Source organism: Oncorhynchus mykiss, chromosome 6 (assembly GCF_013265735.2).
Source record: "Oncorhynchus mykiss isolate Arlee chromosome 6, USDA_OmykA_1.1, whole genome shotgun sequence".
NCBI classification, from domain to species: domain Eukaryota; kingdom Metazoa; phylum Chordata; class Actinopteri; order Salmoniformes; family Salmonidae; genus Oncorhynchus; species Oncorhynchus mykiss.
The window spans coordinates 6,693,134-6,929,502 of record NC_048570.1 but is presented as its reverse complement, the minus strand read 5'-3'; the positions used below and the strand labels follow the sequence as shown (position 1 = coordinate 6,929,502).

At 43.3% G+C, this 236,369-nt stretch overlaps 9 protein-coding genes, 1 long non-coding RNA gene and 1 other non-coding gene across 13 annotated transcripts; 4 read left to right on the top strand and 7 right to left on the bottom strand.

Annotated features, from left to right (window-relative positions):
* Positions 1–15,057: 15,057 nt before the first annotated feature.
* On the bottom strand, positions 15,058–17,683 carry LOC118964818 (trichohyalin-like). Its single transcript, XM_036979299.1, has 2 exons — positions 16,631–17,683; positions 15,058–16,046 (listed from the first exon to the last, which is right to left on the bottom strand). The coding sequence occupies exons 1-2, from the start codon at positions 17,640–17,642 to the stop codon at positions 15,496–15,498; spliced, it is 1,563 nt and encodes a 520-aa protein (XP_036835194.1). The 5' UTR covers positions 17,643–17,683; the 3' UTR covers positions 15,058–15,495.
* Positions 17,684–19,546: 1,863 nt separating this feature from the next.
* On the bottom strand, positions 19,547–21,895 carry LOC110525195 (zinc finger CCCH domain-containing protein 13-like). Of its 2 annotated transcripts, XM_036979300.1 has the most exons (4): positions 21,422–21,895; positions 20,998–21,049; positions 20,784–20,905; positions 19,547–20,488 (listed from the first exon to the last, which is right to left on the bottom strand). In XM_036979300.1, exons 3-4 carry the CDS (start codon positions 20,864–20,866, stop codon positions 19,585–19,587), a joined length of 987 nt encoding a protein of 328 aa, XP_036835195.1. In that variant the 5' UTR covers positions 20,867–20,905; positions 20,998–21,049; positions 21,422–21,895; the 3' UTR covers positions 19,547–19,584. The 2 variants fall into 2 exon arrangements, with proteins under 2 accessions (XP_036835195.1, XP_036835197.1); XM_036979302.1 differs by lacking the exon at positions 21,422–21,895 and having other exon boundaries at positions 20,998–21,146.
* Positions 21,896–33,709: 11,814 nt separating this feature from the next.
* Positions 33,710–40,654, bottom strand: LOC118964793 (trichohyalin-like). Its single transcript, XM_036979158.1, has 4 exons — positions 40,619–40,654; positions 39,178–39,859; positions 38,047–38,593; positions 33,710–33,875 (listed from the first exon to the last, which is right to left on the bottom strand). Exons 1-4 carry the CDS (start codon positions 40,652–40,654, stop codon positions 33,725–33,727), a joined length of 1,416 nt encoding a protein of 471 aa, XP_036835053.1. The 3' UTR covers positions 33,710–33,724.
* A 10,902-nt stretch (positions 40,655–51,556) lies between these two features.
* LOC118964817 lies at positions 51,557–54,579 on the top strand. Its single transcript, XR_005051997.1, has 3 exons — positions 51,557–51,818; positions 52,519–52,655; positions 54,369–54,579. It is a non-coding gene; the product is annotated as an uncharacterized LOC118964817 (long non-coding RNA).
* An 8,533-nt stretch (positions 54,580–63,112) lies between these two features.
* LOC118964816 (trichohyalin-like) lies at positions 63,113–65,551 on the top strand. Its single transcript, XM_036979298.1, has 3 exons — positions 63,113–63,952; positions 64,537–65,104; positions 65,258–65,551. The coding sequence occupies exons 1-3, from the start codon at positions 63,136–63,138 to the stop codon at positions 65,280–65,282; spliced, it is 1,410 nt and encodes a 469-aa protein (XP_036835193.1). The 5' UTR covers positions 63,113–63,135; the 3' UTR covers positions 65,283–65,551.
* Positions 65,552–78,132: 12,581 nt separating this feature from the next.
* LOC110525077 (iporin) lies at positions 78,133–131,417 on the top strand. Of its 2 annotated transcripts, XM_036979296.1 has the most exons (14): positions 78,133–78,422; positions 97,510–99,234; positions 99,418–99,672; positions 103,016–103,604; positions 112,153–112,872; positions 117,033–117,257; positions 117,609–117,779; positions 127,188–127,264; positions 127,861–128,035; positions 128,553–128,658; positions 128,793–128,839; positions 128,977–130,150; positions 130,243–130,419; positions 130,699–131,417. In XM_036979296.1, exons 2-14 carry the CDS (start codon positions 97,705–97,707, stop codon positions 130,907–130,909), a joined length of 5,457 nt encoding a protein of 1,818 aa, XP_036835191.1. In that variant the 5' UTR covers positions 78,133–78,422; positions 97,510–97,704; the 3' UTR covers positions 130,910–131,417. The 2 variants fall into 2 exon arrangements, with proteins under 2 accessions (XP_036835191.1, XP_036835192.1); XM_036979297.1 differs by lacking the exon at positions 117,033–117,257 and having other exon boundaries at positions 78,134–78,422.
* Positions 131,418–158,100: 26,683 nt separating this feature from the next.
* On the bottom strand, positions 158,101–178,522 carry LOC110525076 (myosin heavy chain, fast skeletal muscle-like). Its single transcript, XM_036979295.1, has 39 exons — positions 178,307–178,522; positions 177,176–177,322; positions 176,106–176,262; positions 174,193–174,220; positions 173,830–173,938; positions 173,046–173,138; positions 172,818–172,878; positions 172,514–172,612; positions 171,454–171,557; positions 170,942–171,080; positions 170,549–170,667; positions 170,230–170,379; positions 169,962–170,132; positions 169,432–169,735; positions 169,040–169,104; positions 168,858–168,945; positions 168,623–168,740; positions 168,333–168,456; positions 167,468–167,604; positions 166,786–167,041; positions 166,296–166,538; positions 165,781–165,957; positions 165,536–165,681; positions 165,264–165,354; positions 164,590–164,979; positions 164,342–164,468; positions 164,027–164,145; positions 163,688–163,884; positions 163,184–163,367; positions 162,902–163,067; positions 162,492–162,616; positions 161,982–162,290; positions 161,569–161,772; positions 161,298–161,423; positions 160,496–160,666; positions 159,297–159,401; positions 159,105–159,200; positions 158,584–158,715; positions 158,101–158,232 (listed from the first exon to the last, which is right to left on the bottom strand). Exons 1-39 carry the CDS (start codon positions 178,520–178,522, stop codon positions 158,212–158,214), a joined length of 5,814 nt encoding a protein of 1,937 aa, XP_036835190.1. The 3' UTR covers positions 158,101–158,211.
* On the bottom strand, positions 177,700–177,775 carry trnae-uuc. The gene has a single exon. It is a non-coding gene; the product is annotated as a tRNA-Glu (tRNA).
* A 9,487-nt stretch (positions 178,523–188,009) lies between the features above and the next one.
* On the bottom strand, positions 188,010–209,623 carry ccl19a.1 (chemokine (C-C motif) ligand 19a, tandem duplicate 1). Its single transcript, XM_021605155.2, has 4 exons — positions 209,311–209,623; positions 202,285–202,408; positions 192,076–192,190; positions 188,010–188,821 (listed from the first exon to the last, which is right to left on the bottom strand). The coding sequence occupies exons 1-4, from the start codon at positions 209,375–209,377 to the stop codon at positions 188,783–188,785; spliced, it is 345 nt and encodes a 114-aa protein (XP_021460830.2). The 5' UTR covers positions 209,378–209,623; the 3' UTR covers positions 188,010–188,782.
* A 6,788-nt stretch (positions 209,624–216,411) lies between these two features.
* Positions 216,412–218,609, bottom strand: ccl19a.2 (chemokine (C-C motif) ligand 19a, tandem duplicate 2; the record flags this gene model as incomplete). Its single annotated transcript, XM_036979293.1, has 4 exons — positions 216,412–216,762; positions 217,032–217,163; positions 217,690–217,813; positions 218,285–218,609. Coding segments are annotated over 3 exons (576 nt in total), but the record flags the coding sequence as incomplete, so codon positions are not given.
* Positions 218,610–225,246: 6,637 nt separating this feature from the next.
* On the top strand, positions 225,247–232,136 carry ube2l3b (ubiquitin-conjugating enzyme E2L 3b). The gene is made up of 4 exons (XM_036979292.1): positions 225,247–225,331; positions 226,904–226,999; positions 227,596–227,782; positions 229,961–232,136. Exons 1-4 carry the CDS (start codon positions 225,305–225,307, stop codon positions 230,113–230,115), a joined length of 465 nt encoding a protein of 154 aa, XP_036835187.1. The 5' UTR covers positions 225,247–225,304; the 3' UTR covers positions 230,116–232,136.
* The last annotated feature ends 4,233 nt before the right edge of the window (positions 232,137–236,369 follow it).

The following is a 236,369-nucleotide window of genomic DNA, read 5'->3' as shown; positions in this document are numbered from 1 at the left end:
GGGAGCAAAGGAATGTCAACACATTATTTAGGAAGTGAACTCAGACAATTTACTACAATATTAAAATAATAATTTAACTTCTGCTCAATTAATAATACTTTAATACTTTAATAATAATCAATTAATACTTTAATAACACAAATCACACAACTGTGACTTACAGTACGTGAATGTGATGAGTTGACTGTCCATGATGGCCAGAGGTGGGTAATGTGTCACTCTGGTCCAGGGCGTTACGTACAGCTTGCAGACACTGAGCCTTCCTTCAGCAAGCCGCACATAATGCCCTGGACCAGAGCTAGGTTATGTGATGAATGACTTACAGACTGTTCCACATGATAGGAGGGGGTAAGAAGACAGTCCCAGTAGGAGACGGAGATCGTCCAGAAGAAGAAGAGGTGTCCATCTCCTCAGAGACTGCAGGAAAGGTCTACACGTTTTATTTCTGGAAAATAAAGAGATGCCTTCGTTCAGCAACAATGTGTGTTTCTATGTTTCTGTCACTAGATGGTGCCATTGTACACAACATTTACTCACCAGGTCAGTGAATTCAGAAACAGTCTTCAGAGTTGAGTCCTCAAGCTCTAGCCTACAACCCATCATGCATCAGCACAACTAATATAATAATATCTCATCACAGTACACCTGGATTGTGTTCACAAAGTGTTTCAGGGTAGGAGTGCTGATCTAGGATCAGGTCGCCTCCTGTCCATCAAAATGTATTCAGTTTAATTTAAAAGACCAAACTGATTATTGATCAGCACTCCTTCTATGAGACTTTGTGAATATGGGCCTATGTGAAAGAACCTTTCTGGCATATGGTGGCTAGACAGTACACAGACAATTCAGATAGTCCGACAGACAGAAAGAAGAGTAGATACAGATGGAGTGATTGATAGCAACAGAAATAACGAAGCGGATGGTTAATGTATTGTAAACTTTTGTAAATATTTGACTCACCTCAAATCACACGTGTCAAACCTCAGTTTTAGTGTTGAACCGAATAATATCCTCGGCATTAACTTTCTCTGGTCTGGAGCTGTATTGTTGCGTCATTTGGGACGCTTGAGCGTCATAATCCGTTCACCGCGCCTGCTTGATTGACAGCTAGGGGTTCTCCTGCGCACCAGTGTCCAAAAGTCGATAATGTTTAGCTACTCATAATTGATAAAGTCATTTATAACTATTTTCACTTGACTTTTATTTCGTGTATTTTTGCCTAAGGTTGTTTTGAATTCTATGTTGTGTGATTTGTCTTTGTATGGGCCTAAAGTTCAATGAAATACAAACAGCAACCATAGCCTACAAACATTTCCCACACAAATACAAATGTGGGTGTTTAGTGAGAACACAAAATAATAACATTACAGCCATAACTGTACAAACAAATATACAATCACAACTCTCTCCCCACTATTTATTGTTTCTGCAGTGAGGATTCACCCCCTTTAGATAATGATGTTGTAATTTATCTACAGAAAAACGTTGTTCTGATCTCAACAAGCAGTAGTAGCAGTTTGCAAATCATAGAGCCAGAGGAATGGCTCTTTCACCGATGCAATTCGGTTCCCGAGGTTCAACAAAAAGATCCGTTCAAAAAGAGCCGTTCGTTCGTGAACGACACATCACCACACTGTAGTTCTCCACCATTTCGTATCGTGAGCTGGAGGAGCGTTCGTCCAACTTCTCATCCAAGTAAATGGCAGAGGCGCATCATCCATCCGCTGAAATCCCAAGGGACTGGGAGGATAGTTCACGATGCAACAAGCGTTTGGGGAGGACATTCATTGTAACGCAATGACTGTTTTTAAATTCTTGAGGGACTCTTGCTCCAGGGGAAATCTCAGCAGTGATGTCTCTGCTGTGCGTCAGAGGTGGGATCTTTTCCTTCTTCACTATGCTTATTATACTGTACATATCGGTCACATTAATGACATTGCACTCAGGAAAGTTTTCTGTAGGCTATTGGGGAGATGCGCATAGCCCGTTGAGTTGTCACGTTCCAGTCCAAACATGACCTGAGATGTGAGAAGGGAGCTATTCTATAACACATGTAGATGACATGTTGTCTTTATATGTAGATTATATTTTGGTTTTATATTTCATATTTGATTGATGATTAGGCCTATAACTTTTGATTCCACTTTGGCTACCTTGCACCATATTGTCCTCTCTTGCTATATCTTAAACTTTATGCCCTTGTGCAGATCTTCTCTCTAAACAATAGTCATGATAGTTTGAATGAGTTGAGTAAACTACACTGTTGTTAGCTTCTCAGTCTGTACTGTACTGTCCCTGGAAGACTCTCCACATAGTTCACCTAGATCCAGTCCACTTTGTACCACTGGTCAACTAATCATCCAAACCTCTGATTAGTGAATCAGGTGTGCTGGTGGTGGAATACATGATATGAGCTGGTTAGGTGGAGGACAGGTTTGAGAAGGGAAAGACTAAATGGACTTTTCTGACCAACATCCCATTGACAGCCCATCTGGCCAAAACTTAAAACGGACTCTAACCTTAACCCTAACATGAACCCTAACATGAACCCTGACATGAACCCTAACATTAACCCTAACATTAACCAAACCCTTAAGCCTTAAAGGTAGTCTCATCAGTCATCAGACTGTAGTTTCTCCCTGTGTGTCCAGTAAACCTCCTCTCATCATGGGTGTGATTCAGACTGTAGTTTCTCCCTGTGTGTCCAGTAAACCTCCTCTCATCATGGGTGTGATTCAGCCTGTTGTTTCTCCCTGTGTGTCCAGTAAACCTCCTCTCATCATGGGTGTGATTCAGACTGTAGTTTCTCCCTGTGTGTCCAGTAAACCTCCTCTCATCATGGGTGGGATTCAGACTGTAGTTTCTCCCTGTGTGTCCAGTAAACCTCCTCTCATCGTGGGTGGGATTCAGACTGTAGTTTCTCTCTGTATGTCCAGTAAACCTCCTCTCATCATGGGTGGGATTCAGACTGTAGTTTCTCCCTGTGTGTCCAGTAAACCTCCTCTCATCATGGGTGGGATTCAGACTGTAGTTTCTCCCTGTATGTCCAGTAAACCTCCTCTCATCATGGGTGTGATTCAACCTGAAGCTGGAGAGGCCAGTAGCAACCACTTTATTACTAGTTGGGGATGGATAGTATCTCTAGAGGTACAGTAGGGCATTTCCATGTGAAAGGATTGTCTATTAGGTATTTGTTGTGAAATGGTTAGATATTACTTGTTAGATAATACTGCACTGTCGGAACTAGAAGCACAAGCATTTCGCTACAGTCACAATAACATCTACTAACCATGTGTTGTGACGAGTAAAATTAGATTTGATTTGAGCACCAATTATAATGTTCATAAGAGCATGTGTAATTGGGTGTGAAATGAAATCTAAGAGTGTATATTTTTGGTAAATGTAATTCTAGATACATTTTTCAACCAGTGAAGGCTTTGATTTCTGGGTCAACAGATGGAAAAGGGATCTTAGAAAAGATTAGCAGAAAAAGTCTTAAGAGGTCCAATATCAGAACTACATAAAAACAGAATCATGTTGACATAAAGACCCCTGACTACTAATATCAACACTTACATTTGGGTTTGGAGAAATCGTTTTGGTAATATTGTCTTGTGCCTTGTAATTCCGTTACCAAAACCCCACATAACTTTTATTTTCACATTTGTCTTTGTGAGGAGGGGGGATAATGAAAGTTCACAGAAGTAACAAGTAGTGGTGGAGCTAACAATTAGTTCTAGTGATTTTTCTGATGTGTATTTTGTTTGTGAATTATTAAGTGATTACAACTCATAATTCCGTTGCCAAATTGGTCGCTGCATCAAAACCAAGTATCCATTACAACTCTATTGTTGCATTACATCTCCACATTTCATATTCCAGTATCAAAAAAATAAAAGGTCTGAGGATAAAATACTATCACCACACATCTACACATTCACATTATATATAACTCACTGTACTATCAGTGTCAATTTGGAAAAAGCTATACATTACTGAAGGCCTGTGCTAAACGGTGCTACAACCATTATATTATAAACTACTAACATGTAAGCTATCAGACTGAGATAAACTAGCCTAGAGCTAGCTAGTGCTTAGCCAAGCTAAATTTGGTTAGCATCAAGCTAGCAAACTGTTAAATGCTATTTTTGTAGAAATATTAACACATTTTATCGTGACATCACATATTTACATATATTACCTGAACTAAACTGAGTCTTTGATAGAAAATAAAACAAATAGGATCTAAAATATTGTTGAAACAAAGTACAGAAAGTTCAGACGCCATCTTGATCCCTTCTCTTACATGTAAACCATTAGCAACCTAGCCAACCTCCATTACTTACAATGGGAAAATACCAACCAGTTTATCACTCTGTTAAAACTCCCTTCAATTGCCTTCAAACGTGACCAAACTCATGGACTATGTAGATAACCATGTTACCTCAATATGCTGAGAGTCATATTGCACTTTTGCACATTACGTAACTTGATTAATAGGGTAAAATGATGAGACGGAGAAACGTTATTAGTTTTCAGTAGTAGGAATTCTCCAAGATTGAAGAAGAAACCTCTAAGACCTCACGATCTCACTAACGCTCCCCATTGACATCACAGCTCCCCCTAGCAGCAGTAATCATATACATTACTTTAAATGAAAATACCTGGGAGGCCTAGAAAATGATACAAGGGATGGATCCATCAGATAACAAATGAAGTAAAACATAAAGAATATGACCATACAAATTTGTGTGTGGCACATATACACATGGCATATGCTTGGGTGCCACCTTGACATCTCTGATCTGATGCCTCAGTGGTGGAAAAAGTACTCAATAGTCATACTTGAGTAAAAGTCTAAAAGTACTCAATAGTCATACTTGAGTAAAAGTCTAAAAGTACTCAATAGTCATACTTGAGTAAAAGTAAAGATACCTTAATAGAAAATGACAAGTAAAAGTGAGAGTCCCCCAGTGAAATACTACTTGAGTAAAAGTCTTAAAGTATTTGGTTTTAAATGTACTTAAGTATCAAAAGTAAAAGTACAAGTGTAAACCATTTCAAATTCCTTATATTAAGCAAACCAGATGGTACAATTTTATTTTATTTTAAAATATATTTGCTGATAGCCAGGGGAACACTCCAACACTCAGATATAATTTACAAATGAAGCATTTGTGTTTAGTGAGTCCTCCAGATCAGAGGCAGTAGGGGTGACCAGGGATGTTCTCTGTTTAATGAGTCCTTCAGATCAGAGGCAGTAGGGGTGACCAGGGATGTTCTCTGTTTAGTGAGTCCACCAGATCAGAGGCAGTAGGGGTGACCAGGGATGTTCTCTGTTTAATGAGTCCTTCAGATCAGAGGCAGTAGGGGTGACCAGGGATGTTCTCTGTTTAGTGAGTCCTCCAGATCAGAGGCAGTAGGGGTGACCAGGGATGTTCTCTGTTTAGTGAGTCCTCCAGATCAGAGGCAGTAGGGGTGACCAGGGATGTTCTCTGTTTAGTGAGTCCTCCAGATCAGAGGCAGTAGATGACCAGGGATGTTCTCTGTTTAGTGAGTCCTCCAGATCAGAGGCAGTAGGGGTGACCAGGGATGTTCTCTGTTTAGTGAGTCCTCCAGATCAGAGGCAGTAGGGGTGACCAGGGATGTTCTCTGTTTAGTGAGTCCTCCAGATCAGAGGCAGTAGGGGTGACCAGGGATGTTCTCTGTTTAGTGAGTCCTCCAGATCAGAGGCAGTAGGGATGACCAGGGATGTTCTCTGTTTAGTGAGTCCTCCAGATCAGAGGCAGTAGGGGTGACCAGGGATGTTCTCTGTTTAGTGAGTCCTCCAGATCAGAGGCAGTAGGGGTGACCAGGGATGTTCTCTGTTTAGTGAGTCCTCCAGATCAGAGGCAGTAGGGATGACCAGGGATGTTCTCTGTTTAGTGAGTCCACCAGATCAGAGGCAGTAGGGGTGACCAGGGATGTTCTCTGTTTAGTGAGTCCTCCAGATCAGAGGCAGTAGGGGTGACCAGGGATGTTCTCTGTTTAGTGAGTCCTCCAGATCAGAGGCAGTAGGGGTGACCAGGGATGTTCTCTGTTTAGTGAGTCCGCCAGATCAGAGGCAGTAGGGGTGACCAGGGATGTTCTCTGTTTAGTGAGTCCTCCAGATCAGAGGCAGTAGGGGTGACCAGGGATGTTCTCTGTTTAGTGAGTCCGCCAGATCAGAGGCAGTAGGGGTGACCAGGGATGTTCTCTGTTTAGTGAGTCCTCTAGATCAGAGGCAGTAGGGACGACCAGGGATGTTCTCTGTTTAGTGAGTCCTCCAGATCAGAGGCAGTAGGGATGACCAGGGATGTTCTCTGTTTAGTGAGTCCTCCAGATCAGAGGCAGTAGGGGTGACCAGGGATGTTCTCTTGATAATTGTGTAAATTGGACCAATTTCCTGTCAAAATGTAACAAGTACTTTTTGATGTCAGGGAAAATGTATGGAGTAAAAAGTACATTATTTTCTTTAGGAATGTAGGGAAGTCAAAGTAAAAGATGGCAACAAGAGGGCCCCCACACTCATTTTAGATCCCAAGGGGTCTTTATTTTCATACTGGATGCTCTCACCCTCATCACTATCTCCTTTGTCATCTTCAATTCATGGCATTTCAACATTAAAACAGAGGGGCACATCACACTCATGTCTTTTTTTTGGAACTCAAACCACACACACACACACACACACACACACACACACACAATTATAGCATCTTGTTTACATTTCTCACATTGTAGGCGTCCAGCTGAGGCCCTGGATGGACCATATTGCAATGAGATGGGCACAGGGGTATGTACAGTTGATGACGGGAGTGTACATACACCTTAGCCAAATACATTTAAACAGAGTTTTTCACAATTCCTGACATTTAATCCAAGTAAAGATTCCCTGTCTTAGGTCAGTTAAGATCACCACTTTCTTTTAAGAATGTGAAATGTCAGAATAATAGGACAGAGAATGATTTATTTCAGCTTTTATTTCTTTCATCACATTCCTAGTGGGTCATAAGTTTACATACACTCAATTAGTATTTGGTTGCATTCCCTTTAAATTGTTTAACTTGGGTCAAACGTTTCAGGTAGCCTTCCATAAGCTTCCCACAATAAATTTGGTGAATTTTAGAATAGTTATATTTTTGTTTCATCAGACCAGAGGACATTTCTCCAAAAAGTACGATCTTTGTCTACATGTGCAGTTGCAAACCGTTGTCTGGCTTTTCTATGGTGGTTTTGGAGCAGTGGCTTCTTCCTTGCTGAGGGCCTTTCAGGTTATGTCGATATAGGACTCGTTTTACTGTGGATAAAGATATTTTTGTACCTGTTTCCTCCAGCTACTTCACAAGGTCCTTTGCTGTTGTTCTGTGATTGATTTACACTTTTTGCACCAAAGTACGTTCATCTCTAGGAGACAGAACGCGTCTCCTTCCTGAGCGGTATGACAGCTGCGTGGTCCCATGGTGTTTATACTTGTGTACTATTGTTTGTACAGATGAATGTGGTACCTTCAGGCATTTGGAACTTGCTCCTAAGGATGGACCATACTTGTGGAGGTCTACAATTTTTTTTCCTGAGGTCTTGGCTGATTTCTTTCAATTTTCCCATGATGTCAAGCAAAGAGGCACTGAGTTTTAAGGTAGGCCTTGAAATACATCCACAGGTACACCTCCAATTGACTCAAATTGTGTCAATTAGCCTATTAGAAGCTTCTAAAGCCATGACATAATTTTCTGGAATTTTCCACGCTGTTTAAATGCACATTCAACTTAGTTTATGTAAACTTCTGACCCACTGAAATTGTGATACAGTTAATCATAAGTGAAATAATCTGTCGGTACACTTTTTTGGGGAAAAATAACTTGTTTCATGAACAAAGTAGATGTCCTAAACAACTTACCAAAACTATAGTTTGTTAACAAGAAATGTGTGGAGTGGTTGAAAAATGAGTTTTAATGACTCCAACCTAAGTGTATGTAAACTTGCGACTTCAACTGTATGTACAGTCCTTTCTAGTGTGGCGACAAATTAGTTGAACAGGAGAAGAGGATGAGGTTGGTGGTGGAGGAAGAGCAGTTGGGGTGGTGGGTAGAACAGCTGCAGTGACGTTGATTGGTTGCTCTGGCTCATCACTTGTTGACTAAAAGAAAGAAAGATTTAGACATTTGTTGGACATTGCCATAGTTCAACAGCTGAAAAGCCTTCATTAACATACTCCCAGAGATAGAAAGACATCCAGTATTCACTGAATGAAGGAGCCTATTTACAATTTCATTCATCAATTAAATAAATGATACTATAGTACATTCAATGACGTTATTATTGTAGACTATAGGCTACTCCTGTATCTACCTTCTACAATACCGTCATCATTGAATGAAGCAGCATACCTATCCACATTTATTATGGTAGGTGTGGTGGTGGTAGGGATGGTAGGTGTGATAGGTGTGGTGATGGTAGGGATGGTAGGTGTGGTGATGGTGGTGGTGATGGTAGATATGGTAGGTGGAATGATGGTAGGTGTGGTGATGGTAGGTGTGGTGAAGGTTAGGTGTGATGTAGGTGTAACAGCTGTGGTGGGTACGTGTGATAGTTGTGGTAAGTAGGTGTGGTAGATGTGGTAGGTAGGTGGGTAGGTTTGGAGGGTGTGGTGATGGTAGGTGTGAGAGATGAGGTGATGGTAGGTATATTACTTGTGGTTGGTAGTTAGATGTGGTAGTTTTGGTGAAAGTAGATGTGATAGTTGTGGTATTTGTTGATTGTAGGTGAGTTGATGGTAGGTGTGATAGTTGTGGTAGGTCGATGTGATAGTTTTGGTAGGTCGATGTGGTAGTTGTGGTAGGTTGGTGTAGTAGTTGTGGTAGGTAGGTGTGGATGTTATGGTACGTAAGTGTGTTAGTTTTGGTAGGTAAGTGTGGTAGTTGTGGTACATATGGATGGTATTTGTGGTAGGTAGGTGTGGTAGTTGTGGTAGGTAGGTTTGGTAGATTTGGTACGTAGGCCTGGTAGTTGTGGTAGGTAGGTGTGGTAGTTGTGGTAGGTAGATGTGGTAGTTGGGATAAGTAGGTGTGGTAGTTGTGGTAGGTAGGTGTGGTAGTTGTGGTAGGTAGGTGTAATAGTTGTGGTGATTAGGGTTGGGCGGTATCCAGATGTTCATATTGTCATACCATCCTTCTCTCATACCGGGATTTACAGTATTACCGACATAGCACATGAGGGGGTGCTAAAAACACAAGAAAAACCTATTGCCCTCTATTACCAGAATGCTAACAAATTAGCACAAACTGATAACAAATTCACATAGACGCTGTTAGCTAAATGCTAACAACTGAAAACGAACAAACTAATTGCAAAGCAGTGGAGGCTGCTGAGGGGAAGACAGCTCATAATAATGTCTGGAATGAAGTCAACTGAGTGGTATCAAACACATGGAAACCACATCTTTAATGTGGTTGATACCACTCCATTGACTCCATTCCAACTATTATTATGAGCCGTCGTCTCCTCAGCAGCTTCCACTGTTGCAAAGAAAGGCAAATCCAGCTCATAAAGTGATGTAAGGGATAATCAACGAGGGACTATGAGTTCTATGGTAAATAATGAACACTGTGGAACTGACCTTCCATGGACTTGCATTATTTTCCAGAGAACCATAAAGCCCTGAGTTGATTATCCCTTTTATACCATGGCTATAATTTAACACATTTGCCGGTAGAAATGTGTTCAACATCCATTGAAGTAGCTAGCAAGTTTACTAGATAGCTACAGAGGTTGCCTTGGTAACAAACAGACATACTTGCTAGTTTAGATAACCAAACCATCAGTCCTAGCTTGCTATTATGAAAACCTAATTCAACAACACCAATAATGTTTTCAATTTGACTTCAATTGTAATGTTCAACAGTCCAAACGTAATTACCGTGGATTGGAGGGAAGAGGTCTGTGAACCAATATCAGTTTGTTGTATTCATAAACGTGGAAGCTACTGAAGTTTTAGGGAAGCATTTTTCAGGTAAAGTCCATTCAAATTACAGTGCCTTGCGAAAGTATTCGGCCCCCTTGAACTTTGCGACCTTTTGCCACATTTCAGGCTTCAAACATAAAGATATAAAACTGTATTTTTTTGTGAAGAATCAACAACAAGTGGGACACAATCATGAAGTGGAACGACATTTATTGGATATTTCAAACTTTTTTAACAAATCAAAAACTGAAAAATTGGGCGTGCAAAATTATTCAGTCCCCTTAAGTTAATACTTTGCTGCGATTACAGCTGTAAGTATGTAAGTCGCTTGGGGTATGTCTCTATCAGTTTTGCACATCAAGAGACTGACATTTTTTCCCATTCCTCCTTGCAAAACAGCTCGAGCTCAGTGAGGTTGGATGGAGAGCATTTGTGAACAGCAGTTTTCAGTTCTTTCCAAAGATTCTCGATTGGATTCAGGTCTGGACTTTGACTTGGCCATTCTAACACCTGGATATGTTTATTTTTGAACCATTCCATTGTGTATTTTGCTTTATGTTTTGGATCATTGTCTTGTTGGAAGACAAATCTCCGTCCCAGTCTCAGGTCTTTTGCAGACTCCATCAGGTTTTCTTCCAGAATGGTCCTGTATTTTGCTCCATCCATCTTCCCATCCATTTTAACCATCTTCCCTGTCCCTGCTGAAGAAAAGCAGGCCCAAACCATGAAGCTGCCACCACCATGTTTGACAGTGGGGATGGTGTGTTCAGGGTGATGAGCTGTGTTGCTTTTACGCCAAACATAACGTTTTGCGTGTTGTCAAAAAGTTCAATTTTGGTTTCATCTGACCAGAGCACCTTCTTCCACATGTTTGGTGTGTCTCCCAGGTGGCTTGTGGCAAACTTTAAACAACACTTTTTATGGATATCTTTAAGAAATGGCTTTCTTCTTGCCACTCTTCCATAAAGGCCAGATTTGTGCAATATACGGCTGATTGTTGTCCTATGGACAGAGTCTCCCACCTCAGCTGTAGATCTCTGCAGTTCATCCAGAGTGATCATGGGCCTCTTGGCTGCATCTCTGATCAGTCTTCTCCTTGTATGAGCTGAAAGTATAGAGGGACGGCCAGGTCTTGGTAGATTTGCAGTGGTCTGATACTCCTCCCATTTCAATATTATCGCTTGCACAGTGCTCCTTGGGATGTTTAAAGCTTGGGAAATCTTTTTGTATCCAAGTCCGGCTTTAAACTTCTTCACAACAGTATCTCGGACCTGCCTGGTGTGTTCCTTGTTCTTCATGATGCTCTCTGCGCTTTTAACGGACCTCTGAGACTATCACAGTGCAGGTGCATTTATACGGAGACTTGATTACACACAGGTGGATTGTATTTATCATCATTAGTCATTTAGGTCAACATTGGATCATTCAGAGATCCTCACTGAACTTCTGGAGAGAGTTTGCTGCACTGAAAGTAAAGGGGCTGAATAATTTTGCACGCCCAATTTTTCAGTTTTTGATTTGTTAAAAAAGTTTGAAATGTCCAATAAATGTCGTTCCACTTCATGATTGTGTCCCACTTGTTGTTGATTCTTCACAAAAAAATACAGTTTTATATCTTTATGTTTGAAGCCTGAAATGTGGCAAAAGGTTGCAAAGTTCATGGGGGCCGAATACTTTCGCAAGGCACTGTAATTTAAAAAAATTCAAAGTAATATTATTAGTGGGATGTGGTTCCTGAACCAATGATAGTTGTTTGTATTCATTAAAGTAATATGGGGTGGAAGCTATTGACGTTTTAAGAAAGTATATTTAATGTAAAGTCAATTTAAGTTGGTAGAATATCACCAAAGTCAAGAAATACAAAAGTAATTGCTATTGATTGGAGGGATGAGGTCCCTGAACCAATCACAGTTAGTTTAACTCATGAATGTCACATGGGGTGGAATCTATTGACATTTTAAAGTATTATTCATGCAAATGTAATGAATGTTTGTAAAAAAGTATCCAAAGTCAACAAATACAACACAAATTGCTGTTGATTGGAGGCATGACGTCCCTGAACCAATAACAGTTGGTTGTATTCATGAAAGTCTAATGGGGTGGAAGATATTGATTTTTTAAAAGTATTTTTATGTAAAGTAATTTGTTTTACTTTTTGTAGATTTTATAGAAGTTTTAAAAAATGTAACTAATTGCATTCGAGAAAAGAGGTCTCTTATCAGTGTCAAATTTGTTTGAGATCTCTATGTCATGTCGTTGAGAAGGTATTGATATTTTTCATTTACAGGCAATTGTATGCGATGCAGTTTTAAGACGGTTCCTTAACCCTCTGAGCAGAGGATGGCACATTTTTAGCTACGTTTCACCTCCAAAAAGTGAATATGACACCGAATGGTAAAAACAAGGGGTGTAACTTATTCACTATCATCAGCTGATTTTAAATGTTTTAATTTCACCTGTATTTAACCAGGTAGGCTAGTTGAGAAGAAGTTCTCATTTGCAACTGCGACCTGGCCAAGATAAAGCATAGCAGTGTGAACAGACAACACAGATGGAGTAAACAATTAACAAGTCAATAACACAGTAGAAAAAAAAGAGAGTCTATATACATTGTGTGCAAAAGGCATGAGGAGGTAGGCGAATAATTACAATTTTGCAGATTAACACTGGAGTGATAAATGATCAGATGGTCATGTACAGGTAGAGATATTGGTGTGCAAAAGAGCAGAAAAGTAAATAAATAAAAACAATTTAGAATATTACATTAATATAAATATATATATTTTCATTTAACCTTTATTGAACTAGGCAATTCAGTTAAGAACAAATTCGTATTTACAACGACGGTCTACGAACAGTAGGTTAACTGCCGTGTTCAGGGGAGGAATGACAGATTTTTACCTTGTCAGCTCGGGGATTCTATCTAGCAACCTTTCGGTTGTACCATCACCAAACTTAGCCTACCGTTCTGACTTGATGGTGCACATGTAGACCAAAGCCTGTTTTAGAGAAATGTAATCATTGAATATTGTACAAGCTTTCATTGTCTGCTTATATGCAGTTATGACTTGGTGTACAGGGAGAATACTGTAAGAATGGCCCATGTTCAAAATTCTGTCGCTGTACATTTCAAAAGTGCTGAACGAATGGTTATATTGACAACATCCATCCTAGCTCTCTCATTGTCTTAATCTAAATTACAGATATCCTGTAGTCCACTCGTTGTTGTCATGTATTGTCATATTATGTCTTGTTCCTGTTCTTTCTCTTCACTCCGTCTCCCTCTGCTGGTCGTATTAGGTTACCTTCTCTTCCTCTCCTTCCCCCAGCTGTTCCTCATCTTCTCTAACTACCTCGTTCACCCTTTTCCCACCTGTTCCCTTTTTCCCTCTGATTAGGTCTCTATTTCTCTCTCTGTTCCTGCTTCTGTCTTTGTCAGATTCTCGTTTGAGTTTCTCATGCCAGAACCAAACTATCGTCTCGTTTACTTCACCCTTGTCCTGTCCTGTCGGAATCTGCCTGTTCATCTGATGCTACGTGTGATCAGGTACCTCTGTCCTCTACGACCCGCGCCTACCCAGAGAGACCAGCAGTCTGTCGCCGCTAACCCAGCTATTCTCCTCTGCTGCTAAGAAGGGGACTCTAACCCAGCTATTCTCCTCTGCTGCTAAGAAGGGGGACTCTTCTGTGAATATCAGAAGGACTTTATGATTCATTTGTCGCCCTCTCTGCGGGTTGTCTATTTTGCCATTATATACATTTGAAGAGGATCTATGTCTTCCCTGTGTTTTGACATTAAAGGACTCTGTTTTTGTTAAACCGCTTTTGGGTCCTCACTCACGTGCATAACAGTTGTCCCCTTATGCCATAGTTTGTACATCTCAATTATCAGCAGAATCCACGTTTGTTTAAGCAAGTCAGCCATATCAGCTATGGTTTTAAAAAAGGATTCTCTCCATGGTGCTGAAAAGAAAGCTCTGCTGTTGGGACAGCTTTATGTCGACCCTAAAAGTTTGTGGGCACCGTTTGTTAAAGTTATAGTGCAATTAATGTATTGTTTAATGTATTGTTTTGTGTTGTGTTTGTTGTGTGTAGTGGCTTTGCTGGTATTCATCTAAAACATTTTGGGGGAGTTTTCCCCACCAAGATGTACATGCTGCAATCACCACTGGGTGGGTGAATTACAACACATCAACCCTGTTACCTATAGATAGACAGTCTAGAAATGTTTAAACTATTTACATGTGTTTGGTAAGCTTGCATTCCATTCCCCCTGTCACATGGGGATCTATGGTTGATTCTAGATGAAATAGTCAACTCTGTTACAGTCAACCCTGTCACTTTATTTGGCACTTAATAGGCACTTACTATAGTATGTATTTGTTACTTTGAGATGGAAAACATGTTTTATATTAAGTTGAACATGTGCTCTTTATGACAGAATGTTAGAATTAGATGAATTTAAAAGTTACACTCCCCAAAAGGTACTCAATTGGTGGAATGACCCGAGTACTGAACTGGAGGTGGGAGAGCTAACGATGCGTCTACTGTTGCTCTCTCCTCAGATTCTTAGAGAAGCTATTTCAATCTGATATTTCTCCTATGGTCTAAAATAGATGTGTATAGAGGACTCCTCTCTAATATAACATGTCACACATTGTATCAAACTGATGGAATGTTAGGTGTCTCATTGAAAGTCTAACATCTACCATGACTACTGGATGTTTCAATTCTAATAAATAACAAAACAATCCACACCGTAACAACAATATTGCTTTTTTAATAAATGCTTTTATTAAAGAGTAAAACTTTGCAAACAAAAAGGACATCATCAAACATCACTGGCCTGACTTGAGCAGCTCTGCCCGGGGATGGAGCCAGCAACTTAGCTGCTACCGGTCCGGTCCAGGCTACCTGCAGACCTCCTCCCAGACCTCCTTTTCAGCACCTCCCCTTAACAGGAGAGGTGGTGAAAATGATCAGAGTTGCATTCAACTTGAATAAAGATGAGAAACTCTGGTCTGTGGAGCCACTGGTCTGAGGGGAGGACTTCTGTTGAAACCATTTCCATTTTGGGGATATTTTCTAGGACTGTAGAGGTGGTAAGCAGAGATTAATTTAACTTGGATACAGATGAGAGTCTCTGTTCTTGGGAGGAGGGTCACTGACCTTCGATGGTTTGTTGCCTGATAAAGAGGATACTTGCTGGCTTGAGGAGACTATAATGTTTTGAGGAGGACATGTGGCTCGATGACTTAAAGAGGAGGAGGAATTATTGGGCGACACTTTTAATTACCAACGTAACCTCAGTGGAACTGTGGCTTCATCAAGTTCCAGCTCTAGGCAGACAGCACGTCAGGAAGGCTGTAAGACATCACAGAGACAGGTAAGTATCTATATATTTACATGTGTGATGCATGTACACTAAACCCTCACATTTGGATAATGTCACTTTTTAAAGTGATGACATGTATATTAACAGTGTAAAACATGAATAGATGTTTAAACATTCTTTACCTCATCCTAATTTTCTTCCAGATGCTTGGCTTTTTCTTTGTCTTGGATATTCGCTCTGATGTTTCAACCTCTTCTGGAGCTTCTAGCTGCTGGCTGTCTGGCCCCCCCTGATGGTTCTCTGGCCCCTCCTGCTGGTTCTCTGAACTCCCCTCCTGGTTCTCTGCCCATGCCTGTTGCCTCCTTGGCCTTTCCTGGTGGCCATCAGCAGATCCAGTGGGCTCTTGGCTTACTTGTTGGCCATTGGCCCACCCGGGCAACTCCTGACCGTGGTTGTAATCGTGGCTGTGTTGGGTGGTTAGACACCGGTTGTTGATTTGAGCATCAGCCTCCAGATTCATCTGCTCCAGGTAGTTTTCCTTCATCCTCTCCCTCTCCTCCTTCAGTTGTTGATGAGTCTGTTTTTTAAGCAGGGACCGCTCTCTCCACTGCTTATTGAAATCCTCCATCTTCTTCCTTCTCTCCTCAGCCTTCAGCAGCTCCTTCCTCTTCTCCCTCTCTCTCTCTGCCCGGGTCATGGTGGATGTTAGCCTTGTGTGTCCAGGGATGGCTGGGAGGGGAGAAGAAGTAGAGTTTACATTCAACTTAGTGGATCTGGTATCAACTTAAATGTAATGGACACAGGGAATGAAGAATAGAAAACACAATTGGATCTCAATGATTCTTTACTCTTTTCAGTTGAGCAAGGCATGGAATTTGTCAATAAAGTGCAATAATTCCCATCCCGAATTGACCTGGCCCTAAGTTGAACATGAGTCCAGAATGGCACCTATTCTTTGTATAGTGCCAGGGCATATGTGATCGCTTAGCGCCCCATGGCCACTAGTAGCCCCCGGATCTCCCCAAAACACGTTTTTGTGTGTGTGTTTTTAGGAACTCTTTCTGGGTCTCTACTTAGTCTTGAGAGTTAGACTAGTAGATGACACAAGGTACCATTTAAAAACGTGGTTGTTATCAGCAGTATTTTTCTTGTTATGTCAGTCAGTCACTCAATGAGCCATGTCAGCTAACATATTCTTTGGACAGTAGTTTTATATTCAAACAATGATGCAACATGATGACTGGTGTGGAACTTATGTGTGTAGAGGAGACTAAAGAGGATGATGTCATAAGTAGAGGGAAAACAGGTCTTACCTATGTGGACGATCTTATGGCCCTCCTCAGCCTCTCTCTGATACGTTCTCTCTATCTTTCTGATGTTCCTCTTCTCCCACTTCTTGTTCACCCAGCCCACAGCTCTCCTTCGGATACTTTTATCGGGTGAGAGAATGTCCTCCTTGTCATCTTCCTTCTCCTCCTCCTCTAAGTCACCCCTCTTGTACTCAAGGATCTCCCTTCTTTCCTCTTCCACCATCTCCTCTCTTTTTTTTGCCTGTATTATTTCTTCTCTCTCTCTGATTAAAGATAAAAGGCATTTAATGGCTTTCTTTCTCTCCTCCTCTCTCTCTTCCTCTCTCTGCCTCTCCTCCTCTCTTAGTCTCAACATTTCTTTCTGTCTAGCAATTTCAATCTCTCGTTTTTTATCCTGGTCCTCTTGTTGTCTTGCCCTCTCCTGTTTTCTTTCCATCTCCAGCCGTCTTTCCTCCTTCTCCCTCCTGATTTGTTGTCCTCTTTCTATGTGTTCTCGTTCCCCCTTCAACACTTCTAACCTCCTCTCTTTACGCCTATTGAAGACTTCCCGTGCTTTTGCTTTAACATTAACTACTACATGTTTCTTCATGCTTACTTCCTTTCCTCTCTCTTCTCTTTCCCTGTACTCTTCCTCTGCTTCCTTAATCACTTCCTGCTTTTCTTCCATCTCTCTCTCCTGTTCTATCTCCAGTTCATTCTGTCCCTCAATTTCCCCCAAAATATTTTTCTGCCCTTCCTTTCTTCTTCCTGCTTCCTCTCTTTCTCTCATAATCATATTTTCTTTCTCCATCTCTTTCTGTTGCTGATCTTTTAATTCCATCTCTCTCTGATTGTCATTGTCTTTCTCCCTTTCTTTCTCCTTCTCCATTTGTTTCTGTCTCTCCTCTTGTTGTTGTCGTCTGTGTATCTCTTCTATCTCTCTCTGTCTCTTGTTCTCCCTCTCTCTTCCCTCCTTCTCCATGTCAATTTGCTTCTGTTTCCATATATTTTCTTCTTCTTGATCTCTCTCAAACATTATCTTTCTCTCCTCTTGTTGTTGTCGTCTTTCTTTCTCTCCAATCTCTCTCTGTCTCTCTTTCTCTTCGATCGCTCTCTGTCTCTCTTCTTCTTCCTCTTCCATCTCTATTTGCTTCTGTTTAAATAGTTGTTCTTCATTCTCTCTTTCAATCTCTTTCTGTCTCACTTCTCTTTCCATGTTTTTCTGTCTCTTCTCCATTCTCTTTCTTTTGATCTCTCTCTGTCTCTCTTTCTCCCTCTCTCTTTCTTCCTCTTCCATCTCTATTTGCTTCTGTTTACATCTTTCTTCTTCAATCTCTCTTTGAATCTCTCTCTGTCTCTCTTCTTCTCTTTCCATAATTTTCTGTCTCTTCTCCATTCTCTTCCTTTTGATCTCTCTCTGTCTCTCTTTCTCCCTTTCTCGTTCTTCCTCTTCCATCTCTATTTGCTTCTGTTTACATCTTTCTTCTTCAATCTCTCTTTCAATCTCTCTCTGTCTCTCTTCTTCTCTTTCCATAATTTTCTGTCTCTTCTCAATTCTCTTCCTTTTGATCTCTCTCTGTCTCTCTTTCTCCCTCTCTCTTTCTTCCTCTTCCATCTCTATGTGCTTCTGTTTGCGTCTCTCCTCTTCTTCTTCTCTCTCCATCTCCTTCTTCTTCTCATCTTCTTCTTGTCTCTGTTTTGGTATTTTCTCCATTCTCTTTCTTTCTACCTCTTTCTGTTTGTTGTGCTCACCCTCCATCTTCTCCTCCATGTCCATTTGGTTCTGTTTCCATTTATATTTGTCTGTTTCCATATTTTCTAATTCTATCTGCTGTTCCTTGATTTTCTTGAAGACTTCCTCCAATTCAGACGTCTTTTTGTCATTGATGAGGGCTGTCTCCATCTCCATCTCTCTCTCCACTCTATTTTTCAACTCCTCTTCACTTCGTCTCCAATCATTTTCTCTCTCTCTGTCTCTATCAAATGTTCTCTCTGGTTCAGTCTCGTCTTTCAATCTAATCTCTTCTTTCATTCTCACAACCTCTCTGTCTAACACTAGTACATTTTGGTTAACCTGTTTCACTCTCTCATTCTGTCTTCTAAATGCTTCTTTCGCTCTTTGAAATTTGATTTTGTATTGAATCTCTTTTGTTGTCATATCTTCTTTCAGTCTCTCAACCTCTCTCTCTAACTCTTTTACCTTTTCGTTAACCAGTTTGACTTTCTCATTCTCTGCAATACGCATGTCTCTTTCTCTTTCAAATATGATTTCCTTCTCAATCTCTTTCAATCTCTCAATCTCTCGTTCTAACGATTTTATCATTTCTTCTGCCTGTTCCACTTTCTTCTTCATTTCTTGACTTTCCAATTCTGCTTTTCTCTCACTTTCCATCTCCCTTTCTCTCTCTTTTTCCCTCTCTCTTTCCCTCTCGCTTCCTGTCTCAATAGGTTTGTTGTTCCAGGCCAGTCTTGGTCGCTGATCCTCCATGACTTTCTGCCATAGCCTCAATCTCTCAATCTCTTGCTTCATTTTAAAAGGTTAAATTAGTGATAATCTATTACCAAGACATACTTTCAAAGGATTTGCAGAGAACGATACACAGAAATATAACCTAGAGCTAGGTAATTGAATCAAACACTGGACAACATCAATAGCAGGGTCATGTTGATCAATTCATCTGGACAATTCATTGTCAATTAATGTATTGACATGGCTTGAAAAAATTATGAGACATTTTATGGAATCAATTATGTCCAAAATGTGTTCAAATACAAACACACAACATTCTTGCTCATTCAGTTAGGGGTTTGAGAAATTCCTGTTACAATTTGTGTGATGTTACAACAATGTTGCCTCTGATGTTTATGCTTGTAGAAATTACTCCTACAGATGATGTTTCACTAATGCAGCTATTTACAACCTGCACAGATACAGTCAACAACAACAACAGGAATGACGTTAATAAGGAAGTGGATATTCAACCGGCAGAAGAAAGGCATAGGGGTTGAGATAAATGATGGTTAGGTTCAGGACCTAGGGTTGGGTTAAGGTAAAGGTTAGGTATAGTTTCAGTGAGGTTAAGGTAAGGGTTAAGGAAAGGAATGAAAGTTAACATTGGGTTAGCGTACCGCTGTCTGCCACTATTCATTTTCAGCTGGGTAAATATACACTGCCTTTTAATAATAACAATGACATGTCTTACGTGGGCCAGTTGTAGGTCCACCATCAGTAGATCCAGCAGTTGGTTGAGTCTGTGGATCTCCTGCAGTTTTCTCTGGTGCTCCATTGCTTCTGTGGCTCTCTCTGCTTCCCTCTGTCTCTCTGCTTCCCTCTGTCTCTCTGCTTCTCTCTGTCTCTCTGCCTCCCTCTGTCTCTCTGCTTCCCTCTCTCTCTCTGCCTCCCTCTGTCTCTCTGCTTCTCTCTGTCTCTTTGCTTCTCTCTGTCTCTCTGCTTCTCTCTGTCTCTCTGCTTCTCTCTGTCTTTCTGCATCTCTCTGGCTCTCTGCCTCCCTCTGGCTCTCTGACTCCCTCTGGCTCTCTGCCTCCCTCTGGCTCTCTGCCTCCCTCAGTCTCAGGATCTCAGCCTTCCACTCTTTCAGTATACCCCTTTCTACTCTTCTTCTCCTCCTTTCATCTTTTAAAAGGGCTCTGAGGTGGTCTGTCTCAGACTGTAATTGTTCAATGATCTTGTCCTTCTCCGTTCCACCATTCCTCTTCTTCTTTTCCTCCTCCCAGAGGCACACTTGAAGTCTGCCCATCTCCTTCTTCTGATTTCGGATCGTTTGATCCTTCCCCATCAACTCAAGCATGTGGGCTTCCTTCTCTGTACAGGTCTTCTTCTCTTCTCTCGGGAAGTAAACCTCCATCTCTGCCTGCTTGTAGCTGGGAGCAAAGGAATGTCAACACATTATTTAGGAAGTGAACTCAGACAATTTACTACAATATTAAAATAATAATTTAACTTCTGCTCAATTTAACTGTCTTTAATAACACAAATCACACAACTGTGGCTTACAGTACGTGAATGTGATGAGTTGACTGTCCATGATGGCCAGAGGTGGGTAATGTGTCACTCTGGTCCAGGGCGTTACGTACAGCTTGCAGACACTGAGCCTTCCTTCAGCAAGCCGTACATAATGCCCTGGACCAGAGCTAGGTTATGTGATGAATGACTTACAGACTGTTCCACATGATAGGAGGGGGTAAGAAGACAGTCCCAGTAGGAGACGGAGATCGTCCAGAAGAAGAAGAGGTGTCCATCTCCTCAGAGACTGCAGGAAAGGTCTACAAGTTTTATTTCTGGAAAATAAAGAGATGCCTTCGTTCAGCAACAATGTGTGTTTCTATGTTTCTGTCACTAGATGGTGCCATTGTACACAACATTTACTCACCAGGTCAGTGAATTCAGAAACAGTCTTCAGAGTTGAGTCCTCAAGCTCTAGCCTACAACCCATCATGCATCAGCACAACTAATATAATAATACCTCATCACAACTTCATAATCACAGTACACCTGGATTGTGTTCACAAAGTGTTTCAGGGTAGGAGTGCTGATCTAGGATCAGGTCGACCTCCTGTCCATCAAAACGTATTCAGTTTAATTTAAAAGACCAAACTGATTATTGATCAGCACTCCTTCTATGAGACTTTGTGAATATGAGCCTTTCTGGCATATGCTGGCTAGACAGTACACAGACAATTCAGATAGTCCGAAAGACAGACAGAAGAGTAGATACAGATGGAGTGATTGATAGCAACAGAAATAACGAAGCGGATGGTTAATGTATTGTAAACTTTTGTAAATATTTGACTCACCTCAAATCACACGTGTCAAACCTCAGTTTTAGTGTTGAACCGAATAATATCCTCGGCATTAACTTTCTCTGGTCTGGAGCTGTATTGTTGCGTCATTTGGAACGCTTGAGCGTCATAATCCGTTCACCGCGCCTGCTTGATTGACAGCTAGGGGTTCTCCTGCGCATCAGTGTCCAAAAGTCGATAATGTTTAGCTACTCATAATTGATAAAGTCATTTATAACTATTTTCACTTGACTTTTATTTCGTGTATTTTTGCCTAAGGTTATTTGGTAGTCTATGTTGTGTGATTTGTCTTTGTATGGGCCTAAAGTTCAATGAAATACAAACAGCAAACACCATAGCCTACAAACATTTCCCACACAAATACAAATGTGGGTGTTTAGTGAGAACACAAAATAATAACATTACAGCCATAACTGTACAAACAAACATTCAATCACAACTCTCTCCCCACTATTTATTATTTCTGCAGTGAGGATTCACCCCCTTTAGATAATGATGTTGTAATTTATCTGCAGAAAAACGTTGTTCTGATCTCAACAAGCAGTAGTAGCAGTTTGCAAATCATAGAGCCAGATGAATGGCTCTTTCACCGATGCAATTCGGTTCCCGAGGTTCAACAAAAAGATCCGTTCAAAAACAGCCGTTCGTTCGTGAACGACACATCACCACACTGTAGTTCTCCACCATTTCGTATCGTGAGCTGGAGGAGCGTTCGTCCAACTTCTCATCCAAGTAAATGGCAGCGGCGCATCATCCATTCGCTGAAATCCCAAGGGACTGGGAGGATAGTTTACAATGCAACAAGCGTTTGGGGAGGACATTCATTGTAACGCAATGACTGTTTTTAAATTCTTGAGGGACTCTTGTTCCAGGGGAAATCTCAGCAGTGATGTCTCTGCTGTGCGTCAGAGGTGGGATCTTTTCCTTCTTCACTCTGCTTATTATTCTATACATATCGGTCACAATAATGACATTGCACTCAGGAAAGTTGTCTGTAGGCTATTGGGGAGATGCGCATAGCCCGTTGAGTTGTCACGTTCCAGTCCAAACATGACCTGGGATGTGAGAAGGGAGCTATTCTATAACACATGTAGATGACATGTTGTCTTTATATGTAGATTATATTTTGGTTTTATATTTCATATTTGATTGATGATTAGGCCTATAACTTTTGATTCCACTTTGGCTACCTTGCACCATATTGTCCTCTCTTGCTATATCTTAAACTTTATGCCCTTGTGCAGATCTTCTCTCTAAACAATATTCATGATAGTTTGAATGAGTTGAGTAAACTACACTGTTGTTAGCTTCTCAGTCTGTACTGTACTGTCCCTGGAAGACTCTCCACATAGTTCACCTAGATCCAGTCCACTTTGTTCCACTGGTCAACTAATCATCCAAACCTCTGATTAGTGAATCAGGTGTGCTGGTGGTGGAATACATGATATGAACTGGTTAGGTGGAGGACAGGTTTGAGAAGGGAAAGACTAAATGGACTTTTCTGACCAACATCCCATTGACAGCCCGTCTGACCAAAACCTAAAACGGACCCTAACCTTAACACTAACCTTAATCCTTACATTAACCCTAACATTAACCCTAACCTCAACCCTAACATTAACCCTAACCTCAACCCTAACATTAACCCTAACCTCAACCCTAACATTAACCCTAACCTCAACCCTAACATTAACACTAACCTCAACCCTAACATTAACCGAACCCTTATGCCTTAAAGGTAGTCTCATCATGGGTGTGATTCAGACTGTAGTTTCTCACTGTCTGTCCAGTAAACCTCCTCTCATCATGGGTGTGATTCAGACTGTAGTTTCTCACTGTCTGTCCAGTAAACCTCCTCTTATCATGGGTGTGATTCAGCCTGTAGTTTCTCCCTGTGTGTCCAGTAAACCTCCTCTCATCATGGGTGTGATTCAGCCTGTAGTTTCTCCCTGTGTGTCCAGTAAACCTCCTCTCCTCATGGGTGTGATTCAGACTGTAGTTTCTCCCTGTGTGTCCTGTAAACCTCCTCTCATCATGTGTGTGATTCAGCCTGCAGTTTCTCTCTGTGTGTCCAGGAAACCTCCTCTCATCATGGGTGTGATTCAGCCTGTAGTTTCTCCCTGTGTGTCCAGTAAACCTCCGCTCATCATGGGTGTGATTCAGCCTGTAGTTTCTCCCTGTGTGTCCAGGAAACCTCCTCTCATCATGGGTGTGATTCAGCCTGTAGTTTCTCCCTGTGTGTCCAGTAAACCTCCTCTTATCATGGGTGTGATTCAGCCTGTAGTTTCTCCCTGTGTGTCCAGTAAACCTCCTCTTATCATGGGTGTGATTCAGCCTGTAGTTTCTCCCTGTGTGTCCAGTAAACCTCCTCTTATCATGGGTGTGATTCAGACTGTAGTTTCTCCCTGTATGTCCAGTAAACCTCCTCATATCATGGGTGTGATTCAGCCTGTAGTTTCTCCCTGTGTGTCCAGTAAACCTCTTATCATGGGTGTGATTCAGACTGTAGTTTCTCACTGTCTGTCCAGTAAACCTCCTCTTATCATGGGTGTGATTCAGCCTGTAGTTTCTCCCTGTGTGTCCATTAAACCTCCTCTCATCATGGGTGTGATTCAGCCTGTAGTTTCTCTCTGTGTATCCAGTAAACCTCCTCTCCTCATGGGTGTGATTCAGACTGTAGTTTCTCCCTGTGTGTCCAGTAAACCTCCTCTCATCATGGGTGTGATTCAGCCTGTAGTTTCTCCCTGTGTGTCCAGTAAACCTCCTCTCATCATGGGTGTGATTCAGCCTGTAGTTTCTCTCTGTGTGTCCAGTAAACCTCCTCTCATCATGGGTGTGATTCCGACTGTAGTTTCTCCCTGTGTGTCCAGTAAACCTCCTCTCATCATGGGTGTGATTCAGCCTGTAGTTTCTCTCTGTGTGTCCAGTAAACCTCCTCTCCTCATGGGTGTGATTCAGACTGTAGTTTCTCCCTGTGTGTCCAGTAAACCTCTTATCATGGGTGTGATTCAGACTGTAGTTTCTCACTGTCTGTCCAGTAAACCTCCTCTTATCATGGGTGTGATTCAGCCTGTAGTTTCTCCCTGTGTGTCCATTAAACCTCCTCTCATCATGGGTGTGATTCAGCCTGTAGTTTCTCTCTGTGTATCCAGTAAACCTCCTCTCCTCATGGGTGTGATTCAGACTGTAGTTTCTCCCTGTGTGTCCAGTAAACCTCCTCTCATCATGGGTGTGATTCAGCCTGTAGTTTCTCCCTGTGTGTCCAGTAAACCTCCTCTCATCATGGGTGTGATTCAGCCTGTAGTTTCTCTCTGTGTGTCCAGTAAACCTCCTCTCATCATGGGTGTGATTCCGACTGTAGTTTCTCCCTGTGTGTCCAGTAAACCTCCTCTCATCATGGGTGTGATTCAGCCTGTAGTTTCTCTCTGTGTGTCCAGTAAACCTCCTCTCCTCATGGGTGTGATTCAGACTGTAGTTTCTCCCTGTGTGTCCAGTAAACCTCCTCTCATCATGGGTGTGATTCAGCCTGTAGTTTCTCCCTGTGTGTCCAGTAAACCTCCTCTCATATTGGTTGTGATTCAGCCTGTAGTTTCTCTCTGTGTGTCCAGGAAACCTCCTCTCATCATGGGTGTGATTCAACCTGAAGCTGGAGAGGCCAGTAGCAACCAGCCCGACCACTTTATTACTAGTTGGGGATGGATAGTATCTCTAGAAATACAGTAGGGCATTTCCATGTAAAAGGACCCATGAGAACCAATGTGATGTTAATAGGAGCATGTGTAATTGGGTGTCAAATGAAATCTAAGTGTGTATATTTTTGGTAAATGTAATTCTAGATACATTTTTCAACCAGTGAAGGCTTTGATTTCTGGGTCAACAGATGTAAAAGAGATCTTAGAAAACATCACCAGAAAAAGTCTTAAAACGTAAGATATTAAGATATTTTCACATTTGTCTTTTTGAGGAGGGTGGATAATGAAAGTTCACAGAAGTAACGGTGGAGCTTTCTGATGTATATTTTGTTTGTGAATTATTAAGTGATTAAAACTCATAATTCCGTAACCAAAAAATCTGTAACCGAATGTTATGTTCGCCTCATGGAGGAGGGAACGCAGCACCCTGCTACATCTCAACTCCCCGTGGAGTGAAAAAGGTCTGTGATCGTAGGTGTTGGGAATGACGACAGAGTTGACCAGGAATGTATTATTCCTAAACACGGTAAATTGGGGAAAAGGAGTTGGACTGAACCAAAGAAAAGAAAAGGTAAAGAGTCCCCTCTCCTACCTTACCTGCCTTCCCACTTTTCAGAATGTGAAATGTCAGAATAATAGGACAGAGAATGATTTATTTCAGCTTTTATTTCTTTCATCACATTCCCAGTGCGTCAGAAATTTACATTCAAATCAAATTGTATTTGTCACATACACATGGTTAGCAGATGTTAGCGCGAGTGTAGAGAAATGCTTGTGCTTCTAGTTCCGACCATGCAGTAATAACCAACAAGTAATCTAACTAACAATTCCAAAACTACTACCTTATACACACAAGTATAAAGGGATGAAGAATATGTACATAAAGATATATGAATGAGTGATGGTACAGAGCAGCATAGGCAATATGCAGTAGATGGTATCGAGTACAGTATAAACATATGAGATGAGTAATGTAAGGTATGTAAACATATAAAAGTGGCATTGTTTAAAGTGGCTAACGATACATGTATTACATAAGATGGCAAGATGCAGTAGATAGTATGTGTGTGGGGTGTCAAAGTCAAATGGACGGAGGGCCAAATAAAAAAATCAGCTACAAGACGAGGGCCGGACTGTTCGAATGTTCATTGAACATTTTTTAAATGACGCATATAGTCTAGTGAACCTAATTGAACCTACTGAAAACCTAACAAATATATTACAATATGATCAGATAAATAAAGCAATATTTTCTTATGGCTCTGTCAGTAATCTTTAATTTTCAACAGACACAAAAGACAAATTTCCTTTATATAAATATCCCCATAACATGAACATTAAATGAAAGAAACCGGTATTCAAGGCACCATCAGTAGACTATATTTTCTATTTTAGCAAAAGTGGGCTAAATTTACTTCAAAGAAAAAACAATAATAGCAATTTTCTATCATCCACTCAACTGAAATATTTTTAAAATATAATTGGATTGAAATACAAAAAAATAAAGTGCAAAAATCTATTAATCAAAAACAACACTTTGTTTAAGGAGAAGTAACATGCAGTGAAAACAAATATTAAATTTTAACTTTTAAACTTGAACTGAGTAAAAACTCTAAATATGTGATTGCACAGTAATGTTCACTTGTTTGAGGTTGAGGGTGATACTTGGTGGTGTCCCATCTTTTCCACAAGTTCATCAATGTTCGGGGTAAGGCTCTGAGCTGAAGAAATCCTCAGAATTGAGTGGAGGTGTTCAGCAGTAAGTCGACTTCTGTGTGATGTTTTGTTCAGGTTCATCAAAGAAAACAGTTGTTCACACAGGTATGTGCTGCCAAACATAGACAACGTTTGAGCAGCCTGGATGCGCAGCTGGGGCATTGTGCCGGGGAGGAAACGGGCGAACTCCGCAGCACCCACTGCCGCATATTTTGCCCTCAGTGCATCATTGCATTGGAGGTCAATCAACTCCATTTGGAGGTTTGGTGGTGAGCTTTCCACGTCAACAGCAAATGGGTTACCGAGCAGTTCCAACCTGCTTTTTTGTGCTTCAAAGTCAGCAAATCGGCGTCGAAAGTCAGCGGCAAGCATACCTATTTTATCAGCCAACTGTGTGCTCGGGAACGCACTGGTAGAGAGCTTCTCTTTCATGGTCTGGCAGCTGGGAAAGTGGCTCAAATTTTCTTTCCGCATCTGCGTCTCCCACAGAGTCAGTTTGGTTTTAAATGCCTTCACTGTACTGTACATATCAGAGATGACACGATCCCGACCCTGCAGCTGCAAGTTTATTGCATTCAGATGACTCGTAATGTCACACAGAAAAGCCATTTCACACAGAAACATTTAGTCTCGGAGTTGTGTTGTGTCTTTCCCTTTGCTGTCCAAGAACAGACAAATCTCCTCACGAAGCTCGAAACATCTTTGAAGCACCTTTCCCTGGCTTAGCCATCACACCTCTGTGTGATAAGGCAAATCACCATGCTCCGTTTCTAACTCCGTCAGAAATGCCTTGAACTGGCGGTGATTCAAACCTTTGGCTCTGATAAAGTTAACTGTGCGCGTGATGATGCTCATTACATGCTCCATTTTCAAGGCTTTACCGCACAACGCTTCCTGGTGTATGATACAATGATAAGCTGTCAGCTCACCTGTCGCGTTTTCCTCTTGCATCTTTTCCCGTATCTTCGCCCCCAGTCCGCTCCTGTGTCCACACATCGCAGGTGCTCCGTCGGTTGTCAAACCCACGAGTTTTTCCCAAGGCAGCTCCATCTCATTTACACATCTTGACACCTCTTCATACAAATCATGCCCCGTAGTTGTGCCATGCATAGGACGTAAAGCCAAAAACTCCTCTGTCACGCTTAGGTTGGAGTCCACTCCGCGGATGAAAATTGACAACTGGGCAATGTCAGAAATGTCGGTGCTCTCATCCACAGCCAAGGAATATGCAATAAAATCTTTTCCCTTTTTCACAAGCTGCTCTTTTAGATTGATGGACAACTGGTCTACTCTCTCGGCAATGGTGTTTCTGCTCAGACTCACATTTAAAAAGAGTTGCCTTTTTTCTGGGCAAACTTCGTCACAAACTTTAATCATGCAGTTTTTGATGAAATCCCCCTCCGTAAATGGCCGGGCTGATTTAGCGATCTCTTCTGCCAAAATAAAACTGGCCTTGACAGCAGCCTGGCCTTGTGATTTGGCTTTTTTGAACAGAGCCTGTCGAGATTTGAGGCCTCGTTTTAATTCCTCTGCCTTTTGTAGCCTTTGTTCCATGTCCATATTCTTGTTTTTGTCCGCGTGTTTCGTTTCATAATGTCGTCTCAGATTATACTCTTTCAGTACCGCCACACTTTCTCCACACAGAAGACACACAGGTTTTCCAGCTACCTTCGTGAACATATACTCCGACTCCCACCTTGTTTGAAACCCCCGGTTCTCAGTATCCACCTTCCGTTTTGCCATTTTTGATGGGTATCTGAAAGTTAATTTTACTGTGATGCTGACGACTGCTGTGCCAATAAATATTGAAATGAAGCAGCCTACTGCTCGGTGCGTCACCTTTGCATTGTGGGAAATGTAGTATTGGTGCGTGTAAAAGATCTGCGGGCTGCCGGCTTGCTGCGGGCCGGTTCTAATAATAAATCAAGATCATCCCAGGGGCCGTAAAAAACCTTCTTGCGGGCCGGATGTGGCCCGCGGGCCTTGACTCTGACATATGTGGTATAGAGTATAGTATATACACATATGAGATGAGTAATGTAGAGTATGTAAACAATATATTAATTGGCATTGTTAATTGGCATTGGCATTTTTTCCATAATTTTTCCCATTACTAAGTGGCTGGAGTTGAGTCAGTATTTTGGCAGCAGCCACTCAATGTTAGTGGTGGCTGTTTAACAGTCTGATGGCCTTGAGATAGAAGCTGTTTTTCAGTCTCTCGGTCCCAGCTTTGATGCACCTGTACTGACCTCGCCTTCTGGATGATAGCGGGGTGAACAGGCAGTGGCTCGGGTGGTTGTTGTGCTTGATGATCTTTATGGCCTTCCTGTGACATCGGGTGGTGTAGGTGTCCTGGAGGGCAGATGGTTTCAAATCAAATCAAATCAAATGTATTTATATAGCCCTTCGTACATCAGCTGATATCTCAAAGTGCTGTACAGAAACCCAGCCTAAAACCCCAAACAGCAAGCAATGCAGGTGTAGAAGCACGGTGGCTAGGAAAAACTCCCTAGAAAGGCCAAAACCTAGGAAGAAACCTAGAGAGGAACCAGGCTATGTGGGGTGGCCAGTTCTCTTCTGGCTGTGCCGGGTGGAGATTATAACAGAACATGGCCAAGATGTTCAAGTGTTCATTAATGACCAGCATGGTCGAATAATAATAAGGCAGAACAGTTTAAACTGGAGCAGCAGCACGGTCAGGTGGACTGGGGACAGCAAGGAGTCATCATGTCATCACCGAGTTTGGAGTCATCACCGAGTTTTCCCCCAGTGATGCGTTGTGCAGACCTCACAACCCTCTAGAGAGCCTTACGGTTGTGGGCGGAGCAGTTGCCGTACCAGATGGTGATACAGCCCGACGGGATGCTCTCGATTGTGCATCTGTAAAAGTTTGTGAGTGCTTTTGGTGACAAGCCGAATTTCTTCACCCTTCTGAGATTGAAGAGGCGCTGCTGCGCCTTCTTCACCACGCTGTCTGTGTGGGTGGACCAATTCAGTTTGTCCGTGATGTGTACGCCGAGGAACTTAAAACTTACCTCCCTCTCCACTACTGTCCCGTCGATGTGGATAGGGGGGTGCTCCGTCTGCTGTTTCCTGAAGTCCACAATAATCTCCTTTGTTTTGTTGATGTTGAGTGTGAGGTTATTTGCCTGACACCACACTCTTAGGGCCCTCACCAACTCCCTGTAGGCCATCTCGTAGTTGTTGGTAATCAAGCCTACCACTGTAGTGTTGTCTGCAAACTTGATGATTGAGTTGGAGGCGTGCATGGCCACGCAGTCGTGGGTGAACAGGGAGTACAGGAGAGGGCTCAGAGCGCACCCTTGTGGGGCCCCAGTGTTGATGATCAGCAGGGTGGAGATGTTGTTACCTACCCTCACAACCTGGGGGTGGCCCGTCAGGAAGTCCAGTACCCAGTTGCACATGGCGGGGTCGAGACCGAGGGACAAGTTTGGAGGGTACTATGGTGATAAATGCTGAGCCGTAGTCGATGAACAGCATTCTCAGATAGGTATTCCTCTTGTCCAGATGGGATAGGGAAGTGTGCAGTGTGGTTGCGATTGCTTTGTCAGTGGACCTATTGGGGCCGTAGGCAAATTGGAGTGGGTCTAGGGTGTCAGGTAGGGTGGAGGTGATATGGTCCTTGACTAGTCTCTCAAAGCACTTCATGAAAAATGAAATGAGTACTATGGGGCATTAGTCGTTTAGCTCAGTTATCTTAGCTTTCTTGGGAATAGGAACAATGGTGGCCCTCTTGAAGCATGTGGGAACAGCAGACTGGGATAAGGATTGATTGAATATGCCCGTAAACACACCAGCCAGCTGGTCTGTGCATGCTCCGAGGACGCGGCTCAGGATGCCGTCTGGGCCTGCAGCCTTGCGAGGGTTAACACGTTTAAATGTTTTACGTCGGCTGCAGTGAAGGAGAGTCCGCAGGTTTTGGTAGCGGGCCATGTCAGTGGCACTGTATTGTCCTCAAAGCGAGCAAAGAAGTTGTTTAGTCTGTCTGGGAGCAAGACATCTTGGTCCGCGACGGGGCTGGTTTTCTTTTTGTAATCCATGATTAACTGTAGACCCTGCCACATACCTTGTGTCTGAGCCGTTAAATTGTGACTCTACTTTGTCTCTATACTGACGCTTAGCTTGTTTGATTGACTTGTGGAGGGAATAGCTACACTGTTTGTATTCGGTCATGTTTCTGGTCACATTGCCCTGGTTAAAAGCAGTGGTTCGCACTTTCAGTTTCGCACCAATGCTGCCGTCAATCCACGGTTTCTGGTTGGGGAATGTTTTAATAGTTGCTGAGGGTACGACATCGCCGATGCACTTGCTAATAAACTCGCTCACCGAATCAGCGTATTCGTCAATGTTGTTGTTTGACGCAATGCGCAACATATCCCAATCCACTTGATTGAAGCAATCTTGAAGCATGGAATCAGATTGGTCGGACCAGCGTTGAACAGACCTGAGCGCGGGAGCTTCCTATTTTAGTCTCTGTCTATAGGCTGGAAGCAACAAAATAGAGTCCTGGTCAGCTTTTCTGAAAGGAGGGCGTGGGAGAGTCGGAAGTTAGAATAACAATGATCCAGGGTTTTACCAGCCATGGTTGCACAATCAATATGATGATAGAATTTATGGAGTCTTTTTTTCAGATTAGCCTTGTTAAAATCCCCAGCTTCAATGAATGCAGCCTCAGGATATGTGGTTTCCATTTTACATAGAGTCAAATAAAGTTTGTTCATGGCCGTCGATGTGTCTGCTTGGGGGGGAATATATGAGGCTGTGATTATAATCGAAGAGAATTCTCTTGGTAGATAATGCGGTCGACATTTGTGGAATTCTAATTCAGGTTAACAGAAGGACTTGAGTTCCTGAATGTTCTTATGATCACACCATGTCTCGTTAATCATAAGGCATACCATGCCCCTCTTCTTACCAGAAATATGATTGTTTCTGTTGGCACGATGCGTGAAGAAACCAGCTGGCAGTACCGCCTCCAATAGCGTGTCTCGAGTGAGCCATGTTTCCGTGAAGCAAAGAACAGTCTCTGATGTCTCTCTGGAATGCTACCCTTGCTCGGATTTCATCAACCTTGTTGTCAAGAGACTGGACCTTGGCGAGTAGTATGCTCGGGAGCGGTGTGCGATGTGCCCGTCTCCGGAGCCTGACCAGAAGACCACTTCGTCTGCCCCTTTTAGGGCGTCATTGTTTTGGTTCGCCGGCTGGGATCCGATCCATTGTCCTGGGTGGTGGGCAAAAGACAGGATCCGCTTCGGGAAAGTCATTTTCCTGGTCGTAATGATGGTGAGTTGACGTTGCTCTTATATCCGGAAGTTCCTCCCAAATGTATGTAATAAAACCTAGGATAACCTGGGGTACCAATGTAAGAAATAACACTTAAAAAACGAAATTCTGCTTAGTTTCTTAGGAACGCGAAGCGAGGCGGCCATCTCTGTCGGCGCCGGAAGAAGTACTACACTCAATTAGTATTTGGTAGCATTGCCTTTAAATTGTTTAACTTGGGTCAAATGTTTTGGGTAGCCTTCCACAAGCTTACCACAATAAGTTGGTTGAATTTTGTCCCATTCCCCCTGACAGAGCTGGTGTAACTGAGTCAGGTTTATAGGCCTCCTTGCTCGCACACGCTTTTTCAGTTCTGCCCACAAATGTTCTAAAGGATTGAGGTCAGGGCTTTGTGATGGCCACTCCAATACCTTGACTTTGTTATCCTTAAGCCATTTAGCCACAACTTTGGAAGTATGCTTGGTGTCATTGTCCAATTGGAAGACCCATTTGTGACTAAGCTTTAACTTCCTGACTGATGCCTTGAGATGTTGCTTCAATATATCCATATAAATTTCCCTGCCTCATGATTCCATCTATTTTGTGAAATGCACCAGTCCCTTCTGCAGCAAAGCACCCCCACAACATGATGCTGCCACCCCTGTGCTTCGCGGTTGGGATGGTGTTCTTCAGCTTGCAAGCCTTTCCCTTTTTTCCTCCAAACATAACGATGGTCATTATGGCCAAAGAGTTCTATTTTTGTTTCATTAGACCAGAGGACATTTCTTCAAAAAGTACAATCTTTGTCCCCATGTGCAGTTGCAAACTGTAGTCTGGCTTTTCTATGGTGGTTTTGGAGCAGTGGCTTCTTCCTTGCCGAGCGGCCTTTCAGGTTATGTCGATATAGGACTCGTTTACTGTGGATAAAGATATTTTTGTACCTGTTTCCTCCAGCTACTTCACAAGGTCCTTTGCTGTTGTTCTGGGATTGATTTGCACTTTTTGCACCAAAGTACGTTCATCTCTAGGAGACAGAGCACATCTCCTTCCTGAGTGGTATGACAGCTGCGTGGTCCCATGGTGTTTATACTTACATACTATTGTTTGTACAGATGAATGTGGTACCTTCAGGGGTTTGGAACTTGCTCCCAACGATGAACCAGACTTGTGGGGGTCTACAATTTTTTTTCCTGAGGTCTTGGCTGATTTCTTTCAATTTTCCCATGATGTCAAGCAAAGAGGCACTGAGTTTTAAGGTAGGCCTTGAAATACAGCCACAGGTAAACATCCAATTGCCTCAAATTATGTCAATTAGCCTATCAGAAGCTTCTAAAGCCATGACATCATTCTCTGGAATTTTCCAATCTGTTTAAATGCACATTCAACTTAGTTTATGTAAACTTCTGACCCACTGAAATTGTGATACAGTTAATCATAAGTGAAATTATCTGTCAGTACATTAATTGGGGAAAAATAACTTGTTTCATGCACAAAGTAGATGTCCTAAACAACTTACCAAAACTATAGTTTGTTAACAAGTAATTTGTGGAGTGGTTGAAAAATGAGTTTTAATGACTCCAACCTAAGTGTATGTAAACTTCCGACATCAACTGTATGCACTAGTCCTTTCTAGTGGGGCGACAAATGAGTTGAACAGGAGAAGAGGATGAGGTTGGTGGTGGAGGAAGAGCAGTGGGGGTGGTGGGTAGAACAGCTGCAGTGACGTTGATTGGTTGATCTGGCTCATCACTTGTTGACTAAAAGAAAGAAAGATTTAGACATTTGTTGGACATTGCCATAGTTCAACAGCTGAAAAGCCTTCATTAACATACTCCCAGAGATAGAAAGACATCCAGTATTCACTGAATGAAGGAGCCTATTTACAATTTCATTCATCAATTAAATAAATGATACTATAGTACATCCAATGACGTTATTATTGTAGACTATAGGCTACTCCTGTATCTACCTTCTACAATACCGTAATCATTGAATGAAGCAGGATATCCATGGTGATGGTTGGTGTGGTGGTAGTTGTAGTAGGTACATTTGGTCGGTGTGGTGATGATAGATATGGTAGGTATGGTGATGATAGGTGTGGTAGTTTGGGTAGGTAGTTGTGGTAGGTAGGTTTGGTAGGTGAGGTGATGGTAGGTGTGGTAGGTTTGATGATAGTAGAAGTGATAGTTGTGGTAGGTGTGGTATTTGTGGATTGTAGGTGTGTTGATGGTAGGTGTGATAGTTGTGGTAGGTCGATGTGGTAGTTGTGGTAGGTAGGTGTGGTAGTTGTGTTAGGTAGGTGTGGCAGTTTTGGTAGGTAGGTGTGGTCGTTGTGGTACATATGTGTGGTGGTTGTGTTAGTTAGGTTAGGTGATGGTAGGTTTTGTAGTTGTGGTGATGATATGTGTGGTGGTTGTGTTGTTTTGGTAGGTTGGTGTGGTGGTTGTGGTACATAGGCATGGTAGTTGTGGTAGTTGGGATAAGTAGGTGTGGTAGTTGTGATAGCTAGTTGTGGTAGGTAGTTGTGGTGATTAGGCTTGGGCAGTATCCAGATTTTCATATTGTCATACCATCCTTCTCTCATACCGGGGTTTACAGTATTACCGGCATAACACATGAGGGGGTGCTAAAAACACAAGAAAAACCTATTGCCCTCTATTACCAGAATGCTAACAAATTAGCACAAACTGATAGCAAATTCACATAGGCGTTGTTAGCTAAATGCTAACAACTGAAAACGAACAAACTAATTGCAAAGCAGTGGAGGCTGCTGAGGGGAAGACAACTCATAATAATGTCTGGAATGAAGTCAATTGACATATTTGATGTGGTTGATACCACTCCATTGACTCCATTCCAACCATTATTATGAGCCGTCGTCTCCTCAGCAGCTTCCACTGTTGCAAAGAAAGGCAAATCCAGCTCATAAAGTGATGTAAGGGATAATCAACGAGGGACTATGAGTTCTATGGTAAATAATGAACACTGTGGAACTGACCTTCCATGGACTTGCATTATTTTCCAGAGAACCAAAAAGCCCTGAGTTGATTATTCCTTTTATACCATGGCTATAATTTAACACATTTGCCGGTAGAAATGTGTTCAACATCCATTGAAGTAGCTAGCAAGTTTACTAGATAGCTACAGTAGTTGCCTTGGTAACAAACCAACATACTTGCTAGTTTAGATTACCAAACCATCAGTCCTAGCTTGCTATTATGAAAACCTAATTCAACAACACCAATAATGTTTTCAATTTGACATGTCCAAACGTAATTACCGTGGATTGGAGGGAAGAGGTCTGTGAACCAATATCAGTTTGTTGTTTTCATAAAAGTGGAAGCTACTGAAGTTTTAGGGAAACATTTTTCAGGTAAAGTCCATTCAAATTCATTAAAAAAATATAAAGTTAAAAAAAAATACAGAAAGTAATTGACGTTTATTAGTGGGATAAGGTTCCTGAACCAATGATAGTTTCTAGCCAGCAGTAATAGTTTCTAGCCAGCAGCATACCACCCTGCATACCACTGCTGGCTTACTTCTGAAGTTAAGCAGGGTTGGTCTAGGGCAGTCCCTGGATGGGAGACCAGATGCTGTTGGAGGGCCAGTAGGAGGCACTCTTTCTTAAAATAGGAAAAAAATATCCCAATACCCCAGGGCAGTGATTGGGGACACTGCCCTGTGTAAGGTGTTGTCTTTTGGCTGGGATGTTAAACGGGTGTCCTGACTCTCTGAGGTCATTAAAGATCCCATGACACTGATCGTAAGAGTAAAGGTGTTAACCCCGGTTTCCTGGCTAAATTCCCAATCTGGCCCTCAAACCATCTCAGTCACTTAATAATCCCCAGTTTACAATTGGCTCATTCATCCCCTCCTCTCCCCTGTAACTATTCCCCAGGTCATTACTGCAAATGAGAACGTATTCTCAGTCAATTTACCTGGTAAAATAACGGATATGTTATAGACGTTTTAAGAAAGTATTTTTAATATAAAGTCAATTTAAGTTGGTAGAATATCACCAAAGTCAAAAAATACAAAAGTTATTGCTATTGATTGGAGGCATGAGGTCCCTGAACCAATAACAGTTGGTTGTATTCATGAAAGTTATATGGAGGGGAAGATATTGATGTTTTTATTGTAAAGTGATTTATTTAACATTTTGTAGATTTTACAGAAGTAAAAATATGTAACTAATTGCATTCAAGAGGTCTCTTAACAGTGTCAAATTTGTTTGAGATCTCTGTCATGTAGTTGAGAAGTTTTTGATATTTTTCATTTAGAGGCAATTGTATGCGATGCAGTTTTAAGACGGTCCCTTAACCCTCTGAGCAGAGGATGGCACATTTTTAGCTACATTTCACCTCCTAAAAGTGAATATGACACCGAATGGTAAAAACAAGGGGTTTAACTTATTCACTATCATCAGACGAGTTAGAATATTACATTGATATATATAAATATTTTTTATTTGAGGTATTATTGAAGAGCAAAGTCTGAATCTTTAATATAAAGCTAACTTCACCTCTGTAAAACAATGTATGATTGAATCAACCAATTTTGATTCACCAATAAAAACGGTGAACTAATCTTTTAATTATAACATATCAACCCTGTTACCTATAGATAGACAGTCTAGAAATGTTTAAACTATTTACATGTGTTTGGTAAGCTTGCATTCCATTCCCCCTGTCACATGGGGATCTATGGTTGATTCTAGATGAAATAGTCAACTCTGTTACAGTCAACCCTGTCACTTTATTTGGCACTTAATAGGCACTTACTATAGTATGTATTTGTTACTTTGAGATGGAAAACATGTTTTATATTAAGTTGAACATGTGCTCTTTATGACAGAATGTTAGAATTAGGTGAAATATAAAGTTACACCCCCCAAAAGGTACTCAATTGGTGGAATGACCCGAGTACTGAACTGGAGGTGGGAGAGCTAACAATGCGTCTACTGTTGCTCTCTCCTCAGATTCTTAGAGAAGCTATTTCAATCTGATATTTCTCCTATGGTCTAAAATAGATGTGTATAGAGGACTCCTCTCTAATATAACATGTCACACATTGTATCAAACTGATGGAATGTTAGGTGTCTCATTGAAAGTCTAACATCTACCATGACTACTGGATGTTTCAATTCTAATAAATAACAAAACAATCCACACCGTAACAACAATATTGCTTTTTTAATAAATGCTTTTATTAAAGAGTAAAACTTTGCAAACAAAAATGACATCATCAAACATCACTGGCCTGACTTGAGCAGCTCTGCCCGGGGATGGAGCCAGCAACTTAGCTGCTACCGGTCCGGTCCAGGCTACCTGCAGACCTCCTCCCAGACCTCCTTTTCAGCACCTCCCCTTAACAGGAGAGGTGGTGGAAATGATCAGAGTTGCATTCAACTTGAATAAAGATGAGAAACTCTGGTCTGTGGAGCCACTGGTCTGAGGGGAGGACTTCTGTTGAAACCATTTCCATTTTTGGGATATTTTCTAGGACTGTAGAGGTGGTAAGCAGAGATGAATTTAACTAGGATACAGATGAGTCTCTGTTCTTGGGAGGAGGGTCACTGACCTTCGATGGTTTGTTGCCTGATAAAGAGGATACTTGCTGGCTTGAGGAGACTATAATGTTTTGAGGAAGAAATGTGGCTCGATGACTTAAAGAGGAGGAGGAATTATTGGGCGACACTTTTAATTACCAACGTAACCTCAGTGGAACTGTGGCTTCATCGAGTTCCAGCTCTAGGCAGACAGCACGTCAGGAAGGCTGTAAGACATCACAGAGACAGGTAAGTATCTATATATTTACATGTGTGTTGCATGTACACTAAACCCTCACATTTGGATAATGTCACTTTTTAAAGTGATGACATGTATATTACCAGTGTAAAACATGAATAGATATTTAAACATTCTTTACCTCATCCTAATTTTCTTCCAGATGCTTGGCTTTTTCTTTGTCTTGGATATTCGCTCTGATGTTTCAACCTCTTCTGGAGCTTCTAGCTGCTGGCTGTCTGGCCCCCCCTGATGGTTCTCTGGCCCCTCCTGCTGGTTCTCTGAACTCCCCTCCTGGTTCTCTGCCCATGCCTGTTGCCTCCTTGGCCTTTCCTGGTGGCCATCAGCAGATCCAGTGGGCTCTTGGCTTACTTGTTGGCCTGTGGCGACCCAGGGCAACTCCTGACCGTGGTTGTAATCGTGGCTGTGTTGGGTGGTTAGACACCGGTTGTTGATTTGAGCATCAGCCTCCAGATTCATCTGCTCCAGGTAGTTTTCCTTCATCCTCTCCCTCTCCTCCTTCAGTTGTTGATGAGTCTGTTTTTTAAGCAGGGACCGCTCTCTCCACTGCTTATTGAAATCCTCCATCTTCTTCCTTCTCTCCTCAGCCTTCAGCAGCTCCTTCCTCTTCTCCCTCTCTCTCTCTGCCCGGGTCATGGTGGATGTTAGCCTTGTGTGTCCAGGGATGGCTGGGAGGGGAGAAGAAGTAGAGTTCACATTCATCTTAGTGGATCTGATATCAACTTAAATGTAATGGACACAGGGAATGAAGAATAGAAAACACAATTGGATCTCAATGATTCTTTACTCTTTTCAGTTGAGCACGGCATGGAATTTGTCAATAAAGTGCAATAATTCCCATCCTGAATTGACCTGGCCCTAAGTTGAACATGAGTCCAGAATGGCACCTATTCTTTGTATAGTGCCAGGGCATATGTGATCACTTAGGGCCCCATGGCCACTAGTAGCCCCCGGATCCCCCCAAAACACGTTTTTGTGTGTGTGTTTTTAGGAACTCTTTCTGGGTCTCTACTTAGTCTTGAGAGTTAGACTAGTAGATGACACAAGGTACCATTTAAAAACGTGGTTGTTATCAGCAGTATTTTTCTTGTTATGTCAGTCAGTCACTCAATGAGCCATGTCAGCTAACATATTCTTTGGACAGTAGTTTTATATTGAAACAATGATGCAACATGATGACTGGTGTGGAACTTATGTGTGTAGAGGAGACTAAAGAGGATGATGTCATAAGTAGAGGGAAAACAGGTCTTACCTATGTGGACGATCTTATGGCCCTCCTCAGCCTCTCTCTGATACGTTCTCTCTATCTTTCTGAGGTTCCTCTTCTCCCATTTTTTATTCACCCAGCCCACGGCTCTCCTTCGGATACTTTTATCGGGTGGGAGAATGTCCTCCTTGTCATCTTCTTTTTCCTCCTCCTCTAACTCACCCCTCTTGTACTCAAGGATCTCCCTTCTTTCCTCTTCCACCATCTCCTCTCTTTTTTTTGCCTGTATTATTTCTTCTCTCTCTCTGATTAAAGATAAAAGGCATTTAATGGCTTTCTTTCTCTCCTCCTCTCTCTCTTCCTCTCTCTGCCTCTCCTCCTCTCTTAGTCTCAACATTTCTTTCTGTCTAGCAATTTCAATCTCTCGTTTTTTATCCTGCTCCTCTTGTTGTCTTGCCCTCTCCTGTTTTCTTTCCATCTCCAGCCGTCTTTCCTCCTTCTCCCTCCTGATTTGTTGTCCTCTTTCTATGTGTTCTCGTTCCCCCTTCAACACTTCTAACCTCCTCTCTTTACGCCTATTGAAGACTTCCCGTGCTTTTGCTTTAACATTAACTACTACATGTTTCTTCATGCTTACTTCCTTTCCTCTCTCTTCTCTTTCCCTGTACTCTTCCTCTGCTTCCTTAATCACTTCCTGCTTTTCTTCCATCTCTCTCTCCTGTTCTATCTCCAGTTCATTCTGTCCCTCAATTTCCCCAAAAATATTTGTCTGCCCTTCCTTTCTTCTTCCTGCTTCCTCCCTTTCTCTCATAATCATCTTTTCTTTCTCCATCTCTTTCTGTTGCTGATCTTTTAATTCCATCTCTCTCTGATTGTCATTGTCTTTCTCCCTTTCTTTCTCCTTCTCCTTTTGTTTCTGTCTCTCCTCTTGTTGTTGTCGTCTGTGTATCTCTTCTATCTCTCTCTGTCTCTTGTTCTCCCTCTCTCTTCCCTCCTCCATGTCAATTTGCTTCTGTTTCCATATATTTTCTTCTTCTTGATCTCTCTCAAACATGATCTTTCTCTCCTCTTGTTGTTGTCGTCTTTCTTTCTCTCCCATCTCTCTCTGTCTCTCTTTCTCTTCGATCGCTCTCTGTCTCTCTTCTTCTCTTTCTTCCTCTTCCATCTCTATTTGCTTATGTTGACATCTTTCTTCATCATTCTCTCTTTTGATCTCTCTCTGTCTCTCTTCTTCTCTTTCTTCCTCTTCCATCTCTATTTGCTTCTGTTTAAATAGTTGTTCTTCATTCTCTCTTTCAATCTCTTTCTGTCTCTCTTCTTCTCTTTCTTTCTCTTCCATCTCTATTTTCTTCTGTTTACATATTTCTTCTTCATTCTCTCTTTCAATCTCTTTCTGTCTCTCTTCTTCTCTTCCGATATGTTTTTGTCTCTTTTCCATGATCTTTCTTTTGATCTCTCTCTGTCTCTCTTTCTCCTTCTCTTGTACTTCCTCTTCCATCTCTTTTTGCTTCTGTTTACACATTTCTTCATCATTCTCTCTTTTGATCTCTCTCTGTCTCTCTTCTTCTCTTTCTTCCTCTTCCATCTCTATTTGCTTCTGTTTAAATAGTTGTTCTTCATTCTCTCTTTCAATCTCTTTCTGTCTCTCTTCTTCTCTTTTGATATGTTTTTGTCTCTTTTCCATTATCTTTCTTTTGATCTCTCTCTGTCTCTTCTCCCTCTCTCGTTCTTCCTCTTCCATCTCTATTTGCTTCTGTTTACATCTTTCTTCTTCGTGCTCTCTTTCAATCTCTTTCTGTCTCTCTTCTTCTCTTTCGATATGTTTTTGTCTCTTTTCCATGATCTTTCTTTTGATCTCTCTCTGTCTCTTCTCCCTCTCTCGTTCTTCCTCTTCCATCTCTATTTGCTTCTGTTTACATCTTTCTTCTTCGTGCTCTCTTTCAATCTCTCTCTGTCTCTCTTCTTCTCTTTCTTTCTCTTCCATCTCTATTTTCTTCTGTTTACATCTTTCTTCTTCGTGCTCTCTTTCAATCTCTTTCTGTCTCTCTTCTTCTCTTTCGATATGTTTTTGTCTCTTTTCCATTATCTTTCTTTTGATCTCTCTCTGTCTCTCTTTCTCCCTCTCTCGTTCTTCCTCTTCCATCTCTATTTGCTTCTGTTTACATCTTTCTTCTTCGTGCTCTCTTTCAATCTCTCTCTGTCTCTCTTTCTCCCTCTCTCTTTCTTCCTCTTCCATCTCTATTTGCTTCTGTTTACATCTTTCTTCTTCAATCTCTCTTTCAATCTCTCTCTGTCTCTCTTCTTCTCTTTCCATCATTTTCTGTCTCTTCTCCATTCTCTTCCTTTTGATCTCTCTCTGTCTCTCTTTCTCCCTTTCTCGTTCTTCCTCTTCCATCTCTATTTGCTTCTGTTTACATCTTTCTTCTTCAATCTCTCTTTCAATCTCTCTCTGTCTCTCTTCTTCTCTTTCCATAATTTTCTGTCTCTTCTCCATTCTCTTCCTTTTGATCTGTCTCTGTCTCTCTTTCTCCCTCTCTCTTTCTTCCTCTTCCATCTCTATGTGCTTCTGTTTGCGTCTCTCCTCTTCTTCTTCTCTCTCCATCTCCTTCTTCTTCTCATCTTCTTCTTGTCTCTGTTTTGGTATTTTCTCCATTCTCTTTCTTTCTACCTCTTTCTGTTTGTTGTGCTCACCCTCCATCTTCTCCTCCATGTCCATTTGGTTCTGTTTCCATTTATATTTGTCTGTTTCCATATTTTCTAATTCTATCTGCTGTTCCTTGATTTTCTTGAAGACTTCCTCCAATTCAGACGTATTTTTGTCATTGATGAGGGCTGTCTCCATCTCCATCTCTCTCTCCACTCTATTTTTCAACTCCTCTTCACTTCGTCTCCAATCATTTTCTCTCTCTCTGTCTCTATCAAATGTTCTCTCTGGTTCAGTCTCGTCTTTCAATCTAATCTCTTCTTTCATTCTCACAACCTCTCTGTCTAACACTAGTACATTTTGGTTAACCTGTTTCACTCTCTCATTCTGTCTTCTAAACGCTTCTTTCGCTCTTTCAAATTTGATTTTGTATTGAATCTCTTTTGTTGTCATATCTTCTTTCAGTCTCTCAACCTCTCTCTCTAACTCTTTTACCTTTTCGTTGACCAGTTTGACTTTCTCATTCTCTGCAATACGCATGTCTCTTTCTCTTTCAAATATGATTTCCTTCTCAATCTCTTTTAATCTCTCAATCTCTCGTTCTAACGATTTTATCGTTTCTTCTGCCTGTTCCACTTTCTTCTTCATTTCTTGTCTTTCCAATTCTGCTTTTCTCTTCCTTTCCATCTCCCTTTCTCTCTCTTTTTCCCTCTCTCTTTCCCTCTCTCTTCCTGTTTCAATAGGTTTGTTGTTCCAGGCCAGTCTTGGTCGCTGATCCTCCATGACTTTCTGCCATAGCCTCAATCTCTCAATCTCTTGCTTCATTTTAAAAGGTTAAATTAGTGATAATCTATTAACAAGACATACTTTCAAAGGATTTGCAGAGAATGATACACAGAAATACAACCTAGAGCTAGGTAATTGAATCAAACACTGGACAACATCAATAGCAGGGTCATGTTGATCAATTCATCTGGACAATTCATTGTCAATTAATGTATTGACATGGTTTGAAAAAATTATGAGACATTTTATGGAATCAATTATGTCCAAAATGTGTACAAATACAAACACACAACCTTCTTGCACATTCAGTTAGGGGTTTGAGAAATTCCTGTTACAATTTGTGTGATGTTACAACAATGTTGCCTCTGATGTTTATGCTTGTAGAAATTACTCCTACAAATGATGCTTCACTAATGCAACTATTTACAACCTGCACAGATACAGTTATCAACAACAACAACAGTAATGACGTTAATAAGGAAGTGGATATTCAACCGGCAGAAGAAAGGCATAGGGGTTGAGATAAATGAAGGTTAGGTTCAGGACCTAGGGTTGGGTTAAGGTAAAGGTTAGGTATAGTTTCAGTGAGGTTAAGGTAAGGGTTAAGGAAAGGAATAAAAGTTAACATTGGGTTAGCGTACCGCTGTCTGCCACTATTCATTTTCAGCTGGGTAAATATACACTGCCTTTTAATAATAACAATGACATGTCTTACGTGGGCCAGTTGTAGGTCCACCATCAGTAGATCCAGCAGTTGTTTGAGTCTGTGGATCTCCTGCAGTTTTCTCTGGTACTCCATTGCTTCTGTGGCTCTCTCTGCTTCCCTCTGTCTCTCTGCTTCTCTCTGTCTCTCTGCCTCCCTCTGTCTCTCTGCCTCCCTCTGTCTCTCTGCTTCTCTCTGTCTCTCTGCTTCTCTCTGTCTCTCTGCCTCTCTCTCTCTCTCTGCATCTCTCTCTCTCTCTGCCTCTCTCTGGCTCTCTTCCTCCCTCTGGCTCTCTGCCTCCCTCTGGCTCTCTGCCTCCCTCTGGCTCTCTGCCTCCCTCAGTCTCAGGATCTCAGCCTTCCACTCTTTCATGATACCCCTTTCTACTCTTCTTCTCCTCCTTTCATCTTTTAAAAGGGCTCGGAGATGGTCTGTCTCAGACTCTAATTGTTCAATGATCTTGTCCTTCTCTGTTCCACCATTCCTCTTCTTCTTTTCCTCCTCCCAGAGGCACACTTGAAGTCTGCCCATCTCCTTCTTCTGATTTCGGATCGTTCGATCCTTCCCCATCAACTCAAGCATGTGGGCTTCCTTCTCTGTACAGGTCTTCTTCTCTTCTCTCGGGAAGTAAACCTCCATCTCTGCCTGCTTGTAGCTGGGAGCAAAGGAATGTCAACACATTATTTAGGAAGTGAACTCAGACAATTTACTACAATATTAAAATAATAATTTAACTTCTGCTCAATTAATAATACTTTAATACTTTAATAATAATCAATTAATACTTTAATAACACAAATCACACAACTGTGACTTACAGTACGTGAATGTGATGAGTTGACTGTCCATGATGGCCAGAGGTGGGTAATGTGTCACTCTGGTCCAGGACGTTACGTACAGCTTGCAGACACTGAGCCTTCCTTCAGCAAGCCGCACATAATGCCCTGTACCAGAGCTAGGTTATGTGATGAATGACTTACAGACTGTTCCACATGATAGGAGGGGGTAAGAAGACAGTCCCAGTAGGAGACGGAGATCGTCCAGAAGAAGAAGAGGTGTCCATCTCGTCAGAGACTGCAGGAAAGGTCTACAAGTTTTATTTCTGGAAAATAAAGAGATGCCTTCGTTCAGCAACAATGTGTGTTTCTATGTTTCTGTCACTAGATGGTGCCATTGTACACAACATTTACTCACCAGGTCAGTGAATTCAGAAACAGTCTTCAGAGTTGAGTCCTCAAGCTCTAGCCTACAACCCATCATGCATTGCATCAGCACAACTAATATAATAATACCTCATCACAACTTCATAATCACAGTACACCTGGATTGTGTTCACAAAGTGTTTCAGGGTAGGAGTGCTGATCTAGGATCAGGTCGCCTCCTGTCCATCAAAACGTATTCAGTTTAATTTAAAAGACCAAACTGATTATTGATCAGCACTCCTTCTATGAGACTTTGTGAATATGAGCCTATGTGAAAGAACCGTTCTGGCATATGCTGGCTAGACAGTACACAGACAATTCAGATAGTCCGACAGACAGACAGAAGAGTAGATACAGATGGAGTGATTGATAGCAACAGAAATAACGAAGCGGATGGTTAATGTATTGTAAACTTTTGTAAATATTTGACTCACCTCAAATCACACGTGTCAAACCTCAGTTTTAGTGTTGAACCGAATAATATCCTCGGCATTAACTTTCTCTGGTCTGGAGCTGTATTGTTGCGTCATTTGGAACGCTTGAGCGTCATAATCCGTTCACCGCGCCTGCTTGATTGACAGCTAGGGGTTCTCCTGCGCATCAGTGTCCAAAAGTCGATAATGTTTAGCTACTCATAATTGATAAAGTCATTTATAACTATTTTCACTTGACTTTTATTTCGTGTATTTTTGCCTAAGGTTATTTGGAATTCTATGTTGTGTGATTTGTCTTTGTATGGGCCTAAAGTTCAATGAAATACAAACAGCAAACATAGCCTAAAAAAATTTCCCACACAAATACAAATGTGGGTGTTTAGTGAGAACACAAAATAATAACATTACAGCCATAACTGTACAAACAAACATACAATCACATCTCTCCCCACTATTTATTATTTCTGCAGTGAGGATTCACCCCCTTTAGATAATGGTGTTGTAATTTATCTACAGAAAAACGTTGTTCTGAGCTCAACAAGCAGTAGTAGCAGTTTGCAAATCATAGAGCCAGATGAATGGCTCTTTCACCGATGCAATTCGGTTCCCGAGGTTCAACAAAAAGATCCGTTCAAAAAATCGTGAGCTGGAGGAGCGTTCGTCCAACTTCTCATCCAAGTAAATGGCAGCAGCGCATCATCCATCCGATGAACTCCCAAGGGACTGGGAGGATAGTTTACGATGCAACAAGCGTTTGGGGAGGACATTCATTGTAACGCAATGACTGTTTTTAAATTCTTGAGGGACTCTTGTTCCAGGGGAAATCTCAGCAGTGATGTCTCTGCTGTGCGTCAGAGGTGGGATCTTTTCCTTCTTCCCTATGCTTATTATACTGTACATATCGGTCACATTAATGACATTGCAGTCAGGAAAGTTGTCTGTAGGCTATTGGGGAGATGCGCATAGCCCGTTGAGTTGTCACGTTCCAGTCCAAACTTGACCTGGGATGTGAGAAGGGAGCTATTCTATAACACATGTAGATGACATGTTGTCTTTATATGTAGATTATATTTTGGTTTTATATTTCATATTTGATTGATGATTAGGCCTATGACTTTTGATTCCACTTTGGGTACCTTGCACCATATTGTCCTCTCTTGCTATATCTTAAACTTTATGCCCTTGTGCAGATCTTCTCTCTAAACAATATTCATGATAGTTTGAATGAGTTGAGTAAACTACACTGTTGTTAGCTTCTCAGTCTGTACTGTACTGTCCCTGGAAGACTCTCCACATAGTTCACCTAGATCCAGTCCACTTTGTTCCACTGGTCAACTAATCATCCAAACCTCTGATTAGTGAATCAGGTGTGCTGGTGGTGGAATACATGATATGAACTGGTTAGGGGGAGGACAGGTTTGAGAAGGGAAAGACTAAATGGACTTTTCTGACCAACATCCCATTGACAGCCCATCTGGCCAAAATTTAAAACGGACTCTAACCTTAACCCTAACATGAACCCTAACATGAACCCTAACATGAACCCTAACATTAACCCTAACATTAACCCTAACATTAACCAAACCCTTAAGCCTTAAAGGTAGTCTCATCAGTCATCAGACTGTAGTTTCTCCCTGTGTGTCCAGTAAACCTCCTCTCATCATGGGTGTGATTCAGACTGTAGTTTCTCCCTGTGTGTCCAGTAAACCTCCTCTTATCATGGGTGTGATTCAGACTGTAGTTTCTCCCTGTGTGTCCAGTAAACCTCCTCTCATCATGGGTGTGATTCAGACTGTAGTTTCTCCCTGTGTGTCCAGTAAACCTCCTCTTATCATGGGTGTGATTCAGACTGTAGTTTCTCCCTGTGTGTCCAGTAAACCTCCTCTGATCATGGGTGTGATTCAGACTGTAGTTTCTCCCTGTGTGTCCAGTAAACCTCCTCTCATCATGGGTGTGATTCAGCCTGTAGTTTCTCCCTGTGTGTCCAGTAAACCTCCTCTCATCATGGGTGTGATTCAGACTGTAGTTTCTCCCTGTGTGTCCAGGAAACCTCCTCTCATCATGGGTGGGATTCAGGCTGAAGCTGGAGAGGCCAGTAGCAACCACCCTGACCACTTTATTACTAGTTGGGGCTGGATAGTATCTCTAGAGTTACAGTAAGGCATTTCCATGTAAAATGATTGTCTATTAGGTATTGGTTGTGAAATGGTTAGATATTACTTGTTAGATATTTCTGTACTTTCAGAACTAGAAGCACAAGCAGTTCGCTACAGTCGCAATAACATTTGCTAACCATGTGTTGTGAAGAGTAAAATTTGATTTGATTTGAGCACCAATTATGACGTTCATAGGAGCATGTGTAATTGGGTGTGAAATGAAATCTAAGAGTGTATATTTGTGGTAAATGTAATTCTAGATACATTTTTCAACCAGTGAAGGCTTTGATTTCTGGGTCAACAGATGGAAAAGGGATCTTAGAAAACATCACCAGAAAAAGTCTTAAAAGGTCCAATATCAGAACTACATAAAAACAGAATCATGTTGACATAAAGACCCCGACTACTAATATCAACACTTACATTTGGTTTTGGAGAAATCATTAACCTTCTTTAAGTTTCAGAAATACTACCTTGTGCCTTGTAATTACGTTACCAAAAACCCACATAACTTCAAGATATTTTCACATTTGTCATTGTGAGGAGGGGGATAATGAAAGTTCACAGAAGTAATGGTGGAGCTAACAATTAGTTCTAGTGATTTTTCTGATGTATATTTTTTGGGTGAATTATTAAGTGATTAAAAATCGTAATTCCGTTACCAAAATGCTAGTGGAATTACCAAGAAATCTGTAACCGAATTACTGCAACTGAATTGGCTGAAATGGGAAATCATAATAGTCACAAACCACAATTGGGTCACCTGGTACGGTCCTCCTTTCCACTGGCATATTGTTCAGCTCATAACAGTTTTCTTTCTCTTCTCTGGTGGTCAAATTAACAGTGTTAAAACATTCTGTCTGGACAATCTCTCTCTGCATGCTGAGAGTGTTTGGTGCATGCTGGGAATTGTATGAGTGAGTGTTGTGTAGAGTTACATATCCTGCTTTTTCTTTTACATTTATTTTTCTTGGTGGTGTCTTTTTTCTCTTCCTATGCATCATTGAGGTTATCAGTATTTTTATTTAGTTGTTGTGGTAGAATTAAGTAGATTATTTTTCATGTTGAAATTGGCTTTGGCGGGGGTGGCGACCCACATGGGGATGCCGTCCCTGTCACTTCAGCACGGCTGTAGGTGTGTTACTGAAGCTACTGTCACTGTGGAGGAGTTTCTGGTCGCCGTAGGAGAGAAGGTGGGATATGAGAATGTTGCTTATGCGTCACGGATGAATAAAGGGGTGGTGGTTTTGCTTAAAGAAGAGAGTCTTGTAGATCGTATGGTTGAGCATGGCGTACTTCTTAAAGAAGAGAGTCTTGTAGATCGTATGGTTGAGCATGGTGTACTTCTTAAAGAAGAGAGTCTTGTAGATCGTATGGTTGAGCATGGCGTACTTCTTAAAGATGAGAGTCTTGTAGATCGTATGGTTGAGCATGGCGTACTTCTTAAAGAAGAGAGTCTTGTTGATCGTATGGTTGAGCATGGCGTACTTCTTAAAGAAGAGAGTCTTGTAGATCGTATGGTTGAGCATGGCGTACTTCTTAAAGAAGAGAGTCTTGTAGATCGTATGGTTGAGCATGGCGTACTTCTTAAAGAAGAGAGTCTTGTAGATCGTATGGTTGAGCATGGCGTACTTCTTAAAGAAGAGAGTCTTGTAGATCGTATGGTTGAGCATGGTGTACTTCTTAAAGAAGAGAGTCTTGTAGATCGTATGGTTGAGCATGGCGTACTTCTTAAAGGAATGTTTATTCAAGTTACGGCGCTTTTCTCTCCGTCAACAAGGGTAACGATTTCGAATGTACCGCCGTTTATACCCAATGAGCTGTTGGAGCATCCCTCACCACATTCTGAGGGTGCCACTGGTGGCACAAGCATGTCAGAGCTAACCTTTGGAGAAGAAATGTCCGAACCCTCTGAAGAAGAAAGGCATTCTGAAGATGCCTCTGGTAGCACAATCTCCAGCAACAGTCACAGAACCCTTGACCTTGACTATCCACCGACTGTGGACAGTGACTTATTGTCACTGAGTGTACCGAACATGTAACAGGCATGTTTTCCTACGGGGTCTTTGAATTCCCCTAATTCTCTTTAGAGAATAGTCTTTGCACTGGAATGTTTGGTGACATATGTATTGCATACCTCATTTAGTTTCTTTGCAGTATGCAACTGTAATTCAGCAGGGGAGAATGTAACAGGGTTGGTTATGTTTCCACTTGCCTCTAAAGAAATGTGTATTTAATGTTCAAGCGTTCTTATTGGTTCGTTCAACTCTGATGACAATAAGGCGTGATGTGATTGGCCCGCTTGCAGATCGCGAACGTCAGGTCTCCCCAGTATGAAAATGTGATGCAAGGGGTAGGTCACGTTCTGGATACTATTTCCTATTTTACAATGTGTACAAGTTTGCTGTATGTTACTGATTTATACATGTGTGTGTATATGGTACTTGTTAGGGATTGAGGGGCTTTCTGGGATGTGCTTTGGTAAATGATTGCTGTATATAAGTGGGTTAGTTAGCATGCTCCGATGTAATGGTCACATAAGCCCACTGCTAACACAGTTGTTTTCATGCTACAGATTTTACCATTGACAGCCATCAACATCATTAGGCCCTTCACAACTAACCTGCTGTTTCCTATTGAACAACAGATAATAATGCTCAACTGGGACCACTGGCTGGGGTGATTTATTAGAACAAAACACAACGCAAGGAGAGAACGATTAACATCTGTTACACTAACAACAGTGTAGTTAACTCAACTCATTCAAACTATCATGACTATTGTTTAGAGAGAAGATCTGCACAAGGGCATAAAGTTTAAGATATAGCAAGAGAGGACAATATGGTGCAAGGTAGCCAAAGTGGAATCAAAAGTCATAGGCCTAATCATCAATCAAATATGAAATATAAAACCAAAATATAATCTACATATAAATGTAGTAGAGTTGAAAAGGTTATTCCATCAAACTTCTAATGATTAGAATAGTACACAAGGCAGAACAGAACAGCCAGGTTGGGGGGTCAGTGGCCCAAGCCCGCGAACAGGAATATTCCAAGTTCAGACAGAAGGGGGGGAGTCAGATCGTTATGATCGCCAGGAAATTTACTTTTGGTGTCTATTTTTAATTGTTGCGCTACTGGTGCTGCCTGTTGATGTTAGGTAGGGAACTACAGTAGCTGAATGATGTTAACATCATCTTAAATGTATTTTATTTCATCTGATTGCTTGCGTCACCTACTAACACCCTGGTACAACCCGTAGCTCCGGTTCTCCTCAGTCTGAGAAAACACTGAGAGAAAGGTATGTGTTGCAGATTACTCCTTTGTAGAAGTCCATAACGTGAAATAAATAAAACATCCCGATGTTAATGCTGTAGATATTGTTATAAGGGAGTGTGAGACTATTGAAACATGTAACTTTCAGAGTTTTATTGTTATTAAGATAGTTTACAGAGTGCTAAAAGTGCTGCTGTTGCTAGCTAGCATGCCTTTCTGTGATGCAGACGGTTAGCTGCCCACTGGTGCTGGCTTTGCATTATGGGAGATGTCGTTTTGTCCGGTCTGAATGGGATAGAGGCGATTTCACGTTGTAACTTGTTTGTGTTGCAGTGTTTTTGTACATGAGTTGTTGTATTTTGGTACTGTCAACACTGAAAGCACCTAGCAATGTATTGGGGATGTGAGACAGGATATGTGTTTTACCTTTCTTCATGCTCGAAAGGGGTATAATGAAAGAGTGGAAGGCTGAGTCAGAGAGCCAGAGGGAGTCAGAGTGCCACAGAGGGAGTCAGAGTGCCACAGAGGGAGTCAGAGTGCCACAGAGGGAGTCAGAGTGCCACAGAGGGAGTCAGAGTGCCAGAGAGAAGCAGAGAGAGCCACAGAAGCAATGGAGCACCAGAGAAAACTGCAGGAGATCCACAGACTCAAACAACTGCTGGATCTACTGATGATGGACCTACAACTGGCCCACGTAAGACATGTCATTGTTATTATTAAAAGGCAGTGTATATTTACCCAGCTGAAAATGAATAGTGGCAGACAGCGGTACGCTAACCCAATGTTAACTTTTATTCCTTTCCTTAACCCTTACCTTAACCTCACTGAAACTATACCTAACCTCTCTGAAACTATACCTAACCTTTACCTTAACCCAACCCTAGGTCCTGAACCTAACCTTCATTTATCTCAACCCCTATGCCTTTCTTCTGCCGGTTGAATATCCACTTCCTTATTAACGTCATTACTGTTGTTGTTGTTGACTGTATCTGTGCAGGTTGTAAATAACTGCATTAGTGAAACATCATTTGTAGGAGTAATTTCTACAATAATAAACATCAGAGGCAACATTGTTGTAACAAATTGCATTGGGAATTTCTGAAACCCCTAACTGAATGGGCAAGAAGGTTGTGTGTTTGTATTTGTACACATTGTGGACATAATTGATTCCGTAAAATGTCTCATATTTGCAATGGGAATTTCATTTTGCTTCAGTCAGAGAGAGAGAGAAGATAAGAGGCAACGAAAAGAGACGAGATGGCGGAAGAGGAAAGAAGGGAGATCCTTGAGAAGAGGGGTGAGTTAGAGAACACTGAAGAGGAGGAGGAGAAGGACGATGACAAGGAGGACATCCTCCCACCTGATAAAAGTATCTGAAGGAGAGCTGTGGGCTGGGTAAATAAGAAGTGGGAGAAGAGGAACATCAGAAAGATAGAGAGAACGTATCAGAGAGAGGCTGAGGAGGGCCATAAGATCGTCCACATAGGTAAGACCTGTTTTCCCTCTGCTTATGACATCATCCTCTGTAGTCTCCTCTACACACATACGTTCCACACCAGTCATCATGTTGCATCATTGTTTCAATATAAAACTACTGTCCAAAATGGTCAAGCTGATCTGGTATCAACTTAAAATGTAATGTACACAGGGAATTTAGAATGGAAAACTCAACTGGATCTCAATGACCCTGGTCTAAAGTAGTGCATCATAGCCTTTTGAGGCCCTAAGAAACATTTTGTTCAGGTTTTTGACTACATTTCCTCCCAATCTACACTTTGCAACGGGGCGTAGAGAACATATTGCATTTTTTAAACAAGTTTGCTGCAATTCTACACATTTTCCCATGGGGTGGAGAGAAGAATTAGAAGTTTTAAACCTAATTTCCTTCAATTCTACACATTTTGCCATGACTTATGGCATGTTAAGATAATATCTGAATGAAATTGACTAACAAAATTAGTGGGGGCTCACTGTAGTTCAAGGCCCCTGGGTAATTTGACCAAAAAAGGTTTTTGGGGGGGTCAGGGGGCCCCTAGTTGCCATGGGGCCCTAAGCAATCGCATATGCCTAGAGGCCCTGCACTTTACAAAGAATAGGTGCCATTTGGGACTCATGTTAAACTTTGGGTCAGGTCAATTCGGGAATTATTTAAATGTATTGACAAATTCCGTGCCTTCCTCAAGAAGAACCAGCAGGAGGGGCCAGAGAACCATCAGGGGGGGCCAGACAGCCAGCAGCTAGAAGCTCCAGAAGAGGCTGAAACATCAGAGCCAACCTCCAAGAACAAGAAAAGGCCAAGCATCTGGAAGAAAATTAGGATGGGGTAAAGAATGTTTAAACATCTATTCATGTTTTACACTGTTAATATACATGTCATCACTTTAAAAAGTGACATTATCCAAATGTGAGGGTTTAGTGTACATGCATCACACATGTAAATATATAGTTATATATAAATATATATATATATATATTTTCCACCATAATTTGCAAATAAATTCGTTAAAAATCCTACAATGTGATTTTCTGGATTTTTTTTCCCTCATTTTGTCTGTCATAGTTGAAGTGTACCTATGATGAAAATTACAGGCCTCTCTCATCTTTTTAAGTGGGAGAACTTGCACAATTGGTGGCTGACTAAATACTTTTTTGGCACACTGTATCTTCCAAGCCATATGACTTTCATGAATACAACTGTAATTGGTTCAGGGACCTCGTCCCTCCAATCAATAGCTATTACTTTTGTATTTTTTTAAAACTTTGGTGATATTCTACCAACTTAAATTGACTTTACATTAAAGATACTTTCTTAAAACGTCAATAGCTTCCACCCCATATTACTTTAATGAATACAAACAACTGTCATTGGTTCAGGAACCTCATCCCACTAATAAACGTCAACTACTTTTGGTATTGTTTTTACTTTTAATTTTTTTAATGAATTTGAATGGACTTTACCTGAAAAATGCTTCCCTAAAACTTCAGTAGCTTCCACTTTTGTGAAAACAACTAACTGATATTGGTTCATGGACCTCTTCCCTCCAATCCACAGTAATTACGTTTGAACTTCTGAATCAAAGATGTGGTTTCCATGTGTTTGATACCACTCAGTTGACTTCATTCCAGACATTATTATGAGCTGTCTTCCCCTCAGCAGCCTCCACTGCTTTGCAATTAGTGTGTTTGTTTTCCGTTGTTAGCATTTAGCTAACAGCGTCTATGTGAATTTGCTATCAGTTTGTGCTAATTTGTTAGCATTCTGGTAATAGAGGGCAATAGGTTTTTCTTGTGTTTTTAGCACCCCCTCATGTGCTATGCCGGTAATACTGTAAATCCCGGTATGAGAGAAGGATGGTATGACAATATGAACATCTGGATACCGCCCAAGCCTAATCACCACAACTACCACACCTACCACAACTACTTATCCCAACTACCACAACTTCCACCCCTATGTACCACAACAACCACACCTAACATAACCACACCTACCATCACCGTATCTACCATCATCACAAATACCATACCATAATTACTTCACCTCACCACACCTACCATCATCACATCTACCATAACCACACCTACCATCACCATACCTACCGTCACTACACCTACCATCATTACACCTACCATTCCTACAATCACCACACCTATCACACCTACCATCACCACACCTACCATCATTACACCTACCATCATTACACCTACCATCACCACACCTACCATCATTACACCTACCATCATTACACCTACCATCACCACACCTACCATTGTAATTGTGGATGGATATCCTGCTTCATTCAATGATGACGGTATTGTAGAAGGTAGATACAGGAGTAGCCTATAGTCTACAATAATAACGTCATTGAATGTACTATAGTATCATTTATTTAATTGATGAATGAAATTGTAAATAGGCTCCTTCATTCAGTGAATACTGGATGTCTTTCTATCTCTGGGAGTATGTTAATGAAGGCTTTTCAGCTGTTGAACTATGGCAATGTCCAACAAATGTCTAAATCTTTCTTTCTTTTAGTCAACAAGTGATGAGCCAGATCAACCAATCAACGTCACTGCAGCTGTTCTACCCACCACCCCCACTGCTCTTCCTCCACCACCAACCTCATCCTCTTCTCCTGTTCAACTCATTTGTCGCCCCACTAGAAAGGACTAGTGCATACAGTTGATGTCGGAAGTTTACATACACTTAGGTTGGAGTCATTAAAACTCATTTTTCAACCACTCCACAAATTTCTTGTTAACAAACTATAGTTTTGGTAAGTTGTTTAGGACATCTACTTTGTGCATGAAACAAGTTATTTTTCCCCAATTAATGTACTGACAGATAATTTCACTTATGATTAACTGTATCACAATTTCAGTGGGTCAGAAGTTTACATAAACTAAGTTGAATGTGCATTTAAACAGATTGGAAAATTCCAGAAAATGATGTCATGGCTTTAGAAGCTTCTGATAGGCTAATTGACATAATTTGAGGCAATTGGATGTTTACCTGTGGATGTATTTCAAGGCCTACCTTAAAACTCAGTGCCTCTTTGCTTGACATCATGGGAAAATTGAAAGAAATCAGCCAAGACCTCAGGAAAAAAAATTGTAGACCCCCACAAGTCTGGTTCATCGTTGGGAGCAAGTTCCAAACCCCTGAAGGTACCACATTCATCTGTACAAACAATAGTACGCAAGTATAAACACCATGGGACCACGCAGCAGTCATACCGCTCAGGAAGGAGATGTGCTCTGTCTCCTAGAGATGAACATACGTTGGTGCAAAAAGTGCAAATCAATCCCAGAACAACAGCAAAGGACCTTGTGAAGTAGCTGGAGGAAACAGGTACAAAAATATCTTTATCCACAGTAAAACGAGTCCTATATCGACATAACCTAAAAGGCCACTCGGCAAGGAAGAAGCCACTGCTCCAAAACCACCATAGCCAGACTACAGTTTGCAACTGCACATGGGGACAAAGATTGTACTTTTTGAAGAAATGTCCTCTGGTCTAATGAAACAAAAATAGAACTCTTTGGCCATAATGACCATCGTTATGTTTGGAGGAAAAAAGGGAAAGGCTTGCAAGCTGAAGAACACCATCCCAACCGCGAAGCACAGGGGTGGCAGCATCATGTTGTGGGGGTGCTTTGCTGCAGAAGGGACTGGTGCATTTCACAAAATAGATGGAATCATGAGGCAGGGAAATTTATATGGATATATTGAAGCAACATCTCAAGGCATCAGTCAGGAAGTTAAAGCTTAGTCACAAATGGGTCTTCCAATTGGACAATGACACCAAGCATACTTCCAAAGTTGTGGCTAAATGTTCAGTCCAACTCCTTTTCCCCAATTTACCGTGTTTAGGAATAATACATTCCTGGTAAACTCTGTCGTCCTTCCCAGCACCTACGATCACAGACCTTTTTCACTCCACGGGGAGTTGAGATGTAGCAGGGTGCTGCGTTCCCTCCTCCATGAGGCGAACATAACATTCGGTTACAGATTTTTTGGTTACGGAATTATGAGTTTTAACCACTTAATAATTCACAAACAAAATATACATCAGAAACCTCCAACATTACTTGTTACTTCTGTGAACTTTCATTATCCACCCTCCTCAAAAAGACAAATGTGAAAATATCTTAATATCTTACGTTTTAAGACTTTTTCTGGTGATGTTTTCTAAGATCTCTTTTACATCTGTTGACCCAGAAATCAAAGCCTTCACTGGTTGAAAAATGTATCTAGAATTACATTTACTAAAAATATACACTCTTAGATTTCATTTGACACCCAATTACACATGCTCCTATTAACATCACATTGGTTCTCATGGGTCCTTTTACATGGAAATGCCCTACTGTACTTCTAGAGATACTATCCATCCCCAACTAGTAATAAAGTGGTCGGGCTGGTTGCTACTGGCCTCTCCAGCTTCAGGTTGAATCACACCCATGATAAGAGGAGGTTTCCTGGACAGACAGTGAGAAACTACAGTCTGAATCACACCCATGATAAGAGGTTTACTGGACACACAGGGAGAAACTACAGGCTGAATCACACCCATGATATGAGGAGGTTTACTGGACATACAGGGAGAAACTACAGTCTGAATCACACCCATGATGAGAGGAGGTTTACTGGACACACAGGGAGAAACTACAGACTGAATCACACCCATGATAAGAGGAGGTTTACTGGACACACAGGGAGAAACTACAGGCTGAATCACACCCATGATGAGAGGAGGTTTCCTGGACACACAGGGAGAAACTACAGGCTGAATCACACAAATGATGAGAGGAGGTTTACAGGACACACAGAGAGAAACTACAGGCTGAATCACACCCATGATGAGAGGAGGTTTCCTGGACACACAGAGAGAAACTGCAGGCTGAATCACACACATGATGAGAGGAGGTTTACAGGACACACAGGGAGAAACTACAGTCTGAATCACACCCATGATGAGACTACCTTTAAGGCATAAGGGTTTGGTTAATGTTAGGGTTGAGGTTAGGGTTAATGTTAGGGTTAATGTTAGGGTTAATGTAAGGATTAAGGTTAGTGTTAAGGTTAGGGTCCGTTTTAGGTTTTGGTCAGACGGGCTGTCAATGGGATGTTGGTCAGAAAAGTCCATTTAGTCTTTCCCTTCTCAAACCTGTCCTCCCCCTAACCAGTTCATATCATGTATTCCACCACCAGCACACCTGATTCACTAATCAGATGTTTGGATGATTAGTTGACCAGTGGAACAAAGTGGACTGGATCTAGGTGAACTATGTGGAGAGTCTTCCAGGGACAGTACAGTACAGACTGAGAAGCTAACAACAGTGTAGTTTACTCAACTCATTCAAACTATCATGACTATTGTTTAGAGAGAAGATCTGCACAAGGGCATAAAGTTTAAGATATAGCAAGAGAGGACAATATGGTGCAAGGTACCCAAAGTGGAATCAAAAGTCATAGGCCTAATCATCAATCAAATATGAAATATAAAACCAAAATATAATCTACATATAAAGACAACATGTCATCTACATGTGTTATAGAATAGCTCCCTTCTCACATCTCAGGTCATGTTTGGACTGGAACGTGACAACTCAACGGGCTATGCGCATCTCCCCAATAGCCTACAGAAAACTTTCCCGAGTGCAATGTCATTAATGTGACCGATATGTACAGTATAATAACCATAGTGAAGAAGGAAAATATCCCACCTCTGACACACAGCAGAGACATCGCTGCTGAGATTTCCCCTGGAGCAAGAGTCCCTCAAGAATTTAAAAACAGTCATTGCGTTACAATGAATGTCCTCCCCAAACGCTTGTTGCATCGTGAACTATCCTCCCAGTCCCTTGGGAGTTCATCGGATGGATGATGCGCTGCTGCCATTTACTTGGATGAGAAGTTGGACGAACGCTCCTCCAGCTCACGATACGAAATGGTGGAGAACAACAGTGTGGTGATGTGTCGTTCACGAACGAACGGCTCTTTTTGAACGGATCTTTTTGTTGAACCTCGGGAACCGAATTGCATCGGTGAAAGAGCCATTCATCTGGCTCTATGATTTGCAAACTGCTACTACTGCTTGTTGAGATCAGAACAACGTTTTTCTGTAGATAAATTACAACATCATTATCTAAAGGGGATGAATCCTCACTGCAGAAATAATAAATAGTGCGGAGAGAGTTGTGATTGTATGTTTGTTTGTACAGTTATGGCTGTAATGTTATTATTTTGTGTTCTCACTAAACACCCACATTTGTATTTGTGTGGGAAATGTTTGTAGGCTATGGTTGCTGTTTGTATTTCATTGAACTTTAGGCCCATACAAAGACAAATCACACAACATAGAATTCCAAATAACCTTAGGCAAAAATACACGAAATAAAAGTCAAGTGAAAATAGTTATAAATTACTTTATCAATTATGAGTAGCTAAACATTATCGACTTTTGGACACTGGTGCGCAGGAGAACCCCTAGCTGTCAATCAAGCAGGCGCGGTGAACGGATTATGACGCTCAAGCGTTCCAAATGACGCAACAATACAGCTCCAGACCAGAGAAAGTTAATGCCGAGGATATTATTCGGTTCAACACTAAAACTGAGGTTTGACACGTGTGATTTGAGGTGAGTCAAATATTTACAAAAGTTTACAATACATTAACCATCCGCTTCGTTATTTCTGTTGCTATCAATCACTCCATCTGTATCTACTCTTCTGTCTGTCTGTCGGACTATCTGAATTGTCTGTGTACTGTCTAGCCAGCATATGCCAGAAAGGCTCATATTCACAAAGTCTCATAGAAGGAGTGCTGATCAATAATCAGTTTGGTCTTTTAAATTAAACTGAATACGTTTTGATGGACAGGAGGCGACCTGATCCTAGATCAGCACTCCTACCCTGAAACACTTTGTGAACACAATCCAGGTGTACTGTGATGAGATATTATTATATTAGTTGTGCTGATGCATGATGGGTTGTAGGCTAGAGCTTGAGGACTCAACTCTGAAGACTGTTTCTGAATTCACTGACCTGGTGAGTAAATGTTGTGTACAATGGCACCATCTAGTGACAGAAACATAGAAACACACATTGTTGCTGAACGAAGGCATCTCTTTATTTTCCAGAAATAAAACTTGTAGACCTTTCCTGCAGTCTCTGAGGAGATGGACACCTCTTCTTCTTCTGGACGATCTCCGTCTCCTACTGGGACTGTCTTCTTACCCCCTCCTATCATGTGGAACAGTCTGTAAGTCATTCATCACATAACCTAGCTCTGGTCCAGGGCATTATGTGCGGCTTGCTGAAGGAAGGCTCAGTGTCTGCAAGCTGTACGTAACGCCCTGGACCAGAGCTACACATTACCCACCTCAGGCCATCATGGACAGTCAACTCATCACATTCACATACTGTAAGTCACAGTTGTGTGATTTGTGTTATTAAAGACAGTTAAATTGAGCAGAAGTTGAATTATTATTTTAATATTGTAGTAAATTGTCTGAGTTCACTTCCTAAATAATGTGTTGACATTCCTTTGCTCCCAGCTACAAGCAGGCAGAGATGGAGGTTTACTTCCCGAGAGAAGAGAAGAAGACCTATACAGAGAAGGAAGCCCACATGCTTGAGTTGATGGGGAAGGATCGAATGATCCGAAATCAGAAGAAGGAGATGGGCAGACTTCAAGTGTGCCTCTGGGAGGAGGAAAAGAAGAAGAGGAATGGTGGAACGGAGAAGGACAAGATCATTGAACAATTAGAGTCTGAGACAGACCATCTCCGAGCCCTTTTAAAAGACGAAAGGAGGAGAAGAAGAGTAGAAAGGGGTATCATGAAAGAGTGGAAGGCTGAGATCCTGAGACTGAGGGAGGCAGAGAGCCAGAGGGAGGCAGAGAGCCAGAGAGAGGAAGAGAGCCAGAGAGAGGCAGAGAGAGAGAGAGATGCAGAGAGAGAGAGAGAGGCAGAGATACAGAGAGAAGCAGAGAGACAGAGAGAAGCAGAGAGACAGAGGGAGGCAGAGAGACAGAGAGAGGCAGAGAGACAGAGAGAAGCAGAGAGACAGAGAGAAGCAGAGAGACAGAGGGAAGCAGAGAGAGCCACAGAAGCAATGGATTACCAGAGAAAACTGCAGGAGATCCACAGACTCAAACAACTGCTGGATCTACTGATGGTGGACCTACAACTGGCCCACGTAAGACATGTCATTGTTATTATTAAAAGGCAGTGTATATTTACCCAGCTGAAAATGAATAGTGGCAGACAGCGGTACGCTAACCCAATGTTAACTTTTATTCCTTTCCTTAACCCTTACCTTAACCTCACTGAAACTATACCTAACCTTTACCTTAACCCAACCCTAGGTCCTGAACCTAACCTTCATTTATCTCAACCCCTATGCCTTTCTTCTGCCGGTTGAATATCCACTTCCTTATTAACGTCATTACTGTTGTTGTAGTTGATAACTGTATCTGTGCAGGTTGTAAATAACTGCATTAGTGAAGCATCATTTGTAGGAGTAATTTCTACAAGCATAAACATCAGAGGCAACATTGTTGTAACATCACACAAATTGTAACAGGAATTTCTCAAACCCCTAACTGAATGGGCAAGAAGGTTGTGTGTTTGTATTTGCACACATTTTGGACATAATTGATTCCATAAAATGTCTCATAATTTTTTCAAACCATGTCAATACATTAATTGACAATGAATTGTCCAGATGAATTGATCAACATGACCCTGCTATTGATGTTGTCCAGTGTTTGATTCAATTACCTAGCTAGGTTGTATTTCTGTGTATCATTCTCTGCAAATCCTTTGAAAGTATGTCTTGGTAATAGATTATCACTAATTTAACCTTTTAAAATGAAGCAAGAGATTGAGAGATTGAGGCTATGGCAGAAAGTCATGGAGGAGCAGCGACCAAGACTGGCCTGGAACAACAGACCTATTGAAACAGGAAGAGAGAGGGAAAGAGAGAGGGAAAAAGAGAGAGAAAGGGAGATGGAAAGTGAGAATAAAGCAGAATTGGAAAGACAAGAAATGAAGAAGAAAGTGGAACAGGCAGAAGAAACGATAAAAGCGTTAGAACGAGAGATTGAGAGATTGAAAGAGATTGAGAAGGAAATCATATTTGAAAGAGAAAGAGACATGCGTATTGCAGAGAATGAGAAAGTCAAACTGGTTAACGAAAAGGTAAAAGAGTTAGAGAGAGAGGTTGAGAGACTGAAAGAAGATATGACAACAAAAGAGTTTCAATACAAAATCAAATTTGAAAGAGCGAAAGAAGCGTTTAGAAGACAGAATGAGAGAGTGAAACAGGTTAACCAAAATGTACTAGTGTTAGACAGAGAGGTTGTGAGAATGAAAGAAGAGATTAGATTGAAAGACGAGACTGAACCAGAGAGAACATTTGATAGAGACAGAGAGAGAGAAAATGATTGGAGACGAAGTGAAGAGGAGATGAAAAATAGAGTGGAGAGAGAGATGGAGATGGAGACAGCCCTCATCAATGACAAAAATACGTCTGAATTGGAGGAAGTCTTCAAGAAAATCAAGGAACAGCAGATAGAATTAGAAAATATGGAAACAGACAAATATAAATGGAAACAGAACCAAATGGACATGGAGGAGAAGATGGAGGGTGAGCACAACAAACAGAAAGAGGTAGAAAGAAAGAGAATGGAGAAAATACCAAAACAGAGACAAGAAGAAGATGAGAAGAAGAAGGAGATGGAGAGAGAAGAAGAAGAGGAGAGACGCAAAGCGAAGCACATAGAGATGGAAGATGAAGAAAGAGAGAGGGAGAAAGAGAGACAGAGACAGATCAACAGGAAGAGAATGGAGAAGAGACAGAAAATTATGGAAAGAGAAGAAGAGAGACAGAGAGAGATTGAAAGAGAGATTGAAGAAGAAAGATGTAAACAGAAGCAAATAGAGATGGAAGAGGAAGAACGAGAGAGGGAGAAAGAGAGACAGAGAGAGATCAAAAGAAAGAGAATGGAGAAGAGACAGAAAATTATGGAAAGAGAAGAAGAGAGACAGAAAGAGATTGAAAGAGAGCACGAAGAAGAAAGATGTAAACAGAAGAAAATAGAGATGGAAGAGAAAGAAAGAGAAGAAGAGAGACAGAGAGAGATTGAAAGAGAGCACGAAGAAGAAAGATGTAAACAGAAGCAAATAGAGATGGAAGAGGAAGAACGAGAGAGGGAGAAAGAGAGACAGAGAGAGATCAAAAGAAAGAGAATGGAGAAGAGACAGAAAAACATGGAAAGAGAAGTGAGACAGAAAGAGATTGAAAGAGAGCACGAAGAAGAAAGATGTAAACAGAAGCAAATAGAGATGGAAGAGGAAGAACGAGAGAGGGAGAAGAGACAGAGAGAGATCAAAAGAAAGATAATGGAAAAGAGACAAAAACATATCGAAAGAGAAGAAGAGAGACAGAAAGAGATTGAAAGAGAGAATGAAGAACAACTATTTAAACAGAAGCAAATAGAGATGGAAGAGGAAGAACGAGAGAGGGAGAAAGAGAGACAGAGAGAGATCAAAAGAAAGAGAATGGAGAAGAGACAGAAAAACATGGAAAGAGAAGTGAGACAGAAAGAGATTGAAAGAGAGAATGAAGAACAACTATTTAAACAGAAGCAAATAGAGATGGAAGAGGAAGAAAGAGAAGAAGAGAGACAGAGAGAGATCCAAAGAGAGAATGATGAAGAAATGTGTAAACAGAAGCAAAAAGAGATGGAAGAGGAAGTACAAGAGAAGGAGAAAGAGAGACAGAGAGAGATCAAAAGAAAGATCATGGAAAAGAGACAAAAACATATCAGAAGAGAAGAAGAGAGAGAGAAAGAGTTTGAAAGAGAGAATGAAGAAGAAAGATGTAAACAGAAGAAAATAGAGATGGAAGAGAAAGAAAGAGAAGAAGAGAGACAGAAAGATATTGAAAGAGAGAATGAAGAACAACTATTTAAACAGAAGCAAATAGAGATGGAAGAGGAAGAAAGAGAAGAAGAGAGACAGAGAGAGATCAAAAGAGAGAATGATGAAGAAAGATGTCAACAGAAGCAAATAGAGATGGAAGAGGAAGAAAGAGAAGAAGAGAGACAGAGAGCGATCGAAGAGAAAGAGAGACAGAGAGAGATGGGAGAGAAAGAAAGACGACAACAACAAGTGGAGAGAAAGATAATGTTTGAGAGAGATCAAGAAGAAGAAAATATATGGAAACAGAAGCAAATTGACATGGAGAAGGAGGGAAGAGAGAGGGAGAAAGACAATGACAATCAGAGAGAGATGGAATTAAAAGATCAGCAACAGAAAGAGATGGAGAAAGAAAAGATGATTATGAGAGAAAGGGAGGAAGCAGGAAGAAGAAAGGAAGGGCAGAAAAATATTTTGGGGGAAATTGAGGGACAGAATGAACTGGAGATAGAACAGGAGAGAGAGATGGAAGAAAAGCAGGAAGTGATTAAGGAAGCAGAGGAAGAGTACAGGGAAAGAGAAGAGAGAGGAAAGGAAGTAAGCATGAAGAAACATGTAGTAGTTAATGTTAAAGCAAAAGCACGGGAAGTCTTCAATAGGCGTAAAGAGAGGAGGTTAGAAGTGTTGAAGGGGGAGCGAGAACACATAGAAAGAGGACAACAAATCAGGAGGGAGAAGGAGGAAAGACGGCTGGAGATGGAAAGAAAACAGGAGAGGGCAAGACAACAAGAGGAGCAGGATAAAAAACGAGAGATTGAAATTGCTAGACAGAAAGAAATGTTGAGACTAAGAGAGGAGGAGAGGCAGAGAGAGGAAGAGAGAGAGGAGGAGAGAAAGAAAGCCATTAAATCCCATTTATCTTTAATCAGAGAGAGAGAAGAAATAATACAGGCAAAAAAAAGAGAGGAGATGGTGGAAGAGGAAAGAAGGGAGATCCTTGAGTACAAGAGGGGTGACTTAGAGGAGGAGGAGAAGGAAGATGACAAGGAGGACATTCTCCCACCCGATAAAAGTATCCGAAGGAGAGCTGTGGGCTGGGTGAATAAAAAATGGGAGAAGAGGAACCTCAGAAAGATAGAGAGAACGTATCAGAGAGAGGCTGAGGAGGGCCATAAGATCGTCCACATAGGTAAGACCTGTTTTCCCTCTACTTATGACATCATCCTCTTTAGTCTCCTCTACACACATACGTTCCACACCAGTCATCATGTTGCATCATTGTTTCAATATAAAACTACTGTCCAAAGAATATGTTAGCTGACATGGCTCATTGAGTGACTGACTGACATAACAAGAAAAATACTGCTGATAACAACCACGTTTTTAAATGGTACCTTGTGTCATCTACTAGTCTAACTCTCAAGACTAAGTAGAGACCCAGAAAGAGTTCCTAAAAACACACACACAAAAACGTGTTTTGGGGGGATCCGGGGGCTACTAGTGGCCATGGGGCCCTAAGTGATCACATATGCCCTGGCACTATACAAAGAATAGGTGCCATTCTGGACTCATGTTCAACTTAGGGCCAGGTCAATTCAGGATGGGAATTATTGCACTTTATTGACAAATTCCATGCCTTGCTCAACTGAAAAGAGTAAAGAATAATTGAGATCCAATTGTGTTTTCTATTCTTCATTCCCTGTGTCCATTACATTTAAGTTGATACCAGATCCACTAAGTTGAATGTAAACTCTACTTCTTCTCCCCTCCCAGCCATCCCTGGACACACAAGGCTAACATCCACCATGACCCGGGCAGAGAGAGAGAGGGAGAAGAGGAAGGAGCTGCTGAAGGCTGAGGAGAGAAGGAAGAAGATGGAGGATTTCAATAAGCAGTGGAGAGAGCGGTCCCTGCTTAAAAAACAGACTCATCAACAACTGAAGGAGGAGAGGGAGAGGATGAAGGAAAACTACCTGGATCAGATGAATCTGGAGGCTGATGCTCAAATCAACACCCGGTGTCTAACCACCCAACACAGCCACGATTACAACCACGGTCAGGAGTTGCCCGGGTGGGCCAATGGCCAACAAGTAAGCCAAGAGCCCACTGGATCTGCTGATGGCCACCAGGAAAGGCCAAGGAGGCAACAGGCATGGGCAGAGAACCAGGAGGGGATTTCAGAGAACCAGCAGGAGGGGCCAGAGAACCATCAGGGGGGGCCAGAGAACCATCAGGGGGGGCCAGACAGCCAGCAGCTAGAAGCTCCAGAAGAGGTTGAAACATCAGAGCGAATATCCAAGACAAAGAAAAAGCCAAGCATCTGGAAGAAAATTAGGATGAGGTAAAGAATGATTAAACATCTATTCATGTTTTACACTGTTAATATACATGTCATCACTTTAAAAAGTGACATTATCCAAATGTGAGGGTTTAGTGTACATGCATCACACATGTAAATATATAGATACTTACCTGTCTCTGTGATGTCTTACAGCCTTCCTGACGTGCTGTCTGCCTAGAGCTGGAACTCGATGAAGCCACAGTTCCACTGAGGTTACGTTGGTAATTAAAAGTGTCGCCCAATAATTCCTCCTCCTCTTTAAGTCATCGAGCCACATTTCTTCCTCAAAACATTATAGTCTCCTCAAGCCAGCAAGTATCCTCTTTATCAGGCAACAAACCATCGAAGGTCAGTGACCCTCCTCCCAAGAACAGAGACTCTCATCTGTATCCTAGTTAAATTCATCTCTGCTTACCACCTCTACAGTCCTAGAAAATATCCCAAAAATGGAAATGGTTTCAACAGAAGTCCTCCCCTCAGACCAGTGGCTCCACAGACCAGAGTTTCTCATCTTTATTCAAGTTGAATGCAACTCTGATCATTTCCACCACCTCTCCTGTTAAGGGGAGGTGCTGAAAAGGAGGTCTGGGAGGAGGTCTGCAGGTAGCCTGGACCGGACAAGTAGCAGCTAAGTTGCTGGCTCCATCCCCGGGCAGAGCTGCTCAAGTCAGGCCAGTGATGTTTGATGATGTCATTTTTGTTTGCAAAGTTTTACTCTTTAATAAAAGCATTTATTAAAAAAGCAATATTGTTGTTACGGTGTGGATTGTTTTGTTATTTATTAGAATTGAAACATCCAGTAGTCATGGTAGATGTTAGACTTTCAATGAGACACCTAACATTCCATCAGTTTGATACAATGTGTGACATGTTATATTAGAGAGGAGTCCTCTATACACATCTATTTTAGACCATAGGAGAAATATCAGATTGAAATAGCTTCTCTAAGAATCTGAGGAGAGAGCAACAGTAGAAGCATCGTTAGCTCTCCCACCTCCAGTTCAGTACTCCTCCAGTTCAGTACCAATTGAGTACCTTTTGGGGAGTGTAACTTTTATTTCACCTAATTCTAACATTCTGTCATAAAGAGCACATGTTCAACTTAATACAAAACATATTTTCCATCTCAAAGTAACAAATACATACTATAGTAAGTGCCTATTAAGTGCCAAATAAAGTGACAGGGTTGACTGTAACAGAGTTGACTATTTCATCTAGAATCAACCATAGATCCCCATGTGACAGGGGGAATGGAATGCAAGCTTACCAAACACATGTAAATAGTTTAAACATGTCTAGACTGTCTACCTATAGGTAACAGGGTTGCGGTGTTATAATTCACCCACCCTGTCAGGGGTGCGTGAATGAGGACCCAAAAGCGAATTAACAAAACAGAGTTTCTTTAATGACGAAACACATGTAGGCTCAGATGGACAGGCAGATTCCGACAGGACAGGACAAGGTTAGATGAACTGGCAGATTCCGACAGGACAGGACAAGGTTGCAGCAAACACGACGATAGTCTGGTTCAGGCATGAGAAACACAAACGAGAATCCGACAAAGACAGGAGCAGGAACAGAGAGAGATATAGAGACCTAATCAGAGGGAAAAAGGGAACAGGTGGGAAAAGGGGTGAACGAGGTAGTTAGAGAAGACAAGGAACAGCTGGGGGAAAGAGGGGAAGAAAAGGTAACCTAATACGACCAGCAGAGGGAGACAGGGTGAAGAGAAAGAACAGGAACAAGACACAACATGACAATACATGACAGTACCCCCCTTTTCACCGAGCGCCTCCTGGCGCACTCGAGGAGGAAACCTGGCGGCAACGGAGGAAATCATCGATCAGCGAACGGTCCAGCACGTCCCGAGAGGGAACCCAACTCCTTTCCTCAGGACCGTACCCCTCCCAATCCACTAGGTACTGATGACCACGGCCCCGAGGACGCATGTCCAAAATCTTACGGACCCTGTAGATAGGTGCGCCCTCGACAAGGATGGGGGGGGGGGGGGGGAAGACGAGCGGGAGCGCGAAGAACGGGCTTAACACAGGAGACATGGAAGACCGGATGGACGCAACGAAGATATCGCGGAAGAAGAAGTCGCACTGCGACAGGATTAATGATCTGAGAAATACGGAACGGACCAATGAACCGCGGGGTCAGCTTGCGAGAAGCTGTCTTAAGGGGAAGGTTCTGAGTGGAGAGCCAAACTCTCTGACCGCGACAATATCTAGGACTCTTAGTTCTACGCTTATTAGCGGCTCTCACAGTCTGCCCCCTATAACGGCAAAGTGCAGACCTGACCCTCTTCCAGGTGCGCTCGCAACGTTGGACAAAAGCCTGAGCGGAGGGGACGCTGGACTCGGCGAACTGAGACGAGAACAGCGGAGGCTGGTACCCGAGGCTACTCTGAAAAGGAGATAGCCCGGTCGCAGACGAAGGAAGCGAGTTGTGGGCGTATTCTGCCCAGGGGAGCTGTTCTGACCAAGACGCAGGGTTACGAAAAGAAAGACTGCGTAAGATGCGACCAATAGTCTGATTGGCCCGTTCTGCTTGACCGTTAGACTGGGGGTGAAAGCCGGAAGAGAGACTGACGGAAGCCCCAATCAAACGGCAAAACTCCCTCCAAAATTGAGACGTGAATTGCGGACCCCTGTCCGAAACGACGTCTGACGGAAGGCCATGAATTCTGAAAACATTCTCGATGATGATTTGTGCCGTCTCTTTAGCAGAAGGAAGCTTAGCAAGGGGAATAAAATGAGCCGCCTTAGAGAACCTATCGACAACCGTAAGAATAACAGTCTTCCCCGCTGACGAAGGCAGTCCGGTGATAAAATCTAAGGCGATGTGAGACCACGGTCGAGAGGGAATGGGAAGCGGCCTGAGACGGCCGGCAGGAGGGGAGTTACCGGACTTAGTCTGCGCGCAGACCGAACAAGCAGCCACGAAACGACGCGTGTCATGCTCCCGGGTGGGCCACCAAAAACGCTGGCGAATGGAAGCAAGCGTACCCCGAACGCCAGGGTGGCCGGCTAACTTGGCAGAGTGAGCCCACTGAAGAACGGCCAGACGAGTAGGAACGGGAACGAAAAGAAGGTTCCTAGGACAAGCGCGCGGCGACGGAGTGTGAGTGAGTGCTTGCTTTACCTGCCTCTCAATTCCCCAGACAGTCAACCCGACAACACGCCCCTCAGGGAGAATCCCCTCGGGGTCAGTGGAGGCTACTGAAGAACTGAAGAGACGAGATAAAGCATCAGGCTTGGTGTTCTTAGAGCCCGGACGATAAGAAATCACGAACTCGAAACGAGCGAAAAACAGCGCCCAACGAGCCTGACGCGCATTAAGTCGTTTGGCAGAACGGATGTACTCAAGGTTCCTATGGTCAGTCCAAACGACAAAAGGAACGGTCGCCCCCTCCAACCACTGTCGCCATTCGCCTAGGGCTAAGCGGATGGCGAGCAGTTTGCGGTTTCCCACATCATAGTTACGTTCCGACGGCGACAGGCGATGAGAAAAATACGTGCAAGGGTGGACCTTGTCGTCAGAGAGGGAGCGCTGAGAAAGAATGGCTCCCACGCCCACCTCTGACGCGTCAACCTCGACAACGAACTGTCTAGAGACGTCAGGTGTAACAAGGATAGGTGCGGAAGTAAAACGATTCTTGAGGAGATCGAAAGCTCCCTGGGCGGAAACGGACCACTTAAAGCACGTCTTGACAGAAGTAAGGGCTGTGAGAGGAGCTGCCACCTGACCGAAATTACGGATGAAACGACGATAGAAGTTCGCGAAGCCGAGAAAGCGCTGCAGCTCGACGCGTGACTTAGGGACGGGCCAATCAATGACAGCTTGGACCTTAGCGGGATCCATCTTAATGCCTTCAGCGGAAATAACAGAACCGAGAAATGTGACGGAGGAGGCATGAAAAGTGCACTTCTCAGCCTTCACAAAAAGACAATTCTCTAAAAGGCGCTGGAGGACACGTCGAACGTGCTGAACATGAATCTGGAGTGACGGTGAAAAAATCAGGATATCGTCAAGGTAAACGAAAACAAAGATGTTCAGCATGTCTCTCAGGACGTCATTGACTAATGCCTGAAAGACAGCTGGAGCGTTAGCGAGGCCGAAAGGAAGAACCCGGTATTCAAAGTGCCCTAACGGAGTGTTAAATGCCGTCTTCCACTCGTCCCCCTCCCTGATGCGCACGAGATGGTAAGCGTTACGAAGGTCCAACTTAGTGAAAAACCTGGCTCCCTGCAGGATCTCGAAGGCTGAAGACATAAGAGGAAGCGGATAACGATTCTTCACTGTTATGTCATTCAGCCCTCGATAATCTATGCAGGGACGCAGAGACCCGTCCTTCTTCTTGACAAAAAAACCCCCCGCTCCGGCGGGAGAGGAGGAGGGGACTATGGTACCGGCGTCAAGAGCTACAGACAAATAATCTTCGAGAGCCTTACGTTCGGGAGCCGACAGAGAGTATAGTCTACCCCGGGGGGAGTGGTTCCCGGAAGGAGATCAATACTACAATCATACGACCGGTGTGGAGGAAGAGAGGTGGCCCTGGACCGACTGAACACCGTGCGCAGATCGTGATATTCCTCCGGCACCCCTGTCAAATCACCAGGCTCCTCCTGTGAAGAAGAGACAGAGGAAACAGGAGGGATAGCAGACATTAAACATTTCACATGACAAGAGACGTTCCAGGAGAGGATATAATTACTAGACCAATTAATAGAAGGATTATGACAAACTAGCCAGGGATGGCCCAAAACAACAGGTGTAAAAGGTGAACGAAAAATCAAAAAAGAAATGGTTTCGCTATGATTACCAGAGACAGTGAGGGTTAAAGGTAGCGTCTCACGCTGAATCCTGGGGAGAGGACTACCATCCAAAGCGAACAAGGCCGTGGGCTCCCTTAACTGTCTGAGAGGAATGTCATGTTCCCGAGCCCAGGTCTCGTCCATAAAACAGCCCTCCGCCCCAGAGTCTATCAAGGCACTGCAGGAAGCTGACGAACCGGTCCAGCGTAGATGGACCGACAAGGTAGTGCAGGATCTTGAAGGAGAGACAGGAGTAGTAGCGCTCACCAGTAGCCCTCCGCTTACTGATGAGCTCTGGCTTTTACTGGACATGAAGTGACAAAATGACCAGCGGAACCGCAATAGAGACAGAGGCGGTTGGTGATTCTCCGTTCCCTCTCTTTAGTCGAGATGCGGATACCTCCCAGCTGCATAGGCTCAGCACCCGAGCCGGCAGAGGAAGATGGTAGTGATGCGGAGAGGGGGGCAACGGAGAACGCGAGCTCCTTTCCACGAGCTCGGTGACGAAGATCAACCCGTCGCTCTATGCGAATAGCGAGTTCAATCAAGGAATCCACGCTGGAAGGAACCTCCCGGGAGAGAATCTCATCCTTTACCTCCGCGCGGAGACCCTCCAGAAAACGAGCGAGCAAAGCCGGCTCGTTCCAGTCACTGGAGGCAGCAAGAGTGCGAAACTCAATAGAGTAGTCTGTTATGGATCGATTACCTTGACATAGGGAAGACAGGACCCTGGAAGCTTCCTCCCCAAAAACAGATCGATCAAAAACCCGTATCATCTCCTCCTTAAAGTCCTGATACTGGTTAGTACACTCAGCCCTTGCCTCCCAGATTGCCGTGCCCCACTCACGAGCCCGTCCAGTAAGGAGAGATATGACGTAGGCGATACGAGCAGTGCTCCTGGAGTAAGTGTTGGGCTGGAGAGAAAACACAATATCACACTGGGTGAGGAACGAGCGGCATTCAGTGGGCTCCCCAGAGTAACACCGCTGGTTATTGATTCTGGGCTCCGGAGATTCGAAAGCCCTGGAAGTGGCCGGTGGATCGAGGCGGAGATGGTGAACCTGTTCTGTGAGGTTGGAGACTTGGGCGGCCAGGGTCTCAACGGCATGTCGAGCAGCAGACAATTCCTGCTCGTGTCTGCCTAGCATCGCTCCCTGGATCTCGACGGCTGAGTGGAGAGGATCCGAAGTCACTGGGTCCATTCTTGGTCGGATTCTTCTGTCAGGGGTGCGTGAATGAGGACCCAAAAGCGAATTAACATTAAGTGCCAAATAAAGTGACAGGGTTGACTGTAACAGAGTTGACTATTTCATCTAGAATCAACCATAGATCCCCATGTGACAGGGGGAATGGAATGCAAGCTTACCAAACACATGTAAATAGTTTCAACATTTCTAGACTGTCTACCTATAGGTAACAGGGTTGCGGTGTTATAATTCACCCACCCTGTCAGGGGTGCGTGAATGAGGACCCAAAAGCGAATTAACAAAACAGAGTTTCTTTAATGACGAAACACATGTAGGCTCAGATGGACAGGCAGATTCCGACAGGACAGGACAAGGTTAGATGAACTGGCAGATTCCGACAGGACAGGACAAGGTTGCAGCAAACACGACGATAGTCTGGTTCAGGCATGAGAAACACAAACGAGAATCCGACAAAGACAGGAGCAGGAACAGAGAGAGATATAGAGACCTAATCAGAGGGAAAAAGGGAACAGGTGGGAAAAGGGGTGAGCGAGGTAGTTAGAGAAGACAAGGAACAGCTGGGGGAAAGAGGGGAAGAAAAGGTAACCTAATACGACCAGCAGAGGGAGACAGGGTGAAGAGAAAGAACAGGAACAAGACACAACATGACAATACATGACACACCCAGTGGTGATTGCAGCATGTACATCTTGGTGGGGAAAACTCCCCCAAAATGTTTTAGATGAATGCCAGCAAAGCCACTACACAACACAACACTAAACAATACATTAATTGCACTATAACTTTAACAAACGGTGCCCACAAACTGTTAGGGTCGACATAAAGCTGTCCCAACAGCAGAGCTTTCTTTTCAGCACCATGGAGAGAATCCTTTAAAAAACATAGCTGATATGGCTGACTTGTTTCAACCAATGTGGTTTCTACTGACACTTGAGATGTACAAACTATGGCACAAGGGGACAACGAGTGGACTACAGGATATCTGTAATTTAGATTAAGACAATGAGAGAGCTAGGATGAACGTCGTCAATATAACCATTTGTTCAGCACTTTTGAAATTAACATGGGCCATTCTTACAGTATTCTCCCTGTACACCAAGTCATAACTGCATATAAGCAGACAATGAAAGCTCTTACAATATTTGATGATTACATTTCTCTAAAACAGGCTATAGTCTACATGTGCACCATCAAGTCAGAGCAATTGGCTAAGTTATGAGAGGAGAAAGGGACACAATTATTAGGGTGAGGCACATGGGCTACTAACAGCTTACTACACAACATGCACTTAGTATTACTTTCTTATCTACAGTATACACATCGTCCTGGCATATTACATAATTTATAGAGCAGCATTCAATACATTTTTGGACTCACCTTGTTGTGCTGTGCTCACTTGAACAGGAAGGTGTAGTGGCGGTTTGGCATCAAAGTCTGTCATTCTCTGGATTTATGGTGCTTTCAAGACAACTGGGAACTCGGGAAAAAACAAGGTTGTATCATGATGTCAGTGATCTTCAGGTCAGAGCACAAGAAAGAGGCCCGAGTTCCCGACTTGGAATTTCGTGTTGGATGACCGTTCAAAACCTGTTTTCCCAGTTCCGAGTTTCCAGTTGTTTTGAACTCACTGAAGTCTAAGATTTCCCAGTTCCCGAGTTTCCAGTTGTTTTGAATGCGGCAAGAGTCATGTTGAATAGCAGGCTAGTGATTGCTTTGTTAAGCTTGCAGTTAGCCACTGATTCCTTCCAAACCACTCATTGTTGAAGAATGAGAACTACAAAAAAAAAATCATAAATCAACATCTTCTGGTCGGGAAAGTTTGGAACTCCAGAAAGATGATCACGTGTCCGACTCGGAATTCTGAGTTGGATGACCTTTCAAAAGATTTTTATCAGTCAAATCTCGTTTTTTCCCCCAAGTTCCCAGTTGTGTGCACTGGAGTCAGAGACTTCAGACCTCCGAGTTGCTATCTCTAGTCCTCTGAGGATGTCTCTAGTCCTGTAGGCTCAAAGGAGGGAGGGAGAGAACGTAACCGATGTGAAATGGCTAGCTAGTTAGCGGTGGTGCGCGCTAATTAGCGTTTCAATCGGGTGACGTCACTCGCTCTGAGACCTGAAGTAGTTGTTCCCCTTGCTCTGCAAGGGCCGAAGCTTTTGTGGCGCGATTGGTAACGATGCTTCGTGGGTGACTGTTGATGTGTGCAGAGGGTCCCTGGTTCGAGCCTGGGTAGTGCGAGGGGATGGACTAAAGTTATACTGTTACAAGAGCATGAGAGGGTTCACCTTCCACGGCCCCTGCTCTCTCTCCCTCCAGTAAGACTGACTAGAGAGAGGGGACAGCCGATGGCGAAACTCGAATCACATATCTGCCTCATGCACAAATGCCTGTGACCAGAGAAAGCTAAATATTCCTTTCTGATGGGCCAGTGAAGGTAGGAAACATCTCCTCCACCCCGCTGATCCTCAACACTGGGGCCCCACAAGGGTGCGTGCTCAGCCCACTCCTGTTCTCACTGTTCACCGATGACTGCGTGGACATGCACGACCTCCAACTCAATCATCAAGTTTGCATATGACATAACAGTAGTAGGCTTGATCACCAACGACGATGAGACAGCCTACAGGGAGGAGGTGAGGGCTCTAGGAGTGTGGTGACAGGAAAATAACCTCTCACTCAACATCAACAAAACAAAGGAGATGATCATGGACTTCAGGAAACAGCAGAGGGAGCACCCTCCTATTCACATCGACGGGACAGCTGTGGAGAAGGTGGAAAGTTTTTAAGTTCCTCAGCGTACACATCACTGACCAAACTGAAATGGTCCACACACAGTGTGGTGAAGAAGGCGCAACCGTGCCTCTTCAACCTCAGGAGGCTGAAAAAATTTGGCTTGTCACCTAAAACCTGTCGGGCTGTATCCTGTCGTGCTGTATCGCCGCCTGGTACGGAAACTGCACCGCCCACAACCGCAGGGCTCACCAGAGGGTGGTGCGGTCTGCACAAAGCATCACCGGGGGCAAACTACCTGCCCTCCAGGACACCTACACCACCCGATGACACGGGAAGGCCAAAAAGATCATCATAGACAACAACCACCCGAGCCACTGCCTGTTCACCCCGCTAGTATCCAGAAGGGGAGGTCAGTACAGCTGCATCAAAGCTGGGACCGAGAGACTGAAAAACAGCTTCTATCTCAAGGCCATCAGACTGTTAAATAGCCATAACTGACGCAGAGAGGCTGCTGCCTACATACACAGACTTGAAATCATTGGCCACTTTAATTATGTCACTTTAATAATGTTTACATATCTTGCATTACTCATCCCATATGCATATCCTGTATTCCATACTATTCTACTGTATCTTAGTCTATGCAGCTCTGACATTTCTCATCCATATATTTATATATTCTTAATTCAATTATTTTACTTAGATTTGTGTGTATTAGGTATTTGTTGTGAAATTGTTGGATGTTACTTGTTAGATATTTCTGCACTGTCGGAAACTAGAAACACAAGCATTTCGCTACACCCGAAATAACATCTGCTAAACACGTGTATGTGACCAATAAAATATGATTTGATTTGATGTGATATTAAAACTCACACAACGAGCTGCTAATAATAATTAAAACGCAGCACTATCAATACACTTGGCCTCTCACTCATTCATTGCAGCGCAAGTGGAAGTAGGGAGAAGGACGTTTTATGTTTTGTAAGAGTGTTGAATAAAAACAGTGTTGATAGTAATGTGTAGGCTAGTATCAATCTGTGTAGGCTAGTATCAATATGTGTAGGCTAGTATCAATATGTGTAGGCTAGTATCAATCTGTGTAGGCTAGTATCAATCTGTGTAGGCTAGTATCAATCTGTGTAGGCTAGTATCAATCTGTGTAGGATAGTATCAATCTGTGTAGGCTAGTATCAATCTGTGTAGGCTAGTATCTATATTTGTAGGCTAGTATCTATATTTGTAGGCTAGTATCTATATTTGTAGGCTAGTATCAATCTTTATAGGCTAGTATCTATATTTGTAGGCTAGTATCAATCTTTATAGGCTAGTATCAATCTTTATAGGCTAGTATCTATATTTGTAGGCTAGTATCAATCTTTATAGGCTAGTATCAATATTTGTAGACTAGTATCAATCTTTATAGGCTAGTATCAATCTTTATAGGCTAGTATCAATATTTGTAGGCTAGTATCAATCTGTATAAGCTAGTATCAATATTTGTAGGCTATTATCAATATTTGTAGGCTAGTATCAATATTTGTAGGCTAGTATCAATATCTGTAGGCTAGTATCAATATTTGTAGGCTAGTATCAATCTTTATAGGCTAGTATCAATCTTTATAAGCTAGTATCAATATTTGTAGGCTAGTATCAATATTTGTAGGCTAGTATCAATCTTTATAAGCTAGTATCAATATCTGTAGGCTAGTATCAATATTTGTAGGCTAGTATCAATCTTTATAGGCTAGTATCAATCTTTATAAGCTAGTATCAATCTGTGTAGGCTAGTATCAATATTTATAAGCTAGTATCAATATTTGTAGGCTAGTATCAATATTTGTAGGCTAGTATCAATCTTTATAGGCTAGTATCAATATTTGTAGGCTAGTATCAATCTGTATAAGCTAGTATCAATATTTGTAGGCTATTATCAATATTTGTAGGCTAGTATCAATATTTGTAGGCTAGTATCAATCTGTATAAGCTAGTATCAATATTTGTAGGCTAGTATCAATATTTATAGGCTAGTATCAATCTGTATAAGCTAGTATCAATATTTGTAGGCTAGTATCAATCTGTATAAGCTAGTATCAATATTTGTAGGCTAGTATCAATATTTATAGGCTAGTATCAATATTTGTAGGCTAGTATCAATCTTTATAAGCTAGTATCAATCTTTATAGGCTATTATCAATATGTGTAGGCTAGTATCAATCTGTGTAGGCTAGTATCAATCTGTGTAGGCTATTATCAATCTGTGTAGGCTAGTATCAATATTTGTAGGCTAGTATCAATATTTGTAGGCTAGTATCAATCTTTATAAGCTAGTATTAATATTTGTAGGCTAGTATCAATCTTTATAAGCTAGTATCAATCTGTGTAGGCTAGTATCAATATTTATAAGCTAGTATCAATATTTGTAGGCTAGTATCAATATTTATAGGCTAGTATCAATCTTTATAGGCTAGTATCAATATTTGTAGGCTAGTATCAATCTTTATAAGCTAGTATCAATCTTTATAGGCTAGTATCAATATTTGTAGGCTAGTATCAATATTTGTAGGCTAGTATCAATATTTGTAGGCTAGTATCAATCTTTATAGGCTAGTATCAATCTTTATAAGCTAGTATCAATATTTGTAGGCCAGTATCAATATTTATAGGCTAGTATCAATATTTGTAGGCTAGTATCAATATTTATAGGCTAGTATCAATCTTTATAGGCTAGTATCAATATTTGTAGGCTAGTATCAATCTCCATAAGCTAGTATCAATATTTGTAGGCTAGTATCAATATTTGTAGGCTAGTATCAATCTTTATAAGCTAGTATCAATATTTGTAGGCTAGTATCAATCTTTATAAGCTAGTATCAATCTGTGTAGGCTAGTATCAATATTTATAAGCTAGTATCAATATTTGTAGGCTAGTATCAATATTTATAGGCTAGTATCAATCTTTTTAAGCTAGTATCAATATTTGTAGGCTAGTATCAATATTTGTAGGCTAGTATCAATCTTTATAAGCTAGTATCAATATTTGTAGGCTAGTATCAATATTTGTAGGCTAGTATCAATATTTGTAGGCTAGTATCAATCTTTATAAGCTAGTATCAATATTTGTAGGCTAGTATCAATCTTTATAGGCTAGTATCAATATTTGTAGGCTAGTATCAATATTTGTAGGCTAGTATCAATATTTGTAGGCTAGTATCAATCTTTATAAGCTAGTATCAATCTTTTCTGAGGCCGGGGTCGTGGAAGATGTAGGTAGACACTCGATTTACCAACAGATCTCCCGGTCCCCCGGGTAAACGGAGTTTTTTTTTTTCTCCCGAAAAATGAAATGCTTCAACATGGGAACACTTCGCATACCCTGTGCGCAGGGCTTCTGAATCAAGTGCACCTACCGCCAACAGCGCAACACGAATAATAAAAAAAAAAGGGAGCGCAAGCTTTTATCGATTTATTTTCTACATAAATTGGTGATCGACTAGGAATGAGATCGTCTGGTACTGTAGCTGACCACTGGGTTAGGCTATAGGGTGTGTGTCCACTTTGGTATTGGCATGTGCGCTCTAGCCTACAGGGCAATTTACGGGCTTTTGGCTAGAGCGCATTTCTAGCCTACAGGGCAATTTACGGGCTTTTGGCTAGAGCGCATTTCTAGCCTACATGGCAATTTACGGGCTTTTGGCTAGAGCGCATTTCTAGCCTACATGGCAATTTACGGGCTTTTGGCTAGAGCGCATTTCTAGCCTACATGGTGAGATTACATGATGAGATTTAAACCGCAGCCAAGTATCGATGATACTGTCACCATAACAAGACCCTAGATATGTATTGGAAAGGAGCATAAAGCTCACCACCTTGCACGTTCACCACTCTGTAAAGCTCATCACAATGTTTCTGTATATTAATACATTGCATACTTACCCGACAAGTCCTAGTGGGAGGATCACATAATATGCTATTGCAGTGATTCCAAGTTTACTTCAATGTAGGCTAATGGTAATTATATCAATATTTGTGAATACAAGCGTTTCCACCTACATTTCACGCATAATTAATTTTACCGACACAAAAATAGCTCACCTTGTCAAGCCTATTTTGTTTTTGTCGACATTTGGAAAGTTGTTCTGTTTCCACCATGCCTGTCATTAAAATGTTTTGCCCGACATACCTAACTCGCATTAAAAAAACAAAGTTGGATGGAAACCGGGTTAGTGTCGTAGAAGAAACCGCCCAAGTTTGACCCCCACCTAACTGCCGGTCGCCCCAAAGCGGGTAGCTAACCTCCAGAACGGTTGAGGTATTTACTTGATCCTCACGGTATTGGACCTGACGGAATCCCTATGAGAGAGGGCTGAGCTGAATCCGGGTTGACGTAATAACGTACTGTAGCCCTGCTATGCGCTGCTTCTGCGTTGTCGAGCAAAAAACAAACAAACATATTCCAAGCGTCAGTGATTAGGTCTATTATTCGCGTGAATATTGAGGACAAAGGACAAGGTGGATACTATTGACACGATAATAACATCGTTGGCAACCTGCTTAAACGTAAGTATAGTCGCCTTCGTGTCTTTCTAGTAGAAGGCTGTGATATAATGGTAAGAGAGGGAGAGGGGAGAAGCAATGCAGCATTGCTTGGACAGCATCACATCGGAAGCTGGAAAATCACGCCGTAGCACCATAACGGTAATGGAACAGCAAAAACAGGTCTTGCAACAAAAAAATGTCGTTATTGATAATGGGCCTATATCGCTTCGGATGCATTTTAGACTACCGTAGCCAGTAGCGGATCTTAGTCTGTAGCCTAACCTTTCTGTGAAGGAATCATACGTTGCCATGAAACGGGCCTCGATCTGCTACAAACCTTTACAAAATTGTCTCCCAACAATAGTCGTTTCGATCTTGGTGTTGGTGCTGAATTCGCCATGTGGTCTATATGAAAGGGCACTTCATTGAATATAACAGGCTTTTTGAAAATGGAAGTATTGTTGCACAATTTCTAAAGGGACGCAAATGGAATAATTTCGTAGAATGACCCAGCCTATAGATGCTCTATATTAGCCTAAGCAATGTATTTACGTGAAATACTCAGACTATTTCTGATAGCATACCCTATGTTGAGACTTGTGACAACAAAGCAGCGCTTGTTCTTGTGCTCTGCTCTTGTCTCTCTAACTGCGTTGTGTTGTTATTGTCGTGTTTTTATTGTCGCGTTTTTATTGTCGCCTCTGCGGCTGTGGAACGCACTTCCAGACACTATTAGGATTTCAGAGTCTCTGTTCTCCTTTATGGCACAGCTCAAGACCGTGCTGTTCAGTAAAGCTTTCAAGAACCTCTGCTAATTCTGTTCTCATGTCCACCTGTATATAGTTTTGTTTGTTGTCTGTGTTCTTCTGTGTTTTGGATTGTTTTTATTAGTAGTGTTATTATTTTGCGCCTTGAGTAGTAGAAAATGCTTTACAAATGAAAATGCTTATTATTTCACCTATATCGGCTAGTGGTCATATCGGCTAGTGTTCAGTCCTGCTTTTGCATTGGATAAGCTTGACAGAAGAAAGAGAGAAAGATGTTCACTGTTCATTTCTGATTGTTCATTTAATTTTGGTTTATTATCTATATCACTTCATTTGACAATGTTAACATGTTTACCATGCCAATAAATCCCGATGAGCGAGAGATGCAACCAAGCTTGTCTGTGTTGCCTATGCTCCAGTTATGCAACCCGGATATCAGTGGCGGCAGGTAGCCTAGCGGTTAGAACGTTGGGTCAGTAACCGAAAGGTTGCCAGATCGAATCCCCGGGGAAACAAGTATTTTATACGTATACAAATATTTCCATCTTCATTCTGGCTAATCTGAAGTTTAGTGTCCCGAATTGATTCCGCTCAACACAGACAGAGCGAGGCAATCATTACAATGATAGGCTTCAAATGTGTAAATATGTCACGTATGTCTAGATATTTTCCTATACTCGCCCCAGGCCTCTAGTAGCCCGGCTGCGGTTTAACTCTGTCTCCACCCTGTTCAGATCAAGTTCCCACTTGTCCTGGCTCTATAGAAGGAGAAGATTACAATCAAATCTCTTCAGTATTTTGAGACAGAAACAGACTGAGTGACTGAAGGGGGTAAAGGATAAGGCAAAGGGCACCCTATATCCCAACATAGCGCGCTACTTCTCAAATCAAATGTTATTGGTCCATACACACATTTGTGTAAAGTACTTAAGTTAAAATACTTTAAAGTACTACTTAAATATTTTTTTGGGGGTATCTGTATTTTACTATTTATATTTTTGACGACTTTTACTTTTACACCACTACATTCTTAAAGAAAATAATGTACTTTTTACTCCATACATTTTGCCTGACACCCAAAAGTATGTTACATTTTGAATGCTTAGCAGGACAGGAAAATGGTCAAATTCACACACTTATCAAGAGAACATCCCTGGTCATCCTCTGATCTGGTGGACTCACTAAACACAAATGCTTTGTTTGTAAAGCATGTCTGAGTGTTGGAGTGTGTCAATTTAAAAAACAAGACAATAGTGCCACCTGGTTTGTTTTTAATAAAAGGAATTTGAAATTATTTTTTACTTTTGATACATAAGTATATTTAAAACTAAATACTTTTAGACTTTTACTCGGGTAGTATTATTGGGTACTTTTTCCACTACTGCATACACAGCGAAATGCTTATATTGCTAGCACCAACAGTGCAGTAATATCTAACATAACAGTACACACAAAATAATAGAAGTAAGGCATATATAAATATTAGGACGAGGCATTTTGGAGTCTGGAGTGTGTGTATATGACTGCATGACCAAAAGTATGTGGACACCTGCTCGTCAAACATCTCCTTCCAAAATCACGGGCATTAATATGTAGTTGTTCCCCCCCCCCCCCCCCCCCCCCCCTTTGCCTAATAACATGCCTCCACTCTTCTGGGAAGGCTTTACACTAGATGGTGGAACATTGCTGCTATAACAGCCTCCACTCTTCTGGGAAGGCTTTCCACTACATGTTGGAACATTGCTGCAGGGGGACTTGCTTCCATTCAGCCACAAGAGCATTAGTCAGGACGGGCACTGATGTTGGGCGATTAGGCCTGGCTCACAGTCGGCGTTCCAATTCATCCCGAAGGTGTTTGATGGGGTTGAGGTCAGGGCTCGGTGCAGGCCAGTCAAGTTTTCCTACACCAATCTTGACAAACCATTTCTGTATGGACCTCACTTTGTGCACGGGGGCATTGACATGCTGTAACAGGAAAGGACCTTCCCCAGACTGTTGCCACAAAGTTGGAAGCAAAGAATCATCTAGAATGTCATTGTACGCTGCAGCGTTAAGATTTCCCTTCACTGGAACTAAGGGGCTTAGCTCAAACCATGAAAAACAGCCATATATATTAAAAATCCTCCTCCACCAAACTTTACAGTTGGTGCTATGCATTGGAGCAGATTTGTCCGTCGGACTGCCAGATGGTGAAGTGAGGCCATTTGGAAAACAGTAGTGAGTGTTGCAACCCGAGGACAGACGATTTTTACGTGCTACGCCCTTCAGCACTCAGCGGTCCCGTTCTGTGAGCTTGTGTGGCCTATCACTTCTCGGCTGATCCGCTGTTGCTCCTAGACGTTTTGTACTTCACAATAAAAGCACTTACAGTTGACCAGGGCAGCTTTAGTAGGGCAGTAAATTCTACAAACTCACTTGTTGGAAAGGTGGTATCCTATGACGGTGTCACGTTGAAAGTCACTGATGTTCTTCACTATGGTCCATTCTACTGCCAATGTTTGTCTATGGAGATTGTATGGCTGTGTGCTTGATTTTATACATCTGTCAGCAACGGGTGTGGCTGAAATAGCCGAATCCACAAACTTGAAGGCCCTTGATGATCTTCTGGATCTTTCTGTGACACCGGATGCTGTCGACGTCCTGATGGGCAGGCAGTGTTCTCCCGGTGGTGCGTTGGGCTGACTGCACCAGCCTCTGGAGAGCCCTGTGGTTGCGGACGGTGCAGTTCCCGTACCAGGCGGTGATACAGCTCGACAGGATGCTCTCAACGGTGCATCTGTAAAAGTCTGTGAGGGTCTTAGGGGCCAAGCTAAAATTTCTTCAGCCTCTTCAGGTTGAAGAGGCGATGTTGCGTCTTCGTCACCACAATGTCTGTGTGGGTGGAACCATTTCAGATTGTCAGTGATGTGTACACCAATAATTATTTTCACCTTCTCTGTGGGTGAAAAGCCCTGTCAATGTGGACAGGGGGTGTGCTCCCCCTGCTGTACCCATGAAGTCCACGATCAGCTCCTTTGTTTTTGTTGAGGAAGTGCACTATGGCCCGTGGTCAAATAGGCTGCCATTTTGGAATGCCACCTTAGACACATGCATATGGCCAAAACTCCTTGTCTCTGGAAGATTGGAGCATCTGCCAGTGTTCATATTTAATACGAGGCTAATAGAGGGTCTTGAAGCAGTAACTCTGCCTTAATGTAACAGTTGTGCTATAAAACATGTGCCTTATAAAGTCCAGACCTCTTGACAGATATTCTAATAAGCTCACAGTGCTTCTACACCTGCATTGCTTGCTGTTTGGGGTTTTAGGCTGGGTTTCTGTACAGCACTTTGAGATATCAGCTGATGTACGAAGGGCTATATAAATACATTTGATTTGATTTGCTACGATTTCAGCAGACAGTGACTATAGTGAGAACAGTAGACAGTGACTATAGTGAGGACACTAGACAGTGACTATAGTGAGGACACTAGACAGTGACTATAGGGAGGACACTAGACATTGACTATAGTGAGAACAGTAGACAGTGACTATAGTGAGGACAGTAGACAGTGACTATAGGGAGGACACTAGACAGTGACTATAGTGAGAACAGTAGACAGTGACTAGTGAGGACAGTAGACAGTGACTATAGGGAGGACACTAGACTGACTATAGTGAGAACAGTAGACAGTGACTATAGTGAGAACAGTAGACAGTGACTATAGTGAGGACACTAGACAGTGACTATAGTGAGGACACTAGACAGTGACTATAGGGAGGACACTAGACAGTGACTATAGTGAGAACAGTAGACAGTGACTATAGTGAGGACACTAGACAGTGACTATAGTGAGGACACTAGACAGTGACTATAGTGAGGACACTAGACAGTGACTATAGTGAGGACACTAGACAGTGACTATAGTGAGGACACTAGACAGTGACTATAGTGAGGACACTAGACATTGACTACAGTGAGGACACTAGACAGTGACTATAGTGAGGACACTAGACAGTGACTACAGTGAGGACACTAGACAGTGACTATAGTGAGGACACTAGACAGTGACTATAGGGAGGACACTAGACAGTGACTATAGGGAGGACACTAGACAGTGACTATAGTGAGGACACTAGACAGTGACTATAGTGAGGACACTAGACAGTGACTACAGGGAGGACACTAGACGGTGACTACAGGGAGGACACTAGACGGTGACTATAGGGAGGACACTAGACGGGTGACTATAGGGAGGACACTAGACGGTGACTATAGGGAGGACACTAGACGGTGACTATAGGGAGGACACTAGACGGGTGACTATAGGGAGGACACTAGACGGGTGACTATAGGGAGGTGAGTAAAATATATATGCCTGTCTCCTGTTTATTTAGCATGAGGCAGCTTGATGTACATGTACACCGCCAGGGACAGGACACTAGCAGGGATCATGTACACCGCCAGGGACAGGACACTAGCAGGGATCATGTACACCGCCAGGGACAGGACACTAGCAGGGATCATGTACACCACCAGGGACAGGACACTGGCAGGGATCATGTACACCGCCAGGGACAGGACACTAGCAGGGATCATGTACACCGCCAGGGACAGGACACTAGCAGGGATCATGTACACCGCCAGGGACAGGACACTAGCAGGGATCATGTACACCATCAGGGACAGGACACTAGCAGGGATCATGTACACCGCCAGGGACAGGGCACTAGCAGGGATCATGTACACCGCCAGGGACAGGACACGAGCAGGGATCATGTACACCCCCAAGGACAGGACACGAGCAGGGATCATGTACACCGCCAGGGGCAGGACACTGGCAGGGATCATGTACACCGCCAGGGACAGGACACTAGCAGGGATCATGTACACCGCCAAGGAGAGGACACTTGCAGGGATCATGTACACCACCAGGGACAGGACACTAGCAGGGATCATGTACACCCCCAGGGACAGGACATGAGCAGGGATCATGTACACCCCCCTGGACAGGACACTAGCAGGGATCATGTACACCCCCAGGGACAGGACACTAGCAGGGATCATGTACACCCCCAGGGACAGTCTACAGAATGTGAAGACGACGTTACAGAACACAGATATAACATCCACCCTGCGTTGCGGACAGAGAGTGAAGTTGCAGGCTCTACTTACCTGTGTTTACACTACAGTACACTTAGTTGACATTTCACTAGAGGTCTACTTGTACAACAAGCTTACTATGCTACGTAAAGAGAGTAATCTTCCTATAGGCCGGTAAGGGAAGGAAGAGAGGAGGGATCAGAGAGGGTGATGTGCTGTCTTTAGCCCTGACACACACATGATCAGGGATCAGAGACGGTGTGACTCCTGTTCTGTTTTTAGCCAGTGAGATCAGTGAGTGATCCTAACGCTCCGTTGTTTCCAATGACAGAGGAAATAGGGGTGGATGTACGCTGTCCTGCCGAAGGAACACACACACACACACAGGTTAGTTAGTACGATTGACTGTGTACGTTAGTGTTGTGAATGTGGGTTGTGGTGAATGTGGGTTGTGGTGAATGTGGGTTGTGTGAATGTGGGTTGTGGTGAATGTGGGTTGTGGTGAATGTGGGTTGTGGTGAATGTGGGTTGTGGTGAATGTGGGTTCTTGTGAATGTGGGTTCTTGTGAATGTGGGTTGTTGTGAACGTGGGTTGTTGTGAACGTGGGTTGTTGTGAACGTGGGTTTGCATCCCGGGCCAGGCGTTGCATCCCGGGCCGGACCATGGTGGTGTGTGTCTCTGTGTGAGGAGGACAAAGGCTCTTTCAGTCAGTGAACACACACACAATCACAGAGAAGCTTTGACACACACACACACACACACACACAAGTACATCTGACATTCATAAAGCAGTGTAAAGGCTGAGAGAAGGAGGGAGGGAGGAAAGAGACATGGAGAAGGTTAGGGACGAGGTTGCTAGTGACATCCCGTCGTATATATATGGGGACTTTCTTAGACAGGGTAACCATTGGACACACTACTAGCAACAACAAACAATCAAGACTTTCGAGTAATCCAGAAAATAAAAATAAAAAAACACAAAGAAATTAAGTCTAAAAGCGAGAGAGGTTCTTTGTTTCATTTCAAAGGCACACGATTGTCTGTAAATGCCATTCTGGCTCCTAACATTTGACTCTAAACACAATACTATAGAGGGTATTACGGTAATGATGTCCATCTCCACCACACCCCTCGCTGGCTGTCTCTGTAGCTTCTCTGGGGAGGTCTGCTCTGAATCCCAGCCCTGTTCCTGGAAGTATAGTCCTGATGATGTAAGAGGGAGGAAGGGGGAGGCAGAGAGAGGGGGAGGGGAGGAAGGGGGAGGCAGGGAGAAGGGGAGGGGAGGAAGGGGAAGGCAGGGAGAGGGGGAGGGGAGGAAGGATGTCCTTTGTCTGTAGCTTTTCCTTTCCATAAAGTCTGTATGTTCTTTGACTCAAAATAGGAATATATGGTGTGTGGTTGGTTGTGTTGTAGAGATTTGATGTTAACCTTTGTGGTGTGGTGGAGGTGTGTGGTGTGTAAAACACACTAACTTTAGGGTCTGGCTGTTTGCTAATGATGATTATACAAAATATATATTTAGTCACATACACTGGATAGATGCAGTGTAATGTGGTATTTTACAGGGTCAGTCATAGTAGTATGATAGGTGTTGTTTTACAGGGTCAGTCATAGTAGTATGATAGGTGTTGCTTTACAGGGTCAGTCATAGTAGTATGATAGGTGTTGTTTTACAGGGTCAGTCATAGTAGTATGATAGGTGTTGTTTTACAGGGTCAGTCATAGTAGTATGATAGGTGTTGTTTTACAGGGTCAGTCATATGTGGGGACAGGTCGAAAAGCATTAAAATATTTATGGCAATTTAGCTAGCTAGCTTGCTGTTGCTAGCTAATTTGTCATGGGATATAAACATTGAGTTATTTTACCGGAAATGCACAAGGTCCTCTACTCCGCCAATTAATCCACACATAAAACGGTCATCCGAATCGTTTCTAGTCATCTCTCCTCCTTTTTCTTTTTCTTCTCTTGACTTTATATTGCGATTGGCAACTTTCATAAATTACTGCATTACCGCCACTGACCTCGTTCGTCTTTCAGTCACCCACGTAGGTATAACCAATGAGGAGATGGCACATGGCTACCTGCTTCTATAAACCAATGAGGAGATGGGAGAGGCAGGACTTGCAGCGCGATCTGCATCAGGAATATAACTGACTTCTATTTTAACCCTTGGCAACGCAGACGCTCGTTGACACGCGCTAGCAGTGTGGGTGCAATAATTGAATAACATAGATTTCTACATTTATTTTGCAACACTCGCGCTCGGTGTAGTCAGCCTATTAGAAGTTGAGAGTTAGGTCAGTTTGTGAAGTCTCCACCCTCGCAAAAGGAAACTCTCAGTCCTTATAGATTCTTCAGTCTACAGAATCTGCCCAACAAAAGATTAAGACCAGGGCGGAAAACGTACTCAGTGGAACTCATTCAGAGAATGTGTATGTGTGTGCATCCCGGACTGGCCGGCATGTGTGAGTTTATGTGTGTCATGTTAGAGCTGGGGGATTACCAGTTTGAAGTATGACAGAGTTTAAGGCCAGGCACCACACCCTCATAGGGTAATTCTTTACCCTTTATCATATCACAATCAACTTTTACCAGTTGAATGTTGACACCAAGTATAATAATTTTCTGAATTAAACATTTTCTGAAGTATGCTATTAAAATATGCAAATGAGGCAATATCTCATATGCATGTATTTGCATATCAGGCTAATCCATTTTTCTGGACGTCGGATGATTTGAAGTCAGCCTAGATATTTTGGTTTAAATTTGTTAAGATGCTCGAGGACCGCACTTGTTTTCATCTTTCTATCAGTAAAATACTAAAGACATGCTGAGAAATTCAAAAAAATGTTATCTATAATTTTTTTTTTTTTTTTACACAGACAACATACTTTATCAACAATTCCCTCTGGACCAGTATGGGGGAAAATACTGTATCTAAAGATAACCACACAACATGTAGTAGATGCAGATGTTTCTGAGGCTGAGAAAAAAAATCAGTTGGCATGTGGGAAGTGTCTGACGTTCAGGAAATGGCAGTTGAAGACAAATACACTGATGCCTGGACCCAATCACCAGCTCTTTCAAAGTAAGTTAAACAATGATGTGTAATTTAATCAAGTGAGCTTTTAAAAGTATTAATGTATGTCCATTATAAAGGGGTTAACATTTATGAAAATGTTGACGAAGGTAGTTGTATGATTAACTAAAGAAAATATACATTTTCATCAAGTTTGAGACATTTTTATGTTTACTTTCTTGAAAATGCTAATATTATTGGAAAAACATTTCAGCCTGTGTGATGCCTGGCCTCAATATGAGATGTAGGTTTTGGGGCGTTAGCCACGTGTTGGTCCGGTTCACTCTATCCATTGCCTGTGTTGAGTTTAGGCTAATATTTACCCAGACAAGGCCTGCTGGCAGGGGCGCCGCCAGGGATTGTGGGCCCCATGAAAAGATATCACATTGGACCCCACCACCACAGGCCACACCAACCCTACGCAACAGCTCTAACCACACACCTCCAGAACCCAATCGACACTTTCAAAGCCTTAAATAACTCTACCTTTTGCAGCCTTGCAACTCTCTTGTAGTCCAATATTTACTGTATGATGTTAACTGACAGTGAGCTGTGAAAATGTAACGCTGTGCAGACATGCATGCAACATTCTGCATACAGTGGAATTCACTATTTGATGCAAGACCTTCTATAAGAAATGTGCCATTTTTTACACTCTTACACTGAAAAATTCTCTTAACATGAATGAATAACTTAAAATAAGATATAACTTGAATGTACATTAACCTCTTATAATTAAAATAAATGAACATTATCATCGATAGAACGATATAACAAAAACAAAATAATAAAATCAGCAGCACATTTTTTTAACTAAGTATACATAAGCGGATGGAAAATGGAAAACACAATGGAAATTGAAAAGGCCTGATGGTGGCGCTAGAGGAAAAGGTCAAGAGGTCACCAAACCAACAGGTTTCTTCCACTTGGGGTCTTGATTGTGCACAACAAATGTTATGGTAAATCCAGCCATTACTTTGAGATATATCTCAGTTCTCAGTCTTGTTCTCAGCCAGTGGGCATCATGTGTGTAGTGATCCAATATCCATCGTCGTGCCATTTAACAGTTATCACTGGCCCTCGCTCAGCCTTACTCACCAAGAGCCCAGCGCCCAGCCTTCTTGCTAGCAAAGTCACTGATCAAGTCTTTGAAGTCCAGCTTTCTAGCTAATTGACGTTCAATGGGACAGCATGGCAAGACTGCAAAGCCTGTCCTGGGACATAGTGGACCTCAAGTAGTTTTTTTTAATCAGTTTTAGCTTACTGACAAACTCTCTCGCCACCAGGAACAGTCACAGGCATTGTACAAAACATACTTAAAGCAATGCACACTTCTCCCAAAATGCTTTGCAGCTGTATCTTACAAATTACATTAAGGAGACCAAAAGGGAACAAGTTAGGAGGGGGAAGTGACAGTATATACAGTGCTCAGGTGTCAGGAGACCCAGATGGGACAGGTTAGGAGGGAAAGTGGCAGTATATACAGTGCTCAGGTGTCAGGAGACCCAGAGGGGACAGGTTAGGAGGGAAAGTGGCAGTATATTCAGTGCTCAGGTGTTTAACTTCATTTTGAAACTCAGGTGTAAGATCTCTGGAGTACTTCATGATCAGTGGTTGGCACACAGAGAGGACTTTATCCTCACTAATCTGCCCAACTTTCAGAACAGCAGGAAATTATTCTAATTTTTTTTGCAGTGTTCTGGAACCAAGTGTCCAGGTCACTTATGATGTCGCCCATAGCAGTAACAAAAACACTGTTCCAAAACACCGTTGCTCCACTGTCCTGAGCCGTCTCTTCTTGAGAGGTCTCATCATGGAATCTCTTCCTTTTCCTCTGGCGGCAGTGTTCCATGCTAAAGATAAAATCAAATTGAGGTGAAACATCCATTTGCGTGGCAATCAGTGTTGCCTCAGACAGGAGAGACTCCCATCCATCTCTAAGAGCCTGCATCTCTTCCTTTTTAAGGCTCTGATATTGGCTGCCTCTGTGTCAAGTGAGATTTTTCCTGACAGGATAATCACATTCCTGTCCACAGTGCATTGCAGTACCTGCAATTATGCCAATTGACATGTCATTCAACCCAATGCTGCTCACCTCCTTCTTCAGTTGGGAGTAGGGCTGGTTCAGGGGGATGGGGATGTGGAGACAGGGCTGATTCAGGGGGATGGGGAGACGGGGCTGGTTCAGGGGGATGTGGAGACAGGGCTGGTTCAGGGGGATGGGGAGACGGGGCTGATTCAGGGGTATAGGGATGTGGAGACTGGGCTGGTTTAGGGGTATGTGGAGACAGGGCTGGTTCAGGGGGATGGGGAGACGGGGCTGGTTCAGGGGGATGGGGGATGGGGAGACAGGGCTGGTTCAGGGGATGTGGAGACAGGGCTGGTTCAGGGGATGGGGAGACAGGGCTGGTTCAGGGGTATGGGGATGGGGAGACAGGGCTGGTTCAAGGGGATGGGGAGACAGGGCTGGTTCAAGGGGATGGGGAGACAGGGCTGGTTCAGGGGGATGGGGAGACAGGGCTGGTTCAGGGGGATGGGGAGACAGGGCTGGTTCAGGGGGATGTGGAGACAGGGCTGGTTCAGGGGTATGGGGATGGGGAGACAGGGCTGGTTCAGGGGGATGGGGAGACAGGGCTGGTTCAGGGGGATGTGGAGACGGGGCTGGTTCAGGGGGATGGGGGATGGGGAGACAGGGCTGGTTCAAGGGGATGGGGAGACAGGGCTGGTTCAGGGGGATGTGGAGACAGGGCTGGTTCAGGGGGATGGGGAGACAGGGCTGGTTCAGGGGGATGGGGGATGGGGAGACAGGGCTGGTTCAAGGGGATGGGGAGACAGGGCTGGTTCAGGGGGATGTGGAGACAGGGCTGGTTCAGGGGGATGGGGAGACAGGGCTGGTTCAGGGGGATGTGGAGACAGGGCTGGTTCAGGGGTATGGGGATGGGGAGACAGGGCTGGTTCAGAGGCATGGGGAGACAGGGCTGGTTCAGAGGCATGGGGAGACAGGGCTGGTTCAGAGGCATGGGGAGAAAGGGCTGGTTCAGAGGCATGGGGAGATAGGGGTGGTTCAGAGGCATGGGGAGACAGGGCTGGTTCAGAGGCATGGGGAGACAGGGCTGGTTCAGAGGCATGGGGAGACAGGGCTGGTTCAGGGGGATGGGGAGACAGGGCTGGTTCAGGGGTATGGGGATGGGGAGACAGGGCTGGTTCAGAGGCATGGGGAGACAGGGCTGGTTCAGAGGCATGGGGAGACAGGGCTGGTTCACCCACCTTCTTTTGTGAAAAATTGGGTGACATACTGTCGCCTTTTTCTTTTCTCTCTCCTGTCTTTTCTTCCTTTTCATTTTTGGAAGACAGATGTTTCTTTAGGAAGCTGAGACATGATGCTCCACCGGCACTCCTCACTCACAATTCACTGCTAGCAATTACCGTTTGTTCCTGGTTTGGTGACCAAACTATTTAATGTAAATAGAGGGGGGGTTTTGGGCAATACAGAAGCTCTCTGGATGTTCATTTCAGACTATGTAGTTTTAACTTTAAAGCAAATGGCTACCTATTCTCAATATAGTGTACTACTTTATTTTGGGACATTATCTGTGTGTTTCTTCATTTTGGGACATTATCTGTGTGTTTCTTCATTTTGGGACATTATCTGTGTGTTTCTTCATTTTGGGACATTATCTGTGTGTTTCTTCATTTTGGGACATTATCTGTGTGTTTCACTCTGTTATCCCATGACTCTGGTTGTTTGTTCCTTGGCATTCTTCCACTGAAACTAAAAGGAACAGAATGTCACATCAGAGGAACACTAGCGCCAACTGTTAAAACTTATTGACTTTAGTAAAAAAAGTGTTATTTGATTTATATTACTTTTATTTAATTAGGCAAGTCAGTTAAGAACAAATTCTTATTTTCAACAACGGCCTAGGAACAGTGGGTTAACTGCCTTGTTGAGGGGCAGAATGACACATTTGTACCTTGTCAGCTTGGGGATTTGAACTCGCAACCTTTCGGTTACTAGCCCAACACTCTAACCACTAGGCTACCCTGCTGCCCCAAGGTAGGCAATAATGCATAATGCATCGTTTGAGGTATCATTAACACCGATAACCCCCTACTGCTGTGTTTGAGGTATCATTAACACCGATAACCCCCTACTGCTGTGTTTGAGGTATCATTAACACCGATAACCCCCTACTGATGTGTTTGAGGTATCATAAACACCGATAACCCCCTACTGATGTGTTTGAGTTATCATCAACACCGATAACCCCCTACTGCTGTGTTTGAGTTATCATAAACACCGATAACCCCCTACTGCTGTGTTTGAGTTATCATCAACACCGATAACCCCCTACTGCTGTGTTTGAGTTATCATCAACACCGATAACCCCCTACTGCTGTGTTTGAGGTATCATTAACACCGATAACCCCCTACTGCTGTGTTTGAGGTATCATTAACACCGATAACCCCCTACTGCTGTGTTTGAGTTATCATTAACACCGATAACCCCCTACTGATGTGTTTGAGGTATCATAAACACCGATAACCCCCTACTGATGTGTTTGAGTTATCATAAACACTGATAACCCCCTACTGCTGTGTTTGAGTTATCATCAACACCGATAACCCCCTACTGCTGTGTTTGAGTTATCATTAACACCGATAACCCCCTACTGATGTGTTTGAGGTATCATAAACACCGATAACCCCCTACTGCTGTGTTTGAGGTATCATCAACACCGATAACCCCCTACTGCTGTGTTTGAGTTATCATTAACACCGATAACCCCCTACTGATGTGTTTGAGGTATCATAAACACCGATAACCCCCTACTGCTGTGTTTGAGGTATCATAAACACCGATAACCCCCTACTGATGTGTTTGAGGTATCATTAACACCGATAACCCCCTACTGCTGTGTTTGAGGTATCATAAACACCGATAACCCCCTACTGATGTGTTTGAGGTATCATAAACACCGATAACCCCCTACTGCTGTGTTTGAGGTATCATAAACACCGATAACCCCCTACTGATGTGTTTGAGGTATCATAAACACCGATAACCCCCTACTGATGTGTTTGAGGTATCATTAACACCGATAACCCCCTACTGCTGTGTTTGAGGTATCATAAACACCGATAACCCCCTACTGATGTGTTTGAGGTATCATTAACACCGATAACCCCCTACTGCTGTGTTTGAGGTATCATAAACACCGATAACCCCCTACTGATGTGTTTGAGGTATCATTAACACCGATAACCCCCTACTGATGTGTTTGAGGTATCATTAACACCGATAACCCCCTACTGATGTGTTTGAGGTATCATAAACACCGATAACCCCCTACTGCTGTGTTTGAGGTATCATAAACACCGATAACCCCCTACTGATGTGTTTGAGGTATCATAAACACCGATAACCCCCTACTGCTGTGTTTGAGGTATCATAAACACCGATAACCCCCTACTGCTGTGTTTGAGGTATCATTAACACCGATAACCCCCTACTGATGTGTTTGAGGTATCATTAACACCGATAACCCCCTACTGATGTGTTTGAGGTATCATTAACACCGATAACCCCCTACTGCTGTGTTTGAGGTATCATTAACACCGATAACCCCCTACTGATGTGTTTGAGTTATCATTAACACCGATAACCCCCTACTGATGTGTTTGAGTTATCATAAACACCGATAACCCCCTACTGCTGTGTTTGAGGTATCATTAACACCGATAACCCCCTACTGATGTGTTTGAGTTATCATAAACACCGATAACACCCTACTGCTGTGTTTGAGTTATCATAAACACCGATAACCCCCTACTGCTGTGTTTGAGTTATCATAAACACCGATAACCCCCTACTGCTGTGTTTGAGTTATCATAAACACCGATAACCCCCTACTGCTGTGTTTGAGGTATCATAAACACCGATAACCCCCTACTGATGTGTTTGAGTTATCATAAACACAGATAACCCCCTACTGCTGTGTTTGAGTTATCATAAACACCGATAACCCCCTACTGATGTGTTTGAGTTATCATAAACACCGATAACCCCCTACTGATGTGTTTGAGTTATCATAAACACCGATAACCCCCTACTGCTGTGTTTGAGTTATCATTAACACCGATAACCCCCTACTGCTGTGTTTGAGTTATCATAAACACCGATAACCCCCTACTGCTGTGTTTGAGTTATCATTAACACCGATAACCCCCTACTGCTGTGTTTGAGTTATCATAAACACCGATAACCCCCTACTGATGTGTTTGAGTTATCATAAACACCGATAACCCCCTACTGATGTGTGTTCTTGCAGATGGCATTAAACGTAAGTCACGTTAAAGTGAACTGCTACTACAACCTCTGTTGATTTTGATACAGTATCGCCGTCAAAGACAGTAGCCGACACTAAGCAGGGATTGTACCGTTCTAGTCTTTAAAAAAAACAGTACGGGGACAGTTAACCCCCATTCTGATCCTTCAGCCAATCCCTTAATCTCATTTGAAGAGTCTACGGTGGGGTGTTTGAGTGCTACACGTTAGGCCAATGCGGTTAGCTTCAGGCTGAATCTGTGTGGTTTGACTGTTGGCTTGTCCTTAGACTGCTAATATGCCAGGCTATTGCTTTTAGGATCTGGTGTGGTGGGTGTTGGCTTGTCCTTAGACTGCTAATATGCTAGGCTATTGCTTTTAGGATCTGGTGTGGTGGGTGTTGGCTTGTCCTTAGACTGCTAATATGCTAGGCTATTGCTTTTAGGATCTGGTGTGGTGGGTGTTGGCTTGTCCTCAAAGTGCTAAACTAAGCTAATAGGCTAGGCTAATCCTGTTAGCATTGACCACTTTCTCTCTCTGGGAACAGCTGGTCATACAGAAACACTGCAGCTGTGGGTTTAGGACGGTATTTAAACCGTATTCACTGTTTGAAAGGTTGTATGTTTGCTGGGTAACTGATTAACTAGATGGCCGTGCGCTGGACACTGTTACGTCAGGAGACGCTAGGTTCTTGTTAAGGAGATGGAGATGGAGGAGGAGATGGAGATGGAGGAGAGAAGTTGGAGGAGAGAAGTTTGTTTTGAAAGTTGGATGGAGATGGATGGAGTTGGATGGAGATGGATGGAGATGAATGGAGTTGGATGGAGTTGGATGGAGTTGGATGGAGATGGATGGAGTTGGATGGAGTTGGATGGAGTTGGATGGAGATGAATGGAGATGAATGGAGAAGGAGTGATAATTGTTGAAGGGGGGGGGACGTTGACGAGGAGAAGAGGGGGAGAGCAGACTTACGTAAGGGGGATGATCCTCTGACATCTTCCTGTATGACTCACTGTAGCTGGCTCAGAGACAGGAAGTGGGGTGTGGGGATTCCGTCAGTGTTGTTGTCTGTGCCTCCCTTCTGCCTCAGGCATTTCAGATAGCCCTGTAATTGACCCTTGAAATTGAATGGATTTGACCTGCCAGTGTGTGTGTGTCTGAATCTGTGTGTATGTGTGTGTGTGTGTGTGTGTGTTTGAGCAGATAGAGCTACTGGTCTGCTGTCTCTAACCCCACCTGCACTGTCAGTCTCTGTAACAATTGGGATTATAAATATATCTAGGATTATGTCTGAATTAGAATTAATCTATCCAGGATTACTCCCGAGTAGGTGTTGAGTCTGGATTAGAGTCATCTTGACTTACCAGCGGCCACCTCTCTGCCCGTGTTGACACCTGTCACCGCCCTGCGCCAGGGAGTTTATGAGATGCCTGTCTAGCCGTAGACATATCCAACGGCATTGATTAGATGTTAGCAATGAAAGTATGAGAGAGTGGAGGATCAGATGTGTGAGCTCATACTGTGTGTGAGAGAGAACCTGTCTCACTGTTTCCACCTCACATGGCAGTGACTCATGACTCCCCTGCTGTAATGAGAAGACGTGTTATTTAACAGCTTCACAAGTCGCTTAAGATCTTTAGAAATCATATGGTGGTGGAAATCATGTGACAGTGTAGAGTATCTGCCTGTTGTGTTTACTCTGGCTCTGGCTCTCTCTCTCTCTCTCTCTCTCTCTCTCTCTCTCTCTCTCTCTCTCTGTCTCTCTCTCTCTCTCTCTCTCTTTCTCTCTGGCTCTCTCTCTGTCTCTCTCTCTCTCTCTCTCTCTCTCTCTGGCTCTCTCTCTGTCTCTCTCTCTCTCTCTCTCTCTCTCTCTCTCTCTCTCTCTCATATTTATATATATATATATATATATATGTATGTATACACACCTTAAATTCAAGGGGCTTTATTGGCATGGGAAAGATATGTTAACATTACCAAAGCAAGTGAGGTAGATAATATACAAAAGTGAAATAAAAAATGAACAGTAAACATTACACTCACAAAAGTTCCTAAAGAATAGAGACATTCCAATTGTCATAGTGTGTGTGTATATATACAGTGTTGTAATGATGTACAAATATGGGTTTATTAAAATAAATAAGCATAAATATGGGTTGTATTTACAATGGTGTTTGTAATTCACTGGTTGCCCTTTGCTTGTGGCAACAGGTCACAAATCTTGCTGCTGTGATGAAAAACTGATATTTCACACTGTAGATATGGGAGTTTATCAAAATCGGGTTTGTTTTCAAATTCTTTGTGGATCTGTGTAATCTGAGGGAAATATGTGTCTCTAATACGGTCATACATTTGGCAGGAGGTTAGGAAGTGCCGCTCAGTTTCCACCTCATTTTGTTGGCAGTGTGCACATAGCCTGTCTTCTCTTGAGAGCCAGGACTGCCTATGGTGGTCTTTCTCAATAGCAAGGCTATGCTCACTGAGTCTGTACATAGTCAAAGCTTCCCTTAAGTTTGGGTCGGTCACAGTGGTCAGGTATTCTGCCACTGTGTACTCTCTGTTTAAGGGCAAATAACGTTCTAGTTTACTCTGTTTTTTCGTTAATTCTTTCTATTATGTCAAGTAATTATCTTGTGTTTTCTCATGACTTGGTTGGGCCTAATTCTGTTGCTGTCCTGGGGCTCTGTGGGGTGTGTTTTTGTTTGTGAACAGAGCCTCCGGACCAGCTTGCTTAGGGGACTTTTCTCCATGTTCATCTCTCTGTAGGTGATGGCTTTGTTATGGAAGGTTTGGGAATCACTTCCTTTTAGGTGGTTGTAGAATTTAACATATTCTCCAGATTTTGATAATTAGTGGGTATCGGCCTAATTCTTCTCTGCATGCATCATTTGGTGTTTTACGTTGTACATTAAGGATATTTTTGCAGAATTCTCCATGCAGAGTCTCAATTTGGTGCTTGTCCCATTTTGTGAATTCCTGGTTGGTGAGTGAACCCCAAACCTCACAACCATAAAAGGAAATGGGTTACTGTCAGGGCCCAGATTTTTTTGGCCTATTTTGAATGCACACTTGTTGTTTGTGTACATGGATTTTATAATGTCGTATGTTTTTCCCCCAACAACACTTTCCATCAATTTGAATAGCAGACCCTCATGACAAATTTTAGTCTTTTTTCTTTTTGAAAATCAGAAGAAGCATTAGACTTTGCCTTTGTTTTGGTTTGTTTGTTTGTTTGTCAATTATGGTGTGCAGGGTGAGTACGTGGTCTGTCGTTCGATCATTTGGTAAAAAGACAATTTGACATTTGCTCAGTACATTGTTTTCACTGAGGAAATGTACAAGTCTGCTGTTAATGATAATGCAGAGCATTATCCCAAGGTTACAGTTGACGCATATCCCACAGTAGTTATTGGGGTCAAATTTGTCTCCACTTTGATGGATTGGGTAAGTCCTTGGTTCCAAATATTGAGGAAGATGCCAGAGCTAAGGATGATGTTTAAGAGTTTTAGGATAGTCAGTTGGAATTTGTCTGTATATGTTATAGTTTCATTTAGGATACCATCAACCCCACAGGCCTTTTTGGGTTGGAGGGTTTTTATTTTGTCCTGTAGTTCATTCAAGGTAATTGGAGAATCGAGTGGGGACCTAGAACAAGCATCTCTGTTTTGTCCAAAGTGAAACATTTGCTGCCATCCACTTCCTTATGTCTGAAACACAGGCTTCCAGGGAGGGCAATTTTGGGGCTTCACCATGTTTCATCGAAATGTATAGCTGTATATCGTCTGCATAGCAGTGAAAGTTAACATTACGTTTCCGAATGACATATACCATCTCTCTCTCTCTCTTCCAGATGTATCACTCAGACCACATAGTCGATTTCCTTGACCTCTCCTTCACCATCCCAATCCCTGGAGCCTTGGGCCTAGCATCAAACCACTGAACCAACCCCCTGTCCTATATCCCTCCACATATCCTATACCCCCACCCCAGCACTCACACAGCCTTTTCCCCTACCCCCTGTCCAAACCCCCATACCCGGAGGACCATGGACAGCCCCTCCAAGCTGTCTGGCGAGACCCTGATCGTTCATCACATCCCCCTGGTACACTGCCAGGTGACCGGGGGTCGGCAGGGCTACAGCGGAGGAGGAGGGGGGTCCCTGAAGAGATCGAACCAACCAGAGAACCTGGGCCTGAGCCCCACCACCTCCCTCCCTGAGCGAGATGTACTCCAGAGGGAAGCTCTGGTGTACAGCAGCCTCATCCAGACCTCTACAGGAGGAGGAGGAGGAGGAAGAGGAAGAGAAGGAAGAGGGGGAGGAGAAAGAGAAGGAAGAGGGGGAGGAGAGAGTGGAGGACATGGAAGAGAGAGAGGAGGAGGAGTAGGAGAACGAGGAGAAGGAAGGAGAGGAGGAGGAGTAGGAGGCGGCAGCACAGGGAGCGATAATTTGTCTGTGACGTCCAGTAACTCGGAGGACCAGGTGATGGTGGACAACACTCTGCTCAGGGTGAAACCAAGGGAACAGGCCAACAACCCTCTCCGGCTCCGCCACAACCCTTTTCTGCTCAACACGGAGGAGGAGGATGATGACGAGGAGGAAGAGGACGAAGACGATAGTGATAATCTCAACGGTTACCTGGAAGATTCATCCTTCCATCTCCATGGCAATACAAACTCCGCCCTAGACGAGGAGGGAGACGGGGTCACGCCCTTTCACCTCCACGACCTGGGGTTCACCACACACGAGCCCTTCCTGTTGCAAAGCACCCTGGGAAAGCACTCCTGGGGCTGCTCTGGGGGACGGGATTCCCTCAGGGGTGTTGCCTCCGATCTCTCCGCCCACCTGGAGGGCCTAGACCTGCTGGTATTGGATGGTCCTCGCCGACACGGCAGCAGCGGCTCCACCCTCTCCATGGACTGCGGAGAGCAGGAGTGGGCCGAGGATGATGAGGAGGAGGAGGAGGAAGACCCAATGAGGGGTGGTGGGAGGAGCAGTAGCCAGGCTGACTCGTCTTCCTCCAGCTCCGCCCACCAGCTCTGCTCCTGCTACGGCCTCTCACAGACGTTTCACGAACACTTCCCAGAACAGTTTTCCCAGTCGTTGGAATGCCAGCTGGGCTACGGCAGTGAATCGTCCTGCAACAGCTCGGATGGCATGCTGGTCAACTTCAGTGCCATTTATAACAAGATCAATAACAGTGTCCCTTCGACCTCCTCTGAGTCACCTCCTCCTGCCACGACCACCAACCTGAACAGTTCCACTGACCACTCCTACACCTCTTCTGTCTGCACCTCTTCTATACTGGATGGGGAGGCAGGGAGCCCAGGAAGGGCCAGAGACAGGGGTGCTTTCTACCTAGACCTCCACACTTCCCCCACCGCGCCCCCCAACTCTCATCAACCATCTTGCTCCTCCAATAGCACCCTGTCGTTGGGACTCCACCCCTACACCAACACCTCTGCATGCACCTGCTCAGCCGAACACCAGGGGGCGCTAGATCTGGACGCCAACTGCAATTCTTACCAGCCTCCCCACCAATCAGACTCAGGAAGTGACCTCACATCCTGTCTGCAGGTATGAAATCCTAAATCTCCTTCTGTTGAGCCTTTTGTGCAACTGCTACATGAGCACCGTAGTATGGCTGCCCTCTGCTCCAGCCTTTCCGAGGGGATAAAGAGGGAGTCAATTTCAAGTTAGAATTGTATTTAATTGCACAATAAAGTAATCCTTCTTCTTCTTCTGCTTCTTCTTCGGCAGAGCCAGGCCCGTCTCGTGGTAGCCACTCAGAACTACTACAAGTTGGTGACCTGTGACCTTTCATCTCAGTCGCCACCGAGCCCTGTGGGAAGCTCCGCATCGTTTGCCAGCTGCTCTGACGAGCACAGCAAGGAAAGCCCCGCTCACGACACGCCTAACACCACCCAGCCAACCGAATACTACCTGTTCAGACGGCCACCTGGGGGAGAGGGAAAGGAGGCCGAAGAGGAAGATGAGGAGGGAGAGTTGTCACAGGTAAGTGGAGGAGGATGTTGGTTCTGAAGCTCAGTTGGTGGAGCATATTGCCTGAAACACAATGATAGAGGGTCCGATGCCCTGGACCACCCATATGTTTAAAATGTACTGAAGGTCACTTTGGGTGAAAGTGTCTGCTGAATGGTATAATTCGTTTTTTTTTTTTAAAGAGTCAGACAGAGTTCTGTTTTCTGTAAATGGGGGTGATATGAGGTCAGAGGTTAAGAGAGATGAACCAGTGTTACAACGTCAACACAATATTTCCAGGGGTAAAAAATTTAATGAATGACAACTCAATTCATATTACAGAGATCATATAAGGAAGGTGGGGATTGAGATTTCAATTACCAACATGTACGGTACCAGGCAAAAGTTTGGACACACCTACTCATTCTACGTTTTTTCTTCATTTTCTACTATTTTCTACATTGTAGAATAATAGTGAAGACATCACAACTATGAAATAACACCGATGGAATCATGTAGTAACCAAACAATTGTCAAACAAATCAAAATATATTTTATATTTGAGATTCTTCAAAGTAGCCACCCTTTGCCTTGATGACAGATTTGCACACTCTTGGCATTCTCTCAACCAGCTTCATGAGGTAGTCACCTGGAATGCATTTCAGTTAACAGGTTTGCCTTGTTAAAAGTTAATTTGTGGAATTTCTTTCCTTCTTAATGCGGTTTGAACCAATCAGAAGACATCCCTATTTAACTGCACCTCAGATTGCAGCCCAAATAACACATCTCCACATTAACTGTTCAGGGGAGACTGCGTGAATCAGGCCTTCAAGGTCGAATTTCTGCAGAGAAACCAACCTCCGTGTCTTTGTGAGATGCAGAGTAGGCGAACGGCTGATCTCCGCATGTTAGGTTGCCACAGCGAAGCGAGGAGGAGGAGGAGGTGTGATGGTGTGGGGGTTGCTTTGATAGTGACACTGTCTGTGATTTTATTTAGAATTCAAGGCACACTTAACCAGCATGGCTACCACAGCATTCTCCAACGATACGCCATCCCATCTGGTTAGTAGGTGTACCTAAACGTTTGACTGGTACTGTACCCTCCTTGACCTCCGACTTCTAGAACCTATTCGGTAAAGTAATGTATAATTTGCACTACTAAAGGAGTTGATACAGTTGAAGTCGGAAATTTACATAAACTTAGGTTGGCGTCATTGAAACTCATTTTTCAACCACTCCGCAAATTTCTTGTTAACAAACTATAGTTTTGGCAAGTCGGTTAGGACATTTACTTTGTGCATGAAACAAGTAATGTTTCCAACGATTGTTTACAGACAGATTATTTCAAGAGTTATTGATATGTTACGGTGTTCTTGTGATCAGATTTATATTGGAAAAAAACATCCCGCTCTGTGAAAGTACGCCTTGGAAAACATAAACCCCATTATAACACGTGAAGATATCCCCTCTCCAGTTGAGAGATAGAGAACCACATCGTTCTGTTCATTAATTAGGTCACGTCGGGATGGAAAAAAAGTTAATCCACCACGTAGGGGCGGCAGGGTAGCCTAGTGGTTAGAGCATTGGACTAGTAACCGAAAGGTTGCAAGTTCAAATCCCCAAGCTGACAAGGTACAAAATCTATCGTTCTGCCCCTGAACAAGGCAGTTAACCCACTGTTCCTAGGCTGTCATTGAAAATAAGAATTTGTTCTTAACTGACTTGCCTGGTAAAATAAAGGATAAAAAAAAGGAGGTAACTATGACAACAAGTAACTCCAAAGAGAAGCCATGTGGATTTATACATTCAATTCTGTATCTCCACACAGTTTAAACAAATCATTTGATTTCCTCCTCCTTCCTATAAGCCAAATTTAGACCGTTATACAAGAAACACTGTCCATATCAGATGTTTCATATCGTCTATGAGTTGGCCCCACATATTTATGAACGGCTGTGCCTGATGTCCTTTGTGGTGGGCCGTCTCATGAATTGACATGATGTGTTTAGGTGAGCGGACACCTGGGGTGGTTGATCTGGGAGTTGCCCTTCCTGCCTGGTCCCATAGCCCATTATTCTGTATTTCTTTGTGACTAATTTGTATACAGGTAGACAAGAGGGGCCATCAACCCTGATTAGAACCAACTGCTACTCATCTGTCGTTCTTTATAAATGCTGTTTTGAATTAAAAATTAAATTGTAACTGCACATTAAAGAAGGCTGTAAAGCCGAAGTGTCTGTGTACACCATCCCTGATTCAGTGAAAATATATATTTTTTAATTAATAATTCATCGTTTTTTTTAATTACCTTTTTATTTAACTTGGCAAGTCGGTTAAAGAACAAATTCTTATTTACAATAACAATGCGACCATCTTTTTGAATGGAAACACATTTCACCTGTTTGTTTGACAGAATTGGCACGTTTAATTGCTGGTTCAAGTCCCGGGCCAGGCGACGTAATAGACCATTACTACCATCTATTACCGTTTCACTGAGGCAGCTGGGAATCCTGTAAGGGTGTATTCCTGGAGAGTGTGTCTGTCCCAGATTCTGTCTACGTGCCTTCAGTGGGTGTGTTGTTGACCCAATAAAGATAGTTCTATTTACAGTAGCTATCGGTGCTGCAGTCTGAGGATATCCATGCTGTTATTGGGGCCACAGAGTGGCGCAGCGGTCTAAGGCACTGCATCTCAGTGCTAGAGGCGTCACTACAGACCCTGGTGCAGCGGTCTAAGGCACTGCATCTCAGTGCTAGAGGCGTCACTACAGACCCTGGTGCAGCGGTCTAAGGCACTGCATCTCAGTGCTAGAGGCGTCACTACAGACCCTGGTGCAGCGGTCTAAGGCACTGCATCTCAGTGCTAGAGGCGTCACTACAGACCCTGGTGCAGCGGTCTAAGGCACTGCATCTCAGTGCTAGAGGCGTCACTACAGACCCTGGTGCAGCGGTCTAAGGCACTGCATCTCAGTGGCGTCTAGAGGCGTCACTACAGGCATCCGAGTTTGTATCCAGGCTGTGTCACAACTATCCAGGCTGTGATTGGGAGTCCCCGTAGGGCGGCGAACAGTTGGCCCAGCGTCGGTATAGGCCGTCATTGTAAATAAGAATTTGTTCTCAACTGACTTGCTTGGTTAAATAATCAATAAAACACGTGTGGCTCTCAGGGACATATTCTGTCATCAAAAGTATCTCTTGGGACTTAAAGGAAAAAATATTACGGTGAAGATTAAATGAATGAAAACTCTTGATGTTTAGTTGTGACCAGTTGAATCATTGTTGTTGTACCGGTATAGACCCCATAAGTGGAGTGGCTGTGGCCATTGGAGGCTTGGTGAACTTGGATCTAACCCGTCTCTGTCCCTCTCTCTCCACAGCGTGATGAAAATGAGGAAGAGGATGATGACGAGGAAGAGGAGAGGAAGAAGAGGGAGCAGCAGCAGATGGGCGGAGCCTGTTCAGACCTCATCATCGAGGGACAGGTGTACATTAACATCTCCCCTCCCGTGGTTGACCGAGGACCCATCGGAGGCGGGACTCCCCGTTCCCGTAGCTACGACCGGAACCTGGACAAGTCCCCGCCCCCTCGGCTTGGCTCATTGGAGCGCATGCTGAGCTGCCCTGTTCATCTCAGTGAGGGCGCCGTCCCCCTCGGCCCTCCCACTCCGCCACGGGTCACTTCCTTCGCTGAGATCGCCAGGAGCAAGAGGAAAAATGGAGGAAGCGCTGGCTCTCCTTCTCTCAGGACGGGGGGATGTTCAGATCCCTTCTCCTCCACCCACTCGGCCCACTCCCACTCCTCGGCCCACTCCTCGGCCCACTCCCACTCCTCGGCCGACTTCTCCCCCATCCTGGAGGGCCTGGGTCAGGGTCCGAGCCACAGTGTGCCTTTCCAGCGCTGCTACAGCCAGGGCAGTGTGGACCGCCCTGGTGGTGGCGCCAGAGAAACACGCTCCACGGCTGAAGGTAAGAAGAGAAGAAGAGCACCTATTAGGAGCTATAATTATATAAAACGATTATGGCCATGTTCCAGCCTGACTACGTTGCAGTCGCCTGCCAGATGTCACAATGCGTGGATAGGTATTTAGCATATCAGCTAACCACATCGTATGATATAGCAATCTGATGATCTATTTAACATATCAGCCAACCACATCGTATGATATAGCAATCTGATGATCTATTTAACATATCAGCCAACCACATCGTATGATATAGCAATCTGATGATCTATATCAGCCAACCACATCGTATGATATAGCAATCTGATGATCTATATCAGCCAACCACATCGTATGATATAGCAATCTGATGATCTATATCAGCCAACCACATCGTATGATATAGCAATCTGATGATCTATATCAGCCAACCACATCGTATGATATAGCAATCTGATGATCTATATCAGCCAACCACATCGTATGATATAGCAATCTGATGATCTATATCAGCCAACCACATCGTATGATATAGCAATCTGATGATCTATATCAGCCAACCACATCGTATGATATAGCAATCTGATGATCTATATCAGCCAACCACATCGTATGATATAGCAATCTGATGATCTATATCAGCCAACCACATCGTATGATATAGCAATCTGATGATCTATATCAGCCAACCACATCGTATGATATAGCAATCTGATGATCTATATCAGCCAATCACATCGTATGATATAGCAATCTGATGATCTATATCAGCCAACCACATCGTATGATATAGCAATCTGATGATCTATATCAGCCAACCACATCGTATGATATAGCAATCTGATGATCTATATCAGCCAACCACATCGTATGATATAGCAATCTGATGATCTATATCAGCCAACCACATCGTATGATATAGCAATCTGATGATCTATATCAGCCAATCACATCGTATGATATAGCAATCTGATGGTCTATATCAGCCAACCACATCGTATGATATAGCAATCTGATGATCTATATCAGCCAACCACATCGTATGATATAGCAATCTGATGATCTATATCAGCCAATCACATCGTATGATATAGCAATCTGATGATCTATATCAGCCAACCACATCGTATGATATAGCAATCTGATGATCTATATCAGCCAACCACATCGTATGATATAGCAATCTGATGATCTATATCAGCCAACCACATCGTATGATATAGCAATCTGATGATCTATATCCGCCAACCACATCGTATGATATAGCAATCTGATGATCTATATCAGCCAACCACATCGTATGATATAGCAATCTGATGATCTATATCAGCCAACCACATCGTATGATATAGCAATCTGATGATCTATATCAGCCAACCACATCGTATGATATAGCAATCTGATGATCTATTTAACATATCAGCCAACCACATCGTATGATATAGCAATCTGATGATCTATATCAGCCAACCACATCATATGATATAGCAATCTGATGATCTATATCAGCCAACCACATCGTATGATATAGCAATCTGATGATCTATATCAGCCAACCACATCGTATGATATAGCAATCTGATGATCTATATCAGCCAACCACATCGTATGATATAGCAATCTGATGATCTATATCAGCCAACCACATCGTATGATATAGCAATCTGATGATCTATATCCGCCAACCACATCGTATGATATAGCAATCTGATGATCTATATCAGCCAATCACATCGTATGATATAGCAATCTGATGATCTATATCAGCCAACCACATCGTATGATATAGCAATCTGATGATCTATATCAGCCAACCACATCGTATGATATAGCAATCTGATGATCTATATCAGCCAATCACATCGTATGATATAGCAATCCGATTCCTGATTGTTGATGTTGAAGGCAAACCGTTGATGCAACGTTCCTTTCTTGTTTATTTGGCGCCTTTGTGGCCAGGAGATCCATTCAAATGATGTGCTTCCTGTTGCATAGGGTCAAGGGTCATTGGCTGAGGTTGTTTGGTTGATCATTGATGAGTGCAGTGGTATGATAGTGAAAGTTTGGCTGTTTGTGCGTTTTATTACATAACACAGCTGGTAAGAGGTGATTGAGACTGTGTAACTTATCTAACTTCTTGTTTGAAGAGAACTGGGGACAGGGAAAAGTGCTGTGTGTTTTGTGTGTGTGTGTGTGTTTTGTGTGTGTGTGTGTGTACGTGCGTAGGCTACTGAAACTCACTTTAATCATATAGTGTTGTAAACTTTGTCAGCAAGGGGAACTGTGGCGAACGTGAGACGAATAGGACTGTAGTTTGTACTGCAGAGAACAGCCTTCGCTGAGCCATACTCTAGCTACATACACAGCTCCTGAGGGTCTAGTGCTATAGGGTGTTTTGTGGACAGTGTTTTTTTCCCCAGTCTACTCTATGTATCAACTAGTTTGGTTGTCTACGTGCTTTATGCAATATCTTTCCTTTCCATATTATGTTTGAACAGGTAAGAATCGCTGTGACCAGATATACTCTAGACATACAGTAGCCAAGATGTACAGTAGCCAAGATGTTCAGTAGCCAAGATGTTCAGTAGCCAAGATGTACAGTAGCCAAGATGTACAGTAGCCAAGATGTACAGTAGCCAAGATGTTCAGTAGCCAAGATGTTCAGTAGCCAAGATGTTCAGTAGCCAAGATGTACGGTAGCCAAGATGTTCAGTAGCCAAGATGTTCAGTAGCCAAGATGTACAGTAGCCAAGATGTACAGTAGCCAAGATGTACAGTAGCCAAGATGTACAGTGCATGGGAACAGAATGAAATAGTATGTGTGTATGTGAGAGTGCAGGTGGTGATGATGATATAAACAGTAGCAGAACAGGCCTGTTCCCCCTGCTCACTGTGTTTGTCCCTTCTGAAAATAGCGCTTTGGTCCTTTCCAGGCCTCAGGACTAAAACTACAGTGACAGAGAGTTGGAGTGTTTATCCCTGCTGATAGTAAAGCTTTGGTCCTTTAACGTGTCCTTTCCAGGCCTCAGGACTAAAACTACAGTGACAGAGAGTTGGAGTGTTTATCCCTGCTGATAGTAAAGCTTTGGTCCTTTAACGTGTCCTTTCCAGGCCTCAGGACTAAAACTACAGTGACAGAGAGATGGAGTGTTTATCCCTGCTGATAGTAAAGCTTTGGTCCTTTAACGTGTCCTTTCCAGGCCTCAGGACTAAAGTGACAGTGTTTCGAAAGCGTTTGAAATTCCTAAGAATTTCTCTGCGGAACATTGAGTGTCAGAGGACTCCGAATGGAATGTTCTAGTAGGACAGACAGACTGGCCCAGCTGTTCCCAATGTGGGAGGGACTCCGAGAGAGCATATTAGCATATTAGTGCTTCAGTCCAATGGGAGAGAGAGAGGACAGAGGGGGAAAAACACACATTCCAGTCACCCTAGAGTGGCCAACACAGATGTACAGACACTTTGTCACAGTAAAACATGGAGACAGCCTTTTAATTTAGGTTGAGAATATGGAGTGTTAGGAGGGCTGGGATTAAGCCAGGGGATGTGGAGGACAGGGGGGGGGGGGCAGATGTGGCTGGGGGTGTACACTATTGGAATATATGATAAAAATACAAAACAGGAGCTATAATAATATATACTGCACTGTCTGGAATTATACATATTAATGAGTGAATGGGGGGGAGAACGAGAGATGAATCATAGATGAGAGAGAAGGGGAGAAGGGGGTTGAAAGAGGAGAGAGAGAGAAGGGGGGAAGGGGGTTGAAAGAGGAGAGAGAGAGGACGAGAGAAAGGGGTTGAAAGAGGATGATAATAAGAAGTGGAAAATAAGGACATTTTATACAGTATAAAATAAGGACATAATGTCAAACAGTATAAAATAAGGACATAATGTCAAACAGTATAAAATAAGGACATAATGTCACACAGTACTACATAGAGCCATGACTACATGCAACTCTATTCCACAGTACTACATAGAGACATGACTACATGGAACTCTATTCCACATCAAGTAACTCACGCCAGCAGTAAAATTACATTTAAAAAACAAATGAAAAAACACCTTATGGAACAGCAACACAAACATTGGCACACACACACATGATAACATACGCACTATACATACACATGGATTTAGTACTGTAGATATGTGGTAGTGGTGGAGTAGGTGCCTGAGGGTACACAGTGTGTTGCGAAATCTGTGAATGTATTTTTAAAATTGTATAAACTGCTTTCATTTTGCCGGACCCCAGGAAGAGTAGCTGCTGATTTGGCAGGAACTAATGGGGATCTATGATAAACCCCAGGAAGAGTAGTTGCTGCTTTGGCAGGAACTAATGGGGATCTATGATAAACCCCAGGAAGAGTAGCTGCTGCTTTGGCAGGAACTAATGGGGATCCATAATAAACCCCAGGAAGAGTAGCTGCTGCTTTGGCAGGAACTAATGGGGATCCATAATAAACCCCAGGAAGAGTAGCTGCTGCTTTGGCAGGAACTAATGGGGATCCATAATAAACCCCAGGAAGAGTAGCTGCTGCTTTGGCAGGAACTAATGGGGATCCATAATAAACCCCAGGAAGAGTAGCTGCTGCTTTGGCAGGAACTAATGGGGATCCATAATAAACCCCAGGAAGAGTAGCTGCTGCTTTGGCAGGAACTAATGGGGATCCATAATAAACCCCAGGAAGAGTAGCTGCTGCTTTGGCAGGAACTAATGGGGATCCTTAATAAACCCCAGGAAGAGTAGCTGCTGTCTTGGCAGGAACTAATGGGGATCCATAATAAACCCCAGGAAGAGTAGCTGCTGCTTTGGCAGGAACTAATGGGGATCCATAATAAACCCCAGGAAGAGTAGCTGCTGCTTTGGCAGGAACTAATGGGGATCCATAATAAACCCCAGGAAGAGTAGCTGCTGCTTTGGCAGGAACTAATGGGGATCCATAATAAACCCCAGGAAGAGAAGCTGCTGCTTTGGCAGGAACTAATGGGGATCCTTAATAAACCCCAGGAAGAGTAGCTGCTGTCTTGGCAGGAACTAATGGGGATCCATAATAAATAATAAACCTCAGGAAGAGTAGCTGCTGCCTTGGCAGGTACTAATGGGGATCCATAATAAACCTCAGGAAGAGTAGCTGCTGCCTTGGCAGGAACTAATGGGGATCCATAATAAACCTCAGGAAGAGTAGCTGCTGCCTTGGCAGGAACTAATGGGGATCCATAATAAACCCCAGGAAGAGTAGCTGCTGCTTTGGCAGGAACTAATGGGGATCCATAATAAACCTCAGGAAGAGTAGCTGCTGCCTTGGCAGGAACTAATGGGGATCTATGATAAACCCCAGGAAGAGTAGCTGCTGCCTTGGCAGGAACTAATGGGGATCTATGATAAACCCCAGGAAGAGTAGCTGCTGCCTTGGCAGGAACTAATGGGGATCCATAATAAACCTCAGGAAGAGTAGCTGCTGCTTTGACAGGAACTAATGGGGATCCATAATAAACCCCAGGAAGAGTAGCTGCTGCTTTGGCAGGAACTAATGGGGATCCATAATAAACCCCAGGAAGAGTAGCTGCTGCTTTGGCAGGAACTAATGGGGATCCATAATAAACCCCAGGAAGAGTAGCTGCTGCTTTGGCAGGAACTAATGGGGATCCATAATAAACCCCAGGAAGAGTAGCTGCTGCTTTGGCAGGAACTAATGGGGATCCATAATAAATACAAATACAATATTCGGGGGGGGGTATTTCGAAATGCCGACGGTATGATTTTTCAGTACCGTTTGTGGTTGGCGGGAGCCACGCTTCGCAGGGGCCTGCGGGGGGAGGCTCCTCAGAGGAGGAAGGGGAGGACCATCCTTCTCAGTAAATATCTTTAAAATAAAAAAACAAAACCCTCTCCCTCTCTCTGTGATGTCATTCTAATGGAATCCAGAAAGAACAAAACCCTCTCCCTTTCTCTGTGATGTCATTCTAATGGAATCCAGAAAGAACAAAACCCTGTCCCTTTCTCTGTGATGTCATTCTAATGGAATCCAGAAAGAACAAAACCCTCTCCCTTTCTCTGTGATGTCATTCTAATGGAATCCAGAAAGAACAAAACCCTGTCCCTTTCTCTGTGATGTCATTCTAATGGAATCCAGAAAGAACAAAACCCTCTCCCTTTCTCTGTGATGTCATTCTAATGGAATCCAGAAAGAACAAAACCCTGTCCCTTTCTCTGTGATGTCATTCTAATGGAATCCAGAAAGAACAAAACCCTGTCCCTTTCTCTGTGATGTCATTCTAATGGAATCCAGAAAGAACAAAACCCTCTCCCTTTCTCTGTGATGTCATTCTAATGGAATCCAGAAAGAACAAAACCCTCTCCCTTTCTCTGTGATGTCATTCTAATGGAATCCAGAAAGATCAAAACCCTCTCCCTTTCTCTGTGATGTCATTCTAATTCTAAAGTTTTCCTTTGTAGATGAAGCTATACTAAATATATTCACACGTCACCAAATAATTGATTAAAACACACTTTTGCAATGAAGGTCTACAGTTCCCTCAACAGAACTCTGTAGCGCCATGGTGTAGCCGGAGGACAGCTAGCTTCCGTCCTCCTCTGGGTACATTGACTTCATTACAAAACCTAGGAGGCTCATGGTTTTCACCCTCTTCCACAGACTTACACAGTAATTAAGACAACTTCCAGAGGTAGTCCTCCAACCTATCAGAGCTCTTGCAGCATGAACTGATATGTTGTCCACCCAATCAAATGATCAGAGAATGAATCTAGTACTGAAAACATAAGCTACAGCTAGCTAGTTGAACAGTTTTGAACAAATTAATTTCTTCCAAAATTAAGAGAGAGAGAGAGAGGGAGCTAGCTATATTTTGTAGAATATATTTTTCACTTTCACTTAGCTAGCGAATGCAGCTAGCTAGTTTAGCCTATTCAAACACCCGGCTCAAACAGAGAGGGATGCTATGTTAGTAACCTGGCTATGGTTATCCAACACTGGAACTCTTCCAAGTCAAGGTAAACTGTTGGTTTTATAAATGTATTGCCACCGGAGCCCACCAGTGTAACTGCTAAACTGCTTGCTGTACACTACTGCATGATTGTAACGGGTTTACTAACGCGTTAGTTCCAGTAGCTATGATGACTATGACGTTAATATGGTGAAAACGATGTAGGCTGTGTGTAGCTGTTATGGTATTGAAGTTTGGCCTCGGAAAGGTTTATTCCCCTGGTCACAGGCAGGTGTTGTATTGTATGCTGAAGTCCACAAGCGAAAGGAAAAGCTGAGAGCAGGAGAGAGCGTAGATGCGAGAAGTTATTATTTATACAACGAGCAAAGTGATCATGCGGTTTACGTTATTTGTGGCCGTGTTTGTGTATAATCAAGGGTGTGTTGATTCCACTGATTCTGTTGAAAAAAAAAACATTTCTTAAACGGAATTAAAACGAGGATAAACATACCTGAATATTTCCAATAGAAACTCTCATTTGCAACTGTTGGACTAATGATTAAACCCTAGATCACCTAGATGCAGGCAAGAGTGTGCAAGGTGTTATTGAATGTGTCACTGTCTGTCACCTTGATGACTCTAATTTCTTTATACCTGTGCACCTACGTTGTGAACTTTAAATCGTAGGCTAGGTTGTAGCAACGTCATGATGGTTATTGGGAAAACTCTAGTATCATGTAGTAGCCTAAACCAAACCAAGCTAATGATGCCTACAAGGAGACATGGGCTGGCTAAAAACCCTTAGCTGGATAATCGATTCATTCATGAAATAGGAGAGGAAGGGAGGAGAGGGAGAGGGAGAGGAAGGGAGGAGAGGGAGAGAGAGGAAGAGAGGGAGAGATTTTTTCCAGTCAGAGGACAGTACTCATGACTCAATACTGCCTATGTGGCTGAGATGTGTTACTGCATCCAGGCTGACTGACATTCCATGGCAGAGCATAAACAGCTTGCGCAATGTTGCTGCTGACGTCACACACACCCCCGTTGCTCACGCAGCGACCAGATCGAGGAATACAACACACACACACACACACACACTGACACGCTACAGTACATGCTCACACACTGATACGGATACACAGAGAGACAGAAAGAAGAGAATACTGGAAAAAAGGCTGTTCTTTGGTGTTTCTGCTTAAGGACAGACTGACGCAGTATTCTCCAGGTGTGTATCTGCCTATCACAGTATACTGTGTCTCTAGTTACAAGGCAGTCTGGGCTGTATGTGATCAGGACTATCAGTCTGTTGATACTAGCAGCTTTCTGGGCAGTTTGTGTTTGTCTCTGTGGATCAGTTCAACTTAACCTTAATTTTCCCTACATGTTCATTCATTTGTAATACAGACTGTGTAATGGCTGATACAGTTCCTGTGTTATCAGTTATTATCAGGGAATAAATAACACATGCTTTGTAAATGATGATGACAGAGCTAAAATTGAGAATTGTGCCAAGAGAAATGGGTTAACCTTTACTGACCTTGTCTCTCCTTTCTTTCTTTCTTTCTTTCTTTCTTTCTTTCTTTCTTTCTTTCTTTCTTTCTTTCTTTCTTTCTTTCTTTCAGGTGGTCTCTCCAGCTCTTCGTGCAGCTCTGCTGTTGTCCGCTACACTAAAGACCAGCGTCCTACCACCCTCCCCATTCAACCCTTCACCTTCCACCACCAGTTCTCCAAGCTGTCCCAGCCCAAGCCCATTCTTCCCTTGCTGACGGGCTACGTTTCTGGGATGCAGGCGCGGGGTGGAGGGCCTTCTGGAGGTCCAGAGGGGTCTGATGGAGTCGATGACGACCGATGGGAAGACTCTTTGCGTCGATGCCAGAGTGGGGGTACGATGGGTGGGATGGTATCAGCGGTGGCACCGCTCGGCCCTGGTTCTGTCCGGCCCTCGCCGCTAGGTAGCTATTCCCCCGTCCGTCTCCAGGGGCTGACCTCCACTTCCTGTTCTACCTGCACCCCCAGTCCCCAAACTCCTCGCAGCCTCTCCTGCCCCCTGTCGGCCGAGCTCCTGCCCCTCCACCATACCCATCCACCACCAGCACGACTGGCGGCTGTCCCTCTGCCTCCCACTCCTCCACCTCCGCCCCAGGGGGTGAAGCAGGGTGCGGTGCCCCCCATGCTGCCTCCGGTCCAGGGCCAGGTGCAGGGTCAGTGTCACCAGCACTACCACCGTGGGACCCTCCCCGTCCTGCCGGTCGTGCTCCAGGACAGTGAGATTTCACTGCGATACGAGGAGACGTCAGACTCTGTGGAGGGGAGCAGAGGACCAGGGTCCGCGACACAACATGGTAGGTGTCTCTGTCTCAGTGCAGTCCGGTCAGGAGTTGTCATGGATGTGGTGGTATCAGTTCAGTCCTTTTTCTTATTTTTATTTATGTTGTACGTTATTTGTTTGCGGTCAACTCACCTCTTATGGTGATTTAACAGACATACTGTAGTCATGGTGATTTAACAGATATACTGTTGTATACTGTAGTCATGGTGATTTAACAGATATACTGTTGTATACTGTAGTCATGGTGATTTAACAGATATACTGTAGTCATGGTGATTTAACAGATATATTGTTATATACTGTAGTCAGGGTGATTTAACAGATATACTGTAGTCAGGGTGATTTAACAGATATACTGTAGTCATGGTGATTTAACAGATATATTGTTATATACTGTAGTCAGGGTGATTTAACAGATATACTGTAGTCATGGTGATTTAACAGATATACTGAAGTCAGGGTGATTTAACAGATATAGTGTTATATACTGTAGTCAGGGTGATTTAAATCAAATCAAATCAAATTTATTTATATAGCCCTTCGTACATCAGCTGATATCTCAAAGTGCTGTACAGAAACCCAGCCTAAAACCCCAAACAGCAAGCAATGCAGGTGTAGAAGCACAGTGGCTAGGAAAAACTCCCTAGAAAGGCCAAAACCTAGGAAGAAACCTAGAGAGGAACCAGGCTATGTGGGGTGGCCAGTCCTCTTCTGGCTGTGCCGGGTGGAGATTATAACAAAACATGGTCAAGATGTTCAAATGTTCATAAATGACCAGTATGGTCGAATAATAATAAGGCAGAATAGTTGAAACTGGAGCAGCAGCACAGTCAGGTGGACTGGGGACAGCAAGGAGTCATCATGTCAGGTATTCCTGGGGCATGGTCCTAGGGCTCAGGTCCTCCGAGAGAGAGAAAGAAAGAGAGAATTAGAGAGAGCATATGTGGGATGGCCAGTCCTCTTCTGGCTGTGCCGGGTGGAGATTATAACAGAACATGGCCAAGATGTTCAAATGTTCATAAATGACCAGCATGGTCGAATAATAATAAGGCAGAACAGTTGAAACTGGAGCAGCAGCACAGCCAGGTGGACTGGGGACAGCAAGGAGTCATCATGTCAGGTAGTCCTGGGGCATGGTCCTAGGGCTCAGGTCCTCCGAGAGAGAGAACGAGAGAAGGAGAGAATTAGAGAACGCACACTTAGATTCACACAGGACACCGAATAGGACAGGAGAAGTACTCCAGATATAACAAACTGACCCTAGCCCCCCGACACATAAACTACTGCAGCATAAATACTGGAGGCTGAGACAGGAGGGGTCAGGAGACACTGTGGCCCACTCCGAGGACACCCCCGGACAGGGCCAAACAGGAAGGATATAACCCCACCCACTTTGCCAAAGCACAGCCCCCACACCACTAGAGGGATATCTTCAACCACCAACTTGCCATCCTGAGACAAGGCTGAGTATAGCCCACAAAGACCTCCGCCACGGCACAACCCAAGGGGGGGGGGGGGGGCAACCCAGACAGGATGACCACATCAATGACTCAACCCACTCAGGTGACGCACCCCCTCCAGGGACGGCATGAGAGAGCCCCAGTAAAGCTAGTGACTCTACACAGCCCCTGTAATAGGGTTAGAGGCAGAGAATCCCAGTGGAAAGAGGGGAACCGGCCAGGCAGAGACAGCAAGGGCAGTTCGTTGCTCCAGAGCCTTTCCGTTCACCCTACCACTCCTGGGCCAGACTACACTCAATCATATGACCCACTGAAGAGATGAGTCTTCAGTAGAGACTTAAAGGTTGAGACCGAGTTTGCGTCTCTGACATGGGTAGGCAGACCGTTCCATAAAAATTGAACTCTATAGGAGAAAGCCCTGCCTCCAGCTGTTTGCTTAAAAATTCTAGGGACAATTAGGAGGCCTGCGTCTTGTGACCGTAGCGTACGTGTAGGTATGTACGGCAGGACCAAATCAGAGAGATAGGTAGGAGCAAGCCCATGTAATGCTTTGTAGGTTAGCAGTAAAACCTTGAAATCAGCCCTTGCTTTGACAGGAAGCCAGTGTAGGGAGGCTAGCACTGGAGTAATATGATCACATTTTTGGGTTCTAGTCAGGATTCTAGCAGCCGTATTTAGCACTAACTGAAGTGTATTTAGTGCTTTATCCGGGTAGCCGGAAAGTAGAGCATTGCAGTAGTCTAACCTGGAAGTGACAAAAGCATGGATTAATTTTTCTGCATCATTTTTGGACAGAAAGTTCCTGATTTTTGCAATGTTACGTAGATGGAAAAAAGCTGTCCTTGAAATGGTCTTGATATGTTCTTCAAAAGAGAGATCAGGGTCCAGAGTAACGCCGAGGTCCTTCACAGTTTTATTTGAGACGACTGTACAACCATTAAGATTAATTGTCAGATTCAACAGAAGATCTCTTTGTTTCTTGGGACCTAGAACAAGCATCTCTGTTTTGTCCGAGTTTAAAAGTAGAAAGTTTGCAGCCATCCACTTCCTTATGTCTGAAACACATTCTAACAGATATACTGTAGTCATGGTGATTTAACAGATATACTGTAGTCATGGTGATTCAACAGATATACTGTAGTCATGGTGATTTAACATATATACTGTAGTCAGGGTGATTTAACAGATATACTGTAGTCATGGTGATTTAACAGATATACTGTAGTCAGGGTGATTTAACAGATATACTGTAGTCAGGGTGATTTAACAGATATACTGTAGTCAGGGTGATTTAAAATATATACTGTTATATACTGTAGTCATGGTGATTTAACAGATATACTGTAGTCAGGGTGATTTAACAGATATACTGTAGTCATGGTGATTTAACAGATATACTGTAGTCATGGTGATTTAACAGATATACTGTTGTATACTGTAGTCATGGTGATTTAACAGATACACTGTAGTCATGGTGATTTAACAGATATACTGTAGTCAGGGTGATTTAACAGATATATTGTTATATACTGTAGTCAGGGTGATTTAACAGATATACTGTTATATACTGTAGTCATGGTGATTTAACAGATACACTGTAGTCATGGTGATTTAACAGATATACTGTAGTCATGGTGATTTAACAGATATACTGTAGTCAGGGTGATTTAACAGATATATTGTTATATACTGTAGTCAGGGTGATTTAACAGATATACTGTAGTCAGGGTGATTTAACAGATATATTGTTATATACTGCAGTCATGGTGATTTAACAGATACACTGTAGTCATGGTGATTTAACAGATATACTGTTATATACTGTAGTCATGGTGATTTAACAGATATATTGTTATATACTGTAGTAATGGTGATTTAACAGATACACTCTCTTAGTGACTCTCGTCTTTCTTTTTCTTCTTATCCATAATCATTTCTTATTCTTATCCTCTGCCTTCTACCATGTACACTCACCCCATCTCTCTCATTTTCTCAACCTTCCTCTGCCTTCTACCATGTACACTCACCCCATCTCTCTCATTTTCTCAACCTTCCTCTCCCTCTGCCTTCTACCATGTACACTCACCCCATCTCTCTCATTTTCTCAACCTTCCTCTGCCTTCTACCATGTACACTCATCCCATCTCTCTCATTTTCTCAACCTTCCTCTTCCTCTGCCTTCTACCATGTACACTCACCCCATCTCTCATTTTCTCAACCTTCCTCTCCCTCTGCCTTCTACCATGTACACTCACCCCATCTCTCTCATTTTCTCAACCTTCCTCTGCCTTCTACCATGTACACTCACCCCATCTCTCTCATTTTCTCAACCTTCCTCTTCCTCTGCCTTCTACCATGTACACTCACCCCATCTCTCTCATTTTCTCAACCTTCCTCTTCCTCTGCCTTCTACCATGTACACTCACCCCATCTCTCTCATTTTCTCAACCTTCCTCTTCCTCTGCCTTCTACCATGTACACTCACCCCATCTCTCTCATTTTCTCAACCTTCCTCTTCCTCTGCCTTCTACCATGTACACTTCGTCGCCCTCTTTCTCCTCATTTAATCTTGCTTTCCCCAATCCTCCACATGATAACTAACCTCTCTCATCTCCCTGTCTACCATCACCCCTCTTTTGGCTCCTTCTCTTTTCACACCCACTTCGTCATCCCCCCCCATTCCCCCGTCCCCTCCGCCCATCCTCCCCCACAGGACACCACCTCTCTCCCCAGACTCTGAAATGGAGGGAGTACCGTCGTAGGAACCCCCTGGGGGTGGAGAGGTGTTCCTCTGGGGGATCAGGCGTACCTGCCCTATCAGGCAGTCTGGATGGGAATGGTCGTCGGGGCGTGGCCAGGGGACAGCGAATCACACGACGGAATGTGTTTGACTTCCCTCCGGCCTCTAGTGGCCACGCCCCCCTGGGACGACTCAATGGTGCACATATACTACTAACATATGCTGATGTGTGTGTGTGTGTGTGTGTGTGTGGGGGGGGGGGTAAGGTGTGTTTCTGTGTGTGCATGGTAAGGTGTGTTTCTGTGTGTGCATGGTAAGGTGTGTTTCTGTGTGTGTGTGTGTGTGTGTGTGTGTGTGTGTGTGTAAGGTGTGTTTCTGTGTGTGCATGGTGAGGTGTGTTTCTGTGTGTGCATGGTGAGGTGTGTTTCTGTGTGTGCATGGTAAGGTGTGTGTGTGTGTGTGTGTGTGTGTGTGTGTGTGTGTGTGTGTGTGTGTGTGTGTGTGTGTGTGTGTGTGTGGTTTTCTCATCCTTCCCATGTGTGTTCTCAGGCCAGTCTGTGAAGCAGCTGCAGCAGTACTACAGTGACTTCCTGCCAGACTACTTCTCCCTGACGGAGCGTCCTCCAGACGAGTTCTGTCTCTCTCCTGACGCCTCCTCTTCGTCATCGTCCTCCACCTCCTCACAATCCCACATCTCTGTGAACCTGCAGCAGAAGAGAGGTGTGATGAAGTGGTGTAGTATAAACCATGCATTCGGAAAGTATTCAGACCCCTCGACTTTTTCCACATTTTGTTACATTACAGCTTTAATCTAAAATGGATTTTAAAAAATTAAAAGGTCAAGGCTTTGACAAATTTACAAAACATTTCCCCCCCCCCCCCCCCTTATTTACATAGGGATTCAGACCCTTCGCTATGAGACTCTACATTGAGTTTAGCTGCATCCTGTTTCCATTGATCATCCTTGAGATGTTTCTACAACTTGATTGAAGTCCAACTGTGCTAAATTAAATGGATTGGATATGATTTGGAAATGCACACACCTGTCTATATAAGGTCCTACAGTTGACAGTGCACGTCAGAGCACAAACCAAGCCATGAAGTCGCAGCAATTGTCTGTAGAGCTCCGAGACAGGATTGTGTCGAGGCACAGCTCTGGGGAAGGGTACCAAAACACTTCTGCAGCATTGAAGGTCCCTAAGAACACAGTGGCCTCCATCATTCTTAAATGCCAAACTGAGAAATAGGGGGAGAAGGGCCTTGGTCAGGGAGGTGACAAAGAATCCAATGGTCACTATGACAGAGCTCTGGAGTTCCTCTGTAGGGAGAACCTTCCAGAAAGACAACTATCTCTGCAGCACTCCACTAATCAGGCTTTTATGGTAGAATGACCAGATGGAAGCCACTCCTCAGTAAAAGGCACATGACAGCCTGCTTGGAGTTTACCAAAAGGCACCTAAAGACCCTCAGATCATGAGAAACCAGGTTCTCTGGTCTGATGAAACCAAGATTGAACACTTTGGCCTGTATGCCAAGCGTCACGTCTGGCACCATCCCTACAGTGAAGCATTGTAGTGGCAGCATCATGCAGTGGGGATGTTTTTCAGCGGCATGGACTGGGACTGGGAGACTAGTCAGGATCAAGGTAAAGATGAACAGAGCAAAGTACAGAGAGATCCTTGATGAAAACCTGCTCCAGAGCACTCAGGACCTCAGACTGGTGTGTTGTTTCACCTTCCAACAGGACAACGACCCTAAGCACACAGCCAAGACAATGCTGGAGTGACTTCAGGACAACTCTCTGAATGTCCTTGAGTGGCCCAGCCAGAGCCCGGACTTGAACCTGATCGAACATCACTGGAGAGACCTGAAAATATCTGTGCAGCAATGCTCCCCATCCAACCTGACAGAATTTGAGAGGCTCTGCAGAGAAGAATGGGAGAAACTTCCCAAATACAGGTGTGCGAAGCTTGTAGCATCACACCCAAGAAGACTCAGGGCTGTAATCACTGGTCAAAGGTGCTTTAACAAGAAGTAAAGGGTCTGAATACTAATGTGATATTTGATTTTTTTAAAATTTTATATAAAAAAAATGTACAAAAATATAGCTGTTTTTGCTATTGTGTGTACTGTATATATATATATTTTTTTTTTACCCCTTTTTCTCCCCAATTTCGTGGTATCCAATTGTTGTAGTATTGTTGTAGTATCTGTCTCATCGCTACAACGCTACAACTCCCGTACGGGCTCGGGAGAGACGAAGGTTGAAAGTCATGCGTCCTCCGATACACAACCCAACCAAGCCGCACTGCTTCTTAACACAGCACGCATCCAACCCGGAAGCCAGCCGCACCAATGCGCCGGAGGAAACACCGTGCACCTGGCCACCTTGGTTAGCGCACACTGCGCCCAGCCCGCCACAGGAGTCGCTGGTGCGCGATGAGACAAGGACACCCCTACCGACCAAGCCCTCCCTAACCCGGGCGACGCTAGGCCAATTGTGCGTCGCCCCACGGACCTCCCGGTCGCGGCCGGTTACGACAGAGCCTGGGCGCGAACCCAGGAACTCTGATGGCACAGCTGGCGCTGCAGTACAGCGCCCTTAACCACTGCGCCACCCGGGAGGCCGTGTGTACTGTATATTGAGGGGAAAAAAAACAATGTGTTTTAAAATAAGGCTGCAACGTACCAAAATGTGGAAAATGTCAAGGGGTCTGAATACTTTCCGAAGGTACTGTATGTTTGTGCTTGTGACATCAGGATATAAGAGCATATATTTACTTTCCTTGACTGTGGTACTGAACACAGCAGTATGTTAAGTGTAGTCTTTATCTCTCCCTGGCTCCCTCTTTCTATCAATTTCAATTAAAGGGGGTTTATTGGCATGGGAAGACTGTCTTCTCTTGACAGCCAGGTCTGCCTGTAGTCAAAGATTTCCTTAGTTTTGGGTCAGTCACAGTGGTCAGGTATTCTGCCGCTGTGTACTCTCTGTTTAGGGCCAAATAGCATTCTAGTTTGCTCTGTATTTTTGTAAATTCTTTCCAATGTGTCAAGTAATTATCGTGTTGTTTACTCATGATTTGGTTGGGTCTAATTGTGCTGCTGTCCTGGGGCTCTGTGGGGTGTGTTTGTGTTTGTGAACAGAGCCCCAGGACCAGCTTGCTTAGGGGACTCTTCTCCGGTTTCGTTCCTCTGTAGCTGATGGCTTTGTTATGGAAGGTTTGGGAATCACTTCCTTTTAGGTGGTTGTATAATTTAACGGCTCTTTTCTGGATTTTGATAATTAGAGGGTATCGGCCTAACTCTGCTCTGCATGCGTTATTTGGTGTTTAACGTTGTACACTGAGGATATTTTTGGTGTTTGTCCCATTTTGTGAATTCTTGGTTGGTAAGCGGACCCCAAACCTCACAACAATAAAGGTTGATTCAAGTATTTTTAGCCAGATTCTAATTGGTATGTCAAATTTGATGTTCCTTTTGATCGTCCACACCTTTGTGGAAGTTACCTGTGGCGCTGATGTTTAGGCCGAGGAATGTATCGTTTTTTGTGTGCTCTAGGGCAACAGTGTCTTGGTGGAAATTGGGTTCGGGGCCTGGCAACTGAACCTTTTTTGGAACAACATTATTTTTGTCTTACTGAGATTTACTGTCAGGGCCCAGGTCTGACAGAATCTGTGCAGAAGATATAGGTGCTGCTGTAGGCCCTCCTTGGTTAAGTACTGAGGCACCAGATCATCAGTCAACAGCAGACATTTGACTTCAAATTCTAGTAGGGTGAGGCCGGGTGCTGCAGACTGTTCTAGTGCCCTCGCCAATTCATTGATATATATGTTAAAGAGGGTGGGGCTTAAGCTGCATCCCTTTCTCACCTCCAGGCCCTGTAAAAAGACGTGTTTTTTTTGTTGTCAATTTTAACCCCACACTTGTTGTTTGTGTACATGGATTTTATAATGTCGTATGTTTTTCCCCCAACACCACTTTCCATCAGTTTGTATAGCAGACCCTCATGCCAAATTGAGTTGAAGGCTTTTTAGAAATCAACAAAGCATGAGAAGACTTTGCCTTTGTTTTGGTTTGTTTGGTTGTCAATTATGGTGTGCAGGGTGAGTACGTGGTCTGTCGTTCGATCATTTGGTAAAAAGCCAATTTGAAATTTGCTCAGTACATTGTTTTTCCTGAGGAAATGTACGAGTCTGCTGTTAATAATAATGCAGAGGATTTTCCCGGGGTTGCTGTTGACGCATATCCCACGGTAGTTACTGGGGTCAAATTTGTCTCTACTTTTTGTGGATTGGGGTGATCACTCCTTGGTTCCAAATATTGAGGAAGATGCCAGAGCTACGGATGATGTTGAAGAGTTTAAGAATAGGCCATTGGAATTTGTGGTCTGTATATTTTATCGTTTCATTTAGGATACCATCAACCCCACAGGCCTTTTGGGGCTGGAGTGTTTGTATTTTGACCTGTAGTTCATTCAATGTAATTGGAGAATCCAGTGTGTTCTGGTAGTCTTTAATAGTTGATTCTAAGATTTGTATTTGATCATCTATATGTTTTTGCTCTTAATTCTTTGTTATAGAGCCAAAAAGATTGGAGAAGTGGTTTACCTATACTGTATATATCCGTTTTGGATAGATAACTCTTCGTGTTGTTGTTTAGAGTTTGCCTATTTTCCCAGAAGTGGTTAGAGTCTATGGATTCTTCAATTACATTGAGCTGATTTCTGACGTGCTGTTCCTTCTTTTTCCCATAGTGTATTTCTGTATTGTTTTAGTGATTCACCATAGTGAAGGCGTAGACTCAGGTTTTCTGTGTCTCTAGGTTTTTGGTTGGATAGGTTTCTCAATTTCTTTCTTAGGTTTTTGCATTCTTCATCAAACCATTTGTCATTGTTGGTCATTTTCTTAGGTTGTCTGCTTGACGTTTTTAGATTTGATTTAGGTTGTGTGCTTGACGTTTTTAGATTTGATAGGGAAGCTGAGAGGTTAAATATACTGTTTAGGTTTTCTACTGTTAAGTTTGCACCTTCACTATTACAGTGAAGGTGCAGGAAATTGTCTAGAAGGGATTGAATTTGTTGTTGCCTAATTTTTTTTTTGGTGGCTTTCCACACATTCCTTCGATCTATAGCATTTCTAAATATTTACTGTTCCTTTGGCTTTGATGTCAATGTTGATTTCCCCCTCCAGGATGGAGAAGCTCTTTAAAGTCTGGGGATTCTAGTGGGGGGATATATCATGTAGCACACATGAGGAAATGTTTCTCTGTTACGATCATTTCCTTATTAATTTCTAGCCAGATGTAAAATTTTCCTGTTTTAAATGATTTAATAGAGTGGGTTAGGTCTGCTCTATACCATATTAGCATACCCCCTGAGTCCCTTCCCTGTTTCCCACCTGGTAGTTTGGTGGATGGGACTACCAGCTCTCTGTAACCTAGAGAGCAACCAGTGGATCTGTCTCCTCTATATCATGTTTCTTGTAGGATGACAATGTCTGTATTTCCAATGTGTTTGATGAAGTCTGGGTTCCTGCTCTTCAGGCCAAAGGCAGATGACCTTGTATATTCCAGGATGAGATAGTAAAAGCTTTGTGTTCCATAGTGTCTAGTGTTGTTTTCGTGTAGTTTAGGCCCCGGACTGTCAGAGTAGGGGTGAGCTGAGCATGTTGAGCATCTGATACATACCTCTTAGGTCGCAGGATGGGGCTTGGGTGGGTGTAATAGTGGGGGTTGGGTCTGTTGCAGGATGGGGCTTGGACGGGTGTAATAGTGGGGGTTGGGTCTGTTGCAGGATGGGGCTTGGGTGGGTGTAATAGTGGGGGTTGGGTCTGTTGCAGGATGGGGCTTGGACGGGTGTAATAGTGGGGGTTGGGTCTGTTGCAGGATGGGGCTTGGACGGGTGTAATAGTGGGGGTTGGGCCTGTTGCAGGATGGGGCTTGGGTGGGTGTAATAGTGGGGGTTGGGCCTGTTGCAGGATGGGGCTTGGGCGGGTGTAATAGTGGGGTTTGGGCCTGTTGCAGGATGGGGCTTGGGTGGGTGTAATAGTGGGGGTTGGGCCTGTTGCAGGATGGGGCTTGGACGGGTGTAATAGTGGGGGTTGGGCCTGTTGCAGGATGGGGCTTGGGTGGGTGTAATAGTGGGGGTTGGGTCTGTTGCAGGATGGGGCTTGGGTGGGTGTAATAGTGGGGGTTGGGCCTGTTGCCGGATGGGGCTTGGGTGGGTGTAATAGTGGGGGTTGGGCCTGTTGCCGGATGGGGCTTGGGCGGGTTTAATAGTGGGGGTTGGGCCTGTTGCAGGATCGGGCTTGGGCGGGTTTAATAGTGGGGGTTGGGCCTGTTGCCGGATGGGGCTTGGGCGGGTTTAATAGTGGGGGTTGGGCCTGTTGCCGGATGGGGCTTGGGCGGGTGTAATAGTGAGGGTTGGGCCTGTTGCTCTGCTCACGGCCTGGACATATGTCCTGCTGTCATGTTGAGGTCCTTGCCGTGGGGGCGGGGGTCATGGGGTGGGCAGAAGGGGCATAGGTCTGATAGGGGGGGGGGGCTATATAGGGTGTGGCCAAGGTTTGCTTGGGGTGGTCTGAGCTGGTTGGGGTGTGGCTGGTGATGCTGGGGTCTGGGGTCTATAGGTCCACTTGGTGTGGGTTCTCTTGGTGCAGGTCCTTCAGGAGGGGGTCTTGCAGGTCTGGGAGTTTATCTCTCTGGTCTGGGCGGGGTGTCCGTTGCTCTGTTGCTCCTGTGTGAGGTCCTGGGGCTACGGTTGAGGGTGACGTCCTTCAGGGTCCTGGCAAAAGTTGGGATTGCTTCCTTGTAGAGGTGGACCAGGGTGGAGTGGTGGGCCAGGGTGGAGTGGTGGACCAGGGTGGAGTGGTGGGTCAGGGTGGAGTGGTGGGACAGGGTGGAGTGGTGGGACAGGGTGGAGTGGTGGGCCAGGGTGGAGTGGTGGGTCAGGGTGGAGTGGTGGGTCAGGGTGGAGTGGTGGGCCAGGGTGGAGTGGTGGGCCAGGGTGGAGTGGTGGGCCCGGGTGGAGTGGTGGGCCAGGGTGGAGTGGTGGGCCCGGGTGGAGTGGTGGGTGCTGTACAGAAACCAAGCCTAAAACCCCAAACAGCAAGCAATGCAGGTGTAGAAGCACGGTGGCTAGGAAAAACTCCCTAGAAAGGCCAGAAGCTAGGAAGAAACCTAGAGAGGAAACAGGCTATGAGGGGTGGCCAGTCCTCTTCTGGCTGTGCCAGGTGGAGATTATAACAGAACATGGCCAAGATGTTCAAATGTTCATAAATAAATAAATAATAATCACAGTAGTTGTCGAGGGTGTAGCAAGTCAGCACCTCAGGAGTAAATATCAGTTGGCTTTTCGTAGCCAATCATTCAGAGTATCTCTACCGCTCCTGCTGTCTCTAGAGAGTTGAAAACAGCAGGTCTGGGTCAGGTAGCATGTCCGTTGAACAGGTCAGGGTTCCATAGCCGCAGGCAGAACAGTTGAAACTGGAGCAGCAGCACGGCCAGGTGGTCTGGGGACAGCAAGGAGTCATCAGGACAGGTAATCCTGAGGCATAGTCCAAGGGCTCAGGTCCTCCGAGAGAGAGAGAAAGAAAGAAAGAAAGAAAGAAAGAAAGAAAGAAAGAGAGAGAGAGAGAGAAAGAGAATTAGAGAGAGCATACTTAAATTCACACAGGACACCGGATAGGACAGGATAAGTACTCCAGATATAACAAACTGACCCTAGCCCCCAGACACATAAACTACTGCAGCATAAATACTGGAGGCTGAGACAGGAGGGGTCGGGAGACACTGTGGCCCCACCCAACGATACCCCCGGACAGGGCCAAACAGGCAGGATATAACCCCACCCACTTTGCCAAAGCACAACCCCCACACCGCTAGAGGGATATCTTCAACCACCAACTTACCATCCTGAGACAAGGCCGAGTATAGCCCACAAAGATCTCCGCCACGGCACAACCCAAGGGGGGGGGCGCCAACCCAGACAAGACGATCACATCAGTGACTCAATCCACTCAAGTGACGCACCCCTCCTAGGGACTTCATGGGAGGCACCAGTAAGCCAGTGACTCAGCCCCTGTAATAGAGTTAGAGGCAGAGAATCCCAGTGGAAAGAGGGGAACCGGCCAGGCAGAGACAACAAGGGCGGTTCGTTGCTCCAGTGGTTTACTTTTCACCTTCACACTCAGAGGCCAATGAGCTCACTACCTCTCTCTCACTACCTCTCTCTCACTACCTCTCTCTCACTACCTCTCTCACTACCTCTCTCTCACTACCTCTCGCACTCTTGTTCTCTCTCTCTATCAATCTCTTTCTCTCTCTCACAACCGCTCTCTCTCACTACCGCTCTCTCTCACTACCGCTCTCTCTCTCTCACTACCGCTCTCTCTCTCTCACTACCGCTCTCTCTCTCACTACCGCTCTCTCTCTCACTACCTCTCTCTCTCTCTCACTACCGCTCTCTCTCTCACTACCGCTCTCTCTCTCACTACCGCTCTCTCTCTCTCACTACCGCTCTCTCTCTCTCACTACCGCTCTCTCTCTCTCTACCGCTCTCTCTCTCTCTCACTACCGCTCTCTCTCTCTCACTACCGCTCTCTCTCTCACTACCGCTCTCTCTCTCACTACCGCTCTCTCTCTCTCACTACCTCTCTCTCTCTCACTACCTCTCTCTCTCTCTCACTACCTCTCTCTCTCTCACTACCGCTCTCTCTCTCACTACCGCTCTCTCTCTCACTACCGCTCTCTCTCTCTCACTACCGCTCTCTCTCTCTCACTACCGCTCTCTCGCTCTCTACCGCTCTCTCTCTCTCTCACTACCGCTCTCTCTCTCTCACTACCGCTCTCTCTCTCTCACTACCGCTCTCTCTCTCACTACCGCTCTCTCTCTCACTACCGCTCTCTCTCTCTCACTACCTCTCTCTCTCTCTCACTACCGCTCTCTCTCTCACTACCGCTCTCTCTCTCTCACTACCGCTCTCTCTCTCTCACTACCGCTCTCTCTCTCCCACTACCGCTCTCTCTCTCTCACTACCGCTCTCTCTCTCTCACTACCGCTCTCTCTCTCACTACCGCTCTCTCTCTCTCTCTCTCTCTCTCTCTCCCTCTCTCTCTCGCGATCTGTCTTTTCTCTCCCTGTAATCTCTCTCTGAGTGTCACTAGGTCTTTGATCTTGGTCCTTCCACTAGACCCCACTAACTCCCACTAGTGACTCTGAACTCCTAAACCAGTATCCACAAAATATGATAAAGATACAGTGCCTGCAGAAAGTATTCTTTACTTTTTCCACATTTTGTTGTTGTTACAAAGTGGGATTAAAATGTATTTAATTGTCCTTTTTGTTTGTCAATGATCTGCACAAAATATTCTGTCAAAGTATAACTTTTGGTTTTGAACATGTTGCTTTGCTCTATCATATCATTCTTTACTGCACTTGACCATATTACAGTCATCAGGAACGGCAGGTAGCTTAGTGGTTCGAGCGTTGGATCTGTAACCGAAAGGTTGCTAGATCAAATCCCTGTGTGGACAAGGTAAAAAATCTGTCGTTCTTTCCCTGAACATGGCAGTTAACCCACTGTTCCAAGGCCCTCCTCATCTTCACAACAGCTTTGTCAATAATGAAGACATGTAATATCTACTTTCAAGCCTTGCAAAATCAACATTTTCTGCTTTAGGTTGTCCATTGGGAACTAACTAATTCTCATTGTGGAAAGGAGAAACGAGTGATTACCATAACATAAAAGTGTGTGACTGCCTCCTGTATTAGACTATACTTACTGCTGAGAGGCTGTGAAGTGCCTCTTGTAATCGACTACCTCTTCTCTTGCTGTCTCTCCCTCTCTCTCCCTTTATTTCTCTCTCTCTCCCTCTCTTTTCCTCTCTCCCTCTCTCCCTCTCTCTCCCTCTCTCCCTCACTATCTCCCTCTCCCTCTCTCTCTCCCTCTCTCTCTCTATCTCCCTCTCTCTCTCCCTCTCCCTCTCTCTCCCTCTCCCTCTCTCTTCCTCTCCCTCTCTCCCTTTATTTCTCTCTCTCTCCCTCTCTCTCTCCCTCTCTCTCTCCCTCTCCCTCTCTCTCTCCCTCTCTCCCTCGCTCTCCCTCTCTCTCCCTTTATTTCTCTCTCTAAGGTTTAGTCAAAGCCATCAATACAGCGGTAGATTTAATCGTGGCTCATTTTGGCACCAGTCGGGACCCTGATGTTAAGGTATTGTGTTCTACTGGGTGATTTACCCCTAAAGACAACTATATAGTTCTGTTATATTACATTCTGTGAGTTTACCTCTCTTGTTGGGGACTGTTCTGATTTTGCAACATTAGAATGTCTATTTTTCCTAATCATAATTTCTCTATTTTTCTCTCCCCATTTCTCTCCCCATTTCTCTCCCGCTTTCTCTCCCCCTTTCTCTATCTATTTCTCTCCCCCTTTCTCTCCCCATTTCTCTCCCCCTTTCTCTCTCTATTTCTCTCCCCCTTTCTCTCTCTATTGCTCTATTTCTCTCTCTCTATTTCTCTCCCCCTTTCTCTCCCCATTTCTCTCCCCCTTTCTCTATCTATTTCTCTCCCCCTTTCTCTCCCCATTTCTCTCCCCATTTCTCTCCCCATTTCTCTCCCCCTTTTCTCTCTCTATTTCTCTATATCTCTGTCTAACCTCTCCTTTTTTCTTTCCTCCCCTTCTACCACCTCCTTTCTTTCTCCTTCCTTCCACATCCTGTTCACACTCTCTCCTTCTACCGCTCCCCCCTCTCCTTCGTCGTCGTCCCCCTCTCCTTCGTCTCCCCCCCACCCTCCCCCGTCCTCCAGGCGAAGCTGGGTAACAGTTGGGTGAGTCCAAACGTGGGCCACCTGATCCTGAAGTACCTGTGTCCGGCCCTAAGGGAGGTGCTGGGGGATGGGCTGAAGGCCTACGTCCTGGACCTGATCATCGGACAGAGACGCAACCAGCCCTGGAGCCTGGTAGAGGCCTCCACACAACTAGGTGATGATGATAATGATGATGATGATGATGATTAGGCCATAAGCCCTGAAGCCTGGTAGAGGCCTCCACACAACTAGGTGATGATGACGATGATGATGATGGTGATGATGACGATGATGATGATGATTAGGCCATAAGCCCTGAAGCCTGGTAGAGGCCTCCGCACAACTAGGTATGTCTGGAAAGTGGAGGAGGAGGAGGAGAAGGCAGGAGGAGGAGGGGGTGGAGCAGGTGGAGTGGTGAGGAAGATGATATTAATGATGATGATGATGATGATGACGACTATGAAGATGATTCAATAACGTTTATGTGTGAATGAACAGATGAATGAGTATTTTCAAATGGAGCAGGGGTCTCCTAGGTGTTATAATTCTGACCTCTCTCTCTCTCTCTCTCTCTCTCTCTCTTATTTATATATATATATATATATATATATATATATATATATATATATATATATATATATATATATATATATATATCAATCCCCACTCCCGCCCTGTGATACCTACATCAGGCCCATCCACCTGTGTTGTCCACAGCCTGTTCTCCAAGGTGTCCCAGTACTCAGAGCTCACCAGCCACAGCATGAGACTCAACTCATTCATCTTTGGACTGCTGAAGTGAGTAGCCTCTATGTGCTCTATCCTACAACTGTTTACTGGTGTCTCCTCAACAGATATGTTTATTGTTGCCAGCATGTACAAGTGAAAGAGTCAAGTTAACGACTCTCTCTTTTGTTTCTCTCTGTTTTCAGCTTGCGATCTTTGGAATTTTGGTTCAACCATCTCTACACTCATGAAGGTGAGCCAAATCAAGCACACCTAGCTAAAGTCTTTGAAAGATAACAGTACTTTTTTCACCCAGGTTTGGTATTGTGTGCTTCCGATAGTCTAACATCTTCTTCTTCTTCTACTTCTTCTTCTGCCTGTCCCCCCCAGACATCGTAGCGGCTCACTACCACCCGTGGGGTTTCCTGCCGTTGTCTCAGGGGCCGTGCCAGCCTCTCTTGGAGGAGCTCCTCCTCCTCCTCCAGCCTCTGTCTCTGTTGCCCTTTGATCTGGATCTGCTCTTTGAGCCGCGATTGGTCCAGAGGAACCAGGAACACCTGAGAAGCAAGGAACAGCTCTGCTCCGCCTCCGCTGGCCAGGGCCTGGACCAATCCGCATGCTCCACCTTCCAGCTCATGAGGGGGTGGAGCTCGGAGTCACGGAGAGCAGAGTCTATGAGAGAAGGGGCGGAGGTTAAAAAGGAAGGAGGCGGGGTGGGGAACAGAGGAAGGTTGGGGCTGAGACGAGAGGGGACGTGGCCTAGGATGGAAGGGGTTGGAGAGAGAGGGAGGAGAGAGGGGATGATGCAGAGGATGGGGTCGAGGAGAGAGGGGGTGGGGATTGATAGTTTAGGGGCGGGGCTTGTAGAAGCACAGCCAATGACAACCGAAGTAGGGACAGGATTTGCAAACCTGTGGAGAGAGAGCGGGAGGGGGAAGGGCACAGGAAAGAGAGTGATGGGGGTGGGAGGAGTACGCCATGAGGAGGAGGGAGAGAAGGAAGAGAGGAGGAAGGGGACAGAGAGGGATTGGGCGGAGGAGGGTCGTCAGCAGCAGGAGCGTGATCGCCAGGCGGGCTGGTGGTACCAGCTCATGCAGAGTTCCCAGGTCTACATCGACCAATCAGCTCAGGGTGGGTCAAAGTTCGTTAAGAGCGAGAAGAGGAAGAAGTCTGCAGAGAGGCGGAGCCAGAGTCAGCACCCACTCCCCAGGAAGGGTGTTGTGGAAGGGGCAGAGTCTAGCCAGGAAGAGGAGGTTCTTAGGGAGAGAAGCAGGAAGAGCAGCTCCTGTGGTGAGTGGACGGGGTCCAGAGGAAGAGGAAGACCATCCTGGATGGGGAGTCCCCCAGAGTCAGTGCTCACCCAGGACAAGGAGAAAGAGAAGGATCCAGGAACCACAAGGGCCACAGAAGCCACAGCGACCCAGCCAGCAGCCCAGACTGAAGACCCCTCCCAGGGCCAGAGCATGCGCTGGGTCAGACTGTTTGGGTCCAGCATGGGTGGTGGTGGCCCCCCCTCCAGGCCAGATGGAGCAGAGCAGAGACCATCCAAAAGCAAGAGGAGCAGGTGACTGAAGTGAAGTGATGTACAGGTGCTACGGTAATAAATTAATTAACACTTTGTAATACATTTCTCTTTGTTCTGTTTGTCCCTCGCAGGCTGCCGTCTGGATGGCTGACAGGTCTGGACATGTCCGTGCTGGACCTCTTAGCCCAGTCGGTGGGGGTGGGGACAGTGAAGAGGGTGGAGCCTTCAGCTCCTCCGGCCCCTCCCACTCTGAACCAACCCTCTCCACCTCCTCAGCCGCCACAGGAGACCCAAACCAAACAGCTGTGGTAAGATAAACCAAAGCTGTACAAAATACAACATATCCGATTATCTTCTTGATTTTCTATCAGACTTAAAGGATAAAAACACAGCAATACAATAGACTAAAAACACAGCAACATCATGAAATTACACTAAAAACACAGCAATACAACATGGACAATTAAAAAATACAGGATACCAGCAATAATATGTTTTTGTCCTTCTTTCTCTCACTCTCTCTCTTTTTCTCTCTTTCTCTCTCTTGCTCTCTCTCTTACCCCCCCCCCCCCCCCCCCCCCCCACAGTGAGGTGCGTGCCCTGTGCCACCACATAGCCACAGAGCCTGACCAGCTGAGTTTCCATAAAGGGGACATACTGAGTGTCCTGAGCCGGGCTGACTCCGACTGGCTCCTCTGCTCCCTGGGGGCCCAGCGGGGCCTGGTGCCTTTCATCTACGTTACCCTGAGGGGTCTGGAGGACAGCCAGGCGCCCCATGAGCCTCAGGGGCCACTCTGACCTGACCGACTCAACTAGGGTTCCAAAATTCAGGTTTTCCAGAAATCCTGGTTGGGAGATTCCTGGAATCAGGAGGGAATAAGTAGGACATCTGTATATCCTCCAACCTAGGGATTTCGGGACAGTTGCCGGAACCCTAGACTTGCAACCCTAGACTGAACCCAGGGCCCAGAGGCCACAGTAGAGGATGAGGGTGGAAGGTGGATAGGGGGAAAGGATTCAGAGGGCCAAAGATGGATATACAGCATACTACAGCACAAGACGATGGGATGGATACTCATGGAGAAGAGACCTTGATATGACTGGTTTAAAGTGTAATTATTGTACTATGGAGAGGCGTATGAAACACACACACACACACACACACAGACACAGACGTAAACATGCATTAATGTACATATATGCACATGCAAGCATGCAGGCACAAATACGCTATACTTCCCTATGTATGCATGTCCACTAAACTCACACACACACCAAACTGCCTGGGGATATTTTACAGAAAGGAGACAAGTGTATACACATACTGTATACTATCCCTAGCTGTGTTTTACTTTACCATGCTACAGAGTATACTCTATCTATCATTCATCTAGCTGTGCCACTCTTTGAATGCCAATTCTATGCTAACGCGCTAATGCTAGTGCTAATGCTAGTGCTAATGCTAGTGCTAATGCTAGTTCTAATGCTAGTGCTAATGCTAGTGCTAATGCTAGTTCTAATGCTAGTTCTAATGCTAGTGCTAATGCCAGTGCTAATTGTTAATGGAACATTTCAGAGACTGGTTAAAGGACTTGTCATCCAATGGATCCACGCCGACATGCTTTTCTCTGAGGTTCATTCACCCTTGAGATACCCTGCTTTGTAGTAGGACGTAAGTAGGAAAAGTAGTTTTGTTATAAAACAGAAAATAAAAGCTTTCTTAGTGTGTGTGATACAGCTGTCGACAATCTCCACATCTCTGTGTGGAGTAAACACAAATGGACAACCGGTTTAAACTCGCTTCTTCATTACAAATGGACAAAACGTTTAAACTTGCTTCTTCATTACAAATGGACAACCGGTTTAAACTCGCTACTTCAATCTCCAGATTCCTGATTTTCATCATCTTGTTAACGCTATGGCCCAGGCGTTGCTGACGCATGCCAGATCTTACAAAGCTTGGATACATATTTTACGTATCGGCTAACCACATCATCTGTATGTTATAGCAATCTGTCAGGACGTGGCACCACCAATGATTACCAACGATGGACTGTCAAACCTGACTCTGATTGGACAAGCCCAATAACATCCTCTGGCTCCTCCCTTCACATCCTGTTGTTTTGATGGATGGGACGAACTGACCTATCACTGCAATTGTCAGGAAAGAAAAGGTTCAGAGCCGGGCCAAGTGCATGTAACCTAGCAACAGACGGACAACGTTTTGTGTCTTTTTACAGTGTCTTCACCCCTGTTCTGACCCCGAAACCCTAGCTCCTCCCACCTACCCCGCCTCTCTACCCCTTAACCAATACAACTGCACAGCTTTAGGAGGAGCTGCAGTACCACGATTACAGACTAAACCAAGAGTGATTCAATAAGCTTTGAACTCTTGTCTATATATCTATCCATACGCACTGTAAATGCATATACTTACACACGTTTATGTATTGACTAATGATGATGTCATGTGTCATTGTTGAGGGGAAAAAAACCGTTGTGAATGGAAAGGCAGTAGAGGTGGATAAAGAAGGAAGGGATGTCCAATGAAAACAACGTATGACTTTTGGAGGTGTGTTTAGGTGTTTAGGTGTTCCTAACGGAATGTGTTGTTTGGAAAGGCTGTATAATCACCATGGCAACCCCAACCCCACCCGAACGAACCTCCCTATTGTAAAAATGGGTCTACTAAAGAGGAAAAGTATGTTTAAACGTTTTTTTTAAAAATGCTTCAAATTATTCTGATTGGTAGTATGTGAAGAGAAAGAGAGTAATTTTTCTTGTGTATGCCTTAAAGTCCTTGAGAAAGAACCACAGAGAGAGCTGCTGTGTTGGCGGTATCTAGCGTCTGACCATGCCTGTGGTCCCTACATGATTCTTATATATGTGACGGTGCGTCCAACCAGCCACTTTCCCCGGGTTTCAGTCGGAAAAAGAGTATATATTTTATCTGGTAATAGAAAAAAGTATATGGCTATTTTTTAGGGTGGGACTCTTAAAATGAACCCCAACACATTTCTTGGTGGCTTTGTAGGCATTTGTTGGTGTCAGGAGTGGCCTTAGGTTCAGATTGAGCTGGCAAAAAAGTTTGGGATTAGGTTTAAACCCTATATGTGAAAACCTTGTGGATTTGGCCCTAGATTAGGGTTTGTTAGAGCCAAAATGATCAACAATTAAATCATGTAATGTAACTTTTTAAAAAAATATATGGGTTTAGCGAAACAGAAAAAGGACGAATTCACACTGGACAAGAGTTAGGAGTCAATCAGACCAATAGTTCATTTAGCTTATAAATGAAACTCTATTATTATTCTTCAAAATGATTTGTTGAAATGTATTTAGTTCTTCTGTCATTCTCTTTTGTTGTACAGTTTAATTTTGTTTTATTTTAAATTTTTGTCAATTCCTTTGGATTCTGCATGAATAATTTAAATATTTTGTTAGCTCTGAATTGTAAATATATTTAATTTCTTCAATAATTATTATTTTTTTAAAGATAGAAATAGATATGAGGTATGGTTATGTACAAAACATTTGGAACACATTCCTGGTATTGAGTTGCACCCCCTTTTGACCTCAGGATAGCCTCCATTTGTCGGGGCATGGACTCGACAAGGAGCTGAAAGTGTTCCACAGTGATGCTGGCCCATGTTGACTCCAATGATTCCCACAGTTGTGTCATGTTGTCTGGATGTCCTTTGGATGGTGGATCATTCTTGATACACACGGGAAACTGTTGAGCGTGAAAAACCCAGCAACGTTACAGTTCTTGACACACTCAAATCGGTGCGGCCTGGCACCTACTACCATACCCTGTTTAAAGGCGCTTAAATCTTTTGTCTTGCCCATTCACCCTCTGAATGGCACACATACACTATCAATGTTTGAATGGTCTCAAGGCTTAAAAAGCATTCTTAAACCTGTTTCCTACCCTTCATTTACACTGATTTGAAGTGGATTTAACAGGTGACATCAATAAGGGATCATAGCTTTCACCTGGTCAAGTCTATGTCATGGAAAGAGCAGGTGTTCCTAATGTTTTGTACAGTCAGTGTATACATTATTGCATTAATAACAAACATTTGTAAATGGGAGTTAGTATCATGTTATGGGCATGGTGAATGGACAGCTATGGGGATAAATGCCTGCCAAGAGTATTGTGATTATAACAATGTATTTGTTATTGTGGTTTTGGCACATACAGTGCCTTCAGAAAGTATTCATACCCCTTGACTTATTCCACATTTTGTTGTGTTACAGACTGAATTCAAAATGGATTAAATATATTTTTTTCTCACACTCAATACCCCATAATGACATCACAATAACCCATAATGACATCACAATACCCCATAATGACATCACAATAACCCATAATGACATCACAATAACCCATAATGACATCACAATAACCCATAATGACATCACAATACCCCATAATGACAAAGCGAAAAACATATTTGTAGAAATCTATGAAAATAATGAAATACAGAAATATCTCACACCCCTTTACCACGACTCTCCAAATTGAGCTCAGGTGCATTGAATTTCCTTTTACCTTCCTTTAGATGTCACTACAACATGACTGGAGTCCACCTGTGTCCAATTCAATTGTTTGGACATGATTTAGAAAGACAAACGTCCAAGGAACTGTCTGTTGATCTCTGAGATATATATCTGGAGAAGAGTATAAAACAATTTCCAGAGGGTTGAACGTTTCCATAAGCAAAGTGGTCTCCATCATTGAGAAATGTTAAATATGAAACTACCCAGACAAAATATTCTGTAGTCTGATAAGACACAAATGTAACTGTTTGTCCTGAATTCAAAGAAAACCAGGCACATCTCATCACTAGTCTAATGGTTAGAGCGTTGGACTAGTAACCGGAAGGTTGCAAGTTCAAACCCCCGAGCTGACATGGTAAAAATCTGTCGTTCTGCCCCTGAACAGGCAGTTAACCCACTGTCCCTAGGCCGTAATTGAAAAAAAAAAATGTTCTTAACTGACTTGCCTGGTTAAATAAATAAAAAATAAAATAAATCCATGAAGCGTGGTGTTATCATCATGCTATGGGGATGAATTTCAGTGGCAGGGACTAGGAGACTGGTTAGGATAGAGGGAACAATGAAAGGAGCCAAAGACAGGAAAATCCTTGATGAGAACCTGCTTCAAAGTGCAAACGAGCTTAGACTGGGAGAGAATATCTAAGTTCCAACAGGACAATGACCCCAAGCATACAGCCAAACAATGCTGGAATGGCTTCAGAACTGATCCTAGGCCGTCATTGAAAATAAGAATTTGTTCTTAACTGACTTGCCTGGTTTAATAAAGGTAAAATAACAGGAATGTGAATGTCATTGAGTGGCCCAGCCAAAACCAATAGTTGAATCCCATTTGAAAATATGTGGAAAGACCTGAAGATTGCTGTTCACCACTACTCCCCATCTAACTAAACATCTGCAAGGAAGAATGGGAGAAAATCCCCAAATCCAGATGTGCAAAGCTGATTAGCACATACCAAAGACTAATCAAAGCTGATAAGCACATACCCAAGCCTAATCAAAGCTGATTAGCACATACCAAAGACTAATCAAAGCTGATAAGCACATACCCAAGACTAATCAAAGCTGATAAGCACATACCCAAGACTAATCAAAGCTGATAAGCTCATACCTAAGACTAATCAAAGCTGATTAGCACATACCAAAGACTAATCAAAGCTGATAAGCACATACCCAAGACTAATCAAAGCTGATAAGCACATACCCAAGACTAATCAAAGCTGATAAGCTCATACCTAAGACTAATCAAAGCTGATAAGCACATACCCAAGACTAATCAAAGCTGATAAGCTCATACCCAAGACTAATCAAAGCTGATAAGCACATACCCAAGAGAGACAACAATACATAAAGAGAGACTTAAGACAACAACACAGCATGGTAGCAACACAAAATTACAACACAGCATGGTAGCATGACAACACAGCATGGTAGCAACACAACATGGTAGCAGCACAAAACATGGTACAAACATTATTGGGCACAGACAACAGCACAAAGGGCAAGAAGGTAGAGACAACAATACATCTCACAAAGCAGCCACAATTGCCGGTAAGAGTGTCCATGATTTAGTCTTTGAATGAAGAGATAGTGATAAAACTGTCCAGTTTGAGTGTTTGGTGCAGCTCGTGAGGCCTAAGAGTATTTTATAAATAAACATCAACCAGTGGGTCTTGGGACAGGCATACAGAGATGACCAGTTTACAGAGGAGCATAGAGTGCAGTGATGTGTCCTATAAGGAGCATTGGAGGCAAATCTGAAGGACGAATGCTAAAGAACATCTCGCCGCTCGAGAGCATCCTTACCTGCTGATCTATAAATTATGTATCCATAATCTAGCATGCGTAGGATGGTCATCTGAATCAGGGTTAGTTTGGAAGCTGGGGTGAAAGAGGAGCGATTATGATAGAGGAATCCACATCTAGATTTAACTTTAGCCTGCAGCTTTGATATGTGCTGAGAGAAGGACAGTGTACCGTCTAGCCATACTCCCAAGTACTTGTATGAGGTGACTACCTCAAGCTCTAAACCCTCAGAGGTAGTAATAACATCTGTGGGAGGAGGGGCATTCTTCTTACCAAACCACATTACCTTTGTTTTGGAGGTGTTCAGAAGAAGGTTAAGGGCAGAGAAAGCTTGTTGGACACTAAGAAAGCTTTGTTGTAGAGCATTTAACACAAATTCTGGGGAGAGGCCAGCTGAGTATAAGACTGTATCATATGCATATAAATGCATGCGAGAGCTCCCTACTGCCTGAGCTATGTTGTTGATGTAAATTGAGAACAGCATGGGCCTAGGATCAAGCCTTGGGGTACTCCCTTGGTGACAGGCAGTGACTGAGACAGCAGATTGTCTGACTTTATACACTGCACTCTTTGAGAGAGGTAGTTAGCAAAGCAGGCCAAAGACCCCTCAGAGACACCAATACTGATTAGCTGGCCCACAATAATGGAATGGTCTACCATATCAAAAGCTTTAGTCAAGTCAATAAAAATAGCAGCACAACATTGCTTAGAATCAAGGGCAATGATGACATAATTGAGAACCTTTAAGGTTGCAGTGACACATCCATAACCTGAGCGGAAACCAGATTGCATACCAGAAAGAATACTATAGACATCAAGAAAGCCAGTCAGTTGATTATTGACAGGTTTTTCAAACACTTTTGATAAACCAGGGCAAAGTAGAAATAGCCTATAACAGTTTGGATCAGCTTGATCTCCCCCTTTTAAATAAAGGACGAACAGTGGCTGCCTTCCAAGCAATGGGCACCTCCCGTGAGAGGGTTAAAGGTCAGGGAAAGGCTTGGCGATGATAGGTGCAGCAACCTTAAAGAAGAAAGGGTCTAAACCATCTGACCCAGATGTTTTTTTGGGGGGTCATGTTTCAGGAGCTCCTTTTGCACCTCGGACTCAATGACCGCCTGCAGGGAGAAACTTTGTAGCGGGGCAGGGCTAAAAAGTGGGAGGAGCATCAGGGATAGTCCCATTACAAAGGGTGGGAGATGAGGAAATGTTGGACGGGCAAGGAGGCATGGCTGAGTCAAATAGGAATCCTGACTTATTAAAGAGCTCAGCCATGTGCTTATTGTCAATAACAACCGCATCATCAACATTAAGGGACATGGGCAGCTGTGAGGAAGAGGGTTTATTCTCCAGGTCTTTAACCTTTTTCAAATCAAATCAAATGTATTATTATATAGCCCTTCGTACATCAGCTGATATCTCAAAGTGCTGTACAGAAACCCAGCCTAAAACCCCAAACAGCAAGCAATGCAGGTGTAGATGCACGGTGGCTAGGAAGAACAACCCTAGAAAGGCCAAAACCTAGGAAGAAACCTAGAGAGGAACCAGGCTATGTGGGGTGGCCAGTCCTCTTCTGGCTGTGCCGGGTGGAGATTATTAGAGAACATGGCCAAGATGTTCAAATGTTCAGAAATGACCAGCATGGTCAAATAATAATAATCACAGTAGTTTTCGAGGGTGCAGCAAGTCAGCACCTCAGGAGTAAATGTCAGTTGGCTTTTCATAGCCGATCATTAAGAGTATCTCTACCTCTCCTGCTGTCTCTAGAGAGTTGAAAACAGCAGGTCTGGGACAGGTAGCAAGTCCGGTGAACAGGTCAAGATTCCATAGCCGCAGGCGAAACAGTTGAAACTGGAGCAGCAGCAGCACGGCCAGGTGGCCTGGGGACAGCAAGTAGTCATCATGCCAGGTAGTCCTGAGGCATGGTCCTAGGGCTCAGGTCCTCCGAGAGAGAGAAAGAAAGAAAGAAAGAAAGAAAGAAAGAGAATTATAGAGAGCATACTTAAATTCACACAGGACACGGGATAAGACAGGAGAAGTACTCCAGATATAACAAACTGACCCTGGTCCCCCGACACATACTGGAGGCTGAGACAAGAGGGGTCAGGAGACACTGTGGCCCCATCCGATGATACCCCCGGACAGGGCCAAACAGGAAGGATATAACCCCACCCACTTTGCCAAAGCACAGCCCCCACACCACTAGAGGGATTTCTTCAACCACCAACTTACCATCCTGAGACAAGGCCAAGTATAGCCCCCAAAGATCTCCGCCACGGCACAACCTAGACAGGAAGATCACGTCAGTAACTCAATCCTCTCAAGTGACGCACCCTTCCTAGGGACGGCATGAAAGAGCACCAGTAAGCCAGTGACTCAGCACCTGTAATAGGGTTAGAGGCTGAGAATCCCAGTGGAGAGAGGGGAACCAGTCAGGCAGAGACAGCAAGGGCAGTACGTTGCTCCAGAGACTTTCAGTTCTCCTTCACACTCCTGGGCCAGACTACACTCAATCATATGACCCACTGAAGAGAGGAGTCTTCAGTAAAGACTTAAAGGTTGAGACCGAGTCTGCGTCTCTCACATGGGTAGGCAGACCATTCCATAAAATGGAGCTCGATAGGAGAAAGCCCTGCCTCCAGCCGTTTGCTTAGAAATTCTAGGGACAATTAGGAGGCCTGCGTCTTGTGACCGTGGCGTACGTGTAGACATAGCAGTGAAAGTTAACATTATGTTTTCGAATGACATCCCCAAGAGGTAAAATATATAGTGAAAACAATAGTGGTCCTAAAATGGAACCTTGTGGAACACGGATATTTACAGTTGATTTGTCAGAGGACAAACCATTCACAGAGACAAACTGATATCTTTCTGACAGATAAGATCTAAACCAGGCCAGAACTTGTCAGTGTAGACCAATTTGGGTTTCCAATCTCTCCGAAAGAATGTGGTGATTGATGGTATCAAAAGCAGCACTAAGGTCTAGGAGCACGAGGACAGATGCAGAGCCTCGTTCTGATGCCATTAAAAGGTAACCACCTTCACAAGTGCAGTCTCAGTGTTATGATGGGGTCTAAAACCAGACTGAAGCATTTCGTATACATTGTTTGTCTTCAGGAAGGCAGTGAGTTGCTGTGCAACAGCTTTTTCAATTTTTTTTGAGAGGAATGGAAGATTCGATATAGGTCAATAGTTTTTTATATTTTCTGGGTCAAGGTTTGGCTTTTTCAAGAGAGGCTTTATTACTGCGACTTTTAGTGAGTTTGGTACACATCCGGTGGATAGAGAGACGTTTATTATAAGCACAGGAAGCAGCTCTTTCAGTAGTTTAGTTGGAACACAGTTCAGTAAACAGCTTGAAGGTTTAGAGGCCATGATTATTTTCATCATTGTCCCTCTTGATCCTAGGTCCTGGCAGAGTTGTGCAGACTCAGGTCAACTGAGCTTTGAAGGAATACAGATTTAAAGAGGAGTACGTTATTTGTTTTCTAATGATCATGATCTTTTCCTCAAATAAGTTAATTAATTTATTACTGCTGAAGTGAAAGCCATCCTCACTTGGGGAATGCTGCTTTTTAGTTAGCTTTGCGACAGTATCAAAAATAAATTTTGGATTGTTATTTTCCTCAATTAAGTTGGAAAAATAGGATGATCGAGCAGTAGTGAGGGCTCTTCGATACTGCACGGTACTGTCTTTCCAAGCTAGTCGGAAGACTTCCAGTTTGGTGTGACGCCATTTCCGTTCCAATTTTCTGGAAGCTTACTTCAGAGCATTTTCAGAGTATTTTCTGTATACCAGGGAGCTAGTTTCTTATGACAAATGTTTTTAGTTTTTAGGGGTGCAACTGCATCTAGGGTATTGCGCAAGGTTAAATTGAGTTCCTCAGTTAGGTGGTTAACTGATTTTTGTCCTCTCCAGAACTTCTTGGGGTGAGACCCACAGTGAGAGTAGTGCTCCTTAATTAAGGTAACAGACTTTGACCTTCCAGATAGCCTGAGTGCACTTATTTCTCATTTGACTGAACGAGAGCCAGTTAGCCTGAGTATGCGTGTGCCGAGCTTTTCGCCAAATGCAATTCTTGAGGTGGAGTAACTCTGCAAGATCACTGTCAAACCAGGGTCTGAACCTGTTTATAATTCTCATTATCTTCATGGGGGCGTGTTTGTTAACAATACCACTGAAAATATCAAAAAAGAAGGTCCAAGAATCTTCGACGGAGGGGATCAAGCTGATTCTATACAATTTCTATAGAAGGGATCATCAACTAGATTCAGCCACAGGCTGATTTTTCCTTGAGTGGATGGTCAGGGGGCCAGAATATAATTACAAATTATTAGTAGACTGCAAATTGACTGCAAGAAGTCCAAAAATATATAATATTTGACTAAAATGTAACAATTTCAAAACCTTGCTTATATTTGTATATGACCACATATTCAGTGAGCTCCAGAAGTGTTGGGACAGTGACACGTTATTATTGTTGTTTTGGTTCTCCAGCACTTTGGTTTTTAAATAATACATTGCAGACTGTAATTAAAGGGTATTTTCATCCATATTGGGTGAACGGTTTCGAGATTACAGCACTTTTTTGTACATATTCTCCTCATTTTAGGGGACCAAAAGTATTGGGACACATTCCCTTATGTGCATTAAAGTAGAAAAACAGAAGTGTTTGGTCCCATATTCATAGCACTCAATGACTACATCAAGCTTGTGACTCTACAAACTTGTTGGATTAATTTGCTGTTTGTGTTTCAAATTATGTTGTGCCCATTTAGAAATCAATGTGTTGTGTCATTTTGGTGTCACTTTTATTGTAAATAAGAATTTAATATATTTCTAAACAGTTCTACATTAATGTTGATGCTACCATGATTAGGGAATGACTTGTGATGACTCATACCACCCCCAAAAATTCTGACCTCCCCTGTTATTGTAACGATGAGAGGTTAGCATGTCTTGGGGGTATGATATAACATGCTAACCCCTCCCTGTTATTGTAACGATGAGAGGTTAGCATGTCTTGGGGGTATGATATAACATGCTAACCCCTCCCTGTTATTGTAACGATGAGAGGTTAGCATGTCTTGAGGGTATGATATTTGTGCATTTGTAACCTTCTCACTCATAATTATTCACGATGTGTACAGAGCCAAAACAACAACAAATATGCCACTGTCCCGATACTTTTAGAGCTCCCTATATCTCTCTGTTATGCGTGGGAATTCTTTTGAACACATTTCATAACTTAAAATCACTTGGAGCTGATTTGCTGGTGTTTTTAAAGATTTTGTGTAAATTAGATATTTCTGTATTTCATTTTCAATAAATTAGCAAAGATTTCTAAAAACATGTTTTCACGTTGTCATTACGGGGTATTGTGTGTAGTATTGTGAGTAAAAAACATACTGTATATTTAATAAATTTTTTAATTCAGGCTGTAACACAACAAAATCTGCAATAAGTCAAGGGGCTTGAAATCTTTCTGAGGACACTGTATCTATCTCCATAACTCGAGAAAAGATGAATGGGTGGCAGGAAAGCTGTCAGATGGGCAGAAAATATGCGGGAAAGATGCAGGAAAGATGCAGGAAAGATGCAGGAAAGATGCGGGAAAGATGCAGGAAAGATGCAGGAAAAGGTGTGTCAAATATGCAGGATGAGGTTTCTGTTAGTCTTTCAGGCACAGTTTGCTCTTCATCCTCCTCAGTTGCTGCTGCTGGGCCATCAGACAGGGGACAGTATATGGATATGAACTGGAGGTTTTAATGGGGACATAACGGAGTGAGGAGATACAGAGAACTGGGTCAAATGGTGCAGATCCCCTTTTTCCCTTCTTCATAATAGCTAGCTGTTTCTGGGAGTAGAATAAACTAAAAGATTATCTCTCTTCCACTCCCTCTCCCTCTCTCCGTCTCTTCCTCTCCTTCTCTCCCTCTCTTCCTCTCCCTCTTCCTCTCTCCCTCTCCCTCTCTCTCCCTCTCTTCCTCTCCCTCTCTCCCTCTCTTCCTCTCCCTCTCTCGCTCTCTCTCTCCCTCTCTCTCTCTCTCTCTCTCTCTTTGTCTCTCTGTCTCTTCCTCTCCCTCCCTCCCTCTCTCTCTCTCCCCCTCTTCCTCTCTCCCTCTCTCCCTCTCTCTTCCTCTCCTTCTCCCTCTCCCTCTCTCCCTCTCTCTTCCTCTCCCTCTCTCTCTCTCTCCCTCTTCCTCTCTCCCTCTCTCCCTCTCTCTTCCTCTCATTCTCCCTCTCCCTCTCTCCGTCTCTCTTCCTCTCTTTCTCTCTCTCTCTCCCTCTTCATCTCTCCCTCTCTCTCTCCCTCTCTCTCTCTCCCTCTCTCCCTCTCTTCCTCTCTCTCTCTCCATGTCTCTCTGTCTCCCTCTCTCTCTCTCTCTCTTTCTCTCTCCCTCTCTCCCTCTCTCTTCCTCTCCTTCTCCCTCTCCCTCTCTCCCTCTCTCTTCCTCTCCCTCTCTTCCTCTCCCTCTCTCTCTCCCTCTCTCTCTCTCTCCCTCTCTCTTTGTCTCTCTGTCTCTTCCTCTCCCTCCCTCCCTCTCTCTCTCTCCCCCTCTCCCTCTCTACCTCTCTCTACCTCTCCTTCTCCCTCTCCCTCTCTCCCTCTCTCTTCCTCTCTTTCTCTCTCTCTCTCCCTCTTCCTCTCTCCCTCTCTCTCTCCCTCTCTCTCTCTCCCTGTCTTCCTCTCCCTCTCTCTCTCTCCCTGTCTTCCTCTCCCTCTCTCCATCTCTTCCTCTCCCTCTCTCTCTCTCTCTCTCTCTCTCTCTCTCTCTCTCTCTCTCTCTCTCTCTCTCTCTGTCTCTCTGTCTCTCTGTCTCCCTCTCTCTCTCTCCCTGTCTTCCTCTCCCTCTCTCCATCTCTTCCTCTCCCTCTCTCTCTCTCTCTCTCTATCTCTCTCTCTCTCTCTCTCTCTCTCTCTCTCTCTCTGTCTCTCTCTCTCTCTCTCTCTCTCTCTTTCTCTCTCCCTCTCTCCCTCAAAGTCCAGACCTGAATCCAATCGAGAATCTGTGGAAAGAACTGAAAACTGCTGTTCACAAATGCTCTCCATCCAACCTCACTGAGCTCGAGCTGTTTTACAAGGAGGAATGGGAAAAAAATTCAGTCTCTCGATGTGCAAAACTGATAGAGACATAATTTTGCACGCCCAATTTTTCAGTTTTTGATTTGTTAAAAAAGTTTGAAATATCCAATAAATGTCGTTCCACTTCATGATTGTGTCCCACTTGTTGTTGATTCTTCACAAAAAATACAGTTTTATATCTTCATGTTTGAAGCCTGAAATGTGGCAAAAGGTCGCAAAGTTCAAGGGGGCCGAATACTTTCGCAAGGCACTGTATGCCTGACGAGATCCTAGAGGGGAATCGGAGGAGCCTAAAGCATGGCCTAAACCAAATAATGTACTATAAAAATCAAACTTTCATTAAATCACACATGTAAGATACCAAATTAAAGCTACACTCGTTGTGAACCCAGCCAACATGTCAGATTTCAAGGCTTTTTGGCGAAAGCATAAGAAGCTATTATCTGATGATAGCACAACAGTAAACAAAGAGAGAGCAGCATATTTCAACCCTGCAGGCACCACACAAAACGCAGAAATAAAATATAAATCATGCCTTACCTTTGACGAGCTTCTTTTGTTGGCACTCCAATATGTCCCATAAACATCACAAATGGTCCTTTTGTTCCATTAATTCCGTCCATATATATCCAAAATGTCCATTTATTTGGCGCGTTTGATCCAGAAAAAAACAGCTTCCAATTTGCGCAATGTCACTACAAAATATCTCAAAAGTTACCTGTAAACTTTGCCAAAACATTTCAAACTACTTTTGTAATACAACTTTAGGTATTTTTAAACGTTAATAATCGATCAAATTGTTTTCAATACAGGAACACAACAAACTCAAGCATGCTTTCTAGTCTTGCGCAACTCTCAAACAGTACACATAACGATACACTGATCCAAAATGGCCGTACTTCTTCATTACACAAAGGAATAACCTCAACAAATTCAGAAGACTGTTGACATCCAGTGGAAGCGGTAGGAACTGCAAACAAGTCCCTTAGAAATCTAGTTTCCCAATGAAAACCCATTGAATAGACAGTGACTTCAAAAAAAAGTTAGTTCTCTGGGTTTTGCCTGCTACATAAGTTCTGTTATACTCACAGACATGATTCAAACAGTTTTAGAAACAGAGTGTTTTCTATCCAAATCTACTAATAATATGCATATCTTATATTCTTGGCATGAGTAGCAGGAAGTTGAAATTGGGCACGCTATTTATCCAAAAGTGAAAATGCTGCCCCCTATCCCAAAGAGGTTTATTTAACCAGGTAGGCCAGTTGAGAACAAGTTCTCAATTACAACTGTGACCTGGCCAAGATAAAGCAAAGCAGTGCAACAAAAACAACAACACAGAGTTACACATGGAATAAACAAAAGTACAGTTAATAACAGAATAGAAAAATCTATGTACAATGTGTGCAAATGTAGTAAGATTAGGAAGGTAAGGCAATAAATAGGCCATAGTGGTGAAATAATTACAATTTAGCATGAACACTGGGAGTGATAGATGTGCAGATGATGATGTGCAAGTAGAGATACAGGGGTGCATAAGAGCAACAACAACAAAAATAGCAATATGGGGATGAGGTAGTTGGGTGGGCAAGTTACAGATGGGCTATGTACAGGTGCAGTGATCGGTAAGCTGCTCTGACAGCTGATGCTTAAAGTTAATGAGGGAGATATGAGTCTCCAGCTTCAGTGATTTTTTGCAATTTGTTCCAGTCATTGGCAGCAGACAACTGGAAGGAAAGGCGTCCAAAGTAGGTGTTGGCTTTGGGGATGACAAGTGAAATATACCTGCTGGAGCGCGTTCTATGAGTGGGTGTTGCTATGGTGACCAGTGAGCTGAGATAAGGTGAGGCTTTACCTAGCAGAGACTTATAGATGACCTGGAGCCAGTGGGTTTGGCGACAAATATGTAGCGAGGGCCAGCCATCGAGAGCATACGGGTCGCAGTGGTGGGTATGTATACAGAATGGTGACGTCTGCGTAGAGGTGGATCAGAGAATCACCAGCAGCAAGAGAGACATCATTGATATATACAGAGAAAAAAGCTGCAGTCACTGAAATATGTTTTACGTTTTAACCTATTTTTCTAGCAGTAGACGGTCAGAACAAACGCACGCGTTTTGGCCGCAGTCTTCGTCAGCGTTTGGAGAAGAATCCACCCGTATTTATAGATGACGTCACACTGTAGTACTGCTTCTCTCATGATTCACAATTATTTTTTTTTACGTTCATTATTTACATAAATGTTCTGCTATTTTTTCCAGATGAGCTTAAATAAATAAAAAATGTTTTTTCTCCCTTCCCCACCAGGTGGGGCTATTGTTCCACACTGTATTTGGAGACAACTGGTATGACAAGTCATAAGGTTTTACTAACATGTGGTTGTGGGGTTTCAAATGCAATTGGGCTGGAGACGTCTGAGAGACATAACTGTTGATGCATTGGAAGTTAAAGGGAAGGGAAGTGGAAGACCTCTTAACTGGTTCCTCTTATCTCTCAAACTGTGATTCATGTTGAATGTGTTACTGTGAAAATTGGTAAGATTATTCAGAAGAATTTGCACTTGTGCGATGATCAGATTCTACGTGTGTGTGTGTGTTCACATGCGTTTGTGCGTGTGTGTGTGTGTTCATGTGCGTTAATGCATATGTGTTTCATTGAGGGCATTTCATAACATTTAATGGACCGTGAGAAAATCTACATTTCCTAAAACTCTACAAATTATACAACGGCTGGGTCTAATCCTGAATGCTGATTGGTTAAAACCGCATTCCAGTCACCTGCTAACTCTATGGCGTTAAAATGTCTATTTACTCTATTGTTCCATCTGACTGCCCAATCCACTGTCTCATCAGCCCAGCCAGGCAATTTATACACTTGATCTCCACTATAAAAATCATCGAGACTTTATCTCACATCTCTTTTAGACTAAGATTTAGTTTTCAACACCGGAGATTTTTTTTATAAACCTTGCTGTCTGTTTCTCCGACATTTACAACATTATTTCAATATTCAAACTTTATCTGTCTATTTATTGCTGTCTGATAGTAAGAGTCGGGATGAGACAAACAGGCAGGCAGACAGCGTTTCTCAGCCAGTCGAAATCATGAATCAGCTGGCATCATTTTTATGGATATATACAAAGAAATGTAAAACGAAATTAAGTGCAGCTAGTTTGAGGTGTTTCCAGCTTCAGATTGAAGTGATTGTGTTAGATGTGTTGTTGTCTAGCTCCTCTGAACAACAGTGTCCTGACGAGAGAGCACATGTTCTGTGCCGAAGGGAAATCGCGCCTCATTAGCTCATCGTTATGGGATGTATCCAAATATATTAAACAAATGCAAGTGCAGCTAGCAACCCAACCGATGGAATAAACGCCCAGCTGGTTTAGGTAGCAACCCCAGATTTGTGTCGGGACTATATCTTGTGGAAGGATAAAATGGTATGAATAAATTAATCAAAATAAGTTTTTAATGAAAATATGTCAATCGTTATTTGAATAGGTTGGTAACCCGTATAAAAGTGATAATGCCCGAGAAGCCGGTTTATGAAGGATATATTGGCACAGTTTGGCGGCCCTCGACTCGGGCCAAACAACACCCGTGTCAATATATCCTCCAAACACTGGCTTCTCGGGCATTATCACTTAAGTAAACCACAGTAAACTATGACATGCCTGTTTCCTCTGATATCTGAAGTGTATTTCCTGATCTGCTCCCCCTTCTTCCTCTTCCTCTTCCTCCTAAAGGTGGTAACAGTGTTCTTAACGTTGTGTGAATAGGTAGCATATTGTGTGTGTGTGTGTGTGTGCCCTCACAGGCCCTTGTGTTTCTCTCATGCATGATGATGATGTCATACTCCCATACACCCCTCACAGGCCCTATTGGGTTTGGATCAGAGAAAGAGGGTGCGCTTTAATCACGTGTGTGTGTGTGTGTGTGTGTGTGTGCGTGCGTGCGTGCGTGTGTGAGATGTACTCATGTTGTTTTCTTTAACTTCTCTTTTGTTTCACTGTCAGGCTGTTGCAGCCTGGTAACGGTTCTGGTAACGATTTTAGCTTTCATTTCTGATTTCTCTGTCTCTCTCGGTCTCTCACTCTCTGTTCCCTGTCTATCTCAATCTCTCACTCTCTTTCGCTGTTCCCTGTCTCTCTCTCTCGTCACAGGTATAGACAAGAAGAACAGAAAACAGACAATTTAGTCGAGAGGTCATCAAAACCATGGAATCTGTTCCCATAGAGCTGCACACATACACACACACACACACACACACACACACACACACACACACACACACACACACACACACACACACACACACACACACACACACACACTATTTTAACAGGAAAGGGTGAACATAAAATAATACATGACCAGGCCCAATAGGACACTACAGTATGTAGAGAATGGGCCAATTAGGAAGTACCCTAAACCTGCATCAACAATTGTTATTGGTTTTTTAAAGAGATTATCCGGTACTTTTGTATACTTTTTAGCCAGTAGTTCTGAAAGTATCACTCACAAGCCAAAAGAGGTCCCCGAAAATGGTATGCTACGTCACAGACATTGACGGCGTTAAAAGATATGTGCACCACCATTGCTTTTTCAATCTCTCTGCTGCGACCTCATTGGATAACGCTGGGCAGGCCTCTTGCTAGCTGTCACTCAAATACGAAGTGCTGAAGCTCATTGGCTAGAACTCGAATTGCTAAAGGTCTGGCCCATGTCGGAGAAAATGTAGTGAAAATGGCGCAGCAAAGCTTCAAGAAAACAGTCGCTTTCAAACTAGGGATATCGTGGCAGTAATTCTGCTCGTAGATTATGCATGCAGGAACTACACATTATCATATCCAGCCCACAGCGGGAGATTTAACAAATACTTTCTTAGTGGTCAAAGTACCGGAGCATGTCTTTAATAATTTGTAAATGCATTATAAACTATTAATAAATGGGTTATAATGGATTGGTCGAGCTCCCAGAGGGCCGAGCTCCTTGCCATCCAGGACCTCTGTACAAGACAGTGTCAGACGAAGGCCCTAAAAATGGTCAATGACTCCAGCCACCCAAGTCATAGACTGTTCTCTCTGCTGGCGCACGGCAAGCAGTACCGATGCACCAAGTCTGTAACCAACGAGACCCTGAACAGATTCTACTCCCCCAGGCCATAAGACTGATAAATAGTTAACCAAACAGCTACTATCTGGATTGACCAACCCTATTGCACTAATTATTTTTGACTCATCACATACGCTGCTGCTACTGCTATCTACCAAATTAGTTTTCATCTATAATTTTCATAGCCGTCTATTTACCACCACAAACCGACGCTGGCACTAAGACTGCACTCAACGAACTGTATGAGGCCATAAGCAAACAAGAAAATGCTCATCCAGAAGTGGCGCTCCTAGTGGCCGGGAACTTTAATGCAGGAAAACTTAAATCAGTTCTACCTCATTTCTACCAGCATGTCACATGTGCAACCAGATGAAAAAAAACTCTAGACCACCTTTACTCCACACGTACAAAGCTCTCCCCCTCCCTCCATTTGGCAAATCTGACCATAATTCTATCCTGATTCCTGCTTACAAGCAAAAACTAAAGCAGGAAATACCATTGACTCACTCAATATATAAGTGGTCAGATGACGTGGATGCTACGCTACAGGACTGTTTTGCTAGCACAGACTGGAATATGTTCCGGGATTCATCCAATGTCATTGAGGAGTTTAAGTTGGAAAAATAGGATGATCGAGCAGTAGTGAGGGCTCTTCGATACTGCACGGTACTGTCTTTCCAAGCTAGTCGGAAGACTTCCAGTTTGGTGTGACGCCATTTCCTCTCCCTCTCTCCCTCTCTCTTCCTCTCCCTCTCTCTCTCTCTCTCTCTCTCCCTCTTTCTCTCTCCCTCTCACCCTCTCCCTCTCCCTCTCCCTCTCTCTCTCTCTCTCCCTCTTTCTCTCTCCCTCTTCCTCTCTCCCTCTCTCTCTCTCTCCCTCTTCCTCTCTCTCTTTCTCTCTCTCTCTCCCTGTCTCTCTCCCCCTCTCTCTCTCTCTCTCTCTCTCTCTCTCTCTCTCCCTCTCCCTCTTCCTCTCTTTGCAAATTGATTGAAAATTAAATATAAATATCTAATATATATACGTTAACACACCCCTGAGTAATTTTTTACAATTATTTTATTTATGTGTAAGTCTCTAAGGAAATTTCTACACCCGGATTGTGCAACATTTACCCATTATTAATTTCTAAATTCTTCAAGCTCTGTCAAATTACTCGTTCATCATTGCTAGACAACCATTGTCAGGTCTTACTGTAGACTTTCAACTTGATTTAAGTCAAACTGTAAATTGGCCACTCAGGAAAATTCACTGTCTTCTTGGTATTTTTACATTTTTTTGGTATATTTAATTTCACCTTTATTTAAACCTCTCTGGGATAGGTGGGACAGTCGCGTCCCACTTGGCCAATAGCCATGGAAAATGCAGAGAGCCAAATTCAAATAAAATACTAGAAAAATATAACTTTCATTAAATCACACATGTAAGATACCAAATTAAAGCTACACTCGTTGTGAATCCAGCCAACGTGTCAGATTTCAAAAAGGCTTTTCGGCGAAAGCATAAGATGCTATTATCTGATGATAGCACAACAGTAAACAAAGAGAGAGTAGCATATTTCAACCCTGCAGGCGCTACACAAAACGCATAAATAAAATATAAAACACGCCTTACCTTTGACGAGCTTCTTTTGTTGGCACTCCAATATGTCCCATAAACATCACAAATGGTCCTTTTGTTTGATTAATTCCGTCCATATATATCCAAAATGTCCATTTAATTGGCGTGTTTGATCCAGAAAAAAGCAGCTTCCAATTTGCGCAACGTCACTACAAAATATCTCAAAAGTTACCTGTAAACTTTGCCAAAACATTTCAAACTACTTTTGTAATACAACTTTAGGTATTTTTAAACGTTAATAATCGATCAAATTGAAGATGCGTCCATCTGTTTTCAATACAGGACGACAACAAACTCAAGCATGCTTTCTAGTCTTGCGCAACTCTCAAACAGTACACATAACGTTACACTGATTCAAGATGGCCGTACTACTTCTTCATTACACAAAGGAATAACCTCAACCGATTTCCGAAGACTGGTGATTTAGAAAACTCATTGAATAGACAGTGACCTCAACAAAAAAAAAGATCTGAATGGGTTTTGCCTGCTACATAAGTTCTGTTATACTCACAGACATGATTCAAACAGTTTTAGAAACAGAGTGTTTTCTATCCAAATCTACTAATAATATGCATATCTTATATTCTTGGCATGAGTAGCAGGAAGTTGAAATTGGGCACGCTATTTATCCAAAAGTGAAAATGCTGCCCCCTATCCCAAAGAGGTTTATTTAACCAGGTAGGCCAGTTGAGAACAAGTTCTCAATTACAACTGCGACCTGGCCAAGATAAAGCAAAGCAGTGCAACAAAAACAACAACACAGAGTTACACATGGAATAAACAAAAGTACAGTTAATAACAGAATAGAAAAATCTATGTACAATGTGTGCAAATGTAGTAAGATTAGGAAGGTAAGGCAATAAATAGGCCATAGTGGTGAAATAATTACAATTTAGCATGAACACTGGGAGTGATAGATGTGCAGATGATGATGTGCAAGTAGAGATACAGGGGTGCATAAGAGCAACAACAACAAAAATAGCAATATGGGGATGAGGTAGTTGGGTGGGCAAGTTACAGATGGGCTATGTACAGGTGCAGTGATCGGTAAGCTGCTCTGACAGCTGATGCTTAAAGTTAATGAGGGAGATATGAGTCTCCAGCTTCAGTGATTTTTTGCAATTTGTTCCAGTCATTGGCAGCAGACAACTGGAAGGAAAGGCGTCCAAAGTAGGTGTTGGCTTTGGGGATGACAAGTGAAATATACCTGCTGGAGCGCGTTCTATGAGTGGGTGTTGCTATGGTGACCAGTAAGCTGAGGTGGTGGATAAGGTGGATAAGGTGGGGCTTTGCCTAGCAGAGACTTATAGATGACCTGGAGCCAGTGGGTTTGGCGACAAATATGTAGCGAGGGCCAGCCATCGAGAGCATACGGGTCGCAGTGGTGGGTATGTATACAGAATGGTGACGTCTGCGTAGAGGTGGATCAGAGAATCACCAGCAGCAAGAGAGACATTGATATATACAGAGAAAAAACCTGCAGTCACTGAAATATGTTTTACGTTTTAACCTATTTTTCTAGCAGTAGACGGTCAGAACAAACGCACGCGTTTTGGCCGCAGTCTTCGTCAGCGTTTGGAGAAGAATCCACCCGTATTTATAGATGACGTCACACTGTAGTACTGCTTCTCTCATGATTCACAATTATTTTTTTTTACGTTCATTATTTACATAAATGTCCTGCTACTTTTTCCAGATGAGCTTAAATAAATAAAAAATGTTTTTTCTCCCTTCCCCACCAGGTGGGGCTATTGTTCCACACTGTATTTGGAGACAACTGGTATGACAAGTCATAAGGTTTTACTAACATGTGGTTGTGGGGTTTCAAATGCAATTGGGCTGGAGACGTCTGAGAGACATAACTGTTGATGCACTGGAAGTTAAAGGGAAGGGAAGTGGAAGACCTTTTAACTGGTTCCTCTTATCTCTCAAACTGTGATTCATGTTGAATGTGTTACTGTGAAAATTGGTAAGATTATTCAGAAGAATTTGCACTTGTGCGATGATCAGATTCTACGTGTGTGTGTGTGTTCACATGCGTTTGTGCGCGTGTGTGTGTGTTCATATGCGTTAATGCATATGTGTTTCATTGAGGGCATTTCATAACATTTAATGGACCGTGTGAAAATCTACATTTCCTAAAACTCTACAAATTATACAACGGCTGGGTCTAATCCTGAATGCTGTTTGGTTAAAACCGCATTCCAGTTACCTGCTAACTCTATGGCGTTAAAATGTTTATTTACTCTATTGCTCCATCTGACTGCCCAATCCACTGTCTCATCAGCCCAGCCAGGCAATTTATTAACTGGATCTCCACTATAAAAATCATTGAGACTTTATCTCACATCTCTTTTAGACTAAGATTTCGTTTTCAACACCGGAGATTTTTTTTATAAACCTTGCTGTCTGTTTCTCCGACATTTACAACATTATTTCAATATTCAAACTTTATCTGTCTATTTATTGCTGTCTGATAGTAAGAGTCGGGATGAGACAAACAGGCAGGCAGACAGCGTTTCTCAGCCAGTCGAAATCATGAATCAGCTGGCATCATTTTTATGGATATATACAAAGAAATGTAAAACGAAATTAAGTGCAGCTAGTTTGAGGTGTTTCCAGCTTCAGATTGAAGTGATTGTGTTAGATGTGTTGTTGTCTAGCTCCTCTGAACAACAGTGTCCTGACGAGAGAGCACATGTTCTGTGCCGAAGGGAAATCGCGCCTCATTAGCTCATCGTTATGGGATGTATCCAAATATATTAAACAAATGCAAGTGCAGCTACATTGCTGAAATTCTGGCTGCACTTTTTGACTTGACTGTAAGTTAGCCGTAGTTGGCTAGCTAGCAAGCAAGGGATAAGAACGTTGCCAGGCAGTATGGCAATGAAGCATTTAAAACGACTAAGTCTCTAGCAACCCAACCGATGGAATAAACGCCCAGCTGGTTTAGGTAGCAACCCCAGATTTGTGTCGGGACTATATCTTGTGGAAGGATAAAATGGTATGAATAAATTAATCAATAAATGTTTTTAATGAAAATATGTCAATCGTTATTTGAATAGGTTGGTAACCCGTATAAAAGTGATAATGCCCGAGAAGCCGGTTTATGAAGGATATATTGGCACAGTTTGGCGGCCCTCGACTCGGGCCAAACAACACCCGTGTCAATATATCCTCCAAACACTGGCTTCTCGGGCATTATCACTTAAGTAAACCACAGTAAACTATGACATGCCTGTTTCCTCTGATATCTGAAGTGTATTTCCTGATCTGCTCCCCCTTCTTCCTCTTCCTCTTCCTCCTAAAGGTGGTAACAGTGTTCTTAACGTTGTGTGAATAGGTAGCATATTGTGTGTGTGTGTGTGTGTGCCCTCACAGGCCCTTGTGTTTCTCTCATGCATGATGATGATGTCATACTCCCATACACCCCTCACAGGCCCTATTGGGTTTGGATCAGAGAAAGAGGGTGCGCTTTAATCACGTGTGTGTGTGTGTGTGTGTGTGTGTGCGTGCGTGCGTGCGTGTGTGAGATGTACTCATGTTGTTTTCTTTAACTTCTCTTTTGTTTCACTGTCAGGCTGTTGCAGCCTGGTAACGGTTCTGGTAACGATTTTAGCTTTCATTTCTGATTTCTCTGTCTCTCTCGGTCTCTCACTCTCTGTTCCCTGTCTATCTCAATCTCTCACTCTCTTTCGCTGTTCCCTGTCTCTCTCTCTCGTCACAGGTATAGACAAGAAGAACAGAAAACAGACAATTTAGTCGAGAGGTCATCAAAACCATGGAATCTGTTCCCATAGAGCTGCACACATACACACACACACACACACACACACACACACACACACACACACACACACACACACACACACACACACACACACACTATTTTAACAGGAAAGGGTGAACATAAAATAATACATGACCAGGCCCAATAGGACACTACAGTATGTAGAGAATGGGCCAATTAGGAAGTACCCTAAACCTGCATCAACAATTGTTATTGGTTATTTAAAGAGATTATCTGGTACTTGTGTATACTTTTTAGCCAGTAGTTCTGAAAGTATCACTCACAAGCCAAAAGAGGTCCCCGAAAATGGTATGCTACGTCACAGACATTGACGGCGTTAAAAGATATGTGCACCACCATTGCTTTTTCAATCTCTCTGCTGCGACCTCATTGGATAACGCTGGGCAGGCCTCTTGCTAGCTGTCACTCAAATACGAAGTGCTGAAGCTCATTGGCTAGAACTCGAATTGCTAAAGGTCTGGCCCATGTCGGAGAAAATGTAGTGAAAATGGCGCAGCAAAGCTTCAAGAAAACAGTCGCTTTCAAACTAGGGATATCGTGGCAGTAATTCTGCTCGTAGATTATGCATGCAGGAACTACACATTATCATATCCAGCCCACAGCGGGAGGTTTAACAAATACTTTCTTAGTGGTCAAAGTACCGGAGCATGTCTTTAATAATTTGTAAATGCATTATAAACTATTAATAAATGGGTTATAATGGATTGGTCGAGCTCCCAGAGGGCCGAGCTCCTTGCCATCCAGGACCTCTGTACAAGACAGTGTCAGACGAAGGCCCTAAAAATGGTCAATGACTCCAGCCACCCAAGTCATAGACTGTTCTCTCTGCTGGCGCACGGCAAGCAGTACCGATGCACCAAGTCTGTAACCAACGAGACCCTGAACAGATTCTACTCCCCCAGGCCATAAGACTGATAAATAGTTAACCAAACAGCTACTATCTGGATTGACCAACCCTATTGCACTAATTATTTTTGACTCATCACATACGCTGCTGCTACTGCTATCTACCAAATTAGTTTTCATCTATAATTTTCATAGCCGTCTATTTACCACCACAAACCGACGCTGGCACTAAGACTGCACTCAACGAACTGTATGAGGCCATAAGCAAACAAGAAAATGCTCATCCAGAAGTGGCACTCCTAGTGGCCGGGAACTTTAATGCAGGAAAACTTAAATCAGTTCTACCTCATTTCTACCAGCATGTCACATGTGCAACCAGATGAAAAAAAACTCTAGACCACCTTTACTCCACACGTACAAAGCTCTCCCCCTCCCTCCATTTGGCAAATCTGACCATAATTCTATCCTGATTCCTGCTTACAAGCAAAAACTAAAGCAGGAAATACCATTGACTCACTCAATACATAAGTGGTCAGATGACGTGGATGCTACGCTACAGGACTGTTTTGCTAGCACAGACTGGAATATGTTCCGGGATTCATCCAATGTCATTGAGGAGTACACCACCTCAGTCACCGATGCATCGACGAAGTTGTCCCCACAGTGAACGTACATATCCCTACCAAAAACCATGGATTACAGGCAACATCCACACTGAGCTAAAGGCTAGACCTGCCGCTATCAAGGAACGGAACACTAATCATTATAAGAAATCCCACTATGCCACTATACAAACCATCAAACAGGCAAAGCGTCAATACAGGACTAAGATTGAATCCTACTACACCGACTCTGACACTCGTCGGATGTGGCAGGGCTTGCAAACTATTACAGACTACAAAGGGAAACCCGGCCGCGAGCTGCCCAGTGACGCGAGCCTACCATCCTGGCTAAATTCCTTTTATGCTCGCATCGAGGCAAGCAACACTGAAGCATGCATGAGAGCACCAGCTGTTCCGGACGACTGTGTGATCACGCTTTCCGTACCCGATGTGAGAAAGACCTACAGAGGGTAGTGCGTACCGCCCAGTACATCACTGGGACCAAGCTTCCTGCAATCCAGGACCTATATAAACAGGCAGCGTCAGAGGAATGCCCGTAAAATTGTCAAAGACTCCAGTCACCCAAGTGTTCTGACTGTTCCCTCTGCTACAGCACGGCAAGCGGTACGGGAGCATCTAGGTCCACAATGGTCCTTAACAGCTTCTACCCCCCAAGCCATAAGACTGCTGAACAATTAATTAAATGGCCACCTGGACTATTTACATTGACCCCCCCCCCCCCACCACCACCACCTTTGTTTTTACACTGCTGCTACTCGCTGTTTATTATCTATGCATAGTCACTTTACCCTTACCTACATGTACAAATTACCTTGACTGACCTGTACCCCCACACATTGACTCGGTACCGGTACACCCTGTATATAGTCACGTTATTTTTATTTTATTGTGTTACTTTTTTACATTTTTTATTTTTGACATATAGTTTTAGTAAATATTTTCTTAAAACTGCATTGTTGGTTTAAAGGCTTGTAAGTAAGCATTTCACTGTGAGGTCTACTACACCTGTTGTATTCAGCATTTCACTGTGAGGTCTACTACACCTGTTGTATTCAGCATTTCACTGTAAGGTCTACTACACCTGTTGTATTCAGCATTTCACTGTAAGGTCTACTACACCTGTTGTATTCAGCATTTCACTGTAAGGTCTACTACACCTGTTGTATTCAGCATTTCACTGTGAGGTCTAATACACCTGTTGTATTCAGCATTTATACTGTAAGGTCTACTACACCTGTTGTATTCAGCATTTCACTGTAAGGTCTACTACACCTGTTGTATTCAGCATTTCACTGTAAGGTCTACTACACCTGTTGTATTCAGCATTTCACTGTGAGGTCTACTACACCTGTTGTATTCAGCATTTCACGGTAAGGACTACACCTGTTGTATTCAGCATTTCACGGTAAGGACTACACCTGTTGTATTCGCCGCATGTGACAAATAAAATAAATAACTAATAATAAATTAATTAATTAAGGCCTACGTCTGTCAATCAACTGATGGCCCACAAATGGGCACCCGGGGAGTGTTGTTGTGTGGCGTTATCTGCGTTGCTCAAGGGAAGAACGACAGATACTTTTCACCTTGTCTGCTCAGGGGTTCAAACTGGCAGCCTTGGGTTACTGGCCCAACACTAGGCCAACTGTAAGTGTAAGTCTGCTCAGGGGTTCAAACTGGCAGCCGTGGGTTACTGGCCCAACACTAGGCCAACTGTAAGTGTAAGTCTGCTGGAAATCACCTTTTCCAATTATGTGTGATCTCTGATAATAACCCAGAAATAAAATCTCACCGACATTTGGTCAGATGCTCGACTACCATTTTTGTTTACGCAGTCTGTCCACGGGAGATGAACGTGTTTCTCTTATTTTCGTCCCCCCACGATGAAATCGGGGAGGGGACTATGAATCTGACTCTGTCCGTTAGTACGTTCCAACATTCGTACAACGTTAGTCACACACGATGTCTCCAGACAGCAGTGGCCCGATTTTGACAATTTGGGTGAATGATGCGTCTTGGCCAGGTGGTGGCGCTATAAGAAATTGAAAATGCTAACTTTGAACAGTTCACAGCCCTCACCCCGTTTGACCTAATGTTATGAAATTCTGTACATACTGTCGGTCCCTCTCCTCACAATGTGACACATTTGCCTCAGGGCCCCATATGGTCCGCCATTATAGATATTACGCCATTTGGAATTTTGTGAAAAACACTTAAACCGCTACTCTTCTGGAACCGAATGTAGGGGATAACATGTTTACTGTTGCCTTGTTTTCTTTTTCCCCCGAAACGGTAAAGGGTTCAAACTGTTTTCTTGATGTTATGAATGGTCAGTCCATTCATCCATTCAGCTCTGTATGAATGTGAGAGTTTTTTCCAGCCTCATACCTCGGCTGTTTACCAAAATAAGTGACCGCTGTATTGTTGTTGGAATCCCAGATTGCTCCTTTAATTAAAGCACAATATCTAGTATGAAAAAAGCTGTTATCTGAGTAATAAGTCCACAGTCACAAAGGAAGTGTACGTAGGCCTAAGTGTTTTTAATCAATGCTCAACATTTTACCATGAAAATCATATTTTATGCAACACAGGAAAATGAAAAGACTTTCATCTTCAATAGTTTGATCTTCGTTTATTCAGCAGCTTCTTTGCCCTGTAAGAAGAAAGACAAGAACGGGTCAGTATCAATTATAAACATGCTAAATATATAACACTATAAAGCATGATGGACCAAGCATTTAAGGCTCAATGCTAAGCTTTAATTTTCCATTTTTGAAGTACCAACTTAGTTTGAAGGAATCTTTTTTGTTGTTGCCCTGATGTGCTTCTTGGAGATGTTCAATACATTTGAGTGAGTGTAAAAGGTCAGTATTGACCTCAGTGAAGGATGAATCATAGGTGGTGTTGATGTGGTCATGTTTGAACATGAATCAGGTGTGAATCAGGTGTGAATCAGGTGTGAATCAGGTGTGAATCAGTTGTAGGTTCAGCAGCATCTCTGTACCTTTCCACTGTCACGGCTCTTGGCTCTGAGCTTGTTGACCTGAGTCTCAGCGATGTCAGCACGCTCCTCAGCCTCCTCCAGCTCGTGCTGAACCTTCCTGAACTTAGACATGTGCTGGTTGGATGCTTCCTCCTGGGTTAGGGGAAATAGGAGAGCAGAACATCAGCATTCAAATAGGCCCCCGGCCCCCAGGCCCCTGGCTCCCAGGCCCCAGGCCCCCCGACCCCCCGGCCCCCGGCCCCCCGGCACAGCAAATGAATATTCAACCCCCTCTCCTTTAAGTTGCTAACAACACATAGGCATAGAGATGTATGGGAGGCACTCAGAAAAGTACATAAGTTCTTCAGTTGAGTCATTGTGGACTGATGTGTATTAGCACTTGCACTAAACTATAGGCACATTAAGTTTTGTAATGTCTACTGAGGGGTTAAACTGTTGTTGATATGTGCAGAGGGTCCCTGGTTCGCGCCCGGGTAGGGGCGAGGGGACGGTCTAAAGTTATACTGTTACATATGACTCACCGCTTCCTCAGCCTGCCTCTTATAGGCCTTGACTTTCATCTGCAGCTTATCTACCAGGTCCTGAAGTCTGCCAACGTTCTTCTTATCCTCCTCAGTCTGTGGGAGAAGATCAAAGAGTCAATGCCACATAGTTTTTACACTCGAACCTGTCTGTGTTAGTGTCAAGTGTGTGAAGAAGACACTTTCTCTTACCTGGTAAGTGAGCTCCTTGACTCTGCGCTCATACTTGCGGACTCCCTTGACCGCGTCTACACCTCTTCTCTGCTCGGCCTCCACCTCAGTCTCCAGCTCACGCACCTTTTATGGAAGAAATGAACGTAGGCATTCGAAATCAGACGGGGACAAATCTTTTCAAAACAGGTATATTATTCTAAGTCAAAGAGGCACAATCGTTGTCTGTTTCTATGTAGTTTAACGTTTTGAATATTATGGTCTGTAATTAATATTATGGTCTGTAATGAGTATTATGGTCTGTAATGAGTATTATGGTCTGTAATGAATATTATGGTCTGTAATGAATATTATGGTCTGTAATGAGTATTATGGTCTGTAATGAATATTATGGTCTGTAATGAATATTATGGTCTGTAATGAATATTATGGTCTGTAATGAGTATTATGGTCTGTAATGAATATTATGGTCTGTAATGAATATTATGGTCTGTAATGAGTATTATGGTCTGTAATGAATATTATGGTCTGTAATGAATATTATGGTCTGTAATGAATATTATGGTCTGTAATGAGTATTATGGTCTGTAATGAATATTATGGTCTGTAATGAATATTATGGTCTGTAATGAGTATTATGGTCTGTAATGAATATTATGGTCTGTAATGAGTATTATGGTCTGTAATGAATATTATGGTCTGTAATGAATATTATGGTCTGTAATGAATATTATGGTCTGTAATGAGTATTATGGTCTGTAATGAATATTATGGTCTGTAATGAATATTATGGTCTGTAATGAGTATTATGGTCTGTAATGAATATTATGGTCTGTAATGAGTATTATGGTCTGTAATGAGTATTATGGTCTGTAATGAATATTATGGTCTGTAATGAGTATTATGGTCTGTAATGAGTATTATGGTCTGTAATGAGTATTATGGTCTGTAATGAATATTATGGTCTGTAATGAATATTATGGTCTGTAATGAATATTATGGTCTGTAATGAGTATTATGGTCTGTAATGAATATTATGGTCTGTAATGAATATTATGGTCTGTAATGAATATTATGGTCTGTAATGAGAACAGCTTTTCATTGTCTAGGTGCATTATTGACAGAAATGTCATAACTCAATGGACCTACAGTATGTATTTTATTATAATGAAATAAATGTCCATCATTCAGACTTTCAATCCACCCTGCTGTTAACTCACCCTGGACTCCAGTTTCTGGAGCTGCTTCTTGCCTCCCTTCATGGCCAGATTCTCAGCCTCATCCAGACGGTGCTGCAGGTCCTTGACTGTGACCTCCAGGTTCTTCTTCATCCTCTCCAGGTGAGAGCTGGTGTCCTGCTCCTTCTTCAGCTCCTCGGCCATCATGGCCGCCTGGAATGGTCGTTTGTTGAATTTATGCACCAACTGGCACCAATCATAGTCTCTCTAGACAGTTGTGTTGCCTCCCAGACAGATGGGTAACCAACGTTCCAGCATGCATGGGTTCACTAAAACAACTGACAGCTTGACAGAGAGGAAAGGGCGTAGTGGGGCGCTGTAAAAATCTGTCCAGAACCCTGCCGAACATTTACAGTTGCTAGCTATATGAAGCATATTTCCAGTTAGTGTATTTTGCAAGTACACATAAGTAGTTTGCATGTGTCATGATGATAATAGTAATAATAATAATGACTGGCTGTGGCTTTTATTAGCCTAGCTATCTGTGTCCGTATTGTGGGTCTGCCTTTGTCATGGTTCCATTGAGATTATTTTTAGGCCCCGCCTGGCCAAACTCACGATTTGTTGGTAGATTTACCTGTCTGAAGAGCACCTTCCCCATATTGGCCAAGAAAATCTGACACAATTCCCAGACTTAGTGCTGTTGCCCTACATCTGGGATTCCCAACACTACACCAATCATAACTTCCCTCTGAGATCCTTGTTGTGGTTAACCAGCCCAGCTACCATTGGCCCTTTAGGACAAATCAAAGTTGACATTATTCAATCGATCATAAGGACTCACGTCAGTGATGGCCTTTTTGGCCTTCTCCTCTGCGTTTCTGGCCTCCTGGACGATGTCGTCCACCTCTCCCTGCACCTGCACCAGGTCAGTCTCCAGCTTCTTCTTGGAGTTCAGAAGGCTGGTGTTCTGGAAGAGGAAACGAGATAATTTGTTTTGACGCACAAGAGACCTTACAAAGTCACAGGGCAGAAATGATGAAAATGTAAAAGGCAGCACTGTCGAATTCCAGATGCTTGGTCGCGTTTCATTAGAAATGGCTTTTGACCCATACCTGGGAGTGCAACAGTCCGACGCGCTCGCTGGCGTCTACCAGCTCAGTCTCAGCCACTTTGCGGCCTCTCTCTGTCTGCTCCAGAGCAACTCTCAGCTCCTCAATTTCAGCCATCATCAGGCCGTTTCTGCGCTCCACCATGGCTGCCTGCTCCTTCATGTCCTCTGAGGCACGGACGGCGTCATCAAGGTGCATTTGGGCATCCTGGGATTCACAATGACATAGGTTCATTAGGACTCATTGGAAAGTAGGGGCGATAGGATCATTCATAGAAATGTAAATTGGTAAGAACTTCCCCAGTTTCCCTACCTTTCTACAGTATATTAATCCACTCTTCAATTATTTTCTACAGATTCACAAACAAATACCTCCCCATGTTCATGTTGTTGAGCCTGATGTCCCAGTCCCTTTACCTTGAACTGTCCCTGGATGTTCCTCAGCTGTTTCTGGGACTCAGCGGCCTGCCTGTTGGCGTGGCTCAGCTGGATCTCCATCTCGTTCAGGTCTCCCTCCATCTTCTTCTTCACCCTCAGGGCGTCATTCCTACTCCTGACCTCAGAGTCCAGGGTGCTCTGCATGGAGTCAACCACCCTCTGGCTGTTCCTCTTGATCTGCTCCATCTCCTCGTCCTTCTCAGCGATCTTCCTGTCCACCTCACCCTTGATCTGGTTCAGCTCCAGCTGCACACGCAGAATCTTGGATTCCTCGTGCTCCAGTGTGCCCTGGACAAAGAGAAACAGTCAAGCGAATTGTGTTTGTTACACTTGGATGTGTATAACACAAGGAAGTAAATATACCGTTTACTCTTAATTTGGGTCATGGGAGGATGGTCAACTTCTCGTTTGAGTCTCGAGCTGAAAAGGTTTTAGAAGCCCTGGGCTAGTGTAACACTCCTTTTCCCATCATACAGTTGTAGTTTGTACCTCAGCCTCCTCCAGAGCGGTCTGGATCTCAGACTTCTCTGTCTCCACGGTCTTCTTGGCCTTCTCCAGCTCATGGATGCTCTTGCCAGTCTCTCCAATCTGCTCAGTCAGGTCAGAGATCTCCTCTGCACACACACCAACAGAGGAGCAGTTTAGACTTTAGATTTTCAGTGGAAATCACCAATGCTCTCAAGTTGACATTAAATCATAACAACAGGCAATTAAAGAGTAGTCTTGTAACTCTAATTGCCCTGCACTTCCTTGAGTTGTTCAAAGGAATACCGATTACTAAACCATAATATGTTAAAGTGAAATGAAAACACGGAGATCATTTTTGATGATTACGGTTCCTTCCATTTTCAAAACCCTAGTCAAAGATGAACTCAGTAGAACTTTTTTCAAAATCTCACGTTGCAGGTTCTTGTTCTCTCTCTTCAGAGTCTCCAGATGATCCAGAGCCTCCTCGTAGGAGTTCTTCATCTTGAAGAGTTCAGTGCTCATAGAGCGAGCTTCCTTCTGAGCTCCTTCCAGCTCAGCCTGGCCCTCCTCGTACTTCTGCTTCCACTCTGCCAGAACCTAGGGAAATCCATGGGATTTTCATTAGAAGTCAATAATGAAGAGTTTTGAATCAGAAATAAACAAACATTTTACTACAATTGATCACATGTAGCAGACAGAAAATGCATTTTCACCTTGTCAAAGTTCCTCTGCTTCTTGTCAAGGTTGGCGGCCATTGCGTTGGCTCTCTCAACGTCAATCATGAGGTCCTCCACCTCTCCCTGCAGCCTCTGCTTGGTCTTCTCCAGGGAGGCGCACTTAGAGTTGGTCGCCTCAATGGTCTCCTCAGCCTCCTGCAGACGCTGGGCCAGCTTCTTCCTGTTGGACGATAAAGAGGGTGGTTTTTATTGTGACCAATTTGTTGAAAACAAATGCTACAATAAATGCTACAAATGCTACAATAAATGCTACAAATGCTATAATAAATGCTACAAATGCTATAATAAATGCTACAAATGCTACAATAAATGCTACAAATGCTATAATAAATGCTACAAATGCTACAATAAATGCTACAAATGCTACAATAAATGCTACAAATGCTACAACACATATTGATGTAACATTTTCTCAGAGCCCCCTACCACCCTCACCATCCACACCCCATTTTTGAGTTTTTGCTGTTGCGTGTGACTCACTTGGCCTCCTCCAGCTCTTCTGTGCGCTGGATGGCATCAGTTTCATACTTAGTCCTCCACTGAGCCACCTCGCTGTTGGCCTTGGACATGCCGCGCTGCAGCTCTGCCTTGGCCTCCTGCTCCTCTTCAAACTGCTCTCTCAGGAGATCACAGTCATGGCGGGCAGACTGGACACCGTGGGCCAGTGCGTTTTTAGCCTGTGAGAGACAAAGAGAGAAAGATAAAGACCAGAAGAGTAAAACAAATTGCAGTAGAAGTCTGAGGGTGGCGTAGTCACAATCTATTTGAAGATTTGGCTCTAAACTCTGTAGTCGGTGGTGTCCATTTTGGATTCCTTACCTTGACCTCCTCCTCAATCAGTCTCTTCATCTCCTCAACCTGCTGGGTGAAGGCCTGTTTGCCTCTTGTCAGCTGAGACACCAGGGCTTCCTTCTCCTCCAGCTGGCGTCCAAACTCACCTGCAGGGATAGAGGGACATCTTGTTAATGGGATCTCTGTTCACTACAATTAACAACGTATTTTGAGGTATCGTAGGGCAATGTTAGGTGATGAATAGGACTGTAGAATCTACAGTATGTGGACTGGACTATATAGATGCAGCCTCCAACATGTTATTGTACACTATGTTGGTTTGTCGTTCATTGTTGACGGTACCATTTTCTGTCAGGAGTCTGGCCCTCTGTCCGCTGATGTCGTTGACCTGGCGAACATTCTCATCATTCTTAGTCTTGAGCTCGCTCAGCTGGTCCTCAAGAGTACGGCACATCTTCTCCAGATTGCCCTGTTAGTGAAACAAGTCCCAACATTACTTTATACATGGGACTCTTGTCAACTTCAGTTCACTTGAATATTAATGAAGTTGACCTTCCTCAACACTGCTTGACTAAAACATCACTACTCACCTTAGCCTTGGCGACGGCCTCCATGTTGCTGGAGAGGTCATCAATCTCCATCTTGTACTCACTCTTCTCTTTCTCCAGCTTCTGCTTGACACGTTGAAGGTTGTCGATCTGCTCCCCGAGCTCAGCCACACTGTCGGCCTGCTTCTTGCGCAGAGCGGCGGCTGTGGCCTCATGCTGCAAAGTGGACTCTTCAAGATCACGACGCAGCTTCTGGAACTCAGCCTCGCGCTTCTTGTTCATCTCAATCTGAGCAGCAGTGGCGCCTCCGGCCTCCTCCAGCCTCTCGCTGATCTCCTCAAGTTCCCTGGAGAGATCGGCCCTCTGCTTCTCAACCTTAGCCCTGGCAGCACGCTCAGCCTCAATTTCCTCCTCCAGCTCCTCAATACGGGCCTAGAACAGGGAACAGGAGCCGGTGGGATGAACACTACAATACAGTTGAAACATGAAAGAATAAGAGTTTGTATATTTTGTATAAATGTGTCAGTTCCACTAATATATTAAGTAGACAGTGTCCCATGTGTCAAACCAAAACCATAATGGTAAGAAGCACCATCTTCCAACCTACTGAGCCATCAGAAGCCACAAGGAAGAATGTGTGCTATCAGAATACGTCTTCTAAGGAAATGATTCAGGTGTGTTCTTTCCTGTACTGGAGCTTAGATCCTGTACTGTACCTGGAGTTCCTTGATCTTCTTCTGCAGCTGAGCTCCCAGAGACTGCTCATCCTCTATCTTGCTGAGGAGCTGAGTGGTCTCAAAGTCCTTCCTAAGAAACACAAACACGTCGATTGCGGAGTTAATTTGATAGTGTAAAGGGAGAATATCCTACCATTCACTTTGCTTTTAAGAATCACGTGCAAATGCTAATTGATAATTACAAGAATATGTCAAGAACAACCATTATGATCAATATAGCAGTGATACTGTAAACATTTGTTTGTGTTTACTTCTTGATTTTCTCATCAGATTGCTGCTTGTCATTCTCCAGGTCCATTATGGACTCCTGGGCCAGTTTCAGATCTCCCTCCAGCTTTCTCTTGGCTCTCTCAAGGTCCATACGGAGCTTCTTCTCTTGCTCCAGAGAACCCTCAAGCTACAAGATAAAAACACACACATATTGTTCAAAATCTAAACAACTGTAGATAATATCATCTTGCATACTATCATGGCCAAAATGTCAAACTCCACTCACGTCGTCCACTTGCTGTTCCAGCTTGGTCTTGGACTTGGTCAGAGTGTTGACTTTGTCCTCCTCTGCCTGCAGGTCATCCAGTGTCTGCTGGTGGGCCTCTTGGAGGGCTTTCTTCTCCTTGGTCAGCTTGGCAACACTCTCATCCATAGACGCCATCTCCTCTGTCAGGTTTTTAACCTGAAAACAGCACCAGCCAAAATTAGTCATTGGTCATATCACTATAAAGGAGAGATTGAGTTAGATATATATTTAATTCAGATTAGAAATATCAACAAATACTTTCCTATAGATTCAACACTAGACGGCAGTGTACTCCGGAGTACTAAGGGGAAGTCATAAACGAGGGGGGAGAAGAACATGCAATGGATGTGGGGAGTAACCCGAAACTGACATTCCATTATTTTGGGTCTTGATTTTCCCTGCACCCACAAAACAACTTGAATTCAATTTCTGTTTAGCTACATTTTGAGTTGGTTATTGTTTGGATTATTGTTTTGTTGGACTGTTTATGATACCTTGTTTTCGGTGGCGTGCTTCTCCTTCTCCACTTTGGCCAAGGTGAGCTCCAGGTCATCAATGTCCTTCTTCAGCTCAGAGCACTCATCCTCCAGCTTCCTCTTCTTGGCAGTCAACTCAGCATTCATCTCCTCCTCGTCCTCCAGCCTCTCGGTCGTCTCTTTGAGTTTGGCCTCCAGCTGGATCTTGCTCTTGATGAGCCCCTCACACCTTTCCTCAGCATCGTTCAGATTCTCTGAATCCTGGTTTCAGAACAACAGAAAAACATCTGCGGCTTCACTTTGTGTATCAACAGATGGACGTAATTTAGCCAAAGAGGTCAGAGCAAATCAATGGAAATGCATGAAAAATATGTAGCCTAGGTAACATAGGATATAGAAATACCCGACTTAGCCACATATGTCACAGTGTGATTGTGTGTGTGTGTGTGTTCGTGCCTGTGATCATGTGTGTGTAAATGCGCCGTCATGACGGTCGTTGCTCACTCACAGATGAGACTTGAAGCGCCAGGTCTGCCCTCTCCTGCACCAGGGCCACTAACTTCTCCTCCAAATGCTTCTTGGTGGCCAGAGCCTTGGCCAGGTCCGACGTCATCTTCTCATAGTTCTCCTTCATGTTGGCCAGCTCCTTCTCCGTCTCAGCGCTCTGCAGCAGGGGCTTGATCTTGAAGTACAACTTCATCCATGGCCAGGTTTTCACATTCATGAATGAACGGATGTTGTACTGGATGGAGAAGACGGAATCTCTGGTCGACAGAAAAGACAGAGTGACATGTTTAATGAAGCTACATTCTGGTATTCAAAGAACCACAAAATGGAGCACCCCCCCCACCCCCCCCCCCCCCCCCCCCCTCCGCCCCCTAACAAAACTTTTGTGTACAGCTAAGAAATGGGGCTAGGGGAAAAGTAACCCCTCTTGAATTCATAGACAGCTCTTTAGATGTGAGGACTGACAGCTCATGTTAAGCTCATGAGGGAGGCATTTTATATTCTTCAACAATGAATGGGCAAATATCGCACATTTAAAATGACAATTCAACAGCTTTCCAAATCCCAAACTACAGCTTTAATAGAACATTATAAGACGTATTTCCTCATTCAGATCAACTCACATCATATTCACTATGTAATCACAATGCATGAGATACAGCTGCATGTCTACTCTCCCTCACCTCCTCTCCATCATCTTGGTGAACTCTCTCCTCATGAGGAATCCACGGCTGAGAGCCTGGACCATGCCGACCAGAGAGGCCAGCTTCTCGTCTCTCATCTCCTCCAGGACACCCAGCAGACCGGCTTTGAAGAACACCTGAGACACAGGTTAACATGGTCCATTATGAAACCACAGATAACAAAAGGAATCAAAGGAAGAGGAACAACTCCACTAGATTGATTTGAACAACATGAACATTGCGATGCTTACAAACAAACCACGTGATAGGTTGTTTCTAAGTTGTTATTGTAGAGTCGTAGAGAGTTAGTGAACACAGACACAGAAAACTGCATCCATCTCTAACACAATGTACATGGGGTGGCAGGGTAACCTAGTGGTAAGAGCGTTGGACTAGTAACCGGAAGGTTGCAAGTTCAAACCCCCGAGCTGACAAGGTACAAATCTGTCATTCTGCCCCTGAAAAGGCAGTTAACCCACTGTTCCTAGGCCATCATTGAAAATAAGAATTTGTTCTTAACTGACTTGCCTAGTTAAATAAAGGTACGCATTTCTCTTCTGTGCTTGTGATGTACGACTTTGAAGAAAACAACACTACAATGTTTTTACAGCCTTTCCCATTACTTAAAGGGGCACTCTGCAATTTCCACATCTATTTTTTGGGACTGATAAATGAAGTAGCTGTACCCATTGATTCTTGAAGAATATAACAGATAAATGACTCACCATGTAATTGTTTCAACTGCTGATTGCCACTTTAAATTAAGAAAATAACGGGGAACAAGGATGAACTGGAGAGATGTTGAATGGGTTTAAATGATCACTGAAGTTTTGTTGTCTGCTTTTGCAGGTTGTATGTGACTGACCTTGGTGTGTCCAAACTTGTAGTCATCGTGATTCACATCAATGGACCCAAGCAGCTTCTCAGAAGCCTTCTTGTTGTCCATGAACTGGCCCTCGGGGATGACACTGGCATTCAGTACTTTGTACCTGAATGAGGAGAAATGTTAAAAGAAAATCTGTTAAGTTGTAATAGGTAAATTATATTACATAAAAGGTAAGACTACTCTGATGCTGTTAAAACCCTTGGAGCAGATCTTTCTGTGTGTGCGTGTCCATGCTTGCATGTGTTTATTAGTGTTTGTGTGTTGTGTACCTCTGCTTGAAGTCAGCGTAGATGATTCTGCTGGGGAAGCCCTTCCTGCAGATCCTGATACCCTCCAGAACACCATTACACCTGAGCTGGTGGATAACCAGGAAGTTCTCCATCAGACCTGGAAACACAAGCCGAGTCTCTTTAAAATGCTCTTAAACAGGTTACAAGATGAGTTGGTTAAGGTTACTGATACTGAACTGATAAGATGTCATATTTAACTCAACATGTATAGTACCTGGAGTCTTTGACTCGTTGGGGATCAGGCAGCGCACAAAGTGAGGATGAGTGCTCCTCAAGTTGGTCATCAGCTTATGTAAGTTCTCCTGTAAGAGGGTTACAAAGCATTTTCTCAGAAATCATTCATGATAATCAATGCACTTTTTAGAAGGACTGAATATCCACATTTCAGAAGCTCACCCTGAACTGGGACGACACCGTCTGCATGGAGCCACCCTTCTTCTTGCCTCCCTTCTTGGTATTATCTGTTCAAATGGGCAAAGTAAAAGATAACTAGACAAGTCCATTTCCTGTAGCGGGAGGAATAAATAGAATAACAATCATAAGAGTATTGTTAGAAATCTATGTGTGGTGTTGTCTTCAGCAAGCACACTAATTATAAATGAGACAATCTGGGGGGTTAACTTCACCACTCATCTTAATGCAAATGGTGCCAAAGAGATAACACCAATTAAACGTACCCAGTGAATAAACCTGAGAAATTGTGATTACGTTCCAAGACTAAAAGAAAATGTGGGTCTGAGTTTGTAACTAGTGCTTAAATAAATATTTTGTCGTGATGCTAGTCTTACCCTCAGGTGGAGCTGTGGGATACAGGGCGACCAACAGTTTGACTGATGACTTCCCGTACAGCTGAATAACTGAATCGTTCAGGGGGTCCTTGTTCTTCTCCAGCCAGCCAGTGATGTTGTAGTCCACAGTTCCGGCGTAGTGCACCAGGGAGAAGTGGGCCTCTGCCTTGCCTTTGGCAGGCTTGGGCTTCTCAAACGCCTTGGTTTTGCCAAGATGCTGGGAGTACAGTTTGTCCTTGAAGGTAGTGTCTGAAGACTTGGGGAACATGCACTCCTCTTCAAGGATGGAGAAGATGCCCAATGGCTTTACGAAAAGAGACGTATATCAAATTAGTGATATTTACATTTAGGATCACATTCGTTCCTTTAGAAAACATGCTATTATAGGATTATATTCACTTAGGGGCAAATAAAATGAAACATATTGAGTTATCAACAGTCAAATACGTTATACCCCAGTGATAATATCTCTCACAGCAATCCCTATCAGCTTTGCTGTTGTGGTCCATTATATTCCTCAGACAGTTTACCTTCTCAATAAGCTCAATGCAGGCAGCCAAGTCCATGCCGAAGTCAATGAAGGCCCAGACGATTCCCTCCTTCTTGTACTCCTCTTGTTCCAGGACGAACATGGTGTGGTTGAAAAACTGTTGCAGTTTCTCATTGGTGAAGTTGATGCACAGCTGCTCCATGCTGTTGTACTGTTGAAGGAATTTCAGAAGGGATCATTTCATCATTATACAAGGCTGTAATCCCTCTCAGTCACAACTACTTGTCTTGTTCTGGTCTCATACTCACATCAAAGATCTCAAACCCGGCAATGTCCAACACGCCGATGTAGAACTGCCTTGGATTCTTGGTGTCCAACATCTCGTTGATACGGATGACCATCCACAGGAACATCCTCTCATAGATGGACTTGGCCAGAGCCGAGACTGAGTTATTAACCTGAAATGATAATACCTCAAATGAATACATGCAATATTGACCGTGTCTAGTGATAAGGTGATGAGAGCTTGGGAAAAATAACATCACTATTCAAAACAAGCTATGCACTCGTCCCCAAAATAATTGCGGTGGTGAGAAAATGGTAGATGCTGTGTTTGACTGCCTTTACCTGAGGCACGGTCTGTCCCTTAGTCACATACTCGTTGCCGACCTTCACTCTGGGGTAGCACAGAGCCTTCAGCATCTCAGCGGAGTTCAGGCCCAGCAGGTAGGCGATTTTATCAGCCACTGGAGAGAAAACCAACAACAACAGACTCAGGCACACAAGATGTTTCTGATGTCACACTAACAAAACAGTTTGGTCAACTCTTTTGTGGGTTAAGTTTTGATTGTCACCCATATCCATTTGAAATCATTTCTGGAGGTTGAAATTTGGTCTCCAAAAATGATCTCCTACCTGACTTTCATGTGGCACTGTCTGTTTAACATGTTCTATTTCTATGTTGGGGACTGGGAATGGGACTAATGCTCTACATATTGTATATCTATGAGTGGGACTCACCCTCTGTGCCGTCTGGCTCGGCCTGCTCCTCACGCTGCTTCTGCTTGAATTTCAAGTTTCCATGGTGCAGTACAGCTCCTGTCAGCTTGTAGATGCCCACCTTCTCCTCATTAGTGAAGCCCAGGATTGTAATGGCATCCTGGCATTAGACAGGAAGTACAACAGTGATGAAGTGAACAGCAGATTGCTCAGTTCCAGCTCACTCCAGAACAAATGGGATTGATAGATTTCACTGGCTTCTCAGCTCCACATCATTACGCTTGGCCAACACACTAGTAGATGGCAGCACAAAAGGAGGTTTACATTGTTCCACAGGGCACTTAGTGGCACTCTCTTGTGGATGTTTTACATGTATGTGCCTCAAGGTGAAGTCTGAAGGCATGAAGAGTGCGTCGAAGGCACATGCCTAACTAACACAAGGCATTTAGTTGGAATTGCACAATGTATTCAGTGTGTATGGTGGTCCTACCCATTCCATGTGTAGAGTTTGGTTAACCCTTTGTATAACTCACGTCTGTGGCATCCAGCTCTTCCTTGTCGTTGATGCTGGCCACAGTGATCTGTCCCTGACTGCACATGGGGAAGTCGTAGGGGTTGGTGGTGATGAGTGACATTTCTGTGGACAACAGAGAACGGCCTGTCAGTTAAATCGCTCAGAATTCTTCTGTCCTACCTTCACAGTATCTCTCCCTCCTTTACTCAATAAGTGGGACTCAATGATACATGTAGGATATAACAAATAGCATTATAAAAGGTTCCTGGACTGAATACTTCCCCCAAAGACCTGACCCGTGTCTAGATGTCTTGATCTTCCCCCAAAGACCTGACCCGTGTCTAGATGTCTTGATCTTCCCCCAAAGACCTGACCCGTGTCTAGATGTCTTGATCTTCCCCCAAAGACCTGACCCGTGTCTAGATGTCTTGATCTTCCCCCAAAGACCTGACCCGTGTCTAGATGTCTTGATCTTCCCCCAAAGACCTGACCCGTGTCTAGATGTCTTGATCTTCCCCCAAAGACCTGACCCATGTCTAGATGTCTTGATCTTCCCCCAAAGACCTGACCCGTGTCTAGATGTCTTGATCTTCCCCCAAAGACCTGACCCGTGTCTAGATGTCTTGATCTTACCCCAAAGACCTGACCCGTGTCTAGATGTCTTGATCTTCCCTCAAAGACCTGACCCGTGTCTAGATGTCTTGATCTTCCCCCAAAGACCTGACCCGTGTCTAGATGTCTTGATCTTCCCCCAAAGACCTGACCCGTGTCTAGATGTCTTGATCTTCCCCCAAAGACCTGACCCGTGTCTAGATGTCTTGATCTTCCCCCAAAGACCTGACCCGTGTCTAGATGTCTTGATCTTCCCCCAAAGACCTGACCCGTGTCTAGATGTCTTGATCTTACCCCAAAGACCTGACCCGTGTCTAGATGTCTTGATCTTCCCCCAAAGACCTGACCCGTGTCTAGATGTCTTGTTACCTTGGATGTACTCATTGTAATAGTATTTTTTATCTTATTTTACATGTTCCACAGATGGAGGTGGGAATAATTTCTCCTGAACCTCTGCTTTGACGTACCAACTATCTCAGGTTTGTGGTTGGTCATCATCTGGAAGAAGATGTGGTAGCCTCTCTCATCGGGCAGCTGGAAGGACACCCTGGACTTCTCTAGCAGGTCTGTGAGAGAGAGAGAGAGAGACAGAGAGAGAGACAGAGAGAGAGACAGAGAGAGAGAGAGAGAGAGAGAGAGACAGACACAGACACAGACACAGACACAGACACAGAGAGAACATGAGATACAAATAATTGTGATGATATGATCTCCAAAAAAGTATCTCTGTGAATTTAGAAAAGCATTGAGAAACAAGGAAAACCAACTCACAGGTCTCAATGTCAGCTTTAGCCAGTTTTCCTCCTTGGAAGTGAATCCTGATGAATTTACCCTGTAGTAGAACATGGAGGTTAGAGATAGGTCAACTAAATACATGTACCATCTTACTTTAATAGATTAACAGTTTGTTGAGAACTACTGAAACCAGAGAACTAGAGAACTACTGAAATAAATGTTTCCAATATAAGATAACTTCCACAGTGTGCCATTTATACTTACAAAGCGAGATGAGTTGTCATTCCTCACTGTCTTGGCATTACCGTAAGCCTCCAGCAGAGGGTTAGCAGCAATGATCTGATCCTCAAGAGACCCCTGATCGAGACAAACACAAGTTTGGCCATCAGACTGTTAAACAGCCACCACTAACATTGAGTGGCTGCTGCCAACACACTGACTCAACTCCAGCCACTTTAATAATGGGAATTGATGGGAAATGATGTAAAATATATCACTAGCCACTTTAAACAATGCTACCTAATATAATGTTTACATACCCTACATTATTCATCTCATATGTATACGTATATACTGTACTCTATATCATCTACTGCATCTTTATGTAATACATGTATCACTAGCCACTTTAACTATGCCACTTTGTTTACATACTCATCTCATATGTATATACTGTACTCGATACCATCTACTGTATCTTGCCTATGCTGCTCTGTACCATCACTCATTCATATATCTTTATGTACATATTCTTTATCCCCTTACACTGTGTACAAGACAGTAGTTTTGGAATTGTTAGCTAGATTACTTGTTGGTTATTACTGCATTGTCGGAACTAGAAGCGCAAGCATTTCGCAACACTCGCATTAACATCTGCTAACCATGTGTATGTGACAAATAACATTTGATTTGATTTGATTTGAACTGGTAAAGTGGTAAACTTTGTTTTTCTAGATTTTTTTTTTTAAACATTCATTTTCCTTGAAACAGATTTTGACACCCAACCAAACTGAAATGTGTTAAAAAGAGAAACATAAGCACAGCCTACCTGCATTTTGCTGGGGTCTACTTCCTTCTTGGCGCCAGACACTGCAATGGTGGCAAAGTACTGAATGACACGCTTGGTGTTGACAGTCTTTCCTGCACCGGATTCTCCACTGGTTTATATGACAGAGAAAGAGGGGTTTTAGTTACATGTTTTGAGTGCAAATTTGGCTTTCACTAAGAAATAGCATTGAACAATAACACTGTTGACCTGTTTTCCAACAGAAATAATGAACAAATATTTCCTCTACTCATTATTACACATAGCCTAATCCATTCATAATGTCATGTACGTTTTTCACACCAAGTCACCAAACATATTACTATAGAAACCATGTGTCAATTGACATTTTAGTAAACAACTTACGTAATCAGGACGGACTGGTTCTCGTTATCTGAAACCAAAATACATATTGCTTATCATTTCAGTATGGAACATTCTCCATTCAAGGCTACTGAATGGACAGATATTTCCAGCAAACTGTTGTGCCCTAGACTAGAAAACACGAGATACACACTTAGAAAAGAGGGTTCCTCAAGGGTTCTTTGGGAAGGGTGATGGTTCTATGTGGAACCATAATGACTCGGAGAACCCTTTGAGCTCTTCAATGGTTATTTGCAGTTGAGAAAAGGTTCTTTCCTTTTTTTAGTGATAATTCAAATGTAGGGGCGGCGGCTCATTAGAATAGTCAGACTGTCCTTCCAGTTGATCTAATCTGTTGTGTACTGCCATCACAATGTAGGGAGCCTAGTGGTTAGAGTGTTGATCCAGGAACCCGAAAGGTTGCTCTTTTCAATCTTTGCGCTAACAAGGTTAAAATTGCTCCAGGTTTACCTTTGATAATGGCTGACGCTGGCCATGACCCCACTCTCCGAGGGTGTTTGGATGTGCAAAAAACACTTTTCTATTTCATACACTTGTATTGGATGGATGTAGGTGAACATATAATAATTATATATATATGGGCAAATATAAGAACTCACCAAATTATTATTATGGCCAGTGCTTGTGTCTTGTGAAAGACTAGTGTGTGGTCTTGCGTTTTTTTGAGAACTAAAATCAGTGTTTTTTTTCATTCTCTCCATAGGAAGCCTCTTCGTTCCAGAGCTAACACACCTGATTTATCTTGTCAATTATAACACACCTGATTTATCTTGTCAATTATAACACACCTGATTTATCTTTTCAATTATAACACACCTGATTTATCTTGTCAATTATAACACACCTGATTTATCTTGTCAATTATAACACACCTGATTTATCTTGTCAATTATAACACACCTGATTTATCTTGTCAATTATAACACCCCTGATTTATCTTGTCAATTATAACACACCTGATTTATCTTGTCAATTATAACACACCTGATTTATCTTGTCAATTATAACACACCTGATTTATCTTGTCAATTATAACACACCTGATTTATCTTGTCAATTATAACACACCTGATTTATCTTGTCAATTATAACACACCTGATTTATCTTGTCAATTATAACACACCTGATTTATCTTGTCAATTATAACACACCTGATTTATCTTGTCAATTAACTAATAATAAAACCTACAGAATTGTAACATATTACGACTAATCAGAAAAGAAGAATCCTTATCGTTGTTCAAAAGGTTCTTTGTAGAACCGTTCTCCATTAAGGTTCTATAAAGAACCGTTTCTATACGGAACCAAAAAGGGTTGTAATGATAGCGGAACCCTTTTTGATGTTCTCTTTGTAGAACCACAAAGGTTCCATTTACAACCGTACGAGTATGGTTCTTTATAGAACCCTCAAGAAAGGGTTCTACATAGCACCAAATAGGGATCCGCTATGGTTACAAGCCAAATAACCCTGAATAGAACCATTTGTTTTAAGTGTGTACCTCTCTAAAGCATAGTTTTACTTTCATCCATCCATCCATCCGTCCGTCCATCCGTCCATCCATCCATCCATCCGTCCATCCGTCCATCCGTCCATCCATCCATCCATCCGTCCATCCATCCATCCATCCATCCATCCGTCCATCCATCCATCCATCCATCCGTCCATCCATCCATCCATCCGTCCATCCGTCCGTCCGTCCGTCCGTCCATCCGTCCATCCATCCATCCGTCCGTCCATCCGTCCATCCGTCCGTCCATCCGTCCATCCATCCGTCCATCCGTCCGTCTATCCGTCCATCCATCCATCCATCCGTCCATCCATCCGTCCGTCCATCCGTCCGTCCATCCATCCATCCGTCCATCCATCCGTCCATCCATCCATGAGAGCTCGTACCAATCTGCATGAACTGGAAGGCGTTGTCAGAGACGGAGAAGATATGGGGTGGAGCCTCCATCCTCTTCTTCCCTCTGTAGGCGTTGACAACCTCCATGTCGTACACAGGAAGCCACTTGTAGGGGTTCACCGTGGCACAGAAGAGCCCAGAGTAGGTCTGGATGACAGTGATCAAATTAAATTAGGGGATTAACAAAATCTGATTGACTTTCACCTGGATTCATGTGAGGATGTGGGTGTACTTTGATTATGTGGGTCTGCAATATTGGTATGTGTAGTACTGTATGTGTTAATGTGTAGTACTGTATGTGTTAATATGTAGTACTGTATGTGTTAATGTGTAGTACTGTATGTGTGTAGTACTGTATGTGTGTAGTACTGTATGTGTTAATGTGTAGTACTGTATGTGTTAATGTGTAGTAACTGTATGTGTTAATGTGTAGTAACTGTATGTGTTAATGTGTAGTACTGTATGTGTTAATGTGTAGTACTGTATGTGTTAATGTGTAGTACTGTATGTGTTAATGTGTAGTACTGTATGTGTTAATGTGTAGTACTGTATGTGTTAATGTGTAGTACTGTATGTGTTAATGTGTAGTACTGTATGTGTGTAGTACTGTATGTGTTAATGTGTAGTACTGTATGTGTTAATGTGTAGTACTGTATGTGTGTAGTACTGTATGTGTTAATGTGTAGTACTGTATGTGTTAATGTGTAGTAATGTATGTGTGTAGTACTGTATGTGTTAATGTGTAGTACTGTATGTGTTAATGTGTAGTACTGTATGTGTGTAGTACTGTATGTGTTAATGTGTAGTACTGTATGTGTTAATGTGTAGTATTGTATGTGTTAATGTGTAGTACTGTATGTGTTAATGTGTAGTAACTGTATGTGTTAATGTGTAGTACTGTATGTGTGTAGTACTGTATGTGTAAATGTGTAGTACTGTATGTGTTAATGTGTAGTACTGTATGTGTTACTGTGTAGTACTGTATGTGTTAATGTGTAGTACTGTATGTGTGTATTATTTTATGTTCATGTAATTGTGGATGTTTCTGCAGGTTTCTTACATAGATCATCCATGCTGCATAACGCTCTTTGAGGTTATACAACACAGAGGCTTCATTCAGGTAGGTCATCATGGCCATGTCCTCAATCTTGTCGTACTTAGGGGGGTTCATCTGGTAGACGTCTGCTTCCTTGAACTCTTTTCCTTCCTGAAACAGTCAGAAATCTACATTACACACAGATCAAACTGGACTTGACTGAATGCTTTTTTTAAATACTCACCTCCACCCACTGACTATACAAAACATTAAGAACACCTGCTCTTTCCATGATATATACCAGGGATGGGTAACTTTGATGGGGGTGCGGGCTGCCAGCTTCCCATCCTTGACATAGACTGACCAGGTGAAAGCTATGATCCCTTATTAAGGTAACTTGTTAAATCCACTTCAATCAGTGTAGATGAAGGGGAGGAGACAGGTTAGAGAAGGATTCTTAACCCTTGACACATGGATTTTGTACCATTAATTTGCCAGACACTCCTATCCAAAGCAATTTCCAGTAGTGAGTTTATACATTTTCATACTGGTCCCCTGTGGGAATTGAACCCACAACCCTGGCGTTGAAAACGCTACGCTCTACCAACTGAGCCAGACGGGACCAGAGGATAAAGGACTAAATATTTAAGTTGAATTGAACGGGGTAGTAGGTGCACCGGTTTGTGTCAGGAACTGCAACGCTGCTAGATTTTTTTCAAGCTCGACAAGTTTCCCTTGTGTATCAAGAATATTTTACCAGCCTAAAGACATCCAGCCAATTTGTGGGAAGCATTGGAGTCAAAATGGCCCAGCATCCCCGTGGAACGCTTTCGACACCTTGTAGAGTCCCATGCCCCAACTAATTGAGGCTGTTATTACTCAATATAGGTAAGATGTTCCTAATGATTGGTGTACGCAGAGTACATAGTGATTCTTGACTTATATTTGTGAGAAAATAATCGATTCAAGTTTTAAAGAGCAACGATAAAAATTATGTTTGAAGGTTATATTCTGTTTACACAAAAAACAAAGCAATGATTTTTAATCTATATTTTGTTACAGATTTTTTCCTTTTCATGCTGATGTTTTTTTTTTTTTCAATAAATAAAGTAATTGCACAAAATGTAACTTGAATACTTTTCAAATCAGCGTTACCTGTTTGGTGCCGTCGGGATTGGTGACTGTCACAGTACACTTTCCGTCGGCCCTGTCAGTGACCAAACCCTTAAGGTACAGCTCTTTGACGTCTGACACATAACAAGCGTTCTTTGAGTCAAAGGGTGCGGCTTGTGCCTCCATCCTCTCCTTCTCAGGCTTACGGAGGTATATGGCAGCCTTGCCGTAGATTTGCATCTCAGCGTCCGTACTCATGGTGACGGATTACTAGGAAAGAGGCGAAACAAGACACGTGATTGATTCTGTGGTGCTTCCTCCACCGTGAACAGAGTAAGGTGAAAGGTATCTCACAGAATATTTTCATCACTTTTAAATGTGAAGACTCAAACCATTCCTCACCTTGTTTTTCCCCTCCTACAGATGAATTTGTACTAATTGGAGGAACCTGTGAAACATCAGGGTGTGGTGAATACGCACAAAGTCTAAAGTCCTATCATTTAGCCCCCGAAGTGCTAGAAAACGTCACCCTTCGACTCAATCATTACGGCCATGTCCATTTCAACTACAGGTGCAACGGGTCAATTTAATTCTCAAGGTGGCAACTCACTTTACGACATATTCTGTCAAGAATTCAAATAAATACCCCTGAAAACATTCTAGACCAGCCCCTAACTTACAAACAAGCACAGGAGCAACATGTTCAACCACAAATAAAAGATTTTAAGTAAAACAAATTTAAAGTTAAATTAAACACCTTTGTTTTTTAACAAACATTTTAAATCAATGACACTTGAATTCATATTTTTAAATAATCCATAAAACAAGTAAAAAATAAAATTCAGTACTCAATTCAAACCGTGCAGCTACTGCCTCAGATTCTGAATTATAAAGATGTGACAAATGTATAACCTCTAAAGAGGTTGGAGAGAGTCTTACCACAGAGGAAGAAGGTATCTGACTTGTGGATACTGGGTCCTCAGCCTCCTTATATCTGGCTGGAAGTGCCAACCAAGCAGAAGTTAATTATGGACCAGTCTTGGTGAAGGAAAAAGGATTGGATGAGAGACCTCCCCTCAGGGACCTATGTGTCTTGTGTATCACCAGCGTCACCAACATCCAGGAGCGTCACACTGCCAGTAAATGACTTATTCATGGAATATTGGTCTGAATTGAATTTCACTGAATTTACACAAACGAGAAATGTCATTATTAATAGTTAGGACAATATCAAAAGTTTGATTCATCAAATTGATTCCAATGTTACTACCAATGTCCCTAAAATATTGCCCCACTACCACTAAAATAGTTTAAATGAAATCTAATCTGACCTTATTTACTTAGGTTTTAGTGGCACTAATCTTTATCAATGACCTTATATATATATATATATATATATTTTTTTTTTTTGTTGTTGTTATTCTTTTGCTTATAAAAACATCGGAGCTCTCTCTTCACCTCGTGCTTGGGACGGACTTGACCTCGTGCTTGGGACGGACTTGACCTCGTGCTTGGGACGGACTTGACCTCGTGCTTGGGACGGACTTGACCTCGTGCTTGGGACGGACTTGACCTCGTGCTTGGGACGGACTTGACCTCGTGCTTGGGACGGACTTGACCTCGTGCTTGGGACGGACTTGACCTCGTGCTCGGGACGGACTTGACCTCGTGCTCGGGACGGACTTGACCTCGTGCTCGGGACGGACTTGACCTCGTGCTCGGGACGGACTTGACCTCGTGCTCGGGACGGACTTGACCTCGTGCTCGGGACGGACTTGACCTCGTGCTCGGGACGGACTTGACCTCGTGCTTGGGACGGACTTGACCTCGTGCTTGGGACGGACTTGACCTCGTGCTTGGGACGGACTTGACCTCGTGCTTGGGACGGACTTGACCTCGTGCTTGGGACGGACTTGACCTCGTGCTCGGGACGGACTTGACCTCGTGCTTCGGACGGACTTGACCTCGTGCTTGGGACGGACTTGACCTCGTGCTTGGGACGGACTTGACCTCAGGCTTGGGACGGACTTGACCTCGTGCTTGGGACGGACTTGACCTCGTGCTTGGGACGGACTTGACCTCAGGCTTGGGACGGACTTGACCTCGTGCTTGGGACGGACTTGACCTCGTGCTTGGGACGGACTTGACCTCGTGCTCGGGACGGACTTGACCTCGTGCTTGGGACGGACTTGACCTCGTGCTGTGCTTAGTTTAATTTATCACCCATATTCAATAGAACAGATACACAAAGGCTTTCAATTACAGCTCGTAAAAGGTTGAAATCTAACGTGTAGTGACGTATCTACATTAGGATGTTTTGAAGATGCTGGAGAGAGACCCTTTTATTAGCCAATCATTTCATTTGGTCCAGTAGGATTGTTAAGACCTCTTAGGATTCTAACACCAGTACAGTATTTCAATCATATTCTCCACTCATATTACTGACAGCAAGAAAGCTGCCTTCAACTTTTATATTGCTGACAGCAAGAAAGCTGCCTTCAACTTTTATATTGCTGACAGCAAGAAAGCTGCCTTCAACTTTTATATTGCTGACAGCAAGAAAGCTGCCTTCAACTTTTATATTGCTGACAGCAAGAAAGCTGCCTTCAACTTTTATATTGCTGACAGCAAGAAAGCTGCCTTCAACTTTTATATTGCTGACAGCAAGAAAGCTGCCTTCAACTTTTATATTGCTAACAGCAAGAAAGCTGCCTTCAACTTTTATATTGCTGACAGCAAGAAAGCTGCCTTAATAAACTTTTATATTTCACTGAAGTAAACCACTTAGCAGCTGAGCTGGTTTCAATAAAACGGATATAGAACTAATAGGGTATAGTTACAATGAAGTAACAGATTCCTTTACATTTAAATGCCTTTTTTTTAAGAAAACAACTTTTGAAGGAGCCACAATCAGCAGAGACATTGCTTAAAATCATTTCTAAACGCAGGTAATTTAGCAAGTTATTTTTTTTCTTCCAAGTCAGACATTTCATTCACAGCCTTCAACGTGTATCAAATATTTTCTGTTTTCAAACCTCAGCATTTAAAATATATTTTGTGTCTATTATGGTGCAGCTAAATGAATGTTCAACAGGGTGAATGAAACCTTACAGAACGTTCAACATAGAAATGTATTGTGTAGAACAGATATGACTGTCTGTCAGGTAGAATAGAGAATTGTTTCGGCTCTAGTCAATACATTTCACCTCACTGAATACATCTTGTTTTATTATCCAGCTGCAGTGGCCAGCACATCAGTACAAGAAGCCCCATAAGGGGAGAATCTGGACGCACTCGTTGAGCAAGAGGCTGATCATCTGTTGAGATCTTTTCATTTCTCTGGACCGTGCTCGTCTTCACTGCAGCCAAGGTTTATTGTTCAGTAGATCTCCCACCGTTTCCACAACAGCCTATTTCGGCCACTGATATCACTGTTATTAGAGAAGACGCTATTTACTCGGAGCGTTTGTGGATTAAGAGAACATTCGCACCACGCAGACTAAGAGTTTATGTCATTCAAGTTATTTTAATGTGCCTTAGGTCTTACATGATATATGACTAACAACAATTAAGGACGAGACATCTGTTAACTGCCAAATGTCATTAAGCATTAAAACTGTCATTGTAAATATTTGACATATTTTGGCAGGACCTTATGAGAGTCAGACAGTAACTCTTAATCCAAAACATTTTAAGAGTGCTTTAAACGACTGTCGGCGTTCGCCATGTAGTCCTCGTGTTTATCCGACTTTCAGGGAAGATTTGAACCCGTTTAAACCCCAACATTTCTTCGAGTTTTTTACCATCATTGTAAAGCCCTCGTTATGTTAATTAATTTCTGAATATTATTATTTATTTCATATGATTAGTGATTCATTTCTGAATATTATTATTTATTTCATATGATTAGTGATTCATTTATGTTTGTACCTCATTGTTAGGTGAACGTGAACTGAAGTGTCATTTTAATATGTTGAAAATATATATTTTTTTTGAAATGATGTTTTCAAGAGAAACATTGAACATCTAACAGTCAACTCGTGTAAAAGCAGGTGAGCTGGTTCTAGTCTTCTTGACCATTTTATGGTGTTTTCTGGTAGAAAACTGAGCACATCGAGCGTAACACATCAACCCCTGTTACCCATAGAAGAAATGTATTAACCATTTCAAAACAAATTCAAACTTGCGTTTCATTTCCCCTCCCTGTTGCAGGCTTCCGTTCCACCTGTCACAAGGGGATTCATGGCTGATTTAGGATGAAAACCTCAACCCTGTAATGATCACACCTCTTACTTTATTGACACATTACTGGCACTTAAACAAGTGTAATTTCTATTTTATTCAACCTCTTGAGATTAATAGTTTTAATTAACGACCAAGTTAAACACCCCAAATGTACTCTGTTTAACAGCCCTTTTTTAATCAACACAGACAAGAGTTTGCCTGAGACACCCCGATGCCTTAGCTGACATAGGGATTCGTAACATGATTCAAGCCATTAAAATGTCACACACAGTAAAAATCTAAATCTGGATGTGAAATGTCACATGCTGTGGCATGGGTCCCCCCGAACTGTACATCTATTATGGTGCCCAATGTCAGCAATGTAAGGACCTTGTGGTCGACTAATAAGGTCTAAATAATGTGCTGGCCTGTATCGGATCTCTCTCTGTGGTCCAGAGTATAGTTGATGAGGTCTTCACTTTTCAGCACAGTGAATTCAATGGAGGGGTACATTTAATATTAATCTCATACATTTACGAGGATAAACACTTTGACCAAACGGGGAGCTACTGTATTGTGCATTACAGATCTTTGGACAAACGTACTAAGAGGCATAAATGGTAGATTTACAAGAAGTAGTTCCATTTTCCGCTTTAGCAACAGATCAACAAGCGACAGACGCCCAATATGGCCATGTTCAGAAACCAGTGTGCCAGAAATACACGCCGCTTCCACACAGTATTGCTTTATTGCTTGGTGGCAGATCTGCTGCCACTTGAGACGTGCACCTGAGGATATATAAGAAACCGACTTATACATGATATGGCCATTCGACGGACCAGTCAAATACCTGCTTCTTATTGGACAGCTTCATTTGAAGACTTTCAAATACGTCGTTTTAAATGTCAAATGTTGAACATTATACTGAACTGTTATAGACTAAACAGAGTTCTTCCAAGCTCTCTCTCTCTCTCTCTCTGTCTCTCTGTCTGTCTCTCTGTCTCTCTGTCTCTCTCTCTCTCTCTCTCTCTCTGTCTCTCTGTCTCTCTCTCTGTCTCTCTGTCTCTCTCTCTGTCTCTCTGTCTCTCTCTCTCTGTCTCTCTCTCTGTCTCTCTCTCTGTCTCTCTGTCTCTCTCTCTCTCTCTCTCTGTCTCTCTCTCTGTCTCTCTCTCTCTCTCTCTCAGACAAACAAAAGGTCGTAACAAAAAAAGTCAGCTCTTCTTAAATGACACATTATGTCCAATAACATATATTGATCATTTATAGTAATAACTTGACACACTACAAATGTAAACAGCACAGATTGTAGGAAGACAAAGTCAAGGACAAGAAAAGGAAAGTCCATAACGGAGAACATAAATATAAACCGTGAATCCCTCCCTTCGGCTGCAGCTGTTGGAACAAGTGTCTTGGGGAGCAGGGTTGGGGACTCTGTCTGGGAAACACATACTGGCACATTATATTATTCATTACATGAAGCCTTTGGAAGAGTCAGGACAAGTTACGGCTGAATCCGCGAGATGGCCTGACGCCAGTGATCAATGTTTAGGAGTGAAACTCTTCACATCAGTCGTGCAATTTGAAGACTGATATACAGTGCACTTGGAAAGGATTCAGGCCCCTTGACTTTTTCCCCATTTTGGTACATTACAGCCATATTCTAAAGTGGATGAAATTGTTTGTTTTCCCCTCATCCATCTACACACAATACCCCATAATGACCACGTCAAAACAGGTTTTAAGACATTTTTGCAAATGTATTACAAACAAAAAACAGATATATTACATTTAAATAAGTATTCACACCCATTACTCAGTACTTTGTTGAAGCACCTTTGGCAATGATTAAAGCCTTGAGTCTTCTTGGGTAATGACGCTACAAGCTTGGCACACCTCTATTTGTTAAGTTTCTCCAATTCTTCTCTGCAGATCTTCTCAAGCTCTGTCAGGTTGGATGGGGAGCGTCGCTGAACAGCTATTTTCAGGTCTCTTCAGAGATGTTCGATCGGGTTCAAGTCCAGGCTCTAGCTGGGCCACTCAAGGACATTCAGAGACTTGTCCCGAAGCCACTCCTGCGTTGTCTTGGCTGTGTGCTTCGGGTCGTTGTCCTGTTGGAAGGTGAACCTTCGCCCCAGTCTGAGGTCCTGAGCACTCTGGAGCAGGTTTTCATCAAAGATCTCTCTCTACTTTGCTCCGTTCATCTTTCCCTTGATCCTGACTAGTCTCCCAGTCCCTGCCGCATAAAAACATCCCCACAGCATGATTCTGCCCCCACTATGCTTCACCGTAGGGATGGTGCCAGATTTCCTCAAGACTTGACCCTTGGCATTCAGGCCAAAGAGTTCAATCTTGGTTTCATCAGACCAGAGAATCTTGTTTCTCATAGTCTGAGAGTCCTTTAGGTGCCTTTTGGCAAACTCCAAGCCGGCTGTAATGTGCATTTTACTGAGGAGTGGCTTCCGTCTGGCCACTCTACCATAAAGACCTGATTGGTGGAATGCTGCAGAGATAGTTTCTTTCTGGAAGGTTCTCCCATCTCCACAGAGGAACTCTGGATCTCTGTCAGAGTGACCTCGGGTTCTTGGTCATCTCCCTGACCAAGCACTTCTCCCCCTATTGCTCAGTTTGGCCGAGCGGCCAGCTCTAGGAAGAGTCTTGGTGGAATGATGGAGGCCACTGTGATCTTAGGGACCTTCAATGCTGCAGACATTTTTTGGTACCCTTCACCAGATCTGTGCCTCGACACAATCCTATCTCTGAGCTCTGCAGACAATTCCTTCGACCTCATGGCTTGGTTTTTGCTCTGAAATGCACTGTCAACTGTGGGACCTTTTATATAGACAGGTGTGTGCATTTCCAAATAATGTCCAATCAATCAATTTACCACAGGTGGACTCCAATCAAGTCGTAGAACCATCTCAAGAATGATCCATGGAAACAGGGTCTGATTTCTTATGTAAATAAGGTATTTCTGTTTTTTTAAACATTTGCAAAATTTTCTAAGTACCTTTTTTAGATTTGTTATTATGGGCTATTATGTGTAGATTGAGGAGATAAATAATTACTGAAATCCATTTTAGAATAAGGCTGTAAGCTGACTAAATGTTGAAAATTTCAAGGGATCTGAAGATTCCCAGAATGCACTGTGGAAAATGTAAAGTGTTTCTGTCTGCCTGTGAATGAGTTGATAGGTTGCCAAGTTCAACTGCTGTTATGGTAACAGCTCCGACCTCTATGGCAGTTGGTATATCTAGAATGACTGAAGACCTGATGACAGGAGCCTCTCCTTTATAGTTCTGCAATTTATCCCACGGACATGGCCATGTGCTGAGGAATTTACGTCCAACTGTCAGAATAACAGTCAACTTTCATATCCCAATCCTCTTAATAATGTCGTATGAAATTTGTTGGATCAGAATCAGGGTGGTGTTCATTAGGCACACAGCATCAAAACACTAGGAGAGCCGGTAGTCAACAGACCAGGGATTTAACCAGAAGCTATTCTTGCTGGTATCTATTCACACCACCTGTTTTATTAAAGGGGAGCGGAACCCCAAAACAAAATTCTCTGGTTGAAAACGGTCCATCATATTCTAGTGGTAAAATGTACTACAATGTGTAAATAGGAACACTTTTGGTCATAAAGTTAGTATCTTTCAATTTGGAGATTTAGGAAACTAGAAAGTCACATTTTTCCTTGGTTTGGGTTTAGATTTTAATCGTGCCCACACGGGACTGCTTCTTGGCACATTCTAATCAAGGCTGGCAGTAGTCAAGTCATCTGGAGCACAGCTGCAGTGCACGTTATCCAATCCCTCCGGAGAAACAAACACCATCCCGCACATTGATTTACAGACAGGCGAACAAACCATATGCACGCAGCGCCTCGGACTTTATACATTTTTTAAATGCAAAAATCGGCTTTTCATTTAACATTTAGCCTCACAATGAAGTTTTTTACCATGTTCTTTTCAGGACAACCAGGGCTACAAGTAGAACACAAGTAGAAGGTTCGTCCCCTTTGACAGCGTCCTGCGGACGGAGCCGCGCGTCGGGGAAGGGGTACTTTCACTTACACTCCCTCTCCGGCCTCTCGGTCCTCTCGGTCATCAGGCTGCTGATTATCCCGCACAACTATCACCATCGTCTCGCGCACCAGCGTCTCATGACACTCACCTGGACTCCATCACCGCCTTGATTATATTCCTTATATCTGTCACTCCCCTTGGTTCTTTCCTCAGCTGTTATTGACTCTGTTTTCATGTCGGGTGTTGTTTGTTTTTCGTGTTCATTGTTACTTTTATTTATTAAAACACTCACTCCCTGAGCTTCCCAACTCTCAGTGTACATCGTTACAGGACTCGTTGACTTAAATGGGACATCTGTGGTTTCTACAATCATTTTTGGACTTATAAATTAATAATATATACATTGCCTTCAGAAAGAATTCACACCGCTTGACTTTTTCCACATTTTGTTGTGTTACAACCTGAATTAAAATTAATTAAATTGAGATTTGTTGTCATTGGCCTACACGCAATACCACATAATGTCAGTGGAATTACGTTATTCCACATTCATTAAAAATTAAAAGCTGAAATGTCTTGAGACAATAAGTATTCAACCCCTTTGTTATGACAAGCCTAAATAAGTTCAGGAGTAAAAATGTGCTTAACAAGTCACATAATAAGTTGCATAGACTCACTCTGTGTGTAATAATAGTGTTTAACATGATTTTTTAATGACTATCTCATCTCTGTACCCAACACATACAATTATCTGTAAGGTCCCTCAGTCGAGCAGTGAATTTCAAACACAAATTAAACCAAAAAGACCAGCGATGTTTTACAGTGCCTCGCAAAGAAAGGCACCTATTGGGAGATGGGTAAAAAAAAAAAGCAGACATAAACTATCGATTTTAGCATGGTGAAGTTATTAATTACACTTTGGATGGTGTTTCAATACACCCAGTCACTACAAAGATACAGGCGTCCTTCCTAACTCAGTTGCCGGAGAGGAAGGAAACATACGCGGTGACTTTAAAACAAAGTGTTATATGTGAGGTAAATCCAATTCAACACATTACTGAATACCACTCTCCATATTTTCAAGCATTGTGGTGGCTGCATCATGTCATGGGTATGCTTGTAATCATTAAGGACTGGGGCGTTTTTCAGGATAAAAAAAAAGGAACTTCAAAATCCTAAAGGAAAACCTTGTTCAGTCTACTTTCCACCAGACACTGGGTGCACCTTTCAGCAGGACAATAACCTAAAACACTGAAGTTGCTTACCAAGAAGACAGTGAATGTTCCTGTGAATGGCCGGGTTACAGTTTTTACTTAAATCTGCTTGAAAATCTATCACAAGACCTAAAGATGATTGTCAAGCTATGACTAACAACCCATTTGACAGAGCTTGAAAATACACTGTGTCTGGGAATACACCCATACACTGTGTCTGGGAATCTGGCCCATACACGATCGTCCTCAAAATAAACAGCAATACGTTCACTCAGAATATTGATTTGGCAAAGTCTTTATTGAAAAAAAACAAAAGGTCCACGAAAAATAAGAATGTGTCATATACATTGTATATTTAATTCTCTGAGATGTACGTATCGATTAGGCAGATGGGTGTTCTAACCAGCTGCCAGCACCTTGACCCCTGACCTCTAACCCCTGATTTATTCTGATTTCTGATTCTGATTTTATATTATATATATATTTTTCTATCTTTATCCTGCGTTGTTGGAACATGACGTGTTGGTAAGAATTTCACTGTTGGAACACAGCTGTTCACGAAGCATGTGACAAATAAAGTTTTATTTGATTTGACAAAATCAGTCTGGGATCTAGGAATCTGGTCGTTTCAATTACTTCTGCCATTTTGTTGCTTTTCAAATCACAGACTGTAGCTTTAATAAGGGTCAGTTCAAATGTGGGGTCAAGGGTCAAAGCCAGTCTACTCTTTTTTTTAAATATATTATCATTCGATATTTTGTCACATAAACATAACAAAAAAGCGTCTTCTACATGAGAAACAGCATAGTATCTTAAGCAAGATGGTCTATTGGATAAACAAAAGACTGAAGACAGAAGGAAACTTAATAAAAAAGTGCATTAGTGGTAAGAGGAATCACATTTGTCTTTTTTTGTCGTTGTTTTACTTCTCCCACCCTGTTCTTCACCCACTTGGAAGGTTCTTCTCAGGCTCTGTCATGGTTGTTTTGACCAGGGGGGGGGTGGAGGTGGTGGTGGTGGTGGTGGTGGTAGGAGGGGCTCTGACAGGGACCTTAGGGACTCTTGTGCATCAGCTTCTTACAGTGTTTAGCCTGCAAACACACAGACACACTTAGAGTTAGGTCACTAGCTAAAGTAAGTTTCTTTTGAATTCCAAAGTTTAGTGGTTTAGTAACTGCTGAATCACATCGGGTTTTTTTTTCCTTCTTCGTTTTGTGACTCAACACTCAACAACATTGTGGTTCAATGGTTGCAGCTAAAAACCCCTGGAGGATTTGCAAGAGATTAAGCCAACCGCCAAATCATAATTCTGACTAATTTAGCATGTTATCTACCCAGTACTAAACCTACTATATACTGTAATCTACCCAGTACTATATCTACTATATACTATAATCTATGTAATCTTCCCAGTACTATATACTATAATCTATGTAATCTACCCAGTACTATATCTACTATATACTATAATCTATGTAATCTACCCAGTACTATATCTACTATATACTATAATCTATGTAATCTACCCAGTACTATATCTACTATATACTATAATCTATGTAATCTACCCAGTATTATATCTACTATATACTATAATCTATGTAATCTACCCAGTACTATATCTACTATATACTATAATCTATGTAATCTACCCAGTACTATATATACTATATACTATAATCTATGTAATCTACCCAGTACTATATCTACTATATACTATAATCTATGTAATCTACCCAGTACTATATATACTATATACTATAATCTATGTAATCTACCCAGTACTATATCTACTATATACTATAATCTATGTAATCTACCCAGTACTATATACTATAATCTATGTAATCTACCCAGTACTATATCTACTATATACTGTAATCTATGTAATCTACCCAGTACTATAGCTACGATATACTATAATCTATGTAATCTACCCAGTACTATATCTACTATATACTATAATCTATGTAATCTACCCAGTACTATATCTACTATATACTGTAATCTATGTAATCTACCCAGTACTATAGCTACGATATACTATAATCTATGTAATCTACCCAGTACTATATCTACTATATACTATAATCTATGTAATCTACCCAGTACTATATACTATAATCTATGTAATCTACCCAGTACTATATCTACTATATACTGTAATCTATGTAATCTACCCAGTACTATATCTACTATATACTATAATCTATGTAATCTACCCAGTACTATATCTACTATATACTGTAATCTATGTAATCTACCCAGTACTATATACTATAATCTATGTAATCTACCCAGTACTATATACTGTAATCTATGTAATCTACCCAGTACAATATTGTATTTATTTATTATTTCACCTTTAACCAGGTAAATTAGTTGAGAACAAGTTCTCATTTACAACTGCGACCTGGCCAAGATAAAGCAAAGCAGTGCAACACAAACAACAACACAGAGTTACACAGAGAATGAACAAGCGTACAGTCAATAACACAATAGAAGAAAAGAAAGTAAGTCTATATACAGTGTGTGCAAATAGTGTGAGGAGGTAAGGCAATAAATAGGCCATAGTAGCAAAGTAATTACAGTTTAGCAAATTAACACTGGAGTGATAGATGAGCAGATGATGATGTGCAAGTAGTAATACTGGTGTGCAAAAGAGCAGAAAAGTAAATAAAAACAATATGGGGATGAGGTAAGTAGATTGGGTGGGCTATTTACAGATGGGCTATGTACAGCTGCAGCGATTGGTTAGCTGCTCAGATAGCTGATGTTTAAAGTTAGTGAGGGAAATATAAGTCTCCAGCTTCAGCGATTTTTGCAATTCGTTCTAGTCATTGGCAGCAAAGAACTGGAAGGAATGGCAGCCAAAGTAGGTGTTGGCTTTGGGGATGACCAGTGAGATATACCTGCTGGAGCGCGTGCTACAGGTGGGTGTTGTTATCGTGACCAGTGAGCTGAGATAAGGCGGCGCTTTACCTAGCATAGACTTATAGATGACCTGAAGCCAGTGGTTCTGGCGATGAATATGTAGCGAGGGCCAGCCGATAGAGCATACAGGTCGCATTGGTGGGTGGTATAAGGGGCTTTGGTGACAAAACGGATGGCACTGTGATAGACTGCATCCAGTTTGCTGAGTAGAGTATTGGAAGCTATTTTGTAAATTACATCGCCGAAGTCGAGGATCGGTAGGATAGTCAGTTTTACGAGGGTATGTTTGGCGGCGTGAGGGAAGGAGGCTTTGTTGCGAAATAAGAAGACAATTCTAGTTTTAATTTTGGATTGGAGATGTTTAATATGAGTCTGGAAGGAGAGTTTACAGTCTAGCCAGACACCTAGGTATTTGTAGTTGTCCACATATTCTAAGTCAGAATCGTCCAGAGTAGTGATGCTAGTCGGGAGGGCGGGTGCGGGCAGCGAACGGTTGAAAAGCATGCATTTGGTTTTACTAGCGTTTAGGAGCAGTTGGAGGCCACGGAAGGAGTGTTGTATGGCATTGAAGCTCGTTTGGAGGTTAGTTAACATAGTGTCCAAAGAAGGGCCAGATGTATACAGAATGGTGTCGTCTGCGTGGAGGTGGATCAGAGAATCACCAACAGCAAGAGCGACATTGTTGATATATACCGAGAAAAAAGTCGGCCCGAGAATTAAACCCTGTGGTACCCCCATAGAGACTGCCAGAGGTCCGGATAACAGGCCCTCCGATTTGACACACTGAACTCTGTCTGAGAAGTAGTTGGTGAACCAGGCCAGGCAGTCATTTGAGAAATCAAGGCTGTTTAGTCTGCCGATAAGAATGCGGTGATTGACAGAGTCGAAAGCCTTGGCCAGGTCGATGAAGACGGCTACTCTATACTGCAATCTATGTCAAATCAAATCAAAGTTTATTTGTCACGTGTGCCGAATACAACAGGTGTAGTAGACCTTACAGTGAAATGCTGAATACAACAGGTGTAGTAGACCTTACAGTGAAATGCTGAATACAACAGGTGTATTAGACCTTACAGTGAAATGCTGAATACAACAGGTGTAGTAGACCTTACAGTGAAATGCTGAGTACAACAGGTGTAGTAGACCTTACAGTGAAATGCTGAATACAACAGGTGTAGTAGACCTTACAGTGAAACGATGAATACAACAGGTGTAGTAGACCTATGTACGTGACTATGCATGTATGATAAACAGAGAGTAGCAGTAGCGTAAAGGAGGGGATTGGCGGGTGGTGGGTGGCGGGTGGCGGGACACAATGCAGATATTCCCGGTATGTAATCTACACAGTACTATATCTACTATACACTGTAATCTATGTAATCTACATACTCATTGCTTGTAAGGACGTTACCTTGAAGTTGGTTTCGTGGCATTTCTTGATGAGGCGGTCCATGAGATTCATCAGGTCTGTAACCCAGGTGGGGTCAGTGGGAGCACACAGCTTGACTCCCCTCCTGGTAGTGAAGCTGCAGTAAGGAATGAGAGGGGAGACAGGTTACAAGGAGGTACAGAGTAAGGAATGAGAGGGGAGAAAGGTTACAGGGAGGTATGGAGAGTAAGGAATATGCTGGGATCAAACTCCTGCTACTGGCATAGCCGTGGGAAGTAGGGGTGCTGAGGGTGCCGGCAGCACCCCCTGAAAAATCTGAATTTAAAATAAAAAAATTTTTTAGAAAAATTTATATTTTTCCAAAAGTAGTCCACTGGGCCTTTACTAGTATTAGCAGACCGATATAGTTGTCTGTAGCATGGGCAAAAACGGTTTTTCATAATCTCTGCTTCGACAAAAAAAAAGGTAGCTGTATAATTAAGAACAGTGTCTTGCAGGATTTAATAGTTGTAATTGTAAGAGTTGTTGCCCTCTCCCTTTCTCTGTGATGTCATTCTAATGTAATCCAGAAAGAACAAAACCCTGTCTATTTCTCTGCTATTGTCATTCTAATGTAATCCAGAAAGAACAAACCCTGTTCCTTTCTCTGTGATGTCATTCTAATGGAATCCAGAAAGAACACAACCCTGTCCCTTTCTCTGTGATGTCATTCTAATGGAATCCAGAAAGAACACAACCCTGTTCCTTTCTCTGTGATGTCATTCTAATGGAATCCAGAAAGAACACAACCCTGTCCCTTTCTCTGTGATGTCATTCTAATGGAATCCAGAAAGAACACAACCCTGTCCCTTTCTCTGTGATGTCATTCTAATGGAATCCAGAAAGAACACAACCCTGTCCCTTTCTCTGTGATGTCATTCTAATGGAATCCAGAAAGAACACAACCCTGTCTCTTTCTCTGTGATGTCATTCTAATGGAATCCAGAAAGAACACAACCCTCTCCCTTTCTCTGTGATGTCATTCTAATGGAATCCAGAAAGAACACAACCCTGTCCCTTTCTCTGTGATGTCATTCTAATGGAATCCAGAAAGAATACAACCCTGTCCCTTTCTCTGTGATGTCATTCTAATGGAATCCAGAAAGAACACAACCCTGTCCCTTTCTCTGTGATGTCATTCTAATGGAATCCAGAAAGAACACAACCCTGTCCCTTTCTCTGTGATGTCATTCTAATGGAATCCAGAAAGAACACAACCCTGTCCCTTTCTCTGTGATGTCATTCTAATGGAATCCAGAAAGAACACAACCCTGTTCCTTTCTCTGTGATGTCATTCTAATGGAATCCAGAAAGAACACAACCCTGTCCCTTTCTCTGTGATGTCATTCTAATGGAATCCAGAAAGAACACAACCCTGTCCCTTTCTCTGTGATGTCATTCTAATGGAATCCAGAAAGAACACAACCCTGTCCCTTTCTCTGCTATTGTCATTCTAATGGAATCCAGAAAGAACAAAACCCTGTCCCTTTCTCTGTGATGTCATTCTAATGGAATCCAGAAAGAACACAACCCTGTCTATTTCTCTGTGATGTCATTCTAATGGAATCCAGACAGAACAAAACCCTGTCCTCAAACAGTTACATCTAAAAGGTGTAAAGTTATGGGCAAAGACACAAGACATCTACCTCAAATTAAATGTATTTCTCGATCAAATAATATGGAAAACAACCACTTTTTGTGCATCATTATTATAATTTTGAACTGATAAGACAAACGTTGAACTTTTTGGAAGATGTGCGTCCCGTTACATCTGGCGTAAAAGTAACAGTCCAATATGGTGATGGTGGTGTGATGGTCTGGGGCTGCTTTACTGCTTCAGGACCTGGATGACTTGCTGTGATTGACGGAACCAGGAATTCTGCTCTCTACCAAAAAATCCTGAAGGAGATTGTCCGGCCATCAGTTCATGACCTCAAGCTGAAGCGCACTTGGGTTCTGCAGCAGGACAAGGATCCAAAACACACCAGCAAGTCCACCTCTGAATGGGTTAAAAACTGCATTTTGTGTTTACTTGGGTTATCTTTGTGTAATATTTAAATTTGTTTGATGATCTGGAACATTTAAGTGTGACAGATGTGAAAAAAAAAAGAAATCAGGAACGGGGCAAATGCTTTTTCACAGCACTGTATATCCACAGTAAAACGAGTCCGATATCGACATAACCTGAAAGGCCGCTCAGCAAGGAAGAAGCCACTGCTCCAAAACCGCCATAAAAAAGCCAGATTACGGTTTGCAACTGCACATGGGGACAAAGATCGTACTTTTGGAGAAATGTCCTCTGGTCTGATGAAACAAAAATAGAACTGTTTGTCCATAACGACCATCGTTATGTTTGGAGGAAAAAGGGGGATGCTTGCAAGCCGAAGAACACCATCCCAACCGTGAAGCACGGGGGTGGCAGCATCATGTTGTGGGGGTGCTTTGCTGCAAGAGGAACTGGTGCACTTCACAAAATAGATGGAATCATGAGAAAAGAAAGTTATGTGGATATATTGAAGCAACATCTCAAGACATCAGTCAGAAAGTTAAAGCTTGGTCGCAAATGGGTATTCCAAATGGTCAATGACCCCAAGAATACTTCCAAAGTTGTGGCAAAATGGCTTAAGGACAACGAAGTCACTGTATTGGAGTGGCCATCACAAAGCCCTGACCTCAATCCTATTGAAAATTTGTGGGCAGAACTGAAAAAGCGTGTGCGAGCAAGGATGCCTACAAACCTGACTCAGTTACACCAGCTCTGTCAGAAGGAATGGGACAAAATTCCCCCAACTTATTGTGGGAAGCTTGTGGAAGGCTACCTGAAACGTTTGACCCAAGTTAAACAATTTAAAGGCAATGCTACCAAATATGAATTGAGTGTGTCATGTATTGTCATATTATGTCTTGTTCCTGTTCTTTCTCTTCACTCCGTCTCCCTCTGCTGGTCGTATTAGGTTACCTTCTCTTCCTCTCCTTCCCCCAGCTGCTCCTCATCTTCTCTAACTACCTCGTTCACCCTTTTCCCACCTGTTCCCTTTTTTCCCTCTGATTAGGTCTCTATTTCTCTCTCTGTTCCTGCTTCTGTCTTTGTCAGATTCTCGTTTGAGTTTCTCATGCCAGAACCAAACTATCGTCTCGTTTGCTTCACCCTTGTCCTGTCCTGTCGGAATCTGCCTGTTCATCTGATGCTACGTGTGATCAGGTACCTCTGTCCTCTACGATCCGCGCCTACCCAGAGAGACCAGCAGTCTGTCGCCGCTAACCCAGCTATTCTCCTCTGCTGCTAGAAGGGGAACTCTTCTGTGATTATCAGAAGGACTTTATGTTTCATTTGTCGCCCTCTCTGCGGGTTGTTTATTTTGCCATCATATACATTTGAAGAGGATCTATGTCTAACCTGTGTTTTGGACATTAAAGGACTCTGTTTTTGTTAAACCGCTTTTGGGTCCTCACTCACGTGCATAACAGAAGAATCTGACCAAGAATGGACCCAGCGACTTCGGATCCTCTCCACTCAGCCGTCGAGATCCAGGGAGCGATGCTAGGCAGACACGAGCAGGAATTGTCTGCTGCTCGACATGCCGTTGAGACCCTGGCCGCCCAAGTCTCCAACCTCACAGAACAGATTCACCATCTCCGCCTCGATCTACCGGCCACTTCCAGGGCTTTCGAATCTCCGGAGCCCAGAATCAATAACCCGCCGTGTTACTCTGGGGAGCCCACTGAATGCCGCTCGTTCCTCACCCAGTGTTATATTGTGTTTTCTCTCCAGCCCAACACTTACTCCAGGAGCACAGCTCGTATCGTCTACGTCATATCTCTCCTTACTGGACGGGCTCGTGAGTTGGGGCACGGCAATCTGGGAGGCGAGGGCTGAGTGTACTAACCAGTATCAGGACTTTAAGGAGGAGATGATACGGGTTTTTGATCGTTCTGTTTTTGGGGAGGAAGCTTCCAGGGTCCTGTCTTCCCTATGTCAAGGTAATCGATCCATAACAGATTACTCTATTGAGTTTCGCACTCTTGCTGCCTCCAGTGACTGGAACGAGCCGGCTTTGCTCGCTCGTTTTCTGGAGGGTCTCCGCGCGGAGGTAAAGGATGAGATTCCTTCCAGCGTGGATTCCTTGATTGAACTCGCTATTCGCATAGAGCGACGGGTTGATCTTCGTCACCGAGCTCGTGGAAAGGAGCTCGCGTTCTCCGTTGCCCCCCTCTCCGCATCACTACCATCTTCCTCCGCCGGCTCGGGTGCTGAGCCTATGCAGCTGGGAGGTATCCGCATCTCGACTAAGGAGAGGGAACGGAGAATCACCAACCGCCTCTGTCTCTATTGCGGTTCCGCTGGTCATTTTGTCACTTCATGTCCAGTAAAAGCCAGAGCTCATCAGTAAGCGGAGGGCTACTGGTGAGCGCTACTACTCTGGTCTCTCCTTCAAGATCCTGCACTACCTTGTCGGTCCATCTACGCTGGACCGGTTCGTCAGCTTCCTGCAGTGCCTTGATAGACTCTGGGGCGGAGGGCTGTTTTATGGACGAGACCTGGGCTCGGGAACATGACATTCCTCTCAGACAGTTAAGGGAGCCCACGGCCTTGTTCGCTTTGGATGGTAGTCCTCTCCCCAGGATTCAGCGTGAGACGCTACCTTTAACCCTCACTGTCTCTGGTAATCATAGCGAAACCCTTTCTTTTTTAATTTTTCGTTCACCTTTTACACCTGTTGTTTTGGGCCATCCCTGGCTAGTTTGTCATAATCCTTCTATTAATTGGTCTAGTAATTCTATCCTCTCCTGGAACGTCTCTTGTCATGTGAAATGTTTAATGTCTGCTATCCCTCCTGTTTCCTCTGTCTCTTCTTCACAGGAGGAGCCTGGTGATTTGACAGGGGTGCCGGAGGAACATCACGATCTGCGCACGGTGTTCAGTCGGTCCAGGGCCACCTCTCTTCCTCCACACCGGTCGTATGATTGTAGTATTGATCTCCTTCCGGGAACCACTCCCCCCGGGGTAGACTATACTCTCTGTCGGCTCCCGAACGTAAGGCTCTCGAAGATTATTTGTCTGTAGCTCTTGACGCCGGTACCATAGTCCCCTCCTCCTCTCCCGCCGGAGCGGGGTTTTTTTTGTTAAGAAGAAGGACGGGTCCCTGCGCCCCTGCATAGATTATCGAGGGCTGAATGACATAACAGTGAAGAATCGTTATCCGCTCCCTCTTATGTCTTCAGCCTTCGAGATCCTGCAGGGAGCCAGGTTTTTCACTAAGTTGGACCTTCGTAACGCTTACCATCTCGTGCGCATCAGGGAGGGGGACGAGTGGAAGACGGCGTTTAACACTCCGTTAGGGCACTTTGAATACCGGGTTCTTCCTTTCGGCCTCGCTAACGCTCCAGCTGTCTTTCAGGCATTAGTCAATGACGTCCTGAGAGACATGCTGAACATCTTTGTTTTCGTTTACCTTGACGATATCCTGATTTTTTCACCGTCACTCCAGATTCATGTTCAGCACGTTCGACGTGTCCTCCAGCGCCTTTTAGAGAATTGTCTTTTTGTGAAGGCTGAGAAGTGCACTTTTCATGCCTCCTCCGTCACATTTCTCGGTTCTGTTATTTCCGCTGAAGGCATTAAGATGGATCCCGCTAAGGTCCAAGCTGTCATTGATTGGCCCGTTCCTAAGTCACGCGTCGAGCTGCAGCGCTTTCTCGGCTTCGCGAATTTCTATCGTCGTTTCATCCGTAATTTCGGTCAGGTGGCAGCTCCTCTCACAGCCCTTACTTCTGTCAAGACGTGCTTTAAGTGGTCCGTTTCCGCCCAGGGAGCTTTTGATCTCCTCAAGAATCGTTTTACATCCGCACCTATCCTTGTTACACCTGACGTCTCTAGACAGTTCGTTGTCGAGGTTGACGCGTCAGAGGTGGGCGTGGGAGCCATTCTTTCTCAGCGCTCCCTCTCTGACGACAAGGTCCACCCTTGCGCGTATTTTTCTCATCGCCTGTCGCCGTCGGAACGTAACTATGATGTGGGAAACCGCGAACTGCTCGCCATCCGCTTAGCCCTAGGCGAATGGCGACAGTGGTTGGAGGGGGCGACCGTTCCTTTTGTCGTTTGGACTGACCATAGGAACCTTGAGTACATCCGTTCTGCCAAACGACTTAATGCGCGTCAGGCTCGTTGGGCGCTGTTTTTCGCTCGTTTCGAGTTCGTAATTTCTTATCGTCCGGGCTCTAAGAACACCAAGCCTGATGCTTTATCTCGTCTCTTCAGTTCTTCAGTAGCCTCCACTGACCCCGAGGGGATTCTCCCTGAGGGGCGTGTTGTCGGGTTGACTGTCTGGGGAATTGAGAGGCAGGTAAAGCAAGCACTCACTCACACTCCGTCGCCGCGCGCTTGTCCTAGGAACCTTCTTTTCGTTCCCGTTCCTACTCGTCTGGCCGTTCTTCAGTGGGCTCACTCTGCCAAGTTAGCCGGCCACCCCGGCGTTCGGGGTACGCTTGCTTCCATTCGCCAGCGTTTTTGGTGGCCCACTCGGGAGCATGACACGCGTCGTTTCGTGGCTGCTTGTTCGGTCTGCGCGCAGACTAAGTCCGGTAACTCCCCTCCTGCCGGCCGTCTCAGACCGCTTCCCATTCCCTCTCGACCGTGGTCTCACATCGCCTTAGATTTTATCACCGGACTGCCTTCGTCAGCGGGGAAGACTGTTATTCTTACGGTTGTCGATAGGTTCTCTAAGGCGGCTCATTTTATTCCCCTCGCTAAGCTCCCTTCTGCTAAAGAAACGGCACAAATCATCATCGAGAATGTTTTCAGAATTCATGGCCTTCCGTCAGACGTCGTTTCGGACAGGGGTCCGCAATTCACGTCTCAATTTTGGAGGGAGTTTTGCCGTTTGATTTGGGCTTCCGTCAGTCTCTCTTCCGGCTTTCACCCCCAGTCTAACGGTCAAGCAGAACGGGCCAATCAGACTATTGGTCGCATCTTACGCAGTCTTTCTTTTCGTAACCCTGCGTCTTGGTCAGAACAGCTCCCCTGGGCAGAATACGCCCACAACTCGCTTCCTTCGTCTGCTTTTCAGAGTAGCCTCGGGTACCAGCCTCCGCTGTTCTCGTCTCAGTTCGCCGAGTCCAGCGTTCCCTCCGCTCAGGCTTTTGTCCAACGTTGCGAGCGCACCTGGAAGAGGGTCAGGTCTGCACTTTGCCGTTATAGGGCGCAGACTGTGAGAGCCGCTAATAAGCGTAGAACTAAGAGTCCTAGATATTGTCGCGGTCAGAGAGTTTGGCTCTCCACTCAGAACCTTCCCCTTAAGACAGCTTCTCGCAAGTTGACCCCGCGGTTCATTGGTCCGTTCCGTATTTCTCAGATCATTAATCCTGTCGCAGTGCGACTTCTTCTTCCGCGATATCTTCGTCGCGTCCACCCGGTCTTCCATGTCTCCTGTGTTAAGCCCGTTCTTCGCGCCCCCGCTCGTCTTCCCCCCCCCCCCCATCCTTGTCGAGGGCGCACCTATCTACAGGGTCCGTAAGATTTTGGACATGCGTCCTCGGGGCCGTGGTCATCAGTACCTAGTGGATTGGGAGGGGTACGGTCCTGAGGAAAGGAGTTGGGTTCCCTCTCGGGACGTGCTGGACCGTTCGCTGATCGATGATTTCCTCCGTTGCCGCCAGGTTTCCTTCTCGAGTGCGCCAGGAGGCGCTCGGTGAGTGGGGGGGTACTGTCATGTATTGTCATATTATGTCTTGTTCCTGTTCTTTCTCTTCACTCCGTCTCCCTCTGCTGGTCGTATTAGGTTACCTTCTCTTCCTCTCCTTCCCCCAGCTGTTCCTCATCTTCTCTAACTACCTCGTTCACCCTTTTCCCACCTGTTCCCTTTTTTCCCTCTGATTAGGTCTCTATTTCTCTCTCTGTTCCTGCTTCTGTCTTTGTCAGATTCTCGTTTGAGTTTCTCATGCCAGAACCAAACTATCGTCTCGTTTGCTTCACCCTTGTCCTGTCCTGTCGGAATCTGCCTGTTCATCTGATGCTACGTGTGATCAGGTACCTCTGTCCTCTACGATCCGCGCCTACCCAGAGAGACCAGCAGTCTGTCGCCGCTAACCCAGCTATTCTCCTCTGCTGCTAGAAGGGGAACTCTTCTGTGATTATCAGAAGGACTTTATGTTTCATTTGTCGCCCTCTCTGCGGGTTGTTTATTTTGCCATCATATACATTTGAAGAGGATCTATGTCTAACCTGTGTTTTGGACATTAAAGGACTCTGTTTTTGTTAAACCGCTTTTGGGTCCTCACTCACGTGCATAACAGAGTGTATGTAAACTTCTGACACACTGGAAATGTGATGAAAGAAATAAAAGCTGAAATAAATCATTTACTCTTCTATTATTCTGACATTTCACATTCTTAAAATAAAGTGGTGATCCTAACTGACCTAAGACAGGGAATTTTTACTAGGATTAAATGCCAGAAATTGTGAAAAACTGAGTTTAAATGTATTTGGCTAAGGTATATGTTAACTTCCGACTTCAACTGTAGGCTGGTCATCTAGGTTTGTACCTGTAGTCTTTCCATCACCGTGACGATAAAAACAATGACCAATCCAGTAATTGAGTACAATGAGACAATGAGACAACAAGTTGTTAATGATGATGTGGCTCAGTTGATAGAGAGTGCATGGTGCTTGCAACGCTAGGATTGTCGATTCGGTTCCTAAAGGGGGACCAGTATGAACATGTATGCAGTTTCTCTGGATATGAGGGAGTCTACTAAAATGGAAAAGAAAGGAATAGACCATTTTAGTTTTCCCATAGAAATAGTTTGCATTTGCCAAAGTATTTCAAGAACCTGGAAAACATATATCAAGCAAGTATTCTTATATTCCACAAGTATTATCAGATTAATTGTTTTGTACAGATAATTATCAGACTCTTAAGTTTGAAATGTTTTCACAAACGTAGTGCACTTTTCTAGTCCTGTAGTAGTGCACAGATATATAGACATCTTCAGCAAATCCCCTCCAGTACCCACAAACTACCGTTGCTATGGCTACTGGGGGGGCATGTGTAGTCTTGTCGGCAGTGCTACCACTACTAGACAATGCTTCAGAAAAGTTGCTGCTATAGACCTACCACGTACTGTACGGACTAGACAATACAACACCTTAATTGATTAGCATTATGTAAGTAGACAGGGTAAGGTATAAGCAAGATATACTGAACAATATATAAACGCAACATGTAAAGTGTTGGTGCCATTTTTCGTGTGTTGAAATAAAAGGTTCCAGAAATGTTCCATACGCACAAAAAAAGCTTATTTCTCTCAAATTTGTTTATATTCCTGTTAGTAAGCATTTCTCCTTTCCCAAGATAATCCAGATAATCAAGATAATAAGCTGATTAAACAGGATGATCGTTGCATAGGTGCACCTTGTGCTGGGGACAATAAAAGGCCACTTTAAAATGTGCAGTTTTGTCACACAACACAATGCCACAGATCTCTCAAGTTTTGAGGGAGCGTCCAATTGGCATGCTGACTGCAGTAATGTTCAACAGAGCAGTTGCCAGAGAATTGACTGTTCATTTCTCTACCATAAGCCTCCTCCAATGTAATATTAGAGAATTTTGCAGTACATCCAACCAACCACCGCAGACCACGTGTAACCATGCCAGCCCGATACCTCCAAATCCGGCTTCTTCGCCTGTGGGATCGTCTGAGGAGGGGCGAGGTGGGTGCTGAGGAGTTTTTCTGTCTGTAATTAAGCCCTTTTGTGGGGAAAAACTCATTCTGATTGGCTGGACCAGGCTCCTAAGTGGGTGGGCCTATGCCCTCCTAGTCCCACCTATGGCTCCTAGGCCCATCCATATATTAGGGCCTAATGAATTTATTTCAATTGACTGGTTTCCTGCTATGAACTGTAAGTCAGTAAAATCTTTTAAATTGTTCCATGTTGAATTTATGTTTTTGTTAAGTATAATAACAGCCCTCGCTTTCTTATAAGGCATGTGGAGTTTTCACCATATTTCTTATACCAAATCAAATCAAATTGCATTTGTCACATACACATGGTTAGCAGATGTTAATGCGAGTGTTGGCGAAATGCTTGTGCTTCTAGTTCCGACAATGCAGTAATACCTATACAATCCTCTCAACTCCACAGTGGGTGGTCGTTGTAAATCCAAACCAATGAAATGCAAGTTTTTCACTTACACCACAGCGCTGATGGAGCAGCCTTGACCTCTGACCTGAGGCTGGTAACCTATGACAACGTGTCTAGGTATCGCTCTCTGACTGACCGTCAGACAGCAGTCCATCACCATCTGGCCCTGAGTCACTGAGAGAGAAGAGAAAGAGAAGGTAAAAAAACAAACATTGAACCTTCAAAATAAAAGTTTAAAACAATCAAACAGTCAGCAGATAATTGCCTCAACAACAAATAATGGGTAACCCTTTTTATAATAAGATTTCATTTGTAAAGGGCTTATAAAGGGGTTATTATAATTTTTTTAAATCGATTATTTGATCATTTGTAAATGCATTATAAACCATTAATAAATGCATTATAAACCATTAATAAATGCATTATAAACCATTAATAAATGCATTATAAACCATTAATAAATGCATTATAAACCATTAATAAATGCATTATAAACCATTAATAAATGCATTATAAATCATTAATAAATGGTTATAAATCATTGGTGAAAATAGTTCAATAACTGGTCAGTGTTTGCCAAATAGTAAGACAATATTTCTGTCCAGTTACTAACCATTTTATAACTTACAAACGCTTATAATATTGAACCCTTTGTGTATCATCATGCATCCTTATTTTCAATAGTTGCACCGTTGAACAATAGTTATTTTCTCCCTTTTAGGTGTGATGTAATTGGTGCTCTGTCCCAGGAATAGGAGAGGTTGGTTTTCATGATGCGTCTACATCCAGAACACGAGTCAATCATCATTCCTAATTCCTTACCAGATTATATCAACACACTTAACCACTTGTCTGTGATAGTCCAAGGATGGTGAACGCTCTGGTGTGAAATGGCAACCGTAATATCACTGGATGGTAAAACAACGGGGGAGCCATCCTTGTTATTGATACCCAGGGCTGTGGCAGTCATGTTATTGATACCCAGGGCTGTGGCAGTCATGTTATTGATACCCAGGGCTGTGGCAGTCATGTTATTGATACCCAGGGCTGTGGCAGTCATGTTATTGATACCCAGGGCTGTGGCAGTCATGTTATTGATACCCAGGGCTGTGGCAGTCATGTTATTGATACCCAGGGCTGTGGCAGTCATGTTATTGATACCCAGGGCGGTGGCAGTCATGTTATTGATACCCAGGGCTGTGGCAGTCATGTTATTGATATCCAGGACTGTGGCAGTCATGTTATTGATACCCAGGGCTGTGGCAGTCATGTTATTGATACCCAGGGCTGTGGCAGTCATGCTATTGATACCCAGGGCTGTGGCAGTCATGTTATTGATACCCAGGGCTGTGGCTGTCATGTTATTGATACCCAGGGCTGTGGCAGTCATGTTATTGATACCCAGGGCTGTGGCAGTCATGTTATTGATACCCAGGGCTGTGGCAGTCATGTTATTGATACCCAGGGCTGTGGCAGTAATGACATTTTGTCAGCCTGTGATTTTTATGCAAATAACTGCCGGTCTCATTGTAATTGATCATTAGTTAACGTAAACATGTTTAGGATCTCCTGCCTTCCACGCAGTCTACAAGCCACTGATGAGGAACCTATAGAACATCTACAGTCTACAAGCCACTGATGAGGAACCTATAGAACATCTACAGTCTACAAGCCACTGATGAGGAACCTATAGAACATCTACAGTCCACAAGCCACTGATGAGGAACCTATAGAACATCTACAGTCTACAAGCCACTGATGAGGAACCTATCTCTCTAGTCACCCCCAAAACCAATTATTTCTTTGGCCGCCTCTCCTTCCAGTTCTCTGCTGCCAATGACTGGAACGAACTACAAAAATCTCTGAAACTGGAAACACTTATCTCCCTCACTAGCTTTAAGCACCAACTGTCAGAGCAGCTCACAGATTACTGCACCTGTACATAGCCCGTCTATAATTTAGCCCAAACAACTACCTCTTTCCCTACTGTATTTAATTAATTAATTTATTTTACTCCTTTGCACCCCATCATTTTTATTTCTATTTTGCACATTCTTCCATTGCAAATCTACCATTCCAGTGTTGTACTTGCTATATTGTATTTACTTTGCCACCATGGCCTTTTTTGCCTTTACCTCCCTTATCTCACCTCATTTGCTCACATCGTATATAGACTTGTTTATACTGTATTATTGACTGTATGTTTGTTTTACTCCATGTGTAACTCTGTGTCGTTGTATGTGTCGAACTGCTTTGCTTTATCTTGGCCAGGTCGCAATTGTAAATGAGAACTCGTTCTCAACTTGCCTACCTGGTTAAATAAAGGTGTTCTCAACTAGCCTACCAGGTTAAATAAAGGTGTTATCAACTAGCCTACCTGGTTAAATAAAGGTAAAATAAAATAAAATAAAGATTGCAGTTCCTATGGCTTCCACTAGATGGTAATATGGTCACCGTAACAAAGTGCTGAATCTTCTGTCATGTACTGTATGTAGTGATGAGTACCCAATACTGCCCTTACGTATGTCTACACTCTGAGTGAACTCTCAGATCATTTATAAATGATGTATAACTGCTAAAAATGTACCTTATCCTAAAGTGACAGACCTATAAACATTTATAACAGAGTTATCAACATTTATAAGTGCTAAACGTATACCTTATTCTAAAGTGGTAATCCGCTGACCATTAACAAATGAGTTACCAACATTTATAACTGCTAAAAAATATACCTTTAAAGAAAGTGGAAACCTACTGACCATTTATTCATGAGTTAGGCCTATCAATATTTATAACTTCTAAAAAATATATCTTAAAAGAAAGTGGAAATATTCTGGACGTTTATGAATGAGTTTCAAACATTTAAAACAGCATATCATCTCCTAAAACATACAAAACAAGAGTAAGAACTAAATGTAATTTAATAGAATGATACATTGGGGAAATAATTGTAATTTCAGTGACTCATTGGTATAGTGAGTAGTCTAGCTAATTCAGATAAACAGGGGGATGTCTTTTTTTCTCATTTTTACCATTACAAGTCAGAATAGAAATTGACCACAGCTTAACTATTTAAAGTACAGCATTGGGTCTCATGGTCCCCTTCTGTGTCTTCACAAGGGGAGGCAGGTAGCCTAGAAGGGGAGGCAGGTAGCCTAGAAGGGGCGGCAGGTAGTCTAGAAGGGGCGGCAGGTATCCTAGAAGGGGCGGCAGGTAGCCTAGAAGGGGAGGCAGGTAGCCTAGAAGGGGCGGCAGGTAGCCTAGAAGGGGCGGCAGGTAGCCTAGAAGGGGCGGCAGGTAGCCTAGAAGGGGCGGCAGGTAGCCTAGTGGTTAGAGCGTTGGGCCAGAAAGGTTGCTAGATCAAATCCTTGAGCTGACAAGGTAAAAATCTGTCATTCAGCTAGCTAAATGTTGATATATTTACTGTTCCCTGGACACTGGAGATGTGGATGTCAATTAAGGCAGCCCCCCTGCACCTCTCTGATTCAGAGGGGTTGGGTTAAATGTAGAATGTATGTCAATTTAGCGTAGACACTCTAGCTACAGATATCTCTGCTATCATGATTTAGGCTTAGCTAGTTATGTTATCCACTGCTATCTAATAATAATAATAATAGCTAGCTAGCTAGTGTTTAACATTACTTGCTAACACTAATAGCCAGCTACCACTGATTAAAGGGGTTAGCTAGTTATCCCAGCCTGTTAGCTAGCTAGATAGTAAGTTAGTCTTAAAATTGGAACTACTACTGTGCTGACAAAGGATGCTAGCTAGCTAAATTACCAGCTAACGTTACCTAGCTAAAGACAATACCTGAGTTCAAAGGTTAGATAACTAGCTAGCTAGCGTACTAATCTAAACTAGCCAGCAAACATGATCTACTTCGCTAGCTAACTACATAATGCCAAAGATTATCTCGTGCTAAATCATCTAGCAGAATTTCTACTTTCAAAAATATGTTTTAGATTTACCTAAAGCTAGTTAGCTAGCTAACGTTTCTTAGCTAGCTAGGTAGGACAGAGGTGCTAGCAAACATTAGCTTTGCAGCAGAACTTCTGTAACTAAAAGTGAGACAAATTGCAAAGAGAATGTACCCTTTCTCCTCTGTCACCATTTTTTATCTTGTGAGCAATGTTTATTTTGTGCAATCTCTTCCTTCTGGCCTTTACACACGTATCATAGCCACATCCATCCTGATTCTTCACAATGCACTGTGACATGATGTAAGTGTCAACACAAAAATTCGGGGCATGTTCCAGGTTGTCTTTATATCAAGCGCATTTCAAAGATTGGTATCTCTCATCAAAGTTTGGGGAATTTCTCCGAAACTAGCAAACCACTATGGCTTGAGATCTTCAGATGAGGCCTTCATTCCTGCAATAAACAAGCGTACCAACGCATCGTCACGGTTTCAAACGTGGGGCAATTGACACATCGTGGGAGTTTGACCATTGGTTTTGAAAACTCAACCATTTCCGTTCCTGGGACAGAGCAACAATGCATCACACCTAAAAGTGAGAAAATAACTATTGTTTAACTGTGCAACCATTGAAAATTAAACAAGACAGCATTTTATTGAATACAGAAAGAGAGGGGAGGAATAGAAAGATGGAGGTTGAAAAACGATGTGTGAGAAAGAGAGAGAAACAGATGTAGGAAACATGGAGGAGGGAACCTGAGGGGAACAGGCCACACCTTTACAGAGATCAGTGTGTGTGTGTGTGTGCGTGTGTGCGTGTGTGCCCGTGCGGGACCGCGGGTGTGTTTGCCAATGTGTGTCTTTGTGGTAGTGATTGAGTGTCCCCTTTTTTGAGGGTATCTCAAAACAGAAATATGGTAAAACAGTTTTAAGTTGTGTAATCTGATCTGAAATATAATACTCCCTTTGCTGTCTCTGATTAGGGATGGCTTAAGTTTCTCAGGATTGATGTCGTTTTAGTTGTGGGAAATGAACCATGTCCAATGATTTATCATGGTTATTTCTGTCCAACACACTATTGTGGATGTAGCTGAGCATACACAAACACAGAGAGGGAGAAAGAAAGTGAGTGAGAGGGAGAAAGAGAGGGAGAGAGGAGAGAGACATGGACAAGGATAGGAAGTGGAGGGAGAGAGCGAGACTTTAAGAGAGCGAGAGCGAGAGAAATCAGTAGTGTTCATGCTGATTTGACACTATAGTTAAATGATGCATGTTTATCTCTTTTATCTGGCTGGGAATTCCCCTGTAACTTAACAACACTACAGACACTAGACGGTCAAACTATATGGTAGTGTTAGGTAATAGCTCGTTCACACACACACACACACACACACAAACGTTTGCAGGCGCGCACACACACACACACACACTCCTTTTCTGTTAACAGAATTCTATTCACTGAGTGCCAACATTTCGTTTCCTGGTGGGAGAGGTGATAACATGAGTTGACGATTCAAGGAGCTCACATGATGACAAAGTATTTTTTTTGTGTGTGTGTGTGTGTGTGTGTGTGTGTGTGTGTGTGTGTGTGTGTGTGTGTGTGTGTGTGTGTGTGTGTGTGTGTGTGTGTGTGTGTCTGCACTGTAATAAAAAATCTAGCGAGAGAGAGAGACTGTCAAAAATTCAGCAAAGAGCTGCTGAGTTTAAGTTTTTAAGTTTTTATTCAACATTGTTTCTCTCTACTTCCACTCACACTGTAATGAATGAGTAGCCAAGTGTATGGACAGCGCTGTGTTTCTATTATTATTAGCATCTCGTCCTGTCTATTTTAATAGGGAGGGATATTATACTTCCTCTGGTCAGAGGAACAACATGAATTTGTGTCTGAAAGCAGATGTGGTGTGACTCGACTTTAGCCATCAGGTGGACGTCGTTGTCCCCTCTCTCTGGTCAGTCTCACCTCTCTCTGGTCAGTCTCACCTCTCTCTGGTCAGTCCCACCTCTCTCTGGTCAGTCTCACCTCTCTCTGGTCAGTCTCACCTCTCTCTGGTCAGTCTCACCTCTCTCTAGTCAGTCTCACCTCTCTCTGATCAGTCTCACCTCTCTCTGGTCAGTCTCACCTCTCTGTGGTCAGTCTCACCTCTCTGTGGTCAGTCTCACCTCTCTCCGGTCAGTCTCACCTCTCTGTGGTCAGTCTCACCTCTCTCTGGTCAGTCTCACCTCTCTCTGCTCAGTCTCTGGGAACTCTGGGAACTCTGGGAAATATGAGGTCAAGTCATGATGTCCTTGGTCTTCAGGTCAAAAAGTCGGAGATCTACAAAGAGGCGCAAGTTCCTAACTTGGAATTCCGAGTTGGAAAAGCGATTTTTTCCCCCAGTCGGAACTCTTAAGATTTCCAAGTTCCCAGTTGTTTTGAACGCGGCATTGAACCCACCATGCCCATCAGATGTAGGTACCATCAGTCCAGCAAAAATAAAAAAGCGAATTATTTAAATTTACGCTCAGCTGTGCCTCGCAAGTGCTACACCAACTGATCTATTTTGTTATCAAAGCTCGAGTTTTGAAATATAATATGGTCAGAGAAGAATAGTATTGGCAGGCCAGACATATAGCCAATATGATGTGATAATGTATTAGACCTACTGCACAAACCTCATTTTTATTAGGTTAATGTTACATGCACAAAGTCAACGTGTGTCAAATATGTCATCTGAAAATGTTGTATGTTATAAGTACTATTTGAATGTCCCTAATCTACCTTTTCCAAATAGGAGCTCGGGCCAACTAAAGTTCAGGCCAACTAAAGTTCGGGCCAACTAAAAATGTTATGTTCAGGTAACACTTTGATCGAAAAGTTAAGTAAACAAAAAAAAGACGGGAACCAGTTGCTAAATAATAATTAATTTAATCAACTATGTTTTTACAGTCTGTCTGTCTGTCTGTCTGTCTGTCTGTCTGTCTGTCTGTCTGTCTGTCTGTCTGTCTGTCTGTCTGTCTGTCTGTCTGTCTGTCTGTCTGTCTGTCTGTCTGTCTGTGAGTGTGTGCCTCGTGAGTATCTGTTTATGTTGTTGTAAAGTAATAAACCCACTAATAAAGACATATCTACATCCCGTCATGATGATTAAGTAACCAAGCCGTCCAGTAACTGAGAGGACTTACCTCGGCAGCAGCTGTAGAGGAACAGAACACAGAAGAGGATCTTGGCAATGCCCACGGTAGGCATCATGACTGGTCACCGATAACCTGAGCTGTACTGAGGGGTCTGGACTGGACTCAAGCTGTGTGTCTGAAGATATATATGTGTGTGTATGCGTGAGTGAGGATGGCTTCTGGAGAAGGGAAGTGTGTGAAGTGTAGATTTCGTCTGTTATTGATGCTATGTAAGTAAGGATTTCCCTGTTGTGTGATGGTTCCTACCCTGCTATTAGCTCTGCTTTGTGATTACACTACCTCCCTGTCCTTATAGGCTCTATCCAGTTTCACTTTTAGTCACACAAACTCCCCATTGGTCTTTTGGTAGTCCTCAGACTGCCCCTCCTACTGGTCATTCATCAACCCGTATATATATATATATATATTGTGTGTGTGTGTGTGTGTGTGTGTGTGTGTGTGTGTGTGTATGTGTGTGTGTGTGTGTGTGTGTGTGTGTGTGTGTGTGTTGAGAACCTCTATGTGGTTGAATTTGATTTATTTTCTAAAATGTTTATTTTTTTTGTTTATTGCGCTGAATTGTTTTATACACGCGTGTATGTTGTTTTATAATTAAAATGCGTGTGTGTGGTTTGAGACCTACCTTAAATATCTTCTCTTCCAACACCGAATACCACTTTTTTTTTTAGACTGTGTCCTAAAGATGATCTGTAGATGTTCAAACGGTCCACTAACTGAGCAGACATGGCCGCTCCGCTCCTAAGCAACTTTGCGGTATTTCGTTTTTTTTGTGTGTTATCTCTTACATTATTAGCCCAGATCGTTTTTTGCATTATTACATACAGCCGGAAATAACTTTTGGATATCAGAGCGGTGGTAATTCACCAGTATTTCGACCAGAAATACAACTTTCCGGAATTCTATCCTTTGTTCGTACACCCCCCCCCCCCCCCCCCCCCAAGGCAATTGAACTTATCCCAGAGGCTGCTCCAAGACTCTGCCGAGAAGGGGTATTCGGAGTGGACTTTTAGTCCGAGTAAGGAGGCATGCACACCATCCACCACTTACAAGTACATTACTCGCTAATGTTCAGTCACTGGACAATAACGTAGACGAGCTCAGGGCGAGGATCTCCTTCAAGAGAGACATCAGGGACTGTAACATACTCTATTTCACGGAATCCTTGCTCTCTCCAAATATACTGTCCCTGTCCATACAGCCAGCTGGATTCACAACACATCGCGCAGACAGAAATAAAGAACTCTCCAGGAAGAAAAAAGGCAGAGGTGTATGTTTCATGATTAACTACTCATGGTGTGATTGTGGTAATGTACAGGAACTAAAGTCCTCCCTTCCTATAGGCAGAAACTTAAACAGGAAGTACCCATGCTAAGGTCTATTCAACGCTGGTCTGACCAATCGGAATCCATGCTTCAAGATTGTTTTGGTCATGCGGACTGGGATATGTTCCGGGTTGGCTCTGGGATTAACATTGACATATACACTCGCACGGTGACTGAGTTCATCAGGAAGTGTATAGGAGATGGCAGCATTCGTACAAAACCGAAAGCGAGAAGCACCTCATTTAACCACGGCAAGGTGACTGGGAATATGGCCGAATACAAACAGTCCAGTTATTCCCTCCGTAAGGCAATCAACCAGGCAAAACGTCAGTATGGAGACAAAGTGGAGTCGCAATTCATTGGCTCAGACATGAGACGTGTGTGACAGGGACTCCAGACAATCACGGGTTACAAAGGGAAAACCAGCCACGCCACGGACACTGACGTCTTGCTCCTGCAAAACACCAGTCTCAACGTCAACAGTGAAGAGGGGACTCCGGGATGCTGGCCTTCCAGACAGAGCTGCAAAGAAAAAGCCATATCTCAGACGGGCCAATAAAAAGAAAAGATTAAGATGGGCAAAAGAACACAGACACTGGACAGAGGAACTCTGCCTAGAAAGCCAGTATCCTGGAGTCGCTCTTCACTGTTGACGTTGAGACTGGTGTTTTGCGGGTACTATTTAATGAAGCTACCAGTTGAGGACTTGTGAGGCGTCTGTTTCTCAAACTAGACACTCTAATGTACTTGTCCTCTTGCTCAGTTGTGCAGCAGGGCCACTCCTCTTTCTATTCTGGTTAGAGACAGTTTGCGCTGTTCTGTGAAGGGAGTAGAACACGGCAAGATTTGTACAAGATCGTAATTTTCTTGGCAATTTCTTGCATGGAATAATAGCCTTCATTTTTCAGAACTAGAATAGACTGACAAGTTTCAGAAGAAAGGTCTTTGTTTTTTGCCATTTTGAGCCTGTAATCGAAACCACAAATGCTGATGCTCCAGATACTCAACTAGTCTAAAGAAGGCCAGTTGTATCTGTAACTGTTTTCAGCTGTGCTAGCATAATTGCAAAATTATTTTCTAATGATCAATTAGCCTTTTAAAATGATAAACTTGGATTAGTGTCACACCCTGACCATAGTTTGCTTTGTATGTTTCTATGTTTTGTTGGGTCAGGGTGTGATCTGAGTGGGCATTCTATGTTGTGTGTCTAGTTTGTCTATTTCTATGTTTGGGCCTGATATGGTTCTCAATCAGAGGCAGGTGTTAGTCATTGTCTCTGATTGGGAACCATATTTAGGTAGCCTGTTTGGTGTTGGGTTTTGTGGGTGATTGTCTCCTGTGTCAGTGTTTCTACCACACGGGACTGGTTTCGGGTTTTCACAGTTATTGTTTTGTAGTTTCTTCATGTATAGTTTTTCTTATTAAAAAACCATGAACTTCAACCACGCTGCGTATTGGTCCGCCTCTCCTTCGACACAAGAAAACCGTTACAATTAGCTAACACAACGTGCCATTGGAACACAGGAGTGATGGTTGCTGATAATGGGCCTCTGTACTCCCTATGTAGATATTCCATAAAAAACATGCCATTTCCATCTACAATAGTCATTTACAACATTAGCAATGTCTACACTGTATTTCCGATTGATTTTATGTTATTTTAATGGACAAAAAATGTGCTTTTCTTTCTAAAACAAGTACATTTCTAAGTGACCCTGTCATGCCCTGACCTTAGAGATCCTGTTTATGTCTCTATTTTGGTTTGGTCAGGGTGTGATTTGGGTATTCAATGTTCTATTATTTGTATTTCTATATTTTGGCCGGGTAGGGTTCTCAATCAGGACAGCTGTCTATCGTTGTCTCTGATTGAGAACCATACTTAGGTAGCCCTTTTTCCCACTTGTCTTTGTGGGAAGTTGTCTTTGTTTGTTGGCACTATAACCTTTAGCTTCACGGTTGTTTTGGATTGTTTATTGTTTTTGTCTGCGTCATATAAATAAAGGAATATGTACACGCTGCACCTTGGTCCTCTTCTTTCAGCGGCCGTGACAGACCCCAAACTTTTGAATGGTAGTATATATATATATATATATATAAAACATATAACACATATGGAATCAAGTAGTAACCAAAAAAGTGTTAAACAAATCTAAATATATTTAATATTAGAGATTTTTCAAAGTAGCCACCCTTTGACTTGATGACAGCTTTGCACACTCTGGGTATTCTGTCAACCAGCTTCATGAGGTAGTCACCTGGAATGCATTTCAATTAACAGGTGTGCCTTTTAAAAGTTGTGGAATTTCATTCCTTCTTAAGTGCGTTTGAGCCAATCAGTTATGGTGTGACAAGGTAGGGATGGTACACAGAAGATATCCCTATTTGGTAAAAGTCCATATATATATTAATACTACGGACTCCGACACTGCTCGCTATAAAATGATCTATTTTGCTTTTGGGTTTGTGTGTATTGTTAGATTTTACTGCACTGTTGGAGCTAGGAACACAAGCATTTTGCTACACCCGCAATAACATCTGCTAAATATGCGTATGCGACCAATACATTTTGATTTGATTTGATTTGATTTGATCTTTGTGTGACACTGACTGTGCCCAACAAAATCTCCAATGTACTTGTGTTACTTATCAGTGGTTAACACATAGACATATAACATAATACAGTGGGTTAACTTCTCTTAGCCTGCTATCATGTCAATATGAGGAAGTCAATCTGTACGCTGATTTATTGGGAAAAAAAAGATACACTGATTACAACCTAGGGGATAACATGTTAAAACGATTCTACTTGTTTCCAATGTGGCCCCCCTTAGTCCGCGGGGTCGTGCTCTTCGCTGAACCCGCTGCGGTCGTCGATGGCTAAGTGCAACGCTGCTGCCTTCCTGCCTGAGACCTAGAAGTCCTGTGGCTCTGGATTCATGGGATCAGCGGTATGGACGGTACTTCTTCTTGGGTTCTTCTGCTTTGTTACGGCAATGAGGGTTGTGAGTTTTATGCCCTGGTTGGAATGGAATTTCCACATCTGCACAGGAACGCATCAATGTCTGTGTGAAACTAGCTCTTTCATATAAAATACCGGTAACAATAAATGATCCGAAAATTACCTTATCGCATGAAGTGTCTGCAAATATTTGCTCTTTAGCAGGGTATTGCAGGATTTAAAGGGGAAATCTGTAATTATGTCATCCATTATTTGACTATTAAATGAATAGTATGCCCATTGATTCTTGAAGAATATATAATTTATATACGCCACATGAGCTTAGTTCAACTGTCGTACCCCAAAATCAGAACCCCAAAATGTAATCTTGTTTTAATTATAAGCAAACCCTGTATAACTTTAAAACACGGTTACAACTATAATTGTTGATCTCGTGAATGGTCAGTCCTTCCATTCAGAGCTCTGTATAGAAATAGGAGAGTGGCCCCATCCCTCAGCTGTTTGTGCCAAATTAAGAGGCACGATGAACGTTTTGTTGAGTTTTAGAATTGTAAATTGTCCCTTTAAGTGTTATGAGAGTCAATAAAACCGCAGGTTACTCTCTAACAGGGTTAGGTTTCATTTTCTCCTCAGTGTTTCTTGGAAGTGGAAGTGGTTTCTCTACTACTGGAATGATTTGGGTAATTCCCCAGACTCCAGGATTTCACACTTTTGATAGGATAAGCTGAAGCAGAAGGACGTCCATTGCGAACAGAGTTTGGCACATTCGCAGACAATGTCGGGAAATGACTGCAGGTGTCCAGGCTGTATGTCATATGTTGGAGGGATTGAACATAAGGAAACTGCACAGTGTCTAAGTCATTGGCTCTTCATCAATTAATCTTTCTGCAATCCCTTGAATCATCTCTCCTCGTGTCCTTCTCGAAACACAGAGAGGGGGGGCTTGGACTTTCTCTTCCAATGTGGTTGAGAGAAAGGCGAGGAGATAGGATGTGTGGGTAATCACAGGAAAATGTATTGAGAAAGAGTCATGGTGTCGGGGTCACAGCATCTCCCTCATCGCCTCCCAGCATCACCCTAGTGCACCCTGGGTAACACGACAGGATGGAGGACCTTTGACCTAGGCCTCTTGGGATCATTTCCCTAGATTTACTTGAAATGAAGTGTGTGCATGTGTTCGTTCTAGGGGCAGCAACATGCTCCTGCCTCATGTAGCTGCCCCTGGGGTAATTACTATAGCAGATACTACTGATTCTGCTGCCCCTGGGGTAGTTACTATAGCAAATACTAATGATTCTGCTGCCCCTGGGGTAATTACTATAGCAGATACTACTGATTCTGATGCCCCTGGGGCAGTTACTATAGCAGATACTACTGATTCTGCTGCCCCTGGGGTAATTACTATAGCAAATACTACTGATTCTGCTGCCCCTGGGGTAATTACTATAGCAGATACTACTGATTCTGATGCCCCTGAGGTAATTACTATAGCAGATACTACTGATTCTGCTGCCCCTGGGGTAATTACTATAGCAGATACTACTGATTCTGCTACCCCTGGGGTAATTACTATAGCAGATACTACTGATTCTGCTGCCCCTGGGGTAATTACTATAGCAGATACTACTGATTCTGCTGCCCCTGGGGTAGTTACTATAGCAGATACTACTGATTCTGCTGCCCCTGGGGTAATTACTATAGCAGATACTACTGATTCTGCTGCCCCTGGGGTAGTTACTATAGCAGATACTACTGATTCTGCTGCCCCTGGGGTAATTACTATAGCAGATACTACTGATTCTGCTGCCCCTGGGGTAGTTACTATAGCAGATACTACTGATTCTGATGCCCCTGGGGTAGTTACTATAGCAGATACTGCTAATTCTGCTGCCCCTGGGGTAATTACTATAGCAGATACTACTGATTCTGCTGCCCCTGGGGTAATTACTATAGCAGATACTACTGATTCTGCTGCCCCTGGGGTAGTTACTATAGCAGATACTACTAATTCTGCTGCCCCTGGGGTAGTTACTATAGCAGATACTACTAATTCTGCTGCCCCTGGGGTAATTACTATAGCAGATACTACTGATTCTGCTGCCCCTGGGGTAGTTACTATAGCAGATACTACTGATTCTGCTGCCCCTGGGGCAGTTACTATAGCAGATACTACTGATTCTGCTGCCCCTGGGGTAATTACTATAGCAGATACTACTGATTCTGCTGCCCCTGGGGCAGTTACTATAGCAGATACTACTGATTCTGCTGCCCCTGGGGTAATTACTATAGCAGATACTACTGATTCTGCTGCCCCTGGGGTAGTTACTATAGCAGATACTACTAATTCTGCTGCCCCTGGGGTAGTTACTATAGCAGATACTACTAATTCTGCTGCCCCTGGGGTAATTACTATAGCAGATACTACTGATTCTGCTGCCCCTGGGGTAGTTACTATAGCAGATACTACTGATTCTGCTGCCCCTGGGGCAGTTACTATAGCAGATACTACTGATTCTGCTGCCCCTGGGGTAATTACTATAGCAGATACTACTAATTCTGCTGCCCCTGGGGTAGTTACTATAGCAGATACTACTAATTCTGCTGCCCCTGGGGTAATTACTAAAGCAGATACTACTGATTCTGATGCCCCTGGGGTAGTTACTATAGCAGATACTGCTAATTCTGCTGCCCCTGGGGTAATTACTATAGCAGATACTACTGATTCTGCTGCCCCTGGGGTAGTTACTATAGCAGATACTACTGATTCTGCATTTTGGTTAGAATCATGTCTCAGATAACAAACATTTTACAGAAAACTATATTTTATTGGAAATATTCATTTGAAATATACATTTTCATGACAGCTGACATTCACGTCAACATTTTCTCTAATCCACCCACCAAACCATACTAACAAATTGTACAACTTGAATATAACATTTTACAAAACCAATCTAACACATCTCTAAATATATTGATGGGAAATGGTTTTGTTATGATATGAATTTACAGTATGCACTATTCACAAGGGTTTCTTGTACAGTATTTTGTAAAAACGATTTGGTCTGCTACAGTATCTAGGACGACTCTTCAGTTAAAAAAAGGTTGAAATGAATGTCTCGTCCACTCCTCCACGTCTCCTCTCCTGGTCTTACTCTGCTGTGGTCATCATGTGAGGGAGACAGACACCAGAGAGGACAGATATTAAAATAGAGAATCTTGAAATGTTGAGTTGTGAGTGAAAAAAAACACTGCAGCAGATTCCTTGTAATTAAACATAATTTTTTAAATATATATATAAGAAAACAAAAAATAAATACATATATGCAGTTTAGCCAAACTATGAGCCCTTAATGAAGAGAGACAAGCACAGGAAAGTAGGATATTATTTCATTTGTCACGTGTGTGAACATAGAGTAACAACTAACCTCATTTACTCCTCAGGTGAGTTAGCTCTCCGGAGGGAGATGGTTCGCTCCAGACGTTTCACGTAGTCTGCCACCCACTTGCTCTCTGCGGGATGGGGCGAGCACAGTCTCGCCCCTGTCTTGGTGATAAACCTGGAGGGATACGATTTACAAATAGATCCGTATCAAAGATAATCATCAATATCCACAACAGTATCAGACAGGCGATTTCCAAAAAAGTGCTCCAGGCACCACCTAGTGAGATCAGTGAGCCACTGATGGGGAGCAGAATCTGGCAGGCCTCCAAACTGCCTAGGAGTGTAAGACAAGACCTGTAACCTGCCTTTAAGTAATGTGGTTTCTAAAACTAGGGATTATAATACACTTGGAATCGTGCTCTTGTATGCTTATAACATGTGTCATATCATGTTTATAACAGTTCTATTCAGCCTGAAAATACAATGAGATGCTAAGTAGCCTACATATAGTGGGAGAGATGCTAAGTAGCCTACATATAGTGGATGAGATGCTTAAGTAGCCTACATATAGTGGAAGATACGCTAAGTAGCCTACATATAGTGAAAGATACGCTAAGTAACCTACATATAGTGGAAGAGATGCTAAGTAGCCTACATATAGTGGGAGAGAAGTAATTTGTCTTAGAGAGGAAGACACTCACACAGTGGCATCGATGTCACAGCCTCTGTCTGTAGTCTGCAGCAGGTAGGAGACCATCTTAAAGTGGCGAGGGAAACGGATGTCAGTGGTTGACAGACAGCAGTCCACGGGTACCTCTGAGAATGCTGCAGGAGAGAGAGACAGAGAGAGAAGGGGGTGAGAATGGTCAAAGAAGAGATAGAGGATGAAAAAAACATGGCCCGAGAGAGAGAGCTAGAGAGAGAGAGAGAGAGAGAGAGAGAGAGAGACAGAGAGAGAGAGAGAGCGAGAGAGAGAGACAGCGAGAGAGAGACAGAGAGAGAGAGAGAGAGAGAGAGAGAGAGAGAGAGAGAGGCCAATATGAGTGATCCAGGCTCTACTTGTGTAACTACCCCAGGCTGGTGCAACTTTCTAAGTCAATCACTGCAGAGGAATGTTTCCTGAGAACTCTTCTGTCCCTGTGTGTGTGTGTGTGTGTGTGTGTGTGTGTGTGTGTGTGTGTGTGTGTGTGTGTGTGTGTGTGTGTGTGTGTGTGTGTGTGTGTGTGTGTGTGTGTGTGTGTGTGTGTGTGTGTGTGTGTGTGTGTGTGTGTGTGTGTGTGTGTGTGTGTCTTTTACCTGCTGCGTAGCCCAAGCAGAGTGTTGCAATGAAGAAAAGAGCTGCCATATTACTGCTTTGAGAGCTCTGCTTCAGAGAGTCTGAGGATGACAGAGAGTCTGAGGATGACAGAGAGTCTGAGGATGACAAATAGTCTGAGGATGAGAGAGATTCTGAGGATGACAGAGAGTCTGAGGATGACAGAGAGTCTGAGGATGAGAGAGAGTCTGAGGATGACAGATAGTCTGAGGATGACAGAGAGTCTGAGGATGACAGAGAGTCTGAGGATGACAGAGAGTCTGAGGATGAGAGAGAGTCTGAGGATGACAGAGAGTCTGAGGATGACAGAGAGAGAGTCTGAGGATGACAGAGAGAGAGAGTCTGAGGATGACAGAGAGTCTGAGGATGACAGAGAGTCTGAGGATGACAGACAGAGAGAGTCTGAGGATGACAGAGAGAGAGAGTCTGAGGATGACAGAGAGTCTGAGGATGACAGAGAGAGAGAGTCTGAGGATGAGAGAGAGTCTGAGGATGACAGAGTCTGAGGATGACAGAGAGTGGGAGAATGCTGAGAGGTACAGGTGTATTTATACACCTGACTGTCTCTTTCTCTTTCACTATGACTTGGAACAAAGTGAAAGACTCCGCCTTAGTCCCGTAAATTCACCTTAATCTTTATATTTTTATCCCTCCCTCCCTCCCTCCCTCCCTCCCTCCCTCCCTCCCTCCCTCCCTCCCTCCCTCCCTCCCTCCCTCTCTCCCTCTCTCTCTCGCTCTCTCCTACTCTCTCTCTCTCCCTCCCCCCTCCTTTCTCTCTCTCTCCCTCCAGCTCTCTCTCCCTCCTTCTCTCCCTCTCTCCCTCTGTCCATCTCTCTCTCCCTCCTTCTTTCTCTCTCTCCCTCCTTCTCTCTCTCTCCCTCCTTCTCTCCCTCTCTCCCTCTCTCTCTCTCTCTCTCTCTGCCTCCTTCCTTCTCTCTCTCCTTCCTTATTTCACTCTGTCTCCCTCCATTCTTCCTTCTCTGTCTTTATCTCTATTTCCTTGTCTGTCAATCAATCTCGCCCACCTCTGTAACGGTGGCAGATCATTGGAGTTTACGGTATCTGTTTTTTTCTTATCAAATGAGATGTTCAATTATCCATGCAAGGTTGTGTGTGCGCGTGTGTGCCCTCAGGCTGTCTATCTACAAATGCCAGTCATTGAAGATAGAGGTCTGTCTTTCTACTACTGAAACTCCCCGGTCGGTTGACTACAGAGGAACAGAGAGGGAACATTCCAACGAAGAGTGTGGGACAAAATTAATTTGCAGTAGGACTTCCTGTCAGTAGCTTTGTTTGGCATACATTTTAAGTGAAATATCTGAGTCTCAGCACAATTCTGTTACTGTGGAATGGCCCGTATGAGAGCTAAGAGGGCCTTAACAGTAATAGTGTCAACATGCTTTGAACATACTGGAAAACCCCTCCATGGTATCAGGAAGTTACAACATGACAGCTGTTCATCGCAGGGTCAAGTGCACGGAGGTCATTGGCTGGGAGACCTTGTAGTCCGCAGGAATAGTCAGCCAAAGATGAAGAAATTTACCAAGATAACTTTCTCTCACTATAGGAAGAGTCTTAGAGCTCCGAGACAGGATTGTGTCGAGGCACAGCTCTGGGGAAGGGCACCAAAACACTTTTGCAGTATTGAAGGTCCCCAAGAACACAGTGGCCTTGATCATTCTTAAATGGAAAAAGATTGGAACCACCAAGACTCTTCCTAGAGCTGGCCGCCCGGCCAAACTGGGCAATCGGGGAAGAAGGGCCTTGGTCAGGGAGGTGACCATCTCCTCTGTGGAGATGGGAAAAACTTCCAGAAGGACAACCCTCTCAGCATTCCACCAATCAGGCCTTTATGGTAGAGTGGCCAGACGGAAGTCACTCCTCAGTAAAAGGCACATGACAGCCTGTTTGGATTTTTCCAAAAGGCACCTAAAGGACTCTAAGAAACAAGATTCTCTGGTCTGATGAAACCAAGATTGAACTCTTTGTTATGAATGACAAGCGTCACATCTGGAGGAATCCTGGTAGCATCCCTACTTGCCTGAGCGGCCCCCATCTTCTCCTTCACCCAAATCCAGATCGCAGATGTTCTGAAAGAGCTGCAAAACCTGGACCCGTACAAATCAGCTGGGCTAGACAATCTGGACCCTCTCTTCCTAAAATTATCCGCCGCCATTGTTGCAACCCCTATTACCAGTCTGTTCAACCTCTCTTTCATATCGTCTGAGATCCCCAAGGATTGGAAAGCTGCCACAATCTATTGTTTCGTCCGAGATCCTTAAAGATTGGAAAGCTGCCGCGGTCATCCCCCTCTTCAAAGGGGGTGACACTCTAGACCCAAACTGTTATAGACCTATATCCATCCTGCCCTGCCTTTCTAAAGTCTTTGAAAGCCAAGTTAACAAACAGATCACTGACCATTTCGAATCCCACCGTACCTTCTCCGCTCTGCAATCTGGTTTCCGAGCTGGTCACGGGTGCATCTCAGTCACGCTCAAGGTACTAAACGATATCATAACCGCCATCGATAAAAGACAGTACTGTGCAGCCGTCTTCATCGACCTGGCCAAGGCTTTCAACTCTGTCAATCATCGTATTCTTATTGGCAGACTCAATAGCCTTGGTTTCTCAAATGACTGCCTCGCCTGGTTCACCAACTACTTCGCAGACAGAGTTCAGTGTGTAAAATCAGAGAGCCTGTTGTCCGGACCTCTGGCAGTATCGATGGGGGTACCACAGGGTTAAATTGTTGGACTGACTCTTTTCTCTGTATATATCAACGATGTCGCTATTGCTGCGGGTGATTCCCTGATCCACCTCTAGGCAGATGACACCATTCTGTATACATCTGGCCCTTCTTTGGACACTGTGTTAACTAACCTCCAAACGAGCTTCAATGCCATACAACACTCCTTCCGTGGCCTCCAACTGCTCTTAAACGCAAGTAAAACCAAATGCATGCTTTTCAACCGTTCGCTGCCGACACGCGCTGGCCCGACTAGCATCACTACTCTGGACGGTTCTATCTATCTATCTATCTATCTATCTATCTATCTATCTATCTATCTATCTATCTGTCTGTCTGTCTGTCTGTCTGTCTGTCTGTCTGTCTGTCTGTCTGTCTGTCTGTCTGTCTGTCTGTCTGTCTGTCTGTCTGTCTGTCTGTCTGTCTGTCTGTCTGTCTGTCTGTCTGTCTGTCTGTCTGTCTGTCTGTCTTTCTGTCTGTCTGTCTGTCTGTCTGTCTGTCTGTCTGTCTGTCTGTCTGTCTGTCTGTCTGTCTGTCTGTCTGTCTGTCTGTCTGTCTGTCTGTCTGTCTGTCAGTCAATGTTTTTACCCCCTGTATTGACAGCACATTCACCACATTCAATTCTAATAGGTCACAATCCTGAGCCAAGCCACTTCAAATTCCCCTCTGACTGTTTTAATGGTGGGAATCACAAACTACTTCAGTCTAAAATGATTCTCTAAACAAGGCCAAGGAAAATTCTCATTGTCCTCTTTTATTTAAAAGGACAACCATAAACATCCACAGAAACAAACAGTACACGCATGCATGGTCCCAAACACACAGCCAGTCTCTGTGCAGAAATCCCCTCTGGTGGCAATGAGGGCATCATATTGGTCTTGTGTCTTGGTATCTTATCGGTATGCCAGACATGCCCACTGTTTATGGAAGTAGAGAGTCTGTTATCACCCCTTACTGGCATCAACAGACACAGATACCAGACCTGGTTCAAAAACATGATGTGAAATCTAGAATTAGAATCCATTGCAGTCATTCTGATTCTATGCCTCCTCTCACTGCAACCTCTTTGACCTAGAAAGTGTACTCTCTCTCTCTCTCTCTCTCTCTCTTCTGTAGAATTCTGAGATTGGCTTGATGATGAAATAATGTGTCTAGGACAGTGGTGGGCAACTGGCAGCCCTTTTTGTTTGGTTTTTAGGAACTCAGTCGGGGTATCAATTTACTCTTGAGTTAGAATAATCAAATATACCATTTCAAAATTTGGTTGTGCATCAAATCACTGTCACTCAATTTGCCCATGTCAGCTACATGACTACCTTTTTGGAAAAGTTAGTCTAGCGCCAGATATCTAAACTTGTAGCAAGCATGGTCAAATTACTGACCGGGATGGGGCCCATAGATCATCGCTTATCATATTAAAAACATTTGCCTCCAACCTATGGCAAAATGTGAAGCATATCAGGAAATCAGCAAATTGTGACTCAATCAATAGATTTGATTGTCCCAGGAAGGGCCATTCTTATGCAGTGTAAAATGACACGGCCATCTTGAATGGAATTATTGAGTCTCAGAGGCAGACATGGCTGATGAAGTAAGATGGAGACAGAGAGGTGAAGTCTCTCTGGCGTTTTTATGCAGAAATCACTCTCGTTTTCTATCATTGTTTATGTCTGTTTTTTTTTTTACTGGTACACTTACAGTAAACTGCTGCTCATCATGCTCGGGATAGTCCCAACCGAGGAATGCTAAGTGGCGGGAAAGAGAAAGTATCAACTGGAGCCAAACTGTCATCACGTCACAAAGCAAACAATTTGTTACTATTGTTTATCGTATCGCGATCCTATTGGTGGTCCTCAGTACAGGCTGTTTATATGCCACTGTCATGATAAGAGAAAAAAAACATGTTCAAAAAAATGTATAATATTATTATATTATACTCAACAGAAAGGTTTTGTGTTTGTTGCGCAAGGCTGTGTATAATGAATCGGATGAGTGATGACACGTTTATGATATCGCTGCAGGGCAACGGAGAAGAGGACTGTTTTGTCTTGTGTAAACCTGTGGTCATACAATAGTCAGCACTGGTGGAGAAAGTACCCAATTGTCATACTTGAGTAAAAGTAAAGACTCCTTTTAAATATAGAAAGTTCCTCAAGTAAAAGTGAGTCACCCAGTAAAATACGACTTGAAGTAAAAGTCTAAAGGTATTTGTTTTTAAATGTACTCAAGTATCAAAAGTAAAAAGCATTTTAAAATTCCTTATATTAAAGCAAAACAGACGGCACCATTTTCTTGTTCTTTTTATATTTACGGATAGCCAGGGGCACACTCCAACACTCAGACATGATTTACAAACAAAGCATTTGTGTTTAGTGAGTCCGCCAGATCAGAGGCAGTAGATGACCAGGATTATTCTCTTGATAAGTGTGTGAATTATACAATTTTCCTGTCCTGCATAGCATTCAAAATGTAACGAGTACGTTTAGGTGTCAGGGAAAATGTATGGAGTAAAAATTTAAATTATTTTCTTTAGGAATGTTGGGAAGTAAAAGTAAAAGTTGTCAAAAATATAAATGAAGTTCAGATACCCCCCCAAAAAGCTACTTAAGTAGGTAGTACTTGAAAGTATTTTTTACTTAAGTACTTTATACCACTTCCGCCTTTGCACCAACATTGAGTTCGGTATTTTTTTGTGGCTTGCAAAGGGGGCGACATAAAAGTTCATACTTCAGACACTGAGTGCATCTTCATTCGCAACCCTCTCCCAACGTATGCACGCACTGGCGCACTCCCTCAGACACGTTTGCTTACAACAGCAAAATGCTTGAAATCCATGACAGGCAGTGGGAGAGGGGTGTAGAATCTGAATTTAGCCTACGACCCCAGTACAATTACTATTGCAGTAGTATGGGGACCACTGCTGCCATCTAGTGGTTAATACTACCTTAGCCTACGACCCCAGTACAATTATCATTGCAGTAGTATGGGGACCACTGCTGCCATCTAGCGGTTAATACTACCAGGCTTGGAAAAACAGCTCCTATATAAGTTTGGGGAGTTGTTGCTTGTACTTTAAAACACTGCAGCAATATTTAGTGGTCATTCGTTGTGTTCTGCTATATATACAGATAGTGGATGGAGGTGTCTGTTGAGTGATCTGATTTTAAAGGGGGATACCTAGTCAGTTGTACAACTGAATGCGTTCAACTGAAATTTAACCCAACCCCTCTGAAACAGAGAGGTGCGGGGGACTGCCATAATCGACATTCACGTCTTCGGCGCTCGGGGAACAGTAAGAGCAGCATCGGGTGGTTGTGATAGCACAACACAGTTATTGTTTACAAGAGAACTTGACTTGTTCTATTCTATTCAGAGGGGTAGAAAGGAAATATTTAATTCATTGACAAAACACTCGCTAGTGGCTAGTTTACATTGGCTACGCTACGGGTTGAGCAGTCAGACAACTACAGCCATCTCAAACAAATGATCACTTTGAATATGTCCTATTTCCATAAACATCATTTGAGATGCCTGTATTTCTCTGTCACATTCAAATGTCACTCACGCACACACAGTCGCGCACGCACGCACACACACACACAATGAATTATGTGGGGCCGCAGGTAGGCTAGTAGTTAGTTAACCCACTGTTCCTAGGCCGTCATTGTAATTAAGAATTGGTTCTTAACTGACTTGCCTAGTTACATTTAAAAAATGTCTGAACCGGACACACCTTTTTCATTTGATACTGCAACGACCCTGGGTTTCTAAGCGCGGAAATCGACTCTCTGCTTTTGCGGCACAGTCGATAGCGCGCCGGACCTCGGGTTCGAAGGTCGAGGGTTCGAGACCTGCTCTCTGCCTGTTTCATCACAATACTACAAATACAAGTCCAGGGAATGAATATGCTTAATTGGTATCGTAGCCAACGGGAGAGTTTTGAGCTGTTTATATGGGCTACACTGCAGTAAGGGTATTTTCAGAATCAATGCATAAGCCAAACAATAAATGAGACGTTTCTGGTAGCTTCTAAAACCTTTGTTGGTTTGAATGTTTACAAATTTGCCATCAACAACAGAAAAAAAATAAGTGGGTTGGCCTCTTTAGTATTCTAAAATGAGTCATATAACACACGATAAAGAGAATAACAATGTTGGGGGTAATTTGTCCCATACTTTTTTTAATTGCCTTTTTGGAACTGCGACCCCAAGACAAGTCGCCGCGTTGTATTCTGGGAACACACAGTAGATGCAAGATGGCGGCGAGCAGGAGACTGCACAAGGTAAATATCATGATAACTCTATTTTCATACATCTATCCATAATTTTTTAAAAGTCAGAATGGTCTATCTAAGGGCTTGGTCATTATTCAGTACGACTCAGTCACGATATCTTATTGTTGTCCTAAATTGTATTTGATCCAGAAGTGTTGGAAGTCCCGCTAAAGGCGAGAAGACAGTCTCTTTCACAAACTAGGCCAGCGAGCATAAAACCGGTTAGGAAAGCACCGGCAGGGCCAGAGAAGATTGAGAGACCGGGAACAGCAGGGAAACTAGTCTGCGACGTTGCTTGCTCATGCTTAGTATTGACACCAATCTCCGGAAAATGTACAAACAACATTTACACCGATCAATTTCTGTGTATTATAACCGCGCGATGGCTACTATCGTAGCTAACTAGTTAACTATTTCCTTTACGGAGCTGTCCTGGGTTTTTTTTATGGCTCCTGGTTTTAGATTAGCTAGATAACTAGTAGTTACCCAACTAACTAAATGGAGAAATTATATTTCGTATTATTTGTGACTCACACGATGCACAACCTCATTGTCTCGATGTTTTAAAGGGTTAAAAACTAACATTGAAACCGATCAATTTATGTTTTATCACAACCTTGTGATGGCTAGAAATACCGCGTAGTGAGTTATTTCCGTAACAGATCTGCCTACGCTGTTTGCTACTTTAGGTTAGCTAGTAGCTACCCAAAATTGCCTCACCTACATGGGAAATGATGTTTCGCCTTATTTTGTGACTCACACGAAGCACAACCTCACTGTCCCGTTGTTTTAAAGGGTTATCAAGGGCTCGGTCATCATTCAGTACAACTCAGACACTATCTTATTATCGTCCTAAACTGCACCATGACATGAGTCAATTATTCAAGTTACCCGGTTTATACATGCGACTTATCCAGAGCTTAGCTAACTAGCAAACAGTAACCATTTAAATCAACTGCCAAAGAAAATGCAATCATCTTGGGTTTTGTAACCGCCTGGGTACCACTCCAGTTGTATAGATAGATAGATAGATAGATAGAGCCATAGCTGGCTATCAAGATACACGACGTCATTGTAGAAAACTGCACCGTGACATGAGTCAATTATTTCATGAGCTCATCTTGGTTTGCAGCAGGAAACAAAACCTACATTCATACACTATTATTAGATATTTAAAAAAAAATGTATCTAATAAACAATAAACAAGCAAGCTAAATGAATTCTGTGGACCAAACCAAACATTCATTATTAGTATGTTGTCTGTCCAGACAGTAACATGACAAGCACACAATTGTCTGTCTGGGTTTCAGTTTTGTTTACAATTACAAGACATGTCAATACCAGATGAGCTGTCATTGACTGATACAGATGCCTCACAAGCAGCCACCTCTCAATTTTATTTATTTATTTTATCTGTCTATTTATCTATCTCTCTATTTATTACTTGATTGACATCAGACTCAATGTAGGGATTTCGGAAGGTTACTCAGCCACAATCCTTGGAAGGATTGTACATTACCATCAACAGAGTCGTTGGAGGGGCCTTAACATATCATGATGTTTCTCTCTCTCCTCTTTCAGGAACTTGAAGAGATTCGCAAGTCTGGAATGAAAAACTTCAGAAACATTCAAGTGGATGAATCCAACATACTGACCTGGCAAGGTCTCATTGTCCCTGTAAGTGGTCTTATTCTCGTCATTGATTCATGGCTTCACAATTCTCTCATGTAGACTATTACATCACAGAAGTCTCTATGTTCTGGTTCTAGAAGGACTATTACATCACAGAAGTCTCTATGTTCTGGTTCTAAAAGGACTATTACATCACAGAAGTCTCTATGTTCTGGTTCTAGAAGGACTATTACATCACAGAAGTCTCTATGTTCTGGTTCTAGAAGGACTATTACATCACAGAAGTCTCTATGTTCTGGTTCTAGAAGGACTATTACATCACAGAAGTCTCTATGTTCTGGTTCTAGTAGGACTATTACATCACAGACGTCTCTATGTTCTGGTTCTAGAAGGACTATTACATCACAGAAGTCTCTATGTTCTGGTTCTAGAAGGACTATTACACCACAGAAGTCTCCATGTTCTGGTTCTAGAAGGACTATTACATCACAGAAGTCTCTGTGTTCTGGTTCTAGAAGGACTATTACATCACACTGTTACATGTATTAAATGTCATAACACAGTCATAAGAGATGCTCCTTGGATATGGTCATTGTCACACTAACTAACCATGGTTTATTTTCTACACGTTACTCCTCCAGGACAACGCTCCTTATGACAAGGGAGCTTTCAGGATTGAATTAATCTTCCCCGCCGAGTACCCCTTCAAGCCCCCCAAGATCACGTTCAAGACGAAGATCTACCACCCCAACATCGACGAGAAGGGACAGGTGTGTCTGCCTGTCATTAGCGCAGAGAACTGGAAACCAGCAACCAAAACTGACCAAGGTGGGTCTCACACACACACACACCTCTATAATTTGCATATAATGTAAATTATGCTGCAATACTTACATTATTATATTTCTGTACCTTTTTTTATATAGGCAGGTCAGTTAAGAACAAATTCTTATTTACAATAACGGCCTACCGGGGACCAGTGGGTTAACTGCCTGATTTTTACCTTGTCAGCTCAGGGATTCGGTCCAGCAACCTTTCGGTTACTGGACCAATGCTCTAACCACTAGGCTACCTGCCAACCCAAATGATACACTGACACAATACACTGACTCTGACATGATACCGTACCACTGATTGATACCCTGACGCTTGCATGACACGCTGTCATGATACCCTGACGCCGGGCGTGATAACCTGACGCTGGCATGATACCCTGACGCTGGGCGTGATACCCTGGCGCTGGGCGTGATACCCTGACGCTGGCATGATACCCTGACGCTGGGCGTGATAACCTGACGCTGGGCGTGATACCCTGGCGCTGGGCGTGATAACCTGACGCTGGGCGTGATACCCTGACGCTGGGCGTGATACCCTGGCGCTGGGCGTGATAACCTGACGCTGGGCGTGATAACCTGACGCTGGGCGTGATACCCTGGCGCTGGGCGTGATACCCTGGCGCTGGGCGTGATACCCTGGCGCTGGGCGTGATACCCTGACGCTGGGCGTGATACCCTGGCGCTGGGCGTGATAACCTGACGCTGGGAGTGATAACCTGACGCTGGGAGTGATAACCTGATGCTGGGTGTGATACACTGGCATGATAAACTAGGCATGATAACCTGACGCTGGGAGTGATAACCTGACGCTGGGAGTGATAACCTGACGCTGGGAGTGATAACCTGACGCTGGGAGTGATAACCTGATGCTGGGTGTGATACACTGGCATGATAAACTAGGCATGATACCCTGACGCTGGCATGATACCCTGATGCTGGCATGATACGCTGTCATGACAACCTGACGCTGGGCGTGATAGCCTGACGCTGGCATGATACACTGACACTGGGCATGATACCCTGACGCTGGGTGTGATACACTGGCATGATACCCTGACACTGGCATGATACCCTGACGCTGGGCGCTGGTATGATACCCTGACGCTGGGTGTGATACCATGGCGTGATACCCTGACGCTGGGCGCTGGTATGATACCCTGACGCTGGGTGTGATACCATGGCATGATACCCTGACGCTGGGCGTGATACCATGGCATGATACCCTGACGCTGGGCGTGATACCATGGCATGATACCCTGACGCTGGGCGTGATACCATGGCATGATACCCTGACGCTGGGCGTGATACCATGGCATGATACCCTGACGCTGGGCGTGATACCATGGCATGATACGCTGGGCGTGATACCATGGCATGATATGCTGGGCGTGATACCATGGCATGATACGCTGGGTGTGATACCATGGCATGATACGCTGGGCGTGATACCATGGCATGATACCCTGACGCTGGGCGTGATACACTGGGCATGATACCCTGACTCTGGGCGTGATACCATGGCATGATACCCTGACTCTGGGCGTGATACCATGGCATGATACCCTGACGCTGGGCATGATACCATGGTATGATACCCTGACTCTGGGCGTGATACCATGGCATGATACCCTGACGCTGGGCGTGATACCATGGCATGATACCCTGACGCTGGGCGTGATACCATGGCATGATACCCTGACGCTGGGCGTGATACCATGGCATGATACCCTGACGCTGGGCGTGATACCATGGCATGATACCCTGACGCTGGGCGTGATACCATGGCATGATACCCTGACGCTGGGCGTGATACCATGGCATGATACCCTGACGCTGGGCGTGATACCATGACATGATACCCTGACGCTGGGCGTGATACCATGACATGATACCCTGACGCTGGACAGTAGAACCTGATCAAATGACTGAAGTGAAAGAGAAAGGGAGCATGAATCAGTCAAGTATTCTACTTCAATGTCGTGGCTCATTTTCCTTTGTGTGTCAGTTTAATTGTTGAACTTTCTGCTGAAGTAGTAATTTGCTTCTTTAGTCAAAAAGGAAAAATAATCTGTTCATTCTGCACTGATTCAGTTTCTGCAATGTCATGATTGGTTGTTTGTCTTATCTATTCTGCAGTAATTCGTGACTGACTGTTTTGTCTATTCTGCAGTAATTCAGTCCCTGATTGCGTTGGTGAACGACCCCCAGCCAGAGCACCCCCTGAGGGCAGACCTAGCAGAAGAATACTCAAAGGACCGGAAAAAATTCTTTAAGAACGCAGAAGAGTTTACAAAGAAACATGGAGAAAAGAGACCAATGGACTGATTACCTGACCAGTTTGTAGCCCTCTCTCTCTCTCTCCTCTCCCCAACTGAAAGTCTCTGTTCTCCTCCCTCCTCTCTGTACCTTCCCCCTCTCTCCTCCCCATCTCCCCACACACACACACACATCATCCTAGCAGCCCGGGAGCAGCCCTAGCCTCACCTCCGCGTGTGGCTGCAGCCCCACCATCTTCGCAGGACTCTGGATCAGACCGGTTTCTCCTCCTGGCGATCGATCGATCGATCCGCTACTAACTTTATACTATTTTCTTAAATTAAAATATGAAAAATGAAAAAGACAAGAAAAAATAAGTGGTTAGAATGTCCATGTTAAATATGGAGAACTAAGGAGGGAAAACAAAATAGAGGGAGAAAAAAAAAATGTTTAAAAAAATTGGGGTGGGGAAAACAAGAAATCACTGCTTGAGTATTGTAGACCTTTCTCCTCACTTCTGGAAGGAGATCTTTCTGACAGAAGGAAAAGTTGTGGTTATCCTTTACTTTCTTTGTTCTGTTCTCTAGTCTCATCTTGTTTTCTATCAACCCTAAATGGCATGTCTTACTGAAACAAACAACCTCTCTCTCATAGCTTGCTAGGCCCTGGAAGTGTGTGCTGAAATGTTTTCCCTTGGACTTCTCTGCTTCTGAAGTTGCACTGTATTCTGTGGAACAAGCCCTCTCTCAGTTGTCCTTCCCCTCGGCTTGAAGCCAGCCCACTGAGCAGACAGACACAAAATGGCCACTGATAATACCCTAATATTGTAATGAATTACAAGTGCAATTGACCGGAGATGATCATCGTTCACACTCCCCTTCACCAGTCCAAAATGTTTTGAAAGATGCCCCTCTTTGCATTAGATGGTCTTATTCTTCCTTCTGGTTCGTTTTTTTTGCTTTATAGGCAGAAGTGCCATTCCGACTTAAAACATCTCCCTCTTGTGTTATAATGTGGTTGTATACCCCCACCCACTGGTTCTACCGTTCCCACCATGCTGTGTGTCTTGGGTTCTAACTTTTCTCCTATACACATTTTAGATACCAGTTTGCCATCTCAAGACAGTGGGAGGTAGAAATAGTAGTGACACCGTACAGTTTGTTTCCTGTAAAAAGCTCTGCAGTGGCCACACAACATTTACTGAGATACAGCTTCTAAAGCCAGGGCATGTATACTTCCTTTGCAGAGCTGTTGTCAAGGAAGTGAGTTTGTGTTTATACAGGACCTCCCACCCCCCCACTTAATATCAACCAATCAGGTCAATGCGGAGCTATAAGGAACTGTTACAACATTTGGGTGGCGCGCGGTGAATGCGGTGTGGAGCTCAATTTGGCCTCTGCGTGGCTCCACAATTGCATCACACCCTCCATACAGCGCCTCCGACCATCTTTTCGGAATCAAGCATAAATTGGCTTTAAGTCTGCTCTCCTGTCTGCTCATGGTCACACGCAAAATCAGAACCCCACCTTTGTCACACGCAAAATCAGAACCCCACCTCCTTTCTCTCTCTCTCTCTCTCTCTCTCTCTCTCTCTCTCTCTACATAAAAATAATCTTAGCACCGCAAACCAAATCTCGTGTCATCGCGAGAGACTTGACATGAATATATCAAATCAGTGGCCGATATATCCACTGTAACAAGGGACTTAGTGAACTGTCTGTCGGGGCAATGCCAGGTGGAGTCTAAAGACCGGGTTGGGGCGAAAATGGCACCCTATTCCTTACATAGTGCTGTACTTGTAACCATAACCCTGTGTGTCCTGGTCATCAGTAGTGCGCTATATATGGAATAAGATGCTATTTCAAACACAGACTGGTTTTGAACAGAGACGCACAGAGACTGTTATAACAGGCGCCTTTATATTGAGCTGGGAGAGGGCTGTCTCTTATTGTTTATATTGAGCTGGGAGAGGGCTGTCTCTCTAATTGTCTGTCTGCCAGTAGGGTGTAAAACAGGACAGGGGACTGGAGCAGTGTAACAGCTGTGTGATTTGGTCCAATGTTTCATAATAAAGATGGCTAACCATTTGGTCTCATTGTCTGGGTGAATGGATGCTTTGGGAGTGTGATTTACGTATCGTTTTACAGGGATAGTGCCAGGTTTAACCAGCCGGCTCATTTTTCATCTGCAGTCCCAGCCAGGATATACTGTAGATGTGAAGGGGGAAAGGCGCGAGTGTCACCACTCGCAGCAACAGATAACGAGTGAAGTCTCCGGTCTGAGTGAATGTGTTTGAATTCAGGATCTAGACGTGAAACAGAAAGTTTTCGGTAAGAATGACATCACGCAAAGGTATTCAACTATAGATTATGAGTGAAATCTCCATGATAGTAGTGTCTTGTCTATTTCACATCCAGAAACAATGGACATAGCACAAAGTTGGAGCTTACATTAACATCGGTGGCCCGAAGAGGCAAACAAGAAGTGTGGTGTGTAGCAACACCGCCGACCACTAGAGGGCGCCGTACTCACAACTCCATAGGACACCACCCAGTTCAGCTTCTACATCTAACTTTTTTTTAAATAACACAAACCTGAGCCAAATACTAGGTGAAACTTTTCAGCAGTGATGTGATGTCTAAGGCTATTGATTGGTTAGATGAAGAAGAATGTTTATGGTAGATGACTTCCTGAAACACCTGCAGTGTGATTGGCAACAATCGCGTAACCTAGGAGATTTATTCTGTACTAGAGCCCTGCCTGCTTATCACTGTAGCTTACTTTCATACCCACAGACAAAGTTTGCATTCCAAGTAAATTCCATATGAAGTGAACAACTTTTGACCAGATGTACATTTACTATGTTATGTCTACCCCTGAGACCAGATGGGCTCTAACTAGGGAATAGTAGTTGTCCATAGGAAATGGGGTTCCATTTGAGATGCAGAGGCTCACCTCCCTCTGAAGAGTATCCCACAAAGCAGGTTTAAGGAGCAACCTGGACTCAGGGGTAGACGTAACATAGTACACGTAAATCAGGGACTCTCCAATTAGTTTATTTTTGATTATTTATCCATTATTTTACCAGGTAAGTTGACTGAGAACACATTCTCATTTGCAGCAACGACCTGGGGAATAGTTACAGGGGAGAGGAGGGGGATGAATGAGCCAATTGTAAACTGGGGATTATTAGGTGACCGTGATGGTTTGAGGGCCAGATTGGGAATTTAGCCAGGACACAGGGGTTAACACCCCTACTCTTACGATAAGTGCCATGGGATCTTTAATGACCAGGACACCCGTCCCATCCGAAAGACGGCACCCAACACAGGGCAATATCCCCAATCACTGCCCTGGGGCATTGGGATATTTTTTTAGACCAGAGGAAAGAGTGCCTCCTACTGGCCCTCCAACACCACTTCCAGCAGCATCTGGTCTCCCATCCAGGAACTGACCAAGACCAACCCTGCTTAGCTTCAGAAGCAAGCAGGGTTGTATGCAGGGTGGTATGATTTGCTACGTTTCATATGGTATGTATTCATTTGTGGATGTCCTTCCATTCAGCCACAAGAACATTAGTCAGGTCAGGCACTGATGTTGGGCCATTAGGCCTGGCTCGCAGTTGGCGTACCAATTCATCCCAAAGGTGTTCGATAGGGTTGAGGTCAGGGCTCTGTGCAGGACAGTCATGCTTCCACACTGATCTTGACAAACCATTTATGTATGAACCTCGCTTTGTGCTCGGGGGCATTGTTATGCTGAAACAGGAACGGCCCTTCTCCAAACTGTTGCCACAAAGTTGGAAGCACAGAATCATCTAGAATGTCATTGTATGTTGTAGCATTAAGATCTCCCTTCACTGGAACTAATTATTTCTCATCCACCAAACTTTACAGTTTGCACCATGCATTGGGGCAGGTAGTGTTCTCCTGGCATCCGCCAAACCCAGATTTGTCCGTCAGACTGCCAGATGGTGGAGCATCATTCATCACTCCAGAGAACGCGTTTCCAGTCCAATGGCAGCGAGCGTCACACCACTCCAGCTGAACCTTTGCATGGTGATCTTAGGCTTGTGTGCGGCTGCCCAGCCATGTTAACCCATTTCATGAAGCTCCCGGTGAACACCTCTTGTGCTGACGTTGCTTCCAAAAGCAATTTGGAACTTGGTATTGAGTGTTGTAATCGAGGACAGACAATTTTTAGGCTCTACACACTTTCTGTGAGCATGTGTTGCCTACCACCTCGTGGCTGAGCCGTTGTTGCTCCTAGACGTTTCCACTTCACAATAGCGCCTCACAATCAGCACACATACAGTAGCACTGCCATCTTCCTATTTTACCACTTCACCTAATATTTCCCGGATATTACTTTTCTGACCCTCCCTTTTCTCTTTATTTTCAACTCTCCATTTCACAGCTTTTCTCTTATTGAATTAAACTCAGACATTGTCCTTTTTTTCTCCTCCATGGAATAACATACATTTTTTTCTGCCCGTTCCCAAAATCATTTGCCGATTGGCTGCAAGGCTATTTGGCGAGCCTACAGTTATCGAGCATCCATGCGCTAGCCTATAGCCAAAAGTAATTACATTAAACAATCTCAATGTAGCCAACAGATTTAAGTTGCACAATAATATATTTCTTAAGGTATTGTTCTCTCTTTATTCAACCCGCCCTTCATACACACAATAATATTTCATGACCCTAAACCCGCCACCCACGGATATTAACTGCAGGGACTGGGGGTTGTGAGTCAACCCGTGCATCACTCGGGAAATCAGATTAGAAAATTCCTAATAAGACTCTTTTAGTCATCACCTTTGTGCGCAAAACATCCATTGAATTAGTCAATTAATTGCTGAGGCCAAATTTCACTCACTGCTAAAGATATGAAACAATTTATATTCATCCAATGTCTACAATGTTTTTCCATGCCGTGGTACACTGCTCCCTGTGCACACTGAGTGCTAGTGCGCATGTGATAATGGTCTTTATAAACTGGCTGGTTGGTTCGAGCCCTGAATGCTGATTGGTTGACAGCTGTGGTATATCAGACTTTATACCACGGGTATGACAAAACATGTATTTTTTACTGTTCTAATTAGTTGGTAACTAGTTTATAATAGCAATAAGTCACCTGGGGGGTGGGGGGGAGGGTTGTGGCATACGGCCAATATATCAAGGCCAAGGGCTGTTCTTATGCATGACACAACGCTGTGTTTGGCCATATACCACACCCCTCCGTGCCTTATTGCTTAAGTATAAACCGGATGCAACCTGGATATTGATTTTCATGAGTAAGAGTATGCGAACGTGAGTAGATTACCTTTAAAATAGTAGTCGAACATCTTGGACGCGTTCTCCATTATAATATCTCAGTGGGTTCTACTTGGGACGCGGAACGTGTGACTGGAATAATAGCGACGGGGAAAAAACGGTGCTTGTGAAAAACCAAAGACGGCAATAATGATACGTTTATTTTATTTTTTTTCATTAGAGGGCCCTAAAAAGCACTTCATACCATGGTCTGCTGAATTTACACAATAGCTTTTGTTTGATTTTGACACAAATGAAAATGTGGCGGCACTGACTCGTCCATGGATTGATGTTTCAGTATTTTGTCAATGAAGAGGTCGGTGTTCAACTAGCCATGGGTGACATGAGTAGCTCTAGCTTGCTTCGTAGGATAACCCCCCCCCCCCCCCCCAGCTGCTTCTGCGTAACCCCAAAGTCTCTTTACAGGGTCTGTGTGTAGCTAAATGACTCCGTTTGAATTTACTTTTGAGTCCATTAATATTGGGTGCATTGACTTTACTTACGTTGCTTTTTGGTTGGAAAAACGATTTTCATATACTGTGATTAAAAGTGATTGAGGGGTTACTCGTCGGAACCAACCAAGTAAATAACAACAACAACAAAAACGTTGTAAGACATGATACTACCGAGTCCTGACTCACCTTTTAGTAACCCCCCCCCCCCCCCCCCCACCGTAGCAGATGAGTCCTGTAACGCTTCAAAACGTAGGAAACCCTCATTTCAAACCAAAATACTTCATGCAAGAATGAGGTTCTGTCACATTTCATTTATTCATACAGCCATCATAGTCAGTTGGGCATTTCAGACCATTCTGCTTCTTGTGATATCCTAAGAACATCATTAAATAAATAGTGTGACACAAATTAAGAAATATATACAGGATTGTTCTTTTAAAACAAGGACATTAAAGACCTAGATAGACTACATGGCCATGTTTAAAATATAATATGCTATAGGCAAGCCCTATTTGGGCCATGCTCTTTTGGCAGTTACTCTTCTGTTGACACC

What these genes read in the sequence shown, in the direction of transcription:
- LOC110525077 (XM_036979296.1), top strand. Translation starts at nt 97,705, where the DNA reads ATGGACAGCCCCTCCAAGCTGTCTGGCGAGACCCTGATCGTTCATCAC. An exon ending in ACCTCACATCCTGTCTGCAG is followed by an intron (nt 99,235 to 99,417) that starts GTATGAAATCCT and finishes CTTCTTCGGCAG; the next exon opens with AGCCAGGCCCGTCTCGTGGT. An exon ending in CCATCTCTACACTCATGAAG is followed by an intron (nt 128,840 to 128,976) that starts GTGAGCCAAATC and finishes TGTCCCCCCCAG; the next exon opens with ACATCGTAGCGGCTCACTAC.
- ube2l3b (XM_036979292.1), top strand. Translation starts at nt 225,305, where the DNA reads ATGGCGGCGAGCAGGAGACTGCACAAG. An exon ending in CGAGCAGGAGACTGCACAAG is followed by an intron (nt 225,332 to 226,903) that starts GTAAATATCATG and finishes CTCCTCTTTCAG; the next exon opens with GAACTTGAAGAGATTCGCAA. An exon ending in GGCAAGGTCTCATTGTCCCT is followed by an intron (nt 227,000 to 227,595) that starts GTAAGTGGTCTT and finishes TTACTCCTCCAG; the next exon opens with GACAACGCTCCTTATGACAA.
- LOC110525195 (XM_036979300.1), bottom strand. Translation starts at nt 20,866, where the DNA reads ATGGACACCTCTTCTTCTTCTGGACGATCTCCGTCTCCTACTGGGACT. An exon ending in CCTATCATGTGGAACAGTCT is followed by an intron (nt 20,489 to 20,783) that starts GTAAGTCATTCA and finishes CTTTGCTCCCAG; the next exon opens with CTACAAGCAGGCAGAGATGG.
- LOC110525076 (XM_036979295.1), bottom strand. Translation starts at nt 178,522, where the DNA reads ATGAGTACGGACGCTGAGATGCAAATCTACGGCAAGGCTGCCATATAC. An exon ending in ATGACAACTCATCTCGCTTT is followed by an intron (nt 172,879 to 173,045) that starts GTAAGTATAAAT and finishes GTTCTACTACAG; the next exon opens with GGTAAATTCATCAGGATTCA. An exon ending in TACGCTGACTTCAAGCAGAG is followed by an intron (nt 168,457 to 168,622) that starts GTACACAACACA and finishes CTCCTCATTCAG; the next exon opens with GTACAAAGTACTGAATGCCA.
- LOC118964793 (XM_036979158.1), bottom strand. Translation starts at nt 40,654, where the DNA reads ATGTGTAAACAGAAGCAAAAAGAGATGGAAGAGGAA. An exon ending in AAAAAGAGATGGAAGAGGAA is followed by an intron (nt 39,860 to 40,618) that starts GTACAAGAGAAG and finishes AATGAACTGGAG; the next exon opens with ATAGAACAGGAGAGAGAGAT. An exon ending in TGGAAGAAAATTAGGATGAG is followed by an intron (nt 33,876 to 38,046) that starts GTAAAGAATGTT and finishes TCTTTCTTTTAG; the next exon opens with TCAACAAGTGATGAGCCAGA.
- LOC118964816 (XM_036979298.1), top strand. Translation starts at nt 63,136, where the DNA reads ATGGAATTAAAAGATCAGCAACAGAAAGAGATGGAGAAAGAAAAGATG. An exon ending in CCATAAGATCGTCCACATAG is followed by an intron (nt 63,953 to 64,536) that starts GTAAGACCTGTT and finishes CTCCCCTCCCAG; the next exon opens with CCATCCCTGGACACACAAGG. An exon ending in TGGAAGAAAATTAGGATGAG is followed by an intron (nt 65,105 to 65,257) that starts GTAAAGAATGAT and finishes GATGTCTTACAG; the next exon opens with CCTTCCTGACGTGCTGTCTG.
- LOC118964818 (XM_036979299.1), bottom strand. Translation starts at nt 17,642, where the DNA reads ATGTTTGAGAGAGATCAAGAAGAAGAAAATATATGGAAACAGAAGCAA. An exon ending in CCATAAGATCGTCCACATAG is followed by an intron (nt 16,047 to 16,630) that starts GTAAGACCTGTT and finishes CTCCCCTCCCAG; the next exon opens with CCATCCCTGGACACACAAGG.
- ccl19a.1 (XM_021605155.2), bottom strand. Translation starts at nt 209,377, where the DNA reads ATGATGCCTACCGTGGGCATTGCCAAGATCCTCTTCTGTGTTCTGTTC. An exon ending in TGCTCCATCAGCGCTGTGGT is followed by an intron (nt 192,191 to 202,284) that starts GTAAGTGAAAAA and finishes TCCTTACTGCAG; the next exon opens with CTTCACTACCAGGAGGGGAG. An exon ending in GCCACGAAACCAACTTCAAG is followed by an intron (nt 188,822 to 192,075) that starts GTAACGTCCTTA and finishes GTGTGTTTGCAG; the next exon opens with GCTAAACACTGTAAGAAGCT.